General features: G+C 44.0%; 3 protein-coding genes, 2 non-coding genes and 1 pseudogene across 6 annotated transcripts in view; 1 reads left to right on the top strand and 5 right to left on the bottom strand.

Annotated features, from left to right (window-relative positions):
- Window positions 1-1,415: 1,415 nt before the first annotated feature.
- Window positions 1,416-1,488, bottom strand: TRNAA-UGC (transfer RNA alanine (anticodon UGC)). The gene has a single exon. It is a non-coding gene; the product is annotated as a tRNA-Ala (tRNA).
- A 356-nt stretch (window positions 1,489-1,844) lies between these two features.
- On the bottom strand, window positions 1,845-42,657 carry TBC1D9B (TBC1 domain family member 9B). 2 transcript variants are annotated; one of them, XM_052642432.1, is made up of 22 exons: window positions 42,520-42,657; window positions 38,810-38,920; window positions 33,883-34,001; window positions 28,942-29,170; window positions 27,750-28,008; window positions 26,418-26,625; window positions 24,220-24,432; window positions 17,019-17,180; window positions 16,607-16,757; window positions 15,945-16,159; window positions 15,135-15,252; window positions 13,414-13,699; window positions 11,554-11,683; window positions 11,326-11,424; window positions 10,623-10,691; window positions 9,412-9,652; window positions 8,932-8,997; window positions 7,329-7,400; window positions 7,048-7,098; window positions 5,031-5,090; window positions 4,174-4,280; window positions 1,845-3,131 (listed from the first exon to the last, which is right to left on the bottom strand). In XM_052642432.1, exons 1-22 carry the CDS (start codon window positions 42,635-42,637, stop codon window positions 2,445-2,447), a joined length of 3,771 nt encoding a protein of 1,256 aa, XP_052498392.1. In that variant the 5' UTR covers window positions 42,638-42,657; the 3' UTR covers window positions 1,845-2,444. The 2 variants fall into 2 exon arrangements, with proteins under 2 accessions (XP_052498392.1, XP_052498393.1); XM_052642433.1 differs by lacking the exon at window positions 7,048-7,098.
- A 48,161-nt stretch (window positions 42,658-90,818) lies between these two features.
- On the bottom strand, window positions 90,819-230,721 carry RNF130 (ring finger protein 130). Its single transcript, XM_052642910.1, has 9 exons — window positions 230,462-230,721; window positions 188,287-188,481; window positions 165,899-166,149; window positions 117,244-117,315; window positions 115,319-115,401; window positions 106,350-106,446; window positions 104,683-104,887; window positions 101,400-101,493; window positions 90,819-90,973 (listed from the first exon to the last, which is right to left on the bottom strand). The coding sequence occupies exons 1-9, from the start codon at window positions 230,706-230,708 to the stop codon at window positions 90,958-90,960; spliced, it is 1,260 nt and encodes a 419-aa protein (XP_052498870.1). The 5' UTR covers window positions 230,709-230,721; the 3' UTR covers window positions 90,819-90,957.
- Window positions 94,092-94,305, bottom strand: LOC128051846 (small nucleolar RNA U3). Its single transcript, XR_008199768.1, has one exon. It is a non-coding gene; the product is annotated as a small nucleolar RNA U3 (small nucleolar RNA).
- LOC128050624 (40S ribosomal protein S6-like) lies at window positions 210,174-210,959 on the top strand (annotated as a pseudogene).
- A 45,798-nt stretch (window positions 230,722-276,519) lies between the features above and the next one.
- Window positions 276,520-284,782, bottom strand: part of RASGEF1C (RasGEF domain family member 1C) — a 41,258-nt gene continuing 32,995 nt past the window's right edge. Inside the window, exons 11-13 of the mRNA XM_052643709.1 lie at window positions 283,533-283,656; window positions 277,047-277,119; window positions 276,520-276,544 (exon numbers count right to left, since the gene is read on the bottom strand). Coding sequence (XP_052499669.1) covers window positions 276,520-276,544; window positions 277,047-277,119; window positions 283,533-283,656 — 222 coding nt within the window. The remainder of the gene's footprint in view (window positions 276,545-277,046; window positions 277,120-283,532; window positions 283,657-284,782) is intronic.

The raw sequence follows: 284,782 nt of genomic DNA, 5'->3' as shown, positions 1-284,782 counted from the left end.
GACTTTGAAAAAGATAAATACAGGGGAAAAAACACCAAAATAATGAATAGTAGTCTTAAATACTACGAAAAATTGTTTTTCTACTGTTCTGTATTTTTCCCTTTTTCTGCAACAAACATGTAATCCTTTAAAATTCATATGCATAGTTTTTCTTGAAAATTATAAGAATGACTGGAATAGTTTGGTACAACACATCACTTGGTAAGGAGTTTTGAAATGTACACTGTTTACTTACAGAATCCAAATATATTTAAAACTTTATTTTTATAATCCACATATTGTTTAGTGTTACTGTTCTTGTTATTGGGCCTCCCTAATAGCTCAGTTGGTAAAGAATCCACCATTAATGCAGGAAATGTTCTTGTTATTAAACATTTTAACTATCATGCCAGGTTAAATGATTAACAGATGAAAGTATATTGTTTAGTTTTATACACTTATCACATAAAAAGGCTAATGTCCTCTTTTATATTGTTTACTTTCTTCGGTATACTCTTAGATTTATACTTCTACCTGGTATATAAAACATTTATTTACATTCCGAATTATTTAAATCTAATTGATTATAATCAATTTGATTTTAAACTGCCAATTTCATGGAATTCTTATGTATATCCTTTGTTTCATTATGGCCAAGAACTACAATTTCATTACAGTCTTTCTGGCAGTAAATCCTTTGAAATTAATTTATGACAAAGCATGTAGTCAGCTTGTGTAAATACGAGAAAGGAAATTACATTACTGAAGAAAGAAAAGTTGTTACGTTTCCTTGATGTTGTTTTGCTGTTTGTTGTTTTCAATAGAAAAGTGACTCAGCAGTTGTGCACAAGGTAAAATCATGGAGGCTTTTATTTTTAAAAACATCGATAAAATCTAAAGAGCTATAAAATAGATCAGAACCTGGAGCTGCGGAGGAGGGGGGGATACAGGCATTGGCAGCACATGGGCAGGAGGGGTCTTTCTGGGGTGATGGAAATATTCTAAAGTTGAACTGTGGCGATGGCTGCACAGCTCTCAGTTTACTAACAATCGCTGAATTGTAGCTTAAAACAGCTGAATTTTATGGTATGTAAGTTTTGCCTCAGTAAGGCTATTCAATTAAAAAGCCAAACAAGAGCCACAGAGATGTTATCTTTTAGTAAAAATGAGGGGTGACTGTGTTGGGGCCAAATGCTGGACATGATAGCTCCTGCTGCAAAGCTATGCTATGCTAAGTCGCTTCAGTCGTGTCCGACTCTGTGTGACCCCAAAGACGGCAGTCCACCAGGCTCCCCTGTCCCTGGGATTCTCAAGGCAAGAACACTGGAGTGGGTTGCCATTGCCTTCTCCAATGCATGAAAGTGAAAATGCTTCAATATTAATCCTTTCAAGGATTAAATGGTGAGAAGTCAGCTGAAGCTGTAGTTCAGCTAAAGTGGCGATGCCAGGGATCGAACCCGGGACCTCATACATGCAAAGCATGCGCTCTACCACTGAGCTACACCTGCTACAAAGCTTGGGGGTCTTTATGGCTCAGCCTGTTGCACATGTCCCTACACTCTGCTTCCTGAACCCAAAGGCTGACTGCAGCCAGGCCTGAGCACACGGCTCCTACCCCTAGACCCAGGCTGTTGACCCCCGCAGAGCAGGTTTTCTCTGTGCGTACAGCTCTGCACACGCCCTGCCCAGTCTGCGTCAGCAGCTTCCGTGTCCCCCTCCTGCCTGGGGTCTTGAAACCTCACTTCCTGTGAGAGACTTAAGTGTTGGGAAGTTCCGGAGTATGGCCTCGGCCCCATACCTGCCTGGGCAGAAGCCAGGAGGCTGAAGCAGTGGTTGAGGGTCACATTAATTCTCTATACACAGTGTGGTTTTTCATTCTTTCAGGGATTTATTAAGGCATTGAGCATAGTGTGATTCTTTTTAGCCAACTGAAATGAATACAAGGAAACATATCAGGACCCGAGGGATATGTTTTTAAGGTTAATGGTGAGGATGACGAGCTGGAAGAGAATTGAGAGGAACATCTGTGCTGGAGGTAACCCACCCTGATGCAGTAGATGCTTTCTGCCCGTGTCCTCAACCAGAAGCAGGCTCGGGGCTCCTCGAAGGCATCTCGAAGTTCTCACCACGGTGCCCAACAGGCACACCACCTCCCTACCTGGGGCCCAGTGGCAGGAAAGCCCCCAGAGCACGTGGCTGCAGGGGACGAGGAGGAGGACAGGGCGTGGCCTGGCCACAGTGCAGGGCAAGCAAGGGCAGGTCACAGAGCCCCCGACACTGCAGGGGCCAGGAGGCCCAAGGCAGAATGAGGGGCTGGGCACCCCCTGCCTTGGCCCCAACTGTGACTGTTCAGCCTTCTTTCCATTTACAACTCAATTCTTCTGGGGAGAACTGGAGGGATGTGTCCTTAAGGAGAAAACAAAGGGAAGGAGGGAAGAGAGGCCAGTCCGCAGGCCTTGGAGCCCTCAGCCCAGAACCACAGACTGCTCATGGTCACTGGAGGTGCTGAACTGTCTCTCTACCTTCCTGTGGTCCTTGATCTTGAGTCCAATGTCTACCCTCTTCTCAAAGAAGTTCACCAGCACAGACTCTGTCAGGATGGAGGCCAGGATCTGCTCGAATGAGATGCACCAGTCTGTGTCAACAGCACCCCCACCGTGGGTGGTGGCCACAGGGCTGCGAGCCTCTCCGCCCACCAGCACTGTGTCGTCAGCCAGGTCTTCACACTGCAGGGAGCCAGTGCTGACCACGGAGTAGGAGGACGTGGACAGGTCGTCTTTGGTTTCGTCGTCGGACAGAGGCTGGGAGGGAGAGCCCCGCCCCTCACCGCCGCCCCCCTCACCCACCGCCTGGCTCTCCTGTGGTGTTTTCCCAGGGTGGGTGTCTCCACCTGCTTTGGCTTGGGGGTCCCCTGCAGCTGGTGGCTGAAGTTCCCAGGCGGGGTCTTGAGGGGGGTCTGGGGCTGGTGGCTCATCCTCATCGGGGGCACTGTCCCTGGACTTCCTGCCTGGCCATGCAGAAAACCTCTTCCCCACCTCCCCGATGCGGAGTAACAGGCTGGCCACCGTGGCGATAGCGTGGTACAGGTCCTGCTCCATGGGGTCTTCACTGAACATGTTGTAAAGCGTTTTGCACAGCTCAATGAACTGCTCCTTTCAAGGGAAAAACAGAAAAGGGGCGGGGAGATGATGAAAGGTGGGTCAGACTACCTCCAGTCAGCCACTCACAATGCTGGCCTTCCGACTGGGGTGAGGGTGTTGTCTTGTTAGTTATCTTCATATACTTGTGCCTTGACGTAACCCATTTCACAGATTAGGACACTGAGGTGCAGAGGGAAAGGCTTTCTTTTCTAGCTGTCTTTCTTTCAGCACATACAGAGACGTTTGGAGTCTCTCTATGCCTGTTCTGTTAGCAGAGACAGACCTATGTCTGTCATAACTTTTCAATCCCAGTGATGCCAAGGACTTCACTGTGTTTTAGAATCAGTTTGAGTGTTTCAGATCTTTAATTAGAAGCCACTTCAACTCTCCTTAACAAAGCTCTTTAGAGAGTGACAAGGTAAGGCAGCCTGGGTTAGTTGAGAGGGATGACGAGGTCAAGTTCAGATCCTGAAACCACATTTAGGCCTCTTGGCCTGAGAATGGGATGAAAGCTGCCTCCACAGGGCATCCCATTCTTCAGGCCTGTGGGTGAAAGAGCACCCAGATGGCAAGGGGCCCCTCTGGGCAGAGCAGGCCGTGATCAGGCTGCCGCTCAGCAGCGGCCTTTGGTTAGATGTCTGTGGTCCTGGCTGTTAAGAGCCCGGAGGCCGCAGTCCTGACCTGGAGACCCGCATGTGACTATCGGGCAGGGGGCAAGTGGGCCTGTGTGCGCGGCTCGGAGCCAGGCCGGAGGGACGAGTGCCGTGGCGCCAGCTCACGAACAGCAGTGTGAGTTTCTGCCTATTGAGGCTGACCTTCCCCAGCGCTTCTCCGGTTCACGGATGCCGATCAAGTCAGCACCAAGGGAGTGTTCTGGACAAGGCCCTGGAACAACCGGCCCCTATCCTCCTAGGCGGTCCCTGACTGCCGCTGACTGGTGGGTCTAAAGGTAGGCAGGAGAATCCCTCCATTGCAGGGGTGCAGGAGGGTGGGAGGGTCCAGACTTGGTCGGAATTTTCCAGAAACATCTCTTGGGTGTTCTGATTGGGCCTACCTGGTTCATCTTGGGAAGATCCTTAATCGTCTCCTTTTGAACCTCTTTCTCCTTGGCCCACATTCGAAGGTAGTGCCGATAGTCAGGAGGGCTAGTTCCCTTCTCCTCTGTGAGTTGGAAGAAAAAGATTAATCTCCATCTGTCAAATGAGAGAAAGAGGGCTGGGGGCTGGTAGCAGGGGATAACGGGGTTTAAGGATTATCTGGCATGAAGTTACCGGGGCCCTATTACAAAGCACCCTGGTGTTTGGGGAGGTAGTGATGGGAAAAACACAGAGCAGCCCGCAACCTTTTCGGCACCAGGGCCCAGGTTCATGGAAAACAGGTTTTCTAGAGACTGGGGGTGTGGGGGTGGGATGGTTTCAGGATGATTCAAGTGCATTACATTCACTGCACACTTTATTATTATTATATCTGCTGCAGCTCAGATCATCAGGCGTTAGATCCTGGAGGCTGGGGACCCCTGCAGGACCACTCAAGGGTCCCCCCCGAGCTATGCTGAAGTAGGTTTGAGCTAAGCTCATGACGATGGCCCCATTATGTCCTCCCCAAGATGGTGATGGGACCGCGTGGAGGCTGGAGAAAGGGTGGCATGGAGAGCCAGGGCACCCCCAGAGGGAGGCAGTGATGGCTGGGGGTGCTTGTGGCCACAGGAAATTCAGGCCTGGGACTGATGAGTGAGAGCTGGGTGGCTGATGGGTTGGGCCTTTACCTCAGCGAGAGCTCTGCTATCGGGCATGCATCTGCCATAAGGTACAGGGGTTATTCTGCAGTGACAGGGCGACCAGATCCCACCCCCCCAGGACCTCTACCAGCATCAGCAGACACACACACACACACACACACACACACACACACCTCTTCTTTTATCTTGGATGTCATTTCCAGCTTCCTCTCGTTCCTCCTGCTGTAATACTTCTGGACAACAAAAAGGACAAGAACATTCTTCTGTTATGACTCCAAACCACTAAGGTCTAGTCTGTGCTCTCCTGTGGACGTGGACCTGGTCCTGGGCCCTGGCCCAGCAGGTCCTGCAGGCTGCTGCTTCTCTGCCCCACACAGGGCCAGCTCACTCCACCTGGTTACGTTAAACGAGCCAGCCACTGAACTCGCACATCTCCTCTTTCCAAAGAATACGAGTCATACCACACAGTCCTTAAATCAACGACGATGCATGTTACCGGCAAAAATCCTGAGACCAACAATTTTATACTTTCCTCCGATAAAGGTCAAACTCGGGGGAGTCTCTGTTACCAGTTCAGCCTGTAACTGCCACGCCGGCTGATGAAGAATTTTACGTCCCTGCATCCTGTGCTCAGCACTGCATCTCTTAAAGTGACACATACGTGTGCACCATGGACCTGCGGAGAGCAGGCTGCCCAGCCCCCCAGCCCTGCCCCCTGAGGGGGTGTGGCTGGGGGAACGTCAGGTGGGGAGAGCAGGCTGCCCAGCCCCGCAGCCCTGCCCCCTCAGCAAGTGCGGCTGGGGGAACGTCAGGTGGGGAGAGCAGGCTGCCCAGCCCCCCAGCCCTGCCCCCTGAGGGAGTGCAGCTGGGGGAACATCAGGTGGGGAGGCAGGTGCCAGCCCCGCCAGACCTGCCCCCTCAGGGAGTGCAGCTGGGGGAACATCAGGTGGGGAGGCAGGTGCCAGCCCCGCCAGACCTGCCCCCTGAGTGGGTGTGGCTGGGGGAACGTCAGGTGGGGAGGCAGGTGCCAGCCCCGCCAGACCTGCCCCGAGTGGGTGTGGCTGGGGGAACGTCAGGTGGGGAGGCAGGTGCCAGCCCCGCCAGACCTGCCCCCTGAGTGGGTGTGGCTGGGGGAACGTCAGGTGGGGAGGCAGGTGCCAGCCCCGCCAGACCTGCCCCCTGAGTGGGTGTGGCTGGGGGAACATCAGGTGGGGAGGCAGGTGCCAGCCCTGCCAGACCTGCCCCCTGAGTGGGTGTGGCTGGGGGAACGTCAGGTGGGGAGGCAGGTGCCAGTTCCAAACGACCCTCGGCAGCCCTCTGGGCTCAGGGTTTTCATCAGAGAATGGACCGCTGCCTGGAGGTTACGTGAGCTCCGAGGACAGGGCTCTGTACCCCCAGGTCGTGGCCTCTTCTCAGGTGCCTGGGACAAGCCTATTTGCTTAGGTTCCAAGTATGACAGAAGATACCTCTGTTTTTTAGTTTGTATAATTGAAATCAAGGTCCCCAAGCTTCACAGTCAAGTAAGCCTTTGACACTGTCAGTAGGATTGCTTTGGGTATCTTGATAGGATCTTTTAGTTTCCCTTTTGAGTGTGTATTATCATGGTAGGGTGGTGTTTTGGTAGGTTTTCTGGGTGCATTACACACTGCCCGCTTGACTGCCAGATCCCAGCCCGGAATACCCCACCGCCCTGGGCTCAGTGCTCCCTGCGGGCTTTAAATGCAGCACAGGGCTGACTTCTAACAGGCACTCAACACATACATTTTTCCTCAACTAAAAAGCTGTGTGGAACATGAAACTGTTTCCTAGGAAAGCCTCCACCACTTTTCTACTTCCACTCATCTGTGTCATCACAATGACAGCTTTGTAACAAACAACAGTATTTCGTGTTTTTCCTATGACCACGATGACAGAATAGTTTTTCCATGTGGCCAGGAGGTGATACGCTGGTACCTATGCAACACCACGATGCTGTGTGTCACCACTTTCTGCCCCTACGACAAGAACGGCAGCTGCCGCTCTCCACCCAGGTCTGCAGCTGGCTATTCAGAACTTAGCCACACAGGAGCCATCTCAGGGACCAAGAGCTTCCAGGCCTCTTGACCATGCAGGGGAGTGTTCAGAAGACGAAGCCCAAGGCCCTGGGGAAGCCAAGTGCAAAGGGGGCACCCTTGCCCCCCAGGCACTGACCTTGAACCTTCCAGGGCAGGAAAAGATCCAGATCGGAGGCCAGAGGAGACGCTGGAAGGGACAGTGAGGAGGAGCAGAGGCAGAGGGAAGGAGGAGCCAGGGTCCAGGAAGGCAGAGACAAGAGAAACAGGAGTGAGAATATTCCTGGGGCCCTGGCCCTTGTTCTGCAGCTCCCCCGTGCAGCACACCCCCTACGCCCGGGGAGGGCTGCAGGCCACCCGCACGGCCCTCAGCAACTCTGCTTGGCACAGGGCCTGGGGCCAGTGGTGGAGAGTGCTCACCTTCTGAGGAGCTGTCCTCGGTGAAATAATGGGCTGCTTCCAGGGCTGACTCAGCCTCCTCGGGGCTCAGGGCTGTGATTGGAGAGAGAGGAGAGTGAGGGCAGGAGGGAACAACCTGACTCTCACCAGAGGAAACCTCCCCGAGTCCTGGACAAAGTCCCTCCCCTCCCCCACTGAGCGTGCCCACCAACACGGTGTGTCGTCACAGTGCTTAACAGCTGGTGACTGCTTCCGGTTAACTTGTACACTGTGTTTGAAACTGCAATACACATCCAGTCAGAGGAGTTGGCTGAACGGCCATCCTTTTCCCCACTCCGTGATGCTGTGGCCCAGAGGATCCTTTCGGGACGTGCGCAGGGGCCAAGCAGGCACAGACAACCTGTTCTCATGTCATACCCTTGGGCACTGTCCCACACCAGTATGTACTGGCTTGTCTCACTCTGCGACAGTCTCTGTTCCTGGTTCAGTTCTCCCCACTCTGTGGAGGGGGAGGGAGTGAGCAAGGTTTAATGGTGCATGGCCCCGTGGGGAGGTGGTAGGTATGGGCCGTCACTAGGCCCCAGGTGAAGCAAGGTGGGCAGAGGTGGTTTGGGAGTGGCAGGGCCGGCCCCACATTTCCTCATCTATAGGCTCTTGGCCCAGTGGGGTCTGCCCAGCTCAAGCCTCTCTCAGCAGAATGAAAAGTGCCTGTGCCAATTTTCCCAAGGAGGTGTAACCAAGACCACTGTTGCCTGTTGCAACAGGGAAAGACCAGCCACAGGTAAGAATCCCTGTGCTACGTGTCAGAAGCAGGGCTCTCCAACTCTGGATGCAGAGAGCCCTGTAGGGAGCTTTAGAACTACAGTCTGGGCCCTGCCCCCAGTCAGTCAGGTCTCTGGGATGATAAATTACTCCGGCCAACTCTGAGGCAGCTCCTGACTCCATGGGGGGGGCAGGGTCATGGACAAAAGCAGGAACCCAGGACAGCTCTACCCCAGAGCAGAACCCCTGGGGCTAGAACTTTCGCCTGCCCCAGTCTCAGCTCCCTCTGTGAAAATACGGAAGCCCACCCCCGGCCCTTGCCGAATTCTGAGTGGCCACGTCCGCTGAGCTAGGCCGACACAGGCTACCCACTGTCCGTGTCCCAGCGGGCCCCGCACTGCGAGAGAAGGCAGGGGAGAGAGCCACACAGGCTCCTTGGCCTCCCCTGGGCCTCGGCGGTGCCCCCAGGCTGCCCCTCCGCTGACAGACAGGAGTCCTTGACAGATTTAAGGACTAGCCAATGAACTGAGAAGACTCAAACCCGAGTCTCCACGCCTGTGGCCACCCCCTCCGGGGGTCCACGGAGGGGCCTGGTGCTGCGTCTGGGCCTCTGCCCGTGCGTGGGGCCCCGAGACACCTGCACGTCCCCCGGGGGGCCCTGCTCTCAGACGGAGACTGGCCTGGCCTCAGCCCCATCCGCTGGCTGCCCTGCACTCTGTCAGGATAAGGGGGCCTCCGCTGTGCTGGGAGCCCAGCGGCCACGAGGCCCAGCAACGCACAGAGGCCTGTGCCTTGGAAGGCCGCAGCTCCGGCTCTGCACCCTGGAGAGCCCTTGCCGGGGAGTGGGCAAGGCGGCGCTCACCTGGAGGCAAGTGCAGCTTGTAGAGAACCTTGAGCTTCTCTGTCAGGTCCCCATGGTACATCCCACCTGTGGGGAAAGGCCAGCAGGAAGGCAGGCTGGCAGGAGGGCACAAGAGCCCCATGGCCAGGCCAGATCCGAGTCCTCCTCCTCCAGGGGGTTCCAGTGGGATGCTCCTCACCACCCGACTCTCTCCCTGGAGAGGCCCCAGGGGTGAGCACCAGGCCTCAGGCCTGCTCCTTCTCGGGGGCCTGCAGACCCAGCCTCCAGCAGCAAACTGAGGGACGGGAGGGGAGGGGAGGGAAGGGGAAGGCTCCCATCACCTATCTCTGTGGGAAAACTGCCCTCCTTTATCAAAGGTTAAGGGCTCTAGGCTGCCCTGGGCTCGCTATGATGGGCAGGCTGGCTGGGACTGGTACCTGGCAGTTTCCTGAGAAAGGGCAAGGATAGGGACGAGTCCCTGCAGGCCCTAGAGCCACTCACTCATCCCCGTCACAAACTCCTTGAAGTTGATCAGCGAGTCCTTGTTTTCATCCAGGAGCCGAAACATCCGCCCTGCCAGCACAGGTGTGTGGGTGCCACAGGCCCAGGGCGTCAGGCTGGCAAAGAGCTCCCGGAACTGGTGGGCGTCAATGCGGTACTGCTCCAGGTAGGGCAGGCTGGGGTCCCGACGCACAGCCGCAGGGCGGCTGCTCCCCCAGTACTGGCTTGCTAGGTGCTTGGCCTGCAGGGGGCATAGCCTGGTGAGACGGCCTGGCCTCCTGGGCCCTGGGTGCTCAGGGTCACCAGGCTGACTGGTGTGTTCGCCCGCCTCCTCCATCCAAGTCCACTGCCTCCTGCACAGTGAGCGCTGGGCGAGACAGCATGTCACAGAGCCTCCGGCGCCGGCACCGTCACCCCCTTGTTTAGAGCCGTGGGCGTCAAGACAGGGCCCGAGGACCACCAGGCACAGCGGGCCACTGGCTGGACGACTCTGACCCGAAGGCCGTCCCAGGGTGGTTCCCTAGGGGGCTGAACCCCAGGCAGCGGGACGGGCAGATGGGACATGGCAGGGGGAGCGGGCAGGCGGTGCAGACGTGGCTATCTCTGCTTGTTCTTCATGCCCTTTCCCGTTCCTCAGTTACCAGCACCTGAACTTCTCCTGGAGGAAAAGCTCCCAACCCAGGCCATGGAGCGTGCATGTGGCCCAGCCTGGGGTCAGCCGTGAGTGGCGTCCTGTAGCCACAGCACCTAACCTGAGTCACTCCAGCAATCAACCCTGGGCTTTTTGTTAAAACCACCTGGGAGGAAAAAGTCTCTTTGCATGGGGTTGTGGCAAGGATGACCCTGGAGGACAACCGTCCTGCCGCTCTGCAGGGAGAGCAGTCCCCGTGACGTCTGACAGCGGAGCTTGACAGGACGTCGGAACACCTAGATCCGGCCATGCCTGAAGCTGCACATCCCTAGACTTTCCAGTTTCATGAGCCAATGCATTCCCTCTTGTGTAAGCTGACTTCAGCAAATTTTCAGCCACTTAAAAGAGCATCTTGCCTGAACTCTGGAAAGGATTAAAGTCTACCACGTGAGCTTTGTAATAACTGCATCTGAGGATGTTTTAAATGTTTTACACCTCTCCTGGCGGGAGGCTGCAGCACAGAGGGTGAATTTAGGGGGCTAGGATGGGGTACTGGTCCTCCCTTGCTCTTGGCTGTCACCTTAAAAACCATGTAAAGGTCCTCCAGTTCTTCAATTGAGAAACCAATGTCCCCAGGTATAGCTCGGACCTAGAAGGAAAAGAGATGCAAGACGTATTAATGAACTCCCAAGGTCTTGCTCTTTGAGGGAATCCCCATGTGGCACCAACTACCCTTCTGCTATTGCCAGCTGGGGGGCCTTTTTGTTCTGAACACCGAGTCCGGGACATGGGGTGAGGGGTGGTGATCTAGAAACTGCCATCTGGATTCCTAGAAAGGCCCTGGCAAAGCTCTTTGGAACATAACTTAGAACTTCCCAGTGATTTCTTCCTATAGAGACAAGAGGGCAAAATCTGACATCAAGGTCAGCGGGCTGAGTGGGCAGGGGCTGAGGGGCTGTCACTAGCCAGGGGCAGGGGTTAAAGCCAGGCTGGTGGGCTCAGTCCAGAGTGGGCTCGTGCTTGGCCTTCAGGCATCAAGGCAAAAGAGAAGCTTCCCTGTGACCAATCTGCAACAGAAAACAGTGACCAGCCCTCTCCCCACATCCCCAAATCTGCACCTCCACTTCTGCATCCCAGTCCCACCCAGGACAGTGCTGGGGGCCCTGCACCCCGCTTCTCAGGGCAGGCTGGGGCGGCTCGGCAGACGCAGTCCACTTAGTCCCCATCCCAACCCCAGCTCCAGCTCGCGCCCTGGGGCCACGAGAGCCCAGGTCCATCCATACCACACTCCTCTTGGCTGTATCCTCCAAGGACTGGATCACTTTAAGCCTCTGTTTAAACCGCATCTGCTCAATGTCCTCCGCCCTCAGGCTGCTGAATTTCTACCAGTCAGAGGTGATTCAGTGAGATCAGGTGGAACCACAAAGCAGAGGCCAGCCACCCACCCCGGCCAACTGCACCCACATAGCCCGATGGAGTGGTCTGGCCAAATAGTCCTGGTGAGTGCTGACCTCATATGACACCTTCAGGAGGTCAAAGATGTCCACCTCTTCAGGAGGGTCATCTCCACTGGTCAGCAGGGCATGGAGGTGTGGGATAGGAGGAGACACACTCTGCTTATTGACCACATTATCCAGGTATCTGTAAGGATTGGAGGACAGAAGTCTAGATCCCCTGCAGGTGACAGAATGTCTCACCCACAGCTGAATGATGTGGAGACTTAATCTGCCTAGACTCTCAACGAGCAAGCATGCCGAGGGCCGGGCATCCTCTAGGAGGGCGAAAGATGGGTCACTGCAGGGAGAGGCATGCCCTGGCGGGTGCCCTGGCAAATCAGGGGTGCCCCCTGGAGGCAATGGGAGAAGGCCTCCCCCCTGGAAGGCTTGAGCACTTAATTCTGAGAAAGCTAGGCTGGCCACCAGGGTCCCACAAGTGGGGACCCTTCATGACTCCAGACCCTACTACACAAGGAGAAAATTGTGTCCCAGTTGGAGGGATGACACACTCCCTCTGTCTGGTGGGTCCCTGGGGATGTGAGGACTCCCTGCTCTGACCAGGGAGAATCAGAGACCAAAGGAGTGCTCCAGGAGGAGCCCTGCCAAGGAGCACAGTCTCAGGACTGGGCCTGACTCCCGGGGGACCAGCCCAGCCAGGACCTCACACCCTTCTAGACGCTTTGGCTGGGTCTGACACTCAGGAGGGAGAAAGCACTGGGTCCCCCACACCCACTGGCCCTGGCCCTGATCCTGCTCAGGCCCTGCTCTGGGGGAAGGGCCCCGTCTCTGTCTGGTGTGGGAGATGGGCATGGAAGCCACTTCCCACTCTGCCCACAGGCTGCCTGTCTTCCGGGCTCAGGACAGAGAGCCGGCATGGCCCACAGCAGAGCAACCACAGCTCTGCCAGCCTGGGACCCTTTCAGGCTCCCAGTCAGCACCTGGGCCGGCTCAGCACACAGGGGACGGTGTCCCTGGCAGTCCTGGGGGGCTGGGGGTGCTTCAGGCTGAACAGATACATGCTTATGGGCTGGCAGGACTGTACAGAGCTCAGGGCCTGGGCCAGAGGGAGGCCTCCAGAAGAGCACCTGCATATGAAGGGCTTGAAGGTCAGGCTGGGGACTTAGCTCCTTTGTCCAGAAAACCACCAGGGCCACAGGGGATCCCCACGTCCCCGGGGAGGAACAGAGTCAGATACTGATTAGGAAGAGCCCTGTGGGATGCTGGTGAGTGAAACTGGTGCAGAGCCAACTGTTGCGATGTGGGCACAGGGCCCCGGGCAGGGCTGTCAGGGGCTGGCCCCGAGGCTCTGGGGACCGAGGGAAGGGGCTGGAGCCCAGAGAGAGTCTGTGAGGATGGGGCGTGGGCGCTGAGGGAGGCGGCGGCGGCCAGGATGACCTGGGCCGCAGGTGTGCCTAGCTGGAGATCGGCCCATGGAGCTTCAGCAGGCCCAGCACGGGCTCCCCGTCCAGCTGCCCTGGAGAAACCGATGCTCCTGAGCCAGGCAAGGCGCACCAGGACAGCTCTGCGGGAGTCACAGACACCCAGCCTTTGGTGGAGATGGGCGGCTCGGCCTAGTCCCACCTGCCTCCCGCCCAGCAAGCGCTCCAGGGCAGGGTGCTCTGGTCTGCCACTGTCTCACCCCTAACGCTGCTTCTCCCGAGGAGTGACTGCTCCAGTGCTGTCCTGTCTTCTCCCAGGAAGGAGCCCCTCTCCTGCCTCCGGAGCGCCCCTAGGCCGACCCCAGGCTGAACATGCGGTAGGTACAGCCACAGGGCGCTGACTGAGGAGCGCCCAGGACTGGGGAGGGGCTGGTCCTGCGGTCCAGGGGAGCACTGGCCGGCTCCCCAACAAGAGGAGGCAGGCTGGCGCGGTTACCTGCCCAGGACGGTCATGGCCTCGCCTTCGTCGCCACAGCCCAGCAGCTGCTCCACGTTGGCATCCAGGATGGCCAAGGCCACCTGCAGGATCACCTTGATGCCCTCATAGAAGAAGCAGTCAACGATGACCACAGCGCTCTCAAAGGGCATGACACTGAGGAAGAGGGTCAGGAACCAGGAGAGAGAGATGCTGGAAATCACCCCCAGGTCCTGCATCTTTTTGGAGAGCTGGGGCAGGAAGTCTCTTGTGAGCTCTTCAAAGATGCCTTGGTCCACCAGGGCCCCTAGGAAGAAGACAAAGGAGTCTGAATAGCGAGCTCACGTTCCTGGCTCAGGCAGGCCCTCATGTGGGACCCTGGGGTCTGAGGTCCAAGAAGCCCCCCTGGTCCCTGGCCAGCTCTGCTTACAACTGAGGGCTGGAAGCGGGCAGGTGGGGTGGAGAAAGGAGGAAAGGAAAAAATCCTATAAGTTTCCTTTCTACTGCTTCCAAGCCACTGTGTGAAAAGAAGATTTCTTTCACTTTACTTGGATTTTCTTTTCGGGAAATACTAAATTCTCTCAAGGGTATCAGAAGTAAACAGTGCCCTGAATAGCTTATGTGTCTCCTGACCTGAAGCTGGGGAACAGAGGCAATTCTGAAGGACCCCAAGTGTGGAAACCTACCAAAACAACACAGGAAGGACATTTTAGATACCAGATTTAATTATATATGCAATTAAATCTATTTACAAGGTCACAGATTCTACCCTTCATAACAGTCAACTTGGGGGTGTATACTATATGCTCTAGTTATGATTTTGGAAATTTTCTACAATAAAAACGTTTAACGAGTTAGCTGGATGTAAATGTAGGCCCCAAGCTAACTTCTTCCCTCACTTCCAGCAACTCCTAGGGAGTCCGCATCAAGTCTGGGAGGGACGGTTGGGATCTGTGTTTGGCTTTCCACCTTCTAGCTGTGTGAAGATGTTGCGGCCTTCTAACCTATGGAGTGAGAGACATGACTGCCTGTGGCGAGGCTACAAGGCCTCCAGCAGCCCAGCTGTGGGCTGTGTGCTGAGAAGGCCTCCAGGAGCCCAGCTGTGGGCTGTGCGCTGAGAGGGCCTCCAGGAGCCCAGCTGTGCGCTGTGTGCTGAGGAAGGCCTCCGGGAGCCCAGCTGTGGGCTGTGTGCTGAGGAAGGCCTCCGGGAGCCCAGCTGTGGGCTGTGCGCTGAGAGGGCCTCCAGGAGCCCAGCTGTGGGCTGTGTGCTGAGGAAGGCCTCCAGGAGCCCAGCTGTGGGCTGTGTGCTGAGGAAGGCCACCGGGAGCCCAGCTGTGGGCTGTGCGCTGAGGAAGGCCTCCGGGAGCCCAGCTGTGGGCTGTGCGCTGAGGAAGGCCTCCAGCAGCCCAGCTGTGGGCTGTGTGCTGAGAAGGCCTCCAGAAGCCCAGCTGCAGGCTGTGTGCTGAGGAAGGCCTCCAGCAGCCCAGCTGTGGGCTGCGCGCTGAAAAGGCCTCCAGGAGCCCAGCTGCGGGCTGTGTGCTGAGGAAGGCCTCCAGGAGCCCAGCTGTGCACTGTGCGCTGAGGAAGGCCTCCAGCAGCCCAGCTGTGGGCTGTGTGCTGAGAAGGTCTCGAGGAGCCCAGCTGCGGGCTGTGCGCTGAGAAGGCCTCCGGCAGCCCAGCTGTGGGCTGTGCGCTGGAAGGCCTGCCACCCCCACAGGGAGCTGCCAGCCGCGAGCACTCACCCACCACCCTGGTGTTGTAGTAGTCGGGCAGCATGCGCTCGCAGAGGGCCACCAGCAGCCAGAAGGCCTCCTCCTCGCTGCCATAGAGCAGGAGCACCGAGGTGACGATGTTCATGGCCTGTGCGCACAGAGAGAGTGGGGGCGGCTCACAGGGCTGCCCCTTCCCAACCAGCAAGCCTGGAAACGACACAGGGTCCCACCCAACTCTAGGCAATTTCCCGAAAGGCAATCTGCAGGAAATCAATGTGACCAGGTGACAGCTGTGCGTTATACCTAGTGCCACTGAACAGTGCGCTTCCGATGACGGCAATGGCAAGCTTTATGTTATGTGTGTAACACACACACACACACACACACAGACACAGACACACACGGAACGACCCAACGCCACACACACACACACACACGGAACGACCCAACGCCACACACACACACACACACACACACGGAACGACCCAACGCCACACACACACACACACACACACAGACACAGACACACACGGAACGACCCAACGCCACACACACACACACACACGGAACGACCCAACGCCACACACACACACACACACACACGGAACGACCCAACGCCACACACACACACACACACACACGGAACGACCCAACGCCAAAAGCACACAGAAGATAGCTTAATAGACAGCATGAGGATGAAGGGAGAGACAAACACTGCTTCTAATTTCATCTTTTTCTGGGATCAGGATCTTTCTGGGGGGCCGAGGCACAGTTGCAAGTGTGCGAGGCCGTCACTCAGGGCCAGGACCACGTGCAGCTGCCCCTGCTGAGCCCCCGTACCTGGCAGTAGCCGATGGTGGGGTTTCGGAAAGCGTAGGCGGTCAGCACCCGGCGGAGGGCCGCGATCCCGAGCTCATTCTGGAAGGCAGGGTGCTCGGGCATCGAGCGGTGGAGGTCTCGCTCGATCTCCTCTGTGGCCAGGCTGTACTTCCCCATGGACTTCTCCACCAGCTCGGCATAGTAGTCGGGGTGAGTCACCATCTCATTCCAGGCCCCTGTGGAGACACAGCTGACAGCTGGCTCCCTCCTCCTCCCCGCCTGGGACTTTGAGGGCAGGGACAGGGCAGGGTGGAGACGTCGATGACTCCAGACGGGCCGGGGCCCTTGGGTACCAGGCAGAGCTTCCCTCATGACTGCTCCTGAGAAGAGTCACCCAACCACGTTTCAAATGGCTGACCTGCCCTCCTGAAAGCATTCAAGTGGCCAAGGGTGTGAATGTTGTCAGAGTCTGCGTGTGGAGAGGAGGTGTCAAGAGGCTGGACTTCCTCCCACAGCCGGTGGGAAGGTGTGCCCCTCCTGGCACACACACCTCATCACGGCCGGGAGCCCCATTCCTGCCCTCTAAAGGTGGCAGTCCCTGCCTGCCCACTCAAAGGCCGGCTGGGGTCAGCGGAGCTCCTGCGTGGAGGCGGGGCATGGGGCTGCGAGGCAGGGCAGCTCACCAGAGAAGAGGAGCCAGAGCTCGCCCCGGAGGCTCTCCGGGATGCCCTTCAGCACCAGCTCCCGCGTTCGCGCCGTGCGGTACATGCACATCCCGCGCCCGAACTCAAAGAAGTGGATATTCCACGACTCCTCTTTCATCTTCTCCTTGGCCTGGGGGAGCAGCAGACAAGGGGTCTGCGGGGCTGACCCAGCGCCACCCCCACCTCTCCTCCGAGGGCTGGGGTGGTGCTGCGCACGGCACCACCCTCAGCGTCCCTGGGCCCCGTGGGCGGTCGGAAGCCCATGGTCAGCGCTGTGGCACCGGTCAGGCTGGGTGTCCCCGGCACTGCGCAGGGTCACCCGAGGGCCACAGATGCCACCCCACCCCCCAGCCGGGCCTGCACAGAGGTGGGGCTCCCCGTCCGGGCTTACCCCCTTGGCGCCCAGGTCCTCCACGGGCGTGTTTCTCTGGAAGAGTCTGAGCAGGCCCTGGGAGGCGGTTGGCGCCTCCTGTGCACGGCCCCCTGGGAGGCCACCGAGGGGCGAGGTCGGGCAGGCGGGCTGTTCCGACAGCTCCTGGGGTGCGGGGGAAGGCTGGGAAACAGAGCAGCAGGGCAGGCCCTGAGCGAGGCTGCAGCCCCATGGCCGGCGGGCAGTGCGCTGGGACGGGCAGGAGGCCACGAGGTGGCCCAGCCCTGCCTCCTCTCTGCCCGAACACACGCCTGGCTGCCCTCCGGCACCCGGGCCAGGCTCTGGGGCCTGTCCCGTCAGACCCTTTCTCCGTGAGCTCAGGGCCAGGAGAGCAGCAGCCCCCAGGAGAGGTCTTCTGAACTCTGCGTCCCCTACAAGGGCCTGATGGGCCACACTCAAGGGTACTCCCTGGGGAGCACCTGCTCCTGCTCCAGCGTCAGGGTGCAGACCCTACCAACCCCTGGAGACACAGCTGTCCTCCAGCCCCAAGCCCCACGAGGCCCCTGGCCACAGTGACCAGCTCGGGGGGAAGGGTTGGGAGAGAGCCCCAGGGCCCCTCCGGGACGCCAGGCTCTCCTTAGCAGTCTGCCACGCTTCTGACAAGGCTGCTGGGGCTCCAGGAGGCGGGGATGCAAGACAGACCCAGAACCAGGTGTGTGTGTGGGGAGTCCCTGCCCGTGGGCCGTCTCTAACCATCAACAGGTCCCTGGTAGGGCTGTAGGCCCTTCCCCAGGGGGAATCCAGCCAAACAGCAAGAGAAATGGATCCCGGGGGGGTTCTGGGAATATCCTGGGGGGAATTGGGGCTGGGAGAAAGAAGAGGGGCACTGAGGACAACGGTCTAGAAGGAAGCCCTGATATTCAGGGTTCTTCCCTGGCTTTCTGGAATTGTGGCCCCTAGTCCCACCCAGCAGGGCTAGAGAGTCAGTTCTCAGGCCCCTTCAAGTACAGTGTAGATGACAACAGACTTCTGTCCCCTGCTTGTGGTCTGGGTTCCACCTGCAGGCCCCTGACTTCGAGGTGAGTGCACGGTCATAGGCGACGGTCTGTGTAGGGAGCCTGCTCCAGGGCCAAGGGTCAGGTGGGCCAGAGCCAGAGCCCCCACTTCCTGCCCTCCCCTCGGCGCCCTCCCCAGGCGCCCGCCGGCAGGAACACCGCTACTGGATGGACACCGGCCACTGGCTCCCCTGAATCCACTTCTGCTGCTGCAGAGGCTCCCCATTTCTGGGGGACACAGCCCATCTCTCTCTACTCTTGGCCCCACACTTCGTGGAGTCCCTTGAAGCATGGGGTGGTGGCCACAAGCTAATTAGTATTTGCCGCCCCTGGGCTCGGGGGCACTATGTCGGTCACTTTGCGGGGAATGTCAGGACAAGCCAAGGAGGATGCAGAGGGCGGCGCCACCATCCTGGGGTCACACACAACTGGGGACGACAACCTCCTGGCTGAAAGCCACGCCTAGTAGAGAGAGCCCAGCTCTGCTGACAGGCAGCTGAGCGTGCGGCCAGGGAGCTCTGCGTGCTTCGGTCAGAGCTGGGTTTCCGCCCTTGTGCTCATCAGCTCTGACCCCCCCGGCCATGGCCCATCTGGTATGCAGCAGGGGTACGGATGCTCCCTATACGAGAACCACAGCTGTGACTGCTTTGCAGGGAACATATTCTAAACTCATCAAACTGTACTCTTTCAATATGTACGTCAAGCGTACCTCAGTAGAACAGTTTTTAACAAAAAGGAAAAAAGGAAAGAAAATTCTGCTAGGTTCACGTCCATGGGACGATCCCCCGGGGAAGGGAAAGGCTGCCCACTCCAGTATTCTGGTCTAGAGAATCCCATGGACCGTGCCCATTGGGTCTCAAGGAGTCAGACACGACTGAGCGGCTTTCACTTTCTTCTTTCCCTCACATCCATGGTCTGTCCCTCTGCCCATGACTGGTGTTTTCAAAATGGACTTTAGATCAACTACAAACACATTTTCAAGACAAACTGTCTGAATCCAGGGGCAAGACCCTAGACTGAAAGCATCCTGATGCAGAGATTTCTGCTTCTGGCCCGAGGATCCCAGCAGAGACAAGGACACAGATGGACTTTCAGGCCACAGAGCACTGCAGAGAATCAAAAACCTCATTGCTGGAAAGGAGACTGACTCGAGGATGTGACCTCCGCGATGACCCTCCCCCGTGACAGACAGGCTCCTGGGGTGACGGTGAGCCCAAGCCCACGCATGGGAATCCTGTGTGTTCCTAATCCAGTCTCTGTCTCCTTCCCCTCAGTAACTGTCTTATCCATTCTTCCAGCACCAACCTCGCAAACCACCTGCCTTCCTCACTCCTACAGCCAACTATTTATCTGAGCATGCAGAAGCATGAGCAATTTGACGGCCATCCACGGTCACTCCCGCTGGCCCGCGCTCCTGCATCTGAGGCTGTGCATGCCAGGCCCAACTCTCCCTCCACTTGAGCCCGAGATCCTACCGCTCTGGCCTCTAGGAGCTTCTTTCGGCATGCATAGAAGATACCCCCTCTCCGCTGGATTCGTTACCATCAGTACAGAAATCATGCTGGTGTCCCTACCAGCCCTCCCTGTTCTTCATCGGGATGGTGCTCACACGTTGTGTCCACTTGGTGAAAGCGTGCCAAGCTGTGCCCTTAGGATCCATGTACTTTATTTTTTATTTTTTAGGATCCATGTACTTTAGAGCATATACATCACACTCTGATTACAAAGGCAGTCCCTGAAGGCACCCCTGTGAGTCTCAGCTGGCCTTTCTACAAAGTTTCTAGAAAGAGTTGCCAAAATTCACTGTATCTTTCCCTCTTCTTCTACTCTTTTTTCTTGAGAAAGTGTCAGTAAGTGTGCACTTACGTTCTAACAATCACCTCCATCCTAACGGTGTCTTTATCTAACAGCCTGGGTCCCCTCTTTTTAGACACTGGACTGCCCCCTCGGGACAATACTGAAGTTGGCCAGCAGCTCTGTTTTTCCCCGCCCCATCCTTTCCCCTGCCGCCATATAATTTAGTGACAGACTTCTGTTCTTCCTTAAAAAAGCAGTCAGTGAGCTTATTCTGCTCTCCACACTTCCCGCTGTCACGTCTGCATCACACTCTGTGCTGTCAGAGCACACAGAATCACACGTGTCTCGTCACCTGTCCCTCGTCTGTGTCTATGCCGTGTGTACACACTCAATGCTCCCACCAGGCCGCCTGCCAAAGCCTCTCTGGTTGTTTCTTGGTTGTCTGAGGTTGTTCACTATTAGACTCATCAAAACCTGATGGCTTCCCTGATTTCCTGCATGTTCCTGATGGCCTGTGGTCTTGATACCTAAATGTCAGTTTCCCAGATAGAAAATCCAGGGACCACAGCATTTTTTACTGTATATTTTTAAAATCTTGCTCTATTTGTATTAAAATGTTGCTATGAAAATGTCTGATGCCTCTCTGATTTCCATTCCTTCATAAATGACTTGGTGTTTCTTGACTGACTGTCCAGAAGAATTTTTTTAATTTTTAGAGTCCCACAGTTTTACTAGATTATATCTCAGTGTGTACATATTACATACTACTTTGGACTGATTTTTCAGATGTACAAGGTGCTTTTCTACCAGGCAGGTTTAAGTTTTCTTTTATATTCAGAAAAATTTTCTTGAATCTGAGTTTCTATCAGCTGTTATTTCGTGGCTCTTGTTTCCTTTTTGGGGAGCTATGTCACACAGAAATTGGATCTTCTTGGCTTCAGTTGTTTCTCACATCTCTTGACTGCTGCTGCTGCTGCTGCCAAGTCGTTTCAGTCGTGCCCGACTCTGTGTGACCCCATGGACTGCAGCCCACCAGGCTCCCCTGTCCCTGGGATTCTCCAGGCAAGAACACTAGTGGGTTGCCATTTCCCTCTCCAATGCAGGAAACTGAAAAGTGAAAGTGAAGTCGCTTAGTCGTGTCCAATTCCTAGCGACCCCGTGGACTGCAGCCCACCAGGCTCCTCCATCCATGGGATTTGCCAGGCAAAAGTACTGGAGTGGGGTGCCATTGCCTTCTCCACGTCTCTTGACTCTTTTCTCTCTACTGGACTCTCCGTTTTCCTTTTCTGAATCTTCTGCCTCTGGCGTGCAGCTTATGCTCAGAGCACACTCCTGTATGGGCTGGTTGCCGCTCAAGCGCTCAGCAGCCATCTGTGGCTACTGTACTGACAGCTGCACCTCGATTCCATTCTCAACACGCGGCCAGAGCACCTCTGCTACAACACAGACCACGTCCCTTCTCCAGTCCAGACTCTCCACTGGCTCCCACCGCACTCAGAGTCAAGGCTTGGTGCTTGACTGGTGGCCTACAGGCTCCATATACTCCGGCTTCCTGCTCCCTCTCGCATCTCAGGCCTGAGCCCTGTCTGCGCTCCTCTCGGCAGCCCTTTCCCCAGATACTTCCTGGCTGGCCCCTTGCTTCCCTCAATGCCACTCGATCAGAGTCCTCCTGTCCCCTGGCAATCCTGATCCTTTTATCCTGTTTTACTTTTTCCACGGCCCTTACTGCCACCTGACACATTTGATGTTTATTTCCTTACTGACTTGACTTTCTCACTAGAATATAAGCTCTAAAAGGGCATGAATTTTGTCTAATCAGTTCTGTTTCTAGTGCCTAGAAGAGTATCTGACACCTATCAGGAATGCAATAAAATGTGTTGGATGAAGAAGGGCAGGTGCTCGGAAGGGGCCATGGAGCCAAGCTTAGTCTGGCTGCTCAGGTCCTGCCATCTGTGGCACTGGGCCTTGAAAAGGCAGTTCAACATTCCTGCTCACATCCCTTTTCACCAGGCCAACCTCACTATTCCTTGAAATCACAGATCAAGCCCAACCTCCTCTAAGAAACTTTCTTACAGTCTCCAACAGGCACTGATTCTGCCTGTTCCCTTCCCATCCATTCTTTGTCTACTTTATAGTTTACTGAGCATCGATTAACGGGTGGAAAATTTATGGCTCCAGTCCTACCTGGTGGGAATGTAGGCCCTGCAATGCCAGAGCTCCTGATTTTCCTGGAGCAGCCAGACAGGTGGATTTTTATATGGCCTCTTCTAGTATTTTCACAAATCTAGATTGATAATAGCACATACATCTTGTTATACCAAGAAGGAAGGAAGTGATCAAACAAGGTCACGGTAATGTCAAAAGGACTCATGCCACCTGAATAATTGTCCTCTGATCATAGACAGAATGAGGATAAAAACTGTCCTGAGCTGAAACAAATCAAGTTGCTTAAATATGTAAGTTCATAATTATACTAAAAAGTAAACACAAAAGCTGAACTGGTCACATTTGGAGGATACTAGAAAACTAACTTGTCATTTTAACAACTGGTAAATAAAAAAAGGACTTATTCTGCCTTTTCTATATGAACTGTGCCTCAGGGTGACCAAATAGCTGATGAGGGTAAGTTTCTCTATACAAAAGTATTCCAGCTAGTGAACAGAAGAAATGATAGAACTGAGTGCTCCCACTTGCAATCCTAATGAGTTACCTGAGGCATTACTTAGGCAATACTTGTCAATGACCGGTAACAGCAAATAACCAGGTATTGTACACCTCTTGGTAGAAGCACACAGCTCAATCCTGCCTACAAGTGCCTGTTCCCCACCTTGCACTAACATAAACAAATCAAAAGTCGAGCTGGTCGCTTGTGGACCAGAGCACTCTAGAAGCCTAACCCAGAGGAGTGAGCAGGGTTTCCGTGGGCTCATGCTGTGGCGCTTCTAGACAACCCCCCAGGCAGGGCGGCAGGGGCGCCTGTGCCCTCAGTGGGCTTCTGTAAACAAGCCTCACTGCTGGGGGGCTAGGACTGACCACAGGCCCCTGCCCTGTGAGGTCAGGCTGGAGCTGGACTTACTTGGGAGTTGAGCTTTGGGGGAGTTGTTTTTGTCTGGGTTCAAGACAGGGCAGAGGCAGCCTTGTCTGTGAACTCACTGCGGGGGTGGGGGGGTGGTGAGGGCCTGGACACTGGGACAGTGGATTCTCTCTGCCTGGTCGAAAGCATGTTTGTTCAACTTAACCTCCCTGGTGGGGCACCGTGGGCCTGCAGATCTGCTGGGGGGGCGGGGGGTTCCTAGAAGCCAGTGTCCAGGAAAATGGGACTCTGGCACAGACCCGAACGAGCTGGACAGTGCGTCTTCATTCTGAGGTGACATTCAGGCGGAACACCTGCTCTGGGCTCACCTCCCCTTTGGTCAAAATTAAATAATATTAAAAAAAAAAAAAAAAAAGTCGAGCTGGATCTTACCACTCAACCACCAATCTACAAGAAATAGGGCACAAGAGAACCTATTAAAGGCTTGCAGGGGAGGCAGTCAGCAAACACCAGGCTGTGAGAAACTCTACAGCAGAAATGACCAGTTCCTTCAATAAAACACTGCAAGAAAAGAGAGCGAGGGAGAGGGAGAAAGAGATGGCAGCAGAAACCTGTAAAGAGATTACAGCAATCAACTGTAACAAATATATGATCTATGTGTACCTCAATTCAAATCTGATCAAACTGTAAAAAATACATGTGCATCTGGGGAAATGTAAACACAAGTGTGGAAGTCGCTCAGTCGTGTCCGACTCTTTGTGACCCCATGGACTATACAGTCCATGGAATTCTCCAGGACAGAACACTGGAGTGGGTAGTCTTTCCCTTCTCCAAGGGATCTTCCCAACCCAGGATTCGAACCCACGTCTCCCATATTGTAGGCGGATTCTTTACCAGCTGGGCCACCAGGGAAACCCATAACACAAGTATTTGATGTTAAAGAACTATTAATACTGTTGGTATAGTAAGGAGACTGCAGTAAAAGGTAACCCTGTAAGAAAGACTGAAGGGAGAAATGCCAGGTAAATAGACCCAAACGGGCAGGCCTCAGCCGTGTGGCTCAGTGCAGGATAAGTTCATGAGGGACAGAGAAGAAGGGGGCTGGTCCAGGCAGAGACGGCTTCTCATGTGGAGTAAGGCTTGAGGCTGGCAGGCCGACTTGAGGGAGTCTTGGGGTACAAAGAGGTCTGAGACCCTGGGCCCTGTGTGCATGGCCAGGACCCCTGAGACTGGGGTTGGGTGAGGTTTTCCAGCAGCGCCAAGTGGGGGCCCTCTCCACCCAAGGGCTCTCCTCCTGCCGCTGCCCCCACCCCGCTGCTCTGGGGGGCTCGCTCACCTCTGGGGCCACATCCACGATACTGGCTTTCCTCTCTGCTCGGCTGCCACCTGACGGCTTGGATGGCATCTTTTGGAGGAAGTCAGAGATCCTCTCAACCAAGAACTCACGGTCTTTCAGGTTGGCGAACAGAAAGGTCATTTTGCTCTTAGTGCTAATAGACAGAGGGCTGGGCAGGACGCTGGAGCAGTCGGCTTTTTCCACGATGGTCACCTGAGAAGCCAAAAACACCCTCTGGGGTCTGCATCTTGGGATATAAAGCCGTGTGGCTTTGTCGCTCAGCCTGCCTTCAGGGCGCGGGGCGGGGCGGGGAGGCAGGGCTCTGCAGGCCTGGGTGCTTCCTGACTCTGCCACTCACTGCTGTGTGCGTCCTGTGCACGTGGGAGCCCCGTTCTCTCCACTGCTGATGGGTGTGAGGGTGTCAGCCTCGGAAGACCAGCCTGAGGGGGATGAGGCGGAGAGTAGAGCCTGGGCCCAGCTGCCCCCTGACCAGCTCCCTCAAGGCTGACAGTCCTGCCCCCGTCCTGAAGCGAGGCAAGAAGTCATTCCCCTGCTCAGCCCTCACTCCCTCAGCACTTCCTGATGCGTGTCATGGGCCCAGTTCTTTTTTAAAAAATTAACTAAGCTTTGGCTGTGCTGGGTCTTTGCTGCTGCTCACAGACTTCCTCTAGCTGTGGCAAGCAGGGGCTACTCTCGCTGCAGAGTGCGGGCTGTTCACTGTGGTCGCTTGTTTTGGCTCACTGGCCCTAGGTGGCGCTAGTGGTAAAGAACCCGCCTGCCACTGCGGGAGACTAAGAGATAGGGGTTCGGTTCCTGGGTTGGGAAGACCCCCTGGAAGAGGGCATGGCAACCACCTCCAGAATTCCTGCCTGGAGAATGCCATGGACAGAGGAGCCTGGGAGGCTTCAGTCTACGAGGTCCCGCAGATTTGGACATGACTAAAGTGACAGCACAGGGGATGCCTGGGTGTGGCTGCCTCTGAGTGAGGAGCCCCTGGGAAGCCCCCTGGATGGGACGCTGAGGCCAGGGCTGGGTAGGGGCCTCCATCCTGGCCAGCTGTGGCCACATTCCAAGAGCTGCCTGGGTTAGCCAGTGCTCTCTGCTGTCAGGATGTCAGGACCCCTCAGGAGAAGTGGAGCTGGGCTTAAGATGAGTCTGTAGCCAGCCCCCAGACCTCAGGGTCAGGTCGGGACAGCAGCCAGAACAAACCCACAGGCCTAGTGCCAAACGGAGTGTGGGGCCTGGGCCACCCTGGGCCCCTCAGCCTGGAGCTGGGCTCCTTTAAGTCTTTGCCTCTGACTTCCCTTGGGGAAACTGAGGCAGCACAGTACCTCACACCTATTCGCGACTACACCCACAACTTCAGGGCTTTGTACAAAGGCCAGGGAGGTCCCACTGTTCTGTTTTAAACAGAATCAGACTACCGTGATTTAGGTTCTAACTTAAGAACCTCACTGTGCTTCAGTAATTAAGCAAACAGTATGCCTTGTTGGGATCTATCCTTGACCTCCGGGTCTGGGCCTTCTGTCTGGCTGGTGGTGGTGGGGTGCTCCCCCTCACTATCTACCCTTCGATGCAGCGCAGGACAAATGGCCTTGTTTCCACTAGAGTCACTGTGGAAACCCAAGAAACTAAAGAAAAAAATCCCTGTGGCGGGTAAGAGCTAGCTCACAGGTGAGAGCTGACCCTCCTCCTGAAAGGCTGAGGGCTGACTTCCGATGATTGCCAGAGCCTGCGCCCCAGCCAAGGGGGTGTCAGGAGGGGGTCAGTGAGGGGGCTCTGAGAGTGACATGATGCAGGTGGGGCATGGTCAGTGTCCTCCAGGCCCAGCCAGAGCAGGGATATGCCAAAGTCCAGCCGGAAGACCCAAGAAGGCCGGACAAAGGGACACTCACCTGCAGGAGGCCACGGGGCTCTGACCCAGCGGGTCCTTTTCAAGGTTTCCTTATGTACCAGTGTGAGCTCTGCTGGCAGGCCAAAGCCTACCCTGTCTTCCCACCAGGTAAGGGTGACCTTTGAGCGGGCATCCAGTGCGCCCTACACCCCATGGGGCCTGGTGGAGGACACGTGCTCAGGGAGGTGCTGAACCGTGTGCCCTTGCTGCTCATGCCACCAAACCCTGAGCGGCTTCCCAGGCTGGGGACCTGGCTGGGCGCCCTGGCAGGTCAGGGGAGAGCTGGCGAGGACGTCAGGCTCACCTCCCGCAGCGGTATGATGAGGTGGCACGCATCCTCCTCCTTGCTGGCGAAGCAGATGTAGTTGCTGGAGATAAACATCTGGCCGGGGATGTGCAGCTTGTTGAACGGGGTCCACAGGGTGCAGCTCGTGTGGCCGTCCAGGCGCTCGTCCCTGGGCAGCCGAAACGTGGCACGGTAGCACTCGTTCTTGGCTCGAGCGTCCAGGTCTCTGGTGGTGGGAAAGGGGGCAGGAGTCAGGGCTGATACACTCGCGAGGGGGCCTCATGTCCTCGGCTTCCACACTGGACTCAGGCTCGTGGGGGTCCTCCTGTGAGCAAGCTGTGCCCAGGGACCTCAGAGTTCAATAGAACATGGACACTGAATGATCCAGGAGGAAAATGCACACGTCCGTATGGTCAGCAGAGGCGCGGTCAACTACCGGCACGTCTGGTGTGCCCAGAAGATGCCTGCACCCACCCTGCTGCTTCTTACTGGGAAGACCCGGCCCCACCCGGAAACTGGGACAGGGCCTTCCGACAGGCAGGTGTGGAGTGAGGACGAAAACACAGGGTGCTAGCGCTTCCCCAGCAGAGCAGTGGCTACGATTCCGAGCGTCCACTGCAGGGTGGGGGCAGGTTCAATCCCTGGTTGGGGAACTAAGATCTCAAGTGCTGAGTGGCTTGGACCAAAAATCCTCAAAACACATAGACCACAGGCTGCTGTTGCTTAAGAGAAACACACCCTCGCTGGGCCTAGGACGGCATGAGGCGGGCCCGGCGGGGACCGATCCTTGTGAACATCTCCCCCGCAGCCCCCGGGGAGCGGCCGGCAGCCTGAGCCGGGCCTGGCGGGCGCCCTCGACAGACAGTGCCAGAGCCTGCCCAGTCCCGCCCTGCTTGCTTTTTCCCAGAGGTTCTGAGAGCCGTCCCTGGACAGCGTTCTGCCAGACGGTGCAAGAGGCTGGGCCTAGACCACGGCCTCTGAGCCCAAGGGCGTGCCTCTCGCCGCGGCCGTCTCTGAGCGCCTCCCGGCCTAAGAGCATCCCTGACGCTGCACGGAGCAGCAAGGACAGAGCTGCTCGGGAGGGCCGGCCCGCGACTGCTCCTCGGTCTGCTGGTTCCCACACAGAGCGGACTCGCTGAGGCCTTCCCGGCTCCCGCGGGGGGCGGCGGCCCCGGGGCGAGTTACTCTGTCTGGGGAAGCGGTAGGTGAGGCCCTCCCTGCGCTCAGCGGCAGCTTGGAGGATGACGCCTCTGTGACCCTGCCGCCCGCCGGGCACCACCGCAGCCACCCTTCAGCGGCCCCCTCCCCCGCAGGGGGCCGGTGCGGGTCCCCGCCGGGCGGGCGACGCACCGCTTCAGCGCCGAGATGTTCCTGTGTGGCCGCGGCGGCCTGGGCGGCGCTTTCTCCTCCAGGAAGCCCTCGCTGTCCAGCAGCTGCCGCACCGCCAGGTTGGCCAGCTGCTCCATGAGCTTGAAGGTCTCCCCGATGTTGAGGAACATGGAGAAGAAGAGCTCCTGGTCCCGCGTGTCCACGCGGATGCTCTCAGGGAAGAGCAGTGTGGCGTTCTTCTCCAGCCGCGTGACGTCCACCCACTGCACCACCAGGCTCACTGGACGCCGGGGGAGGGTGGGGGACAGACACGGCATGAGGGCAAGCCCGCTGCAGGGCCGGGCGGCCGGCTCCTGACTCCCCCCCTGTGCCCAGCCCGAGCCCGGCTGTGCCGGGCTGACCCAGCTCCCAGTCCCAAGAACCTCCTGGGTTTGCCCACACAATGGCTGAAGGATGGCATGAATGAACAAGCAGAGGTGAGCGAGCTGAGCCCCGGGACCTGAAAAGCCCCAGCTGGGGGGAGTGTCCCGCTCTGGGGGCAAGTCACAACATGGTGTGGCCAGCACAGAGAGGACACTGGCCCTGCCTTGTGAGCAGATGAGAAGGCGGGAGAGGCAGGTGAGGCTGGGACAAGCGGGTGCATGGCTGGGCGCTGGGCCTGGGAAAGGGAGCACAGAGAGGAGCTGAAGCCTTGGGGCCGCTTTCTGGGGGTGACGTGGCAGCAGAGGGAGCTGGCTGGGCATCTGCTCTTTGTCCTGAGGCCAGGGCTTCCTGGGCGGACGGCCCCGCAGCAGATGGATGCAGAGGCGCACATCCAAGGCCCCATGGAACCTGCAGCCGCTCAGGGATGACAGGGGCGCTGGCATGTTCTGCATGAAAGAGGGGAGGCCCTGTGCAGAAAGTCACCATGCGAAGAGCTGTGCTGGTTGATGCAGACACGACAGAGCCCCCAAGGGCCAGGTGATGTTTGGCTCACGTCTGGGCGTTCTGCTCATGGGTCACTGTCTTCTGGGGAGACTCTGGTGGTTGTGTGGGGACAGAACATCTGGGGGCTGAGGAGGCCGAGCCCTCAGGAAGCCTGGAAGTCTGGGGAGGAGGTGCACTTTCTAGAGGCGAGGCGGAGGGTGAGTGCGGAGGAGGGTGCCAGCACCGGCTGCAGGCTGGGGCAGGGAGGGTGGGGGTGACGCAGGGAGCCCCTGCTGCTTGCACTCACCCTCCTTGCCCAGCAGAAAGGAGTAGAAGCAGAGGTGGTTGACGGTCAGGTAGAGCCAGCCCTGCCGGGGCACACGGCCCTTCCAGTAGCTGCAGGAGTAGTAGTTGACCAGCTTCTCCCCCTCGGGCATCCCAAACTGCTTCCTCATTTTCAGCTCGGCCTCCTTGAACTTCCCAGGGTCCTCGTCTCCCTGGGGCTGCACATTCTTGTTCTCTTCTGCGATGATGCCCTGGAGGAGGACACGGGGAATCAGCCAGCGGCACTCAGGGCTCTTGGACACTGACCCAGGGCCACAAGCAGGGAGACCCGGCAGCTGCTCTGGCCACACAGAGCAGGCGAGTTCCCCTAACTCCCCGAGCTTTCTCTCTACTAGCTCAGAGCAAAGACTTTCAAATTTACATTTTAGTTCTTTTAATGTAAATACCTGAAAAATACATAAACATGGCAAAAAAAAATGCAAATAGTAGAAAAGGGGGTTCAGTGAGAAGGCAGTCTCCATCTCCTCTGCTGCTGCAACCACTTTGCTGATTTTCTCCCAAACAGGCTGGCACTGATGCACCTTTAAGCAAATACACACGTCTGCTCTTTCCCTGCCTTCTTTGCCCAAATGGGATCTTGCTGTGGCACTATTCTATGAAGGGCATTCCTCATGCCAGTGTCCCAAAGGATGTTCTGTATCTGACACTGCCCCCTTCCCCATACCAGGTGGCTGCTGCCTCCAGCCCTTGCTCAAGGTCTTCGGGCCAGCTGCAGGGCCCATCCAGCTCAGGGCGTGTCAGTGTTGTGCCCCACCAACATCTTTAGTGGGCTCACGGTGCCCAGAGATATCCCCCTGGGCCACAGAGCCAAACCTCCTGGGGGTACAACAGATTCTTAGTATATCTGGCTCAAAATGTACACGTAAATCTTCCAGGGGGTATCACTACTCGATAAGCTAAAGGAATTCAAGGCAAGTGGTGTGGCCCAGACTGCCGCTTCCACGGAGCCTCCTGGCAGCCTCACATCCCTGCCTCCACGAGTAGGAAAAGCAGCCAGGCGCTGGGGTGAGGACCCAAGAGCAGCACCTCCATTTCAGTACACACAGCACCACTGTGCCTGCAACCCCAGCATCTCTCTCAAGCTGCCTGTCGACCTCCCCAGAGCACTGCTGTAGAAGCGAGCTCTGCATCTGAGCACCCTCCTCACTAACGAGGCCCCACCTTTGCTTCTGCTGCCCTCCAGCGTGCCTACCGGGAGGCTGGAGAAGGGGCCCCACCAGCGGGATGGTGAGCGCCAGACAGCCTATGGACCGTCACTGGCACCTTGGGCTTCAGGCCCCCTTCCTGGGTCTCAGCGGGTGCCCCCACTCCGTCAGCTGCACCTGGGAGATCCCCAAGCAGGGAGCAAAGGGGCTGACATGCTGCTTTGCATTTTTCTCTGCATTCCCACTGGTCTCTACTGGAGTACTGGTCCCTACCAAAGGAACGAACTGCCTGGCCCCCAGGACTCGGGTTTTGTTTGCTAGCTGACAGAAGTGCACTGTTAACGATCACTGGGTAGATTTTGAACGACTGATTTAAGTTCTTTAACAGTTTTAGGCATATTCAAGTTTTCTATTTCTTTGTCTCAGTTTCAGTTCTATTATGTGGCGGATCAGATAACAGTCCCACTAAGGATGTTCCGCTGGAGAAGAGAATGGCAACCCACTCCAGCATTCCTGCCTGGAGACTCTCCATGGACAGAGGAGCCTGGTGGGCTACAGTCCACAGGGTTGCAGAATCGGACATGACTGAGAGACTAACACACTAAAGATGTTACATCCCAATTCCCGGAAAAGTTGAGAGAGCGGTACTAACTGATTAAACAAGTCAGTCAGGACGTCAGTGCTGCTGGCATTAGAAAGAAAGGTAAGGACCAAGAACTGCGAAATGCACGGCTCCTGGGCTGCAGCCCGCCAGGCTCCTCTGTCCATGGGATTTCCCAGGCAAGAGTCCTGGAGTGGGGTGCCATTTCCATCTCCAGGGATCTTCCCGACCCAGGGGTTGAGCCTGCGTCTCCTGTATTGGCAGGTGGATTCTTTACTGCTGAGTCAGCCAAGGGAAGCCCTACAAGGTTCCTAAGAGCTGGAAAAGGCAAGGAAGTGGATTCTCCCCTCGAAGCTGCCAAGAATCAGTCTTGCCAATTCCTTGATTTTAGCCTATGAGATTTCATCTCAGACTTCTGACACGCAGAACTGTAAGATAAGAAACTTGTGCTTACTTAAAATCAGTGTTTTAAGCGTTTGGCTGTCCTGGGCCTTCTTGCTCTTGGGCTTTTCTACAGCTGCGGGGAGCGGGAGCCACTCTCCGGCTGTGGTGCTTGAGCCTCTCACTAAAGTGGCTCCCCTTGCTGCAGAGCACGAGCTCCAGAGCGCACGGGCGTCAGTAGCTGTGGCTTCCTGGCTCGAGAGCACAGGCTCAACAGTTGCGGCACACAATCCCAGACCAGGGGTCGAACCCGGGGATCCTGCGTCGGCAGGCGGATTCTTTACCGCTGGAAGCCCTAAGAACTTCTGCTGCTTTAAATCACTAAGTTTATGGTAACTTGGTACAATAGCAACTGGAAACTAAAACATTATTTTAATAGTGTCCATCTTGTCTTAATTCTTATAATTTATGGGTGTAAAGCTGTTTATGGCATTTTCTTTTTTTTTTAACTCTGCTTTTTAAAAATATTTCATTCCCAACGTGGCTTGAGGTTTTTCTCTTTCGTCCTGTATCACTTTTGCCACAGGTTTGTTTATATCTTGGATCTGTTTTTTGATCTGTGTTCTTCTGTATCATTTCTTTATTTTCCAAGAAATTAACTTCTCCCCTTTGTGACAGGCATACCCTGGAGATACTGCTGGTGTGGTTCTGAACCATAGCAGTAAAGCACATATAAGCAAGTCATACAGCTGTTGTGGTTTCACAGTGCATATAGGAGTTATGTCCACACTATACTGTAGTCTATAAGATATGTAATAGTATTATGTCTAAAAAATACAAGGTACCTACGTTAATCAATAAATACTTTACTGCTAGAAAATGCCAACTATAATCTGGTGAATAATAGAGTCTTCGGTGAATAGTAAATCTTTCTGTGATCATTGTATTTCCGTCTTTCTAATTTCCTGGTTTCTCTGGAATTCTAATTTACTGGACACTTGGCTCACTAATTCCCACCTTTCTTTTTTATCACATCATTATAAAACATAAAACTTGAGACTTTACATTTCCTTCTGTGTGCTGCTTTTACTACATCTCACAAGTTCTGATATACAGTAGTATGTCTATGAAGTCCAGTTCTCTCTCTTCTTTTTTGGCAGCACCATGCCTCTTGCGGGATCTTAGTTCTCCAACCAGAGGTTAAACCAGGGTCCCAGCAGTAAAAGTGCTGAGTCCTAACCACTGGCTTGCCAGGGAACTCCCTCAACATTTTCTCTTTTGTAAAACACAGTCTTTAATTAATTACTTATTTTCGGCTGCCCTGGGTTTTCGTTCTGTGTGGGGCAACCCCTCAGTCGTGCTGCGAGGACTGCTCCTTGCAGGGGCTCCTCTTGTTGGGGAGCACAGGTTCTAGGGTGGCTGGGCTCCAGCAGCTGCAGCTCGGAGGCTCCCTGGGCGCACTTTCGGGGTCTGGAGCACAGACTCACGGCTGCGGTGCATGGACTCAACTGCTCCGTGGCACGTGGACTGCTCCTGGCCCAGGGATCAGACCCGTGTCTCCTGCACTGGACCCTGCACCGCTGTCACGAGGGAAGCCCCCTCACCTCAACATTTCCTAATTTCCATTTTTAATTTGACTCAGCAAGAGCTTTGGTCTATTTTGTTGATGAGTTTGTTTGGGCTTGGCATAAGGGAAACGTTCCATAATGTTGCGTTATTATTATTATTGGCCAGCTGCTCAGGAGGAGAGTGAAGACTTGCCTCTGCTCTCTTTGCCTAGTTTCCTGGAGCTAGAAAGGCAACACAGGTCCTATCCTAACTCACCCCAAGGCACACAGAGAACTGCTGAGGAGCTCTCGGTGCTCTCTGCCCAGGTCTAGGAAGCTCTGGCATTATGAAGTCACAAGGGCTTGCCCAAAGCAAGTTTGTATCATGAACTCTGACCTAGTAAGGGCCCTCTGAGGAATCTAACCCAAGGCAATAAACCACCAGAAAGAAAAAAAGGCAGATACACACACATACATTCTCAGATAAATGCTCATTATGCTAATTATTCCCTAAAGGGGAAACAATCTAAACAGTGCTGTGATAAGTTTTTACACATTCATAATTATTTCGCTACCTGTAAAATACTCCACTAAGACTATCACATATGACTGCTCAAGTCCCCTGAATATAAGGTGCTCAGTACAGTATTCATATAGAAAATAATACGTACTATGTTAGCAAGTAGGCTCACTTGTGATTAGCAAAGGAAAGAACAGCTGCTTTCCCTCTTAACATGGGACCGGGAGGCACTGTGTCCTGACAGTGCTTCAGGGCACATCCTGACACATATGTCATTCTGCACATATGAATACACTCTAGGGTGAATTCCAAGGAATGCAATTGCTGGGTCAAAATATCTGTGCATTTTGAAGTAATGTTAGCTTTATGATAGAAAGATACTTCATATTATCCTGTCATTTCCATCTTCTTCCTCTGTTGGCCAAGGAACTAGACACAGAGCTGTATATCTGCATATTTGCTCTAACACTCTCTAAGGGAATGGGAGCTCCCAGCTACGCTTAGTCAGACCCCGGTGGCTAGCCAGAAGATGCGGCCTGCATACAATGAGTTCAACTGCCCCTTTCAACACCAAGAGAACCGGACTGGGCACTTCATTCCGCCTCTGCTTCATGGAGCAAAGAACTATATCATGGTGTCTGAAGTTCACAGAGGATGACACAGGTGAATACTGCTAGCCCAAAGAACCAGTATGGAGAGGGAGTCTTACGTGAATCTTGCCCTTGACGAAGGTGGTGATATCTTCCTCATTGTCAAAGATGGACAGCGTCTGGAGTAAGTTATTTTCCAGCCATTCCCAGTGTTTTGTGATCTCTTTTCGGGAAGAACCTAGGGGTGGTTTGGTGGAATAAAGAAAAGGAAAATCACAAAATCACCAGGCCTTAAACATAAACTCAGAGAGAGTTGAAAATGGGTGACCTAATTTGCTATACAAAAAAGATTACTATCTTTCACCTGTCTACTCTTTCCATATATATATATGTGTGTGTGTGTATATAGCAAAAGTCATAAATGGTCCTGATAAAAACACAAAATAAATTCAAATAGAAAGAGAATCACAAAAAAAGTAAAGCTTCCATTGCCCTCTAACACCAAGAGCAACTGCGAGTTTCTTGTGTCCCAGAAATAGTTTATACACGTGCAGATTTGCTTACTTACTTTTTTTGAGACAAAAGGACTTAATGTGGTCTTCCACGTGTAGGTGACTAGCCAGACAGTCAGACTTGGTATAAGTGACTGCAGTTCTCCCAAGAATCTAGGCCTCCACAGACGGCAGCGGGAGCTTCCTGCAGGACTCCAGGTCCCTGGCTGGCTGGTCTCCTGCTGGGCCAGAGGCCCCCTCCCTCTCTCTGAGCCAGATGCCCCATCCAGGCCTCTGTTCTTCCTCCTCCCCCGAGTTCACATCCCAGCTGGACTGTCTCTTCCAGGAACCCTTTGTTTCATCCCTGTTTGACTCTTTCAGTTGCTAGCTGGCCCCCAGGGTCTGCCTCACCTAGGAGAGCGGTCCCTGTCCTCCTTAGGAAGAGGGCCCCTCAAGGGCACTGCAGGCCCCGTGGAGATGGAAAAACTCAGAGGCAGCCCAGCGCCATCCCAAAGACCGAGGCAGCTGCTTTCTCCGCCTCTATCAGGGAACTGGGAAAAGAAGCCTCGGGAGAAGTAGAAGGATGAGGCGAGTCTCTTCCCCATCCCTCTGGCACCCTAGTTTTGGGGGCTTTCCATGTGTCTGGCAGGGGGTTTGCACTTAGGAACTCTTTTCCAAATGACTTCACACAAGAATAAGGAAAGGAGTGAAGGCTCTGCTTCCTTTCCAGTGTCCTGGGACAGTCTGCCGACTGCAGGCACCCAGAAGGCCCTGCTGTCTCTGTGGCTGCAGGAAGGCCCACACGCTCGGATGGGGGGTGGGCTGTAGCAGAGATGCGAGGTCCGTGTGACTGTGGGCGACAGACCTGATCCCTGGCCACCCCATCGTTTCCTGCTTGGCCACAACTCTTCCACCAGCTGAAGACCCCATCCTGGCTCCGTTCCAGCCAGGCCAAGTTGGTCCCTGTCATCTCCTCTGGCCCAGCTACCTGCTCAAGCTCTGTCTTCCAGAGTCACAGTCCAGCCTGTCTTGGTTCGGGCTGATTTCTTTTGTTTCTTTACATTTACCCAAGCAGTTCACCACCCTAACAAGCAACTGCATGGAAAGATCCTTTCCCATGGGTCTGTGGGAGACTGTCCATGTGAGGACGATTAAACCCAGAACCATACACTAAGTGATAATCACGACGATAAGCATAACAACAGATGATTACTGCAAGAGATAACCATAAACAGAAGTTCCTAAATCATCCATGAATTTTTTTTTCATTTTTCTTTGCATATCTATTATGGCCTCCTTTCCCTAGTGCATAGAGGCCAAGGCCTAGTTATTAGGAGAAGGGAGTTCTTTTTGCTTGCCTTTTTTGCTAAGAACCCATATTTGAATGTGAAGGTTGAATTTCACACACATGTTGCTGGCAATCTAAAACAAAGGAATCTTGTTCACTGTACCTGCGTGCATCTGCCTGCACTTTAATGATAAATATTTACATATATTCACATAAAAGAATTATTAATTAAAAGCAACTTGATCTTCATTTCAGTTCAGTTCAGTTGCTCAGTCATGAGCGCACACCAGGCTTCCCTCTCCATTGCCAACTCCTGAAATTTGCTCAAACTCATGTCTGTTGAGTCAGTGATGCCATCCCACCATCTCATCCTCTGTTGTCCCCTTCTCCTCCTGCCTTCAGTCTTTCCCAGCATCAAGGTCTTGTCCAACGAGTCAGTTCTTAGCATCAGGTAGCCAAAGTGTTTCCAATGAATATTCAGGACTGATTTCCTTTAGGAAATCATTTAGTACCAAGTAAATACTGAAACTATCTCTATGCTGGGTACTGGTAATAAAAAATACAATAGCTAATTAAATTTTACATGCTATTTCTGTTTTTCCAGAACTTTTTATAAATTATCTTATTTGATTCTTAGAGCACCTTGGAAACAGGTACAGTTATTTTCATTTTATAGGATGAAGCGGAGGCACGGTTAGGTTGAGCATGTTGCCCAGAGTCACCTCGCTGGCAAGTGACCAACCATAATGCTAATCCAGGCTGCCTGCACCCTCACGGAGTTGCTGGTCTGGTGCGAGAGCAGCAAGCCTTCAGTGCAAAAGTGCTGCTGGGGACGCGGCAGGTCCAAGGGAGGGAGAAGCGGCACGTGGCTCTGGGGAGTCTGGGAAAGCTTCTATAGAGTGTGACATCTAGGCAGGTGCTCAACAGAGTGAGGGGAGGCAATGTGGACGTGGGGGGCACTGTAGGCACCTCAGCCAGGGCAGCTGCGGTGAAGGACTTCAGGCCCTGCAAGTGTCTTGTCTGGCTGAAGGCCAGGTGTGAGCTGGGGGAGGAAGACAGAAATGGAGGCAAGCAGATCCTGAAAGTCCTTTGGTGGTGGTTTAGTTGCTAATTTCTGTCCGACTCTTACAACCCATGGAGTGTAGCCTGCCAGGCTCCTCTGTCCATGGGATTCTACAGGCAAGAATACTGGACTGGGTTGCCATTTCCTTCTCTAAGAGATCTTTTTGACCCAGGAATCGAACCCGGGTCTCCTGCACTGTAGGCAGATTCTTTACCAACTGAGCCACGAGGGAAGCCCCTTGTAGCTCTCCCACCAGACCAGCAACTCCTCGAGGGCATGAGCAGCCTAGATTAGCATTACAGTTTGGACACATTCCAGTGAGGTGGCTCTGGGCTACATGCTCAGCCTAAGCTGAGGAATGCCTCAGCTTCATCCTATAAAGTGAAAATAACTGTACCTGTCTCTAAGGTGCTCTAAGAATCAAAAAGATAACTCATAAAAAGTTCTGGAAAAACAGAAATAGTACTTAAAATTTAAAGGGGAAAAGTCCTTTAATGGCAAGCTATGGAGTCAAGATTCAGTGGGAGGCGTCAGGAGGGGTCTGTCTTTGGAGAGCTGAAGAGCCGTGTGGGCAAAAACAGAGCGGCACAGGCAGGTGAGCACAGGGGCCTGGCCAGGGCAGGAGCTCCCCAGTGCAGCGCACCTCTCCCCGGGGGCTTCCCACAGGCCCCCAGAGCAACCGTATGCCTCTCTTCCCTCAGAGATGCGGCTCGTACTGCCACTGCCCCCCTCCATGCACTCTCTGCGAAGGAGGACCCTGAGACACAGATGGGCACCTCGAGGACCCATTTCAGCACGAAGCAGCTCCTCTTGGCCCAGGCACACATCAACTGCCCCGGGCGCCCCCACACAGGCAGCCGCGGGCTCCTGCAAGCGCCCCACTCAGGGTGCCCTGTACCCAATCCCAGCCCCCGTAGCTGCAGTCCAGCTGCGAACACGCTCATCACCCCTTCTCAGGTCTCCAAGGAAAAACTTACCCTGAGGAGCAGCGACACGGGCTGCGAGCACAGACAGACAGGCATGCAGCACGGGACACAGGTGCTCTGGGTCTGATCTAGGCTTCTGTGGGACTTCGGGCAAGTTTATTAACCCCTCTGGGCACAGTTTCCCCATCTTTAAAATAGGGGAAACCAACGTTCTCCCTTCTGGAGTTGTTGGGAGGTTCACATAACTGGCAGGCAGGCAGTGCTGTCTGAGAGCCAGCTATGACTGCTGTTCTATCCCAGGGACCTCAGCCAGGCTGGTTCCGCTGAAAGGGGACTTCCTCCTGGATTCTCAGGAGAGTGGCTGTTTCCGCTTAGGACAACTATAGCTGATTCTCGTTATTCACAGTGGTTAAGTTCTACAAAGTTTCCTAGAACACTGAATTTGCCGATACTGCTCCCAGGGGAGCTACAGGGCTAAGTTCCTATGAGCTTCCGGTCGAGACATTTTCATCAACTGATCCAAATACTACTTTGTCTTATGTCTTTCTGCTTAAAGCCATCTGATCTAACACATACTTTTAATACCCTAGGACTGAACTCATAGCCAGGGGCACTGTAACTCACGCCTGAAGGAAGCTCCTCTAACTCACATTTCCTCCGTAAGGCACATCGCAGCTTCTTGCCCTTGAAGCGCCGCATGCTGCGTAGCACTTTAGCGTGATACCTGGGCCGTTTTAAGCAGCAGAGTCATCCACAGGCAACACAGAAGTGTGAAGAGCACGGCGCTTAGATTCCTAAACGGAGACGCGCTCACGGTTTGACCGCTGAACCAAGTAGGCAGAGAGGCGGCTTGCTCCACCTCAGCGGGGAGCCTGTGTGTCTGGTGATTCAAATTCTTCACTGCTCTGCACACACACACTTCCACAGATGTCCCAAATCACCACAAGTATTGATTTTGGGGTTTACAGATAACTTTTACTGAGTAGGTGCATTAAAAAATTATGTAGTACATGAAAAATGATCAACAGTATCATCTTGTGAAAAGGTTAGCAGAACATGGACACTGCCCAAAAGCAAGCCCTTGGAAAGGCACAGGGCTTCGTGACACTCACCTCCACCTGCCCTGCATCCGTGCATAGCCATGTTGCCTTCCTAAGGTGGATGCTGGCCTGGCCTGTGCTGTCCGAATAAAGGGCAGCACCAGATTCTCAGTAGGCGGAGTCCCTCCCTCTCTAGGTCAGGCCCTGCCCAGCACCCCTGGTGATTCAAGGCACCTACCGCACGCCACTGTCCAGTAGACCTGCGAGTCCTGGGTCTGGTGGAGGATGCGGTAAGGGGCCACCCGGGCGCTGGAGTCCAGCACCACATCCAGGGTGCCCACAAGAAGACCTGGCAACAGGGCAGAGAGAGGGGAGGGTGAGGGAGGGCTGTGCTGGGAGCTGAGCTTGGCTGGAGGCAGCCACGAGGGGAGCACTGCCCCGCAGCCCCAGCCCAGAGCGTGAAACACCGTGCGTCATGAGTCCATTACATTACTTCTTTTTCCTCAAAGGCCTTCAGCCAGTTTCTGATCCCTATCGAAAATCCCCTCCTACTTATTCCTGTTTATCCTCCTGACTCAGAAACACCTGCAGGCAGGGGCTGATTCAAGTTTTACAGGGCTCAAAGCTCACATGATCCAGGAGGCCCTCTTCAAGAAAAACGCAAAATCAGATTTGAAAACTAGCATTTGTCAGAATGAGGAAGTACAACAAACCAGAACAACAAGGACTTCCCTGGTGGTCTGGTGGCTAAGACTTTACACTCCCAACGCAGGGGTCCGGGTTCGGGGCCTGGGCAGGAAACCAGATTCCACATGTTGCAACTAAGACTCAGCACAACCAAACAAATAAATATTAAACAAAACAATACCACAAATATCACAAAATCCAGAAAAACAATGTCATTATTAACTGCCAGATACATTTCTTATGACATGTCTCTCTGACATTTCTGGCTGTATACTTTGATGTCTTTTTCATAAGACAATGATATTTAACATCATTTTCCACATCAACAACAGGAAGATAATGTAGCCTCCAAAGTCATGATGGAAAATAACAGGCAAATTTTTAGTATTGGCCAAATTGTCCCATTTTTTTTTTCCATCTCTGAAGCATTTTAGGACATTTCGTTTTCCTTCTCATCACAATGTCATCAACATTTGTCAACATCACTATTTCCCCAATAAATCAGAGGAAATGTTTACATTTTGCAACTATTTGATTTATTCCTCTTCATTAATTGAATGATTCAGCTAAATGAAAGCCTGTCCGTTGTTCATATTTGAGGTTTGCTTATTGTTTATTTTTGGCTGCGCTGGGGCTTCATTGCTCTGTGTGGGCTACTCTCTAGCAGCTTCTCAGTGTGGCGATTTCTCCCGTTGCAGAGCGCGGGCTCTAGGGTATGGACTCAGTTGCTCCATGGACTCTTCCTGGAGCAGGGGGGCATAGAACATGTGTCCCCTGCATTTGCAGGCTGATTCTTATTTTGTTGCTCATAAGGAATATTGGACCTATAGTTTTCCTTTTTTAAAAACTAACTTTGTTTCTTTTTGGCTGTGCTGGGCCTTTGTTGCCTTTCTCTAGCTGTAGTGAGTGGGCGCTGCTCTCCAGTTGTGCGGCAAGGACTTCTTGCTGCAGTGGCATCTCCTGTTCCAGAGCCCAGGCTCTAGGGCACACGGGCTTCAGCAGTCACAACACACAGGCTCAGGGGCTGCGACCTGCAGGCTCCAGAGCCCAGGCTCGACAGCTGCTCTGTAGCATGCGGGATCTTCCCCGGTCAGGGATTAAACCTGTGTCTCCTGCATTGGCAGGCAGATTCCTTACCACTGAGTCACCAGGGGAACCCCAGCAGGTGGATTCTTAACCTCTGAACTACCAAGGAAGTCTCTGTTTTTTCCTTTTAATAAAATGCTGCTTTTGGTATGATCTGAAAATATTTTGTTACCATTTTCGTATTGATACCAGAATAATTACTATTGACTTTATTGCTTGACTTTAACACTTGTTTCATATTCCATTTTAATCTGCTTTTTCACCCTGCAGTCTAACAAAACAATCAGTTACAAAAGAAGGTAATTTTCACATACATCCAAGTCAGGAGTCTGTAATGTTTATTTTACTGAAATGTTCTAAAATGCCTCTGTAAATTGCAGTTTAAGTGGCATATTCAAGCCTTTTCAGTGTTTGGAATGAACTTTTTTTAACTGTTCATGTTGAGGTTTCTCTTCTGGTCTCAGAAATTTTAATTCCTATATCGTTGGCATATCTATATTGCAAGACTTGAAATATAATGGCAGACCATGTCATCACAGTCATCAACAAACAATCTAGGTTGGCATCTGTCTTAAGACAGAGCGAATAAAACCACATTGTAAACTATTTCTCCTGCAAGAAGAGTGTGTTCAGGAAACCATAAAGTCCATCATGGCACAGAGAAGGCCACAGCAAAGGCCATGGCAGAACTGACCAAACATAGCTAAAGCAGAGAGTTCAAGGCATGGTCCCCAGGGGAGAACTGGACAGCCTGCTTCGGGGGACATGGAGAGATGAGGGTGGTAGAAAGGGCCTTCTCTGCACAGGAAGGCAGAACACAGAGGGACCCAGGCTCGCACTGGGACGACCTGTGGAAACGCAGAGCAAGAGCAAGCCCTGAGACTGAAATATGGGTATGCTGATATACCTGAAGGTACTGGGCACCTGAGCGTTCAATTTCTACACAGGCTTCGAGGCAGACCACCGGTCAGTCTCTCCAGAGGGGCTGCTGTCTAACCTCCACTGAACAGCCTAGTCCAGGATGCAGGTCTGGCACTGGCTCCTGACATTCCAGAGGCCTCTGGGAGGGGGCTCAAGGCACTGAAGACAAGAGTCTTCCTGGTAACCTCACACACTTCCAGGTCAGGAGGTGGCCCAGGAGAGGCTGAAGGAAGCGTTCTCCCGTGGAAAGCCTCCGTCTGCACCTGACAGGGCTATATTAGCTGCTAATATTTAACATTAGGACATTTCACAGAAAATTCTCTTGATAATTAGAAGACCCGGCAACACTGGGCCCGAGGTCCTCAATGGCAGCAATGGGCCGCCAGAGGAGCACGGGCACTGGTCTGGCTAAGACTGAGCCAGGTCTGCTGCGGCAGTGCCTGGACTGTGGACAACACCTGTAGAAGGGGTGCCCAGGGGACATCCCCGGGAACCCAAATGCCACACACCCCAGGAGAGGCAGTCCTGCGTAGTGCCCAGACAGACGGGCAAAGAGGCACCCTGCCTAGGTCATCAGAACACATATATCGGTGATCCAGCTAAGCCTCGTTCTGCAGGTCCAACGCACCAAGAAGCGGGAAAGACGGATGAGAAGCTGGAGAGATGGAAGCTGAGTCAGGCAGCAGCTGGGAGGAACTCTGATCTCACTAAAAAGGCAATTCTTCCGTGAGCGGGGAAAGAAGGAGGAGAAGGAAAGGAATGCTTGTGTCCCTCGGCCCCTCCTGGGAGGCCCTGGGGGAAGCAGAGGCCCAGGAGATCCCGCGAACTCGCCGCCGTGAGATCCGTTCCGGGAAGCGGCACAAGCCTCCGCGGCGCCGCGGGAAGGTCCCGGGCCCCGAATCCGGCAGGGGCCGCCGCCAGCCGCCTTCTGGCCTCCCCGCCTGGCCGCAGGCTCCCCGGCCGCCCCCCCTGACGCGAGCGCAGATGTCCTCCTCGAGGCCGCAGCCCCGTCCTTTCCCGGCGCCTCCCCGGCCGGCCCCCACCGCCCGCCCGCGGCCCGCTTCCCGGCCTCCCGCCCCGCGCCCGGCCCGGCCCCGCGCCTCCCGGCGCCGCCGCGCGCCGACGTGCGCGTCCGCAGCGACGCTCCGCGGCCCGGCCTGGCGGGCGCTGGCCGGCCGGCCCTCGCTTCCCGGCGCTCCTTCCTCGCCCGGGCCGCGGCGGCGCCCACGGCCCCGGCCACCGCGCGCCTCTCACCCGTGAGGCCGCCGCCCTTGCCGTGGCCGCGGCGCCGCTGCAGCACGAAGAAGGGGTTGGCGCGCTCCGTCACCCACAGCGCGTTGGCCACCAGCACCTCCTCCGGGCCCAGCCACATCGCGGCGCCGCGCTCACCCGGCCGACGCGGGCCGGGCGGAAGCGCCGCCGCCGCCGCCTCGCGGAGCCGAGCGGGCGGGGCGGGGCGCGCGGGCCGGCGGCGCCCCCTGGCGGCCGCCGGGGCAGCGGGGGGGCCTCGGGACTCGCAGCGCGTTCCGCTCTCCCCGCCCGCTCGCAGGGCGGGTGAGCCCGGCCTTCTCCGCTTCCCTCTTGGCCATCTAGCCACAGGCCTTCGCGCGGCCGGCTCATCGAGGAGCGGGTTCAGCCCCGGGGCCAATGGCCTGTGGCCGGAATGGTTGCGTTCACAGGTAGCAGGGCGCCTGGCGTTTTGTAAAAACCTGTCCAGGGTTTGCAGGGAAAATGTAAAGGAATAGCCTTTGGAAATACATTTTTAGCTGACTGTTCAGAGCAAACCAGAGCCTGTTAACATTTGGAAAGGGTGGCTGGAAAAGTGTTAGTCTGTTGTGGTGACTCATTTTGACGCTTGGGCCTAAGCCGAAGGGAACCTCAAGGAGTCCAGCACGGGTTGTTAGGAAGCCCTGAAGCCGGCGGGGTCCTCAGAAACCAGTGCAGTCCCCTCACTTGATAGATGGGGTCACTGAGGCCGGGTGGGCTTGGGGTCGCGGGCAGCACCTGGCCTGGGGCCCCGGAGGCTTGTGCGCAAGCTTGGGTAGGCCGCAGAGGGAGGCTGGGCATGTGGATCCCTGCTATCCCAGTGCTTGCCTGTAGGGTGGACTGCCTCACAGTCCAGAAGACTCTTAAGAGTACTGGAGTGGGTTGCCATTGCCTTCTCCTTTGAGTGTAAGAAGGAACTGTTAATGTCGCCTGGGGCAATAGGCATGAATCAAGATTTGTTGTTTGGTCACTTAGTCACGTCCGACTCTTGCGACCCCACGGACAGTAGCCTTCCAGGCTCCTCTGTCCATGGGATTTTCCAGGCAAGGATACTGGAAAGTGAAAGTGGCTTAGTCCTGTCCAGCTCTTTGCTACCCCATGAACTATATATAGTCCATGGAATTCTCCAGGCCAGAATACTGTAGTGGGTAGCTTTTCCCTTCTCCAGGGGAATCTTCCCAACCCAGGTCTACTCGCATTGCAGGCGGATTCTTTACCAGCTCAGCCACAGGGAAGCCCAAGACTACACGAGTGGGTAGCCTATCCCTTCTCCAGCGGATCTTCCCGATCTTCTCTTCCCTTCTCCAGGATCTTCCCTTCCTGCCTTGCAAGCAGATTCTGTGGGTCTCTTGCCTTTAAGACAGGAGAATCTCCCTGCAAGGCAGAAGACCCCGGTTGGCAGATTCTGTGGGTCTCCTGCCTTTAAGGCAGGAGAATCTGCCTGCAAGGTGGAAGACCCCGGTTGGATTACCTGGGTCGGGAAGATCCGCTGGAGAAGGGGTAGGCTACCCACTCCAGTAGTCTTGGGCTTCCCTGTGGCTGAGCTGGTAAAGAATCCGCCTGCAATGCGAGTAGACCTGGGTTTGATCCCTGGGTTGGAACGATTCCCCTGGAGAAGGGAAAGAATACTGGAGTGGGTAGCAATTCCCTTCTCCAGGGGCTCTTCCTGACCAGGGATCAAACCTGCCTTTCCTTCTTTGGCAAGGGGATCTTTATCGCTGAGCCACCAGGGCTAAACGGGATGCAGGATCTGTCTGCTGGACTAGGCCGCCTGAGTCCTGCAGGAAGCCAGAGGGAAGGGGGCACTTTAGAATCATTCATAGAGGCTTAAGGTGGTTTTGAACTGGGTTTCTATCACTGGCATTTAAGAATCTAATATTAATATGAATAGATACAGGTATGAATAGGTAGTTTTATGGTTAACAGCCAGAGTGATTAAGTCTTCTGAAATATTGCTTGAGAATCTGAACCAACTTCCAGAATGCAGAGGCCTGTTTTAAGACCTTGGAACCTTAAACTGATCTGTGTTGTACTTTCTGGGAAGTAATCTACCCTTAAGAATTTGGTAGTACAGTTGACCTTTGAACAACTAAGGTTTGACCTGCACTCGTCCACTTACATTCTCATTAAAAAAAAAAAAAAATTTAAACACTACCAGTACTGTGTGATTGGTGGTTGGATGAATCCTCAGATACAAAACTGTAGATAGAGGGGAACCTTGGAGAGAGCCATTAAGTTAGGCTCAGATTTTTCAGCTTCTCAAAGGGTAGGTGCCCTTAACTTGTGTTGTTCCGGGGTCAACTGTACTTGTTAACCCCTTGAGGGGAGGTAAACGGTTATTTTGTGCGTTCCTTCCTCACACATTACTGGTGGGAAGGTGAAATGGTGCAGCTGCTTGAGTGTGCACCAGTATCACCTGGAGGGCTCGTTAAAGCAGATTGCTGGGCCCCCCCTCAGAGCATTTGCATTTCTAATAAGCTCCTAGGTGATTCTGATGCTGATAATCTGGAGACAACCTTTGGAGAACTATTCTTTATGAGAAGGAAAAAAAAAAATTTATTGAGCACTTAGAATGTGCTAAGCCTACTCATTTTCCTCCCTTAATTTCAAAGATGGAATTCACATTCCCATAAACCTCACTGCTGTAAAATTCACAAGACAGTGATTAGCATATTCCCAAAGTTGTGTAACTGTAAACACTGTGAAGGAGGGAATCTGATGCCAGGAGGAAGGCAAAGCCCTGACGGGAACAGGCAGAGAGCACAGCACGCTAGGCTGGGAGGTAGCAGCAGAATTCCAGGATATTTTCATCATTTCAAAAAGAAACCTCTTAGCTCTTTGCAGTCATTCCTTATACCCCAACCCCTTCCACCCCCCACCCCCAGAAATCAGTCTATCTGTATCCTTATAATTTTGCTTATTCTGGACATTTCATATTTTGGAGAGGGTGACTGACAACACGGTGTCAGCCAGGCTCTCCTGCCCCACTCTGTCACAGCCTTATGTCACCTTATGTTCTGTAAACAACGATGATGCTGACCTGCACTGGGCCTGCACGCCTACTTGGCCATGGGCCGCTTTTGTCCGTCGTAGTATATCAGTAGTCTTTGAAGACTCCGGGCTGCTGCTTCCTGGAGAGAATAAACATGCCTGCAGTCCCCTTGGCTCCTCGAGTCTTCTTCCAGCTTCCCCTGTTGTGCCTTATCTACCCTGGGTTCAGTGCCCAGTGTGAGTGGCAAGATACATATAAAGGAAGTCATACGGTTCATACAGCCTTTTGTGTTTTGCCTCTTTCACTTACTGTAATGTAGTCAATGTTCATCTGTGTTTTAGCATTCTTTTTTAGGCCTGAATAATATTCCATTGCTTATATATACCACATTTTATTTAGCCATGTACCAGTTGATGGACATGTGGGTTATTTCCCCTTTTGGCTGTTATGGATAACACTGATATGAACATCTGTGTGCAAGTTTCTGGGTGAACATGTTTTCCATTCTCTTGGGTAGACCCATAAGAGTAGAATTGTTGGGCCATATGATAAAGCTATGTGTTTGAGGAACTGTCAACTGTTCTCCAAAGCAGTTGCACCATTTCACATTCCCACCAGTAATGTGTGAGAGTTGCACTTTCTCCATATCTAGTCAACACTTGTTACTATGTTTTTTATTATAGCCACCAAGTAGATATAAAGTAGTATCTCATGTGGTTTGGACTTGCATTTCCCTAGTGATTTTTGATATTAAGCATCTGTAGTACTCTTGTCTGGAAAATCCCATGGACGGAGGAGCTGGTAGGCTGCAGTCCATGGGATCGCTAAGGGTCAGACACGACCGAGCGGCTTCACTTTCACTTTTCACTTTCATGCACTGGAGAAGGAAACGGCAACCCACTCTAGTGTTCTTGCCTGGAGAATCCCAGGGACGACGGAGGAGCCTGGTGGGCTGCCGTCTATGGGGTCGCACAGAGTTGGACACGACTGAAGCGACTTAGCAGCAGCAGCAGCAGCAGCAGCAGGGAAAGAGCAAATTAGCCAAGATGGCTGTGGTCAGGTTCTCTCAGCCTGGCTCTCTCACTCTTGCCCCACGTTTTGTGATAATGATTATTATGTAACAGCTGAGATCGTTTATGCCACCGTGCAGGCGTGTCGCAAGGTACTCGCTTGGCCGCAGGCTACTTTTGTCCTGTAAGCACGTATAAGCTCCGGCTGGAAAGCCCTTGTGGTTGTGTGCGGTCACGTCATGCCATGTCTGCTGCTACGGCTGCTGTGCCAGCCGGGAGAGAACGCATCTGCGGTTCCTACAGCTCCCCGCACTTTCTTTCAGCCTCTTAGTTTGTGCCTTGCCTACCGTGGGTTCAGCAACAGTGCACACAGTGAGATACGCTGAGAGGGCATCTTTTCATGTACTTGATAGTCATTTGTATATCTTCTTTAGAGAAATGTCTATTCAGAGTCTTTGCCCATTTTAATATAACGTCATTTTAATTGTTGAGCTGTAACTGGATATATGATCTTAAGCCTACTTCTTTCATTATTTTAAATCCAATCCTCACTCATTTACCCCATAAGATAGGTATTTTGAGGTCAGTATTAGAGAGATATGGAGAAGGCGATGGCACCTCACTCCAGTACTCTTGCCTGGAAAATCCCATGGACGGAGGAGCCTGGTGGGCTTCAGTCCACGGGGTCGCGAAGAGTCGGACACGACTGAGCGACTTCACTTTCACTTTTCACTTTCATGCATTGGAGAAGGAAATGGCCACCCACTCCAGTATTCTTGCCTGGAGAATCCCAGGGGCGGGGGAGCCTGATGGGCTGCCGTCTATGGGGTCTCACAGAGTCAGACACGACTGATGCGACTTAGCAGCAGCAGCAGCATTAAAGAGAGAAAACTGAAATCCAGACAGGTGATTTGCCAGTTTCATACTAATAAGTGCAGAAGTAGTATTAACGTCCACACCTTCCTGGTTCCAACTCTTTTCTACATGTATTGGACATTTGCTGTTTTTGCCCCAATCTCCATTTCTTCCTGCATAGCATCATGATTTTGCTGTAGCAACCACATCTTTCAGCTCTCAGTTCCTGTCTTTCAGGGGAAGCTAAATGCACTCGTGGCGGCAAGAGCAGAGCCAGTTCTGGCCTTGGCTAAGGGCGCATTTTACCTCCGTGACCACAGGGGCTGGTCCGGTGATGGCCATGTGCTTCCACCCGAGCCAGTCAGGGTCAAGGAGATACCATTCTGGTCTCCTGGGGGGGCAGACCAGCTCTTGTGCTGAAGAGGCTATGACTAGCAGATGTGTCCTGGGGTCAGTATTTGAGGGCCCAGACATTCCATAAGTGATATATGCATACTCGTGGCATTTTAGCTTTTGGGAAACACCACAGTCTTTTTTTTTACTTATGCCAGTTTGGGTTGGGGTTTCAGTCATTTGCAACCAAGAGAGTCCTCACTGATACAGGTAGCCACCAACAGTACTCCATGGGGCCAATGCATCTTTTTCAACAAGTTTTTATTGAAATGGTTATATTAGCAAATCCTGCACATACAGGTATACACTATTGGCATATAGGAATATACCATACAATTTCACTACTTAATTATACTTACATCAACTGTACGGACCTAGAAGTTGTGCTGCCCAGAACATTTTAAAGGTTGCCAAGAAATCAGCTCACATTGTATTTGTAGGTATCTGTGTTCTGGTCAAAGTGACCCTTCCTTATAGCGAGTCCCCAGATGAAGCTAATGATCAGTTTTACTTCTTGGATATTTGATATGTGTTTTTTCTGGTACAAGAGATCCGATGGCAAATTAAAGTCAGGTATACAGTCTCCCTTTCATCCCTCAAGGTGGGAAAATAAGCTGTTGGCTACATGTAGGTATATCCCAAGCCTCCCCCACCCCAAACTACCTGTGCTATAGTTAGAAAAATAGTTTTGTATGCCACCCTCTGAGATGTTGTGCATGGTTTGCAGAAACTCGGAGGAAGAGGCACTGAGCTCTTTGAATGGCCGAAATATGAAAGCGCTAACTTTAACATGAGTATAAAAGCTACTGAAGGTAAAAAAAACAATTGTGACGTATGTGGCCTAGGACTTGGACCAACGTCTTCTCTTGTTTAGGAACAGGATTGTTCTATTAGATGATGGGGCTCCCCATATTCCAAATAGCATTTCCTAGCTTGGAGTCTTTTCCTGTTTTTATAATCACTGGGTCAAGTTTCCTTAGCTAGAGTCACTGCCACTCAGAAGTGGACCCTGCTTTCCATTCTCAGCCTAAGACTCCAGCTTCTGGCCCTAAGATTGGGCCAAGGGTGCCCCTCCTCCAACTGGGTCGGCAAGACAGGCCTGGGCTGCCAGGGAGTGAATGGACATGATACCCTCTCACTTCTCTCTAGGAGGGCTGTGTCATCTCAGGCTGGGTACCTAGCAGAGGAGGCGGGACTCTGGCACTGGTCACACCCACTGACCTGGTCCTGTGGCATGCTGGTGGGCAGTAGGCAGTGAGTCTTTCTGCTTAGGAACAGCTTGCTCAGCTGGGAAAGAAATGGCCTGAGGTGTGATGGTTTACCTCTTCTGTTTTCACAGACATCTTGGCTCAGTGCTGCCCAGTCACTAGAAAACTCCTTTAACGTCACATAGTGTAAATGCGTGTATGTGTGTGCGTGCTCAGTCGTGTCCAGCTCTTTGCTACCTCATGGGCTGCAGGCTCCTCTGTTCATTGAATTCTCCAGGCAAGAATACTAGAATGGGTTGCCGTTTTCTTCTCTAAGTGTAAATATACGTGGACATAATTATGGATGAAGGATAAATCCTACAGCAAATTAGAATTTGCTTTGTGTTGGGTTAAATTTGTAAAAATAGCTCAGAACTATCATCTGTAACTCTCCACAGATGCTGGTAGCTCTAAGTTGCTAAGAGCTGGACAGAGTGGTTATCACAAGGGGTAAGGAGCTGATGAAAGCTAGTCAGACTTCCCAGATGACCAGCACGCCTCTTGCCTGCACACAGTCCTGCCCAAGTGGACTATAGCAGACTGGTGAGAAGTTAGCCATTTCGGGCCAGCATTAAATGAGTGGGTGACCCTAGAAGATGTGTCCCAGCGGATGAAGACCCCACTGCAGCTGATAAAAGGGTGCTAATGACATCCTCCAGCTCTTGGCCCTTACACTGAAGAAGAAGGGGTGTGGTTTGTAAAGGTGCTTACAGCTGAGCTGGACGCCACCCTCGGCCTGAGTAGGCATGCTCTGGCTGCTGCCTCTGAGCCACCGGCAGTGCTTCCCCAGGGCTGCCGTTTCTGAGAAAGTTACTCCTTTCAGGCTGCTGAGCCGGGTCTGTGTCACCTCAGACCTCTGTCTGTCTGTGGACATGCGTGTGGGTGATCCAGTGGGAGGAACTAGGAGACCTGGGACAAAGGCCTGAGTGATTCCAGCAGCACGGAATCCTTCGGAAACACTGATACTCAAGTCTGCAGGAAGTTCAGAGTTTGTTTGTTTTCTGTTTGTCACAAAGTATCTTTCTCTCCCGCAAGTCAAAGTGAAGAAAGGCATGGCTTGAGCTATCGTGAACTGCCAGGGGCAAAACCCCAGTGAAGTCCCAAGTTATGAACCGGGAGCCGCCCAGGGCCTTCTGGGGCCATGAGAGTCAAGTCTTGGGCAAATATATTGTTCTTTTAGCACTCAAGGCCAACGTCATCCTCTCCTCCATGGTCACTGAAGGCTGGTGGGAGGCAGCTCGGGAGAGTTCAGGTGACTGCTTTTACCCCATGTCCACTGAAGACCCACTGGACTCTTCTTCAAGTTTCAGCCTTTGGGGATCCTTCAGGGTACCTCTAAGAAAGAGGGCAAACCTCCTAACTTGACTCCCAGAGGAGTGATAGGGGCTGGCCAGCTGGGGACACGGTCTTTTGTGGGAGAAACCCTTCTCTTCTGGTTGTGGGAACTGGCATGCTTTGTTTTTCCTGCTGCTTTGTAGGACAGTTAAAAAAAAAAAAAGCACAATTTCATGAAGGAAACACAGGCACCTTACCTCTGTAGCCTTTTCCCCTGAATTTTCTCTGTAACAAAACTTAAAATCTTTAAGGCGTGCTCCAGTCCTGCTGAAAGAATCTTAACCACATCCATGGATGTTCCATGAACATGACATTCATTTCATCCTTTTCCAAATAGACTTTGGAGTGATTTACCAACAAGACCAAAAGAAATGGCAAAAGTCGACACATCTCACTTTTAACAACTGCCTTTAACAGGGAAGACACTTATTTTAAGCTGGGGATGTCATAGCAGTTGCCCCATATATGGAGTTGGGAGTGAATTCTGAGTTTGATAACCCCAAACCCCATCTCTGGGCATTAGTGAGGCTTCTCCTGGCACAGCAGTGAAGTGACTACCACTTTTCTTTTTTCACCACTTTTCTTGAATAGGGAAGTTCTGCTCAGTGGTTTTTTCTAAGTCAGTTGCCGTCTGTAGCCCCTTCTGTCCTCAAATGTCGTTGTCCTGGTTCTCAAATCAGTGGGCGATTTTCACCCTATTCTGGCATCCATCATCATCTGAGCTTAGCTTAGGACCCCCAGGCCTGTCTATACCCACTTTAGGAGACTCTAACCCCAGTGAGTGTGTGTGGGAAGGAGGGGAGGGAGAGATTTGGGGCACCCGAGGCCTGGATGACATGGTGCCTACTTCGGTATCTCTAGGTAATGTGTCCATTTAACACAGCTTCCCAGTATTCTGATGCCTAGTGGAGCCACACACTGACCACCCTCGCCTCCCCACACCTCTGCCTGAGGTCCAGGGCTGTATCTCTGTGCCTCCCCTAGAAGTCTTGCCAGCTCTCAGATCTAAGCTGTTCCCATGTCTCTCTCCCTCTGTGTCCCCCCAACCCCCTGGGTCACTGAGACCAGAGCTAGGCTTCCGATTCAATCTGATGACTCCCTCCTCCCCCACTCTCAGTCAGACGCCAGCACCCAGGCACTGCAGGCCTACCCGGCTCACCCCCTCCAGCTCCTCCTCTTTGCAAAGCTGAGATGTGAGCCCTCCCCACAGCAAAGCTCTCCCTTCCCAGGAGGTGAAACCAAGGCCTTGCTGGTCTCAGTCCCCTGGCCTGCACGGCATTCTCAGCAACCACAGGTCCTGCTGGTGGGGTTCCTGAGCCACACCACACCCTTCCATCTATGCCCTGAAACCTCTTCATCACCCACCACCATTTCATTTGGGCTCACATCTCAGGTGGCTGATAAGGTGCCAGTTTCAGTAACAGCCTAACGATCACTGGATTCACCGTAACTCCCTATATATGTGTTTGGCACCTAGTGAGAACTTCCTACCTTCTCCCTCTCAGTGCTGCTTCCTGGAAATGGTGCTTTTGTTTCATGAAGTTTATGAGCACCAACCATTGTCACAGGTGACCAGATATTAACACCATCTCCTTGTTTTCCTGCAGAATCACCGCTCAGATGATAAAGGCAAACAGCAAGCAAGATAACATTTGATTTTTTTCCATTAAAACCAGTTTCATATAACACATAAGTCAAGAAAAGAACTGGATGTGACGGGTATTAAAATATAAGAGCTTATAAAGCCCACAGTAAATATCAAGTTACTCAAATTTAGTTATTCTATTTTGCTTAAACTCTTTGTAGCCCCACAAAGAAGTTAGGCTATCAGCTTCAGATTGGTGCATCAGTCTACATCAGGGTGTTCAGGGAAGTGTGTCCACTCCTCTGGGCCAGGCCTTTCTTCAAAAGTGGGACTCACCAGACTTTGTCAAGACAAGCTCCCGGTGGTAAAGCCTGTCTCCCCCTGAGAAGGCAGAGGCGGGCAGCCCTGGATAGACACGCTGCCCACGCGCACCACCAAGCCTAGCCCTTGTCCTGTGGACAGCTTGGCTGTTATTGGACCAAGTGCCTGTGCTCTCTCCCTCTCTTTCCTGAAAGGAAGCAGGGCTATGGGCAGTTCTTCCCTCAGGAAGTTAAAGCCCACCAAACTGTAAAGTTTGCATTTTACCCATCACAACCCAGTTCCTCACAGATCAGCTAACGGATGAGGCTGCTCCAGGCCCAGCTCCGCGCTTGTCCTGTGGTGCCTGCTGGCTCTTCACCCAGCTCGGCCTGGAGACAGGGTGGAGGCCATGCCTGTCTTTACAGAGGGGGCCCTGGGAGCCAGGCTCAGCTCAGAGCAGTCTCCTGAAGGGCCAGAGGGTTTGTGGTGTAAGAAGCTCACTCCTCTATCCCTCCCACTCTTCAAATAGTACTCTCTGCCCCCTTCCCCCCAAACCCACAAAAAACAATCAGAGGTTATCATATCATCCCCGGCTAATAACCACTGCAGCTGTAAGGCTGGCAGACACTGAGATCCGGGGCAGAAGCACCTCTCTGCACCCCAACTTTCCAAGACACTCTGCTCCATGAACCTCAAGCTTCTCGCGGGCAGGACTGCCTACAGTGAGAAGTGCATTCTCTGCAAGCAGCCTGGGGTCCCGCCCTCTGCCAGGATCCCTGGGGGTGGGGTGGGGGCTGGGCAGAGGATTTCCCCTTGGCACAGCTTCCAGCAAAGAGACAACATGTTGTTTGGGACAAAAAATGCTACCCTCCCTATTCCTGGAAGATATGACCTTCCAGAAGTTACTGTCCGTCTCTCCGGACAAAAGCAGGACATTCTGTAGCTTAGTAGGAAAGTGGCCCCAAGTTTTAGGAAAGAGTTGGGATCTGAAGCACTATTCTGAGAGAACTTCCTCGTAAGAAATGCCTCTTTGGTTGTTTGACAGTGAATGTGTGCCCTAGATTTACCAGAAATTCAAATATTCTATGAATAGGCAGACTTTTAGGGTCTAAGTTTTTAGTTTCTTCTCGAGTAATTTCATTTCTTTTCAGTAAAGGAATGTCTGGAGTGAAATTTAACATATATGCTTTCATAATGCACAAATCAGAAGACACTCCACTGGGATCTAAGTTCTGGTTCAGGAAAACAAGGTCATGGTAGTGACACCATGGTCAGAACTGAGCCACCTTCTCTGGAAGATGGCCAAACCAAACACTCACGCAGGTGTGTGTCTGGAACCTCCGATAGGCCAAGCTCTGCTCTCCTTGAGATACATTCTCTCACTGTAAAGCCAGGGGGCAGACCCGTCTTTCTAAACAGTACTCTCTTGGAACTGTTTATCAAAAATATTTTTATAGTACAAAGACTAGAGTACAAAGGAAAACCAAATAAAAGCCCTTGGTTAAAGCTAAAAAGAAAAAGCTGTTAACTCTGCACTGCTCCAGCCTCAAACGATAGCATGCTGCTGGTCACTCGGAGGTGACATCACACCCTGATTCTCTGAGGCGTTTTGTTCCAGGCACCACTGTGTCTGAGGCATCTGAGCAACACATCACAGCAGGAGAAGCCAGCTTCACAGGAGAAATGGCAAGTGCTCCCCTCAAACTCTGTCCTACAGAGTCAATACGAATAACAGGGCAAGTCTGCGTGGCTTGCTGCCAGATCAAATTCCAGGCACGTGGAACTGAAGTCGCACACTGAAGTCTCACACAGGAGCTGAGGGCTTACATGTACATCTCTGTGTAGCTCATATCCAGAGGAGAAACAGGCAAACTATGGTGCGTTCTTGAGCAAAAAGGATGCGTAGTCAGCTTTATCAGTTAGCTCACTGTGGTTCTGTGTTGGGAGCACTCTGGAGATACACGTTTCTTGAGATGGTAACTTGAACATGGGAAGAACACACGTGTCTCTGATGTCCGCAATGCCTTGAGCTCCTGGGCCTGCTTCATGCTTTAGCTGAGGCTGACGGAGGGGACGGGGCTGGGTGGGTAGACTTAAGAGGGCGGTTTATGTGGTATCTCACAGCAAGGAGGTGGTTGATTTTTCTCAAGAAAGCACTCCGAGCTTTTTGATTCTGACAACCACTGGCCATCACCCAGGGGTCACTATGCCCAGCTGGCCTCCTGAGCACCCCCTCCCCATACCCCTCAGCAGTTGCCAAGAAGACAGGTCCACTGGCCTCGGGGACAGGACTTTCGGTGTCTCAGTGGTCACAGAAGCACTGCTCACCTTATGCCACGCTCTGCTAGGGGGGCTAGCAACAACATGGAGAGCTGCCCACGCTGCACAGCCTGCGGCTCCACTGCAGCGCTCGGGGTCAGCCTCAGAGGAGGAACAAGAGACGAGGCTTTCTATTAGGAAACTTTAGAAGGAGGCCCTTTAACAGGAAGTAAAGTAAGAGACAGGAAAATGCAGAGCAGTGCACACCAGCAACGTGTGCCCTGCACCAGTCAGAAGCAGCGCCTATAGGCTTTAGTATGCTGTATAAGCGGGGAGCACAAAGGTTATCTAAAAACCCCAGCGTCACCCCAACACAGATAGCATGTGATTATTCAAAGCCCACTGGCAAAGCAATCCTACCCTCTGGGCCCCGCATCTTCTCCGGAAACAGCCAGGCTTCTTGGGGCCCATGTTCAGTGCCCAGCTTTGGGGAGGTTTTCCGTGCCGTGAGGCCACCTGGGCAATAAAGCTACCCTCAAAGCCTCGCCTTGGGGGACTTTGTAACCCTGAGCCCCAACCTGTGCCTGGAAAGCACTGCCATTCTCCCAAAATGGACACAGACAGAAGAATACAAAACAAGAAAGGTGATCATAAATCAAAAGGAAGGGACAGTCCACTGAAAAAATCAGGTTTTGTTCTCATCATACATGTCCAAAGACGGTTCGATTGTGGAGAATTCACTTTCATACACCAGGCTTCGAGGGGACAGAGAGTTCCGATGAAAGAAGTGACCACCTGGAAAAGGAGCAAGAAAAACGGACTTAATAGGTCGTCAGGTCTATACTCCCCACCTGGCTTGAAGGAAAAAAATGTGGATTATCTTCAAAGCATCACATTTTCTCAAACATGTCCATTTAGGGCTCTTATGAAAAGAATACAGGCATCCCTCAGTGTAAGCACACTTGAAATATATAAATGTCAGTGCTTGGATCCTCGAGAGATTGACCACTGGAGCTCTTCCAGCAAAAGCTGCCTGGTGCTCTTAAAAAGATTCCGCTTATACATTTGAAGGCTTCTGTTCTGAGCTAAGCAGGCCGGCGGAGGTAGGAGAGGGCACAGGGTCATCAGCTGGGCAGACTGACAGGTCAGAATGCATGAAAAAGTTTCTATCTATATCAAAGTCCCTTTACATGATCAACTCTACACATGGTAAGACCAGCACTTTCCAGTCCTTTCTCAGACAGCCGCTGTGAGCTGATCTGTGTCTCTAAATAATATTTATACATATAGCTGATTCATAATATTGCACAGCAGAAACTGACACAGCATTGTAAAGCAATTATTTTCCAACTTTTTTTTAAGGTGAAAAAAAAAGAAAATCCATCAATCAACTGGTGCGGTCTTTTTCTGGGCAGTTGATTTGTCTGGTTGTGGCAGATCTCAGTGGTGGCGCATGGGGGTTTGTTGCGGCGTGCAGGCGCTCTCACTGTGCCACGCAGGCTGTCCCATTTGCTGCACGTGGCTCCACAGCTCCTGAGCTCGGCAGCTGGGGCATGTGGGCTCTCTAGCTGTGGCACACAGACTTAGCTGCCCTGCAGCATGCGGGATCTTAGTTCCCCAAGGAGGGACTGAACCCATGTCCCCTGCATTTGGAAGGTAGATTCTTAACCACTGGACCACCAGCGAAGTCCTCAGTTGTCTATCTTCACACTAATACAACACTGTCCGGATTACTACAGCTTTTTGAGTCTTGAAATAAGGTATTATAATTGCTGTAACTTTGTTCTTATTTTTTAAATGATAGGATGGACAGGGAGGAGAGGAAAGATATTATACAGAGTATAGTTTTAAATGAAACCATTTCATGGTCACTTCTTCTTGTTTAACTTTCCTTATTAAAAACTTCTGCATTTAAAAAACTGGGATGAATTAAAAGATGCTTGCCATCTGTATAAGCAGACCTCTTAAGACGAGTCCCAAGTAAGAGATGGAATGTTTGATCTCTGATTGCTGAGTCTCAGCACTCAGAAGAATCTGCACAGTCCAACTGGGCTTAAAGCTTAAAGATTTAAAAAACAAAACAAAAGAAAAGAGAGGAAGAGGAAGTTTTCTGCTCTGCAGGAAGAACTAAAGCCTCCAGAAGTGGAAATGAGCTAAGTTTTTTGTGATACTATGTTGATCAGCTGACACCAAATCTTTGGTAATAAACCATGGGTCAGAATTTACTTAGTAATCTAGCCAGCTATTAACCAGTTTGCTTGAGAAAAATAAAATATCAAGAGAGGAACACACAAGCAGCTGAATTTTAGAAAAAAGCATGATGCTGGCTTTGCCAAGAAAGTATGGTAAATTTTTCAACACCTGGAAACACCCTGTTTACTGCTTAACTGATTCTTATTATTGGCAACACAATGTCACTAAGTAAACTTAATGGAGGTGTAACCTGTATACAGATGTGCACAGTGTATAAGCTTACAGCTAGGTGAGTTTTTACAGAGGAGATACCCGTGAAATCACTGGGTCAAGAACGAGAACCCTACCAGCACTCTGCAAGGACCTCTGTTGATCCCAGTCACCAGGCCTTCTCTTTTCCTCCGAGGGAAACCACAATTCAGACTTTTCAGATCATGGTTCAGTTTTGCCTGTTTTTAATTTCACATAAATAGAAACAGAGTATATATTCTTTTAAGCTTGGACTTCTTCAGACAATACTATGTCGTGACGTTCATCTGTGTCACTGAATACAGCAGCAGTCTGTTCACTCTCATTGCTGTGTGATACTCCATGGTATGACTGCCCCACAATTTATTTACCTAATCTTTTATTTTAAAAAAATAAAAATAGAAGATTTTGTTCTTTAATCTGCACTGTGTCTGAATTGTGGCATGTGGGGTTTTTAGTTGTGGCAGGAGATCTTTTATTTGTGGCATGTGGGATCCAGTTCTCTGATTGGGGATTGAACCTGGGCCTGCGCTGGTGGCTTGGAGTCTTAGCCATTAGATCCGCAGGGCAGTCCCCCAATCTTCTATTGATGGCATTGTTTCCACTGGGAGCTATTATGAATATTGCTGTTAGGAATCTTTTTGTGTGGGGGCTTCCCAGGTGACACTAGCAGTAAAGAACCTGCCTGCCAATGCAGGAGATAAAAGACTTTCATGGGCTAGGAAGGTCCCCTGGAGAAGGGCAGGACACCCCATTCCAGTATTCTTGCCTGGAGAATCCTACGGACAGAGGAGCCTGATGGGCTGCAGTCCATACGGTTGCAAAGAGTTGGACACGACTGAAGTGACCCGGCACACACACACCCATATTTTTATGTATCTCTTGCACACATGTGCACCCAGGTCTCTTCAGTTTAATCTAGGGATGAAATTGCTGGGTCCTAGGTAGATGTATATACTGGCAGTTTTCCAAAGTGGCTGCACCAATTTTTACCCCCAGCAGTGGCCAAGAATTCCAGTTTCTCTATATCTACACTAATCCTTGATATTTTTCTGACTTAAAAACTTTTGCAGTTCTGGTGGGTATATAGTGGTATTTCATTGTGGTTTTAATTTATATCCCCTGATGACCAAAAAGGATGAGCACTTTTTTATATGTTTTTAGGCTATTTGTATATCTTGCTCATCCTGAAATGTTTCTTTTGCTCATTTTGTTATCAGGTTGTCAGTCTTTTCCTTTATTCTGCGTGTGAGTCCTTTGTCCTGACTTTATGTAAGTAATACATAAGTATTACTTATTACTTTGCTATAAATGTTATAGGTTGTCTTCTAAAATACTGTATTATGACAGACAGAATTTCTTAATTTTAGTGTGGATCCATTTATCTATCTTTTATTTTATGTTTAGTGCTCTTTTGATTCCTATGTGAGAAACTGCCTATCCCAAGGTTTTAAAGAAATTGCTTTATCTTTTAGAAGCTTCATTGTTTTACTTTCCACATTTAGATTTATGTTGCGCTTCAAATTCATTTTTGAGTATGGTGTAAAGTAGGAATTGAGATTCACTTTCTCGTTTTAGGGCTTCCCTGATAGCTCAGCTGGTAAAGAATCCACCTGCAATGCAGGAGACCCCGGTTCAGTTCCTGGGGTGGGAAGAACTGCTGGAGAAGGGAAAGGCTACCCACTCCAGTATTCCTGGACTTCCCTGGTGGCTCAGCTGGTAAAGAATCTGCCTGCAATGTGGGAGACCTGGGTTGGGAAGATCCCCTGGAGAAGGGAAAGGCTACCCACTGCAGTGTTCTGGCTTGGAGAGTTCCATGGACTGTATAGTCCATGGGGTCTCAAAGAGTCAGACACGACTGAGCGACTTTTGCTTTTCTTTATAGATATTCAGCTGATGTACAGCCACTGATTGGAAGACCATTCTCATGCTCACTGCTACACAGTGCTACCTTCATATGATCAAGTGTCCATAAATGCATGGTTGTTTTGGGACCATATTCTGTACTATTAAGCTATATGTCCATCCTTGTATCAATACCTCACAGTCTTAATCACCGTACCTTTATAAAAAGTCTTACCATCTAGTTTTGTATCAGTGAAGAATACTCTATTAGATAAGGAAGGACGGGTGTCGAATTTCAGCAAATGCCTTTTCTGTATTTACTAAGATAAAAATAGGACTTTTCGCTTTCATTCTGTTAATGTGTTGAATCCCACTGATTTTCAACCTTGCATTTTTTAACAAATTTAACTTGGCCATAATTTTTCCTACTCATATATTGTCAATTCATTTAGCTAATATTTTACTTGGAATATCTGTATCTATATTAATACAATAAATTAACTTGCAATTTTCCTTTCTGGAATGTCTTTGTCATGATTTGGTGTCAATGCTATGCTGGTCTCGTTGCGGGACTTGAGGCCTGCAAGGAGGAACTTAGTTTGTTCCTCTTTTTCTGTTCTCTGGACAAATTTGTGTAGGATTGTTTTATTTCTTCCTGAGATATTATAAATAATTCACCAGTAAAACTATCTAGGTCTAGAGTTCAAATTTTTAAAAAATCATTTTAAAAATTAAAGTATAGTCTGATATTATAACATTCATAATATAATATATGTAATATTAGTTTTAGGTATACCACATGGTGATTCAATATTTTTATAGATTATACTCCATTTAAAGTTATTATAAAATGCTGCCTATATTCCTTGTGTTCCACACTCTATGTTCTTGTATCTTATTTTATACATAGTAGTTTGTACCTCTTAATCTCTTACCCATGGAGTGTTTCTCTGAAGGAAGAGTTTAAATGATTACTTTATTACTTAGGTTTAGTAATAAATTCTGGAGAAGGAAATGGCAACCCACTCCAGTATTCTTGCCTAGAGAATCCTGTGGACAGAGGAGCCTGGTGGGCTGCTGTCCACGGGGTCGCACAGAGTCGTACACGACTGAAGCGATTTAGCATGTATGCATGCATTGGAGAAGGAAATGGCAACCCACTCCAGTATTCTTGCCTGCAGAATCCCAGGGAGAGAGGAGCCTGGTGGGCAGCCGTCGATGGGGTCACACAGAGTCGGACACGACTGAAGTGACTCAGCAGCAGCAGCAGCAGCAGTAAATTCAGAGAATTTAGACTTCCTGTTTCAGATTTCAGATTTCCTGTTTCTTCCGTGTCAGTTTTGGTACTTAGTATTTTTCAAGGAACTTGTTCATTTTATTACTAATTTTTTTTACTATAGTAAAAAACATAGCATAAAATTTGCCATCTTGGCCATTTTTAAGGGAATTGTGCTTGTGCTAAGTTGCTTTAGTCGTGTCCAACTCTTTGTGACCCCGTGGACTGTAGCCCAGTAGGCTCCTCTGTCCATGGGATTTTCCCGGCAAGAATACTGGAGTGGGTTGCCATTTCCTCCTGCAGGGAATCTTCCCAACCCAGGGATCAAACCTGCTTTCATATCTCATGCATTGGCAAGAGGATTCTTTACCAGTGAGCCCCCTTCTCTATGTTGCGTTTAGTCGCTCAGTTGTGTCCGACTCTTTGCGACCCCATGGACTGTAGCCCACGAGGCTCCTCTGTCCACGGGGATTCTCCAGGCAAGAATACTAAAGGGGGTTACTATGCCCTCCTTCAGGGGATCTTCCCAACCCAAGGATCAAGCCTGTGTCTCTCATGTCTACCTGTACTGGCAGGCAGATTTTTACCAATAGTGCCACCAGGTAAGCCCTTTCTCTTAAAGTATATAGTTGAGTACTGTTAATTATATTCGTTGTTGAGAAGCATCTGCAGAACTTTTTCATATTGCAAATCTGAAACATATACCCATTAAACAACAACTTCCCTTCCCCCCTCCTTCTAACCCCTAATAACCCTCATTTTACTTTCTGTTTTTATGAAATGTATTACTTTGATTTTTACTGTATTAATACATAAGCTCTGCAGTGATGTCCTCTTTTTTGCCCCTCTTATTATGGGTCATTTGGGTCCTTTTCTTGATTATCAGATGTTGTCAACTTCATTAGTCTTTTCAAAGAAACAACTTTTACTTGGTTGATTTTTTTTCCTCTTGATATTTGCTTTCTATTAATTTATGATCTTTATTATTTCCTTTATTTGATTGTTTTTATTCTTTGAGAGGAATGTTTACAACACGATTTCTAGCCTTTCTTCTGTTCCAATATTTGCTTTGAAAGCCACAGATTTCCCTCTAAAATAGCTTTAGCTGTATTACACAAGTTGTGGTATGTTATTATTTTATTCAATATTTTATAATTACGACTGCAATTTCTTCTTTGCATTTTTAAAGCAATTCAGTTCAGTTCAGTCGCTCAGTCGTGTCTGATTCTTTGCGACCCCATGAAACGCAGTATGCCAGGCCTCCCTATCCATCACCAACTCCTGGAGTCGACCCAAACTCATGTCCATCGAGTCAGTGATGCCATCCAACCATCTCATCCTCTGTTGTCCCCTTCTCCTCCTGCCCTCAATCTTTCCCAGCATCAGGGTCTTTTCAAATGAGTCAGTTCTTTGCATCAGGTAGCCAAAGCATTGGAGTTTCAGCTTCAGCATCAGTCCTTCCAATGGATATTCAGGACTGATTTCCTATCTAGAGAAGGAAATGGCAACCCACTCCAGTACTCTTGCCTGGAAAATCACGTGGATGGAGGAGCCTGGTAGGCTACAGTCCATGGGGTCACAAAGAGTCAGACACGACTGAGTGACTAAACTTTCTTTTCCTTTAGGATGGACTGGTTGGATCTCCTTGTAGTCCAAGGGAATCTCAAGACTCTTCTCCAATACCATAGCTCAAAAGCATCAATTATCTGGCACTCAGCTTTCTTTACAGTCCAACTCTCACATGATATACATATGTTAACTCAAAATGGATAAAGATCTAAATATAAGAGCTAAAGCTATAAAACTCTTGGAAGTTTTGTGACTTTGAATTAGGCAATGGTCTCTTAGGTATGACATAGAAAAACACACTGAAAGAAAAAAAAAAGACAAATTGCACTCCATCAAAATGAAAAACTTGTGCTTGAAAGACTGAACAAAAATCTTGATGTAGAGAACGGATTTTGGACCCAGTGGGAGGAAGGAGAGGGTGGAACGAAAGGAGAGAGTGGCACTGACATAGACACACTACCGCGTGTGAAACAGAGAACTAGTGAGAAGCTGCTGGGAGCTCCAGGGCTCAGCTTGGTGCTATGTGATGGCCTAGAGGGATGAGACGGGGGCAGTGAGAGGGGCGCTCAAGATGGAGGGGATATATGCATACTGAGAGTTGATTTATGTTGCTGTATAGCAGAAGCCAATGCTACATTGGAAGGAAATTATCCTTCAATTAAAAAAAGGGTAAAAAAAAAAAGAAAATATATCTGATAAGGGTGTGGTATCTGAAAGATATAAAGGACTCTAACAACTCAACAAAAAGACAATCCAATTAAGAAAATGGGCAAAGGACTCAGAGACATTTCTCTAAAACACATATACAAGTGGTCAGGAAGCACATGCTTGCTGATTGGGCTAGATGCTCAATGTCATTAGTCGCTGCTGCTGCTGCGTCACTTCAGTCGTGTCCAACTCTGTGCGACCCCATAGACGGCAGCCCACCAGGCTCCTCTGTCCCTGGGATTCTCCAGGCAAGAACACTGGAGTGGGTTGCCATTTCCTTCTCCAATGCATGAAAGTGAAAAGTGAAAGTGAAGTCGCTCAGTCGTGTCCAACTCTTAGAGACCCCATGGACTGCAGCCCACCAGGCTCCTCCATCCATGGATTTTCCAGGCAAGAGTACTGGAGTGGGATGCCATTGCCTTCTCCATCATTAGTCACTAAGGAAATACAAATAAAAACCACAATCAGGTGCTACTTCACACAACACCAGAACTGGCTATAATTTTTTATAAAAGGAAAATGACAAGTCCTGATCAAGGTGTGGAGAAACTGGTGGGAATATAAAATGCTTCAGCCACTGTAGAAAACAGTTTGGAGTTTCCTCAAAAAGTTATGGCAACCCACTCCAGTATTCTTGCTTGGTAAACCCCATGGACAGAGGAGCCTGGTGGGCCACAGTCCATGGGGTCACAAAGAGTGGGACATGACTGAGCAATTTCACTCCAAAAAATTAAACATAGAATTACCACATGACTCATCTATTCCACTTCTAGGTATAAACCTAAAATAATTAAAAGGAGGGGTGCAGGGCTTCCCTGGTGGCTCAGTGGTAAAGAATCCATCTGCCAATGCAGGGTCCAATCCCTGACCCGGGAAGATCCCACATGCCTCAGAGCGACTGCGTGTGTATGCCACAGCTACTGAGCCTGTGCTGAAGAGCTGGGGGGCAGCACCTGCTGAGCCCACGTGCCACAGCTACTGAAGCCCGGGTGCCCCAGAGCCTGCGCTCCGCAGCAAGAGCCAGTGCCGTGAGAAGCTGGGGCGCCACGGTGAGCCAGCAGCCCTTGCCCCCTGTAGCTAGGCAAAAGCCCCTGCAACAACGACTCAGCACAGCCAAAAATGCACTTTTAAAAGCATACTAGAAAGAGGGCTGCAGACAGGTTCTTTTTTCTTCATTTTATTATTTTTGGCTGTGCTGGGTTTTCCTTACTTCGCTTGAGCTTCCTCTAGTTGCAGCGAGTGGGGGTTACTCTTCCTTGAAGTGCACTGGCTTCTCATTGTGCTAACTTCTCTTGCTGCAGAGCAAACAGGTTCTGCATACAGGCTCAGGGGCATGCGCTTCAGTAGCTGCAGCATGCAGGCTCTGTATCGTGGCATCGAGCTCTAGGGTGTGCGAGCTTCAGTCCTCGTGACACGCAGGTTCGGTAGCTGCAGCATGCAGGCTCCGTATCGCGGCCTGCGAGCTCTAGGGTGTGCGGGCTTCAGTCCTTGTGGCACGCAGGCTCCGTATTGCGGCCTGCGAGCTCTAGGCTGTGCGGGCTTCAGTCCTTGTGGCATGCAGGCTCTGTATCGCGGCATGCGAGCTCTAGGGTGTGCAGGCTTCAGTCCTTGTGGCACGCAGGTTCGGTAGCTGCTGCTGGCAGGCTTTAGAGCATGGGCTCAGTGGCACATGAGCTTAGTTGCTTCATGGCGTGTGGAGTCTTCCAGGACTAGGGATTGAAACTATGTCCCCTGCATTGGCCGGCAGATTCGTATCCACTGTGCAGCCAAGGGAGTCTGCAAACAGATTCTTGTGTACCAATTCATAGCAGTATTATTTACAACAGCCAAAAGGTAGAAGTAGCCCAAATGTTCAACAACAGATGAATGGATGAACTAATTGTGACATATATATATATGTCGATATATATATGACTATTATACTATTATTCAACCATAAAAAGGCATGAAGTACTGATACATGCATACTATGGTGTGGATGATCCTTGAAACATGCCAAGTAAAAGAAGCTAGACACAAAAGGTCACATATTCCATATGATCCAACTTATATGAATGTCCAGATCAGGTATACCCATGGAGATACAACACAGATGAGGTGGTTGCCAGGGGCTGAAGGGAGAGTGGAATACAGAGTAAGAACTTAATGGGTAGGGGGTTGCCTTTTGAGATGTTTAAAGCTTTTAAAAACTAGATAGAAATGGTGGTTACACAACACCGTGAATATACTAATGCCACTGTCCACTTTAAAATCGTTAATTTTATGTTATGTGAATTTCTTCTCAATAAGGAAGTATTGATAACTTTTATTCCTCTAACTGCTTAAAAAATTTTTTTTTGTCTTTTCCCCTTACTTTTACTGTTGGTGTGGTTTTCTTGAATTAGTGGTTTGGTGTCTTTGGTTAGTTTTGGAAAATTCCTAGCCATTATCTCCCCAGATATGGCTCTGCCTCAATCTAGATCCTTTCCTTCCATGACTTGAATTACATGTAAATTAGACTTTTTCATCATGATCTAAACTCTTTTATGCCTTTTTCTGGATTTTTCTTTTGCCTTTTGTGTTTCAGGTTAGCAGCAGCCTGAAATATTTTCTCCTGGCCTGTATTTCAGTTCATAAATCCTTTCTTCAGTGATGTCTAAGTTAATCACGATGGTGTGATCACTCACCTAGAGCCACACATCCTGGAATGTGAAGTCAAGTGGGCCTTAGAAAGCATCACTATGAGCAAAGCTAGTGGAGGTGATGGAATTCCAGTTGAGCTATTTCAAATCCTGAAAGATGATGCTGTGAAAGTGCTGCACTCAATATGCCAGCAAATTTGGAAAACTCAGCAGTGGCCACAGGACTGGAAAAGGTCAGCTTTCATTCCAACCCCAAAGAAAGGCAATGCCAAAGAATGCTCAAACTACTGCACAACTGCACTCATCTCACACGCTAGTAAAGTAATGCTCAAAATTCTCCAAACCAGGCTTCAGCAATACGTGAACTGTGAAATTCCAGATGTTCAAGCTGGATTTACAAAATGCAGAGGAACCAGAGATCGTATTGCCAACATCCATTGGATCATCGAAAAAGCAAGAGAGTTCCAGAAAAACATCTATTTCTGCTTTATTGACTATGTGAAAGCCTTTGACTGTGTGGATCACAACAAACTCTGGAAAATTCTGAAAGAAATGGGACTACCAGACCACCTGACCTGCCTCTTGAGAAATCTGTATGCAGGTCAGGAAGCAACGGTTAGAACTGGACATGGACCAACAGACTGGTTTCAAATAGGAAAAGGAGTACGTCAAGACTGTATATTGTCACCCTGCTTATTTAACTTATATGCAGAGTACATCATGAGAAATGCTGGACTGGATAAAGCACAAGCTGGAATCAAGATTGCCAGGAGAAATATCAATAACCTCAGATATGCAGATGACACCACCCTTATGGCAGAAAGCAAAGAAGAACTAAAGAGCCTCTTGATGAAAGTGAAAGAGGAGAGTGAAAAAGTTGGCCTAAAGCTCAACATTCAGAAAACTAAGATGGCATCCAGTCCCATCACTTCATGGGAAATAGATGGGGAAACAGTGGAAACAGTAGCTGACTTTATTTTTTTGGGCTCCAAAATCACTGCAGATGGTGACTGCAGCCATGAAATTAAAAGACGTTTACTCCTTGGAAGAAAAGTTATGAGCAACCTAGATAGCATATTCAAAAGCAGAGACATTACTTTGCCGACTAAGGTCCGTCTAGTCAAGGCTATGGTTTTTCCAGTGGTCGTGTATGGATGTGAGAGTTGGTCTGTGAAGAAAGCTGAGCGCTGAAGAATTGACGCTTTTGAACTGTGGTGTTGGAGAGGACTCTTGAGAGTCCCTTGGACTGCAAGGAGATCCAACCAGTCCATTCTGAAGGAGATCAGCCCTGGGAGTTCTTTGGAGGGAATGATGCTAAAGCTGAAACTCCAGTACTTTGGCCACCTCATGCAAAGAGTTGACTCATTGGCAAAGACTCTGATGCTGGGAGGGATTGGGGGCAGGAGCAGAAGGGGACAACAGAGGATGGGATGGCTGGATGGCATCACTGACTTGATGGACATGAGTCTGAGTGAACTCCGGGAGTTGGTGATGGACAGGGAGGCCTGGCGTGCTGCAATTCATGGGGTTGCAAAGAGTCTGACGTGACTGAGCGACTGAACTGAACTGAACTGAGTCAAATTCTGGTTCATCCTCTAGTTGTATAGCGTAGCCCTTTAGGGACTCTAATGGAAAGCCGAGGGTGTTTACCATGGGTCATTCTCCTTGGTAGGTCTTGAACTCCAAGTTTTGTCTACAAACTCAACAGGACTGCTTAAGTTCTCCTCATCTCAGTCTATCAGCCACCACATTTTGGCCAGTTCACAGTTATTGTTTATGAATTAGCAAATGCCTCAAATGCTCAGTACTGAACCTTCCTTTTCTCTGGGCTTGTGGCTCCCAAAGTCCTCACTGCACTGGTAGCTCTTCAATGTCTTAAAGTGCAATGTTTTAAAAATGCTTTTCCCATATTTTCTGGTTGTGCTTGGTTTGATGGTTGGACTGCAAAAAGCTAGTATGACATTTCCAGAAGTGGAAACCTCATCAATTTATTATCAATGGCTTAAAGTTCTCTTAGTGTGGATTAAAGTCCCTTCTAGACCTTTGAGTCCTGAAACTGATGAATTTAAAACAAGAGAAGGGTTTGCAGTTCTCTGTAAAATGTAAGCACTTGATTGTGTGTGTTGTCCTACTTGCTGTTTTTTAATCTTTCTTCCCCAATTAGACCATAAAGCTACTTATGGATATAAATTAGATATATCGTATTTCAGCCTCTTCACAGTGTGTCACTAATACTCTATAAAACTGAGTTGACTGGGATGTATACCATTTCAATGAGCAACCACTAATTGTTGTTTTTCAGTCGCTCAGTCATATCCCACTCTTTGCGACCCCATGGACTGCAGCAGGCCAGGCTTCCCTGTCCATCGCCATCTCCCAGAGCTTGCTCAAACTCATGTCCATTGAGTCAGTGATGCCATCCAACCATCTCATCCTCTGTCGTACCCTTCGCCTCCAGCCTTCAATCTTTCCCAGCATCAGGGTCTTTTCTAATAGGTCGGCTCTTCGCATCAAGTGGCCTGAGTATTGGAGCTTCAGCCTCAGCATCAGTCCTTTCAATGAATATTCAGGACTGATTTCCTTTAGGATGTACTGGCTGGATCTCTTTGCAGTCCAAGGGACTCTCAAGAATTTTCTCCAACACCACAGTTTAAAAGCATCATGTCTTTGGGGCTCAGCTTTCTTTATGGTCCAACTCTCACATGCATACACGACTACTGGAAAAACCATAGCTTTGACTATATGGACCTTTGTTGGCAAAGTAATATCTCTGCTTTTTAATACACTGCAAAGGTCTGTCATAGCTTTTCTTCCAAGGAGCAAGTGTCTTTTAATTTTATGGCTGCAGTCACCATCTGCAGTGGTTTTGCAGCCCAAGAAAATAAAGTCTCTCACTGTTTCCATTGTTTCCCCATCTCTTTGCCATGAAGTGATGGACTGGATGCCATGATCTTAGTTTTTTCAATGTTGAGTTTTAAGCCAGCTTTTTCATTATCCTCTTTCACTCTCATCTAGAGGCTGTTTAGTTCTTCGCTTTCTGCCATAGGGTGGTGTAATCTGCATATCTGTGGTTATTGATATTTTTCCTGGCAATCTTGATTCCAGCTTGTGCTTCATCCAGCCTGGTATTTCTCATGCCAGGCTCATTAAATAAGCAGGGTGACAATATACAGCCTTTACGTACTATTTCCCAATTTAGAACCAGTCCATTGTTTCATGTCTGGTTCTAATTGTTGCTTCTTGACCTGCATACAGTTTGCTCATTGTACTCTAGCTGTAGACGAGAATATTCATACACATAGAAGTACTGATGAACAAAGGGCTATTTTGTATGCAGATTATCTTCAAATGGCTCAGAAAGATAATATGTGTGTGTGTGTGTATGTCTCTGTGTGTGTCTGTGGGTAAAGAGAGAGAGAGACCAGAGACAGATAAATATAGTAAAACAATGGAAACCTGGGTTAAGGCTATATTGAAATTCTTTATATTCTTCTTTGCAAGCTTTAAGTATAAAATTATGTTAAAAAAAGTTTTGGGGCAAAAATGTAACCCCAATCTGACATAAAAAGCAACTTAATTCCAAGTGGATTAAAGATGTTGTGTGAAAGTTATCAAACTTTGACAATAAGGAAGGTAGGAGAATGGGCCTCCCTGGCGGCTGAGTGGTAAAGAACCCGCCTGCCGATGCAGAAGACATGGGTTTGATCCCTGGGTTGGGAAGATCCCCTGGAGAAAGAAATAGCAACCCACTCCAGTACTCTTGCCTGGAGAATCCCACGGACAGGGAAGCATGGCAGGCTACAGTGCATGGGGACACAAAGGAGTCGAACACTACTGAGCGACTGAACAGCCTGAGGGTGCGCGCTAGGACCCCTCTGGGGCTCGCAGGGGACATGCCACATCTCTGTGTCCACTGCAGACCCTGTAGTCCCGGGGACCTGCGGAGTCTTGTGGGCCAAGCAGCATCTGCTCGCCCTGCCGCAAAGGGCTTTCTTTCCTATGGCCCTGTTCACAGCTGACAGCCTTCTGCGTCACCTGGTGTGTGTGTCTCTGCAGGGTCCCCGGGTATGGAATATGCCGCCTCCAAGACCCAGGTTTTCTCTTCCTTTCATCATGCATCATGATAGGAGGTGCAAAGTGCAATGGCCTGTATTTAGCTCCAAGGGGATGTCTGAGATGCCACTGCCTGGTGACCTACCAAGGGGACAAGCCCCCGACCCTCTGGAGTGCCTGCGTCTTACCAAAGCCTTGATGTACTCAATGCTTCCTGGTCACCAGGTCAATTCACACCATGTCATCAATAAAAGGACCCATGACTCAAGCTGCCAAGAGTCCCTTGTCAGTGGAGACACACAGGATTCGCTTAATTTTCCCAGTAATGATGACAAACACATGTGGAAAGCTGCCACCTGGGAAACTCATAAGAGACTCAGCATCAAGGTTTTTGTTGGCAGCGGGTCATGCAGGTGCCCTCTGTTGGCATGTACTAAGATTCCAGGCTCCAAAAAGAAAGCAGGTGTTCAACACAAACCCAAACAATTTTGACACAGTGAGCCATTTTTACTAGTTAGTGGTGGGAACCCTCCCCAAATCCAAGTTTGCAGATGCCAGCCAAGGGCCAGCTTTGGAAGCAGGTTGCAAGGACATTAGTCTCAGGACTGTTAGCTCATTCTCATACACTGCCAACCACCTCATGCGACCACGCTAATGAAGCATGCAGGAACCAGGGAATTGACTCAGGGGTCTTGGACCCAGTGGTTCATGTGAAAAAGACCTGGGCTGGGACTCTATTTGGGAAGCCAGAGTACGCTTGGATTGTCACCTGACTCCTAGGTTGCCCCCATGCTCCAAGAAGGAAGTCAGTGATGGTGCTTCAGGTCCCTGGATGTCAGTGTTAAATCAGCTCTGTGTCCCACCCTCCTCAAAGACCCAAGAGTATGTATCCCTCTTTCCTTAGAGCATGCCATTTACCAAGGCAATGACGAATGCTCTAGTGATGGGGGCATAAGCGTTGCTCAAAAGCCCATAGTGGCCATCTTCTGCAGTCTGAGATGGGGGACAGGAAGTGATATTATAGAACTGGGTGTAGCTCAGACGGTAAAGAGTCTGCCTGCAGTGATGGAGAACCAGGTTTGATCCCTGGGTTCAGAAGATCCCCTGGAGAAGGAATGGCAGGCAATCCACTGCAGTATTCTTGTCTGGAAAATCCCATGGATGGAGGAACCTGACAGGCTACAGTCCATGGGGTCGCAGAGTCAGACAAGATTGAGCGACATCACTTTACTTCATGGGAAAGAAAGAAATAGTAAGAGTCAGAAATACCAGAGGTTAGAAATTCAGAAATTTCAAAATAAATGCTTAATTGAAAAAAAAGAAATGAAAGAGGTTAGATGGCAGCACAGAACTGTCGGAAACCAAGCGTCACTGATGACCATGATGGTCAGCAAGATCAGGATGCTGGGATGGGAGGGGCAGCTCCCAGAACAATGTTCCTAGTGGCGGGAGAGATGGACTGCTGGACAGCTGCAGCCAACACAGACGGACAAGCAGAAAGCCAGGTTAGCTGCCCCAGGGAAATTCATAATCCCTTATCCCATTTCCAGACCTTAATTAGTTCTCAGACCCAGAACCTACTGACTGAAGTCAAGGCCAGGCCCCTGGTGAAAATTGCAATGCCTGTCAGTGTTTCCTCCATTCTTCCCGTAAGTGAAAGTTGCTCAGTCGTGTCCGACTCTTTGCAACCGCAAGGACTATACAGTCCATGAAATTCTCCAGGTCAAATACTGGAGTGGGTAGCCTTTCCCTTCTCCAGGGGATCTTCCCAACCCAGGGATCGAACCCAGGTCTCCAGCATTGCAGGCAGATTCTTTACCAGCTGAGCCACAAGGGAAGCCCAAGAATACTGGAGTGGGTAGCCTACCCCTTCTTCAGGGGGTCTTCCCAACCCAGGAATCGAACTGGGGTCTCCCGCATTGCAGGCATATTCACTACCAACTGAGCTATGAGGGAAGCCCGAAAGGTAACTGCCCAATTTTTCCAAGGTAAATGTTCTTGCTATCAAGATAGGAAAGTTTTTTTTTTCTTCTAAATATATTGACTCAAAATATTATATTAGTTTTGGGGGTCTAACATAGTGATTCAATATCTTTAAACATTCCATGCAATACCACGAGAGTTCTTTATATATTCTGGTTACAGGTCCTTCATCAAACATAGGTTTGCAAATATTTTCCCTGAGTCTATGGATTGCCTTTTAATTCTAGTAGTGTGTTTGAGCAAAAATTTTAAATTTTGATGAAGTTTAATTCAGTCCTTCCCCCTTATGGATCACTGGTGTTTGTTCTCAGAAACTTTTGCCTAAGCCAAGGTCGCAAATTCTTTCTCCTGTGTTTTCCTCAAGAAACTGATATTGCTTTAGACTTTACAATTCAGAGTATGGCCCATTTTGATCTACTTCTCAGATATGTGTGAGATAAGAATGCAAGGCTGTTTATGCACCTCGGTATGTCCTCTGTCCCGGCAGCATTTGTTGAAAAGGCTAGCCATCTGACACATCTGATGAAGGACTACTACCCAAAGGGAAATGCAGCAACAAGAAACCAACTCAATTTTTTAAAAAAGGTCAAAAGACCTTGACACACACCTCACCGGAGGGCATACAGATGGCGAATAAGCACATGAAGAGTGTTCCACATGACATGTCATCAGGGAATGCAAATCAAAATGACGAGATACCGCTGCAGATCCTCTGGAATGGCCAAAATCCAGAGTGCGGACACCACTGAATACCAGGCAAGATGTGGAGCAACAGGAGCTCTCGCCCATTGCTGGTGGGGGTGCAGCCGCATTGAGAACAGCTGGCTGGTTTCTGACTCAACTAAAGAGACTCTTACATATGATCCCGCCATCACAGTCTTTGGTGTTCACCAAAATGAGCTGAGAACTTACATCCACGCAAAGACCTGCACACAGAATAGATGCCTACAGCAGCTTCATTCATAGCTGCTGACACCCGAAGATGACCAAGCTGTCCTTCAGTAGTGAATGGATAAATAAACTGGCACACCCAGACGATGGGATATGATTCAGCACTGAAAAGAAGTGAGCTACATGGAGGAGCTTTAAATGCACACTGCTAAGTGAGAGAACCCCATCTGAAAAAGCTACGGTGCTTCCAAGCACATGGCATGGAGAAGATAAAACTGTAGAGCTGGCAGAAGGTTCCATGGTTTCCAGGGGGAGAACAGAAAGGCAGCCAGGCCACCTGGGTAGCCACTCACTTGCTCATTCATGCTTAGTTATGTTTCTCTGAGCATCTACATCACATGGGCAGGGCTTGCGGACCAGGCAGAGGAGAGTCATCTCCTCCCAGGTACTCCTGCAAGGGTAGGGAGACGGAAATCCAACAAGGAACACAGAGAGGGACAGGGTTGCCAGGGAAGGGTGCTCAGAGACCCTGGGGGTGTGTAAGGGACCCCAGGAGCCCAAACAGAATCACGCTGAGAAGGACCAAGTTCAGAGCCATGAACTGTGAGCCGTGGATCCCAGTGTAGAGCACGAGCTGGGAACGAGGGGGCCAAGTCAAGAGCAAGATGTGACGTCATCCTGAATGTTATTTCTTTGTGTGTAAAGCTTAGGGTTGTGGTAAGAATTGTGGACACACATCACTTCTGTGGCATTCTTGCCCAGATGAATAACCTCAGTCTAATCAGGTAAAGACATCAGAAAATCCAAACTGAGGGTCATCTACAAAAGAACTCACATTCCACAGCAGTGCTGACATGGTAAAAGATGAAGACACACTGAGGACCCATCCCGATGGCTCAGACTGGAGGACACATGATCCTGGTCCAGAAAAAGGATGTTATGGAACGACACGCTGAAATGCGGATAAGGTCTGTAGATTAACTGTCAGTCTTAGATCAATGTTAGTCTCCTGGATTTAATCACAGTACCATTGTTATGTAACGTGATAACTTTTGAAGAAGCGAGGGGAAGGGTTTAAATCATCCTTTGTACTATTTTTTTTAATGCTTTGGCCAAGCTGCACACCATGTGGGGTATTCGTTTCCTCACCAGGGATGGAACCTGCACCCCCTGTGGTGGAACTGTGACCCACCTGGGAAGCTCCTCTCTTTGCACTGTTTTTTAAAAGCAATTTTAGTGAGGTATAAATTACGTACCATAACATTCACCCATCTTAAGTGTGAAATTCAGTGCTTTTTGGTAAATTTACTGACTTGTTCAAACTTCACCACAGTTCAGTTTTAGAACATTTTCATCATCTGTGTGGATCACAACAAACTGTGGAAAATTCTTAAAGATGTGAGAATACCAGACCACCTTACCTGTCTCCTGTATGTGCGTCAAGAAGCAGCTGTTAGAACCTTACATGGAACAACTGACTGGTTCAAAAGAGGGAAAGGAGTAGGACACAGGTGTATATTGTTAACTTGCTCATTTAACTTCTATCCAGACTACACTGTGCAAAATGCTGGACTGGATGAATCACTGCTGGAATTAAGATTGCTAACAAACATATGAACAACTTCATATATGCAGGTGATACCACTCTAATGGCAGAAAGCAAAGAGGAACTCAAGACCTCTTGATGAGGGTAAAAGAGGAGAGAGAAAAAGCTGGCTTAAGCTCAACATTCAAAAAAAAAAAAAACAAAACACCCCAAAAAACAAAAAACTAACTTCATGGAAATTAGAAAGGGAAAAAATAGACGCAGTGACAGATTTTCTTTTTGTGGGCTCCAAAATCACTGCAGATGGTGACTGCAGCCATGAAGTTAAAAGATGCTCGCTCCTTGGAAAAAGAGCTATGACAAACCTAGACAGTGCATTCAAAAGCAGGGGCATCACTTTGCTGACAAAGGTCTGTCTAGTCAAAGCTATGGTTTTGCCAGTGGTCATGTATGGATGTGAGTGCTGAACCATAAAGAAGGCTGAGCGCTGAAGAATTGATGCTTTTGAACTGTGGTGCTGGAAAAGACTCTTGAGAGTCGCTTGGACTGCAAGGAAATCAAACCAGTCTAACCTAAAGGAAATCAACCTTGAATATTCATCGGAAGGACTGATGCTGAAACTCCAATACTTCGGCCACCTGATGCAAAGAGCTGGCTCACTGGCAAAGATCCTGATCCTGGGAAAGATTGAGGACAAACGTTGAAGAGGGCGGCAGAGGATGATATGGTTAGACAGCAACGCTGACTCGATGGACTATCCAGGAGACAGTGAGGGACAGGGAAGCCTGACATGCTGCAATCCATGGGGCTGCAAAGAGTCGGAGAGGACTTAGAGACCGAACAGCGACTCCATCCCAGTCGTGCTCCCAGCCCTGGGCCCCCAGTGGTCTGTTTTCTGTTTCCATGGTTTCCCCTTTTCTGGACGTTTTATAAAAAGAGAATTGAATGATGTGTGTTTTGAGTCCGCCACAATTTTGCATAACGTTTTAGAGGTCTATGTTAGTGGGACCCTGGGTGAAACTTGAATAAGATTTGTAAATATCTGATAGTACTGTATCAATGTTAATTTCTGAGTTTACATAATTGAATTATAATTATATAAGATTTTAACATTAGAGGAAGCTGGGTGATAGGAAATGTGTGCTATTTTTGCAACTTTTTTGGTAAGTAAAATAATTTCAAAATAAATCTTTTTTTTTTAAACTTAAGCTTGGGGTCTGAATCGTGCACTGCTTATGCTTGTCTATGGTACTGAGACTGTGGTTTCTTTTCAACAGAATAGTTTGGCTGGCCTTTCCATTTCCAGAGGTCCTTGGTGAGCTCGGTTTCCAGGATGTTCTTCAGGGAAAAGTAGGGGCTAGTCCAGGGGCATAGGCCTCAGTCACTGAGGCATGGCCCGCAGGGGTTTCAGTTCAGTTAAGTCGCTCAGTTGTGTCCGATTCTCTGCCACCGCACGGACTGCAGCACGCCAGCCTTCCCTGTCCATCACCAACTCCTGGAGCTTGCTCAGACTCATGTCCATTGAGTCAGTGATGCCATCCAACCATCTCATCCTCTGCTGTCCCCTTCTCTTCTGCCTTTAATCTCTCCCAGCATCAGGGTCTTTTCTAATGACTCAGTTCTTTGCATCAGGTGGCCAGAGTATTGGAGTTTTGGTTTCAGCATCAGTCCTTCCAATGAACACCCAGGACTGATTTCCTTTAGGATGGACTGGTTGGATGCCCTTGCAGTCCAAGGGACTCTCAAGAGTCTTCTGCAACACCACAGTTCAAAAGCATCAAGTCTTCGGCACTCAGCTTTCTTTATGGTCCAAGTCTCACAGGCATACACGACTACTGGAAAAACCATAGCTTTGACTATATGAACCTTTGTTGGCAAAGTATTGTCTCTGCTTTTTAATACACTGCAAAGGTCTGTCATAGCTTTTCTTCCAATGAGCAAGTGTCTTTTAATTTCATGGCTGCAGTCACATCTGCAGTGATTTTGGAGCCCAGGAAAATAAAGTCTCTCACTGTTTCTGTTGTTTCCCCATCTCTTTGGCATGAAGTGATGGACTGGATGCCATGATCTTAGTTTTTTCAATGCTGAGTTTGAAGCAAGCTTTTTCATTCTCCTCTTTCACCCTCATCAAGAGGCTCTTTAGTTCCTCTTTGCTTTCTGCTATTAGAGTGGTGTCATCTGCATATCTGAGGTAATTGATATTTTTCCTGGCAATCTTGATTCCAACTTGTGTTTCCTCCAGTCCAGTATTTCTCATGATGTACTCTGCATATAAGTTAAATAAGCAGGGTAACAATATATAGCCTTGACGTACTCCTTTCCCTGTTTGAAACCAGTCTGTTGTTCCATGTCCATTTCTAACTGTTGCTTCCTGACCTGCATACAGATTTCTCAGGAGGCAGGTCAAGCAGTCTGCTATTCCAATCTCTTTCAGAATTTTCCACACTTTGTTGCTATCCACACAGTGAAAGGCTTTAGCACAGTCAATGAAGCAGAAGTAGATATTTTTCTGGAATTCTCTTGCTTTTTTAATGATCCAATGGATGTTGGCAATTTGATCTCTGGTTCCTCTGCCTTTTCTAAATCCAGCTTGAACATCTGGAAGTTCACGGTTCACATATTGCTGAAGCCTGGCTTGGAGAATTTTGAGCATGACTTTGCTAGCATGTGAGATGAATGCAATTGTGCGGTAGTTTGAGCATTCTTTGGCATTGCCTTTGGGATTGGAATGAAAACAGACCTTTTCCAGTCCTGTGGCCACTGCTGAGTTTTCCAAATTTGCTGGCATATTGAGTTCAGCACTGAAACAGCATCATCTTTTAGGATCCGAAATAGCTCGGCTGGAATTCCATCACCTCCACTAGCTTTGTTCTTAGGATGCTTCCTAGATACACTTGACTTCGCATTCCAGGGTGTCTGGCTCTAGGTGAGTCACACCATCATGGTTACCTGGGTCATTACGATCTCTTTTGTACAGTTCTTCTGTATATTCTTGCCGCCTCTTAGTGTCCTCTTCTTCTCAGGTGCATATTCTTTCTGTCCTTTATCAAGCCCATCTTTGCATGAAACATTCCCTTGGTATCTCTAGTTTTCTTGAAGAGATTTCTAGTCTTCCTATTGTTTTCCTCTATAGCTTTGCACTGATCACTTAGGATGGTTGTCTTATCTCTCTTTGTTCTTCTTTGGAATTCTGCATTCAGATGGGTGTGTCTTTTATTTTCTCCTTTGTCATTAGCTTTTCTTTTTTTTTTTTCTCAGTTATTCGTAAGGCCTTCTCAGATAACCATTTTGCCTTTTTGCATTTCTTTTTCTTGGGGGTGCTTTTGATCATTGCCTCCTGCATAATGTCATGAACCTCCACCCACAGTTCTTTTGGCAGTCTATCAGATCTAATCCCTTGAATCTGTTTGTCACTTCCACTGTATAATCTTAAGAGATTTGATTTAGGTCATGCCTGAAGGGCCTAGTGGTTTCCCCTACTTTATTCAATTTAAGTCTTATTTTTGCAATAAGGAGTTCATGATCTGAGCCACAACCAGCTCCTTGTCTAGTTTTTACCAACTGTATAGAGCTTCTCCATCTTTGGCTGCAAAGAATACAATCCATCTGATTTCGTTATTGACCATCTGGAGATGTCCATATGTAGAGTCGTCTCTTGTGTTGTTGGAAGAGGGTGTTTGCTATGACCAGGAGTTCTCTTGATAAAACTCTGTTAGCCTTTGCCCTGCTTCATTTTGTACTGCAAGGCCAAACTTGCCTGTTACTCCAGTTATCTCCTTACTTCCTACTTTTGCATTCCAGTCCCCTATCATAAAAAGGACATCTTTTATTATTATTTTTAGGACATATTTTTTCAGTGTTAGTTCTAGAAGGTCTTGTAGGTCTTCATAGAATTATTCAGCTTCTTCAGCATTAGTGGCTGGGGCATAGATTTAGATTACTGTGACAATGAATGGTTTGCCTTGGAAATGAACAGAGATCATTCTGTCATTTTTGAGACTGTGCTTGAGACTAGTGTTTAAATAATTTTAACTTGGAACTATTTCAGCATGAAATAAAGAGGGCCTTCACACTAATAAATAATGAAAAAGGCAGAAATTAAACCAGTTGCTATTTCTGTTTATCATTAATTTTTGGCAGTTATATGATATTCATAAAGATTATGAAGATTTTAAGTAACTGAAATGTTCATCAATTGAGAAGTGATTCATTACACAATGCACTTTTTCATATTAAAGAAAATAAAGCAGTCAGATCTATATGTATTGATGTGGGATAATCTCCAAATATTGGGGGAAAAGAGTATTATGTATCTTTTCTGGATAATCTATTGTTTCCTATGTTCTTGGTCTTAAATTTTAAGTATATGTTTTCTGATTCAGTTCTAGCAAACAGCCTTGACGTTGCAAGCTTTTGTAAAAAGGAATTTGGATAGTTAAGGAATAGTTGATGCAGATGCAAAAATGAAACAGTATCCTGTAGAGTCATTTAGGCGACACTACAAGTGTTAAAATGAAGACAAGAAACATTCACAAAACTGTAAGTCCTAATTGCTTACAAATGAAATCATGAGAGCGTCTTGTGAAAGTATTTGTGAGTCCCTTTCTGAGATTTCTGGACTTCAAAGGTATAAAGTTTTCTTTGGGCATGTTAACATTTAATTTTTGAAACATCCTATGCTAATTTGTCATGTAACTCTCTTTTGTGGATATAAGTACGATAGGAATTCTTTTGTTTGACAGAAAGCCTTAGAAATGTACTTTTTTTCCCCTTTAGGGCTAAAGTGGGACGCTCCCCTGGGGAGGGCATGGCAACCCACTCCAGTATTCTTGCCTGGAGAATCTGTGGACGGAGGAGCTACAGTCTGTAAGGGCACAGAGTTGGACATGACTGAGTGACCTAGCACAGGGCTGAAGGTAAATTAACAGATCAGTGACCAACAAATGATGTATTTAAAACTACATGTAGAAGAGATTTTTGGGGGAACAGACAATGCATGTATGATGCTAATAACTGTCTTAAAAAGGTACATGTGAAGGAACATGCTTCCACCTGCATGAAGTCTCTCTGGAACTGTACATGTAGGCAACAGAAACCTCTGGATGAGGCCCAGGGCACAGGGTCAAGGTGGCAGGGAGACACACTTTTCACCTTATACCCTCCTGTACTATTTTGACTTTTTAAAAGCCAAGTACATATTTACTTAGACAAATAATTCAAGATGATTTCTAAGTACAAGAGAAAGGGGATAAAAGGAAAAACAACATTTATATACAATTTCATGACAAGCTAACAAGATAGATGAGTTATTCTTATTTCATAGAGAGGGAAACTAAGGCTCAGAGAGATTAAGAAACTTGCTCAGAATCATCCAGCTAGAAGTTGAATACAGGTAAATCTGAAGCTAAAATGAAGTTTCTTTCAGTTTCATACTCTTAAACCATAACTTAGAATATAATTATGATCAAACTGCAAAAGATATTTAAAAGAAATTTAAAGATCCCTAGTTGCAACACTAACCGATTTGTTTCTTATGCTGCATAAGAAATGGCAATAGAAAATGAGAAGGTATAGTTTTTCTGAGGCTATAAAAATTTTGAAATTAAACTTCAAAAACTTCCCAAGGCCTTTACAAAGGTCCTGGTAACAACTTGGATTTAAAAAGTACGATATTCCTACTACTTCTCTTGCAAGAAATTAAAAAAAGAACATAGTGAAGGAACAAGTTTTCAGCACTCAGTGCTGTAATAGTCAGACTACAAAGTAACTAAAGGACCTGGCGAGTTTTAAGAATCCCTTTCACTGTGGAAACTTCGTATTCCTAGAATGTAACAATGTAATCTACAAACTTTATCTTGCGTCTTCTTGAAGAAATTAGTCAATGCTCAAGTCTTCCTCACGGGAGGCATCAGAGTTCACTGGGAGTGAGGCTAATGGCTTACCGAGCCCGGCTCTGGGAGTGGGGACTACTACAATCGCCTTCCCAGTTCCCTTCTCTCCTATTCTGCCTGGATCATTTCTAGCCTAACAGTGGGCCCCATTTCCAGATCAGATGCAAATACTTGCTCATAAGCAGCAAAGCTCCAGGTTTAATGGTGGCTGTAGCTCTTGAAAAATGACAGATGATCAGAATTTTCACATAACGCTTTCCTTGTGTAAAACAGGGACCACTGCTGGAAGTGAGACAGCTTTTCCCAGAGACCTTTCCGAGAGCTGCATGAGTTCCTACCTGGACCTGGGACACCTGTTTTTTGATGAAGATGACCATGGGTGGACACGAGGGAGAGGCAGTGGCGCCTGATGGACCCAAGCATGGAAGAGAAGACCAGTTCTAAAACCATGGGAGTGTCGGGCCTTTCCTGGTCTGGAGGATGCCTGAGCAAGGCCTTCCTATCATCAATACTACGAAGGACTTTTATGGATCAGTCCATCTTTCCATACAAGGAAGGAAGAAACACACATTACTGGGTGACATTATTTGCCAGGCACCTTCACAAATTTATTTCTCACAGCCCTGTGTGGCTACTGTAACTTCCATTCCCCTGATGAGAAACTGAGGCTGTGAGAGGCTAAGTGACTGACCCAGGCAGAAAGGGGCTGGCCTGGGATTCACCCCTCAGTTGCCTGACTACATATTCGAATCTGTGGATCCCATCAGTTCACTGCACCGAGGAGGTGCGCTTTGGGTGTTTAGTTAACTTAGCTGGTTGTGAAGGTCAAGTACTCAGGTCAATAAAATTCAAACTGTTTCAACCAAAGCTTATCACTGTTCTTGGACAGGAACCTAAATACTATTTTCTGCTGCTGTGACCTTTTCAGTCTGTCCTAGAATGCACGTGAATACTTCTGTTGAAGAGGATTCCAGCCCGGTTTAGAGAGTGGGAGCCTGAGTTTCAACTTGCATTTATACTCACTCAACAAAACATGCCAGAAGAGAAAGGGGGAAGAGGAGGGGGGAAGAGAGAACACTTAAATAGTGGGGATGAGTCAGCCTGTCACCCCAGACCAGGAGTGTCTGCCTGCTGGGAGAGTGACAGGGCCTAGGATTCTGACGCTTCTTCAGTAACCTCAGTCTTCTATATCCCTCATCAGCCCATCACTGGGATTTGAAAGGTTTTTCCAAATGTAATTTGAGCGACTTTTTTTGCCTTTATAAACTACCCCTACCCTCTAAGACACAACTTCCCTATATTATAGTTATGATATGTGTGTGACCAGAAGCAAAATCCTGGAAAACTCTCTTCTCTGGGACATAAGAAAAATGAAATCATTTGTAAATCCACAAACAATAAATGCTGAAGAGGGTGTTGAAAGAAGAAATCCGCCTTCATTGTTGGTGGGAATGTAAATTGGTACAGCCTCTATGGAGAACAGCATAGAGGTTCCTTAAAAAACTAAAAATAGGGCTACCATATGACCCTCCTGGGCATACATTCAGAGAGAAACATGACCCGAAAAGATACAGGCATCCCAGTGTTCACTGCAGCACTGTTTAAATTAGCCAAACATCCATCAATAGAGGAATGGATAAAGATGTGGGCCATACATACAATGGAACATCACTCAGACATTAAAAAGAATAATGCCACGTGCAGCGACACGGATGGACCAAGAGTGTCACACCGAGCGAAGTAAGTCAGAGGAGAGATATCATATCTGTTTTACGTGGAATCTAAAAACACATGACACCAACGAACTGACTTACAAAACAGACTCACAGACTTTGAGGAGTTTATGGTTGCCAGGGAAAGGATGGGGGAAGGGACAGTTATGGAGTTTTGGATGGAAATGTACACACTGCTATACTTAAAATGGATAACCAGAAAGGACCTACTGTATAGCACAATGTTACATGCCAGCCTGGATGGGGAGGGGAGTTTGGGGGGGAATGGATGCAGGTATATGTATGGCTGAGTCCCTTTGCTGTTCACCTGAAACTATCACAACAGTTTGTTAATTGGCTATACCTCAATAAGAAAGAAAAGGTTAAAAAAAGGAAATCACCTGCAGCTTGATTTCTGAATTTCTTCACTGTCCGTAAGTTGTTCCTCTCTCAGTCATGCGTGGCAGTGTGCTTGTGTGGAGGTCGTGAGGAGAGACGCCTTCTGGAGGAAGGGTCACGGTGGGACCCCCCCAGCCTCAAGGGGCAGGCGCCCCCTGGAGGCAGAGGGCGGTGGTGCCTCAGCTTCCCCACTCAGGATGAGAAAGACCACCCGACAACTTCCCCAAAAGGAACTTTCATGAAAAACTTTTAAGTATTACTTAAAAAAAGTGAAAACAAGAATAAAGAAGTTGAATAATTTTAACAGACTTTGAGCTACAGGGAAGTCATACCTGCTTTTAGACTCCTCAGTAAAGAAAGTATTTCCCCAAGACAATTTCAAAACTTCTCCTTGAGCAGTCCTGTTGAGGGGGCATAAACACACTGATAAAGCTCTGCTGTACTGAGTGAATTCTTCCTAGAGGTCTCCTTACTTACAGGGCTTCTAGAATCTTCCCCACATCACTGTTTTCATTCCATTTCTTATCGGCTAGCTGTTTCTAAGCTGGTAATGTTCTAATTCGGCAACTTTAGCTACTTTCTTTAGTGACCTCATTATTTTAATTTCAGGAGCCAGGCTGCATCTAATTCACACCTTCTAAAATGCACAAACCTTTTCATAGTCTCCCCATTGAAAAGCCTGCACTCCGTGCAGAGTATCACCATCTAGCTTGAGGAAGCCTCTCTCACCAATTCTGCTTGTGTTTCAAACCCAAGCCCATCACACTTCTCAGCCTTTCCTACTTTGCACACATGGGTCCAGTGGTCAGCATGCCCGGTAGTCTGCCTTCCACTTGGCAAGCTTCTCTAAGCAACAAACACAGAAGAGGGGTTAGCCCACAGATGCCGGAGCCAGACTGTCTGCACTGGCCTAGCTGCAACTAACTGCATACTAACATTTTAACCTTGGCAAGCTATTGGATTTCTCTAAGCTTGTTTCCTCACCTGTAAAATGGGGTTAATAATAGGATTGTTGCAAGGATTAAATAAGTTAACATATGCAAAATATTTAGAAGAGTGCCTGTCCCACAGTAAGCACTATAGCTATTGTTATTGTGCTATTATGGATTAAGGTGGGGGGAGGTCAGCAGCTAGGAACAATGACCCGGGGTTGCCAGGGTCTCATTTCTGACTTTGCCACCTAATAGGTGAGTGATCTTGGCCACTTGACCTCTATGCTGCAGTTTCTTAAAGAGAAAAATCTCTAAGAGAAATAAGAGCTATACTTTCTTTCATTGGGATGTTGCCAAGATGAAAATTATAACGCATCTAAACCATTCAGCGTGGTATTCGGTGCGTCCTGCGATCTGAACTGCTAGCTACTGTTAAGTCTTCTGTCCGGATTCACGGCAGAGATCTAGAAAGACAGTTTCTATTTCAACTGGATTCTCTGTATAATTTGTTGCCATTAAGTTCTATTCTTAAACTGTCTTGATAAGGAATTTAGAATAAGCAAATAAGTTGGTAGATAAAAAGTCAAGGAACCCTCAGGACTTTTTTTTTTTTTACAACTACTAAGAAGTTTGAAGTTACAACCCAGCTGGCCAAAGAGAAATCAGATTTAATTTCTTCAGGACTGAAGTTGTTGGGTAGGATCAAGTGAGCTACATTCCTGTTGGAGGCTCTTTGGACTAAATTCTTACTAACTTTTGGTCTATTGTAAACACTGAGGCTTCCTTGAAATAAAATACTCCTGAGAAATACTATGTGTGTGTGTATAAAAAACAAAACCACCCATGCTTCACACATTACAAAAGTTTGTCCAAGAACAGTTTAAAAGCTCGGAAATGCCACATTTATTCCAGACTATCAGAAGCAGAAAATATTAAGAAGAGGTGGCAAGAATACACAGAAGAACTGTACAAAAAAGATCTTCATGACCCAGATAATCACGGTGGTGTGATCATTCACCTAGAGCCAGATATTGTGGAATGTGAAGTCAAGCGGCCCTTAGGAAGCATCAGTACGAACAAAGCTAGTGCAGGTGATGGGATTCCAGTTGAGCTCTTTCAAATCCTGAAAGCTGATGCTGTGAAAGTGCTGCACTCAATATGCCAGCAAATTTGGAAAGCTCAGCAGTGGCCACAGGACTGGGAAAGGTCGGTTTTCATTCCAATCCCAAAGAAAGGCAATGCCAAAGAATGCTCAAACTACTGCACAACTGCACTCACCTCACACGCTAAAATGCTCAAAATTCTCCAAGCCAGGCTTCAGCAATACATGAACCATGAACTTCCTGATGTTCAAGCTGGATTTACAAAGGGCAGAGGAACCAGAGATCAAGTTGCCAACATCCGCTGGATCATCGAAAAAGCAAGAGAGTTCCAGAAAAACATCTATTTCTGCTTTACTGACTATGCCAAAGCCCTTGACTGTGTGGATCACAAGAAACTGTGGAAAATTCTCAAAGAGATGGGAATACCAGACCACCTGACCTGCCTCTTGAGAAATCTGTATGCAGGTCAGGAAGCAACAGTTAGAACTGGACATGGAACAACAGACTGGTTCCAAATAGGAAAAGGAGTACGTCAAGGCTGTATATTGTTACCCTGCTTATTTAACTTCTATGCAGAGTACATCACGAGAAACACTGGGGTGGAAGAAGCACAAGCTGGAATCAAGATTGCTGGGAGAAATATCAATAACCTTAGTTATGCAGATGACACCACCCTTATGGCAGAAAGTGAAGAGGAACTCAAAAGCCTCTTGATGAAAGAGAAAGAGGAGAGTGAAAAAGTTGGCTTAAAGCTCAACATTCAGAAAACTAAGATCATGGTATCTGGTCCCATCACTTCATGGGGAATAGATGGGGAAACAGTGGAAACAGTGGCTGACTTTATTTTTTTGGGCTCCAAAATCACTGCAGATGGTGACTGCAGCCATGAAAATAAAAGATAGTTACTTCTTGGAAGGAAAGCTATGACCAACCTAGATAGCATATTAAGAAGCAGAGACATTACTTTGCCAACAAAGGTCCGTCTAGTCACGGATATGGTTTTTCCAGTGGTCATGTATGGATGTGAGAGTTGGACTGTGAAGAAAGCTGAGCACTGAAGAATTGATGCTTTTGAACTGTGGTGCTGGAGAAAAGTCTTGAGAGAGTCTTCTGCTTGCAGAAGACTCTCTCAGACTGCAAGCAGATCCAACCAGTCCATTCTAAAGGAGATCCTGGGTGTTCACTGGAAGGTCTGATGCTAAAGCTGGAACTCCAACACTTTGGCCACCTCATGCAAACAGCTGACTCACTGGAAAAGACCCTGATGCTGGGAGGGATTGGGCGCAGGAGAAGGGGACGACAGAGGATGAGATGGCTGGATGGTGTCACCGACTCGATCGACATGAGTTTGGGTGAACTCCGGGAGTTGGTGATGGACAGGGAGGCCTGGTGTGCTGTGATTCATGGGGTCACAAAGAGTTGGACACGACTGAGCGACTGAACTGAACTGAATCTCCACTCAGTAATTTTTAAAACAGTAAACAAGAAATTATTCAACTTCATACACTGTTTTAATTGATAAAGTTGATTTCTTAGTTGATAGCACCATGCCCATGAAGAAGAAGCAATTGCATTTTGATGCTAATTCTAACTTTTGTTCTAAGGAATAGATCCCACGCTTTAAAAAAAAGCACCGAGACCACAAACAATTGAGACGTAAAAACTTGATGATGTCAGTTAAATCTCAAAGCCACAATACAGCAGGTTTAAATTTCAATGGATGATGACAAATCTTCTCTAAGATTAATGGATAGCATACCCTAGTCATTCACTCATTTTATTTCTTAGCTTTTGTAAAAATTTTATATTAGGCCAAAATAGCACTACTTTTTTTAGTCCTGCTCTCTGCTAGAACTTGAAATAATGTGAAAAGGGTGAAAGTACAGTAATAAAATAGTAACACTGGCATTAAACAGCCCTACATCTTCTGTTGATGAAGGAAAACAATTCACCATAAATGGGAAACAGAGGAGAGGGAACAATTCATTTGATGTCCACGGGATAAAGGTAGGTGGGGAGAAAGTATACTATTGATTTACAAAAATACTACTAAGTGAAAACCATTTTGTAGGTATTGAGGAAAATGTCAAGGCAATAGAGCCCATTCTGGAGGGTAAGGTGAAACACACTCAACAAACACACTCTAGTATTTAGAGTTAGCCAGAAATATCAGGAGGACCACTGAACCACTGAATCTCAATGAACAAAAACGATGTAATGAATAATCCGTGCAGCTTTTAAAAACCTTCTAACTCCATATGCACTTAACATTAGAGCCCTGAAGTGCATGAAGCAAAACCAGACGGAAGCAAAGGGAGAAACAAACAATTCAACAGTGATCACTGGAGACTTTAATACCTTACTTTCAATAACTGACAGAACTAGATAGAAGATGAAGAAGGAAACAGAAGATTTGCATAAAACTATTTACCAACTAGACCTAGAGCACTCCACCCAGGAATAACAAAATATACATTCTTCTCAAGTGTATATAGAACATTCTCCAGGACAGACCATATGTTAGGTTATAAAACAAGCCTCAATATACTTAAAATGATTGAAATCATGTAAAATACATTCTCCAACCAAAACGGAAAGAAGTTAGAACTCTACAACAGAAGGAAATTTGGGAAATCACTAAATATGTGGGATTTAAACAACACAGTCCTAAATAGCCAATGGGTCAAAAAGAAAAATCATAATGGAAACTAGAAAATATTCTTAAGATGAATGATATACAAACCAAAACATACCAAAACTTATGGATGGGTGAAACTGTGCTTCAGAGAAATTTATAGCTAAAATGTATATATTAAAAAAGAAAGATCTGAAGTCAATAACATAATCTTCACTTCAAGAGAAGAAAAAATTAAACCCAAAGTAAGCATAAAGGAGAAAATAATAAGGATGTGAGTGAAAATTAATAACACAGAGTACAAAAATAGACAAAGCAATAAACCAAAAGTTGGTTCCTTGAAAAGATCAAAATTTACAAACTTTTATCTAGGCATAACTAGCTAAACCATGCATAAATGTTCAGTGCGTATGCTTTTGACCAGGCAAAAAAGAACTCGAGCTACTAAAATCAGAAATGAAAACAGCAGACATTACTATCAACATTGAAGAAATAAAAAGGATTATAAGGGAATCTTATGGACAACTTTATGCCAGGCAATCAGATAACCTAGATGAAATGGACAAATTCCTGGAGAGATACAAATTACTTAAACCGACTTACCGAGAATAGAACACCTGAATAGGCTTAAAAGAAGAGAGCATATCAGTAACCAAAAAACTTCCCACAAAGGAAAGACCATGACCAGATGGCTTCACCAGTGAATTCTACCAGTTAAGAATTAACACCAATTCTTTTCAAATGCTTTCAAAACACAAGAGAGAAGGAAACACTTCGTAATTAAGGCTAGCATCACACTGATAAGAGCTCAGAGAAAGACATCACAAGAAAATTACAGGCCAATATCCCTCATTAAATGTAGACACAAAAACGCTCAGCAAAATACTAACAACTTGAATCCTGAAACTTATAAAAACATAATCCCATTATGACCAGCTGGGATTTATCTCAGGAATGTAAGGTTGGTTCAACATACGAAAATCAATTAATATAATATGCCATATTAATAGAATAAAAGACAAAAACCACACAATCATCTTAATAGGCATAGAAAAAGTAAACTTGTGTTATGTTATGATAAAATGTTAATGTTTATCAATGTTATGATAAAAACATCCAACAAGCTAGAAGCAACAGGGAACTTTTCAACCTGATAAAAGGACATCAACGAAAATCCCACAGCTAACATCATACTCCATGGGGACAGGGTGAACGCTTTTCCCTTTAGATCAGGAACAAGACATGGATGTCTGCTTGTACCACTTCTACTGAACACTTCACTAATGAAGGCTCTAGCCAGGGGCAATTGAACAAGAAAATGAAATAACAGGCAGCCTGACTGGAAATGAACAAGTAAAACAACCTCTCTTTGCAGATACACTCTTGTACATAGAAAATTCTAAGGCATCCACTGAAAAACTATTAGCGCTAGTAAATGAGTTTAGCAAGGCTGCAAGGATAAAGGTTGCTAAGATGACTCTACCACCTGAAAATGACTTGCAAATTCAAGGTAATCCCTATCAACATCCCAGGTAGTTTTTTTTTTTTTTTTTTTGCAGATATTAAAAACTGTTGTAAATTCACATGAAAATGCAAGGAAATGCAATGTTCTGAACAGCCAAAACAATCTTGGGGAAAAAAAAGGAAAACCAAGTTGGAGGACTCACACTTCCCAATTTCTAACTTACTGCAAAGTAACAATAATCAATACCATGTGATCCTGGCACAAGGACAGGCATAGGGACCAATAAAATAGAACTCAGAGTCCAGAAATAAATTCATGTATTATGCTTAACTGACTTTTGACAGGAGTGCCTAGACCATTCATCTGGGGAAAAAGAATAATCTCTTCAACAAATGGTACTGGGGCAAAAAATATCCGACATGCCAAAAAAAAAAAAAAAAGAAGCTGGACCTCTACCTCACATCATATACATATATTAACTCAAAAAGGATGAGAGAACTAAATATAAGAGCTAAAACTATAACACTCTTGGAAGTCTCTGAGCCCTTGAATCAGGCAATGGTTTCTTAGATGTGACTCCCAAAACACAAACCAAACAAAAAATAGACTGATTGGAGTCCCCCCCAGGAACCCCCAAAACAAAAACACTTGTACTTCAAAAGACACTATCAAGGAAGTGAACAGAGAACTTACAGGAGAAAAATATCTGCAAATCACATATTTGATAGGGGCCTGTGCTTAGTCACTCAGTCGTGTCCGACTGTGCAACCCCAAGAATACTGGAGTGGGCTGCCATGCCCTCCTCCAGGGGATCTTCCCGACCCAGGGATCAAACCCAGGTCTCCCGCATGGCAGGTGGATTCTTTACCATCTGAGCCACCAGGGAAGCCTGATAAAGGCCTTGGATCTGGATTTTATAAAGAACTCTTAGAACACAATAATAAAAAGACAAATAATTCAATTAAAAATGGGCAAAGGACTTGAATAGACATTTCTCCAAACAAGATATTCCAGTAGCCAACAGGCACGCGAGAGATGTTCAGTGTCCTTAGAGTTTTTCATGCATGCGTGCTCAGTCGCTTCAGCTGTCTCCGACTCTCTGAGACCCTTCGGACTGCAGCCCGCTAGGCTCCTCTGTCCATGGGACTCTCCAGTATTCTTTTTTTTTTTTCTTTTTCCAGTATTCTTGCCAAGGAGAAAATTGCAAATCAAAAGTCACAATGAGGCGCCACTTCAAACCCACTAGACATGGCAAAATTTAAAAAAAAAAACGAAAATATGCACTGGTGAGGAGGCAGAGAATCAGGAGCACCTGCACACTGCTGGCAGGAAAGGGAGATTGTACAGCTGCCTGGAGGTCAGTCTGGTTGTTTTCCAACAAGTTAAACCTAGAGCTAACATATACTCCAGCAATTCTACTCCTAGGGGTATATCCAAGAGAATTAAAGATACATTCACACGAAAACCTGAGTACAGATGCTGATAGAACCATTCATAAAAAGACAAAAGGTGGAAACAACCCACAACATCCATCAATGGATGGATGAACAAAATGCAGTCTCTATCTACCTATCTATCTATCCACACAATGAAACAGGGCTTTTCTGGTGGCTTGATGGTAAAGAATCTGCTTGCAGCGCAGGAGAGCCAGGTTCCATCCCTGTGTCGGACAGATCCCCTGGAGAAGGAAATGGCAACCCACTCCAGTATTCTTGCCTGGAGAATCCCATGGACAGAGGAGCCTGGCGGGCTATAGTCCATGGGGTCACGAAGAGTTGGACACGACTGAGCGACTAACGCGCCCACACAATGGCATATTATTCAGTTACAGAAAAGAACAAAGAATTGATACATGCTGCAAACGGATGAACTCTGAAATATTATGGGAAGTGAAAGAACCCAAATACTGAATCCACATAGTGAATGATTCTATTTACACAAAATGCCTAGAACAGGCAAATCCTGAGAGACAGAGATTAGCGGGCTGGCAGGGGTGAAAGGGTATGAGGCTTCTTTCTGGGATGATAAAAACGTTGTAGAATTAAGACAGTTGTGATGGTTGTACAACTTTGTGAATATGCTAAAAGGCCACGGACATAGTTTACCTTTAAAAGGGTAAATTTCATGGTATGTGAATTCTATCTATCTTCAGCCCCCTACTGATGTAAGTGTGACTGTGCTCTAGTGTGTCTGTCACTAATGGGAATGCTCTCAACTGAGGTATGCTCAGGTGGAAGGCTGGGAACTCACTGCTCAAAACAGCTACACATCCTGATAACCCCTTCAAGTTTCTCATATTGATTCATATAACAAAATATTTCAACAGCTTCCTTACAAATAACGCAAAAAAATTACATTTACACATGTAAAATTATTCTCATCTAACTTTAGAATTTGCTGTTTTTAAAAGAATACAGGACTTCCCCAGTGGTCCAATGGTTAAGAATTTGCCAGCCAAAACAGGGGACACAAGCTTGACCCCTGCTGCAGGAAGATTCCACATGCTATGGAGCAACTAAGCCGTGGGCCACCACTGCTGAGCCCGAGGTCTAGAGCCTGGGCTCTGCGTCAGGAGAAAGCAAGCAACAGGAAGCCCATGTACCGCAGCGACGAGTCCCTGCTCACCGCAACCAGAGCGTGCCCCTGCGCAGCCACAGAGACCCAGCACGGCATGCCCGCCTGCACTGAACACTGCGTAAACCAGGCAGAAAATCTCGGACAGATACAATTTATTACTAACAGCATGGATTTCGGAGAATTTTTTGTACACTCAGCCTTTCATCTCACCAAGTATTTATTGAGCACTTACTATGTGCGAAGCACATTACTAGGTACCAGGGATACAGTGGGAAGAGACACAGTTGAATGTCCCTGCGGCTGTGGAGCTGACGTGCTGGAGAAGGCAGATCAACCGTAAACAAATAAGCAGGGATCAGAGAGTGAAGGGCAGTCTTGAAGAAAATAAAATAGAGTAACTCATTTCAAGGCCCGAGGGGGCATCGCTACACAGGGTGTCCCCACACCTGGGTCCTATCTGGAAACTGCAGGAGCCAACATAAAAATATCAAAAGAAATAGCATTGCTGTTCCTCCCCTGGAGAGCATGAGCACCTTCTGTCTCTGAAACATACACAAATGAAATGGGTATGCGATCTCCCAATCAGCCTTCCAAACACAAGTGGTTGAATAATACTCGACAACACAGCTTTTTAATTTTATTATTTATTTATTTTAATACAAAGCTTTGGCATTAGCAATTTTATGAAAAAATAAAATGTACTAAAAATAAATGCTTGTGTGGCATGATTGGTAAATGATGCACAAAAATAGGTTCTTTTTTCCTTCAAGGCAATCAGTCAGAAAGCAGTGTTTTTCTTTCTTCAAAACCATTCTACCCTATGGAATAAAAGGAGAAAAAGAGAGGTCAAGAATTAGTTAAAGGGTATTTGTCAAATTTTTAAAATAGAAAGTAATTCTAACTGAATGGTGGGCTGGGTTGTCCCCAAGTATTTCCCAGAGCAGTTTGGTCAAGCCAGTCAAGCCAGTAAGCTCCTGAACTCAGCAGCTTCAGATCTGCGGTTAAGTGGCTCAGTCACTTAAAAGTGTGTTAGTACTTCCAAAAGGAAGGCAGGGGAAAGTAAAGGTTAATAGCGTTTTGTTTAAAAAATGTGGGGACAAGTATACAATTCACAACGTGTCCTGGTTTGAATGCATGTTCTGCATGATGAAGGCCCTGAGATCTGTAGCTGCTGTCTTTAAAATATGCTCTCCCTTTATGCCTCAAACAAACATGTCTTTATTTATTCTGAAATAAGATTTGAGGAGTATGGACTCCCAGGGATATAAGGCTTTCTTACAGGAACTCACGGATTTAATGTGCGTGTATTTTGTGTGTTTGCGTGTGTGTCTCCCCCTAAACCAGGTGCCTGAAGGTACCTGACGTCTGAAGCTTCCTTCGTTACCCTCAGGCTAATGCTGTCCCTCTGCAGCCTGACGGTGTGGGACTGCTCTAGCTTGCTCAGCCCTTCTGGAGTCTGGCTCATTGCTCTGGTTTCTATGTACCATGTCTTCCGTTCTGCTCTTTTCTGCCTGCTGAGCTCCAGATCCACACTCTGGACCCAAATCACTTACTCTCGGGTCATCATACAGGTCTCTAGCATTTCCTGTTTTATCTCTTCCCCGTCGTCCTGACTTTCTCCTTCAGCTCCCTATTTTTACCTAACCTACCTTCTTGCTTTCTGTCTCTACTGTGCCAAAGCAATTTCTCAGTCATTAGCAATTTTCTTTTTACTGAAAAGCCTTAGACATCACCTGCTGGTTACCAAAGAAAAAAAAAACACCAAAAAAACACCACAGTCCAAATTCCATAGTCTGCCTACTTCCACCATCACCTACAGTAGACACATCAAACCACACAACTCCTTGAACCTGCTGAGCTTCTTCCTCACCCCTGTTTTAATGCTGCCTGGCCTGGGTTCTAAGTCACTTCCTCCAGGAAGCCTTTCTGCCTCCCTCAGGGGCCCTGCGTCTGTGTGGCACTCATGCCACACTGCCCCGGCACAGGTGCAGCACCGGGTGCAGAGAGCGGGGCAGCCCATCAGCCCAGGACTCCTGCAGGGCAGGCCTGGTGCCTCAGGCTGCAGAGATGGTGCCTCACCAATGGAAGGCTGAGGGTTAGGGTCATTCACGAAACTGTGAATGAGGCCCTACACTTGTTCATTAAATACAGGTCATATTTAATACAACACATTGTTTTTATAATATTTCCTCAGTAGGCATAGGGACTTTTAATGGGTGAGTCAAGATTTTTAAACGTACTTTTTTCGCTGCCTTTCTAAGTAATTATGGGGCTTCCCTGGTGGTTCAGACAGTAAGGAATCTACCCGCAATGTGGGAGACCCAGGTTCAATCCTGGGTTGGGAATATACCCTGGAGAAGGGAATGGCAACTCACTCCAGTATGCTTGTCTGGAGAATTCCATGGACAGAGGAGCCAGGTGGGCTACAGTCCATGGAATCGCAAAGAGTTGGACACGACTGAATGGTTAACACATGTACGTATTTAAAAAAAAAACCCGATGAAGCCAAACATTAAAGGCACTTCTGAAAAATAAAAAGACTGACAAAGACAAGACAGAAGCCCAATCAAAGGTTCTGCTGCTTTAATCTTCTTTTTTGTCACTAAGTTTTTAGAAAACCAAATTTATCCTTTTCAACCATATTATCTGGAACCCTTAAATGGCCCTCTGGAGTAGTCAAAGAAAAACAGTGTAAAGGCTTGGAACCACAAGTACTGGGCTGGAATCCCAGGCCCTTCCTCCCGTGGCATTTCTTGGGGGTCACTCAGCCTCTCTGGGCCTCAGGTTACTCCTTTGTGTACATATCTCGGGCTCACTGTGGCTAAAAGGAGACCTAAATGCTAAAAGAAAGAAGGGTATTCATGGTGAGGCTGGGGACGAGTATTTGCTGACATTCCTACAAAAAAAGCTGTCTCAGGAAAATAAACAATCAGATCTGTGTGCCAGTGTGAGCAAGTTACTAGGCTGAGGACTTCCCAGATGGCCCAGTGGTTAAGAATCTGCCTGCTCAGAATGTCGAGTGAATCCACAACCCTGGCATCAAAGGAATGTGGTGCTGTCGTTCAGTCACTAAGTCGTGTCCAGCTCCTTGCAACCCCATGGACTGCAGCACACCAGGCTCCCCTGTCCTTCACCATCTCCCAGAGTTTGCTCAAACTCATGTCCGCTGAGTCGGTGATGCCATCCAACCATCTCATCCTCTGTTGTCCCCTTCTCCTCCTGCCCTCAATCCCTCCCAGCAACAGGGTCTTTTCCAATGTAAAAAATGGAGATCTCAGGTGATGCTGGGAAGAGCAAAATAAAAGAATTAAAAAAGAAAAAAAGAATCTGCCTACCAATGCAGGGGACGTGGGTTTGATCCCCAGGCTAGGAAGAGTTCACGCACCTTAACTACTGAGCCTATGCTCTAGAGCCTGGGAGCCACAACTACTGAAGCCTGGGCCCCCTAAAGCCTATGCTCTGTAACAAGAAAAGCCACTGCAAGAAGCAGCCTGTGTACCACAGTCAGAGAGCAGCCCCTGCTTGCTGCAACTAGAGAAAGCCTGCACACAGTAACCAAGACCTAGCATAGTCGGAAAAAAAAAAAAGAAGTTATTAGATTGAGAACTAAAAATTCAAAATTCTTCAGCTCAGTGTTTCTCAAATTGCAGGCTGCAACCTATTAATGGATCATAAAATCAGTGCAGGAGTTTGTGACCCATATTAACAACAAGAAACCACAGAGAAGAAAAGACCTGTACGTAGTAAGGAAAACTGCGGAACTTCTGTTTCAGTCATACGTGTGGGAGCACTGGGTCACAATAGAAAATGCATTTCTTACAGTAGGAGATGATTTTAAAGTTTTAAAAACACTGCTTGACCCTGAAGATTTGATAAGGGGTAGCCAGCTGAGACCCAGACCCCTCTCATTGGTTTTTCTTTTTTTTTCTAAACAAAACCACTCAGATGGTGTCCTCTCCCTCTTACTCTCCCAAAGGAAGAGAAGAACGATCATCAATGGCCAGTGGCAGCTGCAGAAGCAACACCAAGGACCGGCTTCACGCTCAGGAGAGAACACTGCATCTCCTCCTCGTGGTTTCAGGTGCTCTACACAATCAGAGAAACTTCTCTAGTAACAAACTATAGAAATGATCCCTTAAAGTATAGTCTTTCTCATTGGGTTTTGATCTCTCCTAGGAAGGGATCATTTAGGACAGACAATTCAAGAGGAACTCTGAGAACTAGAAGCAATCTTAGAACTTCTGTCTGACTCAAGCTGCAGGTGCTGCTAAGTCACTTCAGTTGTGTCCGACCCTGTGCGACCCCAGAGACAGGCTGCCCTGTCCCTGGGATTCTCCAGACAGGAACACTGGAGTGGGTTGCCATTTCCTTCTCCAATGCATGAAAGTGAAAAGTGAAAGGGAAGTCGCTCAGTTGTGCCCGACTCTTCGTGACCCCATGGACTGCAGCCTACCAGGCTCCTCCATCCATGGGATTTTCCAGGCAAGAGTACTGGAGTGGGGCGCCATTGCCTTCTCCAATCTGATTCAAGATCTGCCTCCAAACAGCTCCTGCATTGTAGTTTCCAACTGAATAAGCAACTCCTGGCAAGCTCATTAGCTTTTAAGACAGCTCATTTTCATGGAGGGACAATTCTTACTGGCAGGAAGTTCTTCCTTACATTAAATGGAAACCTACCTCCCTGCAGATGTCTCCAGAGCTACATAGGAAGTATTACCCTCTGCAGGCACTGGTTAGTCACCATGAGACTATTACAAGTATTAATTGGGGGCAATGTGGGTAGTAACAGAGTCCCACAAAGGAGTAAGATCTTGGTAGGCACACAATAAACAGTAGCTGTTCTCACCTTTGAAAGTCCCCCAAATACTTGATAACACCTCTTACATCACCTCAGTCTCCTCTTTTCTAAGGTTCAGTTCAGTTCAGTCGTACAGTCGTGTCCGACTCTTTGCAACCCCATGAATCGCAGCACGCCAGGCCTCCCTGTCCATCACCAACTCCCGGAGTTCACTCAGACTCACGTCCATCGAGTCAGTGATGCATCCAGCCATCTCATCCTCTGTCGTCCCCTTCTCCTCCTGCCCTCAATCCCTCCCAGCATCAGTCTTTTCCAATGAGTCAACTCTTCACATGAAGTGGCCAAAGTACTGGAGTTTCAGCTTTAGCATCATTCCCTCCAAAGAAATCCCAGGGCTGATCTCCCTCAGAATGGACTGGTTGGATCTCCTTGCAGTCCCAGGGACTCTCAAGAGTCTTCTCCAACACCACAGTTCAAAAGCATCAATTCTTCGGCGCTCAGCCTTCTTCACAGTCCAACTCTCACATCCATACATGACTGCAGAAAAAACCACAGCCTTGACTAGAGAACCTCAGTCGGCAAAGTAATGTCTCTGCTTTTGAATATGCTATCTAGGTTGGTCATAACTTTTCTTCCAAGGAGTAAGCGTCTTTCAATTTCATGGCTGCAGTCAAAGGTAAATATCCCCAAAGTATGAAACGATTTAAGTTTTCAGATACTTTTATATTGAAATATGTCAATGTTCCTCTTAAAAAGCTTGAGCAAAACAATTCAGAAATACTGAAGTACTCTTAGTAGAGAGTAAAACAGAAACATCACTTCCTCTGACCTGGCCTATATATTTCCACCACTACAACTCAAGAGCAGGACAGCTCGAAAAGAACACTGATGCCCAGTGGGCTTGCTGCAGAGCTAGGACTTCTTGGTCTTCGATCATGCTGCAGGATTTCAGATTTGCTCCAATTCTTTCAACAAGTCACGCACAGCAGATTCATTTCCTCTTGCCGAGACAGTCTGAATCTTAGATGCTAGTCTACACCCCTCTGCAAATCTCAGAACATGATTTCTATGCATCAGAATCCAGGAACTAAGAAAGGGCTGTAGAGAATACCTAGCTGAACCGCCCAGTCAACTCAGAATCTCTCCTACATCATATGTATCTTATAACTTATTCCTCAAATAAAAACATTTCAAATAAGTATTTACTTTTCTTATGTTGAGGGAAAAATAGATTTATCTAAACGTAAGCTGGTAAACGTTGAGATTTAAGAAGGTTTACTTAAATAACAAAACATAGCAGAAAACATACTTTGGGAATTGAAGTTCAATATAACTTGTTCATTTGCTCACTTGTGTCTGACTTTTGCAATCCATGGACTGCAGCACGGCAGGCTCCCCTGTCCTTCACTATCTCCCGAAGCTTGCCCAAACCCATGTCCATTGAGTTGATGATGCCATCCAACCATCTCATCCTGTCCCCTCCTCCTCCTTCTGTCCTCAGTCTTTCCCAGCATCAGAATCTTTTCCAATGAATTTGCTCTTCATATCAGGTGGCCAAAGCATTTGAGCTTTAGCTTCAGCATTAGTCCTTCCAATAAATATTCAGGGTTGATTTCCTTTAGGATTGACTGGTTGGATCTCCTTGCAGTCCAAGGGACTCTCAAGAGTCTTCTCCAGCATCACAGTTTGAAAGCATCAATTCTTCGGTGCTCAGCCTTCATAGTCCACCTCTCACATCTGTACATAACTACTGGAAAAACCATAGCTTTGACTATATGGGACCTTTGTCAGCAAAGTGATGTATGCTTTTTAATATGCTGTCTAGGTTTGTCATAGCTTTCCTTCCAAGTAGCAAGCATTTTTTAATTTCAGGGATTTTGGAGCCAAAGAAAACGAAATCTGTCACTGTTTCCAATTTTTCCCTATTTGCCATGAAGCGATGGGACCAGACACCATAGTCTTAGTTTTTTGAACGCTGAGTGTTAAGCTAGATTTTTCACTCTCTTCTTTCACCTTCATCAAGAGGCTCTTTAGCTCCTCTTTGCTTTCTACCATTAGAGTGGTTATCATCTGCATATCTGAGGCTGTTGACACTTCTCCCAGAAATCTTGATTCCAGCTTGTGATTCATCCAGTCCAGCATTTCCCATGATGTACTCTGCATAGAAGTCAAATAAGCAAGGTGACAATATACAGCCTTCCTGTACTCCTTTCCCAATTTGAACCAGTTCATAGCTTCATGTCTGGTTCTAACTGTTGCTTCTTGACCTGCATACAGGTTTCTCAGGAGGCAGGTAAGGTGGTCTGGTATTCTCATCTCTTTAAGAATTTTCCACTGTTTGTTGTGATCTACACAGTCAAAAGGCTTTAGTGTAGTCGATGAAGCATAAGTTTTTCTAGAATTCCCTTGCTTTCTCTACGATCCAATGGATGTTGGCAATTTGATCTCTGGTTCCTTTGCCTTTTCTAAATCCAACTTGTACATCTTCAGGTTCTCGGTTCATGTATTGTTGAAGTCTATCTTGAAGGATTTTGAGCTTGCTAGCATGTGAAATGAGTGCAATTGTGCAGTAATCTGAACATTTTTTGGCATTGCATTTCTTTGGGATTGGAATGAAAACTGACCCTTTCCAGTCCTGCGGCCACAGCTGAGTTTTTCAAATTTTTCTAAATTTGCTAGCATGTTGAGTGTAGCACTTTAATAGCATCATCTTTTAGGATCTGAAGTAGCTCAGCTGGAATTTCAACACCTCTAACTAGCTTTGTTTTTAGTGATGCTTCCTAAGGCCCACTTGACCTCATACTCCACGGTGTCTGGCTCTAGGTGAGTGATCACACCACCATGGTTATCTGGGTCATGAAGATCCTTTTTGTATAATTCTTCTGTATATTCCTGCCACTTTGTCTTCGTATCTTCTGCTTCTGTTAGGTTTATATCATTTCTTTCTGTACTGTGTCCATCTCTGCATGAAATATTCCTCCGGTATCTCTAATTTTCTTGAAGAGATCTCTAGTCTTTCCCATTCTACTGCTTTCCTCTATTTCTTTGCATTGTTCACTTAAGATAGCTTTCTTATCTCTTCCTGCTCTTCTTTGGAACTCTGCATTCAAATGGGTATATCTTTCCTTTTCTCCCTTGCCTTTCACTCCTCTTCTTTTCTCAGCTATTTGTAAGGCCTCCTCAGAGCCTTACTCAGGCACAACAAATGTTTGGGAAGCTAATATATAAAAATACATTTACCATGCATTTATTTGCTTCTTTGACTACTATCCTGTTTATATTTGTCAAGTTTCAAAATTCACTAGATCTGTTTATAGTATTAAAAAAGTAAAGCACAATTAGTCACGATTGAGTACTTATTCAGTATTTCATCACAGTAGAAGGTGGTGCTCCCAGATACATGGACTTTTGATTAACTTGAGTTAAGTCACTACTGTCAAGCCCTGGGTGAACTTGCAGAGTGTGGTGAGGGAGGCAGAGTGCTTTCAACCCCAGGTGAGCAGCAATCCGTGACCCATGGAGGCCTGGACCAGGGCTGGGTTCCACAGCCCTGCTTTTGTATCTGGCCACAGATCTTGCTCACTGCTTGATCTTGCTCACAGGGTCTCACCAGTGGCTAGACTGGGTCAGTCTTACTGACATCACAGTACACAAGTTCAGTGTAACACTGTCAGCAAAGTAAACTGTAATAGTAGGTAGATGGTATAAGGTGGAATTTACTAGTAATATCCAGACAAATCATTAACATGTGAGAATACAGAATCTACTCATATAGAAGACCATCTTAGGAACGGAGGGCGGTACCCAGAAAACTGAGGCAGAGCAGTTAAATTGAAAAGGCAATCTCATTTTGACTGCAATTTTTTGGTTAAACTGGGACGGGAAATAAGACATATTTCAAAGAATTAACGAAGAATTAATTATAAATTTGTTTGCTAAAATAAACTTTTCAGAATTAAAATCACACAGGAATTTTTCATCAATATTCTTGAGAAGGAGACATTGAATCAGAGTGGGCATTTATTTATTTATTTTTGGCTGCACTGAATGGCTTGTAGGATCTTAGTTTCCAGACAAGGAATCAAACCCAGGCCCCCAGCAGTGGAGGTGTGGAGTCCTGACCACTGGGCTGCTGGGGAGTTCCCAACCATTATTTCTTTTCAATCCCCTAGCATTAAAATGGGCTTAAAAAACCTAAGTACTGTTACAGAAAGTTAACACATAAAAGCATATAGGAGAGAAAAACATCATCCAAAATTTTACTAAATTAAGAAAATCACCATTAATAATTTGGTCACCACCCTTTTACCCATCCATATGTGTGTACACATACACACACACACACACACACTCTCTCAACTTCTCTAAATGGAATTATGGAAACTGTCATTCAGAGTGGTTTTGACTAAGACATAGAAATAATAGTCAAATGAATAACTGTACTAACAACCCTCTACAAAGGCTAATGGGAGAAGGGATGGCTCTAAGGTCTATGACTCAGATTCTGAGTCATGCATGCATTTATGAATGGAACTCTAACTTACAACAGGTAACATGTCTATTGAGTATTCTCTAAAATATCTAAAACATGAACTGAGCACCTGGCCAATTCTGGGTGGCAGCAAAGTGACTATTAAATTACTTAACAATTCCCTAAAAGTGCCCAGTGTGCAGCTACTTGCTGTGATTGGTTTTTGCTCATTTGAGAAATTTTAAGAAATGGGCTTACATTATCATCTTGTCTGATGGGTTGGTATGGGAATAAGCAAAAGAGCTGACTACAGGAGAAATAAATATTTCCCTCCAAACTGAGGGTAGATTACAGGCACTCGTGAGCTCTTATGATTCAGTATTCTATTTCACGGAAGAAAATTAAATTCATTTGCAAAGTGATAAAGACAGATGGCCATATTATTCATAAAACTTTGAAAGAATCTCAGAGGAACTGTTTTGGCTAACATTTATTGAGCACTTGTTATGTACGAGGCACTGTGCTAAGCACTTATATGCTAATTCTTACAACAATCCTATGATGTACTCCTACCATTATTCTTGTTTTATGGATGACTAAAATGAACTTCAGAAAAATATTATCTAGGTCTCACAAGAAAAATATGGAGGAGCAGGTAGCCATATCCAGGTATGTGTGACTCTAGAGTCTGAGCTATTAACACTGTGCTATGTTGAAGTAAAAGTGCATCAGGTGGGCCCAACAGAAGCAGCCAGCTGGTGACCTACTGGATGAGGTTGAGACTACTCATCTGAAGACTGAAGACTGCCAAGTGGTCATGACATCCTCTCAATATGTAATATGTCAAGAATGCCAAAGGGTACTTCTTGTAAGTATCTAGCCAAAAGATCAGGTTAGAAGTAATAAGATCATGTCATTGGAAACGGAAGTTTCTTGCCCATTGTTTCTACAGTTGGGCTATGAGCATTTAATTAAATCAATTACATGAGTGTGGTTGGTTGTTACTACTCAACTAAAGTGCCAGGACATAACAGAATACAGAGAGCACAGGAACTCCACCAATTCAAGTTCAAATTTCGGCAGTGTTCCAGGGATGCTTTCATCTTGAATTATTTTTCATGAATATTGCTTAAAAGAAAGGACTGAATAATATCCTAAAGTAAATGCCCCAAGTTTAATGCAAAACAAATAAAGCCACCCCCATGGAAATAAGCTACCCCCATGGAAAGCTACTTTTGGAAAACCACTGGATCAAAGTGGACCTCAACAGTTATCCAGCCCAAATTTTCCATCCAACAGCTCTGACAAGTAAAATGCAGCTTCTGCCTGCATTCCTGGTCCAGGGCACTCGCTACCCCGACAGCAAACAACCTCACTGGTAAGTAGCCTGCTGACAGATGTTCTTCCTTTTACCAAGGTGAAATTTTGCCTATCTGTAACCTGGTCTTCATTTTGTCCTATGAAAATACAGTCTATGCTTATTTTTTTTTTCCTGATCGTCTTTCTAATATTTAGAAGTCACAGATATTTTTGATTGCTTCTTTCTTGCAGGTTAAATATCCACGTTCCTGTGACCATAGGCCAGGGTGCCAGTTCTCCACCGAAAGCTAAGTATATAAAACTCCAGGTAAAGTTTGATGAGCACGTGAGGCTCATCCCACGGGGCTAACCCCATCAGTGACCAGGATGTGGGGATTCTCTACGTACTACAACTGTGCTGCTTTTCTTGGCATTTGTTCCATCGTTGATTTATTCTAACCTTGTGGCTAATGAGAGCCCCGAGATCTTCTCTAAATTGAACAAAGTGCACTCCCAATCAGTGTTACTGTTTGTGAAATAAACCGTTTTGTTAGGTATGATCCCATCAGGATCAGTATGAAATTGGTGGAAGCCAATTCTCATGATCTTTACGAAAATGACATATTTTCTTGGGGTCATTTGGCACATGCAATCCAAAGAACAATTGGTTACTTACTCATTAGCATTCAAGCTAGCTGTGGCTCTGATGATCATGTAGCAGAGTGTGAGGGCACTGAGGAGGCCAAAACTGGCAATAATAAACCATTCTTCTGTTGACAAAGGAAAGGGAGGAAATCACTCTGGGGAGAAGACTTAAGTCAAATCGACGTCAACATTTCCCTCAAATGCAACGAAGCAGACGTCAGCGAAGGTGTAAGCCAAGACTGGCACAAGGAAGTGAAGCAGGAGGAGGTTTGCCAGAGAGCTACTAAGTGGAGAAGGTTAGTGGAGTAGTGGCGAAAGCTGCACGGGAGAAAGGAAAGCATGGCCCAAACACTTCTTCCAGTTAAGGTCCTGAGGTCTGTGAGAGGTGTGGCCACCAAAAAGTGTGCAATAAAAAGACGTATATAAAATGGCACACGGACACAGGGTTTTAAACTTGTCAATTTAAATGACAGTGAAGCGGAGTAGCCATACTTATAACCTTTCCTTCGTCACCTGTCACTTCTGCATGCTTGTGCCACTCATTCCTAAAGAAAGGCTTAGCAAGATGGAGCAGTGGGCCCCAAAGGTCTCGTGAGGACTCCAAGCAGCTCTCAGGCTGTCCTCCACGGCATTGTCATCTGTATTCTTTTTGTCTATGAGTGGCTTTACTTAAGAGTCTTTTTTAAAAAGGACATCTTATTGGTGTCTCCTGCAAAGAAGAGGACTACCCTTCACAACTCCACCACTAAGAAGCAGCAGTGGCTGTTGAGGCTTTATTAAGCAGAAGTAGAAAGGGAAGGTTGTTCACAAGAGACTTGGCCCATCAAAGAGATGAAAACCTCTGGTACACAGAACTCTAAAGGTTTTTTATCTAGTCTCTTTCTAGATCTAGGAAATCAGTTAATATTTTCCCTTGACTTTTCAAACTCTGTATCATCAAGGTAATATTTCAAAAACAGTATTTACTGAGAACCATAAAAACAACCTGAGAATCAATCTGACTTCCTAAAAAGTTTTAACTATAAAATATTTCCTAAAGTATATACAAACTAGGACTGGTTTAACAAAGTTTTACACAGTGAAATTCCCTATACATTTGCAATAATGCAGAGAGAAGAAATTTATACTTGGAATGCCAAATGTTTATATGTGAAAGCTATATGTAACATGGGTGTTTCTAATCTGCTTTCCATGGATCCTACAGCTATGCAACACTGTGTGCGCGCACTAATTCTTCTAGAAAAAGGTTATTATACTTTCACTGAATTTTAAAGGTGGCGAGCTTCAAAAGATTAAGAAGAATTGTTCTTCAGGATTCCAGGATGCGGAATTGTTCTATAAGCATTTCTCTGCCCATCTTGGTTTACATTATTAAAATGCACAGCAAGCTCTTTCTTTTTAGATAACAGTGCAGCCACTGCTTCTTGGAATACAAATTCTTCATCAACAGAGTGAATTTATAAGGTTTTTTCTTTAAGGCAAAATAATAAACATTCAAGAACCCATGCAAAATCCACCATTTTTAACCCCTTATATTTTAAATTAGAAAAAATATATACTGGCATTTAAAAAAAATTAAGAGATGCTGGTCATCAATTTCAAGAAGCTTAATATAGCATTCTTTATTTTTTTCTTCTTAAGACTTTTTTATACATGATAAGCAGACTAACTTCAATTACATCTATGTTTCCAATGTTGAATATAGCATCCAGACATGCATGGCATTTCAGCTATAAAAATTAGTAACCAGAAGAAGTAAACACCGTCACAATAACACCCGATGGGCCAGAGGTATTTTAGCACCGATCCTCTGCGGCAGGGTCTCGGCCACCTCTGTCCTCCCCAGTGTGTATTTAGCACAGTGCCTTGCAAACAGTGGATGCTGGCTGAACGCGCTGCAGTTACTATGGCACTGCAGAGCTTGGGGCTTAATGGAGAAGCAGCTTCGGTCTAATTTAACCACATGAATTCCATTTTAACATGTACACATTTGCTAAAGGTGATTAATTTGACACATGAAGTAATAATTTTTATCATCAAAATGTAAGATTTTGAAAGGATATTTCTATATAAAATATAATGCGATAATTACTTAATATAGTAGTAGGTGCTCAATAAATGTTGATCAATGAAAGACCTACCAATAACTCATTAATAAACAGGCAACCTTTGTCTCCTTTATTATTATTACATCACTTTAAAAAAATCTAGCCCATAAAACCTAAATGTCAAAACAGGAAAACATGAAATGCTGTTAAAACAAACCACTGGGAAATGGTAAGAAATTAGCCAAAATGTACCAAATAATAGTTTTACTGATTCTATAACTTAACGAACTCTCCTTGAGTTTAAACAAATGAGAATAAAACCTGCAAAATCATTTTCTAACAATTTTTGGCTGGCTAAAAACATGTATAAATCAACTGAATAGACCACCCAAGTCTTACTTCTTAAGGGAAAAGTCTTCTTGTAATAGTTCTATCCATTTTACTGACTCCCAGAAGTTGAGAGGAGTCCCATTAGGGTTAGGGCTTGAAGCTATAGGCAAGCACAGCATATACGGAAAAAGGCAGCACCAGAGTGGTGATGAGGAAGATGGGGTGGAAGGTTGTTAGCAGAGACTAACACAAAGGATGGACTGGAAACAGCTGGCTTGTGACAGGGTGAATGTCCACTCACACGCCTGCCAGCCCACTCATACTTTGGTAAGGCCATCAAAGCACTCAGAGCATTTTTTTTTCTTGTCAACATTTCAACAATCATGACATTCATAACTAGCCCAGAACATTTTTTAAAAGTAGATTATCTTACGGCTTTTCTCACACCTCTTGTACAATTATACCAAGATGCCAAATTTCATAAACGTGCAAACTACAGTGAGCAGCAGCTGGCTACCTCAACTGTTCTTGAAGTTGTGAGTTTTAGATTCAGATTCTGGATGAGTGTTTCGCTGTTTCCTGCATCACAAAAACTAGACAGCACCGGGGCTCAGCTGCACAGACGCCTGTGGCACTGCGGACGCCCCGCCTCACACCCCTGCGGGCACCACCACCACTTCAAAACAGGCTGACGAGCAGCCAGCGAGACAGACCTCTGGTCAACTGCTCATCAAGTGGCAACCATAATCCTCAGTGACATACAGATGCACCAGTTCCATGATTACAGATATCTGTTTTAACAAAAGCACCCATGACTTCCTCAGTTACAGACTTTTTTAAGTCACTGGCCCCGGTGGCCGATCGCCTCAACTCTTCACCACACGTCAAATATCAGTGGCAAGCCAGTCCCACGCCCCGGGCACAGGGCCCACTTACTTGTTACTGCGATGTTGATCTCTCCTGTTCGAGGAGTGAGCTCGCCATCCTGAGGAAGAGGCGAGATCCCCGAAGTGCGAAGTGGCTCGAGGCCAAGGGAGTTGTCGCTGGCGAGCTCACCTAGGGCCGATCTTCGGTTAACTGCTTGGGTTCTGGTGAGCCTTTCCATATCAAATGCTACATTATCAGTACACGGTAAATTTGGCTGCAAAATATTTCCAGGTTAAAAGTGCTTGTAAGATTAACAGATCCTTTTTTCAAATTCTAAATGCTTGACATCCTGTTGAAAAGATTTTATCAGTTTTTTCCATGTGATTTCCTCTTATTTCTCCCCCGCCACCATTTACACTTTCCATTCTTGTTCAAGAGTTTTTATTTAGAAGAAACAGATGATTTATTCCCCAAAATGATACAAAGGAAAGCCAAAATCCACTGTAGAACTGAGAAAACTGGACACTTCATCTTTATAAAGGACAACTTTTTGTGAACATGGCTCACAGGCAAAGAGATTCATTATTATTATTATAAAGTTGACAGTGCAGTATCACTTTGGTGCATGTGTTAACACAGATAACATACAATATCCCTTTCACCCTATTAACTGTTAACACCTCATCTATTTGCTAGTCAGGCTTTAAATATATTTCACCTTTAAAACATAAACAAAGCATACAACCAAGAGTAGATCAACACTGAAAAGTCTTCTGACTCTAAAAAAACCTGTTTCAAAATTTAAGCATCTAATGCTAAGGGAGAGGGATAGAGTGCTGTGGGGCTAAAGGCTACTATCATCCACTAAATAGTGGATATGGAAGGCCAGGGACGCTGCCAGACAGTCTCAAGGATGGCCCTCACCAGAAGGGATTATCTAGGGCAGTGTCAAGTTAAGAGGTAAGGAAACTACAAATCACTGACATGATCTTTGAAGATGGGAGGATAAACGGGGCACTACTACCTAACTGGATTGCTCCTAAAATGTCTATCTGATAGCATATTTTAAATAGGATTATTCAGATCTGCAAGGCTAAAATGAGGAATTCATCTGTTGGGTCAACATAAACTTTCTTCACTATATGGAGATTATTCAATCACTCTTGAAAGAACTCCAAGGTCCTCAGGTAGTCAACGCTGGCTCACTTGGCTATGGCTGAAACGCTCTATGTGGCTGGCACCCAACCAAAGCCCCTACCCAGCTGTCAGAGATCAGCTCAGGGCTGACACTGCCTATCCTCACTGACTGCAATTACCAACATCTAGGAGAGCAAAGCCAAATTCAAGAGGAGAGACATAAGTAATGACATGGTTTTATGCCATGTTGAATGCAGAAAAAATTACTACTGGAAAAAAAAAAATGACTGCTGGACTACAGTTAAAAATCCGCATTCTACTCCTTAAAAAAAAAAAAAAAGATACTGGAATACAGGAAAATCACATCCTTCTTTCTACCTGAGTTCCTCGTCACACACCTACCAGCAACAGAAGCATGCTTTAAAGCAGATTGGCACAGTTCTTCAGCTGCTCTTCCATGGGTTCTCTGATGGGGGCTGGACTTTGATGTGGGGAAAATGTAGTATTGAACCAACAAGACTATCTGGCAGAGAAAGCCTATGTTATGTTATGCTTAGAGGTAAAATGACACAGAAGTATTAACAAAATAGGAAACATACCACAATGCCCAGGGCCTTCAAAATATTAAGTTTGCACATAGGACAGGTACAATGTTCACTAAGCCAGGGATCCACGCAGGATTTGTGGAAAACATGCCTATTTAAAAAAAAAAAAAAAAAAAGGAGAATTATATTACAAATTATATCCTGAAAAACTCTTAGGTCAAAATGTAAATAAATGAAATTTTTAGTTAGTCTGTTTGGTCCCAAGAGACAAATACTGGGGATGTACTAGAACAGAACTGGCAGAAAATCTCCTAAACCCAATCTCATATGTTAATAGCACTGTATAATGAGAACTGATAAGTAGTATTTGGCTGTGTGGTTTTACTCCACCAAATTCCAAACAAAGATTTGAGAAGTAGGAAATTTACTAAGAATCAAGATAACTGTATCTTATAAATCAGTTGTTTCCAATATCTAAAGCAGAAAAACAGAATTTCAAAAATACTAAGTGAAGTAAAGTGAAATGAAGTTACTCAGTCGTGTCCGACTCTTTTGCGACCCCATGGACTGTTGCCTACCAGGCTCCTCTGTCCATGGGATTTTCCAGGCAATAGTACTGGAGTGGATTGCCATTTCCTTCTCCAGGGCATCTTCCCGACCCAGGGATCGAACCCAGGTCTCCCGCATGGTAGACAGACGCTTTACTGTCTGAGCCACCAGGGAAGTACTAACCAGGAGTTAAATATTAACCAGGAGTTTAATTCTATATAATTAGTTTCATGGACTTCTGTTTAAATGTTGTTTAAAACATTAATTAAAGAGTTCTTGTAAAACAGATAGACAGGGAGCCCAGCCTGGCACTCTGTGAGTACCTAGATGGGTGGGGAGGCGGGAGGGGAGGGATGCTCAAGAGGGAGGTGATATATGTCTGATTATGGCTGATTTATGTTGTTGTATAGCAGAAACCAACACAACACTATAAAAGCAATTTTCCTCCAATTAAAAAAAATACACCAAAGGTAAAAACAAAAAAATAAGTAAATGAAATGAAAAAAAAAAGAAGACTTCTAAGCAACCCAAGTTAAATGCTTGTAAAGTTACAGGGTAGTTGGGACTATTTTTAGGGATGAGCTGTGCTTAGAAATCAGATAACATTTAACCAGCAGTTTTTAGCTGAAATGTTGAAGGGAGAGAGGATGGGTGATTTTTATTCCAGAGAGTGGACAGTCACATCCTTGTGACTGGAAATAAGTCATGGAGGGCTTTGCATTCTTGAAGAAGTTGCCTGTGCCCTATGGAAAGGAGAAAAGACAGTGAGGGAGCTGTTGAAATCATTTCTAAAGCTCCTGTACCTCCCTGTGGTAGCTCTGAGAACCTGAAATGAGGCCACAAGGAAGCCCCAGAGTCCTGGCCAATGGGGCAGGGGCAGGGGCAGAGACAGGGGCCAGGACAGGCATTCCGGGCACCATTGGCTTATCATAGTCTCGGGATAAGATAAAAGAAATTCTGAGAAAGATACCAAGTTGAACCATCATATGCTTTTTAAATGTTGTTAATTTGTAATTTATATATTAGCTTATAAGTAGTTACGTATACCTTTTCAAAATATATATACCTGTTTTAAAACACAGCTTTGATTTATAAAAGTACGAGATTTAGAAAACTCACTGTTTTAATTGGGATTTGGAAGAAACATTCACGCTTACAGTTTCAACCCAAATAACCGGTCATCCCTCGGTAGCCTTGTGCCCACTTTTTGGGGTAAGAATCAAGATGTGCGTGCGTGCGTGCTCAGTCGTGTCCAGCTCTGCCCACATCTCCTGCATGACAAGCAGCTTCTCTACCCACTTAGTCACCTGAGAAGCCCAAGAATGAAGATACTGGCAACTCAACGGTGGTGCTAGCAGTAAAGGACCCGCCTGCCAGTGTGGGAGACATAAGAGACTCCAGTTCCATCCCTGGGTTGCGAATCTCCCGTGGGAGGGCTTGGCAACCCACTCCAGTATTCTTGCCTGAAGAATCCCATGGACAGAGGAGCTTGGTGGGCTACAGTCCATGGGGTCGCAAACAGTCAGACACGACTGAAGCGACTTAGTACACACAGTCTGAAACTTACACAATGAATCAGAACCTCATCATCCCCGAAGGTTTCCACTTAAGAGGTGAAAGTCATCAAACCATAGGCAAGGCCTAAACTCAGTATACATAACACATTGTCACGTCTGTTTACTCTTCCTTGCACCTAGAGTGTACTCTGAAAGGGAGATAAAGGCTTGCCCCAGAATTCCACTGAGGGTATTCTCAGAGGTGGGGACTATTCCCCAGCAGCTGTGAACGGTGTTGGCTGTGGCTGGCCTAAGAAAGATAAGAACAGGCCTCCAGTCCTTTTTTCAGATACAGACCCCTTTAGGTCTTACATGAATGACAGCTCCTCCTCACTGCAAGGGTGCATCTGCCTTTATTTGGCAATGTTTCTGGGAGGTCTATGGACCAATGAGGGTTTTGTCAGCATTGGCAGAGATGGGGGGCTGGGAAGGTGCTCTCAGCCAGTTCGATGCAGTGTGGACAGTGGACTTGGGCCAGTTGGCAGGTGACAGAAGAGAAGGTTGTGTGACCTCTGGTGCAGCCACTGTGGTGTTGGGGAGCTGACCTGAACCAGTTGTCTGTGGAAATCCTGGTTTAAGTCAGCACTGCTGGTTTTTACCTTCCCTTCTTACCAGTGTTTCCGCTTTCCTCTTTTCTTATTACCTAGCTTTTCTTTTCTATTACTGGTTATTTGGAACGAACAAAATGGTTTAATCCCGTAATTTTTAAAGCTGTGTAAGTTGAGTGTTCTCTGTCCCTTTAACCTTAGTTATAAACGGATTTCTCTTATGTCAAGGTCCTTAAGTGTTCCCTTGTAGGTTTGCTGATCCAGAAGAAAGTGTCTGGTTCCCTGTGGAGCACTGTAATGAAGGGAAACGAAGACCAAGTTCTCCAGGGACAAGCTGGGAAAGAAAGCCTCTCTTCCTTAGCTAACTCAAAATCAGAAAGTTTTTTTTTTTTTCTCCATAAAAAACCCTTTTCCTTTAGGCTATCTGCCCACCCTATGGCTTTCCCACCCTCAGTCCCCACCCCAGCCAGCAAGCTGCCCCTTCCTCCCTCCCTCCCAAACTTCTTCCTCCAGCCACGCTCTTTCCAGGATTTCAACAGTCTAGCTCCTGCAGCTGGCCCAGAAAGCATCAGTCTAATTCCCACAGCACACCTCTCTTCACCTGCTGGCCCTCCTGACACCAGCCCATCACTCTCCCTCGGGCCACTGACAGCTCTGTGGTGAAGGGCTGCCCTGTATTTGCCCATCTCTTGTTCGTCACCTGTTTTCTTGACCTCTTGCTTCTGTCTCCTCGGGTCTGCTGTTAACCAGACTCCACATGGCCTTCCCTTCCTCCTGGGCAAAGTTCTGCTTCTACGACAGCCTGAGCTGTGACAAACAGCACTTTCTGACTACCAGCTGTCTCATCTGAACACTGCGGGGGAGAAGCACAGGGGGGAAGGCTGCCTGCCATCCAACTCGTGAGGCTGTTTGGAGCAGTAAGTGGAAAACTTAGAAAAGGCACCAAGGATATGCAAATAAAAGGTATTATTAAGCATACAACCAGGCAAAGTAATGCCAATATTCCACACAACTGCTACACGGTCAGAACACTTCAGCGTGCCTCGGGTCTCTGCACACCCGTGCCAGAGTGACCTCTTACAGGCCTGGAGATGTATGAAAGGCATCCACAGACACCTCAGAGGGGCACGTGGGGCCAGTCAGACCTGGAAAGAACCCCTTCCCACTGTTCTAAAAAGACCCGAACAATAAAAACGCACATAAACACAGAAAAGGGCCCAACACACTTAGGGCTGAGCGGTGTACACGGATGGAAAGCGGGTGATGCGTTGAGGAACAGTGAAACGTGTAAAGGACAAGTGTATCAGAGCTTCAGAAAAGTCCTTTATTCCTATTAGAGACACTCTGGGATACAGAAATACTTTGGGATATGTGGAAGTATAGAACAGAAAAGGGAACAAAACCAGTAACATTAAAACACAATGCCTTCCCACTCCTACTTCCCAACACACTGTAAGCTAGAGTGATCAGAACAATGGCTGGGGGTGGGGTGAGGCGTCTACATTGAAGGCGAGTTGTTTTCACAGCTCTGCAGCCTCTTGGTGCCGTGCAAGAACCTGGCAAATATAAAAGGATTCAGGATTACTAAAGGTCAGAGACAGGAACTCCTCTTTTCCCCGAACTAGGACTGGCAGGAGACACTGTTTAAATAGGCTTTCCCTCTGAGGAGGGGGCATCACAACAGTGCCTCTGCCAGCCGCCAGGTGACTGACCCACTTTAGCTTCCGAGGTGGCATCTTAGACATACAATGAGCCGAGCTGCAGCACTCTACTTCTGAAAAGTGTTTTTAAGCACTAAAAATTTTGTGGCTGACCTTTAAATAGAAGAGGTGCAAAACAGGGCATCAGTTTTCCAGTTTCTAAGATGTGTTGGCTAACATCCAGAGGACGGCTGACTGATCAGCTGACACGAGGAGGAGGTCCCAGTGTGGTGCTGACTGCCATCTGTCCTCAGGAAATTAACATGACAAAGGTAAAGAGTAAAGGCCATGCAGCAAGAAGCAGCAATCCACGAGAGGTTTGCTCTCTGCAGAAAGTTTTAGTTCAGTCTTGGGGTAGGTATGTTAAAAGGAAGGACAAACAGACATAAAGGCACCTGTACTTTCTTCCTGCCTTACTTGGGAAGAGACAGTGAGTGCAGCTGATTTTCAGAATCTGGCTATAAAAGGGAGAAGCTGTAGGGTGGCACAGCTTCAGAGTTGGGTTTGAAAGAGAGTTATACAAACTGGAGAGGAAATGCTTGAGTGTGATGAAATGCTGGGAAGAGACAGAAAGAACAAGAACTGGAGGGAGCAAGGAGTCAATAGAGCTAGGTCTCAAGGATGGGAAGGTGTTGGCACACAGAGGCCTGGGTTGAAAAAGCACATTAGAACCAAGGACGCGGTCCTCTATCCTGAAGGGAAGCAAGGTTGCAAGGGTGGGTGTGGAGGCAGGTACGCGTGAAGGCTTAGGATCAGTAAGCCAGGAGAATTTCAACTAACAGCCATTGGTTTCTGTGAAGATAATGGTGAAGTTATCTGATGAGAGTGAAGAATAAAGGGATGAGTGAAGATGTTTAAGGAGAATAGATACCCCTGGATGTGCTGCGTGAGGAGAAGGGAGAGATGACCAGGGGAAAAGAGGGGCTCTGGGCAGTGCTCCAGGCCCAGCTAGCCTTCCAGGCACCAGAGCTGTCCGGCAACCAGAGCTAGAGAAGACATAGCCGAGTCACACATCAGACCAGTTTTAATGACCCAAAGACTACAAAGGGAAGGCAGAGTATCTGAGGGAGAGAGACCAGAGCAAGAAGCACACAAGAGTTGTTAATTCAAAGGTACCTGAGAGGGATCCATGGGAAAACAGAGGCTTGGAGAAGATGTGGAATAAAGATGAGTATTTGTGTGGAGCCATTCTCTAGGTTAGGCGTCCTCAACTGGAGGCATTTGTGGTTGTCAATGGCCATGAGTGGGGGGTGTTACTGGCACCTACTAAGTGGAGCCAAAGATACTGCTAAGTAACTCGCAATGCAGGGGGAGCCCCTCAAGCCTGCCCAACAAAGAAATGTCTGGTCCCGAATGTCAACAGTGCCCGGGTGGAAAGACCTTGCTCTAGGTAAAACATTGTCAACTTGGGTCATACAAAACGTTGCTTGATTGCAAAGTTAGTTTTTTACTACACCTCAGAATCATGCTATTGTCCCCAGCTCAGTTAGAGGAAATGTTCTGCTGAGCAGGCTGTGCAACACAGAGAAAGCTACAGCTACCTTCAAACTAAAAGGGGAAGTGTCATCTAGACAATGGTCCAGGAATAAAAGACAATCCTGTGAGCAGTGTCTTAACCACAGGTGCAAAAAAAATGCTGTTTGTCCAATTCTAATACTCGAAAGCAGACAACAAATACAGAAGTTGAGATCCCTTCCTTTGGTGGTAGGTCAAATTCTAAGAAATTTCTAAGGTCAAGCACAGCTCCACATTTCAATAGATGGCATGGCCCTGCAGCATCAGAGTCACCCCGGTACTTAATAAAAACAAACAAGCCTGGGGCTCCCCTCAGTATGTATTTCTGAAAGCTCCCCATTGATTCTTGACCTTTGGAAGGAAACAAGAGAACCAGGAATGAGACTCTAGAAAAGCCAATTCTTGAAGGACAGAAAGAATACAGAACAAATTTCCCAGTATAGTCTAGTTTCAGCTGAGGCTCCCCTGAGGAAAACACTGTCACCTTACTAATTACCATTAACAGCTTTGGAAGCCTTCATTCTTAGGTCCCAGATAGTCCTAGGGGCCCCTGGACTGAGACAGAAAGACAGAGAATCTGCAAAGACTTGACTTCTTCCTGGCTATTCCAGTTTCAAAAGATATCTGCGCAAGGTAAAAACAGTTTTTAAAAGCAAGTAAGAGCTGATTATGCTTTATAAAGTATCCGCTACTGTTTCCCCTGATGTGTACAGCTGATCCTTGAACAAATGTGGAGGGGCAGTGGTTAGGGTGCCGACGCCCACTCAAGTTGAAAATCTTATAACCTTACAGTCAGCCCTCTGAATTCGTGGGCTTCCCCGCTGGCTAAGATGGTAAAGAATCTGTCTGCAATGCAGGAAACCCAGGTTCGGTCCCTGGGTTGGGAAGATCCCCTGGACAAGGGAATGGCTACCCACTCCTGTGAAATCCCACAGAGAGAGGAGCCTGGCGGGCTACAGTCCAAGGGGCTGCAGAGTCATACACGACTGAGTGACTAGCACTTCCACTTTCTTTTTTTCTGTATTCATGGTTCTGCACATTCAACCATCAGCTGATCACCTATTACTACAGTATTTACTACTGAAATAAGTCAACTGGTGCAATTCAAACCTGCGTTGTACAGGCGTCAACTGTGTTTGTATGTGTATTTCCTTTAGCTTCAAGGTTTTAGATCTGAAAAACTATAATTAGATAATTTAATTTTCTACAGGACAGCTGACATTTAGTTTTATAGGGTTTCCTTAACATGTAAACTAAATGACGTGACTTCCAGAATCCTGGTTTTTCCGTTTCCATATATGGAATTATTCATGATTTAAAGAAACCCAGATCTCTCTGGATTCAAAATGTATAACTTTGTGAATAAGTAAATTAACACCAGTAGCCTCACAGAGACAAATGCTACTGATTATTTTATTCATTCATGTGTTCCATATTATTAGAAGGTAAGAGATATGTGAATGAGTTTTCAACGAGAAGGGGAGAAGGCTTTTGATTTTAGGCTTCTCGGTAGGTGACTTCGTATTTTTTCCAATCAGTGCTCAGACTGTGTATCTTAATGTTTCATACTCCCGAGCTTGGCATAGCACCATGGTAGAAATCCACACACTCTTTTGGGGGCACCAGAGTGCAGGTGAACATCCTCCTTTCTGAGGGAGGCATGTGGCCCTCTGTAAAGAGTAGAAATAATGCAGAAGGACATTTTTATACCAGCGCTGTCATTTCCGAGTCACGTGACCCTGACCCCGGAAGCTCCACTACTGGCTTCCCCACACCTCACTGGACAGCGGGGAGAGAGCGGATGCAAACTGCACAGAGCAGAGTGCCTGACCTGGGGCAGGCACACAGCACGTAGCAGCCCCCCGCTTCACGCAGCCAAGGCCAGTCAAAGGCTTAACCCAAGCCCTGGAGTTCTGGTTGTTGCTCAGTTGCCCACTCATGTCTGACTCTTTGTGACCCCATGAACTGTAGCATGCCAGGCCTCCCTGTCTCTCACCATCTCCTGAAGTTTTCCCAAGTTCATGTTCACTGCATCGGTGATGCCATCCAACCACATCATCGTCTGATGCTCTTGTCTCCTTCTGCCCTCGATCTTTCCTAGCATCAGGGACTTTCCCAATGAGTTGTCTGCGTGCGTAAGATGACCAAAATCTTGAAGCTTCACCGTTAGGGTCAGTCTTTCCAGGGAATATTCAGGACTGATCTACCTTAAGACTGACTGGTTTGACTTCCTCGCTGTCCAAGGAACTTCCAGGAGTCTTTTCTAGCACTACACTTCAAAGGCATAAATTCTTTGGCGTTCTGCCTTCTTTATGGTCCAGCTTTCACAACCATACCTGACCACTGGGAAGACCATAACCTTGACTCTATGGACTCCTGTCGGCAGAGTAATATCCCTGCTTTTCAACACACTGTCTCAGTTTGTCATCGCTTTCCTGCCAAGAAGCAATAGTCTTCTGACTTCACGGCTGCAGTCACCATCTGCAGTGATTTTGGAGCCCAAGAAGAGGAAATCTGTCACTGCTTTCATCTTCTCCCTTTCTATTTGCCATACAGTAATGGAGCCGGATGCCATGATCCTAATTTAATATTTAGTCTTAAGGTGGCTCTTTCACTTTCCTCCTTAACCGTTATTAACAGGTTCTTTAGTTCCTCTTCACTTTCTGCCATGTGGCCTAGTGGTAAAGAAGCCACCTGCCAATGCAGAGTTCTGGTACCCAGTACCAAGTGGACACTGCTGAGGCTTTATTGGAGGGACTAGTGATGAACCCTTGATCTGAGAAGGAGAGGATCAGTGGCTAGATCTGAAACCCACAGAAATCACAGAAATAAAAATTCTTGACCTTACTGCTTTTAGGCTACTGATGCACCCCAGCCATTTTTCTCTTAACTAGAGAAGGTTTGCAGTCAGTTCTTGCTGAAGTCTGCAGTAGAGCTGCCAGGGCCGCCAGACTCAGAAATGGCAGGGCCAGCATAAAGATGTCCTTCTGTATTATTTCTGTTTACCACTACGTTCAGTGTGCAGCCAGGCCTCTTCCTACCAGAAAAGTTGTGGGTAAGAATGGCTCTCAAAAGCAAACGGATACCCACTCCAAAAGGGAGATACACAAATCACATTAGTACCATTCTACTTTAAACAAAGAAAGCCGACATACTTGCAGGGCAGAATCCGGACAACATCATTCTGTTTATAGCTTTCTATGCAGACTGCACAATGATCGAAGTCTGGGTCTGTTTCCTGAAATGCAAAGCATGGGAACAAAAGTTACACACTACTCCTAAAAGTACCTAAATGGAGGACATACGATCCAGCTAAAATTTCTCCTGTGGCAACTATGGTAAACAGGTGATTATAGAAAGAAAAGTTATAAAAAATGTAATATGTTTCCAACTGCTTAACTGTGTCAACCCAAATTGTATGCAGGCCAATCTAATTTGTTTTTAAATTACAGTATAACAATTATTACTAATTCTGTTTGTGAAATATCTTAGAAATCAGAATAATAATGTTTTTCAAGATTCAAATCAGCCATCACCTTGGATCATCTTCTCCCCACCACGGCTGCATCAGTATTCTGAGTATGTTTTCCTCACCAGGACACTCATCTCACCACAAAGTTAAGTACCGGCAGGAAAGGTGGTGAGCCACCACAAGACCTGCCCCAAGGATGGGAGATCTGGGACAGAGAACAGCCATGGATTCGACTCTATACTAGGTCTTGATCAAGGTTCAGGAAGAGTCTGCCAGGTGCTTGGTCAACAAGGGTAACTGATCTCTGCCTCCTCTGGACTGGGGAAGGGTTCCCCTGCCTGTCATTAGCACAGCTCTACCAGAAAAGGCAACACTGCTTGCTGCGTCACTGCCCCTTGGACTCAAACTCAGCAGGACAACTGTTGACAGGTCTAGGAGATACAAACTAAGAAAAAGTGTTGGCTTTAATAAGGAAAGATGGTTAGCATGGGGGACAAAGTAGGATGGATAAGGTGAATGGGCTCCAGAGAAATTCAAATTAATGTGGCAGCTGAAGGCTATCAGATCAAAAAAGCATTTATATGGGTGATCACTCCTCTGGCGTGAAGTACAGTTTTTGAGATGCTACATATATTTTCTGCAAGTATTTTTAGTTTTTTCTTTCGTGTACCATGAAGTTCACTGAAAATATTTCTACCTTTTGGAGCTGTGACAAGGGAAACTAGATGTAGGGTGTCAAGGAAGTGGGAATAAAAATGAGTAAAGTCAAGAAAGTGGTAAAACTTAAAACAGGATGGAGAATTATCTGTAATTATCCTTCCAGAGCTCTTCGATAAAAAATTAGTTGGTTTTTAGCAGAAGACAGGTTTGGTTTTTATGCCTTCAGAGACACAATTTTTAAATTCTAGATAGCCTTGAATATATTGAATATAGGATCTCACATTAAGTTGCTATTTTTGTCCACAGAAAGCAGAAGCAGGACTCCACCAAGTTTTGCGATCTGACTGAAGAACTGAGGTTAGTAATTTCAGCCATAGATAGCTTCTATCATTGCCTCTCTGATTTATTCCCCGTAAGCTTCCAGGCCCAACTCTAGCAAACTGCGCCCTTCTTTCAAACTGCTTAGCCAACTGTAGAGGAAGTGCCATGTTAACCACCACCCCCTGGATGTGGGTCTCCAGTTCTCCACGAACTGCGAAGAATTAAAACATAAAAGAGAGACGCAAAGTCTTAGAAAGCACAGGAAGAGAATGCACATTCCCGGCTCTTTACCGAAGAACCCCAAAGCATGCTAGGTTTTAGCAGAAGAAAAGTGTTGAAGAGCACAGCTAGGGAAATTGTAAGTAGTTCAGTGAAGCTAATGATGATAAGAACATTAAAAGTCCAGGAAAATTAGAAAACTGTATGGAGGATCTCCAGATGACAGGCATACTAAGAATAAGATTTCCAAGAGATGTTAGTTTACAATAAAGCATTAGATAGTATGCTTGAAGTAAATGGAAAACTTAATGGAGGAGACACAAATGGTTAGTATGTATTGTCACCTACCAAATAAAAAGCAAAATACTTTACTGTTTTTACAGTGCTAAAGTGATTTCATTACTGTACCTTATCACCCTTTTTCACTGTCCTGGTTGTCAATTTGCTGATGGCTTTCTTGGCTGCATCTCCAAGACGACGCTATGAAAATAGCAAAGAAAAACAGATGTTAAGTGCAAAAATCTCTGGATTTTTCTTATTTCAGCAAACTTTATTACAATTTTTAGTGAGTTATAACAGATATACACATTATATTAATATCAGGTATGCAACGTAACGATTCAATACTTGCATATGTTTTGAAATGATCACAGTAACTCAATATCCATCACCAGACAGACCTTTTTCCTTCCCATGATAACTTTTAATATATACTCTAGACGATATTCTTTATTTTAAAATGAACATATAAAGTCCTATTATCCTACATTACTTTCCAAGTCATATCATATGAAAGGATTCCAAGAAAGCAATTAAAAAGTCAGAACAACTGGCAGTTTCCCCCAGATTTAGCATTCTGGTAAATAAGTGTATATAGTAAAAAAAAAAAAAAAAGCCAGGTGTCATAATCACCAATGCATTTTGTATCTAACAAACATTTCAAACATTATCAGTATTTAGTTCTTATACACGTCAGAGCTACTGCCACTGTTCCAATAGCTTGCTTATTCTGCTCCAAGGGTGACACACTAATTATTAGACATACAAGCTCTGTCTTTGTGGAAGGATATCTCTAAAACTCCTTAAAACTGCTTATCAATATCAGTGTGTGGGGGAAGGGATGCAGTCATGAGCTCTGCTTCTGACTACCACTGCTATGCTCCATGATCTTAGGAAGGTACACTCACCTTTCTGAGCTTGAGTTTTTCTCATTTATTTAAACGAGTTAAATCACGCAACTCTCTAAGGCTTGGAAAGGAGTCGGAAGGAGTTAGATAAGGAAAGCACTGGGACAGGAAGGGGGACTCTGGACCAAGGACTAGTCCAGTAAAGACAAACAAGTAAGAGGCACAGGTATGTGAGGGAAATTACAGATTGATATAACTGTAACTATGGTGAGCATATATTTTATTGCTCAAATTAGAATGTTCTGAGAGTGAGAGGACCTTGTCAACAATTATACTGGGACAATAGGTGCAAACCAGGACTGCAGGCACACTGGGACAGATGGTCACCTTGCATATAACCAGATCCTAAACTGTGATAGAAGGCAGATGATGGGGCTGTAGTAGTATGATAAGAGGCTAAAACAAGGGAGACCTTGGATTTTATCCTGAGGATGAAACAAAAACAACAGAAAATTTTAGGAGGCACTTCAAAGTACACAAAAGAAAAAAGAATTTAATGAGCCTTTAAAGTACTCATCATTGAGTTTCAATTATCAATATTTCACTCTATTTTTCATCAATTCCCCTCTCATTATTGTCCTAGAGGATTTCAAGGGCACATCACAAGCACTGTATGCTCTCACCCATAAACTCATACCAAGTGAACTGTGTCTAACAGATACGGGCTTTTGTTTGGTGCTACTGTCTTACCTAACAAAATTAACAATTAATCAACATAATCGAACACTCAAACTATTTCCTCAGGTGCCTCCAGAATGTCTTACTATAGTTGGCTTGCTTGAGTCAGGATATAGCAAAGTCTAAACATGCCATCTGGTGGCTATGTCTCTCAAGTCTTCTTTAATCTACGAGTCCCCTCAATCACATACATGCATCCATACATATACATGCATACATACACAAATTTCAAAAACAGCCTTATAGAAATATAACTGACTTAAATTACATAAAGTGTACAATTTGAAGTTGTAACTTGACCCATGAAAGCATTACAATAATCAACACAGTCTATCATCCTTCCCAAATTTCCTTGTGTCTCTTCCTAACCCCTTCCTGCCATCCTTTCACTTCATCCTCTATGACTTACTTTCTGCTACTATGGTTTATATTTTTGAGTTTTATATAAACAGAATGATACTATATACTGTTTTCTGTATGCTTTCGTTCACTCAGCACAATTATCCTGAGATTAACCCATGTTGCTGCACGCATCAATAGTTCACTTCCTTCTTATGCTATGTAGTATCCCATTGTACCACAACTTATTTACCCTTTTCCCTGTTGATGAGGCAGTTTTGGCAGTAATAAATAAAGCTAAAAACAAATAATACACTTTACATTTCAAACAGTACACAGGTCTTTGTAAGGATCTGTGCTTCCTTTCTGCTGGGTCAAACAGCTATGAAGCAGGGAAGGCTGGCTAATATGGCAGGCATGTCTGATTTTAAAAAAATTAATTTATTTTCTTATTGAAGGATAATTGCTTTACAGAATTTTGTTGTTTTCTGTCAAATGTCAACATGAATCAGCCATAGGTATACATATATTCCCTTCCCTTTAGAACCGCTCTCCCTATCCCACCCTTCTAGGTTGATACAGAGCCCCTGTTTGAGTTTCCTGAGCCATATAGCAAATTCCCATTAGCTATCTATTTTACATATGGTAACGTAAATTTCCATGTTACTCTTTCCATACACCTCACCCGTTCCTCCCCTCTCCTCATGTCTAAAAGTCTATTCTCTATGTCTGTTTCTCCATTGCTGCCCTGTAAGTAACTCCAGTTATAATTTTCCTAGATTCCATATATGTGCATTAGAACATGATAGTAATCTTTCTCTTTCTGACTTACTTCCCTCTGTATAATAGGTTCTAGGTTCATCCACCTCATTAGAACTGACTCAAATGCATTCCTTTTTATGGCTGAGTAATATTCCATTGTGTATACGTACCACAACTTCTTTATCCATTCATCTGTCAATGGAAATCCAGGTTGCTTCCATGTTCTAGCTATTGTAAACAGTGCTGCAATGAACAATGGGATACATGTGTCTTTTTCAATTTTGGTTTCCTCATGGTATATGCCTAGGAGTGGGATTGCTGGGTCATATGGTGATTTTATTCCTAGTTTTTTTAAGGAATCTCCATACTGTCTTCCATAGTGGCTATATTAATTTACATTCCCATCAACAGTGCAAGAGGGCTCCCTTTTCTCCATACCCTTGCCAGCATTTATTGTTTATAGACTTTTTGATGTTGGCCATTCTGACCAGTGTGAGGTGATATCTCATTGTAGTTTTGATTTGCATTTCTCTAATGAGTGATGTTGAGCATCTTGTCATGTGTTTGCTAGCCATCTGTATGTCTTCTTTGGAGAAATGTCAGTTTAGGTATTTTTCCCACTTTTTCATTGGGTTGTTTGTTTTCCTGGTATTGAGTTGTATGAGCTGCTTGTATATTTTGGAAATGAAGCCTTTGTCAGCTGTTTCATTTGCTATTATTTTCTCCCATTCTGAGGGTTATCTTTTCACCTTGCTTATAGTTTCCTTTGCTGTGCAAAAGCTTTTAAGTTTAATCAGGTCCCACTTGTTTACTTCTGTTTTTACTTGTTACACTAGGACGTGGGTCATAGAGGATCTTGCTTTGAATTATGTCATCAAGTGTTCTACGTTTTCCTCTAAGAGTTTTATAGTTTCTGGTCTTACATTTAGGTCTTTAGTCCATTTTGAGTCTATCTTTGTATATGGCATTAGGAAGTGTTCTAATTTCATTCTTCTACATGGAGCTGTTCAGTGTTCCCAGCACCATTTATTGAAGGGGCTGTCTTTGCTCCATATATTCTTGCTTCCTTGGTCAAAGATAAGGTACCCATAGGTGCATGTGTTTATTTCTGGGCTTTCTATCTTGTTTCATTGATCTGTATTTCTGTTTTTGTGCCAGTACCATACTGTCTTGATGACTGTAGCTTTGTGGTATAATCTGAAGTCAGGAAGGTTGATTCCTTCAGCTTCACTCTTCTTTCTCAAGACTGCTTTGGCTATTCGGGGTCTCTTGTGTTTCCATGTAAATTGTGAAATTCTTTGTTCTAGTTCTATGGAAAACGTCATTGGTAACTTGATAGAGACTGCACTGAATCTGTAGATGCATTTGGTAAAATAGTCATTTTCACTATATTGATTCTTTCTACAGGAACATGGAATATCTCTCCATCTGTTTCTGTCATCTTTGATTTCTTTGATTAGTGTCTTATAATTTTCTGTTTACAGTTCTTTTTGTCTCCTTAGGTAAGTTTATTTCTAGATAATTAATTCTTTTTGTTGCAATGGTGAATGGGATTGATTCCTTAATTTCTCTGATTTTTCATTGTTAGTATATAGAAATGCAAGGGATTTCTACATATTGATTTTATATCCTGCAACATTGCTAAATTCACTGATCAGCTCTAGTAACTTTCTGATACTCTTTAGGGTTTTCTACGTATATTCATGTCATATTCAAACAGTGAGGGCTTGACTTCTTCTTTTCTGATTTGGATTCCTTTTATTTATTTTTCTTCTCTGATTGCTGTAGCTGGGACTTCCAGAACTATGCTGAATAATAGTGGTGAAAGTGGACACCATTCTCTTGTTCCTGATCTTAGGGGGAATGCTTTCAGTTTTTCACCATTGAGAATAATGTTTGCTATAGGCTTATCATATATGGCCTTCGCTATGTTGAGGTAGGTTCTAGGTTCCCATTTTATTTGAAGAGTTTTAAACAATAGAATGGGAAAGACTAGAGATCTCTTCAAGGAAATTAGAGATACCAAGAGAACATTTCATGCAAAGATGAGCACAATAAAGGACAGAAATGGTATGGACCTAACAGAAGCAGAAGATATTAAGAAGAGGTGGCAAGAATATACAGAAGAACTGTACAAAAATGATCTTCAAGACTCAGATAATCATGATGGGATGATCACTCACCTAGAGCCAGAAATCTTGGAATGGGAAGTCAAGTGGGCCTTAGGAAGTATCACTACGAACAAAGCTAGTGGAGGTGATAGAATTCCAACTGAGTTATTTCAAATTCTAAAAGATGATGCTGTGAAAGTGTTGCACTCAATATGCCAGAAAATTTGGAAAACTCAGTAGTGGCCATGGGACTGGAAAAGGTCAGTTTTCATTCCAATCCCAAAGAAAGGCAATGCCAAAGAATACTCAAATGCACTACCACACAATTGCACTCATCTCACATGCTAGTAAAGGAATGCTCAAAATTCTCCAAGCCAGGCTTCAGCAATACATGAACCATGAACTTCCAGATGTTCAAGCTGGATTTAGAGAAGGCAAAGGAACCAGAGATCAAATTGCCAACATCCACTGGATCATCGAAATAGCAAGAGAGTTCCAGAAAAACATCTATTTCTGCTTTATTGACTATTCCAAAGCCTTTGACTGTGTGGATAACAATAAACTGTGGAAAATTCTGAGAGAGATGGGAATACCAGACCACCTGACCTGCCTCTTCTGTATGCAAATCAGGAAGCAACAGTTAGAACTGGACATGGAACAACAACTGGTTCCAAACGGGGAAAGGAGTATGTCAAGGCTGTATATTGTTACCCTGCTTATTTAACTTATATGCAGAGGACATCATGAGAAATGCTGGACTGGATGAAGCACAAGCTGGAATCCAGACTGCCAGGAGAAATACCAATAACCTCAGATATGCAGATAACTCCACTCTAATAGCAGAAAGCAAAGAAGAACTAAAGAGCCTCTTGATGAAAGTGAAAGAGGAGAGTGGAAAAGTTGGCTTAAAGCTCAACATGCAGAAAACTAAGGTCATGGCATCCGGTCCCATCACTTCATGGCAAATAGATGGGGAAAGAGTGGAAACAGTGGCTGACTTTATTTTTGGGGGCTCCAATCACTGCAGATGGTGACTGCAGACATGAAATTAAAAGACGCTTACTCCTTGGAAGAAAAGTTATGACCGACCTAGACAGCATATTAAAAAGCAGAGACATTACTTTGCCAACAAAGGTCTATCTAGTCAAAGCCATGATTTTTCCAGTAGTTATGTATGGATGTGAGAGTTGGACCATAAAGAAAGCTGAGCACTGAAGATGTGAAGCTTTTGAACTGTGGTGTTGGAGACGACTCTTGAACCAGTCCATCCTAAAGGAAATCAGTCCTGAATATTCATGGGAAGGACTGATGCTGAAGCTGAAACTTCAATACTTTGGCCACCTGATGAGAAGAACTGATTCATCTGAAAAGACCCCGATGCTGGGAAAGACTGAAGGTGGGAGAAGGGTACGACAAAAGATGAGATGGTTGGATGGCATCAATGACTCTATGGACATGAGTTTGAGTAAACTCCAGGTGATGGATAGGGAAGCCTGGTGTGCCACAGTCCATGGGGTCCTAAAGAGTGGGACACGACTCAGTGACTGACTGGACTGAACTGAATCATAAATGGGTGTTGAATTTTGTCAAAGGTTTTTTCTTTATCTATTGAGATTATCATATGGTTTTTATCTTTGTTTAATATGGTATCACATTGATTAATTTTTGTGTATTGAAGAATCCTTGCATCCCTGGAATAAACCCAACTTGATCATGGTGTCTGAGCTTTTTGATTTGTTGCTGAATTGTTTGCTAATATTCTGTTGAGGATTTTTGCATCTGTGGTCATCACTGACATTGGCCTGTAGCCTTCTTTTTTTGTGTTGTCTTTGTCTGGTGTTGGTATCAGGGTGATGGTGGCCTTGTAGAATGAGTTTGGAAGTGTTCTTTCCTCTGCACTTTTTCGAAAGAGTCTTAGAAGAAGAGGCCTTAGCTCTTCTCTAAATGTGTGACAGAATTCTCTCCTGTGAAGCCATCTGGTATTTTGGGAGATTTTTGATCACAGCTTCAATTTCAGTGCTTGTAACTGAGTTGCTCATAATTTCACTTTCTTTGTGGTTCAGTCTTGGAAGATTGCACTTTTCTAAGAATCTGTCCATTTCTTCCAGGTTATCTATTTTACTGCCATATAGTTGTTCATAATAGTCACTTATAATCCTCCGTATTTTTGCATTGCCTGTTGTAACCTCTTTTTCATTTCTAATTTTGTTTATTTGATTCTTCTCTATTTTTTTCTTAATGATCCTGGCTAAAGATTTGTCAATTTTGTTTATCTGCTCAAAGAACCAGCCTTTAGTTTTATTAATCTTTACTCTGTTTCTTTCATTTCTTTCTGCTCGGACATTTATGATTTCTTTCCTTCTACTAATTTTGTTTTTTGTTTTTTTTTTTTGTTGTTGTTCTTTTTTCCAGTTGTTTTAGGTGTAAAGTTAGGTTGTCTGTTTGATGTTTTCCTTGTGTCTTGAGGTAGGATTGTGTTGCTGTAAACTTCCCTCTTAGGACTGCTTTTGCTGCATCCCATAGGTTTTGAGTTGTTGTGTTTTCATTGTCATTTGAGTCGAGAAATTTTGTGATTTCCCTTTTGATTTCTTCAGTAACCTGTTGGTTATTTAGAGATGTACTGTTTAATCTCCATGTGTTTGTGTTTCTTACAGTTTTTTTTTTCTTGAAATTGATACCTAGTGTCATAGCATTGTGGTCGGAGAAGATGCTTGATACAAATTCAATTTTCTTAAACTTACTGAGGTTTGATTTGTGACTCAACATGTGGCCTATCCTGGAGAATGTTCCATATGCACTTGAGAAAAAAGTATATTCTTCTGCATTTGGGTGAAATGTCCTGAAAATATCAATGAGATCCATCTTATCTAATGTATCATTTAAGACCTGTGTTTCCTTATTAATATTCTGTTTTGATGATCTGTCCATTGGTGTGAGTGGGGTGTTAAAATCTCCTACAATTATTGTGTTATTGTCAATTTCTCCTTTTATGTCTGTTAGTGTTTGTCTTATGTATTGAGGTGCTCCTATGTTGGGTGCATAGATATGTACAATTGTTATGTCTTCCTCTTGGACTGATCTCTTGATTATTTTGTAGTGCCCTTCCTTATCTCTTGTAATCTTCTTTAAGGTCTATTTTGTCTGATATGAGGATTCCTACTCCAGCTTTCTTTGCTTCCCATTTGCATGGAATATATTTTCCCATCCTCTCACTTTCAGTCTGTATGTGTCTTGAGGTCTGAAGTGGGTTTCTTGTAGACAGCATATGCATGGATCTTGTTTTTGTATCCGTTCAGCCAGTCTGTGTCTTTTGGTTGCAGCATTTAATCCATTTACATTTAAAGAAATTATTGATATATATGTTCCTATTGCCATTTTCTTAATTGTTTGGGGTTCATTTTGTAGATCTTTTTCCTTCTTTCGTATTTCTTGACTATATAAGTCCCTTTAACATTTGTTGTAAAGCTGGTTTGGTAGCACTGAATTCTCTTAACTTTCGCTTGTCTGAAAAGCTTTTTATTTCTCCATCAATTTTGAATGAGATCCTTGCTGGGTACAGTAATCTTGGTTGTAGATTTTTCCCTTTCACTACTTTAAATATATCCAGCCATTCCCTTCTGGCCTGCAGAGTTTCTGCTGAAAGATCAGCCGTTAAGTGTATGGGGTTTCCCTTGTACGTTACTTGTTGCTTTTCCCTTGCTGCTTTTAGTATTCTTTCTTTGAGTTTAGTCTTTGTTAGTTTGATTAGTATGTGTCTTGGTGTGTTTCTTCTTGGGCTTAATCTGTATGGGACTCTTTGTGCCTCTTGGAGTTGATTGACTATTTTCTTTTCCATGTTGGGGAAATTTTCAACTATAATCTCTTCAAAAATTTTCTCATTCCCTTTCTTTTTCTCTTCCTCTTCTGGGACCCCTGTTAATTCAAATGTTGGTGTGTTTTGACATTGTCCCAGAGGTCTCCGAGACTATCTTCAGTTCTTTTTATTCTTTTTACGTTATTCTGCTCTTCAGGAGTTATTTCCACCATTCTATCTTCCAGCTCACTGATTCATTCTTCTGCTTCAGATATTCTGCTATTGATTCCTTCCAGTGTATTTTAAATTTCAGTAATTGTGTTGTTTGTCTCTGTATGTTTATTCTTTAATTCTTCTAGGTCTTTGTTAATTGACTCTTGCATTTTCCCCATTTTGTTTTCAAGGTTTCTGATCATCTTTACTATCATTATTCTGAATTCTTTTTCATGTAGTTTGCCTATTTCCTCTTCATTTATTTGGACTTCTATGTTTCTAATTTGCTTCTTCATTTGTGTAGTATTTCTCTGCCTTTTCATCATCATTATTATTTTAACTTACTGTGTTTGAGGTCTTTTCCCAGGCTTCAATGTTGAAGTCTTTCTTCCTGCTGGTTTCTGCCCTCCTAAGGTTGGTCCAGTGATTTGTGTTGAGCCGCTATCTTTTAATAGTACATTCAGATGCTTCCAGTTACTCCAGCGATGATTATCTAGTTGGTGGATATTCCATGGCCTCTCCATACCTACTGCTGTACTTTTGGCCTGTCCCTCACTCTGTTAGTACTGAACATATACAATGAAAACTTTCAAGAAATATATATGCAGTGGATCCTCTGTTTAATTTCCAGGTGTATCAAGACTGGCCAAGGAGACTCCTGAGGTGGACACCAGAAACACCACTGAGAACGGAAGACATCAACACTGATGCCTCTGGGGGTTCCTGATTACCTACTCAGCCCCCAGGGGGCTCGAGCCCCTCCCTAGCACAAGGCAGGCAGTGAGCCCTGCTCACCAGGGTCTCTGGTGGTGGCAGTGTGGGCAGCAGTCCAGGGCATGGGGAACAGTATTGAGTCTCGCTGGGCCGCAGGGTGTCTCCTGCACTCTCGGTGGCAGTTCCAGAAGTTCTGGATGCCTCAGGCTTTGGCTGCACGGAGAGCCAGTCTCACATGTCTGACTTTTTAAGAGACTGCCAAAATGTTTTCCAAAGTGAGTGTACCATTTCACATTTCCATCAGCAGTGTATGAAAATCCCAATTTCTCCTCCTCCTCACCAACAGTTGGTGTGGCCAGTCTTTTTCATTTGATTCTAACAGGTGAGCAGTGGTATCTCATTGAGGTTATAATTTACATTTCCATAATGACTAATGAAGTTGAGCATCCTTTCATGTAGTCATTTGCCACCTGCATATTTTCTCTGGGGAAGTGTCTGCTAGAATCTTTGGTCAATTTTTCTGTTGTTGTTCAGTTGCTAAGTGGTGTCCGACTCTTTGTGACCCCATGGACTGCAGCATGCCAAGCTTCTCTGTCCTCCACTATCTCCTAGAGTTTTCTCAAATTCATGTCCATTGAGTCAGTGATGCTATTTAATCCTCTGCTGCCCAATTCTCCTTTTGTCTTCGGTCTTTCCCAGTATTACCGTCTTTCCCAATAACTCATCTCTTCACATCAGGTAGCCAAAGTACTGGAGCTTCAGCTTCAGAATCAGTTCTACCAGTGAATATTCAGGACTGATTTCCTTTCGGATTGACTGGTTGGCTCTCCTTGCTGTCCAAGGGCTCTCAAGAGTCTAACACCACAGTTCAAAAGTATCAATTTTTTGGCACTCTGCCTTCTTTATGGTCCAACTCTCATCTGTACATGACTACTGGAAAAACCATAGCTTTGATTATATGGACTGCTGTCGGGAAAGTGATGTCTCTGTTTTTTAATATGCTGTCTAGATTTGTTGTAGTTTTCCTTCCAAGGAGCAAGTGTCTTTTAGTTTCATGGTTGCAGTCACCATATGCAGTGATTTTGGAGCCAAAGAAAATAAACTTTGTCATAATCTCCACTGCTTCCCCATCTATTTGCCATGAAGTGATAGGAACAGATGCCATGATCTTAGTTTTCTGAATGTGGAGCTTTAAGCCAGCTTTTTCACTCTCCTCTTTCACCCTCATCAAGAGGCTCTTTAGTTCTTCTTTGCTTTCTGCACATTAGAGCTGTATCATCTGCGTATCTGAGGCTGTTGGTCTTTCTCCTGATAATCTTGATTCCGGTTTGAGCTTCATCCAGCCCGGCATTTAGCATGATGTCCTCTGCACAGAAGTTAAATAAAAGGGTGACAATATACACCTTTGTCATACTCCTTTCCCAGTTTTGTACCTGTCAGTTGTTCCACATCCGGTTCTAACTGTTGCTTCTTGACCAGCATACAGGTTTCTCAGGAGGCAGGTAAGGTGGTCTGGTACTCCTATTTCTTTAAGAACTTTTCAGTTTGTTGTGATCCACTGTATAATCATTTAAGAGATTTGATTTAGGTCTTACCTGAATGGCCTAGTGGTTTTCTGTACTTTCTTCAATTTAAGCTTGAATTTTGCAATAAGGAGCTCATGATCTGAGTCACATTCAGCTCCAGGTCTTGTTTTTGCTGAGTGTATACAGCTTCTCCATCTTTGACTGCAAAGAACATAATCAACCTGACTTTGGTACTGACCAACTGGTGATGTCCATGTGCAGAGTCACCTCTTGGGTTGTTGGAAAAGGCTGTTTGCTATTAGCATGTTCTCTTGACAAAATTCTGTTAGCCTTTGTCCTGTTTCATTTTGTACTCCAAGGTCAAACCTGCCTGTTATTCTGGATATCTCTTAACTTTCTACTTTTGCATGCCAATCCCCTATGATGAAGACAACATCTTTTTTTGGTGTTAGTTCTGGAAGATGTTATAGGTATTCAAAGAACCAGTCAAATTTAGCTTCTTGGCATTAGTGGTTGGGGTATAGACTTGGATTACTGTGATACTGAATGATTTGCCTTGGAAACAAATGGAGATCATTCTGTGGTTTTTGAGGTTACACCCACTTAGTGTATTTCAGACTCTTTTGTTGACTATGAGGGTTAATTACTCCACGGCTTCTAACGTATTCTTGCCCATAGTAGTAGATACAATGGTCATCTGAATTGAATTTGCCCATTTCCGTCCACTGATTCCACTCTTGCTATCTCCTGCTTGACCACATCCAATTTACCTTGACTCATGGACCTATGCAATATTGTTTTTTACAGCACTGTACTTTCCTTTCACCACCAGACACATTCACAACTGAGCGTCGTTTCCTCTTTGGCCCAGCTGCTTCATTCTTTCTGGAGCTATTAGTAATTGTTCTCCACGCTTCCCAAGTACTTATATTGGACATCTTTCTACCTGGGGGGCTCATCTTCTGGTGTCTGGTCATTTTGCTTTTTATCCTGTTCAGGGGGTTCTTGTGGCAAGAATACTGGAGTGGGTTGCCCTTTCCTCCTCCAGTGGACCACATTTTGTCAGTACTCTTCACTATGACTTATTTGTCTTGGGTGGCCCTGCATGGTATGGCTCATAGCTTTGTTGAATTACACAAGCCCCTTCGCGATGACAAGGCTGTGATCCATGAAGGGGCTTATTTGTCTAGAGTTTACTGTTTATTATTTGCTTGAGAGTATTTTACATATGCTAAAAGTTCAATGTGCTATCCACAGCACTACAGAGCTATCTAGAGATTACTTTACATACTCTTAATAGAATTCGTTTTCCATATATTTTCTCTAACTCTGGTGAAAGTGTTAGTCGCTCACTCGTGTCAGACTCTTTGTGACCCCATGGACTATAGCTCACCATGGCTACAGTCTGTAGCCCACCATGGCTTCTCTGTCCATGGACTTCTCCCAAGGAAGAATACTGGAGTGAGTTACCATTTCCTTCTCCAGGGTATCTTCCCGACCCAGGGACTGAAGCCGGGTCTCTTGTATTGCAGGCAGATTCTTTATCATCTGAGCCACGAGGGAAACTTGTAATTTTGATGATGTCAGTTTATCAATGTTTCACTTGTCAATTGTATTCTGGTGTCATATCTAAGTAATCTTTGCCTATCCCAATGTTACAAGAGTTTCCTCTATTTTCTTTCTAGAAGTTTATATGTAGGCCTTTAATATGAAGCTCTCTGATTCATTTTAGTTACTTTTTATATGGTTCAAGGTATGGATCAAAGTTTTTTTTGTTTTTGTTTTTCTCATATGACACATAATTGTTCTAGCCCCACCTGTCCTTCCTCCACTGAACTGCTTTCTACATTTGGCAAAAATCAGTTGACGATATATGTGTGGGTCTATATCTGAATACTATTTTGTACCATGTATCTATTTGTCTATCACAAAGCAAATACCACAGGGTGATGTTTTCTGTAGCATTTTAACAAATCTGAAGTCAACTCCAACTTTTTTCTTCTCTTCCTATATCTTTTGGTTGTTGTTGATCTTTTGCTTTCCCGTATTATTTTAGGTTCATCTTGTCAGTTTCTATTAAACACAAAAGCCTTCTGGGATCCACACTGAGATTGCTCTGAATATATAGATCAACTGGGAGAGAAATGACATCTTAATACTCAGTCTTCCCCCCCAAACTGTATACCTCTCCATCTATTTAACTTTTATCTATTTCTATCAACAGTATTCTACAGTTTTCACTGTATAGGCTTGCATATCTTTTGTGAGCTAAGAATTCTCTGTTTATGCTTTCCTGTTGATGCTAATAAAATGGTGTTTTAAAAATTCAATTTCCCATTCACTGCTTGTACAGAAAATTCATTACCTCCAGTATAGTGTGCAAACAGTCATCAGAGCACACATCTATTTCTTGTTCCTAATTTAAGGAAAAACCATTTAGTTTTTCTCCTTTAAATATGATCGTGCATGTGTGCTAAGTCACTTCAGTCGTGTTCGACTCTGCAACACTATGGACCGTAGCCCGCCTGTCCCTGGGATTCTCCAGGCAAGAATACTGGAGTGGGTTGCCATGCCCTCCTCCAGACGATCGTCCAAACCCAGGAATAGAACCTGTGTCTCTCATGTCTCCTGCACTGGCAGGTGGTTCTTTCACACTAGCGCCACCTGGGTCAGTTTTTTGTAGATGTTCCTCATCAGTTTAAGAAGTTACCTCTTATGTTTACTTTGCTAAGAGATTTTAAAACTGTCAGTTAACTTTTACTGTAAAAAAAAAAAAAATAAAAAAAAATAAAAACAATGGTAATAGTGTATAAGATGATCATAAAAACATATCCATAACCTCTAAGTACTGGAAACAAGTGGTAAAGACAGCAGGATGGTTCTTTTGTAGCTTTTGCCCCCCAAGGAGGCACAGGGTCCATGATGATGAAATTCGCTCAGTCGAGTCCGACTCTTTGTGGCCCCGTGGACTCTATAGTCCATGGAATTCTCCATGCCAGAATACTAGAGTGGGTAACCTTTCCCTTCTCCAGGAGATCTTCCCAACCCAGGGATCGAATCCAGGTTTCCTGCACTGCAGGTGGATTCTTTACCACCTGAGCCACAGGGGAAGCCCAAGAATACTGGAGTAGGTAGCCTATCCCTTCTCCAGTGAATCTTCCTGACTAGGAATCAAACTGGGGTCTCCTGCATTGCAGGCGGATTCTTTACCAACTGAGCTGAGGGAAGCCACAGTGTTCATACTAGCCCTCAAAAATGAGAGAAAGTCTCATATGTTGAAACAGGGGTTTTAAAGGTATCTTTTTAAGAAGTCAAATTCTTGTAAATCAAGTGGCTTTGCCTACTGACATTTGCTGTTTACCAACAATAACATTTGTGTGTGGCCAGATCTTAACACCTGCTTTCACTTGATTCTCTGGTGGCTCAGAGGTTAAAGCATCTGCCTGGAATGCTGGAGACCCAGGTTCGATCCCTGGGTCGGGAAGATCCCCTGGAGAAGGAAATGGCAACCCACTCCAGTACCGTTGCCTGGAGAATCTCATGGAGGGAGGTGCCTGGTAGGCTATAGTCCATGGGGTCACAAAGAGTCGGACACGACTGAGCCACTTCACTTCACTTGATTATAATGGCAAACCTGTGCCTATGGTGGCCTCACTGCTCACCAAGGTACCAGCTGTTCTACAAGAGCTTGTAAAATACCACAGGTACTCAAAAACCCATGGAATGAACAGCTGTCTGCTCAAGACCATTTTTTAAAAGTCTGTTGGCAGGTTGGTAGGTCATGTGGAAAAACAATAGAGGAATCCCAAATCCTCTGAGAGTGGAAACAGAGATTCAAGGATTAGAAATCATTTGCTGTGGCACAGATGCAATGAACAGACCTGAGGTCAGCTCTGGGAGGAAACCCCCTAAATTTCCTTTTATTTAAGAGGCACACAAAGCACACTCCCTAATTCTATTCACTGCCCAAGGGAAGGGACTCTTGTAACTGTCAGTCTGTCTTTCTTGAAGACAGACCCTCTGTCTGCCTCAGGAACAAGGACAGTCTCAGACAGCTGGTTCCCACATGCTGAGCCTGCCATCAGGGAGACTTCATCCTCTTGGGTAGTCTTGGGTGAGGGCTGGGGAGACAAGGATACTGCAAGTCTGTCAACTCTTGGCCAGCTGCCCTCCAGGCCCTGTGCACTGCCCTCCATGAACCCTACATCATCCCAGAAACTTGCTAAGACTTTTTAATCAGCAATACATGCTGGATTTTGGCTTCTTTTTTTTTTTTTGCATCTACTGGATCAGATGGTAAAGAATCTGTCTGCAATGCAGGAGACCTGGGTTCGATCCCTAGATTGACAAGATCTCCTGGAGAAGGGAATGTCTACCCATTCCAATATTCTTGCCTGCAGAATCCCAGGGACAGAAGAGTCTGGTAGGCTACAGTCCATGGGGTTGCAAAGAGTCAGACAAGACTGAGGGACTAAGCATGCACTGAGATAATAGGTTTTCCCTTTTTTGGTCTGTAAATTTGATAAATTATACTAATTTTGAATGTTAAATCAACCTAAATTCTTGGGATAAATGCTACTTGGTCATGATGAATTATCCTTTTTACATATTGTTGGATATGATTTGCTAAACTTTGTTTAGAATTTTTGATCTATGCTTCAAGAGGGATTCTGGTCTGTACTTTTCTGTCTTGTAATGTTTTTAGTCTGGTTTTACTATTAGGATGATTCTGGTTTCATAGAATGAAATGGGAAGCATACCCATCTTTTCAATTTTCTGGAGTTTGTATTGAATTATTATTACCTCTTCCTTAAATTTTTGTTAGAACTCATCAGAAACCATCTGTCCTTGGAGTTTTCTTTTTTGGATAATTTTAAATGCAATCTTGTTAATAAAAATAGGGCTATTTATCAAATTATCTGGAATTTGTCCATTTCATAGAAGTTATCAAATTTACTGGCATAAACCTGTTTGTTTTAGTTGCTAAGCTGTGTCCTACTCTTTGCGACCCCATGGACCGTAGCCCACCAGGCTCCTCTGTCCATGGGATTTCCCAGGTAAGAACACTGGAGTGGGTTGCCACTTCTTTCTCCACAAAACTTGTTCATAAGATGTCCTTACTGTCTCCATAATCTGTAGTGATGTCATCTCTCTCATTTTTAATACTGTTAATCTGTGCCTTCTCTTTTTCTCCTGATCAGTTTGGCCAGAGGCTTGGCAATTCTAGTTCTTTGAGTAATTTTCTCTCCTGTTTTTCTGTTTGGTAGTTTGTCAACTGCTGCTCTGATCTTTCTTATTACCTTTCTTCTGCCTACTTTTGGTTTAATTTGCTCTTCTTTCTCCAATTAAAGTGTAAGCTGAGAGTACTGATTTTAGACATTCTTCTCTAGTACAGAAATTGCTTTAGTGGCATCTTTAAAATTTTGTAAAAAAAAAAAAATAAGGAAGTTTCAGCTTTGATGTAAAAAAAATAATAAAATTTTGATATATTGTATTTTCATTCAGTTCAAATGATATTCTAATTTACCTTTTGATTTCTTCATCTCATGGGTCATTTAGACATTGACATTAGGGGGTTTTCCAGAGATTTTTGTTATTAACTTCTAATTTAACTCCAAGAGGTCAGAGAATGTATTTTGTATGGCTTGAATTCTTTCAAAATTTATTGAGACTTGTTTTATAGTGCTTCAAAAGAATCTATGTTCTGCTTTTGTTGGATGGAGTGTTTCATTAATATCAATCAGGTAAAGTTAGTTGATTCAAGTCCTTTATATATGCAATGACTTTCTGTCTACTTATTCTAATTATTGAGAGTGAGGTAATCAAATCTCTGACAATAATTGCAGGTTTGTTTACTTCTCACTGCAGGTTTACACTTAATATATTTTTTTTAGCTTTGATATTGTGTTAGTCATTCAGTCATGTCCAACTCTGCGACACCATGGACAGTAACTCGCCAGCCTCCTCTGTCCATGGAATTCTCCAGGGAAGAATACTGGAGTGGGTGCCATTCCCTTCTCCAGGGGATCTACATGAATGTTTAAATGTAACATTCCTAACTGACCATAATAAACTGACCATTTTTATTAAGAAGTGACTTATCCCTAGCAACAGGTTTGCTCTGCAATCCTCTGATATTAATTAGCCTCTTCAATTTTATTTTGATTTGTGTTGGTACTGTATTGTTGGTATTTCTTCATCCTTTTGACCTAGGTTTCTTATAAAGAGCATATGGTTGGGTCTTGCTTTTTTTTTTTTGGTCCAATCTGTTAAGTCTCTGCTTTTAATTCAGTGTTTAGATCGTATACTTTAATGTGATCATTGATACAATTATGTTCGTCTATTACTTTGGTTTTTGTTTCCTATTTGTCCCATCTACTCTTTATTCCCTTTTCCTGATTTTTCTGTTTTCTTTAGGATTTTTAAAATAACTCCATTTATCTCCTTTGTTTGATTTAGCTATAACTCTTTGTAGCAGTTACTTTAGGGTTTAAGTATAGATATGTAACTAATCTAATTTCAGGTATATATTGCTTTGTATATAGTATAAGAGCCTTACAATAGTATTTTTTCATCCCTCTCAGCTTTTGTGCTATTGTTGTCATACACTTATCCTATATAACTCCATAATATGTTATATTTTTTTAACATATAAATATCTTACAGAGTAAACAATTTTTAAATTGTGATAAAAACATGTAACATAAAATTTACCATCCTAATCATCTCTGAGTGTACTTTATTAGTGTTAAGTACATTCACATTTTTATGCATCAAATCTCCAAAACACATTCATCTCACAAAACTGAAACTCTGTATCCATTAAACGTTCCCTCCTTCCCCCTACTCCTCTGCCGGTCCCTGGCAACCACTATTTTACGTTCTATCTTTGAATCTGATTACTCTACATATCTCATATAAGAGGAATCATACAGTATTTGTCTTTTTTATGACTAGTTTGTTTCGCTTGCCATAATGTCCTCAAGCTGCCTCCATAATGTAGCGTGTCAGAATTTTCCTCTTTTTTAAAGCTGAATAAGGCTTAATACTATTTAAAGCTGAATAATATTATATGTATACATCACATTTCCTTTATACATTCATCTATTGATGGACATCCAAGCTGCTTCCACTTTTGGGTATTGTGAATAATGCTGCTATTGAACACGGGTACAAAATAATCTCACTGAGATCCTGTTTTCAACTCTTTTGGTAAATACCCAAAAATGAAATTGCCAGGTCACATGGTATTTAGAAGTTTTGAGGAATTGCTATACTGTCTTAAAAGTGGCTGTACCATTTTGCAGTGTAAAAAAGGTTCTAATTTCTCCTCATCCAAGAAATATTTATTCTGTTTCCTGAAATATTAGCTCTAATAATTGTAAAACAATATCTCAATTGTGGTTTTGATTTGCATTTCCCTAATGATTAGCATGCTGAACATCTTTTCATGTGCTTATTGGCTGTCTGTATCTCTCTATTTGAGAAATGTCTTTTTAAGTCCTTTGCCCATTTAAAAAATCAGGGTTTTTTTTTGTTGCTGATGCTGAGTTGTAGAAGTTTATATATATTTTGGATAGGGACTGCACAGACTTTTGATGCACAGACATTCTAAATTTTGATATATTCCAATTTATTTATAATTTTTATTACTTGTACTTTTAACATCATATCCAACCAATCACTGTCAAACCATACTCTGTTTTATAGTTTTACTTGTATGCTAAGGTCTCTGACCTATTTCAAGTTAATTTTTGTACACAGTGTACGGTAACAGTCCAAATTCTTTCTTTTGTATGAGGATATCCAGTTTTCCCACATCATTTGTTGAAAAGAATGTCTGTTCTTCATTAATGCCCTCGGCACCATGTCAAAAATCATTTGAACATATATGTGAGGGTTTATCTCTGGGCTCTCAATTCTACTCCACTGGTCTGTCTTTCTGTCAGCACTACACTGTTTGATTACTGTAGCTTTGTAATAAGTTCTTTATATATATATATGTATGTATGTATGTATGTATGTATTTGGCTGCATCTTAGTTGCAGCACGTGGGATCTAGTTCCCTGACCACAGACTGAACCTGGGCCCCCTGCATTGGAAGTGTGGAGTCCCTGCAATAAGTTCTTAAATTAAGAAGTTTGAGACTTTCAATTTTGTTCTTCTTTTTCAAGGTTGTTTTGGCTATTTGGATCTCTTGAGATTCCATATGAATTTTAAAATAGATTTTTCTGTCTCTGCAAAAAAGTAATGGGAATTTTGATAGTGCACTGACCTTGTACATCACTTTAGGTGCTATTATCACTGAACAATATTAAGTCTTCTAATCCACGAATACAGTAGGACTTTCCATTTATTTGTATCTTTAATTTCTTTCAGCAACATTTGGTAGTTTTCAGTGTAATGTCTTTTATCTCCTTGGTTAGGTTTATTTTTTTTAGTATTTATTTTTAATTTATTTATTTGGCTGCACTGGGTCTTAGCTGTGGCATGTGGGATCTAGTTCCCTGACCAGGGATCAAAGCCAGGCCCCCTGAACTGAAAGCTCAGAGTCTTAGCCACTGGACCACCAGGGAAGTCCCAGTTAAGTTTATTCTTGAACATTTTACTCTTTTATTTCACTGCTATTGTAAATGGAATTGTTTCTTTAATTTCCTTTTTGGATTGTTCAGTGTTTGTATATAGGACATATTTTGAAGGCAGATCTGAGATAACGGATAGATTAAATGTGGAATATGGGAGAAAGAAATGTGTCAAAGATGATCCTGAGTAGCTTCGAGAATATAATCACCATTTAATGACATAAAGAAGATACAGGAAAAGAAGATTTGGAAGGAGAAATCAAGAGTTCAGTATTGGGTGTATGAAGTTTGAGGTCAAGTATCATGAGAACTGACTACTAGAGATGAGAAGCACAGGTCACGATGTCCTCGACAATAATTGTTCGGTGGATGAATAGGAACAAAAGCCTAATGGAGTGGCCTTCAACTGGGACAAGGTGGTGATGGGGGCAGCTTTTTAAATCTTACCAAATTTCCTCATAAAATGCAGAGAAAGAGTAAAAGTAAACGCCTGCAAACATCTTCGGCAAAGCCAGGTGGAAGAATATCTCATAAACTCCAGACTACGAGTAGGTGGGGTCAGACCACCAATTGTAGCATTATTCTATGGATACACAATCAGCAGTTGTGTTAAGGTAGTGGGGGAAGAAGTTCTGACAGTCCTAAGAGCTTTATCCATCCACTACGAAGCTCCCATCAGTCTTTCACCTGATTTTTAGCACTCAGAGATGATCAGTATAAACCTATCATTTCACTGAGGGTTATGAAATGGTGATTTTCTAATTCATGATTCATTTATTAGTTGGAGTTCTTCTATAAAGAAGTTTCCCTCATCAACTAGCTGGTTACTATGTAATACAATTTGTACAGAAAAAAAAAATTATTTTTTAAGTCAGTTTTTAAAAATTGATTTCCAGAATAACTACCTTCCATTTGAGTCTAACTACTTTCAATTACACTCAATTGAAATATTTATTCCCTGAATGCTCAGTCTTATCTTTGACGAATACGGTCTTATCTATGACCAATATGACCAATGATACCCAGGTCCTTGTGGTATTGCCATAATAGAATTCAGTAGCTTCCTTGCTATCTTAAACAATATTCATCTTATACACTTGCTGTCCTAAACCTAAAGTATACCTCTTCTCAAAGGATCCACAAGCTTTTCTGACTGGGAAATGATATTTGAAAATAACCGTAAGCAGTCTGAGGGTGGAATGGGGTGGGAACAGAGATTCACTATTCTCAGTTCAGTTCAGTCGCTCAGTCGTGTCCGACTCTGTGACCCCATAAACTGCAGCACGCCAGGCCTCTCTGTCCATCACCAACTCACAGAGCCTACCCAAACTCACGTCCATTGAGTCGGTGATTCCATCCAACCATCTCATCCTTTGTCGTCCCCTTCTCCTCCTGCCCTCAATCTTTCCCAGCATCAGGGTCTTTTCAAATGAGTCAGCTCTTCACATCAGGTGGCCAAAGCACTGGAGATTCAGCTTCAGCATCAGTCCTTCCAATGAACACCCAGGACTGATCTCCTTTAGGATGGACTGGTTGGATCTCCTTGCAGTCCAAGGGACTCTCAAGAGTCTTCTCCAACACCACAGTCCAAAAGCTTCAATTCTTCGGCACTCAGTTTTCTTTGTAAGTCCAACTCTCACATCCATACATGACCACTGGAAAAACCATAGCCTTGACTAGATGGACTTTTGCGGGCAAAGTAATATCTCTGCTTTTTAATATGCTGTCTAGGTTGGTCATAACTTTCCTTCCAAGGAGTAAGCGTCTTTTAATTGCATGACTGCAGTCACCATCTGCAGTGATTTTGGAGCCCCCAAAAATAAAGTTTGACACTGTTTCCCCATCTATTTCCCATGAAGTGATGGGACCAGAGGCCATGATCTTCATTTTCTGAATGTTGAGCTTTAAGCCAACTTTCTTTCACTTTCATTAAGAGGCTTTTCAGTTCCTCTTCACTTTCTGCCATAAGAGTGGTGTCATCTGCATATCTGAGGTTATTGATATTTCTCCCGGCAATCTTGATTCCAGCTTGTGCTTCTTCCACCCCAGTGTTTCTCATGATGTACTCTGCATAGAAGTTAAATAAGCAGGGTGACAATATACAGCCTTGACGTATTCCTTTTCCTATTTGGAACCAGTCTGTTGTTCTTTGTCCAGTTCTAACTGTTGCTTCCTGACCTGCATATAGGTTTCTCAAGAGGCAGGCCAGGTGGTCTGATAGTCCCATCTCTTTCAGAATTTTCCACAGTGTACTGTGATCCACACAGTCAAAGGCTTTGGCATAGTCAATAATGCAGAAATAGATGTTTTTCTGGAACTCTCCTGCTTTTTCGATGATCCAGCGGATGTTGTCAATTTGATCTCTGGTTCCTCTGCCTTTTCTAAAACCAGCTTGAAAATCTGGAAGTTCATGGTTCACATATCGCTGAAGCCTGGCTTGGAGAATTCTGAGCATTACTTTACTAACATGTGAGATGTGTGTAACTGTGTGGTAGTTTGAGCATTCTTTGGCATTGCCTTTCTTTGGCATTGGAATGAAAACTGACCTTTTCCAGTCCTGTGGCCACTGCTGAGTTTTCCAAATTTGCTGGCATATTGAGTGCAGCACTTTCACAGCATCATCTTTCAGGATTTGAAAGAGCTCAACTGGAATTCCATCACCTCCACTAGCTTTGTTTGCAGTGATGCTTTCTAAGGCCCACTTGACTTCACATTCCAGGATGTCTGGCTCTAGATGAGTGATCACACCATCATGATTATCTGGGTCATGAAGATCTTTTTTGTACAGTTCTTCTGTGTATTCTTGCCACCTCTTCTTAATATCTTCTGCTTCTGTTAGGTCCAGACCATTTCTGTCCTTTATTGAGCCCATCTTTGCATGAAACGTTCCCTTGGTATCTCTAATTTTCTTGAAGAGATCTCTAGTCTTTCCCATTCTGTTGTTTGCCTCTATTTCTTTGCATTGATCGCTGAGGAAGGCTTTCTTATCTCTTCTTGCTATTCTTTGGAACTCTGCATTCAGATGCTTGTATCTTTGCTTTTCTCCTTTGCTTTTTGCTTCTCTTCTCTTCACAGCTATTTGTAAGGCCTCCCCAGACAGCCATTTTGCTTTTTTGCATTTCTTTTCCATGGGGATGGTCTTGATCCCTGTCTCCTGTACAATGTCACGAACCTCATTCCATAGTTCATCAGGCACTCTGTCTATCAGATCTAGTCCCTTAAATCTATTTCTTACTTCCACTGTATAATCATAAGGGATTTGGTTTAGGTCATACCTGAATGGTTTAGTGGTTTTCCCCACTTAAGTCTGAATTTGGCAATAAGGAGTTCATGATCTGAGCCACAGCCCACTCCCGGTCTTGTTTTTGCTGGCTGTATAGAGCGTCTCCATTTTTGGCTGCAAAGAATATAATCAATCTGATTTCGGTGTTGACCATCTGCTGATGTCCATGTGTAGAGTCTTCTCTTGTGTTGTTGGAAGAGGGTGTTTGCTATGACCAGTGCGTTCTCTTGGCAAAACTCTATTAGCCTTTGCCCTGCTTCATTCTGTACTCCAAGGCCCAATTCGCCTGTTACTCCAGGTGTTTCCTGACTTCCTCCTTTTGCATTCCAGTCCCCTATAATGAAAAGGACATCTTTTTTTGGTGTTAGTTCTAAAAGGTCTTGTAGGTCTTCATAGAACCGTTCAACTTCAGCTTCTTCAGCGTTACTGGCCAGGGCATAGACTTGGATTACCGTGATATTGAATGGTTTGCCCTGGAAACGAACAGAGATCATTCTGTCGTTTTTGAGATTGCATCCAAGTACTGCATTTCGGACTCTTGTTGACTATGATGGCTATTCCATTTCTTCTAAGGGATTCATGCCCACAGCATAGGTATAATGGTCATCTGAGTTAAATTCACCCATTCCAGTCCATTTTAGTTCTCTGATTCCTAGAATGTTGACGTTCACTCTTGCCATCCCGTTTGACCACTTCCAGTTTGCCTTGATTCATGGACCTAACATTCCAGGTTCCTGTGCAATACTGCTCTCGACAGCATTGGACCTTGCTTCTATCACCGGTCACACCCACAACTGGGAGTTGTTTTTGCTTTGGCTCCATCCCTTCATTCTTTCTGAAGTTATTTCTCCACTGATCTCCAGTAGCATATTGGGCACCTACCGACCTGGGGAGTTCATCTTTCAGTTTCTATATTATTTTATAAAGGATGTAAAATAATTTTCTAATTCTGTCATTCGTTTTGTATTTATTAGTTGGAATTCTTCTATTAACAGAGGTATTCATTGTTACTGAGTTGTCATTGCCACAGACAAAGGAGCGCTGTATATTTTAGAAAAAGGAAAATAAACCAAGAATCCATATTGACATTTTCAACTCAATAATAAGATTAAAGGATTATTATTTAATTCCTTTAATTAAAATATTTATTCTCTTATTCTGATTCTTGGCTTCTAGTACCATTAACACAGTTATTTATTTGCTTTATCTTACAATCTATATATAACAGTTTCAAAACAACAATCAATATTACCAACAATAAGACTATTAAATGTAGTTCAGACTGTTTTTTTATCCTTAGAATGTGACCCAATAGAAACGTACTGTCAAAAAAAGCCTCATAAAACATGGCTAAAAGTGGCTAATAGCCATTTCTCTATGTGCTTATGTCATCATCTTGAAACATACTTAGGTTCTATTTGTTTTCAAGTTTGATGATTTCTTTTCTTTTTAAAAAATATTATCTAAAACACTTAGATGGTTCCAAAGTCAAAACTATAAAACCAGCACAGGGAAGTCTCTATCCATCTCTGTCTCCTCCACCCTGTCTCCTTTCCCCCAAGTAACTCTTTATGTTAACGCCTGCTTTATCCTTACATTGTTTCTTTTGAAAACTAAAGCACATATATGTGCATGTAGATATGTTATATGTATACCCATATATATTAATGTTTTCATGGTCCCACCCTTACAATAAATTGGTACATTGAAACTATTCTGCACTAAGAGGTCATCCCACAGCAGCCTCCAGAGAGCTTTAGAAACCATTCTCTTTTACAGCTATTAATATATACTGATACTATTCCACTGCGTTTAGAGTATTTCATGCATAGAGTACTAGTTTATTAAGCAAACTCCTATTGAGAGACATTTGAGAGCCTCAAGTCTTTTATTATTATAAGTAATATCACAATGAATTGTATAACAAGTATGTCATGTTTTATACTTAAGTTTATCATCAGGCTAATTCCCTACCAGTGAGATTACTAAGACAAAAGATAAGTGCATATGCATTTTGGAAGACATTACAAATTTCCACTTCCTCACCACGGAAACTGTACTATTCTGTATTCCCATCATCAATGTATAAGAATGCTTGTTTTCCCTACAACCTTATCAGAAAAGTATACTGTCAAATCTTAGAATTTTTTTTCCCCACACTGATTAATAAGAAATGGTATCTCAGTTTAGTTTTAAGTCATACTCAACTTAGGAATGTGGCTGAATATCTTTTAACATTTTAAAAACCATCTGCATTTCTTTTTAGTCAACTATTTTGTTTTTGCCCATTGTCTTCTATCAGGTTTTCTGTTTTTTTGGGGGGGGAAGAGAGTAGGTCTTCTTTATATAATCAGTGTTGTTACTCCTTTATTTGTAATATAAGTTGGAAGTATCTTTTCAGTTTGTCACTCACTTTTTGATTGTCCTCCCATGTTTTTTTCTTTAAAAACAAATTTATCATTCTTATCACTTTACTGGATTTTGAGCCATAATTCAAAGTTTTCCAAATTCTCCACCAAAAAAGGAAAAACAGCCCACATTTTCTAATAATTGTAGTTTCATTGTTTATAATTACATCTTTGACTCATTTGAAATTTGTCCTCGTGTACAACTGAGGAATGGATCTAATTTTATTTTTTTCCAGTTGTCCCAAATAATTTATTAAAAAGTTCACTCTTCTCCACTGATTTGAGATATTTTATATTAAATTTCCATATTCAGCTGTGTCTATTTTTAGATTTTGCATTTTGTTCTACTGCTATTTATGGATTAACTCTTAACACTCTTTGAAATAAGAAGTTTTGGTAATCTTGAGAAAGACCAATGGAGTTGGACAAATCAAGTTCCCTGACTTCAGACGATCCTACAAAGTTACAGTTGTCAAAACAATATGTTACTAGCACAAAAACAGAAATACAGGATAGAAAACCCAGAAATAACTCATGCACCTATGGTCAATTAATCTATGACAAACGAGGCAAGACTACACAATGCTGGGAAGACAGTATCTGCAACAAATAGTGCTGGGAACACTGGACAGTTACATGCAAAAAAATGAAATAATTCTTTAACATCATACACAAAAATAAGCTCCAAATTGATTAAAGACCTAAATGTGAGACCGGATACTATAGAAGTCCTAGAGGAAAACAGGTAGAACCCTTTCTGACATAAATCACAACAATATCCTTTTGATCTATCTCCCAGAATAATGGAAATAAAAACAAAAATACACAAATGGGACCTACTTAAACTCAAGGGCTTTGGCACAGCAAATGAAACAATAAACAAAATGAAAAGATAACTTACAGACTGCAAGAAAATATTTGCTATTAGTGTGACCAACAATGGATTAGTCTCCAAAATTTACAAAAAGCTTATGACACTCAACAGCATCAAAACAAACAAACTCATCAACAAGTGGACAAAAAAACTAAACAGACATTCTTTCAAAGAAGACAAACAGATGCCAAGAGGCACATGAAAAGATGTTTGACGTCACTAATTATTAGAGTAGTAAAGTAAAAAAAATTAAAAAAAAAAATCAAAACTACAGTGAGATATCATCTCAGACCAGCCAGAATGGTCATCATCAAAAGATCCACAAACTACTAATAAATGCTGGAGAGGGTGTGGAGAGAAGGGAACCCGCCTACACTGCTGGTGGGAATGTAAATCGATAGCCAGCCACTATGGAGAGGAGTGTGGAGGTTCCTAAAAAACTAACAGCAGAGCTACTGTATGACCCTGCAGACCCACTCCTGGGCATCTATCTGGAGAAAAACATGATTCAAAAGGACACATGCACCCTGATGCTCACTGCAGCACTGTTTACAATAGCCAAGACTTGGAAACAACGTAAATGTCCATCCACAAAGGAATGGAGAAAAAAGATGTGGTATATGTATATACTAGAATATTACTCAGCCATTAAGAAGAATGAAATGATGCCATTTCCAGCAACATGGATGGACCTAGACACTGTCATGCTGACTGAAGTAGGTCAGAGAAGGAGAAATATCATATGATACCTGTTTTATGAGGAATCCAAAGAAATGATACAAGTGAATGTACTTACAAAACAGAAAGAGACTTACAGACTTGAAGAACAATCTTATGGTTGCTGGGGTAAAGGATGAGCACAAGGGATAGGGAGTTTGGGATGGACATGTACACACTGCTGTATTTAAAATGGATAACCAATGGGGACCTAATATATGGCACATAGAATTTTGCTCAGTATTATGTGGTAGCCTGGATGGGAGTTTGTGGGAATGGATACATGTGTATTTATGGCTGAGTCCCTCTGCTGTTCACCTGAAACTATCACATTATTTGTTAACTGGCTATACCTTGATACAAAATAAACAGTTAACACAGGGGATATAGCCAACATTTTATAATAACTATAATGGAATATAACCTTTAAAAATTATAATGACTGTAATGTATATCTGTAATTTATATAAATAGTATTGTACAGCAACTGTACTTCAGTAAAAATAAATAAAATTTTTAAGGGCTTTTCTGTTATCAATAAACAAAACATTATTTTAAAAAATAAATAAGAGGCTTTGGAACTTCCCTGGTGATCCGGCGAAGATTGGACCCTTGCACTATCCCCTGTGCTCATCCTTTACCCCAGCAAGACTGTTCTTGCTAAGACTTTACACTCCCCATGCAAGGGCCTAAGTTTGATCCCAAGTCAGGGAACTAGATCCCTTATGGTACAACTGAAGATCCTGCATGCTGCAATTAAGGGTTTCCATGCCACAATGAAGACTGAAGATTCTGTGTGCTGCGACTAAGACTTGGTGCAGTCAAGATAAACACTTTTTAAATAAGAGGTTTTATCATGTATTATAAAACTTAGTGTGGCTAACCACCTTTTCATTGCTCCTCTTTTTCAAGCTTTTTCTTAATTAATTCTTCTAAATAAATTTTATAACTACCTTATCTAACCCCAGAAAAATATCTGAAGATAAACTTATGAATAAACTTAGGAAGAAATGATGTATTTACTGTATTGAATATTTATATTCAATAGGAAGTGAAGTGAAATGAAGTTGCTCAGTTGTGTCTGACTCTTTGCGACCCCATGGACTGTAGCCTACCAGGATCCTCCGTCCATTGCATTTTCCAGGCAAGAGTACTGGAGTGGGTTGCCACTTCCTTCACCAATATTCAATAGGAAGAAGGTGCCCTTTCTATTTGCTTAAGTATATACTTAAGTCTTTCAGGAGTGTTTTGTGATTTTTCTCATATAGGTTTTATATAAAGTTCATACCAGTCCACCCTAAGGGAAATTGGTCCTGAATATTCACTGGAAGGACTGATGCTGAAGCTGAAACTCCAATCCTTTGGCCACCTGATGCAAAGAACTGACTCACTGGAAAAGACTCTGATTCTGGGAAAGATTGAGGGCAGAAGAGGACGACAGAAGATGAGGTGGTTGGATGGCATCACCAACGTGATGAACAAGAGTCTGAGCAACCGCCAGCAGCTGGTGATGGACAGGGAGGCCTGGCATGCTGTAGTCCATGGGGTCAAAAGTTGGACACAACTGGTGACTGAACTGAATTGACTCAAAGTTCATACTTGGGCTTTCCTGGTGGCTCAGTGGTAAAGAATTCGCCTGCCAATACCAATACAGGAGACATGGGTTTGATCCCTGGGTCAGGAAGATCCCCTGGAGAAGGAAATGGAAACCCATTTAGGTACTCTTGCCTGGAAAACCCCATGGACAGGGGCCTGGTGGGCTACAATCCATGGGGTTGCAGAAGAGTCAGACACAACTTAGCAACTAAACAGCAGCAACAAAGTTCTTACCTAGATCGATCTATCCGTCCATCCATCCATGGCACATTCCCTCCCACTTTACCTTTCAATTATTTCTGTTTGTTAATTTTACATCTTGTTCCTTTACTGAATTCTTCTCTTATTTGTTGTAGTTGTTCCATTCATTCCTTTGGGATTTTGAGATTGACCTTTATATCAACTAAAAACAGTGATATTTTTCCGAGTCTCGTGTATCTTGTTGCTTTTCCTTATCTAACTGCTTACATCAGTACCTATAGCACAAATTAAATAAAAGAGCAGAACACATGAAGCTGTTTTGTCTTGACTTTTGGTTTAAAGAGTCAGACACGACTGAGCAACTGAACTAAACTTAGCTGAAACATCTCTGTTTATCCACTGAGTTTATGGCTTTCATGCTGAGGATGTGCTGCTGTGTGTTACTGAACACCTCAAGAGCTAAAGCTGCTACACCACCCTCTGTATTCCTTAAAAGTCCTTAATGGGATGCCAAGGTCTTTTTTTCAATTGTTTACAAATTAGAGTCTGTGGTACTATCTCTATTTCACCAGCTGTTCTCAGATTTATTTGCTGGGGTTTCCCCTCTGAGTGAAGGCCTTTCCTTCTGGTTTTTGGTTCTTAGGCCCATCCATTTTTTCTTCTGGCTCCCTTTCTTGGAGCTACAGTGCAGGTCTTGCACCTGCTAGCTGTTTGGCTTGCCCATTCCTTCTCCAGGAGGTACCCTGGCTCTTTGGTATCACTGAAGATGCTGTCTGTGGGGCTTCCCTTTTGCTATCCTAGTTCTTCTTCTAAGATTTGGGAAGAATAAACAAAACACCCACTGCTTTCATTTTTGCTCACATAAGAATTCTACTGAAGAATTTCAAAAAGAGTTCCATGGTGAGATCTGAATTTTTGAGAATTCAGACCTGACCTCCAGAGAAGAATGTACCTGACACAGAAAAGACTGGCGACGGAGAGACCAGGTAGAAACAGTACTTGAAAGAGATAAGGGCCTGGATTAGGCAAGTAGTAGTGAGGCAAGAAGAAAGAACAAAGAAAGAAAGATCTAGGAGGGAAAACTGACGGAACCTAATGACTGATTAATGCGGAGGTATGAGAGAAGAGGGAACTCAAGAATGGCCATTTCGACTTCCTAGTTAGTAACTGGTTATGTGCGAGAGGCATCACAGAAGATGAGAGGCTGGAAAAGAGTAGAGCAGGCGCTGGTGGGAGAACGAGTTTGGCTTCAGCAAGTTGATCTGAATGTATGGAGGGTATCAAATTAGCAAAGTAAAAGGTGCTCAGTTGTGTCCGACTCTTTGCGATCCCATGGAGCGTACAGGCCGTGGAATTCTCCAGGCCAGAATTCTGGAGTGGGTAGCCATTTCCTTCTCCAGGGGATCTTCCCAAACCAGGATTCGAACCCAAGTTTCCCGCACTGGAAGCGGATTCTTTACCAGCTGAGCCACCAGGGAAGCTCATCAAATTAAGAGATCTCCCATAAATATCTGGTTATATCATCACTTCCGCATCTAAACTTTCAGAACCTGTTGTGGCAAAACCAATAAGCACCTTTTCCTTGTGTTTGATAATAATGCCAAATATCTTCATTGTAATATTTTTTCTTTGGACTTGGCATCTGTGTTATTATCTTCTTCTGGATGATCCCTTGAGTTTTAAATACCTCCCTCAATATTTCCCATCACTTTGTGACACACATATCTCAACTCCTGCTGACTTCCAAATATCTAAGATGAAGCAAAAATTCCTTTTGTGAAGATAACTTTTTATTAAGATTCCTTACCTTCACCTCACTACCAATGCCAGGTTGTTTTTTTAAGATATAGTTTGTGTGGCAAATGCTTTAAATCTACCTTGAGTGCTTAATAACAATATGATAATGATGATATAGTAAGATTTATTCAGTACACACAGTGTGCTAGGTACTGTGGTAAGACCTTCACATGTACTGATTCAGGACATCTTCACGATCATTTTATAAGAATTACATTATTCTCATTTTACAGAAGAGATTGAAGCACAGAGAGATTAAGTAACTGGCCCAGATTGAGAGCTGCTAAGTACGTCCTAGCCTGACTTCCCAGAAAGACTGGAGGTGGAGATGTTGTTCAGTTGCTAAGTCATGTCCAACTCTTCGCAACCCCATGGACTGTAACACACCACGCTCCTCTGTACTCCACTATCATCTGGAGTTTGCTCAAGTTCATGGCCATTGAGTCGGTGATGCTATCCCACCATCTCATCCTCTACTGCCCTCTTCTCCTTTTGCTTTCAATCTTCTCCAGCATCAGGGACATCAGCATCGAGCCTCAGTTTCAGCTTCAGTCCTTCTAATGAGTATTCAGGGCTGATTTCCTTTAGGATTGACTGTTTGAACTCCTTACAGTCTAAGGGACTCTCAAGAGTCTTCTCCAGCAATACAATTCAAAAGCATCAATTCTTCAGTGCTCAGCCATCTTTATAGTTCAACACTCACATTCATATATGACTACTGGAGGAACCATCAGTTCAGTTCCGTCACTTAATCCTGTCCGACTCTGTGACCCCATGGACTGCAGCATGCCAGACTTCCCTGTCCAACACCAATTCCCAGAGCTTGATCAAACTCATGTTCATTGAGTTGGTGATGCCATCCAACCATCTCATCCTCTGTCACCCCCTTCTCCTCCTGCCTTCAATCTTTCCCAGCATCATGTCTTTCCCAATGAATCAGCTCTTTACATCAGGTGGCCAAAGTATTGGAGCTTCAACTTCAGCATCAGTCCTTCTAATGAATATTCAGGACTGATTTCCTTGCAGTCCAAGGGACTCTCAAGAGTCTTCTCCAACACACAGCTCAAAAGCATCAATTCTTTGGCATTCAGCTTTCCTTATGGTCCAACTCTCACATTCATACATGACTACTGGAAAAACCATAGCTTTGACTAGATGAACCTTTGTTGGCCAAGTAATGTCTCTGCTTTTTAATATGCTGTCTAAGTTGGTCATAGCTTTTCTTGCAAAGGGCAAGTATCTTCATGGCTGCAGTCACCATGTGCAGTGATTTTGGAGCCCCACAAAATAAAATCTCTCACTATTTCCATTGTTTCCTCATATATTTGCCATGAACTGACAGGAGCAGATGCCACGATCTTAGTTTTTTGTTAACTTTTAAGCCAGCTTTTTCACTCTCCTCTTTCACCTTCATCCGTTAAGTTCAGTTCAGTTCAGTCACTCAGTCGTGTCCAACTCTTTGCGACCCCATGAATCACAGCACGCCAGGCCTCCCTGTCCATCACCAACTTCTGGAGTTTACCCAAACTCATGTCCATCCAGTCGGTGATGCGATCCAGCCATCTCATCCTCTGTCGTCCCCTTTTCTTCCTGCCCTCAATCCCTCCCAGCATCAGGGTCTTTTCCAATAAGTCAACTTTTCACATGAGGTGGCCAAAGTATTGGAGTTTCAGCTTCAGCATCAGTCCTTCCAATGAACACCCAGGACTGATCTCCTTTAGGATGGACTGGTTGGATCTCCTTGCAGTCCAAGGGACTCTCAAGAGTCTGCTCCAACACCACAATTCAAAAGCTTCAATTCTTCGGCGCTCAGCCTTCTTCACAGTCCAACTCTCAAATCCATACATGACCACTGGAAAAACCATAGCCTTGACGAGACGGACCTTTGTTGGCAAAGGAATGTCTCTGCTTTTGAATATGCTATCTAGGTTGGCCATAACTTTCCTTCCAAGGAGTAAACGTCTTTTAATTTCATGGCTGCAGTCACCATCTGCAGTGATTTGGAGCCCAAAAATAAAGTCAGCCACTGTTTCCAGTGTTTCCCCCTATTTGCCATGAAGTGATGGGACCAGATGCCATGATCTTAGTTTTCTCAATGTTGAGTTTTAAGCCAACTTTTTCACTCTCCTCTTTCACTTTCATCAAGAGGCTTTTTAGTTCCTCTTCACTTTCTGCCATAAGGGTGGTGTCATCTGGATATCTGAGGTTATTGATATTTCTCCCGGCAATCTTGATTCCAGCTTGTGCTTCCTCCAGCCCAGCGTTTCTCATGATGTATTCTGCATATAAATTAAATAAGCACGGTGACAATACACAGCCTTGACATACTCCTTTCCCAATTTCGAACCAGTCAATTGTTCCATGTCTAGCTTTAACTATTGTTTCCTGACTTGCATAAAGATTTCTCAGGAGGCAGATAAGGTAGTCTGGTATCCCCTCTCTTTAAGAATTTTCCACAGTTTGTTGTGATCCCCACAGTCAAAGGCTTTAGTTTAGTCAATGAAACAGAAGTAGATGTTTTTCTGGAATTCTCTTGCTTCTCGTATGATTCAGCGGATGTGGGCAATTTTATCTCTGGTTTTTCTGCCTTTTCTTAATCCAGCTTGACCATCTGGAAGTTCTTGGTTCATGTGTTAAACCTAGCTTGGACAATTTTGAGCATTACTTTGCTAGTGTGTGAGATGAGTACAACTGTGCAGTCATTTGAACATTCTTTGGCATTGCCTTTCTTTGGGATTGGAATGAAAACTGACCTTTTCCAGTCCTGTGGCCACTGATGAGTTTTCCAAATTTGCTGGCATATTGAGTGCAGCACTTAAACAACATCATCTTTTAGGATTTGAAATAGTTCAGCTGGAATTCCATCACCTCCACTAGGTTCATGGACCTTGGTCGGCAAAGTGATGTCTCTGATTTTTAATATGCTGCCTAGGTTTGTCATGGCTTTCCTTCCAAGGAGTAAGCATCTTTTAATTTTATTGCTGCAGTCACAGTTTGCAGTGATTTTGGAGCCCAAGAAAATAACATCACTGCTTCTACTTTTCCCCCTTCTATTTGCCATGGAATGATGGGACCAGATGCCATGATCTTAGTTTTTTGAATACTGAATTTCAAGCCAACTTTTCCACTCTCCTCTTTCACCCTCATCAAGAGGCTCTTTAGTTCCTCTTTGCTTCTGCCATTAGAGTGGTATCATATGCATATCTGAGGTTGTTGATATTTATCCTGAAAATCTTGATTCCAGCTTGTGATTGATCCAGCCCAGCATTTCACATGATGTACTCTACATAGAAGTTAAATAAGCAGGGTGACAATATATAGCCTTGTGGTATTCCTTTCCCAATTGTGAACCAGTCAGTTGTTCCATGTCTACTTCTAACACTTGTTTCTTGACCTGCATACAGGTTTCTCAGGAGATAGCTAAGGTGGTCTGGTACTCCCATCTCTTTTAAGAATTTTCCACCGTTGTTGTGATCCACACAGCCAAAGGCTTTCATGTAGTCAATAAAGCAGAAGTAGATGCTTTTCTAGAACTCCCTTGCTTTCTCCATGATCCAACGAATGCTGGCAATTTGCACTCTGGTTCCTCTGCCTTTTCGAAACCCAGCTTGTACATCTGTAAGTTCTCAGTTCATCTACTGCTGAAGCCTACCTTAAAGAATTTTGAGTAGAACGTTCCTAGCATGTGAAATGAGTGCAACTATCCTTAGTTGGAACATTCTTTGGCACTGCCCTTCTTTGGGACTGGAATGAAAAGTGACTTTTTCCAGTCCTGTGGTCACTGCTGAGTTTTCCAAATTTGCTGACATACTGAGTGTAGCACTTCAACAGCATCATCTTTTAGGATTTTAAATAGCTCACCTAGAATTCCGTCACCTCAACTAGCTTTGTTCATAGTGATGCCTCATAAGGCCCTCTTGACTTCGCATTCCAGGATGTCCGGCTCTAGGTGAGTGACCACACCACTGTGGTTATCTGGGTCATTAAGACCTTTTTTGGGGTATAGTTCTATGTATTCTTGCTGGAGGGGGAGGCGTCTTGGAATTTGCAGTTTTTAAAAGTGGAGGAGGAGAAGGAGGAGGAAAAGGAGAAGAGGAGGGGGAGGGGGAAAGTGTCCTCATACCATTCTTTTGCATACTGCAGTTTGAGACTCACTGAACTCAGTATGGCTTCCCAGGTGACACAGTGGTAAAGAATTTACCGGTACTGCACAGGATGCAAGAAACTCGGATTTGATCTCTGGGTCGGGACAATCCCCTGGAGCAACCCACTCCAGTATTCAAGCCTGGAAAATTCCATGTACAGAGGAGCCTGGCAGGTTTACAGTCCTGGCGGGCAATGAGTCAGAGGCAACTGAGCACACACACAAAACCTAAGTATAAAATAGCAACCCCAGCTCCAAAGCATTTCCCAGAACCCTCTATCCACTCACTCATATTCTCTGTACTTTAGGTAACAAGGCTACTCAAGTTTCCACCTCATTACATACGGAATATTATGGAATGGGACAAAACCACAGAGGGATGTATTATTTTACACAGGAGAAAATCCAAAGCCAGAGAGAAGTGAGGTGATTTATCTAAAGCTAGTAAAAGCGCTGAGAGCAGAACCTTTGGTCTCCTGACTTTCCAGCCCAGTTCATTTTTCCATCCTATATGCCTAAAGAGTTCCCATTTATAAAATATGAAGGGATATTGATCATCAAGGGCCATATTTATTTCACTTGTGTAAAGACATCAGTAATAACGTGAACAGTATTCTACATATGGATGCACTGTGTCCAAAAGTTTTAAATTGGTAGAAAACAATTTAAAACAATGCATACTGCTTGATTTAACAGGAATAATCTGTTCACAATGAGATGGTTCTCAGTGGACTGATGGTAGGTCACTTTAATGAGACTCATCTCAGGTTTCTGTTTCAATCATCAAAACTTTCCCACAGATTCAGAATTAGGTCTGCATTAGCAGATAGTTGGATTTTCTTCTTTTAGACATTGATGGAATCTAGGTGCTGTGAATATAATTTTTCCCTGATTGAAGTAACTGAAGGCACCTTCTTTCATTCATTCTCTCATCACTATTACCTTTTCCCTTTTTTTCTGAAAAAGGGTATCCCCAGTGCTTTTCCAAGGTAACCACCTGTCTGTGGCCTAATCCTTCTCCCAGCTCTGTACATAACCTTGTTTTATTAATATTATTTTCCTTTGCTCTTCAATATTTTCCTCTTTAGGAACTCTTTCCCCCAAGCCTGTCCTTAACAGAAAACAAAAAACAAAATCCTTCTGATGACTCCTACTGCTTCTAGAGTAAAGTCTGAATCTTTCAGCACGAGAGTCAAGCTCTTCATCTTCCACAGTCAATGTGCTCATCCAGGATAGGTTCAGTCTCAGGTCTCCTCCCTTTTTCTGATGTGATTCAACTCTGCTGTCTCTCCTTTCAGCTCCCCACAGCTCTGTGAAAACAATCCCTTTGCCTTTCTGCCCAGTTTCTGTCTGATGAAGTCTTATCCTTTAAAATTCAGCTCAAATGTCACTACCTTCTCTGTGATATCACTCTAGTAATATCACTCTGCCCCAAAAGAATAACTCTTAAACTACACAGTATTTTGATTATACCTGTCTGACTTCCCAATAGAATGCACTCTTATTCTTTAATTCATTTAAGCATTTACTGAGATACTGTGACATGCCAGGCCCTATGGTAAATGCCAAGGATGTAGAACTGAATGTCTCAGAAACACTCTGATCTCAAGAGAATATTCTGTGCTAGGAAAACAAAGTCTTAAGCTTAGATATAACATTTAGAAGGTATATAGCTTCTGAATATGGAAAGTGATATTTATCAATGTAAATTGATCAGAATAGCAGGACATGAAAAAGAAGTAACTTGCAATGTACTTAAAAAGTGGTAAAATAATACATTCTCAGTAAAAGATCTATTTTCCTTTTTCCAGTTCTGGAATTGTTAGTCCCTAAAAAACATAATGAAATTCAATCTACCATCCAATAATGAAGAAATCTGTCTCTTTTGACTACATAATCTATTCCTATGGGAAAAACCTTGACAGTATGCAACTTCTCCCCCTCCAGTCTAGATGGAAAAGACTTTTCAAACCCACCATTTTCAAAGATTATGTACACAAAGTACTAGTCTTCCTCTGAAGAATATTCAGTACGCATCCATACTGTCCCACACAAGTCCATTTTCCAATTAGCTAACTTCCAAGATAAAAATGGGCAACAGAAGCATGTTTCACCTTCAGTAGCCTTGAGATATGTAGGAAGTCTAAGAATACGGTATACACATTTTGGTGAGTAGCTTTAATGAGTTTTAAGTACCTTGGAAACCATATGTATTTTCACCAGGAGTTTCATAAGAAGGTCTTCTAAACTCAGTAGTCCTAGGTTATGGAATTTTTTGCTAATATCTACCTTATTCCTCGGTAGTTAAATAAAAGTTTTATTGTTCTGGTTTGTCAAACTCGACCACTTTGAGATTTAGGGTACAATATTAACTATGTAATTGTGAAAAAGTTTAAGTACCCATTCAATAAAACATACCACATATCTAGCCTCTTATATGAAGTAACTATCACTGTCTTGTTATAAGGTGACATTTAAGTTTACCATTAGCCATCATCTGATCTGTTTGTATCTAGATGTATTCTAACAAATTTTCAGGAAGAGCAACCACAGGTATCTGAAAGTGATCTAAAAAGCCAAAGCATTAGATTCTTATTTCACATGTAAAACGGAATCAACTGTGTACACTGCACTGTGCTTAGAAAGTTATTTACAACATATGGCTCTCTGTGGTAGCATAATTCTTTTTTTAATTACAAGCTTATATACTGGTTTTATCTGCTTTCCCTGTTCTCTCCAAATCAATAATATTTAGATAATAACAATAACACACTGAAAACAATGTACAGAACTTGCCATGCACGAGGCGTCATCATACTTATCTGATACTGAGGAGAGTAATCCATTCGAAATCAAGGTAACGTTCATTTTTCACTTAACACTCTAACTACTTCTTTTTAAAAGATAGCATATTCTATAGAAAGAACTGCTTCACGATGACAGTTTCTGGGAGAAAATGAGTCTCTCATTAAGCTTACTTTTTTTCTTTGGGAACAGTTCTGGTTTCTCTTTTAAAATAGTGAAAGGTTTCAACCAGTTGAGGTGCTGCCGCCTTTGCTTGTGTTAAATTTTGACAAGCTAAGCTTTTCAAGCCAAATGAAATGTCATCAAATTTGCTTCTCAACCTTAGGAAAAAACGGAAGGAGGAACAAAGGTCAGAATACCAGACCCTGCTATAGTCGAGTCTGGGAAAGAATGCTTAGGAAGTCTGTGTGCAGTCAGCCACAAAGCCAGTTTCCGTTTGCGGTCTACACCAGATGGTGACTATGCTGAGTCCTTCATTACACACAGGGCCCATGCTGGGTGCTAACTAAAGTACTACTAAAGAGCAGACTCCTGGGGTAAACAATCTGCTTTTTTCAAAAGTCCTTGAGAAGCACTACCTTCAAACCAACGTTATAGGGCTTGCTTGCAGAGAACACCCTTTTAGAACTACTCTTGAGCATTTTACTTTTAGTTTCCCATAATGGCAACAATACATTTAAAAGACACCTTTAAATTTATTTTAAAAAGGAGTACAGCATGCTAGTTAGTTAAGTTAGTAACAGAAGGAAGAGAGAAAAAGAGTTGAAAGAGATGACTTGTTGCTGGGAAACAAGAATTAGAAGGAGAAAAGACTAGGCAAGGAACCAAACTCTGCAGTACCATTTATTCTTAAAACTCATATCCATATATTATATTGGTTAAAATTTTCAATTTAAAAAAGAAGGCAATATCACTGGTTAAAGACGGTGGGTAAAAGAACACTTCAATGCTATGCTTCTGCCATTCAAAGAAGCTGAAGAACTTCAGCTGACTTCTGTTTTCTTCAAATATCATTGGATAGAATTTCTTGCCAGGTGCTTTGAAGATAAATGCTGTCAACTTGTTATTGCTGATCTGACTGTGTATCCCTCCATTTCATCAGAACTCGATTTTATGGCTATTCTCTTTCTCAAAAGGGCTTCTCAGGTGGCGCTAGTGATAAAGAACCTGCCTGCCAATGCAGGAGACATAAGAGACTTTGCTGGGTCGGGAAGATCCCCTGGAGGGGGGAGTGGCAACCCACTCCAGTATTACTGCCTGGAGAATTCCATGGACAGAGCACCCTGCTGGGCTACAGTCCATGGGGTCGCAGACAGACATGACTAAAGTGACTTAGCAGGCATTCATTCCGTCAAAAATCTCAGCAAACTGGTGCGTTCTATTTTAAGGCTGTAAACTTAATTCTATACATGCATATCCAATAATCTTTCTATGAAAGTGTCATAGTTTTAGATCAGTTAACCCTTTCATCTAATATCCCTTTATCACTTCAAATCACCTATATCCAAGTCAAAAATCATGTGAGATATTATAGGAACTCTCAGTTCTCCTACAACGGAGAGGCCCTATTCTTCCCAGGTGCACCCCTCTACACCTAAAAAGCCCTAGACAAAACACAACAAACCAGCATAGTAAGTCTCTGAAAGGTAGAGGAGGTGAGCTGCCTAGGGGCCTTAAGACTTGAATGCTGGGTAGTGAGTTTCCTGGCCTCATATGTCTCACACAAGATGCAGCAGAAGCCTCCAATCTGGTACTGCCAACAGGAACAGATCCCCACCCCTACCCTAGTCCAAAAAAAGAGCCTCCTTCCCCAAGCTCAAGTACCAGGAAGAGTGGGCTACATACATCTTACTCTAGCAAAACACCAATGGAAAAACTGCACCCCTCTTCCCGCAATGGTTTCAGCAGGGTCCACTGGGAAAGTGAACTTCCCCCTCCCTGACCTCTTAAAAGCAAGCTGAGTGCATTGATCTAATCGACATCTACAAAAAATTCTACCCAATAGCAGAGTATACACTTTTTCCCCAAGCACCCATCAGACATTCACCCAAACAGACTAGATCTGAGACCATAAAACAAACCTCAACAAATCTAAAAGAAACTGAAATCATACAGAGTATTTCTCTGATTATAATGAAATCTAATTAGAAATCAGTAACACTAAAGACAGCCTTGACATACTCCTTTTCCTATTTGGAACCAGTCTGTTGTTCCATGTCCAGTTCTAACTGTTGCTTCCTGACCTGCATATAGGTTTCTCCAGAGGCAGGTCAGGTGGTCTGGGATTCCCATCTCTTTCAGAATTTTCCACAGTTTATTATGATCCACAAAGTCAAAGGCTTTAGCACAGTCAATAAAGAAGAAGTAGATGTTTTTCTGGAACTCTTGCTTTTTCGATGATCCAGCAGATGTTGGCAACTTGATCTCTGGTTCCTCTGCCTTTTCTAAAACCAGCTTGAACATCTGGAAGTTCACGGTTCAAGTACTGCTGAAGCCTGGCTTGGAGAATTTTGAGCATTACTTTACTAGTGTGTGAGATGAGTGCAATTGTGATTGTGCATTAACTTATATGCAGAGTACATCATGAGAAACACTGGGCTGGAAGAAGCACAAGCTGGAATCAAGATTGCTGGGAGAAATATCAATAACCTCAGATATGCAACGACACCACCCTTATGGCAGAAGAGGAACTAAAAAGCCTCTTGATGAAAGTGAAAGAGGAGAGTGAAAAAGTTGGCTTAAAGCTCAACATTCAGAAAACGAAGATTTTGGCATCTGGTCCCATCACTTCATGGGAAATAGATGGGGAAACAGTGTCAGACTATTTTTGGGGGCTCCCAAATCACTGCAGATGGTGACTGTAGCCATAAAATTAAAAGATGCTTACTCCTTGGAAGGAAAGTTATGACCAACCTAGATAACATATTCAAAAGCAGAGACATTATTTTGTCAACAAAGGCCCATCTAGTCAAGGCTATGGTTTTTCCAGCGGTCATGTATGGATGTGAGAGTTGGACTGTGAAGAAAGCTGAGCGCCGAAGAATTGATGCTTTTGAACTGTGGTGTTGGAGAAGACTCTTGAGAGTCGCTTGGACTGCAAGGAGATCCAACCAGTCCATCCTGAAGGAGATCAGCCCTGGGATTTCTTTGGAGGGAATGATGCTAAAGCTGAAACTCCAGTACTTTGGCCACCTCATGTGAAGAGCTGACTCACTGGAAAAGACTCTGATGCTGGGAGGCATTGGGGGCGAGAGGAAAAGGGGACAACAGAGGCTGAGATGGCTGGATGGCATCACTGACTCGATGGACGTTGAGTTTGCGTGAACTCTGGGAGTTGGTGATGGACAGGGAGGCCTGGCGTGCTGTGATTCATGGGGTCGCAAAGAGTCGGAGACGACTGAGCGACTGAACTGAACACTAAGACAACAGCAAAATCTCCAAACAAGTGAAAACTCAACAAAACACTTCTAAATAAGTGTGTATTACAGGTCAAAGAGGAAGTCTCAGAAGAAAAAAATTACATAAAGTTGAATGAATATAGAGGATATCAAAGCATATGGGGCACAGTTAAAACAGTGATGAGAGAAAACAGCAGTAAATGCTTACAACAGAAAGAGAAAAGTTTTCAAATAAATAATCTAAGTTCCTATCTTTTAAAATTCAAGGAAACTTGAAAAAGAATCAATAAAATTGAGAAGGTGAGGGTGGGATGATTTGAGAGAATATCATTGAAACATGTATATTATCATATGTGAAACAGATCGCCTATCCAGGTTCGATGCATGATACAGGGTATTCGGGGCTGGCGCACTGGGATGACCCAGAGGAATGGGATGGGGAGGGAGGTGGGAGGTGGGCTCAGGATGGGGAACACATGTACACCCATGGGAGATTCATGTCAATGTATGGCAAAAACCACTACAATACTGCAAAGTAGTTAGCCTCCAATTAAAATAAATTTTTTAAAAAAGAGAAATTTCTCAAGAGTGAAGATAAAAAGAGAAGCTACAAATAATTAAAATCAGGAATGAGCAGAAAATATCAGTACAGACACTGCAGTCATTAAAAGAACAGAGAATACTATGAACAATTTTACGTTCATAAGTATGACAATATATAAAAAATGGGCCAATTTCTCAAAATCCCCCAAAAAGATGAAACACAACCTAAACATTCTTTTAACCATTAAAGAAATTAAGTTTTTACAGCTTCTCCCTCAAAACTACAAACCAGTATCTCTCATGAACTTAAGATACCAAAATCCTTAACAAAGTACTAGCCAATCAAATCCAGCAATGTACAAAAAATAATATGCCATAACCTAGTGGGATTTATTCCAGGTATCTAAGACTATACCAAGTACAGTTTATTCCAGGTATGCAAGGCTTGTTCAACATTCAAAAATCAACAAATGCAATCCACCACAGGCTAAAGAAGAAAACAAAAAATCATATGATCACATCAACTGATGCATAAAAAGCATGTGACAAAGTCAAGCACCCACTGGTGATTAAAATTCTCAGCACACTAGAAAGAGGGAGAGAATTCCTCAACCTGGTAACAAACATGGCAGTTATCCACATATTAACTTACGTAACAACAGACTGAACCCTTCCCTCTAAGACTGGGCACAAGCAAGGATGCCCACTCTTTCCATTACAGTTATTCAGCATACTTCTGAAAGTTCTAGCCATTGCAATAAGGCAAGAAAATGAAATAAAGCACTGAGGTTGGAAAGGAACAATTTAAATAGTCACTATTTGCAGATAACATTTGGAGAAAGAAATGGCAAACCACTCCAGTATTCTTGCCTAGAGAATCCTATGGACAGAGGAGCCTGGTGGGCTGCTGTCCATGAGGTCGTACAGAGTCGGACACAACTGAAGTGACTTAGCATGCACGCATTGGAGAAGGAAATGGCAACCCACTCCAGTGTTCTTGCCTGGAGAATCCCAGGGACAGAGGAGCCTGGTGGGCTGCTGTCTATGGGGTCACACAGAGTCGGACATGACTGAAGCGACTTAGCAGCAGCAGCAGTAGCAGCAGATAACATGATTGTCTATACAGAAAATCCCAAGCAATTTATAATAAGTAAGTTTACCAAGGTTGCAGAATACAAAACTGATATAAAAAATTCAATCATATTTTGATATTCTTAAAATAAACATGTGGAACCTGAAAGTAAAAACACATCTAGAGTCCATGTGCTATTACATTAGTTTTTATAGTCATTCCAAACAAAACATAATTCTTAGGTATAAACTTAAAATGTGAGAGGATCTATATGCTGAAAAGAATAAAATGCTATTAAAAGGGGAAAAAAGACCTTAAAAAAATGGAAAAACAAGGTTCATGAACTGAAAGATTTAACATGATAAATATACAGATCCTCCTCAAATTATCAATAGGTTTAATGCATTCACATCAAAATCCCAGCAAGTTTTTTTTTGTTTTGATAGAGACAGAGACAAACTTAATCTAAAATTTGTATGAAAAGACTCTAGGACCTAGAACAGATAAAACAATCCTGAAAAGGAAAATAAAATGGGGGAGGGATCACTGTACCCAATAGTTAGGCATAATATATAGCTTAAGTAAGAAAACAGTGTGGTATGAACATAGACACTGGATGGGTCAAGCAGAAAACCCAGAAATATACCCACACAAATGTGACCAACTGAGTTTTTTGACAAAGGTACAATATTGGACAGACCTAAGTATAAAAAGGAACTTCAATTTAAGCCTCACACTTTATATAAAATGTAATTTAAAACGGGTCAGATATAAAATATAAAACTTTTTGAAAAGAATTAGAAAATCTTTGGTATCCAGGGTTAGGCGAAGAATTTTTACATTTGTCAGAAAAAGCACAATTCATAAAGGGAACATTGATAAATTAAGCTTCACCAAAATTAAAAATTTTGCTCTTCAAAAGACCATCAGAGAAAATATTTGCAAACCGTAATTGTGGCAAAAGACTTGTATTTAGAATGTATAAAGAACACTCAGAACTCCACAGTAAGAAATGAAGCAGGAGAAGCGGGTAAAAGACAAACCCTCTCACTGCGGAGGACATGCAGATGGCGTCTGGCAGGGAAGGATGGCCGACACCACCAGTCACTGGGGACACACAGACTAACATCGCAGAGGAGATGTCACTGTACACCCATCAGAATGGTGGCAATGAAAGACAGTGACCACACCAAATGCTGGCAAGGATGCAGAAGAACTGGGAACGTAAAACAGTACAGCTGCTTGGGTAAAGAGAATGGCAATTCCTTACAACATTAAATATGCACCTATCAAAATAACTAAAAAATTACACTACTGAACATTTATGCCAGGGAAATGAAAACTCATGCTCATGCAGAAACCTGTCCACGAATGTTCATAGTCACTTTATTTATACTAGCCAAAACGGGAAATAACTTGGTTACCAAGTTATGGTACATCCAAGATACAGAATACTAGTCACTAATAAAAAGAAATAAATTATTGATGCATACAATTTGGGACGATCTCAAGGGAATATGTTAGATGAAGAAATCCAAACTCTAGAAGTTAAGTACTCTAATTCCATTTATATAGCATTTTTGACATGACAGAACTATAGAGTGGGGAAACAGACTAGTGTAGTCAGGGGTTAGGCACAGTGTAGGAGAGAGGGAGGTGGCTATGGCTGACTATCAAAGAATCTGCACAAAGGATCCTTGCCTGGAGCCAGCGTGAGGAATTCCACCCATGACAAGGTCATGTGGCAGAGCTCTGATGGCAAGGCTAATCAGACCTCAGGTTTTCCCCCTGGTATTTCCTGAGCATGTACCCCCAAAATAAGAATCTGCCTGCTTTTCCACTCTTCTGATATTCTCTGGAAAAAGTCAACCCAGGGCTTTAGTCTCCTGCATTGAAAGGGATGTTTCAGTTAAACCCCCTCTGATAACTCTCTAGCTTGCCTAACAGGTTCCCCTGAACCTCTTACAGCTTGTGAATTGCTTACAGCCCCCCAACCGTGAGAAGCACAAAGCTTAAAGCATCTTAAAGATACAGAGCCTTTTCTAAAGAGCTAAAAATCATTTTGGTGATGGGTTTTCACTGTTGACTCAATGATTGCCACTAGGCCTCCATATTCTTTATCTTTTAGGCACCTGGGAGGATGTTAATCAATGTAAATGGGATATGGAAAAAGATATATAGTAGTTACGATGTTAACAACACTAGACTTTTGAGTTAATTACTTTTCTTCTGTTATAAATCACTGTACTCCTTTTACTTGTTATAAATTGCTGTATCTTTGCTATGTAAGAATGTAACTTTATTTAGTGCTTTCTGAGAGTGGCACCAGACTTTGGGAAGAACAACACAAATAAGTCTTCTGGTTGACATACCCTTTTCAGAAAAAAGGCTGTAAAATGTTAATTGGCCTTTCTGGCCGGAAGATGATGTAAATCACCTAAGACTTGTATGCAGAGAGAAAAGCCTCGTTTTGATAAGAGTCTGGGCTGCTAACGCTGCATAATTTTGTATTACCCATTGATATCTATGTACAATCAAAAAGGTATAAAAGGCCTTTCTAGACAATAGAGGCCGGGCAAGTTGCTGGACTGGTTTCCCCCGTGTCTCCTCTTAACTCTATTTTCAGGCTGAATTCCCATCTGGGGCGTGGAAGCTCGCCATGTCTACTTACTTGCCCCAGCTTCTAAGATCCACAAGAGGGGGAGCCCAAGGTGGGGAACCCCCCGCTATTCAAGAGGACGCCAGTGGCCTAACGTAGATGGTGCAAGCTCCTTGTCTGAAACTTTATTGGCTTTCCACGTAAACCAAGTTATCACCGGGGCTGGACCCCGGCAGATCCTTGTGATAACAGGACTGTATCTGGACTGTGACGGCAGTCACCTGAAATTGCAAAGAGCTACACACATACCAGCACAAGTTTACCTGGAAAATTCTGACTATTAGTGGACTGTATCAACATCAATATCCTGGTTGTGATATTTACTATAGTTAGGGAAGATTTCACATCTAGGGGTAAATGGGCAAAGGGTATTTGGGATCTCTCTGCATTATTTCTTATAAATGTATGTGAAATTACAACTATCTCAAAATGAAAAATTAATAAATGTAAGGGCCTGGGAGGTACTTCTGACAAAAACACAAGATAACCTGAACCTAATCATGAAGGAATAAACATCAGACAAGCTCAAATCCAAAACAACTGGATTATAATCTTCAATAATGTCAATGTCATGAACAGGTTAAAAGAGACATGACAACTGAATACAACAAACAATCTGACTGGACCAATCCAGGGTTTTCTTTTCTATAAAGGTCATTATTAAGACAATTTTACAAAACTTAGAAAAGGTATATAGATCAGACAATGATATTAATGTTAATTTCATTATCTTGATAATCATATTGTGGCTATATAAGAAAATGTTCTTGCTTTTAGAAAATATACAATGAAGTATTTAAGTGTAAAAGGACATCTTATCCCAAATATACTCTCAAATAGTTCTTAAAAAAGCATATATAGATGGGAAAACAATAGATACAGTGACAGACTTTATTTTCTTGTGCTCCAAAATCACTGCAGATGGTGACTGCAGCCATGCAATTAAGACACTTACTTGCTCCTTGGAAGAAAAGCTATCACCAACCTTAACAGCATGTTAAAAAGCAGAGACATCACTTTACCAACAAAGGTCCATCTAGTCAAAGCTACAGTTTTTCCAGTAGTCATGTATGGATATTAGAGTTGGACCATAAAGAAAGCTGAGTGCTGAAGAATTGATGCTTTTGAACTGTGGTGTTGCAGAAGACTCTTGAGAGTCCCTTGGACTACAAGGAGATCCAACTAGTCCATCCTAAAGGAGATCAGTCCTGAATATTCATTGGAAGGACTGATGCTGAAGCTGAAGCTCCAATACTTTCACCACCTGATGTGAAGAACTGACTCACTGGAAAAGACCCTGATGCTGGGGAAGATTGAAGGCAGGAGGAGAAGGGGATGATAGAGGATGAGATGGTTGGATGGCATCACTGACTCGAGGGACATGAGTTTGAGCAAGCTCCGGGAGTTGGTGATGGACAGGGAAGCCTGGCATGCTTCAGTCAATGGGGTCACAAAAAGTTGGACTCGACTGAGCAAGTGAACTGAACTGAACTATGTAGAAAAGGAAACAAGGTAAAATGTTTACAGCTGGAGAATTAGGGCAAGAAAATACTTTATACTATTTTTACAACTTTCTGTAGGCCTGAAATCACAAATAATAAAAATTATCATGATAAAAACTTCAAAGACGTAGGATGCTGCACAGAGCCTGGCACACAAATGTTCAATAAATTATACTTTTCAGATGTTTTATATATACTTTCAGATGCAGAAACAAGTTGAGAAGCTATGTAAACTGTGCAAGAGGGACTGTGGCAAATTGGTAGTAAAGTCAGGATTTGAACTCCATACCAAAGTCTATGCTTCTTTTCATTAGAATGAGGAAGGATGAAAAATTTACACACCCCCACCTTGCACCATCCCCTGTAGGGATTTACAGGTGCCCTGTTTGAATAGAGAATTCTGTTATATAAAAAAATTTTTTTTATTTTAAAATTTTAATTGGAAGCTAATTACTTTACAATATTGTGGTGGTTTTTGCCATACATTGACATGAATCTGCCATGGGTTTACATGCGTTCCCCATCCTGAACCCCCCCTCCCGCCTTCCTCCCCATCCCATCCCTGTGGGTCCTCCCAATGCACCAGCCCTGAGTACCCTTTCTGATGCATCAAACCTGGACTGGTGATCGTTTTCACCTATCATAATATACATGTTTCAATGCTATTCTCTCAAATCATCCCACCCTCGCCTTCTCCCACAGAGTCCAAAAGTCTGTTCTTTACATCTGTGTCTCTTTACATCTGCTGTCCTGCATACAGGGTCATCACTGCCATCTTTCTAAATTCCATATATATGTGTTAATATACTGTACTGGTGTTTTTCTTTCTGACTTACTTCACTCTGTATAATAGGCTCCAGTTTCATCCACCCCATTAGAACTGACTTAAATGCACTATTTTTAATAGCCAAGTAATATTCCATTGTGTACATGTCCCATATAGGTACATGGGCTCAACAGTTGTGACACATGGACACAGCATGTGAAATCTTCCTGGACATGCCGTGCCCATGCACCCCAACTAGTGAGCCCATGTATCTGTAGCCCACGTACCTAGAGCCTGTGCTCAACGAGAGAGGCCACTCCAATGAAGTCCATGCACTGCAACTAGAGAGTAGCCCCAGCTCACCGCAACTAAGGGAAGCCCGTGTGCAGTAACAAAGACCCAAGGTAGCCAAAAATAATAAAAAAACTGGCTTCAAACCATGCTCCACACTATTTACTTCTTCAGTTCAGTTCAGTTCAGTCACTCAGTTGTGTCCGACTCTCTGCGACCCCATGAGCTGCAGCAGGCCAGCCCTCCCCGTCCATCAGCAACTGCCAGAGCCTACCCAAACTCATGTCCATTGAGTCAGTGATGCCATCTGGCCATCTCATCCTCTGTCATCCCCTTCTCCTGCTGCCCTCAATCTTTCCCAGCATCAGGGTCTTTTCAAATGAGTCAGCTCTTTGCATCAGGTGGCAAAAGTATTTACTTCTTAGTTTCTTAGAAATACCTAGAACTGGGACCTAACATCTTACACCTGCTCCAGGGCACACATTCTGTATGTAGCACATCAAACAAACTATTAATGAGTAACAAACTGACAGAAAACCATCTGCAAGTCCTTTACTACAGGGCAGTGTACTGTTTTTCCTGTGCCCTTATTCATCTTAATACTGAGTACTTAGGCTGTGCTGGTCAACGTAATTTCCAGCCTGACTAGATAGACACATCTCTTCTATTGGTCCTTTTTGACCTCATCAGTGCCCGTGGCTAAGCTTAAACAGGACAGATAATTCACATGGGAAAAAAAATTCACATGGAACAAAAGTATATATAGTGAAAAGTCTCCCTCTTTCATCCTTCCAACTCTGCTGCTACTGACAACGAATGTTACCAGCTTAAAAATGCAACTTTGCAATCTTTTTTCAAATTACTAGAATTAGGTATATCACACTCTAATATTAAGCTAACCACTCACCGGGAATATTCCAAGTGATCACTATAAACTTAATAATTTCTCCATTTAGGTTTTTCAAATATCCTTAAAACACTTGTATAGATATGTTTTTGACCATTTTTTAATGAAAAGATGTTCACATTGTGTATGATTACAACAGATGTTTATGAATTACGGCTAGTAAGCATTAATCACTATAGAGTACTGGTAGCTCACCTGGTTCCTGTCCCGGGCATTTGTATACCTGATCTTCTGAATGAAGTAGAATATAAGCCAGGCTGAAGAAATAATCATCAAAACAATAAAGGATATTGACACGAAGACTAGAGAACCACGGCTGAAGTTCTTTGGCGGCATTCGAGTTCCAACAGCTATTGTCATTTGTACAGAGATGTTTTTCTCCAGATAACTCAATATATCTTTACCCCTCAATTCTGTAATCATGACAGCAATAATATCTCCAGTGCCTGTAATGTAAAATAAATATATATACTCAAGTGACATTTAAAATTTACAGAATATCAAATACATCAAAATGTTACTTAGAAAAACTACTGCAATTTTTGCTAATGGCAAGGTTTTGCAGATTCACATGAAATGAAGTTGTAATTGGGCATGCTGGCACCAAGTGGGAAAAGAAATTTGATGTGCACTACTTAAGACTTAAACAAACACACTTAAAGCATAAAATGACTGCAGTGGTAAAAGCCGTATTAATTTGTCTTACAGCTGTATTTGAAAGACAGACCATTAAATCAGCCAAATGTAACAGGAGACAGTGGACAACACTGTATTATCCAGCAGCCATGCTCAGCCGCTCAGTCGTGCCCAGCTCTTCACGACCCTGTGGACGGCAGCCAAGCGGCAAGCGGGAAAAGCGCCAGGCTCCTCTGACCACGGGCTTTCCCTAGCAAGAATACTGGAGTGGGCTGCCATTTCCCACTCCATGGAATCTTCCAGACCCAGGGATCGAAACTGCGTCCCCTGCATTGGCAGGCGGATTCTTGACCACTGAGCCACCTGGGAATCGTATTACACGGCAATAGAAATGTGACAGAAATCATGGCAGGTTTCACTGTAAAACCTTTCCCATCTTAAATGTGCTTTAGAGAGCCCCAATTCCTTATGAAAAGGAGAAAAACACTGTTATTTATAACACAAAAGTTGGTGCTTGCTGGCATTAACTTTTCTTATAAACATTTATGGAGCACCTATTGTGTGTAGAACCAGCACAAGGAACAGAAAGAAGGAAGCTAGCTCAGGATACACAGCTTTATCATTTCACTGACTTAGGACCGAAATTTGGTAACAGTGTCAACAGCAAAATGCCAAATGGTGGTATCTTTAATCAGTAACAGTTGAAACTATCTTAGGTCCTATGTGTACACTGGACTAGGGGAAGGTTCCTTTTTTGTTCACCCCAATTTATATGTTTCATTTATAATATTCAATTGAAAGGACTATCTGTACAATGTACAAAGACCATTTACAACTGAAAAGAAATTCAATAAACAGTTTATCAGAATACTGATTAAAATCCCCAAAACAAAAAGAAAACTACAAATTAAAGCAACAAGTTAACATCTAATTATGTTTCTGATATAAGAGTTCTGATCAGTAAGTTAGAAAAAAATCTAAAATGATGCTAAACCATTTAAAATTTCCAGTTAGAAACCTTAAGTGATTTTAAAATGCCGTTCAGCATGCAATATTCTGTGGTATAAGATACCAGGTATGGCTATAAAGTAACTGAGACGGATCCCACAAACGACACATGACAATCAGTCTCATTGCTTTATAATCACACCAGGTACAAACAGTTTTAGAAATCAATTCTGAGGCTCCCTCTTGAAGACTCAAGCTGGAAAAGGAGCTGGGAGAGCTGCAAAGGTAGCCAAGGGAACTGATCCATGTAATTTCATTCATTAAAACAACACTACGTGAGCACCACCTAATTTCAATGGAAAGCTGTTTGGGAAAAGAAATATTTAATTATTTCAACCATCCCTTCAACAATATTTATTGAGTTATATACTATCAGCAAGGCTCCTTAATGTCCACTTCCCAAAGAGAATGGAAATAACATTCTGCTGTGAAATAACAGAAAAGATATATATTGGTGTCTGTCTCTGGTTCCTGGGACAAAGCTCCCAAACGCTTGCAATTTCCTAAGTAACAGCACTAGGAGCACCTCTGGTTCTAATATTAGGTCTCTCACCTTGGTTCCTGACAGAGTCCCTAAACCCTTTGGAATCCCCTGGATGACGGCAGTGTCTTTTGTTCTAATGAGGTGAATCTTGGTGAGCTCCTGGATAGCAGCAAGATCGTCGGCTGGTCACCAGAAAGACCAAACCGCGATGAGGAGCTTGGACCTTTCAGCCCCATCCCCAGTCCTTTGGGAAGGAAGAGGGACTAGAAATGTGAAGCCTGCATAAAAGCCCAAAGGTATGGGGATCCACGAATGTCCAGGCTGGTGAACACACGGAGGAGGTGGAGGACAGCACTCCAGAGCGCCCCTGCTCACACTCTTTGCCCTGTGTATCTTTTACCCTTTATCTTTATAACAAACCAGTAAATGTTAGGCTTCCCCCAGATTTCTATCAGCCATTCTAACAACTTCAGACAGAAGGAAGGGGTTGAGGGAATCACAGCATATAACTGGTGGGTCAGAAGCACTTGTGACAATCCTGGACTGCCAACTGGCTTCTGGCGTGGCGACAACGCGGCTGGGGTGTCCTGTGGGACTGAGCTCTTCACCTGCGGGATCTGACGCTAACACCAGGCAGATACTGTCAGCATCAAACTGAATTACAGGACACCCAGCTAGAGTTGCTGAAAATCGCTCAGTACAGGGAAAACCCCACAAACATTTCGTGACCAGGAAGAAGTGTCAGAAGGGAAGTTTTCTTTGTGAGTAGTAAAGGAGACACACACACAGGAGGTTTTTCCTTTACACCTGAAAACTACCACTGCTCTCAAAGGGCAACGGAGAATCTTAAAAGGGACTAGACAGAGGAGCCAAATACTACGATAACGCAGGGGCCTGGAAAGAGTGACAGGAAAGGACACTAAAACACTGCTGGTCAAACAGAGTGGAAAACAGCAGATCCTCAGAATACCAGCAAAGAACTAGGCTCTCAACCACTCGTTTTAGCTCATAAGTCCCTTAGAGAATCTGATGGTGGTGTACTCCCTTCTAATTTCAGCAGAGGTCCAAGACTTCCTCACGCCCCACCCATAAACGAGATCTTGGCTCAAAGATCCTAATTTAAGGTTTGCCTCAGACACTTGACTTTTAAAGACTTGTGAAGCTGTCTTTTAAAGACTTGTAAAGACTTGTGAAGCCAGTTTCTGTTGCGGGGAGAGTATCAGTGCAGGAAAAATGTAAGCTCAGGATAAAATTACGGTTAGATCAAGTAATGACTGATAAGAGCTGGATGAAGCACAAGCTGGAATCAAGATTGCCAGGAGAAATATCAACAACCTCAGATATGCAGATGAAACCACCCTGACGGCAGAAAGGGAAGAGGATGAAGGTGAAAGAGAAGAGTGAAAAAGCTGATTTAAAACTCAACATTCAAAAAACAAAGATCATGGCATCCGGCCCCATCACTTCATGGCAAATAGCTGGGGAAACAATAGAAACAGCGACAGACTTTATTTTCTTGGGCTATAAGATCACTGCAGATGGTGACTCCAGCCATGAAATTAAGATGCTTGCTCCTTGGAACAAAAGCTATGACCAACCTAGACAGCATATTAAAAAGCAGAGACATTACTTTGCTAACAAAGGTCCATCTAGTCAAAGCTATGGTTTTTCCGGTAGTCATGTATGGATGTGAGAGTTGGACCATAAAGAAAGCTGAGCACTGAAGAAATGATGCTTTTGAATTGTGCTGCTTGAGAAGACTCTTCAAAGTGCCTTGGACTTGCAAGGAGATCCAAGCAGTCCATCCTAAAGGAAATCAGTCCTGAATATTCACTGGAAGGACTGATGCTGAAGCTCCAATACTTTGGTCACCTGATGCAAAGAGCCAACTCATCAGAAAAGACCCTGATGCTGGGAAAGACTGGCAGCAGGAGGAGAAGGGGGCAACAGAGAACCAGACGTTTGGATGGCATCGTTAACCCAATGGACGTGAGTTGGAGCAAGCTCCGGGAGGTGAAGGACAGGGAAGCCTGGAGGGTGCAGCCCATGGGGTGGCGAAGAATCAGACATGACTGAGCAACTGAACAGCAAAGGACCTAATTTGACTGTAACGATACAAACATTTAACAAAAGATGACAAATATTTGGAACATCGACCACCACTCTCACATTAAAGCCCTTGGCAAACAATGCTAATAAGTCATGAATATGGCCTCAGAAACCCATTCATTTCAACATGCTCAGTAGCCAGGATTAATTTACCAGAGATACCAATTAAGTAAAAGCCTCGTTGTGATCCCTGCTTTCATCTGTTTTATTGAAAGCTTTCCCCATTATTATTTTTAATGTGAATGTTTCCCCTGCTTGAGTATGGCTACTTTAATAAACAACTCTATTCTTTCGAGAATTTTCAAGCCTACAGAATAGTTTCAATACTATATGAACACTTAAACACACTTTTTATTTAGATCTGTCAACTAAACATCTGTCAAGTGAAGTGAGGTAACACTTCACCTTTTCTGTATGTTTTTGCTGAACCAACTGACAGTAAGTCACAAACACCATTACATTTCCTTCTTAAATACTTTACCATGGATATAATTCATTTATCACATTCAAGAAACTGAACTCCGATAGGACACTGCTCTGCAATATACAGTCTATACTGAAATATTTCTGCCTGCTTCCAATGAGCCTCACAACTGTTTAGCTCAGCCGAGCACTCAGTACCTAATCTGGTCTTGTGGGCCCTGTGCTTAGCTGACTCTTGTCGGTCTCCTCTGCTTTAAAGCAGATCCCTCAATGTCACTTTCGGACATTCACAACACTGACCTTTTTGATGAGTCCAGGCAACATATTTTAAACATGTCCCTCCATCTGGATTTGTCCGATTGTTTTTTCACGATTATATCTCCGAAGTAAATGTTTTTGGTAGGAATGGTACACAGGTGATGCTATGTCCTTCCAGCATGCTACATCATATGTCAGGTTTTACCTTTATTGGTGAAGGCGAGTTCTATCACTTGGCTAATCTGGTGTCTGCCAGATTTTCTCTACTGTGAACAAATACTTGTCTCTTTTTAGTTAATAAGCAGTCTATAAGGTGATGTTTTCAGAATATCCAGTTCCCCAATAAGTCTTTGTTTAATGTACCCACTAATGCCCACCTGACCACAACAGCATTTATAAAATGGTGACTTTTCTAATATCTTCTACTTTTTGCAAAGTGGTTCTGTAATCAGTATGATTCTACCTATCTTTTTTTCCTACTAAATAAACAGAACTTCTGGGTTGGCATCTTTGCTGTAAGAGTCCCTTTTCCCCCAACACCTAGCACTTCTTTCGGAAACAAAGGTATGTGTAAAAATATGTTAATGCTGCTATAATCCTGACTACCAAATCAATCTCAGGGGCCAACAAATGAAGCTAAGCTCCTTTGGGCTCTAAAGTTAAAATCTCTAGGCTCGAATTCCACCATGATACTTATCCTCCCTGAACCTCTATCTCTTCTTTCAAAAAATGGTATTACTTGCAGGCATCATGGCTTAGGAAGTGTATCTACAGTTTACTTACCTTATCCTATTTACATTATTATTACTCAAGAAAGTAGAGGAAACCAAAAAGTCCCTACCACAAAATTCTGAACTCCTGTTGCTTCTCTTTAACTTCTACAACCATGGGAAACACTCAGAGCTATCTGCTGACCAACACAATCCTCCTGGCTTCCAAGAGGACTGAACTTCAGCCCCGGGAATGCCTGCAGTTGGGAAGTATCAGAAATCACTGAGCTCTTCTCTCAACAGCCTTCGTCACCCTACTCCTGGGAATGAATCTCAGGGCAAGACCAATTCAGCTGGGCAGCTGATACTACACAAAGGCAGATACGGAAAGGGGCAAATGAACGGTTTGAGGCACTAGGTCCCAAGTGCAGAAAGTGCTTTCACTGCAAGTTTTTCCACATTTGTACTGTAAGCTCACCAGTTTGTTTTTTTTTTTAAACAGCATCCCTGTGCAAAATCCCATTTAACAGGTTTTCTGCCTTAATAGAGGAATTTGTTTGCTAAGTTCAAATCAGTTGCCAATGTTCTAAGGAATTTTAAAGCTCTTAAATAATTTCCCATATAAAGAGTTCAGTGGAATGTTGCATTCCCATATTAAGTTTCTTCAAAGACACTTTAGTAACTTCTGGTAGTGACATCAGTTATGCCTAAAGAATTCAATGACTTCTTTATATGTAAAGCAGAACACTGTATATTTTAAGTGAAAGAGATTAAAATTTCTTTAAAGGTCTCTCTTCCAACAACACAAGAGAGGACTTTACACATGGACATCACCAGATGGTCAGTACCGAAAACACACTAATTATATTATTTGCAGCAGAAGATGGAGAAGCTCTATATGGTCAGCAGAAACAAGACTGAGAGCTGACTGTGGCTCACATCATCAGCTCCTTATTGTGAAATTCAGGCTCAAATTGAAGAAAGTAGGGAAAATCACTAGGCCATTCAGATATGACCTAAATCAAATCCCTTACGATTATGTGCGGACAAACAGATTCAAGGGACTAGATCTGTTAAGAGTACCTGAAGAACAATGGACGGAGGTTCACAACATTGCACAGGATGTGATGACCAAAACCATCCCCAAGAAAAAGAAAGGCAAGAAGGCAAACTGGTTTTCTAAGGAGGCCTTACAAAAGTTGAGAAAAGAAGAGAAGCCAAGAGGAAAGGGAAAGATATAGCCATCTGAATGCAGAGTTCAGGAGAACAGCAAGGAGAATTAAGAAACCTTTCTTAAGTGACCAGTGCAAAGAAATAGAGGAGAATAATACAATGGGAAAGACCAGACATCTCTTTAAGAAAACTGGAGATACCAAGGGAACATTTGATAAAAAGATGGGCACAGTAAAGGACAGAAATGGTATGGACCTAACAGAAGCAGAAGATGTTAAGAAGAGGTGGCAAGAATACACAGGAGAACATACAAAAAACCTCTTAATGACCCAGATAACCATGATGGTGTGATCACTCACCTAGAGCCAGACATCCTGGAGTGTGAAGTCAAGTGGGCCTTAGGAAGCATCACTACAAACAAAGCTAATGAAGTGATGGAATCCCAGTTGAGCTATTTCAAATCTTAAAAGATGATGCTGTTAAAAGTGCTGCACTCAATATGCCAGCAATTTGGAAAACTCAGCAGTGACCACAGGAATGGAAAAGATCAGTTTTCATGCCAATCCCAAAGAATGTTCAAATTACCATATGACAGCATTCATGTCACATGCCAGGAAGATTATGCTCAAGATCCTTCAAGCTAGGTTTCAGTGGTATGTGAACTGTGCACTTCCAGATGTACAAACTGGATTTAGAAAAAACAGAGGAACCAGAGATCAAATTGTCAACATACACTGGATCATAGAAAAAGCAGGGAAATTCCTAAAAAACATCTACTTGTGCTTCATTGACTATGCTAAAGCCTTTGACTGTGTGGATCACACCAAACTGAGGAATTTTCTTAAACAGATAGAAATACCAGACCACCTTACCTGACTCAATGGATATGAGTTTGAGCAAACTCAGATAGGTAATGAAGGGTAGGGAAGCCTGGCGTGCTGCAGTCCATGGGATCACAGAGTCGGACACAACTTAGCAACTGAACAACAAACGGTCTAGCTAGAATGGCTGTTGCAGAGGGAACAGGTAGGTGTACGTCACGGGTTTTCTGTGCTGGCCCATCAGTCACACTGCACCATCAATCACATTGCACATCCTGGCTGAGCCCTGTGTGCTTGTGTCTCCATGAATCTCATGACCCGAGAGATTCAGATTTTTGCACTCATCAAGAAAACCACTCAGCAAGACTCTCCTTCAGATTTGATGGAGAAATCAAAAGCTTTCCAGACAAGCAAAAGTTAAGAAAATTCAGCACCACCAAATCAGCTTTACAACAAATACTAACGGAACTTTGCTAGGCAGGAAACACAAGGAAAGGACCTGCAGAAAATAAACGCAAAACAATTAAGAAAATGGTAACAGGATTATACATATCAAAAATGACCTTAAATGTAAATGGATTAAATATACCAGCCAAGACATAGACTGGGTGGATGAAAACACATGCATGTATGCACTTTCGCTTATGACATCACTATGCTTGACCCTCCCAAACTGTATATGTAACTATTTTATACTGTTAAGTTAATCATGTTCCCGTTATGACTTGCAACTGTAATTATCTTTTATTTCTTGTCAGGTTATTGACTGTGAAAACTGATAAACATCTTTTACTATTGGGATTATGTCACTATTACTCACTCACTACTACTGTATCATGACTGGTCAACACTTAACTGTATCATGCCATTCATTCCCTGCTGGCTTGTAGAGTTTCTATCCCTTCTGTAGGTGACAACCTGATGGGAGTTCCCTTGTATGTTATTTGTCATTTTTCCTTTAATATTTTATGTTGGTCTTTAGTTTTCGTCAGTTTGATTACTATGTGTCTCTCTGTGCTCCTCCTCGGGTTTATCCTGCCTGGGACTCTCTGCGCTTCCTGGACGTGGTTAACTATTTCCTTGCCCACATGTGGGAAGTTTTCAGCTATTATCTCTTCAAATATTTTCTCAGGTCCTTTCTCTCACTCTTGTCCTTCTGGGACCCTATAATGTGAACGTTGGTGTGTTTACTGTTGTCCCAGAGGTCTCTTGGTCAACAGAAAAATAACAGAAATCTATAGCACCAAAACTAGGATCTAATAGAAAGCCTATAATTACTTTTGAAATCCAGATGCATCTCAGAACTATCTTGAAATTTTTTGGAAAATACAAATGCTCAAGTATTGATTTTTTTCTCCAAAGCTCCAGATGTGTTTCTAATGAGGAGTCATGTTTAAAACCAACTGAACTATATGATGGTCTTTTATCTAGTTTGTTTCACTTTTTCTATTTCATATTCAGTGCTCCCATTTCATTTAGTTTATGTTTTCCAATTTCTCCATCTCTTCCTTTTTTGGGGATGTTATTTCTCAACGCTTTATCAAGTGTAGTAGGAAAGCTTTTGTATACATATATATAAATATGTGTAATATATATATTTTAAAACCTTATGAGTTTTTGCCTAATTGACATTTTGATTCTACTTGACTTAGTAGGAATAGAATGTTAGATTTCTAGCTAAAAAATAGATATTAACAAGCAACAAAGGTTTATCGCACAGCACAGGGAACTACAGTCAATATCCTGTATTAACCTATGATGGGAAATCGTTTCAAAGATAATACATTACATCTATTTGTAGAACTGAATCACTTTGCTGTGCACCTGAAATACTGTAACTCAATTACACTTCAATAAAATATACTTATTAAAAAAAAAAGAATTCAAGTGAGCTGCCATGGAGGAGTGCGTTTGTGAGCCTCGCCCTTGGTGAATTATGTGGATGACTGTAGTGGAACCTTCACTATGGGTATTATCAGCATGGAGTCTTCAGGCTAATAAGGGTTTCTGTAACGGCCCTCCTGCTGGAATTTGGCATCAACTGACAGGCAGTGTCAACGCTGTGAGGATCGGAGCCCCTCAGACTGGAGATATCTTCGCCATGAGGGGGGACATGTTTTCCACCATCAACTGTGGTCTGGTGCTGCTGTGGGGCAAGAAAGACCCCTGGAGCTCCCTCACCCCTGGGGCACTGACCAGCACTGTGCCGGCTGCCCACAGTGGCCACTGGCCACGGCTGGCTCAGCAATGATGGGGGTGCATCCCGTTGGCCCTCATTGAGGGTGCAGGCATCCTCCAAACTCACTACAGGGCCCAGCAGTTCTGCAGTGCACCCCCATTCCTGGAGGAGCTCAGCCAGCTCCCCCAAGTGTACCCTGGCCGCAGGCCACCCCAGCTATCAGCAATATCATGGAGGAAGTGACCACTTATCATGGGAGCGCCTCGTCTGTTCTCTCCCCAATTATCTACCTCGAAGGGAGGGCTGGCTCCCAGGTGGCCCTAGGACCCTTCAGAGAGGGCCTCTACTCTGTTCCCTTATCCCCGGTTGGGTGTGGGATGCCCTAGCTGCCCCGATGGGTGGGTCCCTTCTCTATCAGGGCACCACGGTCCCTACTCACATGTAGCACACTCCCACCCTAGTCTCTCTACACAGTGCCCTGATGAGCATTTCAAGTCAGTTTTGAAAGGCCTCTATACTTACTCCTTGAGCCCCACACAGGAGCTGTTCTCTAGGACAGGGGCAGAGCACTCTTCAGGGACTTGGGAGCCCTCGGATTTGGAGCCGCACAGAGAGTGGTCTCTAACAAAGGCTTGTGGGATGAATGTGTTGGAGGGGAAATGAAAAAAAAAAAAAGAATTCAAAGGAGAAAAAAATATGCTACATTCTTTCACAAAATGAATGCACTTGTGTGTGACAGATTAATATATTATAGATTTCCTGCTGAGATCTGTCACTGTTTTTTCCTAAAACATATACTTGTATTTCATTCCTCTATTCAAAACCTTTCATGTATCCCTGCTGCTGCTGCTGCTGCTAAGTTGCTTTAGTCGTGTCCAACTCTGTGCGACCCCATAGACGGCAGCCCACCAGGCTCCGCTGTCCCTGGGATTCTCCAAGCAAGAACACTGGAGTGGGTTGCCATTTCCTTCTCCAATGCATGAAAAGTGAAAAGTGAAAGTGAAGTCGCTCAGTCGTGTCCAACTCTTAGCCACCCCATGGGCTGCAGCCCACCAGGCTCCTCCGTCCATGTGATTTTCCAGGCAAGAGTACTGGAGTGGGGTGTCATGTATCCCTAGTGAATAATGAAGTCACTCAGTCGTGTCCAACTCTTTGCAATCCCGTGGACTGTAGGCCACCAGGCTCTTCCATCCATAGGATTTCCCAGGCAAGAATACTGAAGTGGGTTGCCATTTCCTTCTCCCGGGGATCTTTCCGACCCAGGGATCAAACCCGGGCCTCCCTCATTGCAGGCAGATCCTTTAACCTCTGAGCCACCAGGGAAGCCCTGCTGTCAACTAAATAAAGTTCAGACTCCATGGCACTCAGGGCAGTGCAGGAGACAAGTGGACCTGGACGCAGCATTGTGTGACGGCTGTTGTTCTGTCGCTAAGTCGTGTCCGGCTCTTTGCACCCTCACACACTGCAGCATGCCAGGCTTCCCTGTCCTTCACTATCTCCCGAAGTTTGCTCAAATCATGTCCACTGAGTCGGTGACGTTATTTAACCATCTTGTCATCTGCCGCCCCCGTTCCTTTTGCCTTCAATCTTTCCCAGCAGCAGGGTCTTTTCACATGCGTAGGCTCATGGGATGGTAGACACTTACTGACCACATGAAATCATTTGTCCAGAGTGACTGAAACAGTGGCTCATGACCTAAGTAGTATGCAAGGGTGAAGTGTGGAGGAGGATAAATCTGAGAGAACAGAGGGCCCACAGAACTGAAAGCTTCAACAAACTCAAATGACAGAAGAGAAAGAGAAGAAGCGACAGTTAGAGAGCAGGATGCTGGAACTGAGACTCAAGAGACATAAAAATTCCAGGAGATAATGAGGCCCAGGTTCCTAATGAGGTCAGAAGAGCTCAGAGAAGAATTTCAGGTTTGGTCGTTCACTCCCCACATGGATATTGAAGTTGGCCAGGGAAACGGCAGAGATATGTATGTATGGGTGAGTGAGTGAGGAGGCAGCGCCTCTGAGAAGCGACAGGCAGGGAGGTGAATGACTGATACAAGAGGGACACACGGTGTGGAACAAGAGAATGAAAGGTGAAGCTGTTACTGTGGAAGTGTGCTGGTGTGAAAGCAGCTGTACTGCTTCAAGAAAATGCCAGTACCGTGGATATCCAGCTGATGCCCACAAGGTTCACAACACTGATGAACTTGAAATTGTGCTGAAGTCTGAACCTAAACCGCCTGCCCAAAAGGTGACATACAGGAGAGCTCCATGTGTGAGCCACCAAGCGATTTCAGAGTTGCTTGATAATTCCTGATGATTCTCGGCTGTAATTTGTCCTCAAAAAGAACAAGGGTCTCCTGAACCCTTGTTCTTTCATTGAGTAGGAAGTTCCTCAAACAAGTAGAGCCAAGGCTCAATGCCCAGTGCTCAAACGTCCTTTCTTTTCTTCTTATGCTATCCCTTGCCTGTATGTACTCCTCAGGTCATTTCTGTTCTCACTGAAAAAAGAGGAGCAAAGACCAGATGGAAAAAAAGCCACTTTTGCCCTTGATATAGAGAGAGGCAGAACAGCAGGAGGGTAATTAGGAGGACAGCACCAGACACCAAGAAAATCATCCAATCTTTCAGTCAGAAGAGTCCTTAGAGATCACCTCCAACATAATACAGGAACCCCCTATAGATTACCTAAAAGAATTCTACTCACTTACTTTTGGCTGGGCTGGGTCTTCATTGCCGCAGGGGCTTTTGTCTAGCGAGGGAGAGTAGGGGTCGCCCCCGGTTGCGGTGCAGACCTCTCCCTGCAGAGGCTGCTCTTGTGGCAGAGCACGGGCTCTTGCCTGCGCAGCTTCGGCAGGTGCAGTTCTCGGGCTCTGGAGCACAAGCTCACACTTGGGGTGCATACAGCTGCTCCACGCCACGTGGAATCCTCCTGGACCAGGGGTGGGAGCTGTGCCTCCTGCACTGGCAGGTGGACTCTCTACTGCGGAGCCACCAGGGAAGCCCAGTTTTTAGTACAGAAAGGCCCTTTAAATAACCGAATTCTTGACTCCTGAATGCCCATTCGTGGCCCTTGGCTCTCTTCTCTGGAGAAGCATCGCTGAGCAAATAAACTGTATTTCACTTATCGATGGTGTAAAATACCATAAACTGCAGAGTGCATCATTACTGTATGTATCATGAAGAAAAAATCCTGTGAAACCATAAGATGCCATCAAATATAAGAAACACCTCCAAGAATTGATGAAAACTCCTCTTCACTTGGAAGAAGTCAAAGACATCTTCTCTGGGACTCTGCCTTAGTCTTTTCTCCATACTAATTATTCCCAAAGTCCCAAATTATTCATTTTTTAAAAAAGATTTTAAAAAGAATCTAACATTTACAAGTTGGAAATCTAAAAACTTCTTTTCCCCCAAACCACTCAAGAGTAAGCTACTGGCATGATGCCACATCATCCCTAAACATTCAGTGTGTATTCCATAAACAAACAAACAAAAAAACCACTTATAAATAAATAGTACAATCACCCAAATCAGGAAATTAACACTGATACATTACTGCTGTCTAACCTGAGAGTCCATTCAATTCACTCAATTTCCCAATAATGTCCTTTACAGTGGTCCATGCCAGAGCCACACGATACATTTAACAGTCTCTCAGGCTTTGCCTGACGCTCAAGCCCTTGATGTCTTTATTCTGCAGAATGTACCTCATTCTGGATGTGTCCGGTGCTTCCTTGTGGTGACACTCAGGTCACGCACCTCTGGTAGGAACATCACAGAAGTGATGCTGTGCTCTTTCTGGTGAATATTCCCAGGGGGCACAGTTTGGGTATAACCCATTACTAGTGATGTTCACTTTGATCATTCATAAAAGTGATGTCTTCCAGGCATTTCCAGTGACTCTTTCCCCTAGTAATTGTTAAGTATTCTGTAGGGAGGTATTTTGAGACTAGGTAAGCATTCCATTCCTCATCACACTTTCACTTTATTTTACTTTTTAGATCAGTATGAATTCACGGTTATTATTTTACTTAGTGGTCTAAAACACTATCATTATTAACTTGATGCTAAAATTCCAAATTGTGTTCAATAAAACTTTTTCCATTCTGTTCTTTTTTGGACATTTTTAAATGTCTTTTTCAATTAAGAGTGAATATAATACTTCAATACAGCATGACACTAATGTCTCCCTTCATCTGAATAGCATGCTTACAGGGATACAGGTCAAGCTTTCAATATACTGTTTAGCAGCCATGCTACATTTTAGCATATGCTGAGCTTACCTGATTATTGTTGCCAGCTCTCCTCAACTTTAAGTGTTACTTTCTCCACAAAACCTAGTTACTAAATTTTTTGCACCATTTGTGGGCTGACCTAATGAATACTCTTTTCATTGCTATATGTTCCAAGATCCACCTAGTTTTGCACCATTTTCAAGTTAAGATACCTATATTTATGTTTTCTCATAAGTTTCATTTTTAAGAAATCTTATTTTAGTTGATTTACAATGCTAACGTCTGCTGCACTGCAAAGTGACTCAATTATACATATTCCTTTCACATTCTTTTCCATGATGACTGATCACAGGATACTGAATACAGTTCCCCATGCTATATAGGCGGACCCCGTTGTTCATCCGTCCTATGTATTAGTTTGCACCTACTAATCCTAAACTCCCCATCTTTCCCTCCTACACATCCCTTGCCCCTTGGCAACCACAAGTCTGTTCTGAGTCTGTTTTATAGATATGTTCATACGTGCCGTATTTTAGACTCCACACCTAAGTGGTAACAGATGGTGTTTCTCTTTCTCTTTCTGACTTAATTTAGGTAGTATGATAATCTCTAGGTTCATCAATGTTGCTGCAAACGGCACTATTTCATTCTTTTTTATGGCTGAGTAATACTCCACTGTATTGGGTTGGCCAAAGAGTTCCTTTGGTTTTTAAGGGAAAATAAAAGACACGTTTTTCATTTTCACTGAGAACTTTATTGAACAGTGTATTCACTGTTTTGTTCCACTACCTTCTGTTACTTTTCAGGCAACTTCAAAATTTCATTTTCCAAAACTTTTTATCTCTTTGGGCAAAGAACTGTTTCAGGTGCCTTTTATAATCCTCCAGGAAATCGAATTTTTCTTCTATTAAGAGAATTTTGTAAAGACAGAAATAAATGGAAATCTGAAGGTTCAATGTCTGATAATTGTGGACTTTTTAATGATGGCCATTCTGACCCATGTGAGGTGGAACCTCATTATAGTTTTGCTTTGCATTTCTCTAATAATCAGTGATGATCAGCATCTTTTCACTTGCCTATTGGTCACCTGTTATGTTTTCTTTGGAGAACTGTCTGTATAGGTCTTCTGCCCATTTTTTTTATTGGGTTGTTTGTTTTTCTGTTACTGAAATATATGAGCTGTTTGTCTATTTTAGAAAGTAAGCCCTTGTCAGTTGTACCACTTGCAAATATCTTCTCCCAGTCCGTAGGCTGTCTTTTCATTCTGCTTACGGTTTCCTTTGCTGTGCAAGAGCTTGCAAATTTGATTAGGTACAAGTTTTTGATAAAAAAAAACTTTTTTAATGAGTGGAGAAAGAAAAGTTAAGTCCACAGGCATTCCAACCAGGAAGATTTAAGTTGAGAAGAAAACCTACGATAGCTTTTACACCAAGTACCAGCACTCCAAAGGCCTTACAATATGCTTTCTATGTTTAAAAACTTCTAAGTCTGAGAGCTCAGTGAACTGAAGAAAATGGATGGTGGCTGGTGTCAGTCAGGTTTCTCACTTTTAGAGTGGAAGTTCACAGATAAGCAAAGGAAGAAAACCACAAGGATCCATGTAATGTAATGGATTAGCGTCGGAGACCTAAGTATGAACTCATTCTAAGCTTAAAATAGATACAAATGGTTATATATAGGAATATTTAGTTATGTGCATATACAGGTATTAGTATACACTTATATATTTCCTTTGTCTGTCAGTTGAGAAGGTCCAGAAGCAATAAAACCTTAATAGTAACAAGTACATCTAATACCCGGAGTGTGATTTCTAATATCATTTTTCCAATAAACGGAAACTAGGGTTCCTTAGAGAAATGCTTGATTCTAGGAATGGGAAAGGAAATATATACAAGATGAACCTGGAGCATCTTATCGCACCAGAAAAGAAGAAAATGCTCAAAACACAAAACAAACAAAAAACCAACACTCATAGTAATGGAAACATGTCAAAGGACACAAGAGTCAACTGAAAGAGCTCCCAATGGCCAAAGTTGGAATAATGTGAACAAAAAATAAGCCAAGAAATACCGTATTATAATACAACGTACAAAATAAATATCCGTAAGTCCATTCTGATACATATAAATGACTGAATAAGTCAACAGAAAAGAGACAAACCATCCACATGGAATAAATCCCAAGTAAATAATAAATAAATAAATAAAAGATTTCTTTTAAAGAGTCATGCTGTAACATGGAACTTATCTGAGAAAAAACAAAAACAGTGACTAGAAAACAAAGAAACAACACTTTTAAAGTGCTGAAACCCAGAATTCTACATCTATGTCCTTAAAAAATGATAGCAGAAAAAGACACTTTAGGGTAAATGAATGATGAGAGAATTTGTCACAGCAGATCCGCGCTGCAAGAAATGATTTAAAAGATTATCTAGACTGAAAGGGAAATGACACTAGATGATATCTATGACTACACAAAGGAAAAAAACACACCAGAAATGCAACATATGAGTAAATGATAGAAAAGCCTATTACTTTTCCCTTCATCAGTTTTTCTGTTCCCATTACCCTCACCAACAAGTGACTTGTTTTCATTCCTCCTCCAAAAGCTCTACAGACTGAGGAGTTTGACAGTAAGTCTTACAAGGGCAGAGAGGCCCTCCTAGGGAGAGTCCATCTACAAACTCTGGGGAAGGATTTTACAGTTAAAAATATGGAGGCATTTAGTAGGCATGTGCCTGGGAGGCTAAACACTCTGTAAATACAAAGGACAGCTCTACAGAGCCAAGAATTGTCAGTGTCCTACCTCTGAAAAACCTGAACTGAGGAACACTGTGAGGTATCAATTAATCCTTACCAGTCCTCTAACACACGGAGCAAGGCTGCTCCATTTTCCTTAGCAGCTGTGCCTGCGGCACTAGCTCTGAGCTTGTCCTGTAAATCCAGGTCACCGTCACATGAACAGCTAACAAGTAAAAAACGCCTTCTGTCCTGTAACCTGTGAAACCGATTTCTAAGCTAGTATTCTAAACCCCACGCAGATCCTTTCCATTATCTTAGCTTCCTCCTCCTCTTCTGCTGGAGAGGAAAGGATAAGCACAAGCAAGATAAAATCACAAGTCAAGTGATGAGTCCGATCAATTTACTCAGGATACTGAGCCTGCAGTGTCTGAATTAGGAATACTAGGAGATAAACTGTCTGAAGTATCTAGCACAGGGAGGGGCTCTCTACTTCCAGGGAAACAAAGGACAAGTTCAGAGCTTACAGGAATGCTTTAAAACAATCATCAGCAGTCATTTTTGAAAAGTTGTTATTTTTCAAAAGCTACTGCTTACGTATTAGTTTCAGATTTTTCTTGATAATTATGAATTTCTGAAAAAAGTGTATGGATCATATGGAAGATACAGAAGACACACTTGCAAACTCAGGCCACAGACACAATTAAGAGTCTATTTTCTGCTATAGTGGTATATTTAAAATGCAAACTCAATCTTTTCTGAAGTAATTAAATTCATATTCAATTAGAACCTAAAAACTAAACAGTTAAAGCAACAGTATGACTACTATTTATTTTCTTGATGGCCTTTTAGAATAAAGGAATAGTGAAAGTGAAAGTGAAGTCACTCAGTCGTGTCCGACTCTTTGCGACCCCATGGACTATAGCCTACCAGGCTCCTGCCTCCATGGGATTCTCCAGGCAAGAGTACTGGAGTGAGTTGCCATTTCCTTCTCCAGGGGATCTTCCCGACCCAGGGATTGAACCCAGGTCTCCTGCATTCCAGGCAGATGTTTTAATCTCTGAGCCTGGATATTTAAAGATATTTTACAATGTATTTGTGATTTATCTTTACTTGTTTTCATAAGGTATGATTTTTTTCCTATTCACAAAGAGAATATTCTATATTCTACAGAGTAATTTTTTCCCATTCATTGCTAGATAATATAGAGCTATATACCTTTTTTAAAAAAGAGAATAAGAGGCAGAAAAGGTGAAGAGCTATTTGATTGATTCTATTCAACCAGTTAAAGGAACACTAAGAAGAATCCGATACTGCTAATCGACATAAAGATAGAAGAGTAAATTATTTGGTTAAACGTTTATCTAAATTACCTCATCTTCCTATTAGCAATGAAAAAATGCTCACAGATTCTTACAGACATACAAATAAAAATATCAAAGAGCTCTCTGACTTGACAACAATTTGACACAATTTATGACTGTTTAGTAATAAAGTCTATATTAATTTTTAAAAACCAGGAAAATAAATCCTTAACTTTTATACAAATGTGCATTATTTTAAACTATGCAAGTGCCCATAACTTCCCCTTTATACTACCACATATTTGTTAACTACATTACAAAGAACTTATTCTGCCAAGTAGAGGTAACAAATAAAACCACAAATTGAGCGGTCTTTCCTGTCAATGATGTCATGGACACTGCGCCAGAAAGGATGTCCTTCAGCCACCAGATGAAGGGCATTCATTAGAACAAACAGGAATAAGCTCTTGAAACATTGTCAACAAGGCAAGACAATGAAATACTTTAAAATTAGTTATAAAATATATCCTTAAATGAAATGAAAGCTTAACAAAGCTAAATATCTTCATGGAACCATTTCAATGCAGCACATACTTATTTTGTTCAAGATATTTTGCTAACCATTGCAGAAAATAAAAAGACACAAACTTTAACTTAAAGAAACCCACAGTCTTCTCTCCACCGCCAGTCAAGTATACACACATGACGACAGCAGAAAGCAGGACAGTGCCGTCCAGAGGCACAAAAGGCACTATGAAGACTGCAGGGGCCTCATCAGCCAGTAGACTCACTGGGGCTGTGACCCAGGGCTCTTTTCATCAGCTCTTACCAGTTCATATTAGTGCATATTACAATGCACAGCACAGAGTGCTTTTTCTCAAATGAAGGGTGGATAATAGAATTGACATGTGAGCAGGGGAGGGCTAAAACACGGATCTCCCCCTTGAGATGTGGAACTACAGGTATATTTCAGGTATCTGTGCAGGTACAGATACAGGGGGTATCTAGTTACTCTGACAGAAGGGTCCTTACACAGAAACAGGAAGAAAGGGCTCTGTGAAGGGAGAGCGAAGCAGTGCACTAATGAGCCAGGAAAACAATGGTTCTCAGAGCACAGAGACTGTCTATGCTGCTGCCCTCCACAGCAAGCATTCATGGCCTTCCTGAGAAAGACACTGAGAGACCAAAGAGGGCTTCCTACACAGGAGGCAACGTGGCCTGCATCACAGGGAGGAAGCCAGTGAAAAATCTGAGACGGAAACCTGGCCAGAAGGCACTGTGGCCTGCATCACAGGGAGGAAGCCAGTGAAAGATCTGAGACGGAGTAATACTCCATTGTGTATTACTCAGCCGTCAAAAAGAATTCATTTGATTCAGTTCTGATGAGATGGATGAAACTGGAGCCGATTATACAGAGTGAAGTAAGCCAGAAAGAAAAACACCAATACAGTATACTAACACATATATATGGAATTTAGAAAGATGGCAATGACGACCCTGTATGCAAGACAGGAAAAAAGACACAGCTGTGTATAACGGACTTTTGGACTCAGAGGGAGAGGGAGAGGGTGGGATGATTTGGGAGAATGGCATTCTATCATGTATACTATCATGAAAGAATTGAATCGCCAGTCTATGTCTGACGCAGGATACAGCATGCTTGGGGCTGGTGCATGGGGATGACCCACAGAGATGTTATGGGGAGGGAGGTGGGAGGGGGGTTCATGTTTGGGAACACATGTAAGAATTAAAGATTTTAAAATTTAAAAAAAAATAAAATAAATAAATAAATAAAATAAAAAAAAAGAAAAACCTTTACTTGATTCATCAAAAAAAAAAAAAAGATCTGAGACGGAAATCAAGCTTTCTTATCTTTCCCTATTTCTCAAAGCAAGATCTGTAGACCAGTGGCATTAGTGTCACATATACACTTACTAAAAATATAGAATCTCAGGCTACACTCCAGAGCTACTGAATCAAAATCTCCATTTGAACAAGATCCCCAGAGGATACACACGTACATCAAAATCTGAAGGGTGTCCCAGAGCCTCTGTCTAGATGTGACATTACTGGATCACAAAGTTTGAGTTCTTTAATGGTATTAGACGGTACGGAATTTCTCTCTGAAGCATTGTTATCAATTTACTGTCTCACGTCGTTCTAATTTTCTGTGTATCATAAAGCCATAGTTTTGCAATATAAAGCCATTTCTTATTGCTCTTATATTACATCTGCCTTACAAAAGTTCTATATCCTAAGAATATATCCTCAAACTCTATCCCTAATTTTCCTTATTTGTGTCATCAGCTAAAATGTAATAAGAGAGTTACATGGTCAATAAATTTAGGAAACTGCAGGTTAATCAATTAAAATAAGTCTTTAAGACTTCTCAGAGACTTCAGTATGTTTATTAGGAGCTTCTAAAATCAGAATATTTTTCAAGCATTTTCTAAAACTTATTTCATCATTTACCTTTTTTCCTCCATGGGTCATCTATGGAACATTTCTGGATACTCTTAACATTTCAAGGAACACAGATGGAAAATCCATGTTAATTTAGAAAGAATTCTCTCCTTTTTTAAACAAAAATCACTGGGGCGGCGGGGGGCGGGGGGAAACAAACTTGATTCCCTCTCTTATAATGCCTAGATCTTTACATACTTAAAAGACTCTCATTCTCACCACCTCTCTAGTGGTTTTGTGTATGTAAAATAACATCACATAAAAAGAAAAGTACATTCTGCTCAGTCGAATTTCTCTCTATCCATTTTCCTTTGTGTTTTCAGTAAGAAGGAGACAGCAAGGAATGATTAGGTCCAAAATTTCAAAGTTTTTTCTTCCCTCTAATACAGCTGATGAGAGCAAACTGGCATCTGCTCTGAGACCTAGGCAGAAAAACCACTGTCATGTTTTTTTTGAGGATAACTGGTTTACAATGCTGTGTTAGTGATCTCTGACAGTGAAAATCACACATTCTATTTTATTTATACTTTTCTTAAAAAGTTTCAGTTTTCCTACAGTGAGCACAAATTACTTCTGGAGAAATAAAAAATATATTTTTAAATTCTAAAATGTTTAATTTGAAGGGAAGAAAACAAGTTAGAGCAATAAAATTTAAATGAATCTGCATTATTCTATCAAGATATACACAAAATTATCAATGATCTTAAGTTAGGGTGAGGTCTTTGCAAGGTAACTGTCTAAAATTGATAATGCAAATATTAATTATATGATTAAAGAGTTAATTCTAAAGAAATAAGTCATTAATCTTTAACATTTTTTATAAGTGCAGAATTAAAGTTTATCTAGGTTTCAACTAGTTGTAAGAGACAGACTGGTAAACTGAAAGGCAAACACCAAAAAACCTGTGTCTCAGCCTCTCTTCTGCTGGCCCTTGCTTGCTTCAGTCTCCTGGTCTCTAAGTGGGAGAGGACCTACAACATACATGGCCATGACGAGGCCAGGAGTCCATGACGGTCTAAGAAAATACGTTAAAAAGGGACCCCTCTACATCATGTCATCAGAGAAACACAAATTAAAACAACCCGTTACGATGGCCAAAAAGAAGGAAAAAAGCTGACAGCACTAAATGCTGGTGAGGATGTGGAGTAACAGGAAATTTTCATTTTCTGCTGCTAGAAACACTCTGGAAGATAGTTTGATGGCTCGTTACAAAACTATCCTCTTACTGTACAACACAGCAATCAGGCTCCCTAGTATTTATCCAAGGGAATTGAAAACTTATGTCCACACAAAAACCTGCACATATATGTTTATGGTGGCTTCACTCATAACTGCTCAAACCTGGAAGCAACCAAGATGTCCCTCAGTAAGTGACTTGATAAATAAACTGTGGAACATCAAGAAACCAGAATATTCAGCACTCAAAAATAATGAGCTATCAAGTCACGAAGACACGGAGGAAACCTAAATGCATATAACTAAGTGAAAAAAGCCAGTCTGAAATATGCCCAGATTCTGCTGGGAACCTAAAATCGCTTTAAAAAGTAAAGTATAATAAAAACCAAAAAACTCACTGCCATATATTGCCTGCCATATATATAGCAGTGCTCAATAAACTGCACCATTGTTATTAAAACAAGTACATTAGAAATGTCCTGTTTCCACAAAAATGAAGAAATATGGTTACTACTGTAATTAAAGTAATTACTTAGTTTCAGCATTCATTTTGATAAGATAAAAGGCATGACATAATCTGGATGAATGATAAGATATTACCTTTCAAAGTTATCAAGTGAAATGTGAAATGATTAAGGATCAGTCACAGTCAGCTCCTTCATAAGTGCAAGTCTCACAGTCTGCTACTGTCATTACGTAAGAAAAAGTTCAAGTAAAAGAAAAAACAAACAAATGGCAATACCAAAGAAAAATATAATCCTAGAATTATGTTGGAAATGACACAGTTTCAGCAAGAGGTAAAATGCCTTCCTATAAAGCAATAATTTGCCAGAGGGAAAACAAAATCTACAACTTCCTTTTTTTGTTTACCTGGATGAGTCATGGTGACTGGCTCCTCTTTGGATTTATTATTGTAGATGACTACAGCAACGGCATTGTGGAAAGCAGCCCGTGATATTTTCTCTTTAAAGGTGCAATTTCCCCTCTGCAGCAAGGCAATCCACTGTTTGATGTTAGGAGGGACAAAGAACCGTGTTTGAGGATCACAGCCCAGATGGTCAGCAACTAGACAGACGAGAAGAGGAAAAAAAAACAACCAGAGACATTAACTTTTCCCTCAAGGAAATAAAATCAATCAAGTCTTCGCCGAAGGGCTTAACTATTCACTGGATACCATAGCACTTCAAGCAGCTTGCTCCCAGCAGAGCTATAAATACATCCACAAAGGACAACGCGATGAATCCGAGTCCGTATCTGTACAGGGAGAGAGATGCTCCATTAAAACGTTACCTGTAAAGGAAATTAGAAGGGAAAGACTCTGTTTAACTTCACAGATTGACAAAATATAAAAGACTGATCATATCTAATGTAGGTTGCTGAAGAGGAGGAGGAAGAAATGACAAGCAGAACCCCCAGCAATCCAAGGGATGGATCTACCCTGACTTCTGCTCATTCACTGCAGTTCAGTTCAGTTGCTCAGTCCTGTCTGACTCTTTGCCATGCCATGAACTGCAGTACGCCAGGCTTCCCTGTCCCTCACCAACTCCAGGAGCTTGCTTAAACTCACATCCATCAAGTTGGTGATGCCATACAACCATCTCATCCTCTATTGTCCCCTTCTCCTCCTGCCTTCAATCTTTCCCAGCATCAGGGTCTTGTCCATTAACTCAGTTCTTCGCATCAGATGGCCAAACTATCAAGAGTTTCAGCTTCAGCATCAGTCCTTCCCATGAATATTCAGGACTGATTTCCTTTTGGATTGACTGGTTTGATATACTTGCAGTCCAAGGGACTCAAGAGTCTTCTCCAACACCACAGTTCAAAAGCATCAATTCTTCGGTGCTCAGCTTTCTTTACAGTCCAACTCTCACATTCATACTTGACTACTGGAAAAACCATAGCTCTGACTAGATGAACCTTTGTCAGCCAAGTAATGTCTCTGCTTTTTAATATGCTGTCTAGGTTAGTCATAACTTTTTTTCCAAGGAGCAAGCAAGCGTCTTTTAATTTCATGGCTGCAGTCACTATCTGCAGTGATTTTGGAGCCCCCCCAAAATAGTCTGTCACTGTTTCCCCATCTATTTGCCATGAAGTGATGGGATCAGATGCCATGATCTTAGTTTTCTGAATGTTCAGTTTTAAGCCAACTTTTTCACTCTCCTTTTTCACTTTCATCAAAAGGCTCTGTAGTTCCTCTTTACTTTCAGCCATAAGGGTGGTGTCAACTGCATATCTGAGGTTTTTGATTTCTCCCAGCAATCTTGATTCCAGCTTGTGCTTCATCCAGTCCAGTATTTTGCATGATGTACACTGCATATAAGTTAAATAAGCAGGGTGACAATATACAGCCTTGACTTACTCCTTTCCCAATTTGGAACCAGTCTGTTGTTCCATGTTTGGTTCTAACTGTTGCTTCCTGACCTGCATACAAATTTCTCAAGAGGCAGGTCAGGTGGTCTGGTATTCCCGTCTCTTTCAGAATTTTCCAGTTTGTTGTGATCCACACAGTCAAAGACTCTGGCATAGTCAATAAAGCAGAAATAAATGTTTTTCTGGAACTCTCTTGCTTTTTCGATGATCCAGCAGATGTTGGCAATTTGCTCTCTGGTTCCTCTGCCTTTTCTAAATCCAGCTTGAACATCTGGAAGTTCATGGTTGACACACGGTTGAAGCCTGGCTTGGAGAATTTTGAGCATTACTTTGCTAGCATGTGAGATGAGTGCAATTGTGTGGTAGTTTGAGCATTCTTTGGCATTGCCTTTCTTTGGGATTGAAATGAAATCAGACCTTTTCCGGTCCTATGGCCACTGCTGAGTTTTCCAAATTTGCTGGTATATTGAGTACAACACTCTCACAGCATCATCCTTTAGGATTTGAAATAGCTCAACTGGAATTCCATCACCACCACTAGCTTTGTTCGTAATGATGCTTCCTAAGGCCCACTTGACTTCATCTGGCTTTAGGTGAGTGATCACACCATTGTGGTTATTTGGGTCATGAAGATCTTTTTTTTGTATAGATCTTCTGTGTATTCTTGCACCTCTTCTTACTTAATATCTTCTGCTTCTGTTAGGTCCATATTATTTCTGTCCTTTATTGTGACCATCTTTGCATGAAATGTTCCTTTGGTATCTCTACTTTTCTTGAAGAGATACCTAGTCTTTCCCATTCTGTTGCCTTCCTCTATTTCTCTGCATTACTTATCTCCTGATCCCCATCTCCATCATCACCACAAGGAGACTGATTTTGCTTGGCGTAGAGAAAGCCAAACTTTTGGTTCAGTTACTAACAGTTTTGTTAAAATTCAAGTATCCTTGAACAAATTTCTCAGTAAGTGTCAAAGAAAATTAGTAAAGTTCAGGTCTGCATTTGAAAGTTTAAATTAAAGTAACATGTGAAGTGAAAGTCGCTCAGTTGTGTCTGAGTCTTTGCAACCCCATGGAGTGTACAGTGCATGGAATTCTCCAGGCCAGAATACTGGAGCGGGTAGCCTTTCCCTTCTCCAGGGTATCCTCCCAACCCAGGGATTGAACCCAGGTCTCCTGCACTGCAGGCAAATTCTTTACCAGCTGAGCCACAAGGGAAGTCCAAGAATATTGGAGTGGGTAGCCTCCAGCAGATCTTCCCAACCCAGGAATGGAACCAGGGTCTCCTGTGTTGCAGGAGGATTCTTTACCAACTGAGCTATCACGGAAAATAACATCAAACTAGAGTAAATATTCCTTTAATTTATGTGCTGTGTTAAGCTGCTTCAGTTGTGTCCAACTGTGTGTGACCCTATGGACTGTAGTCTGCCAGGCTCCTCAGTCCATGGAATTATCCAGGGAAGAATATTGGAGTGGGTTGCCGTGCCCTTCTCCAGGGGATCTTTTCCACCCAGGGATCGAACTCATGTCTTCTATGGCTCCCACATTGTAGATGGATTCTCTACTGCTGAGTCACCAGGAAAGCCTCATCTAATTTATATTTATGGGCAAATATTTCTGTATAGTTTCACATTAGGATACATATATTAACTTATTATAGCTACTTGTCTAACAAGATACACAAAGACACTGAAACTATCCATTGGGACAATAAATTACATGGTCATTGTCCTAGATTTAGAGGGAAGTTTTTTCAAGTACATTTAAATTTGTCAGGGGAAGTTGATCAATTTTTGACTCTGCAAACATGGGAATCAGACCTCTGGCACTCTGCCTATCTTAAAAAGCTGTCCCTGGCTGCTCTTTCCATTCTCATCCTTACTTTTATAGCAGGTTAAAATGAAAAAGGAAGGGCCGTTCAGAAGGAGGAAGAAATCACAAACATTTATTCTGAAGACATGCAGTGCCAGAGAATGGTGTGCCCTAGCCTTCCTGGAATTGGCACTGCCAGTACTTTGAGGGCTGAGAGGGAGGGAAGGAAAGGAGCGCAGCACAAATGGGTAACACTAGAAGGAAATAAACAATGAAAAATTAAACATTAAACAAATGAGGTGTACAATAAGACATCACCAGGGGGGAAATGGTTGCTGTCTATACCCTGGAAGCACACTGCTTAACAAAAGAAATGAAATGTTCACACTACTTAGAGAAAACGGAAAATGTAGAGATGTTAGTAACTTCAGAGAAATACTACATCTATCATTCCCTCTTAAATAATAGCTTTCCCTAAATTCTTTTATTATTCTGGTGATGAACAGCAATGAGAGCATATTTGTTACTACAGATCTAATACATAGTTAAGTGGGAGACAGATGATATCACAATTTGTTGTGATTGACACTGTTGACAACTATGACTCACCTTTTCTTGAAACAGTTTCTACACTGTGAAACTTAAGTCCTTTCTCAAACAGAGAGAAGAAAAGTTCATGTCATGATTTTGTGTGTGTAAGTTTCTCAGTCGTGTCTGACTCTTTGTGGCCCCATGAACTATAGCCCACCAGGTTCCTCTGTCCATATGTCCGTAAGATTCTCCAGGCGAGAACACTGGAGTGGGTTGCCGTTTGCTCGTCCAGAGGGTCTTCCCGACCCAGGGCCCCTGCACTGCCGTTTCCTCTTCCAGGGGGTCTTCCCGACCCAGGGCCCCTGCACTGCCGTTTCCTCTTCCAGGGGGTCTTCCCGACCCAGGGCCCCTGCACTGCCGTTTCCTCGTCCAGGGGGTCTTCCCGACTCAGGGCCCCTGCATTGCAGGCAGCATTCGTACAGTCTGAGCCACCAGGGAAGCCCTATGCCATGATTTTAATAGTCAACTTGTGAAAGACACAAAAAGTCATGAAACTCTGAAACAGACATTAGTTTCAGTAATAATGTCTGCTTCATAGATAATTGTCATGCTTAAAAATATAAGCATTTAGTCAATGTGTTATGATAACCTCGCTGTCTTGGGAAAACTTTCAATAATACCTAGAGATTTGTATGATTGTCTTCTATGAAACACGGGGATTTTCTGCACAGATGTGTGTGAAGTCTATCCACAACCCAGTAGCACACCTCCACCCCATTCCCCTAGCTCTGAATAGCTACCACTTCCATTTCATTCTTTCTCCCTGATGCTTTGACAGTATCACTGTCCACTTAGAAGAACAGCAGTTCTCTAATAAGTCACAAAGTCTAAGACTGAAAAGACACACCAAGGGGTACAACAAAAGAGCAAAATTTATGAAACATACTGAAGGAAAAATTAAAAATCCTCTTAAGGAATCCCCACCCACTAAGAACAGATTCTATGAACAACTCCATCATCAATACAAATTCCAACAACAGATTGTATGTGGGAAAGAAGTTTCCTGTTCCCCCAAATTTATCCATATCATTATTCACAAAGGGTCTTTGAAAACCTTTATATCAATAAAAATACAGTAAGAAATTCAAGTTCCTATCCAACAGATTTTACCTGCTCTTGGCTGCACCGGGCCTCTGCTGCTGGTGTGCCTGGACCTTCTCAGCTTGCACAGTGGGGGCTGCTCTCCAGTTGTGGGGTGTGGGTGTCTCCCTGCAGCAGCTCCTCTTGTTGCGGAGCACGGGCTCTAGCAGTCGCAGCCTGCAGGCTCTAACTGCCCCTCGACATGCGTGATCTTCCTGAACCAGGGATCAAACCCACGTCCTCTGCACTGGCAGGGGGACTCTTAACCACTGGACCACCAACGAAGTGAAAGCTGCTCAGTCATGTCCAACTCTTTGCGACCCCATGGACTTTACAGTCCACGGAATTCTCCAGGCCCGAATACTGGAGTGGGTAGCCTTTCCCTTCTCTAGAGATCTTCCCAACCCACAGATCAAACCAGGTCTCCCACACTGCAGGTGGATTCTTTACCAGCTGAGTGACCAGGGAAGTCCCTAAATTCAAGTTCTTGTTCAAGGAAGTAGTCACCATTATTCAGAAAAAAAAATAAGGGATTTTTATAATCACTTAGTACCATGGTATGCTTATTTTATCTATGCTTGGCTTTAATTAACAAATGACTTGAACAATGAAAATAATGTCAACAGCTCTACAACACAACTTCTCAACAGGACTGATGACTGGCTGGCACTACTCCAGAATTTAATCCCAGTTACTTATACTTGAAATAATTTATTCAGTAAAGACAAGCAGTAGTATGGCATAAAATATCTATGAACCACTAAATTTATTTCCATTAAAAATCATAACGAAAATGCAAAATTATAGGTGGTATAAAATGATAAAGTATTTTACAATTTTATTTGTCAAATATATCTCAGTAAATTTGGAAAAAATTTTTACATTATTGAGAAACTTAACTTCAATTTTTTTTCTGTATGGACTTTCCTGTTGAGTCCAGAATACTAATGAGACTAATTATTCCTTAACAAGAACCAAACAATTCTAGACAGGAACAATTATGGAATCCTCACTTCAACGAATATTAACTTAAATGCTCAGTGACATACTAAATACCAGAGAGAAATACAACAGAACCAAACACCTCAGTCTTTGATGTTAAAGCACCACTAAATGGATTGGAGATGCATGCCTGGCACAGAAATTAAATATCAACAAAGTAATTAAAAATGCCAACGCAGAGAGCCTACAAATTTAGGAAAGGAAAAGCGCACCATGATGGTCCAGGTTTAGTGGGAGCTGAGCTGAAACACTGGAGAACTGTTCAAGCAGGAAGGGGAGGGGCACAAGCGAGCAGCGTCCACACACGGAGCAAAGACTGAGTGTCTCTTCAACTGCGTGTGAAAAGCAAACACATTTTACTTATTTTTGGTTGCACTGGGTCTTCGTTGCTGGTGTGCATGGGAGCACAAATTGAGCACAAATACTCTCAAACTGCGGAGAGCAGGGGCTACTCGAATATCTGCCCTTCAATGATATACTGCAGGGCAGATATTAAATATTTGAATGTTTAAAGTAGGCTGTGAGTAGATAAGTAAATAAATACTCTCTTCCCCACCTGAGAGCAGCCTAAAGTTCTCCATGTTCATTAGTTTCACTCCCATTTCTTAAAGCTGCAAACACCCCATCTGCCAAGTAGTGATATCCACATTGTTGTGTGGGTGATGCGTCCTCCTGCGTCCTGAGAACTTGCAAGAGCCATGTGGGCCTAGGAATGGACAGCTGCTGGAATCCTTAGGCAAACAGCGCAGGTGCCCTGGCGAGACTCTAGCTTCCAGAGAATGCGTGTCTTGTTTCCTCCACCTTTAAGGCCAATCCCACTACTCCTCTGCTGACCACCTCAGAGCTGTGCTTAAGTATCTTCTCTGAAAAGCCTTGCCAATTTCCTAACGCTGAGTTGGGTGTTTTATTCATGTTCCCATGGTACCCTGAGATTCCATTCATTTTAGCAGTTATCACACTCTTGAGTCTCCTGGAATGTGAGATCTAGCATCTTTTTCAGTAGCTCTGGCATACAGCAGACATTTAACTCGTGATGACGGGAGCAAGAGAACAACGCAGGGAGATTAAGCAAGACCTGATGTAAAGAAAAAGCTTGTGCCAAAGACCACTCTGTTTCATGTGGTGATGTTTTGACAGGGGTGATATTCTATCAGTTGTTTTCTATAAAAGAAGTAAAAATAAAAATGAACCTAACTAGTTACCCTAAACTTAAATGTTTCCATTTTCACATTAGATTATAATTTCTTTAATCTTTAGACTTTTTACTTCTTGTCTTTATTTCCAATGTTGAATTTAATTTTATGATTCAAACAAAAAAATACAATTCTTCACTTTCGTTCCCAACTTTTTAGAAAAGTGAAGTATAATTGATTTATAATGTTGGATTAGTTTCAGATGTACAGCAAAGTGACTCAGTTAGATATATGTGTGAGTGTGTGTGTGTGTACATATATATATATATATATATTTCTTCTACAGATTATTTTCCACTAAAGGTTATAATAATGCGTGGCACAGGAGTGGCAGCTGCATGGCGCAGCAGCTGAGAGGAGCTACCCCATGTCCAAGGTCAGGAGCGGTGGCCGAGAGGAGCTATCCTACGTCCAAGGTCAGGAGCAGTGGCTGTGCTTTGCTGGAGCAGCCATGAAGAGATATTCCACGTCCAAGGTAAGAAAAACCCAAGTAAGACAGTAGGTGCTGAGAGAGGGCATCAGAGGGCAGACAGACTGACACCACTATCCCAGACAAATACCCAGTCTGATCACATGGACCACAGCCTTGTCTAACTCAATGAAACTAAGCCATGCCGTGTGGGGAATCAAGCTGGAATCAAGATTTCTGGGAGAAATACCAATAACCTCAGATATGCAGATGACACTACCCTTATGGCGCAAAGTGAAGAAGAACTAAAGAACCTCTTGATGAAAGTGAAAGAGGAGAGTGAAAAGGTTGACCTAAAGCTCAACACTCAGAAAATGAAGATCATGGCATCTGGTCCCATCACTTCATGGCAAATAGATGGGGAAAGAGTGGAAACAGTGGCAGACTTTATTTTTTGGGGCTCCAAAATCACTGCAGATGGTGATTGCAGCCATGAAATTAAGAGATGCTTGCTCCTTGGAAGGAAAGTTATGACCAACCTAGACAGCATATTAAAAAGCAGAGACATTACTTTGCTGACAAAAGTCTGTCTAGTCAAGGCTATGGTTTTCCCAGTAGTCATATATGGATGTGAGAGTTGGACTATAAAGAAAGCTGAGTGCCAAAGAATTGATGCTTTTGAACTGTGGTGTTGGAAAAGACTCCTAAGAGTTCCTTGGACTGCTAGGAGATCCAACCAGTCCATCCTAAAGGAAATCAGTCCTGAATATTCATCGGACGAACTAATGCTGAAGCTGAAACACCAATACTTTGGCCACCTCATGCGAAGAGCTGACTCATTTGAAAAGACCCTGATGCTGGGAAAGATTGGGGGCAGGAGAAGAAGGGGATGGCAGAGGATGAGATGGTTGGATGGCATCACCAACTCAATGGACACAGGTTTGGGTGGACCCGGGAGTTGGTGATGGACAGGGAGGCCTGGCATGCTGTGGTTCATGGGGTCGCAAAGAGTCGGACACGACTGAGGGACTGAACTGAACGGACAGCTTTATTAAAAGACACCGACTAGCGTTTCCTGTGCTACGCAGTAGTCCTGTTGTTTATTTTATATATAGCAGTGTCACCTGTCAATCCCAAATTTATCCCTCCCCCTTTCCCCTTTGGTGACCAACTTCTTAATTTTATACGTTTAGCTACTAGACTTAAGTAGCTAGCTTTCATCCCTTTATTACTTCCATGGATAAACTTCCTATTTCTAATTTTCACTTGAATCTAATTTATTTTTCAATTGGAGACTAATTGCCTTACAGAGGTTGTTGTTTCCTGTCAAACCTCTACCATCTTGCTATCACTCGTCTTCATCAGTTGTTCAGTCTCTGAAACACTGAACACGCTTACTCTTTTAATTTTCTGTTAACTTATGTGTAAATTTTAACTTTTGCCTTAATCTTGTATCTAGGTTTTTAAATCCCTCCCCCAATACTTCTGTTATATATACATTTTTATGGTAGGATTTGTTATCATAATGGCCTACAGAAACAACCTGGACCCTAGCCCTTCTTGTTTTCTAAGGAACCTTGTATCAATGATCATTCCCCGCCTTTTTCCCTCTCATTTAAACCTGCTTGTTTCTTCCATCGTAAAAATAAAGGAGAAGAACAGTATCTCAAAAGACTCCCCTTTACTGCTACTGTTCTCAAGAGCTATCTGTACCTGTGATTCTCATCTCCTCAGTGTCCACCCACTTCTCACCACATTTTAAAAGCCTGTATTTACTTGGCTGCTGTCGGCTCTTTGTTGCACCATGTGGGATCTCTTCTTGTGGTTGTGTGGATTCTCTGGTTGTGGAGCGTGGGCTCAGCAGTTGCAGCAAGCTGGTTCTGGAGCACACAGGTTCAGTAACTGCAGTGCACAGGCTTAGCTGCCCCGCTGCATGTGAGATCTTAGTTCCCACACCAGGGATTGGACTCACATACCCTGCACTGCATGGCAGATTCTCAACCAGTGAGCCACCAGAGAAATCCCTCCTCATGACATTTTAATTTCTACATTCAGTCACTCCACTAAAAGTGCTCTGAAAAGGCATCAATAACCTCAGCATTGCTAAATCCCAAGACATGTGTGATCCTCTTCCAAACTGACCTGACAGCTACAAGTGTCCCAGCTGAGCACTCTACTCTCTTGGCTTCCAACACCCCCATCCTCCAATTCTCCACTTCCTCCTTTTCTTTCACAGCCCTCCTTGCTAACCTTCACTGACTTCTCTCCCTCCACGTGTGCACTCAAACCACTTGGAGGTCTAGGACGCTCTCGAGCTAGAATTCTCTCTACATTGCTGGTAGGCTTTTTTCTTACTGGAGCAACAATGCTTACTAACATTTCATGCCAATCAGCTCTTTCCTGAGAAACTATTTTTCAAATTTTACTTATTCAAATCCAGTTTCCAAAATATACAACTAAGTCAGAATGCTAAGAATCAGAAGAGGAATATGGATAATTACACACAGGAAGGAGATTCATTCCCTCTCATTCCAAGCAGAGACTGGTCCTGCCTTGATGACCTAAAATTCTTGAATGTCTTTGCTGGTTCACATGGAAGGAGGCATGGGAGAGCATCTGTGGACAGGTCTATGGACAGTCACTCTTTATTTCTTTCCAGGCTGCTTTGCCCCACCTTCAGGCAAGGCCAAGGGATCACTTTGAGGTTTCAAATGGATGCTATTAGTTGCCAAAAATACCTACTGCCAAACGAAAACCAGAAACAGAAACCTAATTTAATTTGGTCATCACCTCTACACAGTCACGTGCTTTAAGTGACACTTACTGGAGCCCAAACTTTGGGAGGTAGACAGACAATCTAAGATGAACCACCCAGAAGTTACATTACATATGAATGAGAGGACTTCTCTGTGCTTTCCACAGGATGTGAGTAACAGAACATATGAGTCAAGTTTTTGCTGACAGTCGTTTTACGATAAGAGAAGGGAAAACCTTACGATAAAGTTAAAGCTATTAATCGGAGAAGGCAATGGCAACCCACTCCAGTACTCTTGCCTGGAATATTCCATGGACGGAGGAGCCTGGTAGGCTGCAGTCCACGGGGTCACTAAGAGTCTGGCACGACTGGGGGACTTCACTTTCACTTTGCACTTTCATGCACTGGAGAAGGAAATGGCAACCCACTCCAGTGTTCTTGCCTGGAGAATCCCAGGGACAGAGGAGCCTAGTGGGGTCGCACAGAGTCAGACACGACTGAAGCAACTTTAGCAGCAGCAGCAGCAGCAGCAAAGCTATTAATACAATGGCAAAGGGACAATGAAAGGGACAAGATCCTTGGGAACACTGCTGAGTGCTGAATTCCTGGACCGTGAAAGCTGCCCTACCTTGGAGCTTCTGGTTCTGACACAGGATTAATGTCTTCCTTATCTTAATCAACTTAAGCAGGAATTTGGCACTTGGAGCACTCACATCTCTCATGTGAGTCAAGCAGCAATGAAGGGCTCTCTTAATCCACCAGGATCCACGTTTGGCAACTCAAGCCCATCAAGGAGACCAAACCTAAGATGAAAGCTTCCTGGAAAAGTCCTTTGACACAGAGAGGCGGCTGTGATGCCAATCTTTTGCCATCCTTCCTGACCTGAGAGGAGTGGTAACTACCCAGGAGAGGAGAGCTTTACCTAAAGATTAACATCTAGGGCAAGAGGTCTCTCTAAGGCTCCACGGTAGAATCCAAGAGGCCAGGGAAATCATCTATAAACACTAAATGAAATCTGGCTTTTTCTTCATCTGTGAATGCAGACATTTAATCAGTGTCTCTATCTTCTTCCTAAATGACACAAGGCTCTTAAAAGGCTTCTGTAACAAAGTACTGTAAACTTGATGCTTGTTTAAACAACAGGAATTTATTATTCTCTCACCATTCTGAAGGCCAGAAGTGTTTACTCAAGGTCGCTGGCAGGGCCATCTCTCTAATGCAGGTCCTAGTAAAGAGCCCTTCCTTGCCTGTTCCAGCTTCTGGCAGCTCCACGTGACCTTGGTTTGCGGCTGCATAGCGCCTACCTTTGCTTTCTCATGGCCTTCTCCTCTGTGTCTGTCCCTTCACTCCCGTCTCTTACAAACACACTTCTCATTGGATTTAGGACCTATCTACGCTGTCAAGGATGATCTCATCTAAGGATCTTTATTAATGACAACTGCAAAGACTTTTCCCCAAATAATGTTTCTACATTCACACGTTCCAGGGATCAGACATGAATGTATCTTCTGGGGGACTACCTTTCACCCCCCTTTAGAAAGCAACTCCAACCACCACCTTTCATCTTATGCGTGTGTCCAATATACAGTTCTACCTTGCTTTAATTATCCCCTCTCCAATTGTCAGTGCTTCATACAATGTTTGTTAAACTTTACCTACAGATGCCTGTCCATTCTTACATTAGTCAAGGTTCTCCAGAGAAACAGACCAGTAAGATATTTGCGTATATAAAGAGATTTATTTCGTAAGGAACTGGCTCATGCAATTATGGAGGCTAACGAGTCCCATAAAGGAGGCTAACAAGGACTATAAAGAACACTGAGTGCCGAAGAATTGATGCTTTTGAGTTGCGGTGTTGAAAGAAGGCTCTTGAGTGTCCCTTGGACAGCAAGGAGATCAAACGATCCTAAAGGAAATCCGTCCTGAATATTCACTGGAAGGACTAATGCTGAAGCTGAAGCTCCAATACTTCAGCCACCTGATGCGAAGAACTGACTCCTTAGAAAAGACCCTGATGCTGGGAAAGATTGAAGGCAAGAGGAGGAGGGGAAGACAGAGGATGAGATGGTCGGATGGCATCACCGACTCAATGGACATGACTTTGAGCGCGCTCCAGGAGTTGGTGATGAACAGGGAAGCCTGGCGTACTGCAGTCCAGGGGATCGCAAAGAATCAGACACGACTGAGCAAGTGAACTGAACAAGTCCCAGGATCTGCAGGGTAAGTCAGTAAGTTGGAGAGTTGATGGTGGAGAGTTCCAGTCCACGGCTGGCAAGATGCGCTGATGTTTCAGGTCCAGTCCAAGGGCAGGAAAAAGCCAACGACCAGTTTGAAGGCAGTCAGGCAAGAAGAAACTTACTTATTTGAAGGATAACCACCCCCTTTGTTTCATCCAAGCCTTCAACTGACTGGATGATGCCCAACCACAACAGGGAGAGCAATCTACCAATTTATATGTTCTTCTCACCTAAAAACACGCTAACAGAAACCCTCAGAATGATGTTGGAACATCAATACCTGGGAACCTTTGGCCCTGTGAAGGTGACACATAAAATTAACCCCCCCAGTACTATTCACATCTCACTTCTGTGCTTCCTCCTTCTTACTTATTCCACATATTTCAGAAGTTCTTTCAATGAAGATCTGTTAAGGGTAAACCTGCTTTTCATGGTAAATGTGTTTTTACATATCTGAAAACTTCTTTTACTTTCTCTCATCCTTGAATGATAAATTAAGGTAAAAAGTCTAGATTTTATTGTTCTGTTAGCACACTAAAGGTAATATTCCACTGTCTTCTGCTTCTTATACTGAGAGGAGCTGGAGAGCACATTTTAACTGTGTAGGTTCTCAAATGTTACCTACCTACTTTTCACTTTCAAATCTAGTATTTTTAAGAAGCAAAATAGATGTGTTTCTTATTTTTCTATTAACCGTCAATTTTTACTTTTGGTTTTATTCTGAAGAAACAAACTTTCACAATAAAGTATAATCTTTTCATATAGAATTTTAAAGGAAAAGAAAACAATAAAATATCTTCTGTATACCTAGAGTGCTGGATATAGCCATTAGCATTGCAGAAAAGATCATACATAGCTGAACAGTCAGCAAGTTTGTCAATAGCCATCCATTATCATTACTTAGTTACTGCAGATCTCAAATGGATTTTGATTATTTTTCACATCCTTAGAAATTCTATATATCTGTTGGATGTTCTCCATGACATAATAAAAAGCATCTTAAAATAATTTTAAACAATGGCTAATACAAATCAGCCTGGACAGTCATGTTCAGAAACAATTTTTATTACAATTGATGTAACAAATACTTCATGCAAGAGAGATGCTGTAAATCAAAATAACTAAAAAATCACTGCAAGGTAAAATAATGGCATCACAGTACAACATACAGAAATGCTAATTATTTTATCCATATCACTCCCCATTCCACAAAAGCATTAGAGCACTGAGTACAACTCTTTCTGAGGCTTTCTTTTCTGCTGGTTCCTATCCATCACATTTTCCTCCCAGCTCTCTGCCCACTCTTTCATGTTTTTCCACTGCTAGTCTCTCAGCGGGTGTGGTCACTAACTCTGCCTCTAGGCCCTCTTTTCTCGGCGGGTCCATTCACATGGCTTCAGCTATCACCTATATGTAGATAATGGTTAATTCTAAATCTCTCTTGAGCTTTTAGTCTTTAATTTTCAACTGCTTGCTAGATATCTCTTCATGAATACAGAGTATCTCAAACTCTTCCCACATCAAATGTGATCATTCTACATAGAATTCCTTACTGATAGTATCATCAATACGACTGTTAAACATGTAAAGTGGAAACTTTCTTTGCATTCCTGAAAACAGGTAAGTGGCTATAAAGAGACCCGCTCAATCAACAGTGTTCAATTTTCCTGGCTGCCATCAAGAACTAGCTAGACAACCTTACTGTAACTAAATCCTGCTGATGTACCGAGAGATGTTAGAACACCACTGAAGGCCCACAGGAGTATATGAAGGCACGACTCCCCACTCCAGCTTTACTGAGGTATAATTAATAAAATAATTAATACAACTATTAATAAAAACTATATATATTTAGGGCTTCCCTGGTGGCTCAGATAGTAAAGAATCTGCCTGCAATACAGAAGACCTGGGTTTGATCCCTGGTTGGGAAGAGCCCCTGGAGGAGGGCATGGCAACCTACTCTAGTATTCTTGTCTGGAGAATTCCCATGGACAGAGGAGACTGGTGGGCTACAGTCCATGGGGTCACAAAGAGTTGGACACAACTGAGTGACAAAGCAAGTACATATTTAAGATGGTGATTTGATTTACCTATACTCTGTGAAATGATTACAGTCAAGTCAATTAACATATCCGTTACCTCATATAGTTAGCTACTTTTATTTTTTGGCGTGTGGTGAGAACACTGATGACCTACTATTTTACCAAATTTCAAGTATACAATGCAGTATTATTAACTATAGTCACCATGCTATACATGAGATTTCCCCAAAACATTCATTTCATAACTCAAAGTAAACAGCACTGAAAGACATGATCACTTCTCGGGCAGAAAAGTAAAAGACACAGGAGCACTCCTATTTTATTTATCATTTCTTGTTTCTGGTACTAATACTTCTAGTACTAGCGGCTCTGACAAAATGACAGTGTTGAAAAAGACTGGGCTATCTGAAACACATTTTCAAATGTTATAATCATGCATTCAACAACACATTAAAAGAGTAATACACTGTGATCAAGTGAGATTTCTTCCAGGGATGCAAGGATGCTTCAACATCCATGAATCAATGTGATATACCACATTAACAAGAAGAATAAAAATCATATGATCATCACCATAGATGCAGAGAAGCATGTGATAACATTCAGCATCATTTATGATAAAAAACCTCTCAACAAAGTAAAATGGGTAGAGAGGGAATGCACCTCAACATAATGACAAGCCCACAGTTAACATCATACTTAACAGTGAAAACCTAAAAGCTCTTCCTCTAAGATTAGGAAAAAGACAAGGATACCCATTTTGCTACATTTATGCAACACAGTACTGGAAATTCTAGCCATACCAATCAGGCAAGAAAAATAAATAAAAGGCATCCAAATCTGAAAGGAAGTAAACTGTCTCTATTTGTAGACGTATGTGTTAAGTCGTTCAGTTGTGTCCAACTCTTTGCAACCCCATGGGCTGTGGCCCATCAAGCTCTTCTGTCCATGGAATTTTCCAGGCAAGAATACTGAATGGGTTGCCATTTCCTCCTCCAGGGGATCTTCCTGACCCAAGGATTGAACCTGGGTCTCCTGCATTGCAGGCAAACTGTCTGCCATCAGAGCCACCAGGGAAGCCCAATAAGATACTATCTGTAGATAACACGATGTTGTATTTATAGAAAACCCCAAAGATTCCACGAAAAACTGTCTGAACTAGTAAATTCAATAAAATTGAAGGACATAAGATCAATATATGTAAATCAGTTTTGTTTGTGTTCTGTATAGATAACAAACTACCAGAAAGAGAATTAAGAAAACAGTCCCATTTATAGCTGCATCAAAAAGAATTAAATACCTAGGAATAAACCCAACCATGGATGAGAAAAACCCAAACAATGAAAACTATAAGACATTAATAAAAGAAACTGAAAAAGACAGAAATAAATGAAAAGATATTCTATGCTCATAGTTTAGAAGATTTAATACTGTTAAACTGTCCATTTTACCCAAAGCAATCTACAGATTCAATGTGATTTCTATAAAAAGTTCAATGACATTTCCCACAGAAACAGAACAAATAATCCTATAATTTGTATGGGATCACAAAATATCCCAAATAGACAAAGCGATCTTGAAGAAGAAGAACAAAGCTAGACACACCATACTTCCTAATTTCAAACTATATTATAAAGCTATAGTAATCAAAACAGTATGATACTGGCATAAAAACAGATACACAGATAAATGGAACAGAATAGAATCCCCAGAAATAATCACACATACATAGTCAATTCATTTACTGCAAAGCAAACAAGAATATACAATAGGAAAAGGAAAGCTTTGGAAAAACTGGACAGCTACATGCAAAAGATTGAAACTGGACCACTATCCTACAACATACACAAAAACTGAATGTAAGACCAGAAACCATCAAACTCCTAGAAGAATACACAGGAGTAAGCTCCCTGACAACAGTCTTGGCAATGAGTTTTTGGATTTGACACCAAAAGCTAAGGCAACAAAACCAAAAATACACAATTGGGAATACATCAAACTAAAAAGCATCTGCTCAGCAAATGATCCCATCAACAAAATTAAAAGGCAACCTAAGGAAAGAGAGAAAATATCTGCAGTTCATACATCTGATATGGGGTGAATGTGCAAAATATATTAAGAACTCATACAATTCAATTATCTAGGGTCCTTGTTTCAGGCAAATTTCTATTTATATAGTTTCCCACTCTTCCTTACATTTCAAGGAGCTAGCTAAGTGTATGATGAGACTGTTGTTATCCCTTGAATTGATGATGAGTTAAAAGAAATGATTCATTCTCATGAAAAAAAAAAAAAAGATGGGTAAGGAACAGTCTCACACTAACGAGAAATATTTGTCCAGAGGCTGACTGACCACTGATCAAAGGGCTTTAAGCAAAACTTCTGAGAAAGGACCTAGGAGAACATGAAAAAAAAAATCATGAAATCAACCATGACAAAAAATATAAGTAACGACAAAAGAATGACTTGTCATGACTTTGGTTCACAAACACCTCAGGTTATGAAAACTCCACACTCCTGCTCTCACTTGTTTTCTCACGTGAATAGCGTCTCACCATACGGTGCTTTTCTTCCTAACTGTCCTCCACAGGGACTGATTTCATGATTTTTTTTTCATCTTCTCCTACCTCCTTCCTCAGCAGTTAGTGTGAGTGGGCTTCCCTGGTGGCTCAGACAGTAAAGAATATGCCTGCAAGGCGGGAAACCTGGGTTCGATCCTTGGGATGGGTAGATCTCCTGGAGGAGGGCATGGCAACTCACTCCAGTATTCTTGCCTGGAGAATCCCCGTGGACAGAGGAGTTTGGCAGGCTACAGTCCACGGGGTCGCAAAGAGTCCGACAAGACTAAGCACACAGCATGATGACAAAAATATTAAAGTTGATCCTAAATATACAAAATAATCGATGACATTTGTTTAAGTGGGTCTCAAGATTGGCTGATATTAATAAAAAAGAATACTTTACCTAAGAAACTACTATTCAGAGGGAAAAAAGGAAAAGCAGTTATATCAATCAAGATAGAGTACATCCTTGAAGAAAATCCAAGTGAAAAGAAGGACTCAGAACATGTCTGAGAGATAAAAATGAGACTTTGATGGGGGCAATACACCAAGGTCAACTGGCTAAATGGAGTAAATATGAAAGTTCGTTATAGATCACAGAAGGGTCAGACAAGATAAAAGTACTGACAGGGGTTCAAATCATCTACAGAAATCTCCTTCAGCTAAAAGCAGGATATCTAATAGTTCCTGATCTGCTTTACCGTTCATCTGCCACAGAATAAATGCTAGGGATAACCAGAGGAAGATGCTTCCCTTATAGCTCAGGTGGTAAAGAATCTGCCTGCAGCATAGGAGACCTGGGTTCAATCCCTGGGTCAGGAAGATCCTCTGGAGAAGGAAATGGTAACCCACTCCAGTAACCTTGCCTGGAGGATCTCATGGTTACAGAACCCTGGTGGGCTGCAGTCCACAGGGTTGCAAAGAGTTGGGCACAACTGAGCGACTAACACTAACCAGAGGAAACTGCCACCCAGAACCTAACATATCCCCAGATTGTGACGTGACCAATAACTTGGAAGAAAGCAATCTATCATTTTATAGTATGCAAAGCCCAGGACAAAGAAGCTGGGTAATTACAAATCATCTTGACGAGAAAGAAAATGAAGAAACCAGCAAGAATGGACAGAAAAATTCAACTTTAAGGAAGACTAGTACAAAGTAAAGGCAAATGCAGGATGACAATACAGACTTATAAAAATTACCCCCAAAACTAAAAAGCCCAGAGAGAGTTGAAGGTCCTTTCCAAAAGCTTTAAGTTTTTTCAGAGAAAGAAGAAACAGGTCACTGCTCAGGGCCAACACAACAACGGATGAAAACATTTCTCAAAACCTTTTGTGCTTTTGTTTCCCTATAAAGGGAAAATAACCTGAGAACTAAGATGATCAGAGCAAGGCTAAAGAACAATGGAAATGAGTTCAAAGTTCCTAAGAAAGCAAACATATTCTTAAGATAGGTCTCCCAGTTCATCTCAGTAAAACTGCTGTTCATAGTTGTGTATTCATGCTGGTTTCGTCAAGTAATCTCTCATCTCATGAAAATAATTTGCAATTACCCAGCTTTCTTTGACCTCAGTATCTGTACACTTAAAAATGTTATAGTTGCTTTCTTCCAAATTTTCCAGTCACTTAGCTTTACATCAACAAAGGTCAAGAATACTTTCCACTCCTCAGCACTCCATCTTCCTCAGCAGTGTCAGAGGCACCTAACTACTTAACTTTTGTGATAATACAAACTTCTTTGGTCTCCTCCTGCATTGTCTTCCTAGCTATCCAGTTGTTTCAGAGCTCTCTGATGAAAAGATTATTCTTTCCCTCAACGTTGGCACCTTTGTCAAAATCCACTGATCATAAATTAAGGGTTTATTTCTGGTTCTCAGTTCTATGCCACAGATATGTCTATCTGTGGCATATGTCTATGCCAATCCACACTGATTTATGTTTTGAAATCAGAACTTCCCTGGTGGCTCAGATGGTAAAGTGTCTGGCTACAATGCGGAAGACCTAGGTTCGATCCCTGGGTCGGGAAGAAACCCTGGAGAAGGAAATGGCAACCCACTCCAGTACTCTTGCCTGGAAAATCCCATGGATGGAGGAACCTGGTAGGCTACAGTCCATGGGGTCACAAAAAGTCAGACATGACTGAGTGACTTCACTTTCTTTGAAATCAGGAAATGTAGCACTTTAATTTTATTTTTATTTTTCAACACTGTTTTGACAATTCTGGGTCCACATAAATTTTGCTTGTCAATTTCTGCAAAAAAGCCAGCTGGTATTTTCTTAGGATTATATTGACTCTGTAGGTCAGTTTGGGGGAGTACAGCCACTATACCAGTATTAAGTTTTTAGATCCATGAACATGGGATGTCTTTCCACTTATTTGGGTTTTCTAAAACTTCCTGTGACAATATTTTTTTAGTTTTCAGGGCCAATAACATTTTAAATTATATTAAAAATACATTTTCTAATTGTTTGCTCTGGCACACAGAAGTACAATTGATTCTGTGTGTGTATCTATCTAGTGACCTTTCTAAATTTACTTCAACCAAAAAAAAAAATCATTGTTATAATAAATAAGAAATTAAGAATTAATGACATTTAATTATGGATTAACACTGGCTTCTTTCCTTAATCCATGTCAGATGGTTGTGTACCTCATATGGTATTCCGAGGTATCCTGAATGAAGAATGATCCCATAAATGTAAAGTGGATGCATAACTCCCTCACACACGTTTTTTCAGTTATTACAAAATAGCATATACAGTTATATCAAGTTACACACGATACCATCTACTTGTTAAACTGTCTCTCATTAAATGGACAAATGCCTTAAAAAAGTCCCTACAAAATAAAGCAAAAATAAATTGGCAAAGCTGACATTTCTACTCCTATACAAGCCCTTTTTCACTAACCATAATAGGTTTTTAAAAAACCCCAACTAATCAGATTTGGAAAAGAACACTGTCAAATAGGAAATGATCACAAAAGACTATGAGAAATACAGACTTATTATAGCTATTATTAACTATTAACCTAAGTGTTACATTGAGGTACTATGTCAAAGAAAACCAGTAGTGTGGTTTAACATTTATAAGTATAATACATATATTGGGGATAAATGTACACACACAATAAAAAAAGTATGCCTCCCGGTACTACAGCGAGTGCGCCAGCAGACACAGGAAAGCCAGTTAGGAAGCCACAGTCCAGGTAAGAGATGAGAAGGCTGCAGTGGCTGTGGGGAGAAATGGAGACACATTTTAGAGATGTTACGGAATATGGATCAACAGGACTTGGTAATTAATTAGATATGGGGGTAAAAGGCTGTGCTGACTGAAACAGCAAACACTGGAGGAGGAACAGATTTTTGGAGGAAAGATGGTGAATCGTTATGGACATATCAGGCTTGTGAGAAAACTGATAGGGAGAGAATAATTCCACTCCTAAGCATATACTCAATAAAATGTTATATACATGTAACAAAAGACATGTACACAATCTTTATGACAGCACTGGTTGGAACTGCTAAAAAGCAGGCAGCCCACACATCCTTCAACAGCAAAATAGGTAAAATGCAGTATATTCATGCACTGGATCACTGACAAATTACTGCTATATGCAACAACATGAATTTATCTCACCAGCAGGATGTGAGCAAAAGAAACTAATCATAAGATGAAAAATAATACATACCATGATTCTATGTATATAAGTTAAAAAACAGGCGTAATTTCTAGTATTCAGTCAGAATAGTATTTACTTTGGGGGAGCGAGGGAGGAGAAATAGTGATTGAAAGGGGATATCCAGGAAGCTCTGTGGAGCTGGTAACGCTCTATTTCTCGACAAGGTTCAGAGTGACATCAATGTGTTTGCTACAGTTATTCATCAAGCTGCAGACTTTTGACTGTACATTTTTCTGTGTTATAGCAAATGAATACTGCATGACTCCACTTATATGAGGTTTCTAGAATAGTCAAATTCATAGAGACAGAAAGTAGAAGGATAGGTTCCAGGGGCCAGGGAGAGAAGGAAATTCATAGATGTTTAATGGGTATGCAGTTTCAGTTTTTCAAGATGAAAACAGTTCTGGAGACTGGTTGCACAATAACGTGCATCTGTGCAACACTACTAAAATATCCCACACCTAAATTGGTTAAGATGGTAGACTTTATGTTATGTGTATTTTACCATACTTGTAAGAGACTTCCCTGTAGTACAGTGGATAAGAATCCTCCTGCCAAAGCAGGGGACATGGGTTTGATCCCTGGGCTAGAAAGATTCCACGTGCCACAGAGCAAGTAACCCCGTGCACCACAGTTACTGAGCCTGAGCCGCAACTAAGGAGTCTGTGAGTCACAACTACCAAAGCCCGTGAGCCTAGGGCCTGTGCGCTGCAACAACAGAGGCCGCTGCAGAAAGAACCCCAACCACCACAACAGAGCAGCCTCCACTTACTGCAACCAGAGAAAGCCCGAGTGTGGCAACAAAGACTCAGTGAAACCAAAAAAAATTAAACCAACCAACCCTTCAACAGTTTTCTATTCCTCTTGGGATAACGTAAAAAATTGGAACACAGTCTAAAAAGTACTGACCCACATTTTCATCTCTGCTATATACCATTCTCCCCCTTACTCGCTAAACTCCCTTACTCTCTAAACTCAAGCATTCCAAGGTTGTTGTTGTTGTTTTAAATATCACTTTCAGGTCTCTTTTTCATGGTGTCTCGGAGGCTGTCGGCCGCCTCAGAATGAAGCTGAACATCTCTTTCCCAGCCACTGGCTGCCAGAAGCTCACTGAAGTGGACGATGAACGAAAACTTTGTACCTTCTACGAGAAGCGTATGGCCACAGAAGTCGCTGCTGACGCTCTGGGTGAAGAATGGAAGGATTATGTGGTCTGAATCAGTGGCGGGAACAATAAGCAGGGTTTCCCCATGAAGCAGGGTGTCTTGACCCATGGCAGAGTTCACCTGCTTCTGAGTAAGGGGCATTCCTGTTACAGACCAAGAAGGACTGGAGAGAGAAACTGCAAATCTGTGCGGGGTTGCATTGTGGATGCCAATCTAAGGGTTCTCAATTTGGTCATCGTGAAAAAAGGGGAGAAGGATATTCCTGGACTCACTGATACTACAGTGCCTCGTCGCCTGGGTCCCAAAAGAGCTAGCAGAATCCGCAAACTTTTCAATCTCTCTAAAGATGATGATGTCCGCCAATATGCAGTGCGAAAGCCCTTAAACAAAGACGGTAAGAAACCTAGGACTAAAGCACCCAAGATTCAGCATCTCGTGACTCCACGAGCTCTGCAACACAAACGCCGGCGTATTGCTCTGAAGAAACAGTGTACTAAGAAAAATAAAGAAGAGGCTGCAGAATACGCTAAACTTTTGGCCAAGAGAATGAAGGAGGCCAAAGAAAAACAGCAGGAACAGATTGCCAAGAGACGGAGGCTGTCCTCTCTGAGAGCTTCTACTTCTGAGTCTGAGTCCAGTCAAAAATGAGATGTTCTAAGAGTAACAAAATAAATAAGATCAGACATCAAAATAAATAAATAAATAAATATCACTTTCAGTTTTCATATATGTTCCTAGCCTAAACTGGTCTTCCATTCCATGTCCCTCTTTGTTTAATATCTGCTCATGCTTTATCCTCAGCTTAAACATCATTTCTTCAGAGAAGTATTCCCTGACTAACCTAGACTGGGTTAATATTCTCATTTATGCTCTCTCAGTATCTTGATCCTTTCCCCAAGAATTATTATTAAATAATTCTTGTGTTATTATTTGTTTAATGTCTGTTTTCACCACGACACAATACACAGGGGCTGACTTACCTTGCTGCTTGCACCAGACAGAATGCAGGAACTTCTTGTTCTGCCTGCTATATACTTCCTGTTCAGTTGCTAAGTCATGTCTGACTCTTTATGACCCCATGAACTGCAGCATGCCAGGCTTCTCTGTAAATCACTATCTCCTACTCATGTCCACTGAGTCAGTAATGCCATCCAAGCATCTCATCCTCTGTCGCCTCCCTCTCACCATGTGGGTGAAGTATTGGTGCTTCCCCATCAGTCTTTCCAATGAATATTCAGGACTGATTTCCTTTAGGATGGACTGGTTTGATCTCCTTGCAGTCCAAGGGACTCTCAAGAGTCTTCTCCAGCACCACAGTTGAAAGCATCAATTCTTCGGCACTCAGCCTTCTTCACAGTCCAACTCTCACATCCATACATGACCACTGGGAAAACCATAGCTTTGACTAGATGGATCTCTGTTGGCAAAGTGATGTCTCTGCTTTTTAGTACACTGTCTAGGTTTGTCATAGCTATTTTTCCAAGGAGCAAGTATCTTTTAATTGTGTAGCTGTAGTCACCATCTGCATTGATTTTGGAGCCCAAGAAAATGAAATATGATAGTTTCTCCACATTTCCCCCATCTATTTGCCATGAAGTGACAGGACTGGATGCCATTATCTTAGTTTTCTGAATGTTGAGTTTTAAGCCAGTTTTTTTCACTGTCCTATTTCACTTTAATTAAGTGGCTCTTTAGTTCCTCTTCACTTTCTGCCATTAAAGTGGTATCATCTGCATATCTGAGGTTACTGATATTTCTCCTGGCAATCTTGATTCTGGGATTTCGTATGATGTACTCTGCATATACGTTAAATAAAGCAGGGTGACAATATACAGCCTTGATGTACTCCTTTCTCAATTCTGAACCAGTTTGTTTCATGTCTGGTTCTAACTGTTATTTCTTCTCCTGCATACAGGCTTCTCTGGAGGCAGGTAAGGTGGTCTGGTATTCCCATTTCCTTGAAAATTTTCCAGCTTGTTGTGACCCACATAGTCAAAGGCTTTAGCTTAGTCAGTGAAGCAGAAGTAGACTTTTTTTTTAATTGCCTTTTTTCTATGATCCAGCATTCGTTGGCATTTGATCTCTGGTTCCTCTGCCTTTTCTAAACCCAGCTTGTACATGTGGAAGGTCTCAGCTCACATACTGCTGATTTCTAGCTTGAAGGATTTTGAGCATAATCTTGCTGGTATGTGAAATGAGTGCATGAAGCTTACATAGGATGAGGCCCAGGAGCTGAGGGCGCCCCAGCTTCACCACTGCAGTCGGCCACCCTGGAGCCGCTGCCCATCACGGAGCCCGTCTGCCACCCAGGGGCCAAGGGTACCCCAAGCTTTCCACTGCTGGGGCCGATCTGCCGCCAGTGCTGGCCCTGCACATGTAACTGGGGGCACAGATCACTACGTGACTCCCACCTCCGTCTCTGAGGCGATCTTTCTGAAGCTGCTTCCCAAGCCGGCAATGCTTCTTCAGGCAGCATGTCGTCCCGTGGTGGCCATCTCTGCTCCAGAAACACGTGCTTCTCCTCGCGTCGCTGCGCGCCAGGGCCCCGGCCGCAGCCCGCAGTCCCGACCATCGGCCGCGGCACCCGGCGGCCTAGCCCCGCGGAGACTCGGCTCCGGCCGCCCCCCAGCAGTCGGCATTCTGCGCGAGCAGCACCACAGCCGCTGCTGGGGTATTGTAAGCCCATTATATACGAGGTATTTAAGAATTATTTGCTGAATGAGTATTTGAAGCAGCTGTCCCACATGAGTTTAGGATTTCTGATCCAGATGAACTATAGTCTGGTGACAACACTGAAAAAAGAAACTGCATCACTGAAGGAACTTAGAGGAATCATAGAAGAAACATTATCAGAAAACTAACCTGTGTAAATAGCATTTCATGGTTTATAAACTGATAAACAAGGGCTGTGGAAGTTATGAGTTCCTTAGGGTACTATTAATCCTTAGGAAATGTCAGAAATAATTACTAAAGCAATAATTTGTAGACATTTAAATCATGGGATGCCTACACAGGTTCACTATGTACAGAAGGATAAGTAATGTTCTCCATCCCCAGATGTCTCCATCTTGATCCTTGGGACCTGTGAATACGTTAGGTTACATGACAAGAGGGAATTAAGGTTGGTAATTGGCTGACTTTAAAATAAAGAGATTACCTTGGATTATGTGGGTGAAAGTGAGTATCGCTCAGTCATTACCAACTCTTTGCCACCCCATGGACTGTAGCCCTCCTGGCTCCTCTGCCCAGGGACCTCTCCAGGCCAGAACACTGGAGTGGGCTGCCATTCCCTTCTCCAGGGGAACTTCCCCACCCAGGGACCGAACCCAGGCCTGCTGCATTGCAGGCAGATCCCTCACTGTCTGAGCCCCCAGGGAAGCCCACGTGTAGGGTTACATGTGGGTGGGCCCAATGTGATCACAGGGTCTCAAGTGTAGAAGAAAGGTAGAAGAGTCACAGAAAGCTCTGAAAAAAGCTCACTACTGATTCTGGAGAGGAAGGGGCCATGAGCTAATGAATGCAGGCAGTCTCTAGAAGCTGGAAAAAACAAGGAAATGGATTCTCCCTCAGACCTTCTATAAGGAGTGCAGTTTTGCCCAACACCTTGATTTTAGCCCAGTGAGACCCATTTAGGACTTCTCACTCCCAGAACTGTAAGGTAATAAATCTGTGTTCTTTTATGCCACGTGGTTTGAGATAACTGATCACAGTGGCAAGAGGAAAATAACAATACTGTGGTTAAGCCATAAAGACTTCTTCTCCTTCCCAGCAAATCAGGAACAAAGTAAATACAATATATATTTTTTTAAATCAAAGAACTTGATTGGCTTTTACAACATAAGACAAAGAAATATGTACAATACTAAATGCAAAGTCAATAAAATAAATTAGTAAACTGTGAAATGCCCACTCCACTCCCCAGAAGTGTTGAGTCATGAAATAATGTCAACCATCTTAGAAGGTTTTTAGGAACACACTACAAGGGTCTGTTCATTCACACTCTTGAATATTTGATACTTTTATCAATAACCTACATCTGTGTTCTTAACTTTGGGTCTATGGACCACACTTGAGGCTTCAAGAGGCATCTGAACATCCTAAACCTTACTGAAAACTCGGTGTATATATACATAAATAAGTACTTTTCATCAGAAAGGGCCACAGCTTTCATTAAAGTCTTGAATCTACAACCTCAGAAAGTTAAGAACCACTTAGGTGAAGATACAGAAAGTATGCTCATCACATTCATGGGTGACACACAGCTGCTACAAAGAGTAGAGACTGGATGACAGATCAGGATTCAAAAAGTATCCTGAAAGGCTGATGACCAGCCTAAATCCAGAAAATATAAAACCACTCGATTTCGGGCAACCTCTATGAAAAAGTCCTAGAAAGTCTAATCAGCAGTAATCTCAGGATGAGTCAGTGGTTACGGCTACCAAAATAACCTATATGACTCTAGGCATGTGTTCAGAATGATGAGGAAGAAAGTAGTTCTACTCTCTTCTGTACTTGTGAAACCAAATTGCAGTACTGTTCAATTTTGTTTTCTCTTAGCGTTAATTTCTTACGGCTGCCATATCAAATGACTACAAACCTTGTGGCTTCAGTCAGTTCAGTTCAGTCGCTCAGCTGTGTCCAACTCTTTGCAACCCCGTGGACTGCAGCACGCCAGGCCTCCCTGTCCATCACCAACTCCCAGAGTTTACTCAAACTCATGTCCATCGAGCCAGTGATGCCATCCAACCATCTCATCCTCTGTCATTCCCTTCTCCTCCCTGCCTTCAATCTTTCCCAGCGTCAGGGGCTTTTCACATGAGTCAGTTCTTCACATCAGGTGGCCAAAGTATTAGAGTTTCAGCTTCACCATTAGTCCTTCCAATGAATATTCAGGACTGATTTCCCTTAGGATGGACTGGTTGGATCTCCTTGCAGTCCAAGGGACTCTCAAAGGTCTTCTCCAACGCCATAGTTCAAAAGCATCAATTCTTTGGCACTCAGCTTTCTTTATAGTCCAACTCTCACATCCATACATGACTACAGGAAAAATCATAGCTTTGACTACATAGACCTTTGTTGGCAAAGTAATGTCTCTGCTTTTTAATATGTTATCTATGTTGGTTATAACTTTTTTCCCAGGAGTAAGCGTCTTTTAATTTCATGGCTGCAGTCACCATCTGCAGTGATTTTGGACCCCCCAAAATAAAGTCTGTTACTGTTTCCACTGTTTCCCATGAAGTGATGAGACAAGATGCCATGATCTTCGTTCTCTGAATGTTGAGTTTTAAGCCAACTTTTTCACTCTCCTCTTTCACTTTCATCAAGAGGCTCTTTAGCTCTTCTTTGCTTTATGCCATAAGAGTGGTGTCATTTGCATATTTGAGGTTATTGATATTTCTCCTGGCAATCCTGATTCCAGCTTGTGCTTCATCCAGCCCAATATTTCTCATGATGTACTCTGCATATAAGTTAAACAAGCAGGGTGACAATATACAGCCTTGATGTACTCCTTCCCCTATTTGGAACCAGTCCACTGTTCCATGTCCGGTTCTAACTGTTGCTTCCTGATCTGCATACAGATTTCTCAAGAGGCAGGTTAGGTGGCCTGGTATTCCCATCTCTTTAAGAATTTTCCACAGTTTGTTGTAATCCACACAGTCAAAGGCTTTGGGCATAGTCAATAAAGCAGAAATAGATGTTTTTCTGGAACTCTCTTGCTTTTTCAATGATCTATCGGATGTTGGCAGTTTGATCTCTGGTTCCTTTGCCTTTTCAAAATCCAGCTTAAAAATCTGGCAGTTCACGGTTCATGTACTGTTGAAGCCTGGCTTGGAGAATTTTGAGCATTACTTTACTAGAGTGTGACTTGAGTGCAACTGTGCAGCAGTTTGAGCATTCTTTGGCATTGCCTTTCTTTGGCATTGGAATGAAAACTGACCTTTTCCAGTCCTGTGGCCACTGCTGAGTTTTCCAAATTTGCTGGCATATTGAGTGCAGCACTTTCACAGCATCATCTTCAGGATTTGAAATAGCTCAACTGGAGTTCCATCACCTCCACTAGCTTGTTTGTGGTGATGCTTCCTAAGGCCCACTTGACTTCACATTCCAGGATGTCTGGCTCCAGGTGAGTGATCACACCATCATGATTATCTGGATTGTGAAGATCTTTTTTTGTACAGTTCTTCTGTGTATTCTTGCCACCTCTTCTAAACATTTTCTTCTGTTAGGTCCATATCATTTCTGTCTTTTATTGAGCCCATCTTTGCATGAAATGTTTCCCTGATATCTCTAATTTTCTTGAAAAGATCTTTAGTCTTTCCCATTCTATTGTTTTCCTCTTTTTCTCTGCACTGATCACCGGGGAAGGCTTTCTTACCTCTCCTTGCTATTCTTTGGAACTCTGCATTCAAATGGGTGTATCTTTCCTTTTCTCCTTTGCTTTTCGCTTCTCTTCTTTTCTCAGTTATTTCTAAGGCCTCCTCAGACAGCCATTTTGCTTTTTTGCAGTTCTTTTTCTTGAGGATGTTCACGATCCCTGTCTCTTGTACAATGTCATGAACCTACATCCATAGTTCTTCAGTCGCTCTATCAGATCTAATCCCTTGAATCTATTTCTCACTTCCACTGTACAATCATAACGGATCTGATTTAGGTCATACCTGAATGGTTTAATGGTTTCCCCTAGTTTCTTCAATTTAAGTCTGAATTTGGCAATAAAGAGTTAATGATCTGAGCCACAGTCAGCTCCTGGTCTTGTTTTTGCTGACTGTATAGAGCTTCTCTATCTTCGGGTGCAAAGAATATAATCAATCCGGTATCATTATTGACCATCTGATGATGTCCATGTGTGGCTTAAAACAACATAAATGTATTGTCTCCTAATTCAGGAGGGCAGAAGTCAAGATCAAGGTGTCAGTACAGTTGGCTCCTTCTGGAGACTCCAAGGGAAAAACAGTCCTTTCCCTCTCTCCTAGCCTCCAGTGGTTGCCAGCAATCCTTGGCACTCCCTAGCTGCGGCAGCATAACTCCTATTTCAACCTCTATCTTCCCATGGCCTTTATCTTCGTGTGTTTCTCTGTATTCTCTCTTCTCCTTATAAGTCACTGGATTTAGGGTCCACCATAAACTAGTATGATCTTATCTTGATCCTTAACTACTTACATCTGCAAAGATGTTATTTGCAAATAAGATCACATTCTGAAGTGCCAAGTGGACATGAATTTTTGTGGGACATTACTGAACTCATTGTATCCTTTAAGTGGAATGCTGTGTTCTGTGGTTTAAAATACTATATTCTTAAGAACAGAAATAAGAACATGAAGTCTAAGGGTTAGAGGACTTAGAATCAGACAAGGAAATTAACAACTGTCTACAAATTTTTGAACCAATTTTTCTTCTGCAAATGAAAAGGCTTTCTTATCAGACAAGGAAATTAACAACTGTCTACAAATTTTTGAACCAGTTTTTCTTCTGCAGATGAAAAAAACACTTTCTAACATTCTGTTTTCCAGAGATGAGTGTGGTAGATTTCCATCACTCATTTGTTCAACTGTGAGTTGTAAAACCACTGGATAAGAATGCTGAGATGAGTGGCTAGACTTGATGATTACAGATGACCATTAAGTTCTTAGATTTTACAATTCCTTCCCCATGTCTCCATCTCCATGTCCCTTTTAACTGGCCATTATACAGAATCAAGGAGAAGGCAATGGCAATCACTCCAGTATTCTTGCCTGGAAAATCCCATGGACCGAGGGGCCTGGTAGGCTGTAGTCCATGGGGTCGTGAAGAGTCAGACACGACTGAGTGACTTCACTTTCATGCACTGGAGAAGGAAATGGCAACCCTCTCCAGTGTTCTTGCCTGGAGAATCCCAGGGACAGAGGAGCCTGGTGGGCTGCCATCTATAGGGTAGCACAGAGTCGGACACAACTGAAGCCACTTAGCAGCAGCAGCATACAGAATCAAAGAACCATAAAGCTCTATTAACACAGCAAACATCACGTGAAGAGTAGGAGGTAGAGGTGAGTGGGATATCAGCAAGAAGGCACACATTGTAAAGGAGACCTAAGAGGCCCTAGGAACCAGAGTATCAAAATACAGGTAGCTTCAGCACAGAGAGCTGAATGGCCTGAGGGAGGGAAAGGCTGGGAACCAGACCAATCAGGAGGTGCCTTGCATACTACAGTAAGGAGTTCAGATTTCCACTCTAAGGATTAGGAGAAGCCACTGAGGGGTAATTTAAGCAAGCAGTGACAAGACTGGGTGAAGTTTCAAGATCGCTGTAGCTACTGGGGAGAAACGACTGACAGAAGTTAAGAAGCAGGAAGACCAGAGAGATGGCAACTGTCTGTACTAAGGTGACAGGAGTGAAAATGGTAAGCAACAGATAGATATGATCCACCCTGACAGTAAACTGTGAAGGATAAATCAGAAGTGGAATGTAAGAAAAAGAAGATAGGGTGATGCCTAAATTTGTTTAAATAACAAGAGTGGACTGCGATGTCATTTGCTGAGATGGGGAAGACTAGAAAACAGGTATTAGTCACTCAATCATGTCCAACTCTTTGCAACCCCATGGACTGCAGCCCACTGGGCTCCTCTGTCCATGGAATTCTCCAGGCAAGAATACTAGAGTGGGTAGTCATTCCCTTCTCCAAGGGATCTTTCCGACCCAGGGACTGAACCTGGGTCTTCTGCATTGCAGACAGATTCTTCACCATTTGAGCCACCAGGGAAGCCCCGAAAACAGTGGTAGTAGACAGAATATATATACACATGTGTGTGTATGTATATATATGTATGTATGTATACACACACACACATCAAAAGCTCCATTTATCAATCTGGAGATGTTCTTGGGAAATTTAAGTTAAAAATACCAAGTAGGCAGTTGAATATATGAATCCAGAGCTCAGAGAAGACTAGGCTAAAAGTAAAGACATAGGAAAAAGTGACAGGAGAAGTGGAAAGAGGAAAAGCTTACTGTAAACCAAAATGTTAAAAAAGGAAGAAACAATTATTGGAGGACACATCTTGCTAATGGACCCGCAAAATAAATCAAGATAGAGCACAGATGCTCAGAGACATGTTTTACAATTATGGCGGCTCAATGTTAAGACACTGAGTGTTGTTCCGGGGGAAGGAGCTCTGGGGAGGCTGCTCTCATTGCTCCCTGTGTGGCCGCCTCTACAATGGCTCGCCCTGCTACAAAACAAACGCTGAATGCTATTTTTGCTTCTGGCCTTTTTTCTTCTAAAAGCAAAAATCCTCTTGAGGTTTCTTTTCATTATCAAAAATAGGTACTAATGTAGGTCTTTCATAAAAGCAAAATGGCATAAGATGAACTTTCAAAAAGTGGAGATTACCCATACTTAAGTCTTCATGCTTTAAATACAGAATGATTTTCAATAGGGAAAACAAAAATAAAATAAAAGCATTAATATCATCATCATAAAAATATTATAGAAAAGTCCTGTCCCTTTCTAGGATTCACTAACTGCTCAAAATGATGCCACAATGATGCCACACATATACCCCGAGAAAACCATAACTGAAAAAGACACAGGTACCCCAGTGTTCATTGTAGCAGTATTTACTATAGCTAGGACATGGAAGCAACCCAGATGTCCACTGACAGAAGAATGGATAAAGAAGTATGGTACATATATACAATGGAATATTACTCAGCCATAAAAAGGAACATATTTGAGTCAGTTCTAATGAGGTAGATGAACCTAGAGCTTATTATACAGAGTAAAGTAAGTCAAAAAGAGAAAAACCAGTGTCGTATATTAACGCATATATATGGAATCTAGAAAGATGGCACTGATGAACCTATCTGCAGGGCAGCAATGGAGACTCAGACATAGAGAACAGACTTCTGGACACAGGGGGCGAAGAAGAGAGTGGGACAAATGGAAAGAGTAGTATGGAAGAATATACATTACCGTATGTAAAACAGATAGCCAGTGGGAATTTGCTGTTTGACTCAGGGAGCTCAAACCCAATGAAGAGTGGGATGGGGTGGGAGGTGGGAAGGAGGTTCAATAGGAAGGGGACGTGTGTACACCTATGGATGATTCATGTTGATGTATGGCAGAAACCAACACAGTACTGTAAAGCAATTATCCTTCAACTGAAAAAAAAAAAACAAAAACGATGCCATATTTTAGCCTGATTCCTGTTAAGACAAGAATACTTCGTCTTAACTCTTTTCTTATTGGGGAAAAACACGCACTTTTCAGCATATTTCTAGTCATCTCTCAGTTTTCTACTCATTCTAACCATGGTTTGGAATTAATTCAATTTTTTTTGAAGTTAGGGAATAAACTTTATTAAAAAAAATCAACTTTAGACACTTACTTGTTCCCTTTAGAGAGTATGACTTTCCCTCTGTGAAGAAGGTTTTATATTAAAAATAACTTCAAAAAAAGGAGAGAAAAGAAAATGAGAAATGTTACCCATGATCCAAGAGATGTAACACAGCCATTTTTATTTTTGCATATTACTTTGAGTCCCTGTCCACTGTAAAGATATTACTTTTGTAGGCCATACCTAACTTTCCCATGATCCCCTTTAATGGCTGTGTAACATTCCACGAAGTAGATCATTCATAATTTACTAAACTCACTTGAGAAGGGGCACAAGACATGGTGGAAGTATGAGCTCTGTAGTCAGACAGACCTCCATCACACCCAAACTCTTCTGAACCACAAGATTCAGCTGGTGGGCTACCTCACTCACTTTAACCTGTCCAACACTAATTGTCAGCACCACCCTCCTACGCTCCAGGCTCAACAGTGAGCACTGAGTATACAGAAGTGGACACCAGGATCTCTGCCTTCAGAAGCAAAGAAGACAGGTACACAATTTCCAACCACAGTAAGTGTTATACACAAAAAAACAAAAACACTGAGAGACTGGAGTGCCTTGAATTCCCCTCCACAGAATGAGGATACCGTACCACCTAGCGCTGTTGCAAGAACTCAACGACACTACATGTACAATACTTGGCACCACTCTTGGCAGAGAGTATGCACCCAATATATGTTAACTGTATCACTGTTTGGGAGAAAGAGGGATCACCAAAGCAGGAAATATCGTCCTCTCAGTACACACTTTCTTCTTTTCTCTGTCAATATAAATCCTACACTTTTTCAGGTTTGAGTTTACTGCTAGAAGTTTGATGTGGGTCTTTTAAAAATGTACTTATTTTATTGAAGGATAATTGCTTTACAAAATTTTGCTATTTTCTGTCAAACTTCGACGTGAATCAGCCATAGGTATACATATATCCCCTTCCTTTTGAACCTGTCTCCCCATCCCACCCCCTAGGTTGATGCAGAGCCCTTGTTTGAGTTTCCTGAGCCATACAGCCAATTCCTGTTGGCTACCTATTTTACATATAGTAAAGTAAGTTTCCAGTTCAATGGACACGGGTTTGGGTGGACTCCGGGAGTTGGTGATGGACAGGGAGGCCTGGCGTGCTGCGGTTCATAGGGTCGTGAAGAGTCAGACACAACTGAGCAACTGAACTGAACTGAACTCACTTAAGTTTCCATGTTACTCTTTCCATACATCTCACCCTCTCCCTCTGTCTATAAGTCTATTCTCTATGTCTGTTTCTCCACTGCTGTCCTGTAAATATCTTTAGTACCACTTTCTAAATTCCATATATATGCGTTAGAATATGGTATTTATTTTTCTCTCACTTCACTCTGTATAATAGATTCTAGGTTCATCCACCTCATTAGAACTGACTCAAAGGCGTTCCTTTTTAAGGCTGAGTAATATTCCATTGTGTATATATACCACAACTTCTTTATCCATTTATCTGTCAATGGACATCTAGGTTGCTTCCATGTTCTAGCTATTGTAAACAGTGCTACGATGAACAATGGGATACATGTGTCTTTTTCAATTCTGGTATCCTCAGGGTATATGCCTAAGAGTGGGATTGCTGGGTCATATGGTGATTTTATTCCTAGTTTTTTAAGGAATCTCCATACAGTCTTCCATAGCGGCTGTATCAATTTACATTCCCACCAACAGTGCAAGAGCGCTCCCTTTTCTCCACACCCTCGCCAGCATTTACTGCTTGTAGACTTTTTGATGATGGCCATTCTTATCAGTGTGAGGTGATATCTCATTGTAGTTTTGATTTGCATTTCTCTAATAATGAGTGATGTTGAGCATCTTCTCATGTGTCTGCTAGCCATCTGTATGTCTTCTTTGGAGAAATGTCTGTTTAGGTCTTTTTCCCACTTTTTGATTGGGTTGTTTTCCTGGTATTGAGTTGTATGAGCTGCTTGTGTATTTTGGAAATGAATCCTTTGTCAGTTGTTTCATTTGCTATTATTTTCTCCCATTCTGAGGGTTGTCTTTTCACCTTGCTCATAGTTTGATGTGGGTCTATTTTTAGACCCATTTCTCTCCTCGTCATGTTCAAGTTTCCTTTTATCTCCGTGAACAAACTGAGTATATTTATAATGGCTCTTTCAACACCTTTATTTGCAATTCCATCATTTGTCCCACTTCTGGGACTGTTTCTGCTGACTGTTTTTCTGTCTGGTTATGGGTTATATTTTCTCTACTTGGCTTGTCTGCTCATTTTTTATTGGATGCTCGTATTGGATTTCATGTTTTTGGGAGCTGGACTTTGTTGTAATCCTTCAGATATCATTAGGGTTTGTTCATGATTAGGTACTTTGAATAAACTTCATCCTTTTAAGGTTTGCCTCTAAAATTTGGTAGGTGGGTCCAGAACAGGCTTTTCTCCAGGGCTAATTTAGCCTTACTCCATGCCTCATCCGTTAGGTCTTTCTACTTTGATTAGTGAGAATATGAACTATTCCCAGCCTTGTGTGAACTCCAAGAATTCTTCCACCTGCTAATTTCTGACAGCTCTCCATAAAACAAGCAGAACAGTACTCAATCAAAGGCTCGAGTGAACGAACCCCTTGCAGCCCCCTCCTCTCCTGTACCTGACCTCCTCACACATTCAAGCCTACTCAAGCTGCCTTCACCTCTCTGAGCTCTGAACTCTGTCTCATCAACTCAGGAAGACCACTAGATTCTTTCTGGGTTCCCCTTCCCTGAGCTTCAGTTCAGAAACTCTCCAGGAGGTAAGCTGAGGCAGTCACAGAGCTCTGTTGTTTATTTCCTTTCTCTCAGGGAGCACTGTCCTGTGCTGTTTTCTGACCTATTTCTAAAATTGCTGTTTCATAACTGTCAGGTTTTCCAGTCACTTGAGGTGGCAAGGTAAACCTAGTGTCTGTTATTCCATTATGGCTAGAGAAAGAACTAATCAAGTTTAATTTCAACTTCCACATTTTCAGTGAAACCTCTCTAGACTACAAGTCCAAATAATTGTTCATTTCTCTGATCTCTGTACCATTTACTGATCTAGCATAGTAACAGAGGCCCTATAGATACTGTATCAACACCCCACCATCCCCATCCCATCCTACAGATTCCAGCAACACCTGCCATCAGTTTCACTACCAGACCAAGCACCACAGGGTTAAATGCAACCACATATTACAGTGGCTTGCTAGTGCCAGGCACAGTTTGAGGTATTTGGTTAAAACAAAGAAGACGCTGTCCCTAATTTCCAAGAGCTCACAGTCTGGGACAACTTAGGAATCAACTTCTCACCCATAAATCCATAACATAGTTTTAATGGGAAAAACTAAGGTATAAATGAACCTTTAGAACATGGATTGTGGCTTGTCAAAAGTTTTCTTAAAGGACTAGAGAACAAGTAGTTTAGGCTTGCAAGTCATATACGCTCCTGTAATAACTGCTTAACTCTGTCGGTAAACCACAGAGCCACAGACACGTGAATGAACGGACATGGCTGTATTCCAACAAACTCTGTTTACAATAACATGCGGCTGGTCCCGTTGCTGGTGTCTGTAGACAGCCTGCACCATCTTCTACAATGGCATGTCCTATTTGTGCCATCCTGACAAGTTCTCTTAGGCAGGAATTGCATACCATATCTTCCACACACACACCACAGAACCTGCATAATGCAAGCTCAGAGGAGTTTATTAAGGACTTTTTAATTTATGTCATTTGGCATTTGAAGGGATCCCTTTATTTTGTTCAAAATTGCTTCCAACAGTAAAGAGAGCTACACTTACTATGACTTCTGGAAAAGAAATCAATGTTTAGTGCATAAAATATTCTAAGGATGATAAAACAAACAAATGATGACCCTGAAAACTTAATTTCATTTTGTAAATAAGTCAAGGTTGCTATACTTAAAACAACCAGCTCTGAGGACTGGTACGATTAGGTACTTCGAATAAATCTCATCCTTTTAAGGTTTGCCTCTAAGATTTGGTAGGTGGAAATGCACCCCAGAGGTGTGGACACGGTCCAAAACACTACCAGACTTCTTTGAGAATTATCTAAAGAGAGAATTCACAAGCACATTAAAAGACTGCCTCAAAAATAATTTTCAATTGTCAAAATTAAAATCTATCCAGAAAAGACAGACATTTGATAAACTGTATGCATTTTCCAAATGGTTCAATCAAAAAGATAACCTCACAAAACAAATTCTGAAAGTGTTTAAATTTTTCATTGTTGCAAAATATGTATGTACACATAGAAACATATACACGCCCATGTGACTGGCATTAAAAGAACCGTATCCTTTTTTTTTTTTTTTTAAAGAACAGTATCCTTAATGGGTATATCTGGTACTTCGTTTAACAAGGTTCCTCTTACTATTTTACAGTTACACCTTGTTCAAGATGGAGGGATCTTACAAGCCATCTAATCTAATGCTCCTTCAAATGAAGGAGTTCCCTTTTATAATATTCAAAGCAATGCTTTGTAGTTTGTTCATCTCTTAAAAGTCATATTCAGAAATGAACATGTACTAAAAGTGTGCCTGGCCTATAATGAAGTGGGACCTGTGTTACCCAGGATACAATGCTCACATGCACGCAAGAGCAGAATGGGCTGGTCAGTGAGTGAACAGAGGCTTTGTCCTATGACATGCAGCTCGAAGCCTTATTTCCCCTCAACTCCTTTCACTGCAGCTCATTTTTTTTTACCCAAATTCAAGACTATATAATAATTTCTATTAACTTTTCTCTTAGTTTCAGCCCACCATTCCATACATTGAGATCCTGAGGATCCTGCCATCCAATATTTCAGTTAAATATGTCACATCTTTATCAAATCATCGGCACAACAAAGACCTTCACAATGTGAAGAAGAACAAGATGAAAACTCTAAGGCAGAAAGTACAGACGACACTTTGCTATAAAGAGAAACAGAAAGATGGAACGGAGGAAGGATGTATATATTTGGTGGGGAGGTTTAAAAATATATACTCAAATTTTATATGCTAATGAATCATCCAAAAGCAAAGGAAAAATACAAAATGTAAAAATATTTTCTAAATTGTTAAAATTTAATACAAATACAATTTATCATATATTGCTTGGTTATCTATTTTAGGTCAAAATTTGGTTTTTAGAGCCTCCAGCTCCTTCTGAATTATCTTTCCTTTCAGGGTCTCTGATTCCAGGATAACACCTACTTTTTTTCTGAATATTCTGATATCTCTATATCTGGTAGCCCCTGCCTTTGGCATTATACAATCTAACATTTCATGGTCCTTTTCATCCAAGATCTTGCTTCCACATCGATTGCCTTCACTCTAAAATCAGAATTTTAAAAACCAAGTTTATGTTTAATCCAACAACATCACATATATAAAACATAAGAATCTAAGATTTTTTTTAAATGTTATGGCATCCCTTTAGTCAACCAGATGACCAAAAAAAATTTATTACTTGGTAAAATTGTTCTCCAAGGATTAAACATCCAATCCTGAACATTTCTATGCAAAATGACTAGTACCAAATTCTTCCCACCAGCATATTTGCATATAAAATGACATCATCAACAACAGGGCCCCTCTCCCAACCCCCACCTCCAGGCTCAAACAAAAAGTTAGTGTGCACACACACAAAGCACATCTACAACGTCTGTTCCACAGTAAATGCTAGCTAGATTTTACATTTGTTTCTAGATCTACGCTCACCCTTTGAGTAAGTTAGTAATAAGAAAGCAACCATGAACAACAACCAGTATCTGTGAATAAATATAAGGCATGTTCCTGCAAAAGTTCACTTCAAAAAATAAATTCTTTACAGTTAAAATATGAAATTTTTTATCACCAAATAAATCTCCATTTAAAATGTACTCTAATGATAAAGAATGTATTTTCAAAGTACAACACTTGTTTATGAAATAGTTTATAAAGTTTAACACTTTTCAAAACGTACTTCTAAAATACCAAAGCATTTAGGAAGAAATTGCCACATTGCTCTTTAAAGATATAGGACAAATAAATCTTGTCCAGTAATTCATACATGCCTAATTTACAGAAATAATGACTCATTGGAAAAGACTCTGATGCTGGGAGGGATTGGGGGCAGGAGGAAAAGGGGGCGACAACAGAGGATGAGATGGCTGGATGGCATCACCGACTCGATGGACGTGAGTCTGAGTGAACTCCAGGAGTTGGTGATAGACAGGGAGGCCTGGCGTGCTGCGATTCATGGGGTCGCAAAGAGTCGGACACGACTGAGCGACTGACTGAATGCAAAATAACTAGAAAGGTTTTTACTGTCACAACCAAGTCAAAGAATTAAAACGAGTTATCATGTTAAGCTCTAGGAAAACTACTTTTGTCTTTATACTCACCAAACACTTGTCCTCAAAATTTTTATTAACTTCCCATCTATTGACCATGGCTGGTTCTTTTTTTGCCAGTAATTCTGTCTCCTAACTATTTTTTTTGAAATTTGAACATCACTTTGTTTAGAGTCAACACTCAGTAAATCTTCAATAAACACATTAAGAATTCTCTTCAACTTAAAATTACAAGCAGGCAAGAGTCAGAATATTTTTTCTAAAACCACTAAAATTTGAGATTAAATCGAGAATATCATAATGTGAAATAACCAAATATTCAAATTTTAAGCTATTTTCTTTTTTAAAATTGAGGTATAATAATAGACATACGGGCTTCCCTGGTGGCTCAGATGGTAAAGAATCTGCCTGCAACGCAGGAGGCCCATGTTCCATCCCTGGCTCAGGAAGATCCCCTGGAGGAGGAAATGGCAACCCATTCCAGTATTTTTGCCTGGTGGGCTACAGTCCATGTGGTTGCAAATATCCAGACACGACTGAGTGACTAGAGTACACTGGCATAATAGATATAAGCCATTTTCTTAAACATGAAAAATTTTAACAGATTTCTATCACCATTCTTGTTTTTTAAAATACATTCCTAGGACTTCCCTGGTGGTCCAGTGGTTGGAACTTTGCATTTCCACTGTGGGGGTGTGGGCCAGATCCCTGTTCGGGGGAACTGAAGATTCTGCATGCTAATGATAGCATGGCCAAGAAACAAAAACAAGAAAACAAAACACATTCCCAAATTTCTGCCGCGAAAGCACAAAAACTTCTTAGATTTCATGTTAGTCCATTGACTTAGAAACAGTTTATAGGCAAACTGACATAATGCCACTAGACTGTGAGCTTCAGGGAGAAAAGAAAGAATTTGTTTTGCTTATTTCTGGGGCCCATCCCTCTTTCCTAGTACCTTGGGTGGTGGCTGGGACCAGCAGATTTTCAATTAGTATTTGCTGGATTGAAAGAACCTATGTGTGCAGATCCCTTAGTAGAAAGCCAGACCCAAACTACCTGCAGGATGCCACCACTGAGGCCATGAAAAAACCTTGAGCAATCTCATGTGTGGATACAAAATGAGTCCCTAGAGAACAGAGGAAATGAAGAGAAGATAGACACCCAGGGGAACTGACTGCAGACTCAAGTTTCCAAGACTGCTCCAACGTATTCACATTGATGCCATGTCTGAAACTCCACCAATTTATAGAGATTCATTTAGGTTAACAAATCTCCTCTTGTAAGAATGTAGGTACCATTTAAGCCTCTCACTAACCTTGTGTTGTGCTGTGCTTAGTCGCTCAGTCGAGTCCAACCCTTAGCAATTTGCCAGGCTCCTCTGTCCATGGGGATTCTCCAGGCAAGAATACTGGCATGGGTTGCTATGCTCTCCTCCAGGGGATCTTCCCAATCTAGGAATTGAACCTATGTCTCCCACATTGCAGGCAGAGTCTTTACCATCTAAGCCACCAGGGAAGCCCCTCAATAAACTTAAGGTATAACTAGTTCACCATTCCCTTTCGCAGACAAAATTGAGGCTAAAAGGCCAAATTACTTTCCTAAACTCACACAGTACTTCGCCAGTGACATAAGGCTTATGTACAGCACAACTGAAACCTCCCCACTGACGGAGGAACAAGACCAGCCTTTACCACCCATCAGTGTCCAATACCCTTCTATACAAACACCTAAAACAAGTTTTCTAAAGATGGGGCTTTTGCTTGGAATGACAGGCAAGAAACAAGCAGTTTCAGAACACAGATCACTTATGAGGCAAGTATCTAAAGTGAGGATCATGGATTCGAGGTACTTAGAGGAACCCAAAGACAAACCACAGATTTCAAAATACTGCACAGGGCCAGTTCTTGTTCCAGAACAGTTTGCCTTTCCCTCTTCCTCCCCTTCCACGTGACCCTCACAGATCTCAACCCCAGAAAACAGGCTACCATTGTCAGTGCCACAGTTTGGAAACATTTTGTGTCCCAAGCACAGTGACTGGCACAGAACAAGCAAGCAAATATTTACTGAATGAACCAAAGGCCAAAGTTGTTACTGTGGGCAAGGCAGGACCCTAACTGCCTTTTTCTTTAACAAAGTGGAGATGAGAAGTGCATACTAAGCAACTGATTACTGATGTAAAAATGAACGTTTGAAACGAAGGTGTAAACTGGGGAAAGGCTGGTGAAAGCCCTTCCTGATTCTTCTTCCCTAGCTGCTGCTGCTGCAGCTAAGTCACTTCAGTCGTGTCCGACTCTGTGCGACCCCATAGACGGCAGCCCACCAGGCTCCCCCGTCCCTGGGATTCTCCAGGCAAGAACGCTGGAATGGGTTGCCATTTCCTTCTCCATCTTCCCTATCTAGATTGCCTCAAAGAAAAAAAAAACAGCTTAGCACAAACGTTCGCATTCAAACATATATCTCAGAAGTGGCATGATGTTCTAATAGTTTAGAGTACAAAAACAAACACCTTATGTAGGTTGCCTAGTTTAGGTCATCTTAACATGAAAACCAGCTTTAAAAAGTCCCCTCTCAGCATTCTCAGGGTGAGAGTGGGTAGAGATAGTGGACATTTTTCCAAAAAGCCTGCTGTGGGCCAAAACCAGAATCATACTCCACAGTGTGGGAAACGTTTCTTTCAAAACATTACCAGAAATTTGTACAAATATATGCTTTATACTAAATTATTAAAGAGCAAATGATAGGAAGACGTAAGATTAAGCCAAATGGCTTCAAAGACAACTCTCAAAAATTTTACCTATTTTCCCTCTGGCAGACTCTCACGACCTGAAGACTTGGCTACAGGTTCCAATTGGTATCGGATTCGTCGTCACGTCAGATGTTCAGGCGTCAAATTACAGTCAAGCTGGTGGGGCACAATAAGAGCCAAAAGCAACACGGAAGATGCCCGTTTTCCTCCTCCACTCTCCTTCCACTTGTCACATAAGAAAAACGGCACGTTTTTACAGTAGAAAAGGGCCTCATCCTTCCAGATCAATACAGCGCAGTTTGTGATTTAGGGAAGGGACCTGTGCGGTTTCCGAAATACAGGTTGAGACTTCATCCATCATAAACTAGTTTTGCGCTCTTCCACCACCTCCTTTGTCTGAGCTGTCCCTGCAAACTCGCAGTTCAATGCCTTCCTGTAAACAAGCTAACTGAACCCAGGGGGAAAAACGCCTTTTTAAAAAGAAGAGAAGAACCCAATAACGCGTCTGGAGCCTCATTCCCAGCAGCGAACGGGGCGGGGGAAGGACACGACGGGAACCTCGACCCTGGGGCCGCCCGCCGAGCGGCGCATCAATCCGGGCGCGGTGGGGGCGCCGCCGCCGCCGCCTCCGCGCCCAGGTTGTGGCTCCCGGGGGATGAGGGCCAACCCTTCCCCGCTCCGCCTTCCACAGCTCCTCTTTTCCCTGCCAGGCACTCACCTCCATGGATAGGCAGCGGCGCCAGAACCTGGCCACGGACCTCGGCCTTGGGCGAGTCGAGTCCGTAGCGCCCGCGGTCGATGCGGAATGTAAGCGGGGCTCCGCGGCCGGGCTCCTGCACCGTCACGTTGATGAGCGCAGTGTAGTACTCCTGGCTCGCGTTGTCCGCCCGCGCCGGCCACAGGCTGCAGGTCAGCAGAGCGAACGCGGCGAGCCGGGCCGGGCCCGCCCGCGCCGCGCCGCTCATCGTCCCTCGGGCCGCCGCCGCTCGCGGACCGGGATCCCGGGCCGGCGCCGAGGGGAGGGGCGGGCGCGGCCGGCCCTGCAGCGCGAGCGCACGCGCGCGGCCTGCGCGCGGCCGGGCACGAGCGTAGCCCTCCTCGGCGCCGCCGCTCGCCACCCTCAGAGCCGCAGGGAGGCGCCCATGGGCGCTTCGGCGAGGACGGCGGGTCAGGGCTCGCGCGGTCGACCCCTCTGGGTCCCTACACGGCCGCGTCGGTGGGCCCACTCCATCCCCTGGCCCGGTGCCGCCGAGTGGGGGCGCCTCGTGAGGACGCCCCCGGCGGGGAGGAGGCGCCCGAAGGAAGGTCTCGGGAGCACCAGCTCCGCAGCGCCCGGCAGCCGCCGCGGGCGCGCTCTCCCCCCGCCCCGCCCCCTGCCTGTGGAGTGGCACGGCGCAGGCCTGGGACTCAGCCCCACCTCCCTGCGCATGCGTGCGAGCCCCTGTCGGCTCCCGCCCGCCGGCACGAGGGCCCTGCAAGCCCCCGTCGCTCGCGTGCGGCGTACCCGGCCATGTTTGTACGTCAGGCCTGATGCGCGTCTGGCTTGGAGCCTGGGGGCTTTCCAAGGGACTGTGGAAGAGTTTGAGATGAGGATACAAAAGAAAAATAGCTAAAACTTTAAAATTATTTTAAAAATTAAATGTCTGTGGGATTTCACATTTCAGCTGGTCACCTCCAAGTCATGCAATCAGCATCTCGGGAGAGGGTGGGGAATGCTTCTGTGCAATGAGTACGGGGGCTCACTAGACCCGGATCTTTAAGGATATCTGGGTTATTCGGAAAGGACATCTACAGACTAGAAGAAATCTCCAGAGGCACTGGACAAGACAGGAATTGTGGTGATGCTCCCTCCTTCCTCCACCCTCCTCCCCCAGCACACACACTACTCTCTACACACACATACATACACAGAGATACACACCCTGTGTCAGTCCGTGTCAGTTAAGCTATGGACTTTTCTAAAGCATAAATGAAAGGGAAAGGGGGATTCTAGCTTCAGGTGCAGCTGAATTCAGGAGTTTATATGCTAGTGGGCAGTACACTCATCATTATGATGAAGTGGAGAGGAAGGGAAATTCCCAGGTGGCTCAGTGATAAAGACTATGCCTGCCAGTGCAGGAGACACAGGAGATGCCCAGTCGATCCCTGAGTTGGGAAGATCCTGTAGGAGGAAATGGCAAGCCACTCCAGTATTATTGCCAGGAAAAGCCCATGCACGGAGGAGCCTGGAGGTCTACACTCTGTGGGCTCACAAAGAGTCAGACAAAACTGAACAACTGAGCATGGGAAGGAAGGATGGTATCTTCTAACTAGCCAAGCGTGGATCTCCTGTGTCCTAAAGTGGAAAGGGGATGAGGTCAGCCTTGCGCAACCAAAAGTACTGAGAATCAGAGAGAGAGGCTACTTCTGAAAGGAAAGATGAGCTGCTGTTTCCAGTGAAAGGGTATAGATGCAGTTCAGGCAAACACATCAGATGTCCACTGGTGCTGCCTTATCAACCTTCTTAACAAGTTCTTCCTCCAGTTCCTTCCGTTCCATCCCCACCAGGTTTGTTTGTCTAGTACATGCTCTGTCTTGAGACTGCATTTTATTTACTTGCATACAGTAATTAACTGCAAGGAGATCAAACCAGTCAGTCCTAAAGGAAATCAACCTTGAATATTCATTGAAAGGACTGATGCTGAAGCTGAAGCTCCAATAATTTGGCCACTTGATGGGAAGAACTGACTCATTGGAAAAGATCTTGATGCTGGGAAAGATTGAAGCCAAAAGGAGAAGGCGGCAGCAGAGGATGACATGGTTAGATGACATCACTGACTCAATGAATATGAATCTGAGCAAACTCCAGGAGATAGTGAAGGACAGGGAAGCCTGGTGTGCTTCAGTCCATGGGCTCAACAACAACAAATTAAGTGGCAAGATCCTAGGCCCTGTATTTAAAGAGACTCTCTCACAGCTGGACCCCTCTCATAAGGCAAGGAGTCCTTGGACTCAAAGTACCCCTGCTCAGGCACTGAGAGCCAGGATTCCCTTTCCAAACAGCCCTGGACCACTTAGGGCCGACATGGTAGAGCTCTTCTCTAGTGAGGGTTTTCTTACTCTGCTCCTGTCTTTTAACCTGCCCTGCCCTGCCCCTGCTTGAGAAACTCATGCCCCCTACTCACTTGTCCTTACAAAGGTCTTTCAAAGTGCAAGGTGCCTATGCCCCCTGGCACAAGAGATGATTATAGAGACCCAGAGACACCACCGTATTAAATCAGTTGGAGAGAAAGTACATCTCTTTAAAGCTCTCTTTGGGCCCTTCTGAATTTGTCAAGGAGAAAGTTGGATCTAAAGTGCTTTTAACACTTCTCTGGCACTTGGTAATCCCTCTTTCAAACAAAGTGGGATTAGGTCTTTGTGCACAACCATAGCAGGCACCAGCATCTAGAACAATATTAAAACAACCTGCATTTGGGGTGTAATTGTCTTTAATTTAATGGAAACCTTTCTGTTAGGGCAAGAGGTTTTTCATTAAAAAATAATTTATTTTAACTTGAGGCTAATTAAAATATTGTAGTGGTTTTTGCCATACATTGACATGAATCAGCTATGGGTGTACATGTGTCCCCTATCCTGAACACCCCTCCCACCTCCTTCCCCATCCCATCCCTCAGGGTCATCCGAGTGCACCGGCCCTGAGCATCTTGTCTCATGCATTGAACCTGCACTGGTGATCTATTTCATATATGGTAATATACATGTTTAAATACTATTCTCTCAAATCATCCCACCCTCGCCTTTTCCCACGGAGTCCAAAAGTCTGTTCTTTATCTCTGTGTCTTTTTTGCTGTCTCGCTTATTGGGGTCATTGTGATCATTTTTCTAAATTCCATATGTATGCATTAATATACTGTATTGGTGTTTCTCTTTCTGACCTACTTCACTCTGTGTAATAGGCTTCAGTTTCATCCACCTCATTAGAACTGATTCAAATGCATTCTTTTATAACTGAGTAATATTTCATTGTGTATATGTACCACAGCTTTGTTATCCATTCGTCTGCTGATGGACATCTAGGTTGCTTCCATGTCCTGGCTATTGTAAATACTGCTGCGATGAACACTGGGGTACACGTGTCTCTTTCAATTCTGGTTTCCTCAGTGTGTATGCCCATCATTGGGATTGCTGGGTCATATGGCAGTTCTGTTTCCAGTTTTTTAAGGAATCTCCACACTGTTCTCCATAGTGGCTGTACTAGTTTGCTTTCCCACCAACAGTGTAAGAAGGTTCCCTTTTTTCCACACCCTCTCCAGCAGTTATTGTTTGTAGACTTTTTGATAGCAGCCATTCTGACTGGCATGAGATGGTACCTCATTGTGGTTTTGATTTGCATTTCTCTGATAATGAGTGATGTTGAGCATCTTTTCATGTGTTTGTTAGCCACCTGTATGTCTTCTTTGGAGAAATGTCTATTCAGTTCTTTGGCCCATTTTTTTATTGGGTCATTTATTTTTTGGTATTGAGCTACATGAGCTGCTTGTATATTTTTGAGATTTAATTATTTGTAAGTTGCTTCATTTGCTATTGTTTCCTCCCATTCTGAAGGCTGTCTTTTCACCTTCCTTATAGTTTCCTTCATAGTGCAAAAACTTTAAGTTTAATTAGGTCCCATTTGTTTATTTTTGCTTTCATTTCCATTACTCTGGGAGGTGGGTCATAGAGGATCCTGCTGTGATTTATGTCAGAGAGTGTTTTGCCTGTGTTTTCCTCCAGAAGTTTTATAGTTTCTGGCCTTACATGTAGAACTTTAATCCATTTTGAGTTTATTTTTGTGTATGGTGTTCAAAAGTGTTCTAGTTTCATTCTTTTACAAGTGGTTGACCAGTTTTCCCAGCTGCTGCTGCTAAGTCACTTCAGTAGTGTCCAACTCTGTGTGACCCCATAGACAGCAGCCCATGAGGCTCCCCCATCCCTGGGATTCTCCAGGCAAGAACACTGGAGTGGTTTGCCATTTCCTTCTTCAATGCATGAGAGTGAAAAGTGAAAGTGAAGTCGCTCAGTCGTGTCCGACCCTCAGCAACCCCATGGACTGCAGCCTTCCAGGCTCCTCCATCCATGGGATTTTCCAGGCAAGAGTACTGGAGTGGGGTGCCATTGCCTTCTCCGAGTTTTCCCAGCACCACTGTTAAAGAGATTGTCTTTTCTCGATTCTATATTTTTGCCTCCTTTGTCAAAGATAAGATGTCCATAGGTGCGTGGATTTGTCTCTGGGCTTTCTGTTTTGTTCCATTGATCTGTATTTTTGTCTTTGTGCCAGTACCATGCTGTCTTGATGACTGTAGCTTTGTAGTGTAGTCTGAAGTCAGGCAGGTTGATTCCTCCAGTTCCAGTCTTCTTTCTAAAGGTTGCTTTGGCTATTTGAGGTTTTTTGTAATTCCATACAAATTGTGAAATTATTTGTTCTAGTTCTGTGACAAATACTGTTGGTAGCTTGATAGGGATTGCATTGAATCTATAGATTGCTTTGGGTAGTATACTTATTTTCACTATATTGATTCTTCTGATCCATGAACATGGTATATTTCTTCTCCTATTTGTGTCATCTTTGATTTCTTTCATCAGTGTTTTATAGTTTTCTATATATAGTTCTTTTGTTTCTTTAGGTAGATTTATTCCTAAGTATTTTACTCTTTTTGATGCAATGGTGAATGGAATTGTTTCCTTAATTTCTCTTTCTGTTTTCTCATTGTTATTGTATAGGAATGCAAGGGATTTCTGTGTGTTAATTTTATATCCTGCAACTTTACTATATTCATTGATTAGCTATAGTAATTTTCTGGTGGTATCTTTAGGGTTTTCTATATAGAGGATCATGTCATCTGCAAAGAGTGAGAGGTTTACTTCTTCTTTTCCAACGTGAATTCATTTTATTCCCTTTTCTTCTATGATTGCTGTGGCTAAAACTTCCAAAACTAAATTGAATAGTAGTGGTGAGAATGGGCACCCTTGCCTTGTTTCTGACTTTAGGGGAAATGCTTTCAATTTTTCACCATTGAGGATAATGGTTGCTGTGGGTTTATTGTATATGGCTTATATTATGTTGAGTTATGTTCCTTTTATGCCTGCTTTCTGGAGGGTTTTTTTTTTTAATCATAAATTGATGTTGAATTTTGTTAAAGGCTTTCTCCGCATCTATTGAGATAACCACATGGTTTTTATCTTTCAATTTGTTAATGTGGTGTATCACATTGATTGATTTGTGAATATTGAAGAATCCTTGCATCCCTGAGATAAAGCCCACTTGGTCATGAAGTATGATCTTTTAAATATGTCATTGGATTCTGTTTGCTAGAATTTTGTTGAGGATTTTTACATCTATGTTCATCAGTGATATTGGCCTATAGTTTCCTTTTTTTGTGGCATCTTTGTCTGGTTTTGGTATTAGGGTGATGGTGGCCTTGCAGAATGATTTTGGCAGTTTACGTTCCTCTGCAATTTTCTGGAAGAGTTTGAGTAGGATAGGTGTAAGCTTTTCTCTAAATTTTTGGTAAAATTCACCTGTGATGCCTTCTGGTCCTGGGATTTTGTTTGTTGGAAGATTTTTGATTACAGTTTCAATTTCCATGCTTGTGATGGGTCTGTTAAGATTTCCATTTCTTCCTGGTTCAGTTTTGGAAGGTTATACTTTTCTAAGAATTTGTCCATTTTTTCTCAGTTGTCCATTTTATTGGCGTTTACTTGCTGATAGTAGTCTCTTATGATCCTTTGTATTTCTGTGTTGTCTGTTGTGATCTCTCCGTTCATTACTAATTCTGTTGATTTGATTCTTCTCCTTTTTTTTCTTTATGAGTCTGGCTAATGGTTTGCCTCTTTTATATATCTTTTCAAAAAACCAGCTTTTAGTTTTGTTGTTCTTTGCTGTAGTCTCCTTTGTTTCTTTTTAATTTATTTCTGCCCTAATTTTTAGGATTTCTTTCCTTCTACTAACCCTGGGGTTCTTCATTTCTTCTTTTTCTAGTTGCTTTAGGTGTACAGTTAAGTTATTTATTTGATTTTTCTCTTGTTTCTTGAGGTAAGCTTGTATTGCTATGAACCTTCCCCTTAGCACTGCTTTTACTGAATCCCATATGTTTTGGATTGTTGTGTTTTCATTTTCATTTGTTTAAATGGATATGTTTATTTCTTGATTTTATTTCTTCTGTGATTTGTTGGTTATTCAGAAGTGTGTTGTTTAGCTTCCTTATGTTTATATTTTTAACAGTTTTTTCCCTGTAGTTGACATCTAATCTTACTGCATTGTGATCAGAAAAGATGCTTGAAATGATTTCAATTTTTTAAAAAATTTACCAAGTTTAGATTAATGGCCCAGGATGTGATCTATCCTGGAGAATGTTCCGTGTGCACTTGAGAAAAAGGTGAAATTCATTCTTTTGGGGTGAACTGTCCTATAGATATCAATTAGGTCTTACTGGTCCATTTTATCATTTAAAGTTTGTGTTACCTTGCTAATTTTCTGTTTGGTTGATCTGTCCCATAGGTGTGAGTGAGATATTAAAGTCCCCCACTATTATTGTGTTACTGTTAAATTCCCCTTTCATACTTGATAGCATTTGCCTTAACATATTGTGGTGCTCTTATGTTGAGTGCATATATATTTATGATTGTTATATCTTCTTGGATTGATCCTTTTATCATTATGTAGTGTCCTTCTTTTTTTTTTGTTTTCAAAGCCTGTGTTTCAAAGTCTATTTTATCTGATATGAGTACTGCTTCTCCTGCTTTCTTTTGGCCTCCATTTGCATGAAATATCTTTTTCTAGCCCTTCACTTTCAGTCTGTACCTTGGTTTGAGGTGGATCTCTTCTAGACAGCATATATAGGGGTCTTGTTTTTGTATCCATTCAGCCAGTCTTTGTCTTTTGGTTAGGTCATTCAACCCATTTATATTTAAGGTAATTATTGATAAGTATGATCCCATCACTTCATGGCAAATAGATGGGGAATCAGTGGAAACAGTGGCTAACTTTATTTGGGGGAGCTCCAAAATCACTGCAGATGGTGACTGCAGTCATGAAATTAAAAGACACTTACTCCTTGGAAGAAAAGTTATGACCAAACTAGATAGTATATTCAAAAGCAGAGACATTACTTTGCCAACAAAGGCCTGTCTAGTCAAGGCTATAGTTTTTCCAGTAGTCATGTATGGATGTGAGAGTTGGACTGTGAAGAAGGCTGAGCACCGAAGAACTGATGCTTTTGAACTGTAGTGTTGGAGAAGACTCTTGTGAGTCCCTTGGACTGCAAGGAGATCCAACCAGTCCATTCTGAAGGAGATCAGTCCTGGGTGTTCTTTGGGAGGACTGATGCTAAAGCTGAAACTCCAATACTTTGACCACCTCATGCGAAGAGTTGACTCATTGGAAAAGACTCTGACACTGGGAGGGATTGGGGGCAGGAGGAGAAGGGGACAACAGAGGATGAGATGGTAGGATGACATCACCGAGTCGATGGACATGAGTTTGGGTGAACTCCGGGAGTTGGTGATGGACAGGGAGGCCTGGCGTGCTGTGATTCATAGGGTCTCAAAGAGTTGGACACGACTAAATGACTGAACTGAGCTGAACTGACCCTTTGAAATATTTATTCAAGTGAAAAAAAGAGTGAGTTGATTAAAAGTAGTAAGTTGATTAAAAGCCCAAGTGGTACTTGGCTATCACAGATCTTGTGAAGGACATGTTCTGAGGTCCAACTCAGGCCCATGCTGGCCTGGGAGTGAGCTGCCCGTGAGCCTCCCTCCTCTATGGGGCCATTTCTCTGACTCTACCACATATAACTCTCCCCTGCTTTTGCAATAAGTTCCAGGTCACCTGGAAGCCCAAACTGAAATTCTCCTTCTCTGCAGAGCTCCAGTGGGCCCAGTTGCCAGCCTTCCAGCATCAAGTCCTTCAGAACTGCCTTCCCAGGACTGTGAACAAAGGTATCCTGTGTATACTCTATTTGTGGAGATGCTCCAGGGATCCTAGCTCAAGCTGGGTTCCCTGGGCAATGTTGGAAACCTGAAAGGACTGTGCAAAAATCTCAGTCCTCCTCCTCCTCACCCTTCTTCTCTTCCATTCTTTCTTAAATGGCACATGATCCTCTCTGGTCCTAACATGACCCCAATGTTATTATTTATGTGTTCCCTTTTATCACTACCCTGCACTCTCATTCTTTACCCTACAGGCAACCATTCCAATGTGTAATATGTATCTTTGGTGTTCTTGCAAAATGGTGGTGTTATTTTAGTGTACATGTACTTCTTAATTATTAATCAGTATTGGTTATAGGGGTCATTCTGTTTTTCACTCTCTTAACTCAGCATTATGCTAGAGTTTTTTCCTTTTTCTTACATTTATATGTTAAATTTTATATTGAAATACAACATACTTGTACTAAAATGCAAACAAATCTTAGTGTATAGCTCAACCGATGGTTAATAAGTGAAAACACCTTTGTGGCCACCATCAAAATCGGGATAGAAAACACTGCTAGCACCCTCAGAGGTTTCCTAGACTTCTTAGTCAGTAGCATCCCACTGTTCTGATTCTGTTACCAGGGATTAGTTTGCCTGTTTTGAACTTTATAGAAATAGAACCACATAGTATGTACTCTTTGGGGTCTGGTTTCTTTTTCCTAAAAGTATATCTTTGAGATTCTTTTCTTTTTTTGCATTTAGTGAAGTAGTTTACTTTTTCTTTGCAGTATACTATTTCACAGTGGATTTGTTTGTGTTTTTGTTGATAGGCATCTGTACTGATTTCCATTTGGAGCTTCTATAAACACAGCTGTTACGAAGACTCTGTGCGTCATTTGGTGGATATGTGTAGGCCTCTCTGAGAGTATATACTGTGGAGTGGAATGGCTGCACCATAGGGTAAGCGTGTATTTAGCTTTGGTGGATACTAGCACTAATTTTCTAAGCTTCTCTCCATTTCCCCCCATTCCTAGTCTCAGCCTCTATTTTCTGTTTCTCCCCTGGGCCTCTGTCCCTTGAAGGTCTTGGTCAATATCAGCTTCCCCTGCTGTTGCTGCTGATTATCACATGCTCCTCCTGCTAAACTGTGGCCATGGGTGAGATGATTGTGGAAACCTCGTCTAATCCCCACGAGACAGATCATCCTGGAGAAGCTGTTCACAGTGTGTTCCTCATCAATCCTAAAGTCCCAAGAGATGCAGCAGATGAAGAGCCCTGTGGAGACATTAAGACTGTACAAGACACATTTCTGGATACTGCCTGAGCATTTTTACATTCACATCACATTTGCTACCTCCTCCTTTTGGAAGACCCAGTGACGTGCCAGGCTCCTTTCCAGAGGGCAGGTGGGACAAGTCCCATTTTCCCAGAGTGTAGCCTCTGGGTTACTTGGACCAGCACACAGAAAGGGGAAGTGCAAAGAACAGTTTTGATTTAACAATGAAGTGTTCATTTTAACATTACTTTCTTTTTTATAGCAAGTGATTTCACTTTCAATGGTAGTAATATCACCTGTCTTTAAAAACTGAGGTATCTTAGAGAAGAGTATTTAACAAAAAATAGGAGAATTCCCTGGTGGCTCAGTGGTTAGGACTTTGTGCTTCCTCTGCAGGGGGCATGGGTTCAGTGTCTGGGCAAGGAACTAGGATTTGGCAAACCTCTCAGCTCGGGGGGAAAAAATATAAGGTAGAACAACGATGTGATGTAAAAGTGATGTGCAGAAGATCAAAGTGAGGGAAATGCTGACGAAAGAGAAGGGGCTTCAGAGACAGACAGGCGCAGGGACTTGTGCAGGATTCGCATAGCTGCCTAGGTGAGGACTGCAGCTCTGCCCTCCTACAAGCATTAATCAGAACAGACTGTCCTGAATGGACAGCCCCTCAGCTGGTCAGTGTCCTGCATTCTCAGGCACCCAGAGCCCCACTGCTAGCAGGGGCACACAGTAACAGCATTTTATTTAGAAAAATGTAAGCTATATTTATGTTGGTAGTCCAAAACTCTTAATCTTTCTTAACTAAAGACTTCCAAGTTATAAGACAAAGTTGGAAGTTGGCAAGGTAAAGCCCTTGTATATTGTCACTTGGGTTCAACCTTTTTTAACATTCATTTACTTTATCTATTGCTTTTATTTTAAAATTGTTTTCCGGAACCATTTTATGATCCTTTGAGCTGTTCTTCTATATTACTATGACCAAAACGATAAGTAGTAATTCTGTAAAATAATCCATATCTTACCCTATTCAAATGTTCCCAAGCATCCAAAAATGCCACCCCACCCCACTGTTTTCTTTGAATGGGATCCAGTGAAGTTTCTGCATTGGATTTGATTATGTCTTTTAATAAAAATTCAGGCTTTTAGGTTACAGGCCCAGTTCCAGCAGATCATAAGAAACAGATGACTATCCTGCAGATCTGAGCTTGTATCCTACCCCAGATATACCACTTGGAGTTTGCCAGAAAATGCATTGCATTTTCTGTGGTTGTCTTGTCCTCTCTCCCCTTCCCTCTCTCTTTCCTCTCCGTAACCCTTCCTATCCTTTCCTGTTTTTCTAGTCCCCCGGTCCTGGATGCAGGAATCTGGTCAAAGGGCCCTTAGCCTGAGCTGAGGATTGGAGACCGATCACCTCCTCTTGGCAGAGAACTCGAATTCTGATTCTGGTCTGGTCTGACTTCTGGTAGGGCTGAGTTCCAGTCCTCCCTTCTCTGGAGGCCCAGGGAAAAGTCCCATAATGCCTGGGTATCTGTAGGTGGCAGGAGACGTCTGTAAGGCCACCCCTTTCGCCCCCCCTCTCCCGCCTCCTCCCCCTTCTTCTTTCAACCTGGCTTCCTTTCCTCCCTTGAAATCTTTGATGTTAGTACTTGGATCTGAAGTTCTGTGTCTCTATAGGAGGTTTTCTGAGAGACTGTATTCTTGTATTTAAGGGCTTCCCTGGTGGTGCAGAGGTTAAAGCATCTGCCTGCAATGTGGGAGACCTGGGTTTGATCCCGGGGTCGGGAAGATCCCCTGGAGTAGGAAATGGCAACCCACTCCAGTATTCTTGCCTGGAGAATCCCATGGACGGAGGAGCTTGGTGGGCTACAGTCCATGGGTCTCAAAGAGTTGGACACGACTGAGCGACTTCACTTTCACTTTCATTTCACTGTCAATAGTATGAATACTATTGTGTCATACTTTTATGTGTAGATACTTAAATTATACCACAGTGACTGCAACTTTCCTCATTTTTAACATACCAGAAACCTCAAAAAAATGGAAGTGACCCAGGGTCCTCTCACTTCCAAAAGGGCCACTAAAGGAAGGAAACGGCTCCCCTTCTCCCTTTCCTGGTTGGGTGGCATTAGGGAAGTAATGGCAGGGCGTGGAGAGAGGAGGCCTGCTGCAGTGGTGGTCCTCTGAGCCCAGCAGTGTTCATAGGCCACCTCCACAAGGGTGGGCCTGGTGTTGGGTCAAGTGGTATTGTGAAAATCTCTGTAGACAGAGGACTTTGATGAGAGACAGAATGGCTCAGATTTGCAACTGGTCATGGTCCTGGGCTGGAATTTGATTTTCCTGAGGACTCTCAAATATGGGGATTGTATGCCCATTCTGCATATGAGGAAACCAGCTCAGAGAAGTGAGCTTTTTGTCCAGTGACCTTGCCCCAGGTGGTAATGAGGTGGTATCCCTGGGTGGAGCCCAGTTCTGGCTGGCTCCACGACCCTCACTCATTTCACTCCTGCAGGTCAGTGCCGGGTTACGGATTCAGACAATGCCTGGATTTCCTTGAACTTGGCCCAGGCCAGGAAGCCAGAGGCTCTCTCCAGGAATTTGGGTGGGGCTTGGGGCCGATGCTGAGAGGGCACAGGCTGCTGGAGTGGGAGCCTTTTAGCAGAATTGAAGGCATTGCCAAGTCTTTTGTCAAGATTCATTTAGTCAGAGTGATGGATGACTGCACCAGAAGGAGCTGAGAAAGGAGACGCCTGCTGGGCTGAGCTTGTTTGGGAAGAGCAGCCCTCGTGTCTGCTGGTCCTCAGGCTGGCCTGGGGTGGTGGTCCCTGGAATTCCTAGGGTCCCCTGCCAGGGTGCCTTGCTGTGTCTGGAAGGGCTGTCTGTTCACAGGCTGGAGAGATGTGTACAGACAGGGTTTTAGAAAGCTGTCTGGTGAAGGCAAGGCAGCAGGACCAGTCTCAGAAAGGATAGCACCCAGCCGACCCTGGGGATCTGGGCAGTGGGAACAGAGGGGTGGCTTCATCAAGGCATGGCTGTTGGACGAAGTTAACATTGCATTCCTCAGGGAAACAAGCATCTGACTTGTTTAGGATCGCTTGATCCTAGAAACTCAAGGCACCTTTATGTCAGTCTGCTGAGGGAACATGAGTGGGGGAGAAATAGCCTCCAGAGTGGCATAGCCCAGCGCCACTGGAGACAAGGAGACAAGGCACGGGAGACACAGCCACACACAGGAGACAGGGCGGCTCTGTCTGCTGCAGGAAAACCACACAGGCTGCTTGTCCCATCTCCTGCCCGGCGGATGCTGCTGGTCTCTTCCAGAAGCAGAGGTGCAGTTCCGAGTCTGTCTCTTCAGGCATCATCCAGCTGGAGGCCATGCTGCTTCCATTTTTTTTTTTTTTTTTGTGATTGGCTGCAAGACTAGTGTTAGAGTCCCATCAGCTTTTCTCAGACCTGGGGATTCAGGTGGAGTAGTGGAAAGCAAATTGTCAGCCCAGAGCTGACACCAGCCCTTCATGCTACTTTTAAACCAACAGGAAACACAAGAAAATGAAAACTATGTACACAAGGATGTTTATTGGAGTATTTATTGTAGGGGCAAAAAGTTGGAAATAAACTCATTTATTTATTAAGCAAGTTATGGTACAAATTTGAGGATGACTATATAGCTATTACTATATCAAACAAGTTGTAGTAATGGGATGAACACTTATGATGTAATGTTGAGTGCAGACACAGAATATGAAATAAATCTCTGGTGGTCACTCTGTAGACTAAGTCCACATATGCGAACACGGCCAAGAAAGAAAGTTTAGTTCAGTTCAGTCCCTCAGTCCTATCCAACTCTTTGTGACCCCGTGGACTGAAGCACGCCAGGCCTCCCTGTCCATCACCAACTCCCAGAGTTTACTCAAACTCATGTCCATCGAGTCGGTGATGCCATCCAACCATCTCGTCCTCTGTAGTCCCCTTCTCCTCCTGCCGTCAATCTTTCCCAGCATCAAGGTCTTTTCAAATGAGTCAGTTCTTCGCATCAAGTGGCCAAAGTATTGGAGTTTCGGCTTCAACATCAGTCCTTCCAAAGAACACCTAGGACTGATCTCCTTTAGGATGGACTGGTTGGATCTTGCAGTCCAAGGGACTCTCAAGGGTCTTCTCCAACACCGCATTTCAAAAGCATCAATTCTTTGCCACTCAGCTTTAGCAAAGTGAATATAGTTTGATTTATTTGGGGGGATTATGGGTAATTGGTTTTACTTTACGTTTTTTCTGTTTTCAAAACATTGTGTTCTTTTAGCAATTATAAAAAAGCTCTCTCTTATGACCTGTCATGAGACCACTGAGGAACCTATTAGAAGAAGGAGGAATGTGGAGCCAAGGTTAAGGAGATTGTACCAAGTTGGGCTGGTGGAATTGTGGGCTGGTGGCTCCCAGTGACCTGCAGTCAAATTCTCCTACACAGGCTTAATATTGTCCAAATATTTAATGATTCTTTACCCAGCTTGTAAAGCAAAAATAGACATAATTTTGGTCTATTGACTTTGCATCTTTACTGAAGATAAATCTCACATGATTGCACCACATGGGATATGAATACAAGCTATATTCCTATAAGTCCTTATTCAAGTATTGTGCCAGTTTGGTTTTTAATGTTGTTGCTGAAGGCGGGGTGGATCAGCTCATTACCCTGCTGGAGTCACAGTTGAATGTCCTTCCTGCCAATCATTTTTTGTCCTGGGAGAAGTTACCAATGGGTGGAGAACACATCTGCCAGTGAAGCATATGCCCCATTGTGGGTAAGAACCTCCTAGGAAAGTTTGGGGTGGAGCATCCAGATCTGCTCAGATGTATGAAAAAAAGAAACCTCCCAAGAGATCCTATCAGTTGGCTGTTCCCGAGTTGTGTCCTTTATATCCTTTATAATGAACTGGTAATAATAAGTTTTTTTCTGACTCCTATGAATCATTCTGTCAAATATGGGACATGCACGTGGTAGGGTGCGCGTGGTAGGGACTCTAGGCTTTGTGGCCAAGCTGCACAGAAGTATGGGTTACCTGGGTACCTGACACTTGCAACTGGCATCCCACAGTCTTATTATATTATAACCGAGTCATTATAACTTGGCCGTTATTCCAGCCCCTCCCATCTTACCTGACTCCACTGTAGGGGCTATAGGAGGTAAAAACTCAGTTTTCCTGTACAGACATCCATCCATCCATTCATCCATTCACTCATTCATTCAGGTCCGTCACTGAGCAGCAGTTCTAAGAATTTGGAATATATAAGCGAATAAGGATCCCCTCCCTCAGGACACCTTCTAGCCAAGATGCACTTCTGGCTAGTGTCTCGGGAGGGGAGGTCTGCTATTGCCACCTCTTACCCTTTTTTCTGCCTACGTGGGATCATGAGGATGGAGGCCACACACTGCAGGTGGTGGAGAAGCAAGGATGAAGGAGCCTGGGTCCTTCTCTGTTGTGCTCATTTGTTTAAACTGCTGTGTAGAAGATTTCCCATGAGTTTTATCTGAAAGCAGCCCTGACTGATATAAACAAAGTGGGGGCACAGAGAATCTCCATGCCTGGCCTCTGGGTGTCTTAACATCTGAAGGTAAATCTTCCCTGCTCTGTTCATTTTAGAAGGCGCTCAGATTTGGTCTCCTGACTGAAGGCGCTCACCTGTGAGAAGGAAGAAGGAGTGGGGATTTTGGGAGAGGGAAGTGGGGGGCCCCAGAAACAGACTGGTGGCCCTGTGGTATGGGGTGGTGTGTACTAATGGGCCATTTTAGTTGCAGCACCAGAAATCCAGCTCAATGTGGAGGAGATTTTTTGTGACCGCTTATGAAAAGTCTGGGCATGGTGTAAGCTTAGGCACCAGTGAATAAAGAGGTCAGATGATATCATCATAGCTGGGCTTCTGGTGACTCTCTCAGCCTTTCTCTCTTCTTTGTTGCCTTCACTCATTCTCAAGTAAGCTGTCTTCATGTGGGTGTGAGATGATCTCCAGCAGGCCCAGGGGGGTACATTCTGTTCTTTCAGAATCCTAGAAGAGCATAGAAGGAGAGAAAGTGCTTTTCTTTCTCAATGGACTTTCCATTCAATATTCTGAGTCTTATTGGTTTGTCTTTATGAGTTCACCACCAAGATGACCATTATGACCAAATGGATAAATGCTCTGACTGGCTAAACCTTACCACATGCTCACTCAGGGAGGCAGACATGGAATCCCCTTGACCCAGCCCCATAGACTGAGGATGGAGGGTATGGTATAGTAAAAATAAGTATTTGGTATTTGTCCCTGGTTCCTGTCACATAGCCACTAAAACCATTACCATCTACAGAGTGATAGTGTCTTTTGTGTGCTAAGGAGATGAGATGGCTGAGGGTCCTTAGATAGCTTTACGAATAGAGGCTGATTGCCAGAAAGACCAAGGCATGATTAGAGGATCGGGATATTTAGCCCCATCCCCCAGTCTCCAGTGAGGAGACTGAGTTAATCACCAGTGGCCATCAAGTTCATCAGTCATACATATGTATTGGGACCTCCACAAGACTACTAAATAACAGAGTTTGGAGAGTCCTCAGGTTGATGAACACATCAAGGTGCTGGAAGGGTGGCATCGCCTAAGAGGGCATGAAAGCTCCACCCACCCTCCTTCTTCATATCTTGTCCTATACATTTCTTCTATTTGGCTGTTCCTGAGTTAATGTCCTTTATATCCTTTATAATGAACTGGTAATAATAAGTTTTTTTCTGACTCCTATGAATCATTCTGTCAAATATGGGACATGCATGTGGTAGGGTGCGCGTGGTAGGGACTCTAGGCTTTGTGGCCAAGCTGCACAGAAGTATGGGTTATCTGGGTACCTGACACTTGCAACTGGCATCCCACAGTCTTGTGGCACTGAACCCTTAACTTGTGGAATCTGATGTTAACTCCAAGTAGTTAGTATCACAGTTCAGTTGGATTACAGGACATGCAGTTGTCAGAATTGGCTGGTGTCTAGACAGTTGAAGAGTTGGTTATTGGTATTGGAAAAAAAAAAGCACAATGGTTTCCCAAGGATGCACTTGCAAGCTTATAGGACATAGATCTTGGTAGGGACACTAAGAGGTGCACTTAAAGTCCCAACCTGTGTTCAGAGGCAGGCTTGCTCTTGTCCTGGGTTCAGAGTCAGGCAGTTCTCCAGCACCAGCCTAGGGTCAGGTGGCTCCTGGAACATGTCCAGGAGTGGCTCACACTGGGAGGGGTCAGTTTGTATGTTTCAGGGTGCAAGTAACACTTGATTAGGGAATCTAGAGGAAGCAGATGTTCCAGGCAGGCTGTCTTGCATGGGCTTTGTCCAAGCCTATCTTCTATCCCAGCTGCAGATGGATGCCATAGTTCCTTGTTCTTGTTGGGTGGGAAGAGAGAAAGACTTCTCTCATCTGTAGAATGAAAACCTCACCATTAGCCAATTGTGGGGACCTGCCTAAGTGCCCCTGGACAGAGGGGGTCAACAAAGAAATGCCAAGGCATTGGGATTAAGCCTGGGCCCTGACTGGAAAGGGAATAGGATTATATCATTGGTTAGACTGACCTGTTTGCTCACAAGAAATCCATGGAGGTGCAAGTAAGGATGGTAAGTTTCAGGTAAGTACCCTCCATGCAGAGCAGCTGTTGCCTGATACAGCCCTGAGGCACCAGGAAAAGACCTCCTTGCCTCCACTACTGTCTCTCTTCCCTCTGTCCTTTTTCACCCTTAATCTCCCCACTATTCTGTTCTAACACAGTATCTTTCCTTTTTTGCCCTCTCCTGCTTTCTGACTCCACTCAACAGCCTATTTCATGAGCTAATTTTAATTGTTTATACATTTCACCTTAGCATGGACTCTGTGAGTTTAGGCAGAAGATTATATCTCATTAAGCCTCAAGTTCCTTATGTTTAGCGCTTCCCTGGTGACTCAGATGGTAAAGAATCTGCCTGCAATGCGGGAGACATGGGTTTGATTCCTGGGTTGGGAAGATCCCCTGGAGAAAGGAATGGCAACCCACTCCGATATTCTTGCCTGGAGAATTCCATAGACAGAGGAGCCTGGCAGGCTACAGTCCATGGAGTGGCAAAGAGTTGGACTTGATTGAACGACTAACACTTTCACTTTCTTTATCTTTAAAATAGAATTGATATTGATCTCACACGATAACTTGGAAAATTAAACTTTACAGTAGGGTTCTGAAGCTGGCCAGATAGAGTAAAACCACTAAATTCTATCAATCTCATCGGTTACAATAACTCTAAACATGTTAGCAATGACAGGCAAATTGGAGAGAAGAGCCAAAACTTGAAGAATAACCAATAATGGGGACAAAATTCCCAGATTCTTTTCCTCTCTCATCTTCCAGTTTTGAATTGAGGTCAGTCCCAGTATAGAACCATGCAGAGGAACTATCCCTCTAGCCAGAGGACTAGGAAAGGGGCCTCTGCAAGATGAAGTGTGTATGGGAAAATCCTTGGGCTCACTTTATTTTTCCCATTTTGTTCCTACCCTGTTCTTGCCCCAAGGACAGCCTTAGTTGCAAAGCTGCACTACTGTGCTAGCAGTGTAAATACCTAAACTTCAAGGGGAAACGCATGTGAGCCAGAGTGTAGGGCAATCCCAGAGAGGAGAGAGCTGAAGGAAGGATCCCTAATTCTGTGGATGAACTGGCTCACCTCCAACCTGCACAGAGCGGACGCAAAGTAGCATAGCAAAGTCTTTTTAAAATTATTTCATTTTGAAATAATTATAAATCCATTCTTCTCTGATAGCTCAGTTGGTAGAGAATCTGCCTGCATTGCAGGAGACCCTGGTTCAATTCCTGGGTCAGGAAGATCCAATGGAGAAGGGAAAGGCTACCCACTCCAGTATTCTGGTCTGGAGAATTCCATGAACTGTATAGTCCATGGGGTCACAAAGAGTCGGACATGACTGAGTGAATTTCACTTGCATAAATCCGTAGGAGGTTAAAAATCCTATGTACCCTTCACCCACCTCCCCAACAGAGACATTTTATATAACTTACACATGCAGCATCAAAACCAGGAAGCTGCCATTGGTGTGATTGTTTTAACTAGATACAGGACTTATTTAGAATTCATCAGCTTTTATATGTCCTTGTGTGTCTGTGTGTGTGTGGGTAGTTCTATACAGTCTTATCCTTTGTATGGATCTGTGTAACCACCACAGTCAAGACAGCACTGCTCCAGCCCCACAAACAGACCCATCCTGTTGCCCGGTTAAAGTTGTACCCACCTCCTCCCTGTCCTCTGGTGACCACTACCCTGGTATCCATTTATGTAGCTTCTTCATCTTGAGAATGTTACATAAATGAAGACATATGGTATGTAACCTTCTAAGATGGGCTTTCTCCACTAACACAATTCCTATGAGATCCATCCAAGTTGTGATGTGTAACAGTAGCCTGTTCCTTTTTATCACTGAGCAATATTCCACTATGTGGTTGTGCCAGACTTCATTTGACCATTTACCCAATGAAGGACATTTGAGTTGTTTCCAGTTTGGAGCTATTATAAATAAAGCTATTATTGCTATGACCATCCATAGACAGGTTTTGTGTGAATGTAAGTTTTCATTTCTCTAATATAAATGCCCAAGAGGGAAATTCTTGGGTCTTATGGTAAGTGCATGTCTAGCTTATAAGAAACTGCCAAAATATCTTTCAGAGTAGTGGTGCCACTTTGCATTTCTGCCAAACAAAGCCTTTGAAAACTGAGGTGACATTGGACCTACTACCCACAGAAGATAAGACAGAATTTATGGTCTGAACCTAATCAGGACTGATTGATTGCTAAAACCACCACAAGAACAAAAAGATCAGTTCTCCAGAGAATTTTAATGGTATGCCAAACCTCACAGAATGATATTCAAAATGTCTAGGATACAATCCAAAATCACTTGAAGTACCAATAATAAAGAAAATGTGACTAATTCTTAATGGAAAAAGACAATCAACAAGAATTCCAACTCCCAGATAACCCAAATGTTGAAGCAGCTATTATAATTATGTTTCTGGAGGTAAAAGTAACACTCTTTAAAAAAAAAGATAAATATTCTCAGCATAGAAATAGAAACAAACAAATGTAAGTTTTAGAACAACAACCCTTCCCAATATTTGAATTAAAAATTCCTTGGACGGCTGCTGCTGCTAAGTCACTTCAGTCGTGTCTGACTCTGTGTGACCCCATAGATGTCAGCCCACCAGGCTCCACCGTCCCTGGGATTCTCCAGGCAAGAACACTGGAGCAGGTTGCCATTTCCTTCTCCAGTGCATGAAAGTGAAGAGTGCAAGTGAAGTCACTCAGTCATGGCCAACTCTTTGCAACCCCATAGACTGTAGCTACCAGGCTCCTCTATCCATGGGATTTTCCAGGCAAGAGATGGGATATATAGGAAAATGGAGATGACAGAGGAAATAGTTGACATGATGGTAGAGGACTAGAAATTATCCAATTTGAAAAATACAAACAAAATGTGGGAAAATGAAGAGTTCAGAGATCATGGGGCAATATCAAAACTTTTATGATTCATTGGAGTCTCAGAAAGAGAGGAAAAAGTGACTAGTATAGAAAAAAAATAAAAGAAAAGAATTAATGGCTGAAAAATCCCTAAATTTGATGAAAGGCAAACATTTCCAGATTCAATAAAATCTGTAAAATCTAAAGGATAAACTCAAAGAAAATCACACTCAAAGGAAAACACATTATAATCAAGTTAATAAAAACTAAAGATAAGAATAAACTTTGAATGCTGTCTTCATGCATTAAAAGAACTAACATAGTTAAAATGTCCATACTAGCCAAATATCAAACAATCTCTATCTAAATTCCAATGACATTTTTCACAGCAAAAGTAAAACCAATCTTAAAATTTGTGTGGGACCACAAAAGAGCTCTAATAGACAAAGCAGTCCTGGAAAAGAACAAAGCTGGGGGCATCACATTTCTTATTTCAAACTATATTACAAAACTGTAGTAATCAAAGCAACATGATACACATAAAAACAGACACATAGACCAATGGAACAGTCAAGAAACCCTGAAACAAAATCTCTCGTATATGGTCAACTAATGTATGACCTTTTAGAACTAACACCCAAAAAAGATGTCCTTTTCATTATAGGGGGCTGGAAGGCAAAAGTAGGAAGTCAAGAAACACCTGAAGAAACAGAAGATGGCCTTGGAGAATGAAATGAAGCAGGGCAAAGGCTAATAGAGTTTTGCCAAGAGAACGCACTGGTCATAGCAAACATCCTCTTCCAACAACACAAGAGAAGACTCTACACATGGACATCTCCAGATGGTCAACACCGAAATCAGACTGATTATATTCTTTGCAGCCAAAGATGGAGAAGCTCTGTACAGTCAGCAAAAATGAGACTGGAAGCTGACTGTGGCTCAGATCATGAACTCCTTATTGCCAAATTCAGACTTAAATTGAAGAAAGTAGGGAAAACCACTAGACCATTCAGGTGTGACCTAATTCAAATCCCTTATGATCACACAGTGGGAGTGAGAAATAGATTTAAGGGCCTAGATCTAGTAGATAGAGTGCCTGATGAACTATGGACGGAGGTTCCTGACATTGTACAAGAGACAGGGATCAGGACCAACCCCATGGAAAAGAAATGCAAAAAAGCAAAATGGCTGTCTAAGGAGGCCTTACAAATAGCTGTGAAAAGAAGAGAAGTGAAAAGCAAAGGAGAAAAGGAAAGATATAAGCATATGAATGCAGAGTTCCAAAGAATAGCAAGAAGAGATAAGAAAGCCTTCCTCAATGATCAGTGCAAAGAAATAGAGGAAAACAGCAGAATGGGAAAGACTAGAGATCTCTTCAAGAAAATTAGAGATATCAAGGGAATACTTCATGCAAAGATGGGCTCAATAAAGGGCAGAAATGGTATGGACCTAACAGAAGCAGAAGATATTAAGAAGAGGTGGCAAGAATACACAGAGAACGGTACAAAAAAGATCTTCACGACCCAGATAATCATGATGGTGTGATCACTCACCTAGAACCAGGCATCCTGGAATGTGAAGTCAAGTGGGCCTTAGGAAGCATCACTACGAACAAAGCTAGGGGAGGTGATAGAACTCCAGTTGAGCTCTTTCAAATCCTGAAAGATGATGCTGTGAAAGTGCTGCACTCAATATGCCAGCAAATTTGGAAAACTCAGCAGTGGCCACAGAACTGGAAAAGGTCAGTTTTCATTCCAATTCCAAAGAAAGGCAATGCCAAAGAATGCTCAAACTACTGCACAATTGCACTCATCTCACACGCTAGTAAAGTAATGCTCAAAATTCTCCAAGCCAGGCTTTAGCAATTTGTGAACCGTGAACTTCCAGATGTTCAAGCTGGATTTAGAAAAGGCAGAGGAACCAAAGATCAAACTGCCAACATCTGCTGGATCATCAAAAAAGCAAGAGAGTTCCAGAAAAACATCTATTTTTGCTTTATTGACTATGCGAAAGCCTTTGACTGTGTGGATCACAATAAACTGTGGAAAATTCTAAAAGAGATGGGAATATCAGACCACCTGACCTGCCTCTTGAGAAACCTATATGCAGGTCAGGAAGCACCAGTTAGAACTGGGCATGGAACAACAGACTTGTTCCAAATAGGAAAAGGAGTACGTCAAAGCTATATATTGTCACCCTGCTTACTTAACTTCTATGCAGAGTACATCATGAGAAACGCTGGGCTGGAAGAAGCACAAGCTGGAGTCAAGATTGCTGGGAGAAATATCAATAACCTCAGATACGCAGATGACACCACCCTTATGGCAGAAAGTGAAGAGAAACTAAAAAGCCTCTTGATGCAGGTGAAAGAGGAGAGTGAACAAGTTGGCTTAAAGCTCAACATTCAGAAAATGAAGATCATGGCATCCGGTCCCATCACTTCATGGGAAATAGATGGGGAAACAGTGGAAATAGTGTCAGACTTTATTTTTTGAGGCTTCAAAATCACTGCAGATGGTGACTGCAGCCATGAAATTAAAAGACGCTTACTCCTTGGAAGAAAAGTTATGACCAACCTAGATAGCATATTCAAAAGCAGAGACATTGCCAACAAAGGTCTGTCTAGTCAAGGCTATGGTTTTTCCTGTGGTCACGTATGGATGTGAGAGTTGGACTGTAAAGAAGGCTGAGCGCCGAAGAATTGATGCTTTTGAACTGTGGTGTTGGAGAAGACTCTTGAGAGTCCCTTGGACTGCAAGGAGATCCAACCAGTCCATCCTAAAGGAGATTGGTCCTGGGTGTTCTTTGGAGTGACTTATGCTGAAGCTGAAGCTCCAGTACTTTGGCCACCTCATGCGAAGAATGGACTCATTGGAAAAGACCCTGATGCTGGGAGGGATTGGGGGCAGGAGGAGAAGGGGACAACAGAGGATGAGATGGCTGGATGGCATCACTGACTCGATGGATATGAGTTTGGGTAAACTCCGGGAGTTTGTGATGGACAGAGAAGCCTGGTGTGCTGCGATTCATGGGGTCGCAAAGAGTTGGACACAACTGAGCGACTGAACTGAACTGAACTGAATGTATGACAAGGGAGAATATTCAATGGGGGAAAAGGTAGTCTCTTCAGTAAACTGGAAATTCATATGCAAAAGAATGAATTGGACCTCTGTCCTACAGCATTCACAAAATTTAACACAAAATGGATTCAACACCTAAACCTAAGACCTGAAACTGTAAAACTTCTAGAAGAAAACATAGGGGCAAAGTCTTCTTGACATTGGTCTTGGCAACAATTTGTTGGATATGACACCAAAAATGCAAGTAACAAAAGCCTAAATAAACAAGTGGGTCTCTATCAAATTAAAAAGCTCTGCACAGCAAAAGAAACAACCAACAAATGAATAGACAGCCTATGAAATGGAAGAAGATATTTGTAAATTGTGTATCTGATAAAGGGTTAGTATCCAAAATGTATAAGGAAGTCATATAACTAATACCAACAGTAGAATATTATTCAACCATAGAAAGAAGGAAACCTTGCCTTATTCAACAACATGGATGGTCTTGAATGCATTATGTTAAATGGAATAAGTCAAAGAGAAAAATCACATCATCTCACTTAAAGGCCTATCTTGTTTTATTATGCTTCTCTTTACTGTACTTTGTGGATACTACAGTTTTTACAAACTAGAGGTTTGTGGCAACCCTGTATCAGGCAAGTTAATCAGTGCTGTCTCCGTGTCCCACTTGGGTAATTCTTGCAATATTTCACTTTTTGATTAGTATTATGTTTTTATAATATAATAAAATATTGCTGCTACAACTTGTGGAAGGCTCAGATGATAGTTTGCATTTCTTAGCAATAAAGCACCTTAAATTAAGGTATTCACATTATTTTTTTAGACAAAATGCTATTGCAAACTTAATAGACTACAGTATAGTGTAAATATAACTTTTTTATGTACCAAGAAACAAAAAAATTGTGTGTAACTTGCTTTATTGTAATGTTTGCTCTACTATGGTGGTCTAGAACTAAACCTGCAATGTCTCTGAGGTTTGTATATATGGAATCTAATGGAGAAGGCAACGGCACCCCACTCCAGTACTCTTGCCTGGAAAATCCCATGGACGGAGGAGCCTGGTAGGCTGTAGTCCATGGGATTGCTGAGAGCTGGACACGACTCAGTGACTTCACTTTCACTTTTCACTTTCATGCATTGGAGAAGGAAATGGCAACCCACTCCAGTGTTCTTGCCTGGAGAATCCCAGGGACGGCGGAGCCTGGTGGGCTGCCATCTATGGGGTCGCACAGAGTCGGACAGACTGAAGCGACTTAGCAGCAGCAGCAGCAGCAGCAGCAGCAGCAGCAGCATGGAATCTAAAAAACCTGAACTCATGGCTGGGTGGGAGGTGGAGTAAATGAAGACATTTTGGTCAAAGGGTACAGATTTCCAGTTATAAGACAAATAAGTTCTGGGGATCTAATGTATAGACTTGTGACTATAGTTAAGGCCACTAATTCAAGGAAACACCAAACACGCTCAAGTATGGTATGTTACCTTCACCACCTGTGTCATCGCTGTGTGCTCTGTCGGCCCTATTTGTGCTTTCATTTAAATCACTGGTTTCAACACTCACTGAAAGATGACTGAACGAGTAAATGAATTCAGCCCCAGGTCTATTGTCCAGCCAGTATTTCTAGTAGGACTTTGGATTTTATTCTTGTTAGAGGACAGAAGGAATGAAAAGTGCCCACTGAATTGAGAAGGAAGGCATCTGGAGACCAAAAAAGGAGGCAGGTATCTCCACATAATCCATGGATCAGCTTGCTATAGGGTAGCTTATTACTGGGTGGGATTGAGGGACAACAGTCGCAAGTATTTATAGTTGCACACCATATCCCAAGGGGCAACTGGGATAAGGACATACATTCTTGAGTCAAGATTTGTGGATGGATAAATAGTCTAATGGGCACTAGGAATATGTCAGTGATGTTTTTCATCTTTGATTGGGGGCATAGATGTCACCTGGTCCTAATGATTAGTAAGCATTATCTATAAATTGCCAACATCCATTGGATCATAGAAAAAGCCAGGGAATTCCAGGAAAACATCTGCTTTTGCTTCATTGACTACTCTAAAGTGTTTGTGTAGATCACAACAAACTGGAAAATTCTGAAAGAGATGGGAATACCAGACCACCTTACCTACCTCCTGAGAAACCTGTCTGCAGATCAAGAAGCAACAGTTAGAACCAGACATGGAACAATGGATTGGTTCCAAATTGGGAAAGAAGTATGTCATGGCTGTATATTGTCACCCTGCTTATTTAACTTATACGCAGAGTACATCATGCAAAATGCCAGGCTGGATGAAGCACAACCTGGAATCAAGATTGCTGGGATTAAATAATTATCTCAGATATACAGATGACACCACTCTAGTGGCAGAAAGCAGAGAGGAACTCAAGAACCTCTTGATGAGAGTGAAAGAGGAGAATGAAAAAGTTGGCTTAAAACTCAACATTTGAAAAACTGAGATTATGGCATCGGGCCCCATCACTTCATGGAAAATAGATGGGGAAACAATGGAAACAGTGACAATTTTCTTGGCCTCCAAAATCACTGCAGATGGTGACTGCAGCCATGAAATTAAAAGATGCTTGCTCCTTGGAAAAAAGCTATGATGAATGTAGACAGCATATTAAAAAGCAGAGACATCACCTTTCCAACAAAGGTCCATCTAGTCAAAGCTATGGTTTTTCCAGTAGTCATGTACAGATGTGAGAGTTGGACTATAAAGAAAGCTGAGTGCTGAAGAATTGATGCTTTTGACCTGTGGTGTTGGAGAAGACTCTTGAGAGTCCCTTGGACTGCAAGGAGATTCAACCTGTCCATCCTAAAGGAAATCAGTCCTGAATATTCATTGGAAGGACTGATGCTGAATTGAAACTCCAATACTTTGGCCACCTGATATGAAGAACTGACTCCTTAGAAAAGACCCTGATGCTGGGAAAGATTGAAGGCAGGAGGGGAAGGGGATGACAGAAGATGAGATGGTTGGATGGCATCACCGACTTGATAGATATGAGTTTGAGCAAGCTCTGGGAGTTGGTGACGGACAGGGAAGCCTGGTGTGCTGCAGTTGCAAAGAGTCAGACATGACTGGGAGACTGAACTGAACATACTGTTTTGATTGTTGTAGCTTTGGAGTAGTGTGAAGTCAAGGAGTCTGATACCTTCAGCTTTATTTCTTTTTTCCCCTCAAGATTCCTTTGGCTATTTGTTTTTGCTTGTTTGCTTTTTGTGGTTCCACACAAATTTTAGCCTTCTTTGTTCTAGTTCTGTAAGGTCATGGATATTTTCAGAAGGGTTGCATTAAATCTAGAGATTGCTTTAGGTAGTTTGGACATTTTAACATTACTTCTTTCAATACATGAACATGGGGTATCTTTCCATTTATTTGAAACATCTTCAATTTCCTCCATCAATATATTATAGTTTTCAGAGTGTAGATCTTTTACCTCCTTGGTTGAGTCTATTCCTAGTTATTTTATTCTATTTGGTATGATTATAAATGGGATTGTTTTCTTTGTTTCTTTTTCTGATAGTTGGTTTTAGTGTGTAGAACAGTAACAGATTTCTGTTTGTAAATCTTGCAACTTTGTATCTTGCAACTTTACTGAATTCATTTACAGTACTAGTTTTTTTGTGGAGACTTTAGGGTTTTCTGTATATATATTATGTCATTTGCAAATCAGTTAGTCAGTTCAGTTGCTCAGTCATGTCCAACTCTTTGTGACCCCATGGACTGCAGCACGCCAGGCTTCCCTGTCCATCACCAACTCCCAGAGCCTACTCAAACTCATGTCCATTGAGTCGGTGATGCCATTTGCAAATAGTGACAGTTTACTTCTTCCCTTCCAATTTGGATGCATTTTAGTTCTTTTACTTATTTGGTTGCTGTGGCTAGGACTTCCAATATTATTTTAAATAGAAGTGGTGAAAGTGGGCATCCTTTTCCTGTTCCTGAATTTAGAGGAAAAGCTTTCACTTTTCACTATTTAGTATGATGTTAGCTGTAGGTTTGGCATAAATGGCCTTTATTATGTTGAGATATATTCCCTCTATACCAACTTTTTGAGAGTTTGTTTTTTAATCATAAATGGATGTTGAATTTTGTCAAAAGCATTTTTTTCTGCATCTATTGAAATGATCATGTGATTCTATCCTTTGTTTTGTTAATGTGGTATATCCCATTGATTGAGTTGCAGATATTGAACCATCCTTGCATTCCTGCAATAAATCCCACTGGGTCATCATCTACGATCCTTTTCTTTGTATTGTTGAATTCAGTTTTGCTGGTATTTTGTTGAGGATTTTTATATATCTACATTCATCAGAGATATTGGCCTGTAATTTTATTATTTTTTTGTAGTGTCTTTATCTCAGAGAAGGCAATGGCAACCCACTCCGGTACTCTTGCCTGGAAAATCCCATGGATGGAGGGGCCTGGTAGGCTGCAGTCCAAGGGGTTGCGAAGAGTCAGACACGACTGAGCGACTTCACTTTTACTTTTCACTTTAACGTATTGGAGAAGGACATGGCAACCCACTCCAATGTTCTTGCCTGGAGAATCCCAGGGACAGCAGAGCCTGGTGGGCTGCTGTCTATGGGGTCGCACAGAGTCGGACACAACCGAAGTGACTTAGCAGCAGCAGCAGCAGCAGCAGCAGTGTCTTTATCTGGTTTTGGTATCGGGGCAATGATAGCTTTGTGGACCAAATTTGAGAGTGTTTCTTCCTCTTAAATTTTTCAGAATAGTTTGGGGAGGATGGGTATTAACTCTTCTTCATATGTTTGGTAGAATTCTCCTGGGAAGCTATCTGGCCCTGGACTTTTGTTTGTTGGGTGTTTTTTCATTGCTGATTCGATTTCAAAACTATAATTGGTCTGTTCAGGTTATCTATTTCTTCCAGATTTAGTTCTGGAAGATTATATGTTTCTAGAAAATTTTGCATTTCTTTTAGGTTGCCAATTTGTTGGCAAATAACTGTATATAGCTTTCTTTTATGATTGTATCTATGTGTGATTTGTTGTGATTTCTCCTTTTATCTTTCTTATTTTGTTGTTTGGGTCCTCTCTCTCATTTTTTCTTAATGAGCCAAGCTAAAGGCTTATTAATTTTATGTTTTCAAAAAAACCCCAACTTTTGGTTTCATTGATCTTTTCTATTTTTTAAATTTCTATTTTATTTATTTCTGCTCTATCTTTCTTATTTTCTCCATGCTCTGGTCTTCAGCATCCTATTCTCACAGTGCCACCTCACAATCAAGCAGTCCCCATGTTCCCTCCAGTCCACTTCTTCAGCACTGTCTGTCCCCCTCCCTTCTGCTCCATCCCGTTATTCCTCCAGCCACGCTTCTCTCCCTTACTTCTTACCCTCTTTCTCAATTCTTTCCTGGCCTCTTTGTCCTCGGCTGAATCCTTTTCCACCTAGCACATTGACTATATGACCACATTTCTGGAGAACAATGTGACCCTGTCAGGGACTGTGGCCCTTGAACCCCAAGGAGTTATGGAGTAAAAGCCACAACTCTGTGCATTAGCTACCTAGTTTTCTTGCTTTCTGTCCCCACTCATGTATCTGTCATTTAATCGCAAGACTCTCCTAAGAGTTCGGCCTATCCTTTGAAAGATAGCTGTGCTAGATAGGATCCTTGGTTGACGTTTTTTTTTTTTTTTTAGCACTTTGACTACATCATCTCCCTGCTTGCGTCTCTGATGGTGTTCTCTTATACATGATGTGCTGTTCGCTTTTGCTGCTTCAAAGATTTTCAGACATTCTTCTCTCGTCTTTTAGCATTTTTACTATGATTTGTCTGTATGTGGGTGTCTGAGTTTATCCTGGTTGGAGTTTATTGAACTTCTTGGATGTATAGATTAATATTTTTCATCAAATTTGACAAATTTTAGCTATTATTATTTGTCAAACAAAATTTTCTGTTTCTTTCTCTCTTTCCTCTCCTTCTAATCTTCCCATTATGCATATGTTTGTGAGATTAATAGAGTCACATTTTAAAAAATTCTTTTTTCCCTTTATTCTTCAAGTTGAATAATCTGTATCAACATATCTTCTAGTTTGCTATTTCTTTCTTATGCCAGTTCAGATATACTCTTGAGCCATTCTAGTAATTGTCTTTACTTGAGTTACTACACTTTCAACCTCAGATTTCCATTTTCTTCCTTCTTATATCTCTTATATTCTCTACTTGATGAAACATGGTCATCATTTCATCCTTTATTTCTTTAAGCACTGTTTCCTTTGGCTCTTAGAACATGGTTACGATGGTCTGCTTTGAAGCTTTTGTGTATTATATCGGACATCAGGGTCCTCTCAAAGTTGGCTTGCATTGCCTGTTTTTTTCCCCCTTATACATGGGCAGATGTTCCTGCTTCTTTTCACATCTTAAAATTTTTTGTTGGAAACTAGAAATTGTAGAAAATATGTTAGTGAATCTGGATACTGGTTTTCATATCCCCTCAGGCTAACTGTTGTTTGCTTGTTTATTTGTTTGGTGACTTAGCTGGACTGTTTCAGAGAAGGATATCTGTTTTGATGGCAGTGTGAAGCCTTTGATGCTTTTCCCCAGAGTGTGCAGTTTGGGCATGTCCACAGTCACCCTGGGGTGCCAGTGGCTTTGGCAGGGTTCTTTTTGACTGTCTCTTTCCCTTATCTCTCTGTTACCTGTCTGTCTTTGTTGGTATCACACCCTCTGCTAAGCTCCACTAATTCCTGGATGATTTTTCTATTGTTTTTGACAATTTCCTAGGACATAAACTGTTCTACAGTCTGACTCAATCAAATGCAAACCCCCTTTCAGGGGTAGTTTTTAAATTTTTTAATTTATTTTTTAATTGAAGGATAATTGCTTTACAGAATTTTGTTGTTCTCTGTCAAACCTCAGTATGAACCAGCCATAGTACATCCCCTCACTCTTGAAACTCTCTCCCATCTCCCTCCTCATCCCACCCCTCTAGGTTCAGGGGTATTTTTAAAGGCCAATTTTTGAGTTTTTCTCTGACCCTGGTTGGATTCTTCATTATTGCCTTTTTTCATGGTTCTTTCTGGTTCAATTCAGTTCAGTTCAGTTGTTCAGTCATGTCTGACTCTTTGCTACCCGATGGACTGCTGCACGCCAGGCTTCCCTGTCCATCACCAACTCCCAGAGCTTTCTCAAACTCATGTCCATTAAGTCAGTGATGTCATCCAACCATCTCATCCTCTGTTGTCCCCTTCTCCTCCTGTCCTCAATCTTTCCCAGCATCAGGGGCTTCAAATGAGTCAGCTCTTTGCATCAGGTGGCCAAAGTATTGGAGTTTTACCTTCAGCATCACTCCTTCCTGAATATTCAGGACTGATTTCCTTTAGGATGGACTGGTTGGATCTCCTTGCAGTCCGAGGGACTCAAGAGTCTTCTCCAACACCACAGTTCCAAAGCATCAATTCTTCAGCGCTCAGCTTTCTTTATAGTCCAGCTCTCACATCTGTACATGACTACTGGAAAATCATAGCTTTGACTAGACGGACTTCTGTTGGGAAAGTAATGTCTCTGCTTTTTAATATGCTGTCCAGAATGATCTCTGTTCATTTCCAAGGCAAACCATTCAATATCACAGTAATCCAAGTCTATGCCCCAACCAGTAATGCTGAAGAAGCTGAAGTTGAACTATGAAGACCTACAAGACCTTTTAGAACTAACACCCAAAAAAGATGTCCTTTTCATTATAGGGGACTGAAATGCAAAAGTAGACAGTCAGGAAACACCTGGAGTAACAGGCAAATTTGGCCTTGGAATACGGAACGAAGCAGGGCAAAGACTAATAGAGTTTTGCCAAGAAAATGCACTGGTCATAGCTAACACCCTTTGCCAACAACACAAGAGAAGACTCTACACATGGACATCAGCAGATGGTCAACACCGAAATCAGATTGATTATATTCTTTGCAGCCAAAGATGGAGAAGCTCTATACAGTCAACAAAAACAAGACCAGGAGCCGACTGTGGCTCAGATCATGAGCTCCTTATTGCCAAATTCAGACTTAAATTGAAGAAAGTAGGGAAAACCACTAGACCATTCAGGTATGACCTAAATCTAATCCCTTATACAGTGGAAGTGAGAAATAGATTTAAGGGACTAGATCTGATAGATAGAGTGCCTGATGAACTATGGACGGAGGTTCATGACATTGTACAGGAGACAGGGATCAAGACCATCCCCATGGAAAAGAAATGCAAAAAAGCAAAATGGCTGTCTGAGGAGGACTTACAAATAGCTGTGAAAAGAAGAGAAGCGAAAAGCAAAGGAGAAAAGGAAAGATATAAGCACCTGAATGCAGAATTCCAAAGAACAGCAAGGAGAGATAGGAAAGCCTTCCTCAGCGATAAGTGCAAAGAAACAGAGGCAAACAACAGAATGGGAAAGACTAGAGATCTCTTCAAGAAAATTAGAGATACCAAGGGAACATTTCATGCAAAGATGAGCACAATAAAGGACAGAACTGGTATGGACCCAACAGAAGCAGAAAATATTAAGAAGAGGTGGCAAGAATACACAGAAGAACTGTACAAAAAAGATCTTCATGACCCAGATAATCACGATGGTGTGATCACTCACCTAGAGCCAGACATCCTGGAATGTGAAGTCAAGTGGGCCTTAGAAAGCATCACTACGAACAAAGCTAGTGGAGGTGATGGAATTCCAGTTGAGCCATTTCAAATCCTGAAAGATGATGCTGTGAAAGTGCTGCACTCAATATGCCAGCAAATTTGGAAAACTCAGCAGTGGCCACAGGACTGGTAAAGGTCAGTTTTCATTCCAATCCCAAAGAAGGCTATGCCAAAGAATGCTCAAACTACCACACAATTGCACTCATCTCACACGCTAGTAAAGTAATGCTCAAAATTCTCCAAGCCAGGCTTCAGCAATACGTGAACTGTGAACTTCCTGATGTTCAAGCTGGTTTTAGAAAAGGCAGAGGAACCAGAGATCAAATTGCCAACATCCGCTGGATCATGGAAAAAGCAAGAGAGTTGCAGAAAAACATCTATTTCTGCTTTATTGACTATGCCAAAGCCTTTGACTGTGTGGATCACAAGAAACTGTGGAAAATTCTGAAAGAGATGGGAATACCAGACCACCTGACCTGCCTCTTGAGAAACTTATATGCAGGTCAGGAAGCAACAGTTAGAACTGGACATGGAACAACAGACTGGTTCCAAATAGGAAAAGGAGTATGTCAAGGCTGTATACTGTCACCCTGCTTATTTAACTGCTATGCAGAGTATATCATGAGAAATGCTGGGCTGGAGGAAGCACAAGCTGGAATCAAGATTGCTGGGAGAAATATAAATAACCTCAGATATGTATATGACACCACCCTTATGGCAGAAAGTGAAGAGGAACTCAAAAGCCTCTTGATGAAAGTGAAAGAGGAGAGTGAAAAAGTTGGCTTAAAGCTCAACATTCAGAAAACAAAGATCATTGCATCTGGTCCCATCACTCCATGGGAAATAGATGGGGAAACAGTGGAAACAGTGTCAGACTTTATTTTGGGGGGGGGCTTCAAAATCACTGCAGATGGTGACTGAAGCCATGAAATTAAAAGACGCTTACTCCTTGGAAGAAAAGTTATGACCAACCTAGATAGCATATTGAAAAGCAGAGACATCACTTTGCCAACAAAGGTCTGTCTAGTCAAGGCTATGGTTTTGCCAGTGGTCATTTATGGATGTGAGAGTTGGACTGTGAAGAAGGCTGAGTGCAGAAGAATTGATGCTTTTGAACTGTGGTGTTGGAGAAGACTCTTGGGAGTCCCTTGGACTGCAAGGAGATCCAACCAGTCTATTCTGAAGGAGATCAGCCCTGGGATTTCTTTGGAAGGAATGATGGTAAAGCTGAAGCTCCAGTACTTTGGCCACCTCATGTGAAGAGTTGACCCATTGGAAAAGACTCTGATGCTGGGAGGGTTTGGGGGCAGGAGGAGAAGGGGACAACAGAAGATGACATGGCTGGATGGCATCACTGACTCGATGGATGTGAGTCTGAGTGAACTCCGGGAGTTGGTGATGGACAGGGAGGCCTGGTGTGCCGCGATTCATGGGGTTGCAAAGAGTCGGATATGACTTAGCGACTGAACTGAACTGAACTGAAGTTGATCATAGCTTTTCTCCCAAGGAGCAAGCGTCTTTTGAATTTCATGGCCGCAGTCACCATCTGCAATGATTTTGGAGCCCAAGAAAATGTCTGTCACCGCTTCCATTGTTTCCCCATCTATTTGGCATGAAGTGATGGGACTGGATGCCGTGATCTTAGTTTGATGAATCCTGAGCTTTTTCACTCAACTTTTTCACTCCTATTTTACCTTCATCAAGAGGCTCTTTGGTTCTTCTTCACTTTCTGCCATAAGGGTGGTGTCATCTGTGTATCTGTGCGTCTCTCTGGTAGCCTAGCTCTCTAGTGGTTTAGCTTATAGTTCTTATGAAGTGACTAGTCTCCTACTAATTGCTTACTAGCAAAATCTCTATTGTTTTTGAGAGTGTCCTTAGGCTTGAACTTTGCTACATTACATTCCAAATAAAATAATTTCCTCTGGGTAAAGTTTGAGAGTTTTCTGTTCTGATGGCTTGCCTCTCTCTTCTGGGTAAAGTTCCATCGTGGGTGATGGGGACAGTGACCTGCTTTCTTAGAGTGACATCTTTTCTTTCTGAGTAAAGCACTGGGTAGGGGCTATAGCCTTTGGTCTTCCTGGCTTGCCTCTCCCAGCATGGAAACTTCACCGTACAAGTGAACTGGAGTAAGGGTAATCAGAGTTCCCATACTCTCTGACTAAAACAGCTGGGGTAGAGTTTCCACTGTATGAATAGGGGCTGGTGGAGGAAGGGAGCCTCTGATCTCTCATCCATACTCACTCAGGATGTAGCCTTTACAAGATGTAACTGGGGCTTCCCAGGTGGCATGAGTGGTAAAGAGCTTGCCCGTCAATGCAGGAGACACAAGAGACATGAGTTCGACCCCTGGGTCAGGAAGACACCCTGCAGAAGGGCATGGCAACCTTCTCCAGTATTCTTGCCTGGAGAACCCCAAGGATAGAGGAGCCTGGTGGACTACAGTCCATGGGGTTGCATAGAATCTGATGTGACTAAAGAGACTTGGTACTCACATGCACAACATGGAACTGGGGTGAGATGGGGTGAGAAATACTGGCAGGATGCCCCACCTTGGAGAGATAGGGTGACCCTTGACCAGGATCTGGGGGGAGAGGGAGCCCTATGTGTTCCTGGCTGCCCCTGCCTGGAGTGTAGTGTCCATCATGTTGAGCTGAGAGTTAAGAGTGAGAAAGTGGGTCATGGTTCAAACACCACAAACTTTCATTGTTCTTACTGAGTTTCAGCAGATTTTTAAAAATAGTTTTTTCATTTATTTTATGTTCTTAAGACAATTTATAGAAACTTTTAAAAACCGCTTATGCTTGTTTTGCTGGGAAATGGGTCCCTGGACCGCCTTACATGACCATTCTAGAAGTAAATATCTCTTTGATATTTCTGCTTCTGATGCTTGAAAGAGACTTTTTATCATTACTGCCCTGAGAAACTTTTCTGGTCCTTTTAGGGAAATAAAAAGGAGAAAGTCTTGTTCAAGCTTCAGAAGCAGGAGAGCAGACCTCTGACCTTGCTTCTGGCTTGCCTGGATACTGCCTGGATTCCATGGCTGCCTGCAACCAGAGGGTCAAGAGTCTAATGAAATCCTATGACTCACAAGGTGAAATGAACAGTGTTATAGGAAGGGTAAAGTAAAACCAGCGCTGCATTTTTGCACACAAACTGAGGATGGTATCAGTTTGTGACCTGGGATTATAAGCGGGAGCCCCTGAAACTACAGCTTGAGGCCTCACTCACGGAGTGGACACACTGCCCAGGACCCTTTCCCAACTGAGACTCCAGATTGCTGTTAACGAGGGACTTCCCAGGGCTCTTTGAGTCTGGATGCTGGTCGGCCCAGTTGTTGGCCCAGTTTGGTGATGTATGTGCGCTTTGCTACTCTTCTTTCTCTTTTCTTTCAATGATTACACATTGAAATTAAGTTTAAAAATCCTCTACTAAATGTTAAAATTGTTTGTGTCTAACAAGTGGTTTCTTTTGTTAACAACTCCTTTGAACCTGAAACAAAATTAAAACTTTTGGCAAAATAGGCCCTGCAATCCCCCATGCCAGGTATTTCCTCCTCTGGTAGCTCTATGTGTTTGGAACCATGTTACTTTGGAAAGAGATAACCTTTGAGAGACAAACCCATCTTTTGCTGTCCCTGCTCTTGCTCATTTCTTTGCTCATTATGCTAGGTACACAAGTCCTCTCAGGTTTAGGAGCCCCATTCTACCTTCTACAGTGATTTACTGTAGTCTTTTGCTGTATAATGCTTGAATGGAGTTTTATAATTTGGCTTTAGAAATTATTTTTAAAGTTAATTTAAAAAATCAAAGTACTACTTGAAAATAATTTATAGTGTTAAAGGGCATGTAATAAAGGTCAGTTATCCTGACTGTTTTTTCATTGCCCATCTCTTTTTCCGCTCCCCAGGGGCAGTGGCAGTTAGGATGGTCACATCTGTCAGCCACCTCTCAGTGCAGGCTTTTCCTGGAACCTGCGCCCTCTTACTTACTCCAGTCTGGTCTGCGTGTTCTCTGGACACTGGTGCTCTCCCCTTCTGTTGTGGCCTATGATTGCTGACATCATCTTTCTAATTTGATTCCTTATTTTGTACAAATATCTTGCAGTGGGAACATATCCTGATGATATTAAGTGTTGGCAAGGACTTGGGGGCCTCCTGAATCCTGTTGGTGGAAGTATAGACTGGCAAATATTCTGGAAAGTAATATTGCAATATTCTTTGAAATGAAGAATGTATAGATCCTGTCTAGTAATCCAGGAATTGCTTAGTTCAAAAGCAAAAAGTCTTTTTTTTTTCCACAGCCTACATGTCCCTAAAATTATCTATTATTAGACTTTTGTGCATTTTAAAATGTTTTAAAATTTTAAGAGATTTTAATATAAGCAAATATAAATATATATTTTTCTCATCCTTTCTTACACAAATGATGACATTATACATGCTTTTATATACCTGCATCATATAGTGGATAATTTTTCGTATCAATACCTAAAGAGCATCCTCATTACAGCTGCATGGTATTCTCTGGTAGAGCTGTGCAGTGATTGATTTAACCAATTTCCTACTTATTGACACTTGGTTTAGTTTCAGTCTTTTTCTGTCAAATGGTGCTGCAATGAGTGTATGCTGGTGTGTGCAGGCTTATTCATTTGGAGGAGTACAAGCATGATGGTAAGATAAACTGCAAGAGATGGTATTACCACATCACAGCAGATACATATTTGCAAATGTGATGAAAATTGTCCAATTCACTTCCATAGAACTGTATTAACTACATGCCAAAGGGCAACATGGGCTTCCCTGGTGGCCTGGATGGTAAGGAATCCACCTGCAATGCAGGAGACCTGAGTTCGACCCCTGGGTTGGGAAGACCCCCTGGAGGAGGGCATGGCAACCTACTGGATCCCCATGGACAGAGGAGCCTGGGGTAGCAGACAGCCCACGGGGTAGCAAAGAGTCAGACACAATAGCAACTAAGCACGGACACACACGAAGAGCGATGCAGGAGTGTCTGTTTCCCCAATTTTGCCCACACAGTTTTGCAATTATTATTCTGTCATTCTAAGCAGTGAAAACAGCATGCCAATGTGGTCCTCTTTGAGTGAGGTTGAATATTTCTGTTGTCCATAAGCATCTTTTCATAAGTTTGAGTTATTTGCATTTCTTCTTCTATGAAACTGTTCATATCTTCTGCCCATTTGTCTATTGGAGAGTCAGTTTTTCCATTTTTTTTTGAATTGTCTTCAAACTTTCGTAGGAGACCCGGGTTTGATCCCTGGGTTGAGAAGATGCCCTGGAGAAGGAAATGGCAACCCACTCCAGTATTCTTGCCTGGAGAATTCCATGGACAGAGGAGCGTTGGTGGGCTAGCGTCCATGGGGTTGCAAAGGGTTGGACACGACTGTTGGACTCACTTTCACTTTTTTTCACGTCCAGCATTTCCCTGAAACCCCTCCTTTTGAGGTTGCTGTTCACCTTTGCTCCCCAGTGTGAAGGCTGGCTCTTGATTCTTGTCTTTGACTTTTGAGGTTGCTCTTCACCTCTGCTCCCCAGTGTGAAGGCTGGCTCTTGATTCTTGTCTTTGACTGTTCAGTAGCACAGGACACAGCTGATCACTCCTTCCTTCTTGAATCTTTATCAGCTTTCGTCTCTCTGGTTTTCCTCTTAACTTCTAGGCACTCTTTCTCAATGTCCTTTGATGGACCTGCTTTATTTCCCCTATCTCTAAACATTCAAATGCCCCAAAGGGCTCAGTTGCCCTACTCTCTATATGCTCTATCTGAGCCCCTGGCTGTAAACCAGCCTGCACAGGAAGCCCCCTAGTTTTATATACCCAGGCCAGACTTGCCCTCAGAACCCCAGAATCATGTCAGTCTAATCTGTACTCGACATATTCACAGGGCTGCCTAATGGACATCTCAGACTGAGCATGCCTGTGAGATAAGTCCCTCAGTCATGTCCGCCTCTTTGCAACCCCATGGACCATAGCCCCCCAGGTTCCTCTCTCCATGGGATTCTCCAGGCAATAACACTGGAGTGGGTTGCCCTTCCCTTTTCCAGGGAATATCTTCCCGGCCCAGGGCTCAAGCCCATGTCTCTTCGGTCTCCTGCACTGGCAGGCAGGCTCTTTCCCACCAGCGCTACCTGCTGCTGCTGCTGCTGAGTCGCTTCAGCTGTGTCCCACTCTGTGCGACCCGAGACGGCAGCCCACCAGGCCTATAAAAACTGAGCGTGGATTTTCCTCTAATCAAACTCCTTGTTTTCCTCTATAATCCTATTCCTCTCCCAGTCTCCCCATAGCTCAGGCCTCTATTTGCTAAGGCCCCAAAACCTGGGAGTCAGTTTGGGCTTTATTTTTCTTTCACATTGACTTATACTCCATCAGTAAACCTTTTGACATTTTTACCTTCAAAATGTATCCCAAACCTGGCCATGTTTTCCATCTCCACCGCCACACTCTGGCTGAGCCTACCTTCCTCTCTCACCTGTGTCCTGTCAGGGCCTCCCAGCAGGTCTCTTTGCAAAATGCCTGAGTGTGTGAGGTCCGGTGATTAACTGCAAAGACAGACCTAGACAGAGATGTTGTATATGTCAGTGTTAAGAGATCTTAATTTAAACCAACCTGTGCTCTATACTGATGTATTTTATTTATGTTTTAGCAAAAAGACAAATAACTATTGAAATAAATGAGATCTAATTGTCTACAAGAGCATTAAGAGTAAGTAAACCGGCCGCAGAGCTTTCTGTATTGCTGTGCTGACCTTATCCCTGACTCAGCCCCTCACAGACAGCCCATCCAACGTGTAAGCAGAGCCAGGAGAATGCACCAGTCTCCCACTGTGGCTCCAAGAGGTTCAGGCATGCCTCTTGAGCAAGAGTGGGTTTTCTAGGTTCTGGGCTGGACTGGGGAGCAAAGTCTACCTGCTGTCATAGGAACAGAAACAATGTAACCATGAGTTACTTCTCTACTATGCAAATACTGTGCTGATCAAGTTGTTTTCCTTAAGATAAATTACAAAATTAGAATTATTGTGTCTAAAGGTATCAAAGAAATCTTTCTAAAACTGACCATGTTGCCCCCTGTATTAGTCTGGGTTCTCCAGAGAAACCAAGAGGAGAGATAGATAAAGAGAGAGATGGCAGATAGATGGGTGATAGAAGATGGATTATAGATAGATAGATGATAAGGAATTCGCTCAAGTAACTGTGGCAACTGAGCGTCCCAAGATCTGCTGTGGGCAAGCTGGAGAGTCAGGAGAGCCAGTGGTATGAATTTCAGGCCAAATGCAGGAGAATTGTGTCCCAGGGTCGAAGTAGACAGACAGACAGCAATTTCTCTATTTTTTTGTTCTATTTAGGCCTCCAATTTATTGGATGCGCCCCCCTCACATTGGAGAAGACAATCAGATTTACTGAGTCCACTGACTCAAAGGGGCTTCCTGGGTGGTGCCAGTGGTAAAGAACCCGCCTGCCAGTGTAGCAGACTGGGTCGGGAAGATCCCCTAGAGCAGAAAGTGGCAGCCCACTCCAGTGTTCTTGCCTGGAAAATTCCATGGGCAGAGGAGCCTCATGGGCTGCAGTCCATGGGGCTGCAAAGAGTCGGACACGGCTGACTGCAAACGGACTCAAATGTTAATTTCACTCAGAAGTACCCTCACATGATTAAATATCTGGGGACCCTGTGGTCCTGTCAAGCTGACACATAAAATTAACAATTACATCATCTCCTGAAACTCTTCAGGGTCCCTCTTGCCCCAACCCAGAGCTGGGGTAAACTTGAAGCTCCTTGGTCTCCCCCGTCCCCGTGGAGGGGTGTTGGTCTTTCTCAATCTGGCCTCTGGGAGTCTTCCCTGCCACTGCACTCTGCCCGTGACACAATAAATTCCTGTCTCCTCTCTCTCTGCTGAACTGTTCTCCCAGCTTGCTTGCTTGCTTGGTGGAGGTCTGTTGGTCAGCAGTGGGGGCTCTAGCTGAGGCCTCAGGTCTAGTCATCCCCAGTTAATCTTCCCACCTTCTGGTCCTGCCTGGGCCCAGGGTTGGATGTCGAAGGCAGTGCCAGCCTCTCTGCTTAGCCTGAGGTCAAGGCCCTGCTTCTGCTGAGAAGCATCTTGTGTGTGTGTTTCAGTGTCTTCCTGTTGGATCTGATGCTGGGCCTAGGGATCTAGGGTTCCCATTTGAGTCCTGGAAGTGAAAAATGAAGCCATTTTCACTGAAAACATTGTGTAATGGGATGTAACCTTTGAGTATGGATGTGGGGACAAAGGGTAGTGTGATGGGGATGCAGTGAAGCCTGCTGTTTTCTGCTGCTAGGGAGGAGGCCCGACTGTGCCCAGCAGGGCCCACAGAGGGGTGTGTGCAGTAGGGGAGCTGGGAGGTTTTGTCTTGAGCAGGCTTGAGACAGTAGATGCTCACCTGAAACCCCAGGGGATACTGCAGAACTCAGCAGCCCTCCAAAGAGGAAGGGGCAAGAGTGGAGGAAAGATGCGTGTCACTGTGTTTGTACTTGGAGGAAGACCCAGAGACCAGAGCTCCTCTTGGCTTCTTGGCACCATTAGCAACAGAGCTCTGGTGGACAATGGACTCTACTGGGGCCAGGCTCTGTCCCTGGATGCTCAGTGTCCTAGGGCACAGCCTTGCCTTTCTGAGCCCACATTTTGTCACTTGCCAGGGTGGACGGTGATAGCATCCATGTCATGGGATTTGTTAGGCTGTGTATAAAGCCTGGAAGCATTTGAGTTTTGGGGTGAAATGGAGCTTCCAGTTGAGGCGCACCCTGACTGTGGCTCTTGACTGAGTTATCTGACTCTGTGCCCCCTTGACTCACGGATGGGGTATATCAGTGGTCAGGAGTTAGAGGCTGGGAAGGGCACTGCTTGGGGGGCTTCTGTGGGTGGGGTGCCCCTTCCTTTGGAAACTCACATAAGCCTTGCCACACAGGGGATGCAGTGCCCCAGGTCTGATACCTGCCTGAGGCATCTGAAGGACAAGGGGCCACGCTTGTGGCTGGCTGTCTCTGGTTGTTAGGGAAACGGCCTGTGGTGTCCCCTGGGATAACTTTGGACACAACTTTGAGAACCACCCTGGAGTTTTCTGAGGTCCTGCCCTGGAGAGCTGTCAGGTGGGATAGACGGGCCTCCACAGGAGCCTGGATGTGGCTGAGTTCCTGGGGTAAGTCACTGGCCACAGTGGTGTCACCTACTCCAAGAAACTAGGTGGGTAGGGAAGCAATGTAGGAGGCAGGGGCTTCAGGGACCCCCATAGATGAGCCGTATGAGATGAACTGATTCTGAACCCTAGCCAGGCCCAGGGATCTCTGAGGCAAACCCCAGTCAGGAATATCTTCCCGTCCTAACATCGCTGTTCCTTCTCTGGAGGGCTCAGAGAAAAAGTTCACTTCAGTTCAGTCGCTCAGTTGTGTTCGACTCTGTGCAATCCCACGGACTGCAGCACACCAGGCCTCACTGTCCATCACCAATCCCTGGAGTTTACTCAAACACATGTCCATTGAGTCGGTGATGCCATGCAACCATCCCATCCTCTGTCATCCCCTTTGCTCCCACCTTCTAGCTTTCCCAGCATCAGGGTCTTTTCAAGTGAGTCAGCTCTTTGCATCACATGGCCAAAGTATTGGAGTTTCAGCTTCAACAGCACTCCTTCCAATGAATATTCAGGACTGATCTTTAGGATGGGCTGGTTTGATCTCCTTGCTGTCCAAGGGACTCTCAAGAGTCTTCTCCAACATCACAGTTCAAAAGCTTCAATTCTTCGGTGCTCAGCTTTCTTTACAGTCCAACTCTCACATCCAGATATGGCTACTGGAAAAATCATAGCTTTGACTAGACAGACCTATATTGGCAAAGTAATGTCTCTGCTTTTTAATATGCTGTCTAGGCTGCTCATAACTTTTCTTCCAAGGAGTAAGCGTCTTTTAATTTCATGGCCACAGTCACCACCTGCAGTGACTTTGGAGCCCAGAAAAAGAAAGTCTGTCACTGTTTCCATTGTTTCCCCAGCTATTTGCCACGAAGTGATGGGACTGGATGACATGATCTTAGTTTTCTGAATGTTGAGTTTTAAGCCAACTTTTCACTCTCCACTTTTACTTTCATCAAGAGGCTCTTTTGTTCTTTGCTTTCTGCCATAAGGGTGGTGTCATCTGCATAGCTGAGGTTATTTATATTTCTCCCAGCAATCTTGATTCCAGCTTGTGCTTCATCCAGTCCAGCATTTCTCATGATGTACTCTGCATGTAAGTTAAATAAGCAGGGTGACAATATACAGCCTTGAACCAGTCTTTTGTCCCATGTCCACTTCTAACTGTTGCTTCCTGACCTGGATACAGATTTCTCAAGAGGCAGGTCAGGTGGTCTGGGATTCCCATCTCTTTCAGAATATTCCACAGTTTCTTGTGATCCACACAGTCAAAGGCTTTGGCGTAGTCAATAAAGCAGAAATAGATGTTTTTCTGGAACTCTCTTGCTTTTTTGATGATCCAGCAGATGTTGGCAATTCGATCTCTGGTTCCTCTGCCTTTTCTAAAACCAGCTTGAACATCAGGAAGTTCACGGTTCACATATTGCTGAAGCCTGGCTTGGAGAATTTTGAGCATTACTTTACTAGCATGTGAGATGAGTACAATTGTGCAGTCATTTGAGCATTCTTTGGCATTGCCTTTCTTTGGGATTGGGATGAAAACTGACCTTTACCAGTCCTGTGGCCACTGCTGAGTTTTCTAGATTTGCTGGCATATTGAGTGCAGCACTTTCACAGCATCATCTTTCAGGATTTGAAATAGCTCAACTGGAATTCTATCACCTCCACTAACTTTGTTTGTAGTGATGCTTCCTAAGGCCCACTTGACTTCACACTCCAGGATGTCTGGTTCTAGGTGAGTGATCACACCATCATGATTATCTGGGTCATGAAGATCTTTTTTGTACAGTTCTGTGTATTCTTGCCACTTCTTCTTAATATCTTCTGCTTCTGTTAGGTCCATACCATTTCTGTCCTTTATTGTGCTCATCTTTACATGAAATGTTCCCTTGGTATCTCTAATTTTCTTGAAGAGATCTCTAGTCTTTCCCAGGCTATTGTTTTCCTCTATTTCTTTGCACTGATCCCTGAGGAATGCAGAGTTCCAAAGAATAGTGAGGAAAGATAAGAAAGCCTGTCTTAGTGATCAGTGCAAGGAAATAGAGGAAAACAATAGAATGGGGAAGACTAGAGAAAAAGTACAAGACCACAAAGAATGAGCACAGCCCCCGCCCTGCGCTGGCCTCCTGGGCACGGTGGGGGTGAAGGTCACTCCCGAGCCCTGTGTCCTGGTGCCTGCAGTGTGCTGAGCTGGGTGCCGCAGACCTGCTGTGTGGCAGGGAGCTGTGTCACCCGGCAGTAGATTGGGCCTCTGGGCATCACGCTCAGGCACCACCTGTGCTGCTGACACCTGGTCCATAGGCCTGGGCTCCATCTGCTGCCCCCCAGGTAGGCCATCTGACCTGGCCACAGGGACTGAGGCTAGGAGAGCAGGCGGACAGCAGGGCCTCTCCAGGGAGGGGCCATGAGTCCTGGGATGTGGCGAAGGAACCATCTACAGGCCATGAGCCAGGTACCAATCCTCCCTGGGCCCTGAGGCTGCATTTGAGAAGGGGTACCATGTTCCCCACCTGTGGAGCTACTGAGTCAAGCAAGGTCTTCCTCCTGACCTGGGCATTGGGGGCTTGGTACCAAGTGGCTGCTCACAGAGGTGGGGAGCAGGATCCCTGGATAAATCCGAGATACAGGTGCACTCAGCTCGACTCCCTTGGCCCTGTTGTTCTCTGTGGGGCTGGCCACGGGCTTCGGCCACCTCATTGCCTGGACTCTCTCTGAGATGGGGATGAGCCCAGGTCTCACCTCGCCATCCTCAGCTGACACTTATTCTGCCCTGGGCCAAAGGGACTGGCAGGCTGGAGGGAGCAGCTGTGGATGTGAGTGCTGCAAGTCAGGGGCCCTCCCCGGGAGGGGGACCGCAGCGTGTGAGGTTGCAGCTCATACTAGATCGACAAACTGAGTTACAGCGTGCCGGGCAGTGGGAACACCCAGCAGTGCAAGGCTACCGAACCAGGAGACAGGAGACAGCCTCAGGGCTTTATGAGCAGTGACGTTCTTGACCTGCCTCACAGCTAACCTCCGGAGTGCCACCTCCAGGCCTGTATTACTGATCCAGCATCCTTTCCTGATGCTCCCCACAGCCTGCAGGAGCTGCCGTCCTCTGGTAGGAGATGGAGAGGACTCTGAGGGGTGTGGCTGAGGGGAGGAATTTGGGGTCTGGGATCCTGGGCCCAGGGGGATTGCATGAGGCAGAGAACACACTGTGGCCCGCTGCCCCCGCCTCCTTGACCTCACCTGATGCTTCCTGAAGCTCAGTATTCTGGGATTTCCTCACAGGCTCCTGAGCTGGGCTTCTCAAGCATAGGGAGCTGGAGTCACGTGACTGGCAAGGCCTGGGCCTGTGGAACTGGGGGCCCCATCCAGCGTGTCCTGCCTCCCTGTGGCTGGGGAGGAGGGAAGGAGATAACCTGAGGAGGCCTCCTGGAGCTCCCCAGGCCTCAGCCCTGGGCCTGCCATTGCGTCTCCAGGCCACTAACCCGCTCTGTGCACCTGTCCCGACCTCCGACAGGCAGTGCTCTGGGATCCTGCTGATGGCTTTAGGAGTCTGGTCCAGTGTTGCCCCAGGAGATGCCAGACACCAAGGGAGTGTGCTGGGCAGGCCTGCGGGGATCAGGAAGTGCTTCTAGTTAGCTTCTGGGACCCCCAGGAACCCTTGGGTTTGGCCCCAGAACCCCTGTGGAGAGCTTAGATATGGTGTGAGGCAGGGTGGGAGCCTGGGCCTGACTGAAACCCAGATTGTCTCTGCTGTACTCCTCAGCCTCTCTGGGGTCTCGGATGGACAGGGGTAGGCTGGTCTGGAGTAGAGCAGATTCCTTTCAAGCCAAACAGGCACACTCCCATGCCTCTTCAGGCTGCAGGATCCTTGCTGAGGTCCCGGGTTCATCAGGCAGAGTTCTTCAAGTTGGGGGAGGCATCTGGGGTGTTGGTTGTCTTGTCTCTGCCTGTCCTCCAGGTGGGACCAAAGGCCACACTGCCAAGACAGCTGAGGCCGGTCCTAGCTGAGCCAGGTCTGGACTCTGACAGGCCTGATGTGGTCAGCGGCTGGCCAGGATGCATCACTGTGTCTTCAGCACAGTCCTCTGTGCTCAGGCCCTGACTAGGACTGGGGGTGCCCATCACACTCCCTGACTTCTTGACTGGGTGACCTGGTTGCATGCCAGGTGGGGGCTCAGCAGCTCCATGACCCATTTGCTCCAGGCCCAGAAATGTGGCTCAGTGTGTGAAGGGCAGAGTGAGAGCCCACTGGAGGACCTCCTGTGGGCTATGGGTCCTCCCCGACTCCATCACTATTCACCCAAACAAGAGAGCCATCTGGCCTCAGACATGGCTGTCAGTATCCACTCCCTGGAGCTCACCAAATACTGACTGTGCACCAGCCAGTTTCAGCAGGATATGGGGCCTATGGCATGGAAATGGCCCCCAAGTCCCCCTCCTGACCTGTGCTCACTGCATTCCCAGGCCTGAACTGGGACATTGCCCTGCATCCTGGCAGAAAGTCACCAGTGAGAGATGCGAAGTGGATGTGAATACGCAGGGTATACCAGCGTGTTTATACCAACTCTAAAATTTACAATGTACTGTACACATGGTCAAGCGCGTGACTCACATTTGTCCTGCTGACCTGCTGTCATAGCTCTCACCAGGAAGCTACCCTGATACCAGCAGGATGCCGAAAGGGCATACACAGGGCTACAAGAAACCAGCCCATCTCACTGGGCAGGACTGGGTCCATTAGTAATGTGGCAGGGGCCGCAAGTGGGCTGTGCCCCCTCCCATGCCACCATGACGTCTGCTGGATATATGAAGGTTCCCAGGTCACCTGGAGGCAGGCTAGGTGTTTACCTCCATGGCGAGGGTGAGCCCACAGCCGCCCAACCTCTTGGATCATTGCCGAGGACAGACAGACTGACCAGCAATGTGACCGCCACTGTTCTGAAGGCAGGGCCCCCGAGGCACGTGCCCCTCCTATGTTTGGAGGCCCTGGGCCCTTCCAGGGCTGAGGTTTCACAAAAGGTGGAGAAAGTTCGCCTGGGCCGTGTGGTCACTGTGGCAGGTGGCAGGCCACAGGATCACAGTTTGCAAAGCAGTGACGCATCAGCGCCTCCACCTCCCACTGGGCTGGCTGGGGCAGGCAGGGCTGCAGAAGGCTGGCTTCCTCTCTTCCTCCCCCTCCTCCTCCTGCTCCAGCTCAGCGCCTCTCACATCTTCCCCAGAATAGAAGACCTGCAGATTTAAACATGCTGAGGGTGGTGAGACCCTGCTGGCCTGGCCTGTGGTTATGTACCCCTGCGACCCCCACCCCAGAGGGGCATGGGCCGTCTTCGTGGCTCAGTCCTCAGAGCCCAGCGCTGCTCCTCCTTTCTGACCTTGTTCAGCTGTATTAACAGGCCGGACAAGAAGAGACGGTGCGTGCCTAACTTTCTAGCATGAGTATGGACTGGGGTTCCAGGCCCCGGGGCACACATCTCAGCTGCCCACGAGGCAGCCTCAGGCTCTGGCGGGTCATGGTCCTCGCCTCTTCTCCATACCCCAGTGCTGGAGTTCTTCCCTAACCTCTAAGACCCTGGTCTGACCTGCCCCCACCCCCACGGAGGGCCTCCCATCAGGCTGACAACTGATGAAGTCCCTCAGCTCTGACTTGGCCCAGGGATCCTCCCCAAGCATCCTACCCCTCCCTCTAGCCTGCCCCCTCACCCTCCAACCTTGTCTTGGCACATAGACTCACCTTAGAGATTTCCACCTCTCTTTTTCTGTTTGGTTCTCTGGGCTCTCACTTTCATAAGAAGCCAAATAAAGACCTAATCAGAAAATGAAGTGATAGTATGCATTTATGATCAATGATAATAACCTCTTCTACCCCCAACAGTCTCACCTGCTTTTTGCTTTTGAATTAATTCGTTATTGGGATGTAACTGCAGATTCACATGCAATTGTAAGAGATAATACAGGGAGATCCATGCACCTTTTACCCAGTTTCTCCCAACAGTAACCAATTGCCAGACTATAGGATGAGATTATCACCAGGATATTGGTGTCAACATAGTCAAGGTGCAGAACATCCCATCACCACAGGGATCCCTCATGCTGCCCTTTTACAGCCACACCCAGCTCCCTTCTAGCCCCACTCCTTCCTTAATCCCTGACCACCATGAATCTGTCCCCTGAATCTTTATTTTGTCATTTCAAGAATGCTATAGAAATGGAATCACACAGTATGTAACCTTTTGGGATTGGCTCTTTTCACTCAGTAATTCTCTGGAGATGCATCCATGCTGTAGTGTGCATCAGTGGGGTGCATTCCTTTTTGTAGCTGAATAGTATTCGATACCATACTTTGTTTAACCATTCACCCACTGAAGGCCATCTGGGTTGTTTCCAGTGTTTGGCTGTAACAAATTAAGCTTCTGTAAACATGGGTGTATGACTTTTTGTGAAAACATGTAAACATTCATTTCTCTGGAATAAACATATGCCCCAGAGAATAACTGCTGAGTCATACAGTAGTTGCATATTTAGTTTTATAAGAAACTCTTTGTCTGGTTCTACATTCTGAAGATTTTTCTCTTGTTTGTCTCTTTTTTTTTCTCTAAAAGTTTTATAGTTTTACATTCAAGCCTGTGATCCATTTTGAGTTACTTTCTGTCTAAAATGTGAGGCTTGGGTTGAAGTTCATTTTTTGCCCTGTGGATGTCCAGATACATCTGCATCATTTGTTGTGAAGACTATCTTTCCTTCACTGAATTGCTTTTGCACTTTTGTCAAAAACCACTTGGAATATTCGTGTGGGTCTCTTTCTGGGTTCTCTGTTATCTAGTTAAATACTGAATAGCCTTACATCTCTGGAATAAGTCATGATATATGCTTATTTTTATATATTGTGGAATTACGTTTGCTAGTATTTTCTGAAGGATTTTTTGCATCTGTATACACGAGGGACATCAGTCTGTATTAGCTGTGCCGTCTTTGTCTGATTGTGATATCGTAATATTAGCTTTATAAGGCAACCTGGGAAGTTCCCTCCTCTTCATTCTTTTTCTGAAGGAGATGGTACAGAGTCGGTGTTATTTCTTTAAATATTTGGTAGAATTCTCTAGTATAACCATATGGGCTCGAATACTTCATTTTGGAGTGCTTTTAAATGAAAAATTCAGTTTTCTTAATAGCTATAGGGCTATTCAAATGATCTATTTTATGTTGAGTTGTGGAAGTTTGTGTTTTTTGAGAAATCGGTCCATTTCATCTAAACTGTCAAATTTACATGCATATAGTTTTTCATAGTATTTTCTTATGAGTCTTTTGATGTTGGCAGAGTCTGTAGTGATACTCTGTTTCATTCCCAATATTAATAATTTCTGTCTTTCTCTCATTTTTCTTTATTCAAGATGTTCTTTGCTAGAGGATGGAAATTTTATTATGCTTTTCAAAGAACAAGCTCTTTAATTAACTTTTTAAAATGGTTCTGTTTTCCGTTTCATTGATTTCTGCTCTCTTGTGCTCTTATTTCTTTTCTTCTGCTGACTTTTGGTTTATTTTGCTCCTCTTTTTCTAGGTTTTCGGAGTGGGAACTGAGATGATTGATTCAAGGTGTTTCATTTTTTCTAATGTATGCATTCCATGCTGTAAAATTCTCTCAGCCCTTCTTTAGCTATGTCCCACAGATATTGATAGCATTTCCATTTAGTTCAATTATTTTTTATTTCCCCAAGACTTCTTAACTCATGGATTGTTTAGAAGTATGTTGTTTAGATTCTAAGCATTTGGAGATTTTCCTGTTGTCTTCTGTTATTGATTTCTAGTTTGATTCTATTGTGATCAGAGAATATATACCATATGATTTCAGTTATTTAAATTTGTTGCACTTTGTCTTATGCAGCTCACGATATGGTTTATCTTGGTATATGTTCTATGGGCAATTGAAAAAAATGTGTATTCTGCTGTAGTTATATGGAATTGTTTATAAATGTCCATTGGATCCTCTTTGATGGTATTGGTGAGTTCTGCTTGGTCTTTGCTGATTTCCTCCCTAGTTGTTATATCAGTTGTTAACAGAGGGTGTTGAAGTCACCAATAATATTAATAATTGTGGATCTATTTATTTCTCCTTTCAGTTCTATTGAGTTTTGCTTCATAAACGTTGTTGCTTGGTGGATACACATTTAGGATTGCTACATCTTCTTGGGGGACTGACCATTTTATTATTACATAATGTTCCAAATAGAAAAAGGAGTATGTCAATGCTGTATATTGTCACCCTGCTTATTTAACTTACATGCAGAGTACATCATGAGAAACACTGGGCTGGAGGAAGCACAAGCTGGAATCAACATTGCTGGGAGAAATATCAATAACCTCAGATATGCAGATGACACCACCCTTATGGCAGAAAGTGAAGAAGAACTAAAGAGCCTCTTGATGAAAGTGAAAGAGGAGAGTGAAAAAGTTGGCTTACATTCAGAAAACTAAGATTACGGCATCAGGTCCCATCACTTCATGGCAAATAGATGGGGAAACAGTGGAAACAGTGGCTGACTTTATTTTTTGGGCTCCAAAATCACTGCAGATGGTGATTACAGCCATGACATTAAAAGACACTTACTCCTTGGCGGGAAAGTTATGACCAACCCAGACAGCATATTAAAAAGCAGAGACATTACTCTGTCAACAAACGTCCATCTAGTCAAGGCTATGGTTTTTCCAGTAGTCATGTATGGATGTGAGAACTGGACTATAAAGAAAGCTGAACGTGGAAAGAATTGATGCTTTTGAACTATGGTATTGGAGAAGACTCTTGAGAGTCCCTTGGACTGCAAGGAGATCCAACCAGTCCATCCTAAAGGAGATCAGTCCTGGGTGTTCATTGGTAGGACTGATGTTGAAGCTGAAACTCCAATACTTTGGCCACCTGATGTGAAGAGCTGACTCATTTGAAAAGACCCTGATGCTAGAAAATATTGAAGGCAGGAGGAGAAGTGGACGGCAGAGGATGAGATGGTTGGATGACATCTCCAACTCAGTGGACATGGGTTGGGTGGACTCCAGTAGCTGGTGATGGACAGGGAGGCCTGCTGTGCTGTGGTTCATGGGATCACAAAGAGTCAGACACGACTGAGCAACTGAACTGAACTGAATGTTCCTCTCTGTCTCTGGAAATTTTCTTTGCTCTGAAGTAATTTATCTTATAGTAATACTGCCATTTCTGCTTTTTTTTTTTTTTGATTAATGTTTCCCCATCATTTTACTTTTCAACCTGTCTATATCATTATATTTGAAAATGAGTTTCATGTAGACAGCATATAGTTGGGTCACATTTTTAATTTACTCTGCCAGTCTCTGTATTTGGATCACTTATGTTAATATAATATTGATATGTTAGAGCTTACATCTGCCTGTTTATTAATTTACTCATGTATTGCTTTCTTTTTGTTCTGTGTTTTGATTTTCTTTTCTTTAGGGTTCCTTGAACAGTTTCTAGAATTCCATTTTGCCTTAGCTACAGTAAGTTCCTAAAGGATATTTTCCCTGGATGTAAAATTATGGGTTGATAGTTGTTTTCTTTCAGCACTGGAAAAATGTGCCACTGCCCCTCTGGCATCTGATGATGAACCTGATGCCATCTGAACTGTTTTTCTCCTATAGGTACTGTCATTTCCCTCTCAGTACTTTCAAGATAGTTTTTTTTCTTTAGTTTCCAGATGTTTGATTATGACATGTCTCGGTGCAGGTTCTTTTGGTTTATCCTGTTTGGGATTCACTCAGCTTCTCGAATCATGTAGGTTTATGTCTTTTCCACATAGGGACATTTCTTGCCATTACGTCTCTGAGTACTTTTCAACCGTACCCAGTTTGTCCTCTCCTTCCCAGACTCTGATGACGTGAGTGCTACGTGTTTTGTTACAGTCCCACTGGCCTCCCGGGCTTGGCTCAGTCTATTTTTCCTCTGTTGTCTAGACTGTATAGTTTCTATTGTTCTGTCTTTCAGCTCACTGATTCTTTCCTCTGTTCTCTCCATTATGCTATTGAACCCATCCATTCAGTTTTCTTATTTCAGTTGTTGCATTTTTTCAGTTCTAAAATTTCCATTTGACTCCTCTGTATATATTCTATGTAGAGATTTTCTCTATTTTCTCTTCTTTCAGGGAGCTGACTGGATTGCCAGCATGTCCTGTCAGGAGAGGTCTGATGGGGCTGAGGGCAGGGCCAGGCTTTTGTCAGAGGCTTTGACCATCCTAACTGGGGCCTAATACATGTTCCTTTTTTTTATTTTCTCAGCCTTATTTTGCATGCATGTGTGTGTGTGTCAGATGGTGGGGTGGGGTGAGGGTGGAGGGAAGGATAGGAAGAAAGGAGGGTTAAAGTGGAAGGTGCTTCCCTCTAAGGGCATTCCAGAAGGGCCAGGATTTCACTTATATGTTCATGGCAGTCTGTCTGACTGCCAGTTAGCAGACTCTCTAGAAATATTGTAGACTAAAGGAGTGAATGAAATGCACCCCCAAACCTCTCCTCTTCCTGGCCCTAGACTCTCCCCACCTCTCTCCTAATGTGCCTCTGACACTTTTTATTGCCCAGGTTCCACTAATGACAATAGTCATCATAATAACTAGTGTAGTAGGTTGAATAAGGGCCCCAGAGATACAGGTCTTAATCCCCTGAATATGGTCAAAAGGGACTTCACAAATATGATTTAGTTAAGGATCTAGAGATGAGGAGATTATCTATCCTGGATTATCTGGATGGGTCTTAACTGCAGTCACAAGTATCCTTACAAGAGGGAAAGAGGGAGACTTGACTTCAGAAGGCAATATGATGGTGGAAGCAGAGGCTGGTATAAGAAGAATATGGAGGAAGGGGCCATGAACCAAGGAATTCAGGCAGGCAGCCACTAGAAGTTATAAAAGGCCAGGAAATGGATTTCCCCCCAACGCTTCCAGAAATAAACAGTTCTGCCAACACCTCGATTTCAGCACAGTAGAACTAATTTCAGACTTGCTAACTTCTGTAGTCATAAGAGGATAAATTTGTGTTGTTCTGAGCCACCAAATTTGTGGTGATCTGTTACAACATCAATAAGAAACAAATACAACTAGTATTGATTGAATGTAGTCCTGTGGGCTTTGCTGGTGCCCCGTCAGTTAATTCTCACCATGGCCCTAGGAAGTAGTTTCTCTCATTACCCAACTTTATAGATGCAATAGGTACCAATAGGTAACACCGCTTCTGGGGTGGGAGCACCCAGGCTGGTGAGCTGATCATTATGTGTGGTAGGGGAGACTCCAGATATGGGTGAGACCCCCCAAATTTACTAACTTCAAAATATAAAAAATGGCCAAATTGAAAATATTAATTCAGAAGCAAGTCACTAAAATATTCTTTTCCTTAATTTTTTATTTGTGGCAGATGATGTTTTCCTGAGCATGAGTGTGGGTCCATGTGTAGAATGCCTGCCATGATGAGAATCAGGCCTCCTGTGTGCTAAGCAGGGTCCTCCCAGCATGGTCCCATGACATCCTGCATCCAGAAAGCAGCTAACCATGGAGCCACACTGCCCCCGCGAAGGTCATCAACTCAGCCCCAGATGACTATTTGCTTCTCCATTACTTTCTCTTTCTGGAGGAGGCAGCTCCGGGAGTATATTCAGTAAATTCAAAAGCAAATCTGTTGTATCTGACAAGTGATCAGATGGAAATGCTAACCTATTTAAGGGGACAGATATTAACAGTGCTTGGGAGAATGGATGCCTCATTTCAGGACAGTGTGTATTACACATGCGCACATATGTACACAGGTACTCACATTGCGTACATACATACATACACAAACCCCAGCCGTGAAAAGACCCACAGTCAGCCAAGTGCTTTACTATCCCCGCATGAGCCCAGGGAGGGCTGTTTTTATCATCATGCCCACTTGCCTGATGAGGGAATTAGGGCCAAACATTGTTCAGATTTACAATGTCCAACAGCCTCCAAACTGTGCCCAGGGAGCAGCCTGGCCTTGGGGCCACAACCTGCATCTCCCCAGGCCTTGTCCTGCGCTCTGGGGGTAGCAATTACCCAGCTGGGGGATGCAGTCTTCTCTGCTTCCTCCCAGAACCAGTACAGTCGGGTGTGGTGCATCCCTGCTCACAGCAAGGGCCCTGAACAGTGATGTGACTGTGAAGAGGCCTCCCACGAGTTTCATGGCTGAGGGTAAGGGAGGCCAGGGGCTGCCTTACCATCCTCGCTGAAGATGGGGGCAGTGTGCAGGTAGTGCGTGATGCTGAGGTCTTGCTCGAAGGGACACTCCACTTGTTTCCAGGTGATGAACTCTCCTACTTGCTTGGCCAGCTCCAGAAATTTCTGCCAACGACACAGAGACATAAAGTGCAGGCGCCCTTAGTGCCTGGAGGTCACCTGTGGCAGCGGGGCTGGCCCTGCCTCATCATCTCTCATCATTCCCAGTGAGGCCTGCTTCTAGGGCGGGCAGAGTGGCTCATGGGGCAGAAAATGACAGAGTCACTCAGGAAATCTGGATGCTGGTCATCTCTCTTTATTCTCTGTGAAGAATTTGCCACACCCAATACCTAAGCCTCATCCCCCTCTTTTGTCTTGGGGAAAGGGCAGTCTTGGGCTATGGCCGTCAGCAGGCAGTGCATTAAGCTAGAGGTGACTCCTGCTTTAGTTTCATTCTGCTTATTTTTGTGGTTATCTCAATTTATGGCAAGTGATATATCCCTACTTATAGCAAGTCTGAGATGTAAATGCATTTAAATAAATGTATTTAAATAAAATTTAACTCACTGAAGTAGAATTTTGAGTAAAATTTAAATACATTTATTTAAAATTTTAAAAACTGCTAACTTAAAGAAGGCTTTTTAAATACAAAGTTGTGACTGGGTGAGAACCCCACTCTGTGGCTTCCTCTGATCAGCCTTGGTGTCTGCCTCTAGCCCCCACTGCCCACGCCCAGGGATCTGCGGCCACTTAAATATCTTGCTTTCTTGTCCAGCCACCCACCCTTCCTCCTAGGCCTTGCAAGAAAGGCAAAAGACAGGGTGTGCACTGTGAACTCCCTGGCCCCTTAGCCCCTGTGGTCTCTCCCAAGCCCAGCCTCTTCCTTGTTGCCTGCAGCCTGGACTGTTCCCCTGGGATGCGGCACCCAGGCCACCTGCTGGACTGGGCTTCATCCAGCCATGCCCAGCCCTCAGGGGCCATCAGGCCTGTGGGTAGCATGTGAAGACCTGCTGGGGTGTCCAGGTGAGGCCCACAGCAGAAGCAGCTCCAGGTGAGAGAGGCCAGGCATTCACTGCGGGCCCTGTCAGCAGGAGGTAGTGGCAGACCCCTTGGCCAGCCTTGCTGCATGTCCACGCCTCCCAGGCCCTCTGTGTGGTCGTGGCGGAAGCCCTGTCCATGGCGGGAGAGACAGACGTGGACAGAGTGAAGGGCCAGCCCAGAACTGCTACCACTTGGAGAATGAGTGGGGCTG

The sequence above is a fragment of the Budorcas taxicolor genome, chromosome 7 (genome assembly GCF_023091745.1).
Source record: "Budorcas taxicolor isolate Tak-1 chromosome 7, Takin1.1, whole genome shotgun sequence".
Classification (NCBI taxonomy): domain Eukaryota; kingdom Metazoa; phylum Chordata; class Mammalia; order Artiodactyla; family Bovidae; genus Budorcas; species Budorcas taxicolor.
The sequence above is the reverse complement of the archived record's forward strand: the minus strand, read 5'-3'. Positions and strand labels throughout refer to the sequence as shown.

Bases quoted from the DNA above. Each gene is read 5' to 3' on its own strand.
- TBC1D9B (XM_052642432.1), bottom strand. From the start codon at position 42,637: ATGTGGCTGGGCCCGGAGGAGGTGCTGGTGGCCAACGCGCTGTGGGTG. The intron at 17,181-24,219 runs GTGAGCGAGCCC...TCTGTTTCCCAG, and splicing joins TCGTGGATGTGGCCCCAGAG to CCTTCCCCCGCACCCCAGGA. The intron at 16,758-17,018 runs GTAAGCCCGGAC...CTGCTCCCCCAG, and splicing joins AGGACCTGGGCGCCAAGGGG to GCCAAGGAGAAGATGAAAGA.
- RNF130 (XM_052642910.1), bottom strand. From the start codon at position 230,708: ATGAGCGGCGCGGCGCGGGCGGGCCCGGCCCGGCTCGCCGCGTTCGCT. The intron at 104,888-106,349 runs GTATGTTTCCTA...AATATTTTGCAG, and splicing joins TGAAGGCCCTGGGCATTGTG to CCAAATTTACCGTGTACTGA. The intron at 101,494-104,682 runs GTAAGTGGGCCC...CTTTGTCAACAG, and splicing joins GATCAACATCGCAGTAACAA to AAGAATGGTTTATTATTGCC.